Genomic DNA, 246832 nt, shown 5'->3' on the forward strand with positions numbered 1-246832 from the left:
AAGGAAGACATTGGATGTTCCTGGGACCCTTAAATTATGCAGGAGACCTCCTCTCTTTCCCCATAAACCCCACCTTGGAGAATATACAGCCGCTTTCAGCCTTGCCACAAAAATAATGTGAAATTATTTCCTTCAGAATAGAAGGGAGAATTGCTTCAGGAAAGTAGTCTGTTGGCTTCCTGGAAGCTCCTAGTACCTAGCCCAGAGGGTGATGCAGAGTGGCATTCAATTTATATAATATATATCTGTTGGATTTAATTGAAAAGAACACTGATTACAGACTTCAAGGACTTTAGGAGCAGAACTACATCATGGATAAGGAGGGTATCTTCTCATATAGAAGTGGAGTTGTCAAATATTTAAAGCGAAGAGGGGCATCAGGACAATTACGACACAAAAGGAACGGCAACAGGAGGAGTTGAGAGAGAATATCAGCAGAGCATTCGGTAATCAAAAAGCATTGACTGCTCACCTACTGTGAGTTTGAGTGGATTATGAAAATGTTTAATTGACAAAAAAGAGGCATAAGAACAATGATATGAAGACAGCAATAATACAGGAAAGGAAAGAGCAGAGGTTAGAAGATAATATTGTTGGTGGTTTTGGGTTTACAAACACGAAGTGAGCATCTGCCATGAGTTTGGCATCATATTAGGTACTGGGGTCTCTGGAAAGTGACAAAAGAGGGGAGGGGCGGTGGTAAAGAGGGCAGATAATCCAGGTGAAAAACTATGAGACCCAGATCAGATCTTAAGAGCAGATTTGTAAATTTATTTTCTATTTGGATGAAACTACATTTTAGAGGGAATTATAAACATTGCCTTTGTAGAAGGCGGTGGCAGAGAAAGGAGGCAGAGGAGAGCATCTTACATATCTGAACCTTAGGAAAAATGAAAGTGATGCCAGAAACTCTAAAGAATGGAGGAGAATGAATGGTTCTTCAAAGAAAATGTATAAATAACATGAACACAAGAAATAAGTTCTCATAGACATGTTTTTCCAGTTTGTATGATATCAAATAGTCATACATCAAGGGATGATTTAAGAAAAGCTAATTTATGAAAACATCTAAAGGAATGATGATGGAAGCAGTTCCCTGAGGAAAATTTAGACTTATAAACAGTCTAATAATAAGCAGAGCAGTGACCCCAAGTGTTTCTGATTTGTGGTTAAGCACTCAATAAGGGATTGGCAAAGGAATATATCAATTACTCAGTTAATCGATCAAGCCTGAGTTAGAAGTTGGGTGGCAAAGGAGAACAACTTGGCAATATAACAAAAGTATTTACCTAAGTCAGTAAGAAAAATGCTAATAAAATATGCATCTAGATACATGAAACATATAAAAAGCTGAGTCAGCAAGCTAAACCATCAACCATCTTTTCTTTCTGTACTTTGTGGGAAAGGGCAGAGAAGAGGTGTTTTATAGAGAACAATAAGAACAACCATAATGTAAATGGTGTTGACATATAAACCATTGAGGTAGCATGCAGCCTTTTACCTGACAACTTTACCTGATTACTAATTTTTCCGTCTCTCACTAGTAAAAAACTAAGGCCTGACTTCCATTTCTAATCACACATGTGTATATAGAAAGAAAACCAGTGTTTTCAACCCCAGTAAAGAGAACAAAGGAGAGGGTATGAGCAAAAGAAAACGTAAAACAGGCGGATATGATGTTATCAGCCTCATTGGTAATATTTAGGAGAAATCATGATCAGAGTTTCCAAAATATGTCTATCTGAAGAGATCTTGCTTCAGGATGGCTGCCCTGCCCACAAACTCCTAAATGGATTACAAGACAGCCCTTGCTGAGAAAAGCAGCTCTAGGTGGTTCTTTAACCATAATCCATCATGTGGCACCATATGACACAACACATTCCCCTGGCCCCCCAGCCACGCACCCCCCATGTGCAGCTGATTGGTTAGGGCCGTTGGGTACCTGGCCTCAGATCAGCCAGATCTATGGGCCGGCCAAATGTTATGAGGTGGTCTGGGACAAAGGCTTTCCCCAGACAGAAGGTGATTAGTTGTGATAATGACATTCTTATTTCTCAAGAATTCAAATGAAAACGACATGGCAACATTCCATTGTCAGTGGATGCAGAAGTAGAAAGATAAGCAAAGTGAAGCTGAAACCTAAAAAGCAGCTAATTCCCATTCATGGCAAAGCAGAAGAATGAAGTTCAATTAATTCCTGCTACTGGGAAACTATCAATGTCACCTGTTCCTCTGCAGCTGCCTATTACAATCCAGACAGTCTTCCGGTTCCCGAACTGTGCTCCAGATCCTTGAGGTTTGGCTGTAAGAATAGTCCAGAAACTCCTTTCTCTCTGATTCCAACATTTACCATGACCTTTACCACCACTTAAGGTAACCTGCATTGTTCTTTCTTCCAAACAAAGGAGCCCTAACACACAGAGCACCGAGGTCTCTGAGCTGTGAGCTTCTAAAACAGGCACACTGGCTCCAACTGAACATTAAGTACAATTGGGCCAGATTCAAGTCTTTCCATTTCCACTGACCTTTCTAGTGTGGAAATGTACATAGTTTCCATTACCCACTGGTACCCTCCAGTTCCCCTCATGAAACTGAATTTCTGCATTTAGTTTTCACTCCGTGTATTTCAATTGTATCCATCATATGTTTGGGGTCTTTTAAGTTATCATTATTTGTTTTGGTTTCTAGGATAAAGTGACCAACCCTTTGCTGAATGAGCAACTGATTTTGATTTCCGTAAGTCTTAGCCTTGGGAGTGGGAAGGAGGTGGAAGGGCAGTGACAGTGGGCAGAAAGACCCAAGTACTGCCTTTGTTCAGGGTGCTATAACAAAAATACCACATGCTGATGGCTTACAAACAACAGAAATGTATTTCTCACAGTTCTGGAGGCTGGAAGTCTGAGTTCAGGGTGCCAGCCTGGTCAGGTTCTGGTGAGAGAACTCTTCTGGGTTGCACACAGCTGACTTCTCCTTGAATCTCACCAGGAAGCAAACTCTCTCGTGACTCTTAAATGGGCACTAGTCCCATTCATGAGGACTCCACCATCATGACCTCATCTAATCCTAATTACCTCCCAAAGGCCCCACCTCCCAGTAGCATTGCATTGGGGGGAGACAGTTTTGATATATGAATTTGGGTGAGAAGCACTATTCAGCACACGACAAGTACTAACAAGCATCTCTAAATGGTTTGTGGACCGGGCTTCTCCAGTTTCACTTGCATCCTCTCTGGCTGTTTTGAGGGCTTGTGGAGTCATGACATTACGGCCCACTATGTATTTAGCCAGGCTTAGCTCACTCAAAACCATCCTGGGGAATAGAATTACTTCCTTTAATCCTATAAAAATTTTGTAGATCTGAGTATACTGCAGCAAATGAGCGTATTTCCAATGAGATGAGATTTTAAAAAATAAAAACAAACAAGAAGCATTACTGAAATCCAGTGGGGGCTGGGGAAAATTTACTAAAAAACAATTTAAAGGTAAAGTTCAGTCAACAAACATTCATGAATATCTGTGTGTCAAGCTTTGCAACATACTGTGTTGTGAAAGAGACAGCCCCAGCCCTTCAGAAAAATATGGTCTATCAGAAGAGAAAGCCAAGTAAACAAGTAAGTGATTGAAATAAACAGTGACACATTGCATAATAGAGATATGCACAATGCCCTATGTGCACAGAAGAAATACACAGTTCTGTAGATGGAGAGAGCAGCCTTCACTGAAAATTGGAACTGGAACATAATATAAGAGTTCGCTATGCTGACAATTTTTTCAGATAAACAGCATAAACAAAGGCATGGAGACACAGAGATCCAAATGGTGTTCAGGGAATGAGAGGAGGCCTGTGGTGGCTAGTGTGGGGTATGCAGGAGAATGGTAGGCGTGGACGTTGGCCAGGCAGGCATGTCCGTGAAGGGCCTGAAATGCCTCACTAAGGACATTGGATCTTATCACGCAGGCAACAGAAAATTGCCTGAAAATTCTAATCAAAGGAGTTGACCAGACCTGCAGTTTTGAAAGCACCCTTGAGTGAAAGAGCATGGAAGAATGAAAGACAGGTAGACAGGTGTTAGAGTAAGTGAGAGAGCAATAAAGGGGAATCTACTAAATAAGAAAAGGAAAGTGAGGGGAAGGAGAGGGTAGAGAGATTTCAGATCACAGAGATAAAGCTGGAGGACAGACAAATCAGTTGATTTAACTGGAATATGACCTTTTTAAATTGAAAGAGAACAAAATTTCAGACTGCCAAAAGGAACATGTAGTACTTTCAGCAGCGGATCATAAACTCACAATTTGAGGATATAGTAGATTCAAACAAGAGTCACCTTCTTTGACAAATAGTCCAATCTTTTCCCTACGTTGGAGACTTGTTTAATCACAGTCACCTGGGCAGAAAATCTCTTCTAGGAAATAACAGTAGGATCTGAGGTGTTAATTACACACCTCATTTGTCTCCACTGTTAGCAATACTCTTTCATTGAGCCCTTCTAAACACATTGGTTACTTAACAACTTGGTTAAGCAAACAACCCTTATTCCAGGGTTATTCCAGATATTCATTCATCATTCAACAACAAACGTTTACTGAGCACCTGCTATCTGCCGTGAATTATGCCAGGTCCTGAATATTCAGTGGTGAACTAGACAATACAGATTCCTTCCCTAACGGAAACTTCAGTCTAATGGAAGAGAGAGATAAATTAAGTAACATTTCCAATACAGTGTGTTAAAATGCAGTAAAGGGTGCTATTTCTCATACTTCTGATTTGGTAGGTCTGGAGCGAGACCTGAGATTGTACATTTCTCACAAATTCCCAGGTGATGCTGATGTTGGTTGTCTAGGGACCACACTCTGCATGACATAGGATGTTGTAACTCAGTCTAGGCCATTGTCACCCAAACCCATTTGAAGAGAAATTGACAGGAAATGCCCTTCATAATTTGAGCAACAGCAATTAACAACAGAAAAAGAAATAACAAGCACAATACAAGCATACTTGCGGAACTCTGATGGGACTGAAGCAGAAAATCTGAGCTCATCTCTGAGGAAGTTGGGACAGAATGACAGTGGGGATGAGAATCCACTCTTGAGACCCAAGCAGACATGTGGAACCAGAGCCATGAAAGTTGAGCGATCGGGGCGAGGATAGAGCACTCACTTGTTCTCTCGGGCTTCCATTTTCTTCCCACAGCACAGTGTAGAAAGATTAATATTTAATACCTACCCCCAGATTAAGTTGTACCAGGACTTTTAAAACAATTTTCTATGTGCATTTATGCTTAAGTTAACTATTCTATCAATAAATGCTCTTTATCGCACTTCTCAACTAATCCTTTTGTTGTCCTAACAAAATCTCTAGATCTTAAAGATCCTCTTCAGGAAACATTAAAAAGAATAACTGAGCTAAGAGAGTTTAAGTTACCTAGGTCCTGAAACCATGTAAACACTTGGGCACTTTGTCTTTTCAAAGGAAATGAAAATGCCAAGAGAAACAAAGAAAATGGGAAAAGGAAGAAAGATGCACTTGTTTATTTAGTTAGCCTCCTTCACACCTGCCTACATAACACATTGCAAACCTGGGGTCCTAACAGATGCAACAGCAGCACACAGGAACATAAAGCAAGCAATCTGAAGACATCATAAAAGACCCTGCCCTAAGGAAATGTCCTGTACTTTGCATTTTAATACAGTATAAAAAAAAACTAGAATGTGTGCTTAAGTTCCCAGGTTTAAACCTTTACCATTGACAGAAGATATTTAAATGTGCGTCTGAGTCAGCATCCTGAAAAATGGCTCACCTAGCTTCCAGAGCTCTAGCAGACCATACTCTGTGATCTCATTACCTGCCAGGAAGCTGTAATTCTTAGCCTTGAGAGTCTTGGTAAAAGCCTCAATACAGAGACAAGCCCTGGTAAGGAGGCACGTCATACCTCCTCATTTAAAGGATTGGCCCTACATTGTCAAGAAAAAAAATCATAGCTTGGCACTCCTTGGCTTTGTTACATTGGTAACCTATAAGTGCCTTACACAATGTTTCTGAAGAGTGACCCTTAACACCCTTAGACTCTTTGGGCCTTTTCTACACTTGCTCTTGGTTACATTCATTGGCTGGACCCCAGCAAAGGAGTTAGATAAATGAAGTTTGCTCTCTGTGTTCTTCAGTCCTTTGATAACCATCACATAGTACCAGAGTCCACCTGCTGTTCCTAGCTGCCTACCAACTTTCCCAGAGGTGGCCAACATCCAATGTTCAGTAGATTTCTCTCTTTCTCTGAAAACAGCTCCCTCAGTTGCTTGGAGAATTTCCCCTGCCCCCATTTCACATGGCTCAAGAGAGGCTTTCAACCACAGTGACCACCTTAACATGACCCCCCGAGAGAAATAGGCATCTGAGCATGGCCTGGCCAATAAAAGTCCTTCCCTGGGATTTATGCATAGTTTCTGGGAATTGTAAAAATAGGAACCCAGTGGCCAAATTCTCTGCTATTTGAAGGCACCTGAGTTAATGAGACCAATACAAGAGACAAGATGAAATGAGAGTTGGAAATATGGAGAAAGCCATAGTGTTTTTGTTAATGGGGAATTAGAACAGCTAATTCTTTCCACCTCTAAAATCTTATGATTCTTGAAAATATATCCACGAGTAATTATAGTTTAATAAGTTACTTTTCTCATGTAATATGTATGGAATTAAGGTGGGACTTACTCTGGTAGAATAAAAAGAATACTGGACATGGAGTAGGACAAACTAGACTTAAATGTCCATTCCAAAATTATTGAATGACATAAGGAAAAGTTGTGTAACTTCCTGGAGCCTCAGTTTCTCCCTCCATAGAAATAAGGGTACAAATATTTACTCCCCAGGTTGTTGTGAGAGTTAAATGATGTAATACTCCAAAAGGTGTTTTGGTGAACTGCAAAACTAAAGGGGTGAATTGGAGGGGATGGGTAATGCAATCAGAAAATCTCTAAAACCGTATTAGATAATGCAATGCAATAATGGTTCTGTTTCAATAAATAATGCTAAGAAATCAGACACACAATGTCCAGAAATGTTATGGCACTTGTAATTCAAGTTCTAATTTGATCAAGGGAGCCCCCAAGTGGCTATGGATAAGATGCATCTAAATTCTCCTGTTTGCAGAGGGGCTCCCAGATGAACAAAGACTCATTGTCACATTATGATATATCTAAAAAAAGACTGTGGAGAGCATTCCCTCAAGCACCCACATAACAGATGAAGAAACAAAGGCACTAAGAGTCTGCATATATGTATTTCAAAAGTTAGCAATCATACCATTTATTTTGAAATTGAACACCTTACATTTTTCCTGAGAATGTCAAAATTCAACAATTTCCATTCCAACATCAGAGCTACTCTTATTCTCAAAATGTATAACTAAGGAATGTATATAATTACTAAGACCTGAAATTATCACTCATCAATGTAACCATGATGGGTTTTTGTTGTTGTTGTTTGTTTTTGTTTTTGTTTTATGAACAACAGAAATGTATTTTTCACAGCTCTGGATGCTGGAAGTTTGAGATCAGGGTGCTAGCACGGTCAAGGGAGGGCCCTCTTCTGCCCTGCAGATTTCTGGATGCGTCTTCACATGGTGGAAAGGGCTAGGGAGCTCTGTGGATTCTCAAGAGCACTAATCCCATTCACGAGAGCTCCAGCTTCATCATTTAAGCACCTCCCAATACTTTCTAAAACTTCTTAATAACTTCATATTGGGCACTACCATGATGCTTTAAACACCTTTACATCATAGAATTATTTTATTTTAATACAAATGTTTTGGCTGAAATTGTCCTTCAGTTAAAATACCAATATTTTTGTCTTATCAAAACTTGTATTTGTGAGTATTCCTTAATGCCCTCTACAGGCCATAATGATATTGTCCAATATACAATATAAGTTATTTCTGCACGGCCTACTAATCTACTTCATAACATGCATGAACACTAGAAAGATTGACTTTGGAGATAAAATAAGTAAATAATATAGGAATTTATAAAAATACAATAATGCATCAAAAATATTTAGGCAATGAAATAAACCCAAAACAAATTATTACTGGGATAAATTATGATATCAACTAATTTCACCAAATATTTGATCTATAAAATACAATAACTAGGCTGTGCATTTTGTTTTTATTTTAAAATTTTCCAACTGCCCCAAATTCTATAAGGATGGTCTAGTGAATTATATATTCCTGAATTTGACACAGAAAAACAGAATTATTAGGATTTGATTATCAAATGTTGAGAGATGCCATGTTTAGAAGTACAGGCAACAGAAAAGCATGAGTGAATGTACTAACCACTTCGACAGCCTTAGACTAAAACAGACCAAACTAAAATATATTCCTGGTTCCCACACAGTTTTATACATACAAACATGCCGACATGCACTCGTGTGCACATACATGCACACCATGCACAGCGTAAAATCATACTTTTTGACCCAAAGAAACATCAAAACCCATAAAATAAACCAAATTATGGTCGGTTAAATCCATAACAAATCAAACCACTGATGATCCCCCAAGATCCATTTCTATCACCACATCATTTCTGGGGTCTCTGCCTTTCCTAGCCCTTCATAGGTAAGTCCAGCAAAAAAATTCCCCACATGGAGACCCAGTGGGGTCTGCCTCCTAAACAACCTTTTCCGAGGCCCACTGTCTAGTCCTGTTCCATAACTTAAGGGGGGGCCTATGTCACTCCCTGCCAGTCATACCTAAGGCCTTATGCTCCCTGTAGCACATGGCTCTTCTTGTTCCTGTGGGCCCCAATTCTTAGTCCCAGACTCATCTTTGGGTGCCCACCTGCCTCCCTTACTCTACCTGTCTCCCACATCCCAGACCAATGTCTATATTTGTTTCCAGAGCTTCCATAACAAAATACCACAGACTGAGTGGCTTAAACAACAAAAATTAATTTTCTCACAGTTCTGGAGGCTGGAAGTCCAAGATCAAGGTGTCAGTAGGCTTGGTTTCTGCAGAGGCCTCTCTCCTTGGCTTGCAGATAGCTACCTTCTTGCTGTGTCCTCATATGGCCTTTCTCTGGTGTCTCCCTGTGTGACCAAATTTCCTGTTCTTATAAGGACACTGGTCAAATTGTATCATGCCCTACTCTAATTGCCTCATTTTAACTTAATCACCTCTTTAAAGTCGCTGTCACCAAATACAGTCACAGTCTGAGGTGCTGGGGGTTAGGGCTTCAACATATAAATCTTGGGGGACGGGGACACAATTTAACCTGTAATATCGATGGGTATCTAATAGGCCCAGGGAGCAAGACCTTATGCCCATGTATGATTGAGCAGCCCCTGCCTTGATGTTCTACCAATAGGTTGAGTCCCTCAGATCTGCCCATGGAAGTTGAGGCTCTCATTGTTGCTTGCCTCTACTCAAAATTTCTTCTTCCCTAAACACGGAATCTTATCACCCTTGGTAACAGCTCCATAGTTCATGTGGACCATTATATTGGTTCCTCTGGTCGACTGGCTGGGTCTCAGGTTGAATCTTCTGTTCATGTAGCTCCTCGTCTATATCATACAGTTGTCAAAATATTATTACTACTAGTTATAATAATAATAACAGTTTCTCATTTCGAGCCACATTTTAGGCACAATAACAAGTGCTTCTCATGCATAATTCTCACTATAATGCTGTAAATTTGGTGCAAAATAGATGCTCAATAATTGCACAAAGAAATTAATGAATGGACACTATAATTGTCCTCATTTTACAGATAAGAAAATGTCAACTCATAAAAATTACGTAACTTGCTCATGGTCACGTAGCCTGTAAGTGACAAAGCTGGGCTCAGGGCTCTCTAACACCAAAGCCCACGCTCTTCACCAGGCCTCATGAGTGCCGTGCCTTGTGCACATCCCTTGAGTTATGACAGCCAAGCCCAGCTGCCTTGTCTCTCTTATGACTCATCCACAGTTCAAGGAGATGGGACAAGTAACACTTCTTTGGTGACATTCAAAATTAAAATTGAAATGTCAGACAGACACACTTACATAGACTAGGGTGAGAAATATAGTTAAAATTGAAAAGACTTTGTTGCTGGTGGCAATTTTAAAACATACCCCCCAAACTATATGATACTACCCCTATCTCGAGGTATAGTCTATGTCCTCTTTCTTTCAATCTATATGGGTTTGTGATTGCCTAGACCAATAGAGTAGGACAAAATTGGACTCTGACTTCCTAGGATAGGTCAGAAAAGACCATTAATTTTCTATCTGGCCCTCTTGGTATGCTCACCTTGGAGGAAATCAGCTGCTATGTAAGAAATCCCCCTACCCTGAGATTACCAGCCTGGAGAGTTCAATCTGGTGCTCCAATTGACAGCCCCAGGTGAGCTCCCAGCATCCACTACCACGAGACTGAGCCACTGTATGTCCAACCAACTTAAGTCTTCAGAAGACGGCAGCCCTACCTGATATCTGATAGCAAATGTGTGAGATACCCCAAGCCAAAACTGCATACCCAAACCCACAAATTGTGAGCAAGTAAAGTGATTGTTTAGAGCCAGTATATGTTGGGGTAATTTCTAATGAAGCAATATTAACCAGACCATTTCTTCACTCAATTTTAATATCTCTTGTTACCTCAAGTTCCTAACCTTGTCCCGGTCTGCTAAACATGGGAAAGCTCCAGCAATCACGTTCATCTGTGATTTAGACGTTTGTAAGATACGTTTCCAACAAAGGCACATAGAAAACAGGAAACTCATGAAACTGAAACAAAAATATACAGACACACTTCCTAAAATTTAGGCTGTCTTGTTTTCACTTTTTAAGAAGAAATAAATATTGCACAGAGAAACATAAATGAACTCAGGGCTTTGTATTCCAGAAAAATATGGAACAGAGCCCTTATTCTCAGGCCACTATCCTTTCCCCAACTGTATGGATCATTGAAGGGTCTTATTCCACAGTCAATATATTTCCCTGGTACCACTCTGCTGTGGGGACTTCTGAGGTTACCTAAGGTCTCCACACTTAGTAGAGTATCCACCAAGGTACCCGTCCAAGATTCTGCCATCTGTTAGGTGCTGCACACAGTAGGACACAGCATGCCAACACTCTTGGGACTATACCATGGGAACATTCACCTCTGTCATCTCCCAGTCTCTGGAAATTCAACTCTTGAAGGTCGGGACATTTCCTACTTCTCCTGGAAACAAGTCTCCCCCATTCAGCAAGTCTATCCTAATTGCCTTGAAGGTCCTCAACCTTTAATACTTAAAACCTCTCTCAGGTTGTGATCTCCAGGCACCAATGTTGCTGGAAATTTCTTTATTGATCACTAACCCACACAGACAGATGTACATGTGCAACCATGACAAACGTTTTTACTTCTTTCCTGATATCACGGAAACGTCAACATTTAAATATACAGTGAGTGCTCAGTAGCAAGGAGCACACCCAGTGTTCAGACCTTGGTTTCTAATAATCTCCAAAAAAAGGGAACTGGGACTCCTTCTGGGAGCCCATATGGCTGATGCATCAGGGAACATACAAGATGAGCTTAAAGCATCTTGTAGTTCTAGAAAGCAAAAATGTGCTCACAAAACACAATGATAAAATTATGCCAAAGGGACACAAGAGCCAACTGATAGCTCCCAATGGCCAAACCTGGAACAATTTCAGCAACAAAATAAATAACATGGTATTGCATTATAGCCTAAAGTATAAAATAAATATCGATGAGCCCAAATGATACAAATAATTGAATAAGTAAATTAGGTAGAATAGAAAAACTGTAGTACAGAATTCCAAATCGTCTATATGGATCGTGCCCCGTCCAGGAGATAGAACACAACTCCCCATCACTTGCGTGTGGGCTAGGCATCGTGACTTCCTTCCAAAGAGTGCAGTGTGGAAAAGGGGGCAAAAGATTAACTGTACCAGTGACAAACACTATCTCAGCCATGTGATCAAGGTGAACAGCAACAGTAACAAGCCATGGTGATAGCATGGACCTTTCATATGATGTCATGAGAATAGCATTTTACCTTTGTGGTCTTCCTCCCAAAACCCATATCCCCAGTCTAATCAGGAGAAATCCAAATTGAGTAACATTCTACAAAATATCTGAGCAATATTCCTCAAACCTGTCAAAGTCATCAAAAACAAAGAAAGTCTGAGAAATGGTCATAGTCCAGAGGAACCTACGAAAACATGTGAATGATTCAATGTAATGTGATATTTGAATGGGATCCCAGGACAGAAAAAAATTAATTAAAAAACTAAGGAAATCTGAATAAAGCATTGACTTTAGTTAATAATAATAATGTATCATGAGAATTATATACATCATATATACATTAGTTCATTAGTTGTGACAAATGTATCATACTTACATAAAACAGTAACAATAGGAGAAACAGGATACAGAGTACATGAAAACTACCTATAGTATCTTTGCAACTCTTTTGTGAATCTAAAACCATTCTAAAATAAAACATTATTTAAAAAGAATTTAAATCTGCTACTAGTCTGTCAAATTTTCACTGTTATTTACAAAATGTGGGTGCATTTCATTCATTCGTTTATGTTTTAATTGTAAGTCCAATTAACAATCTCATTATCTTAGATGTGACGCTTAATAAACTCCAAATCAAAAGCTGCACTACTGATGTGAAAGTTTTGCCAAGTTACACTTCCTGTAGTTTGGCACTTCATGTACATATCCTACAAAATCTCTAGAATAGGTGCCCAAAATAACATATGGTGTATTTATTATCCATGCTTAACTGTCTCCAGTATCATGTTTTACAATGCTCACAATTGTAAAACATTTTTCTGTTATGCTTTGCTATCTTGATTATGAGTTGTTGATGACTTATACTTAGATTTCATTTTAGTTCATCTTTCCCTCCCCTGCCCAATTCCAATCATTCTTCTTATAATAGAGTGTTAAATAAATGGGACATTTCCAAATATCAGCTGAAATTAATAGGTGTCTCATATCCCTGCATTCTAAAGAAAGGTGCCAAATATACATACTAGACTGGCTAAGAAGCATCTAATAATAATAATAATAATAAATAATAATAACAAAAACAACAACAACAATAATAAAAACTACAGTCCTTAGCACATCACCAATCTCCAGGATATTGGAAAGAAAGCTAAGCAATTACTTAAGGTTATAGGTGAGGCTGTTGAACAAAAGGGTCATATGCATTCCTACTCCAACCCCATTAGAAGGGTGCCTCCCCCTGCCACTGGCCAGAGGACAAAGCTTTCAGAGAACTACTCAGACAGAATGGTGGTGTTTGCTGGGAGGACCAAGGGTGGACAACGAGGAGGGGCACCCGAGGGGGATGTTTACTGAGAAGAGGCATGTGTTAGTCTGCCTGGTGCAGCCATGGGAGAGAGTTTGACCTCTGCCCTCTGGGGTTGGAGAGTGCAGATATCTGGACCTGCTCTTATCTGGAAAAGGTAAGGGAAGAAGCTGGATGAAGTGGCTTTTGACTACACGGGCAGGAGAGAAGGCTGGGGTGTCAGAAAGCTGCACTTGCACCCTTAGTCAGCCAAGGGGGTGTGTTTCCAGGTGGTTGAAGTGGGCATAGCAGAAGATAGTCAGGCTTGAGTGACCTCTAGGGGACGCTGCCCCCAGAGGCCTGTTGGAGAGATGAGGTGAGCCTCACAGAAAGAGACTGCATGGCATAGACAAGGGCAAGCATTGGAAGCGATCAGCCAGAAAACACCAGCCAACATCAGGGAAAAGTTGAAGGCTTTGGCCAAGGATGGGAAGGGATGTCTGAAAAATCCATGAGAAAAAGAACCAGCATTTGGGTATGAATCACACAGAGAACAGCAATTCCAGGTTACAATCAGACCAAGTGAGGCTGAATTGCTTCTCTTCTAAATGACCAGAACTGATAACTGATCTGGAAACTACAGTAACTATCCTACTAAAATATAATTTTTTAAAAACCTGAAAATAAGACATCTTAATAGGTTCTACTTGAATTAATAGATTTTCCCCCATGGCAAAGAGATTGAAAACAGGCATCAATTTAGAAGGGAGGCAATATTATTATTATTATGATGATGATGATGATGATGATGATGATGCATCCTGTAGCACAAAACAGTTTCCGGCAGACCAGCTTTAACCTTAGAGTCTCACAAATGGATTTTGAAGGGAATGGAAAACCTGAAAGAGTTCTAGGACACATAGGTGAAAATCACCTTTCAAAATCACGTTGATTCTGCCTGGAAACCATTATACAAATACAAGTTGCAATGCAGATTTGTTCAGGAGAAAGAGCTTATTGGCACAGTGCCGTATAGCCACCCATCAACCAAATGGCAATCTGCTCACTAGGCAAATAGAGGTGTCAGTCCCGGCTCCTGTCAAAAGATCACTCACCAACTTCAATTAGAGCCCATGAATCAATACTTCTTTTTAAAAAGCACAACTACTCTCATCCACACAAAAGGGTGAATTTCCTCAGGGACATTTTCTCATTAACTTCTCACCCATGACCGAAATTCACAATTGTCCTTGCCAAGGTTTTGTGAAGAAATTATCCCCCGACACTTGAGAGCTGTATGTATATAATGATGACAGTCAGGATCTGGGACCTCACACTTCTTAAAGTAATTCTAATAGAAACCTGCAACCCTACATGCTCCTCATGCCTACAACTCAGTAGGGACAGCAAGACAAATTAAGCAGCTGGAAGCCACAGCCCACATGCCCCAATGTGCTTCATTGTGAGGGTCGCTACCTGTATTAATTTGCTAAGGCTGCCATAACAAAGCACAGTAGTGTGAGGGCGATATGTCTCAAGACCCCCAGTGGATGTCTGAAACCAGGGATAGTATGGAGCCCTATATATACAATATACCATGCTTTTTCTTATACATATATATCTGTGATACAGTTTAAACTACTCTTGTATTTTGGGGCCATTATTAAGTAAAGTGAGCATTACTTGAATACAAGCATTGCGATACCGTGTCAATCCATCTGATAACTCAGATGGCTACTAAGTGACTAATGGACAGGGGGCATATACAGCATGAATGTGGACAAAGGGATGATTCATACCCCAGACAGAATGGAGCAGGACAGCACAAGATTTCATCACACTACGCATAATGGTGCACAATTTTAAACTTATGAATTGTTTATTTCTGGAATTTTTCATTTTATATTTTCAAAACGCAGTTGACCACAAGTAACTGAAACTTGGGAACATGAAACTGCAGATAAGGGGAGGCTACTGTGTCGCAGACTAGGTGATTTAAATAACAGAAATTTATTATTGTTCCGGAGGCTAGAAGTCAGGAAATTCAGTTTCTGGTAAGGTCTCTCTCCCTTGGCTTGTAGATGGCCACCTTCTCACTGTAGGTGGCCACCTCCTCAATGGTCTTTTCTCTGTATTCACATGGAGAGAGCTCTCTGGTATATCTTTCTCTTCTTATAAAGACATCAATCCTATCAGATTTGCACCCCACCCTTATGACCTCAGCTAACCTTAATTACCTCCGTAAACGCCCTGTCTCCAAACAGTCATATTGAAAGTTAAGGTTGCAACATGCATTTAAGGTGGGGAGACACAATTCAGTCTGTAATGTTACCTTTACTGCAATAATAGCACCCTGATTAATGTTAAGACTGCCAGAGATGGAAATGTAGAATTAAATTATGTTCTCTAGCTCTTCAGAGTTCTCAGATAACTATTCAATATAAATAATGCTTTATTGATTCGGATACCACTAATTTGTAATTGGTATTGTTTGACTGAAGAATCTGAACCTTCCACTTGTACCACATATGTAAAAGAAATGACTGAGGCAATTGCAAGTATTCGCAAGATTGCAGAAGAATTGGGGGACCAATAGAGAAAAAATTTTAACTGCTGCCCTTGGTATATGAGTAATGAATTGGCTTCTAATTATGCTTATCTAATCATAACATCCCTTCAGGCATTCACTACCCATCTTCAGTCAAACAACTATATATTCAGTGTTTTAACCTTAAAAAATATTTCTTTTCAAACATTCCTGAGTTCCTAATGTACACAAATAATGCCCAAGATCCTCATTTGGATAGTCAAGGCCCTCCTTAATCCAGCTCTATTTATTATCCCACCCCTGCTTCTGTTCTTCCCCAGTACAACCCCCTAATTCCATCAAGCCACTCTGCTTGTGGCCCCTGGGCATCCATCCCATGGCAACTTGATCCCTCATTTGCCCCTTCTGTCCTTAGTGCCTCCTGACCCACACTTTGGGATCAGAATCTAGAAATTTGAGATGTTTTCCATACTTAGGACTCCAACAGCTATAGGGTCTCAATTCCTTAATCATTTTCATTTTAACAATTCCCACTTCCTATAAGTTTCACCGCAAGTCCCACCTCCTTGAAGAAAGACATATTCTTACTCATTTTTATGGAGTTGCTCTTCTCTGAATTTCAAGATCCATTCCACCCACTCTCACTACACAATCCAGCTTTTCTTTCTAGTTACTTTTCATAAGCAGCTCTTGAAATTGAGTGTAAACTCCTTCGAGTCAGACACCATTGACTTTTACTGTTTTTTAAACATCCAAGGAGCAACGCAGTGTGGAAACACAATTCAATAAATATTTTTCTCTTCAAATTGGCTTGAGTTCAAACCTTTTACTACTTCAAATCAAGCTTCCCAAATAATGCTAATTACTGAGTCTGTGCTGCATCTGGCATTTTATTCATGCATGACATCACAAACCAATTCTAGAGTGACAACTATGTGATAGCAAGAAGGAAATGTGAAAAGGGGTTGAAAATTGACAAAGTCCTTAAAAGAGGTGGAAAGAATCACTGAGCAGTAGTCAAAGAATGAGTCATTTAGGGAAGTTTTAACATAGAAAAGAAAGTTTTTACATGAAATACTAAGTGGGAAAACAGTTTAACTTTAGTTTATATACATTGGTGCTAATAATTTAGATGATAAGAAGGAAATGGATTTATTTTCTTAAAACCAAATAAATTTAAACCTCTTGAATTTCCTGAAGTACTAAAGCAAAGTTTTGGGTAGAGTGGGCTGGGGTAGGATGGGGTGGGATGGTGACTGAATTTTTTTTTCAGTTGAATCCTATCTAAGAGCAATTTCTGTCCCTTTCCAAAAATGAGCCACAGGTGTCACACTTTGGCCTCACCCTAAATTAGACAGTGATGAAAAATTGCCTCTTTTAGCTCTGTGAATCAACAATTCTCAACCCTTTAGAATTGCAATACTTTATTCAAACTTGCCCTTACAACTACCACTCCACCAAAAATCATCTATGGTATAATTATATACACACTGAAAGCATATAAGCTAAAACTACGTACTTTTACTAAAACTCTAGACACAAAAGGATTGAATAGATTGCACTGAATTGCCAAAGATAGCCATGCTAGAACCTAAACAAAGATTCTCAGCAGTTTCTAGTGGAGACTACATCACTCTAAGCAGAGCGAGATCATTTAACTCCCTCTGACTGAATTCCACGCAGCCTAATAATCCAGACAGCATTCCCAAAAGTTATTGTACAAAGTATTCATTTTAGCTGAACATATTTATATTTGACATTAAATCTACCTTTGACCCATCTCCAAAATCTTTTATTAAATTATAGCTTTTGGGTTGTGCCAAAATCACACATCCAAGATTCCCCCACTTAATTCAATGGTTGGTCTTAGTTTGTAAGCCAAATGCAGTAAGTTGGAGAAATGGCCACACATGATTCCTTTCACTGTATCCATACTCCCCTTGTCATGTAAGTTTGAATGCCCTCAAACTTGACTCTTGGCCATGGGACATGTTTTGGATAATGCAATGCCAGCAAACAAGATGCAAGCAAAAGCTTGAAAATCACTTGTGAATTGGGGCTCCCCCTTTTACCACCACCACCGCCATCATGTGAAGAAGCCCAAACAAGCCTATTGCATGATGAAAGACTTGTGGTCCAGTCAGCCCTGCTGCCCAAGCCAAGAGCCACTCCATCCCCGGAAGCAGAACAGACAGCTGACTACAGATATACGAGAGCCAGCCTAAACTAGAAGAATCACCCAGCGTGTTTCAAACTGCCATTGCAAAGAAGTGTGAGCTAAATAAATGGCTGTTGTTTTAAATCACTAACTTGTGGGGTGGTTCATTATTCAATAAAAGCTAACTGACATGCCGTGAGATTTCAAATAATAAGTCTACTATTCCCCTCACCCCTTGACTTTAACCCCTATGATCTCTTGTCTAAATTGGTCATTGCTAGATCTCTTATTTTTCCTAAACACAAGGGGATTATGGGATTGCTTTCAGAAACCAATTCAGTGATCCAAGAGAATATCTCATAAATGGGAGTATGGGAATGTAATACCTCTCACCAGCTGGGTTTTACTAATATAAAGCTGTCATGTATTCCAAATGGCTGAAATATACTGATGGCTGAAATACAAGCACCAAAGTCCCATATCTTTTACTTGTAAAATTATTTGAAATCTAGTGAAACAATGAAAGCTTTTTCTTTGTTTTGTTATAATAAATACACCAAGCAGATGGCATACTATAGCCAAAAAAAAAGAACGTTCAAATTTCAATACACCTCAACAGAAATTTGACAGTTATCGAAGCCCCCCAAACATCTCTGATTTTTGTATTCAAGATTCCAAAAGTGAAATAAGGGGGAATCATAAAACTAAGTTGCAGCATATCCAAAATAAATTATTAATTTATGTCACTGATAAAAATCTTTCTGTTTTAATGCTATTATAGCTATAATTATTACAGCATCGTTTTTTTCTGATTTCTATCACATAGTATGATATTCTTAAATTTTGCATACTTGATGACCCTTTTTGCTTAATGTTAGGACATTTGGATAGATTTCCCCATAAATTTTTCCAGGCTCAAATACACCTTCATATCAAGACTTACACTGAATTATTTTTCTCATCAGCCAATGTGGAGGCAAAAACTGACAACTTAAGTGGAAATTCACTACAAACAAATATGCTGGGGAGAATCCTTGTAACATTTCAGAGTTAAGTCTTCAGACAATATTATTATTTCTCAAGTTTTCTTTTCTGTGATTTTTTATGCTTGTTTCATTTGGGGGAATAAAAAGACAAAAGAGTTTTAATATTCTCAGTGGAATCTTGAGTGACATACTGGACCTTTCCTTCTCTGAAAAATATTTTTCAGAAATCCTGCTCATGTGATGCCAAAATGAACTGAAGTAAGAAACACTCCCTTAAAATGCAGCTGTCTGGCAAACACGTTCCTTAGATATGGGAAGTTTCTGACTGCAAGCTAACCATTTTGTTTTTTTCAAAAACTAGAGGCTTGATGGAATAAAAATAGTGTTGACATTATCAAGCTGAACAGACCCAAATCTTTATATTAAGACAGCAATAATTTTATTTGTGCACTGGATGGGAAAGGTCACTGAGGAAAGAATAGAGGGAATGTTTAAGGGCATCTACTTAATAAAAATGAAAAATGGATTCCTCTCTCCCCATCATCTAATGATTAAATATTATTTAATAGCTCATTACACCTTGGAAGGGAACAGACTAAGATTAATTTCGTGGTTATTAAAAATTGATACTGACACTTGCAAAAGGAAGTTGTTGAACCTTACACCCTAGCTTTTCTACAGTTAAAATACTCTAACTTCCTGTCACTTAGATAGTAAACTAGGCCCTACATGATCACAGGCTTGAGTTCACATTATAAAAATAACTAATCCAAAGGAACTTCTTCATGAGAGAAGATCATTCAGAACTAGAGGATGAAGAGAAGGCCTGGTCTGTTCAACCTGGGATTTCTGTGGTTTCCCATTACATAAATGTAAACTCAGTCCCTCAGGACACTTAGCAAGTAATGAGTAATCACAATCCCTTTGTTCAGAATCCAGTAATTAGGTTGTCAGAAAAGCAACTCTGTGGGACTTTCCTTTTGGTAGGTGTGAAATTATTTTGGCAGATGTAACCTCTCTTCATGCCTTGTCTCACTTAAGTTTCACAAACAAGCCTGGGAGAGAGATGAGAAATTGAGGTGAAGTTGTAAGATAATTTGTTCATGATCACACAGCTTATAAATAATTAACATAGGATTTGAACCAAAGAAGGATTTTGCCAATGACTGTGTTCTTAACCAGTACCTTCCTCTTAACAAAAGAAATAGCAATAAGGAAACTAGAAGATCCTTGGTTTTGTGGCTGTAACTCACATTTAACTAGTTTACTTGGTCCATAAAGAGAGACAAAAATGATTTGACTTGCACTACAAGTAAACCTGTGCAATATATTAGACCTGATTCCTAGCACTATTTTCCTTATACGCTCTTAGTCACTAAGCTTCCACACGCCTAATCAATAGAACCATATGTCAGCTGGGTTTAGTGCATATGAAAAGTACTCAGGAACAAACAGAAGAAATATGTTTCCAGGAGCAAGTGAGAGATGATTGATCATGATACCTGAGAGTTCACTCAGATGCTCTGTTGAGTTGAGTGGGTGAGAAAAAAGAAAAACAGGTTGGTGAAATAAAGCTCCTGTAAAGAGGTGGATACTCTCCACTATTTGGACAAACTTGATTTATGAGTATAAATTTGTGTCACAGAGCTTGCCACTCAGCAACCACACAAAACCATCTACATTTATCTAGTAACTGCTCAAAATAATTTAATTATCCTGTTCCCAAAGCTAATAATATGAGGCACAAAAGGAAAACATAGGGAATTGAAAGAAATTGCAGGCAGGTGGAAACTTTGCCAATGCTGGATTTAGCACTCCGGCAGAGCTTGCCATAATTAGACAAGATCCGATCTATAAGATAGGTAACATGAGTGAGAAGAGCAAGATGCCAAAGGGTGTATAATATAATCCAATTTTTATAAAAACAATTACAAACTCCTGTGTGTATATATGATTAATAGGTTTCTCAAATGCTTATATGAGAGAGAAGACTAGATTTTTAACATGGACTGCCCAAGGCAAAAAGGAGAGAGATGAGATCATAGAGATTATAGGGATCGGGTCATATAGGGCCTTGCTGCCTATTATAAGGACATCAGCTTTCATTCTCAGAGAAATGGGATAACCACTGGACAGTGCTTAAAAGGAGCACCATGATCTGACTTAATGCTTTAATAGGATGGTCAGTCTGATTGCTGTGTTAAGAGTAAAGTGTAGGGGACAAGATGAGTTAGAAGGCTATTGCAATAATCTAAGCAAGAAATAATAGCCTTAAGGACCAGGGGACTAGTGGTGACAAGTGTTAAAAAAAATATGTATTTTTTTAAGATAATAGAGCCAATGGGATTTGCCGAGGGACTAGATGTAAAGTGTATGAGAAAGAAAGGGGTCAAAGATAATTCTGAGGGTTTTTTCCTAAGCAACTGAAAAATGGAATTCTATTCACTGAGGCCAAAAATAAATAAATAAATAAATAAATAAATAAATAAATAAATAAACAAACAAACAAACAAACAGAACAGGAACCAGGTGGAGTGGGGCGTGGAGGTAGTAAATCAGGAGTTTGATTATAGACACACCCATTAGACTTCCAAGTAGCTAAGATAGTAGTTGGATACACCAGATTGGTGTTCAGGAGAGAGGTCCAGAGTGCAGATATAAATTTAGGAGTTATTATTATATGGTTAGTATTTGAAAGTATGTAACTGGATAATATCATCAATTAGGTAAGAGGAGATAATGAAGAAAAGATGTGTAAAGATTTTACCGTGGGGAACTCCAAAATTAAAAGATGGGTAAAGTAGAAGGAGCCAGCAAAAGAAAACTGAGAAAAAGTGGCTAGTGAGGTAGGAGGAACACCAGGATAATATGGCATCTTGGAAGCCAAATGAAGAAAGTGTTTCTAGAATGAGCGAATGATCAGTTCTGCCAAATGCTGCTGATAAGACAAAAACTTAGAATTGCCCAGTGGAATTAGCAACATGGGTGCCACTGGTGACCTCAAGGAGAGAAGCTTTGGTCATGTGGATGGTGTAAGAGAAGGTTTAAAAATACAAATAGCACAGACTTGTGGATAGCATTTGAAATAGGAATTGATAAATTTACTAAAATTGGAGTTATAGTTACACTTGGATTGTTAACTATGGTTTTATTTCTTTACATAAGTTTTTTTCATTGACAATTAGCAAGAGATAAAAAAGGCATCTTCCTCTCATATTCAACACTCAATAGATATTGATTGAATTAGTAGGTATGATTTCACATTCTAACACTACCTTGCAAGGGCTATGCTTATTGAATCAACATACTAACAATATGGCATGAGTCAAGAACACAAATGGTGTCCTTAAACTAATTATCTTTTACAATGGTACCTATAAGATCTCAATTGATGACTGTGTTAATGTTGAAGTAAGATAATATTAATTCTAGTCCAGAATCCTAACTCCCATTTAAATAATATTTGCAAGTTCCTAGTTAGGCAGTGGGGAAAAAAATGTCATTTATGACAGATGGCACTATTATATGACATTTTAATCAAAGAACCAACTGTCCTTTAAAACTCAGTTTTGAAAATTGATTGATTTTTTAAAAAAACAGTAGCAGGAAGAAAAATAGCCCAAGGAAATAATGCAGTCCAAATATACCAGGTTGGGGGAGAAAGTGTCTTCATGTGAGAATTGCATACTAGATGGAGATCAAACATGAAGGAAAAGCAGAAGAAAATGTTGTAAGAGATAATGTTCATAACTCCATTCCAGTGGATTCTGTGAATAAAGAAACAATTGTGAATCCTGTTGGAGTTTTTCTGTCTCAAGCCATTATGACGGGTGTACAATATTTTTTTTTTCAAAAAATAGAATTAAATTAGATTTATCAAAGCTTCACCAATCCTGCCTCACATACAGATTTTTGATTACATATTTAAACACTTCTAAAATTTAGAGTAAACATTTTCATTCATTTAGACAAAGCGCATCAGAATGAAATTTCACATGCAATACATTCACTAGAAAGTAGTGTGTAAGGAGAGAAATCTCCAATAACTAAGGGGAGAAATACAATCAAGGTGATATACCTTTATCCTCAAGAAAATAAAAAACTGTGATAAAAGACATTTATAAAGCTGCAAATCATTTGCTTTGATTTATTATCAACCAAATAATTAAAAATAAAGGTAAAAGAGATCCAAGATGGCAGAGTAGATAAACACTGTGCCTGCATCCTTCCATGAACACATTAAAATTACAACTAAATTATAGAACAATCAACCTGGAGAATCATCTGAAGTCTAGCCAAACAGAAATTTTGTAACTAAGGATATAAAAAAGAAACCATGTCAAGACTGGTAGGAGGGGCAGAGACATGAAACTGGATGGCCCCAAACCTCCATGTGGTGGTTGAGAATTAGGAGGGATATCTCAGCCACAGAGATTCCCACCAGAGAAGTAAAGGACCAGGATCCCCAGCCCAGAGTGCCAGGAAGAGGAGCCCCCACAACTGGCTGTGAAAAACAGTGGGGATTCCAACCATCCAGGTGGGATGGAAGGCTGGGGAAAACCCAGACATCCTCTTAAATAGTCCGCATACAGACTCACTCACTCACAGGCACTTACCCTGGACTCTGGTGGAGGGATGGTGACTCAGGGGGTGGGTATAAGAGGCATATGGGGTGGCAGACTGAGGTGTTTGGCTTCAGGACAAGGGCTGGAGGACAGTCGCCATTTTCCCTGAGGGGGGCATCCTCCCATGCAGCCAGCAAGCAGGTGCCATCTTTTCTGTGTTGATTCCTCCCCCACATGGTCAAATCTGAATCTGATTGGTCTAGTGAGCACTGCTCTACCCTGCTGACTCATTGGAAACCTGCCCTACCTAATTCCCCCAACACAGGAGGCACTCTTTCCACGAGCAACCAGCCCCACCTGAATTGCATTGTTTCTTCAGAATTAGAGAATATACCGTGTGTTATGTCTGTGGAAAGTAGGATGAAGGAGGGAGAGACTTGAGTCAGAAAAGACCACCTAGCAACCTGGTTGTAAGGGACTATAGGGGCTTTCTCTATCAATGAGAAAATATCAACTTTCAGAATCAAATACAGTTGATTCTGTATTTGAACAATGATTCTGTATCTTGAACAATGTTGGAATTGGGGCACCAACCTTCTTGCAGTCAAAAATTCAAAAACCCATGTATAACTTTGATTCCTCCCAAATTTAACTACAATCACCCTTTGGTATCCCAGTGGGATTGGTTCCAGGACTCTCGCAGATAACAAAATCCACAGATACTCAAGTCTTTTATATAGAATGGCATAGAACAATGCATAGAGTTGTCCCTCTGCATCCACAGATTCCCAAATGCAGGTCAAAATTACTGCCTTGGATCCATGGTTGGTTGAACGGAGAGATGTAAAACCTGGGGATAGGAGGGCCAACTATATATTTATTGAAAAAAATCTGCATATAAGTGGACCCGCAGAGTTCAAACTTTATGTTGTTCAAGAGTCAACTGGAAATGGAGCTAAGGACCACCATCCCTGCATTCTTTCTTTAATGGTGGCACCAAGTGCCTGTGATGTGATGATTTTGTCTTACTGTCTTGACTAGTGGCTGAGCCAGGGGAGTTGTAAATGCTTCTGATGCTTCCCCTTGCCCTTCCCTACATGATAACTCTTAACACATGGGCCAGGACCTAATTGGGGGCCAGACAGGGGAGGTGGTCCCCACCTGGGTTGGATAAGAATAGTCTCTGACAGCAGTGTAATTCTGAGAAATCTCAACCAGGCTGATGGTAAGGCCATGCACAAAATTTCTTCCTCAGAGCAATCCCATGTTGAACAGCTCTAGTACCTACACTGCACTCAGTCATTGGCTGGGGCCAACTCAGGAAGGGAGTGTGGGGGTGTGGCCTGGTGTGAACCCACCTTGGATTTAGAGGTGCCGGAGCAGGTACTGTCAATCAGCCACATTAATCAGGGAAGAGATACTTATAAGAATATTCATATTGCAGTGTTTATAATAACCCCAAACTGGAGACAACAAGGTTTCCAGTAGAAGACAACAGTAGAATGAATAAATAAATACACAGTGGCACCGAAGTACAGTGGAATGCTTTTCAAGAATAAATGAACTACATACAGTGGCTGTGCATTGACATGGATGAAACTCACAAACCATGCTGAACCAAAACAAGGAAGTCACAGAAGAATAACAGAATACAGTATTTCCATGTATCAATTTCAAGTATTGGCCAAATCAAATGATATATTTTCAATGATATGTACAAGGATGGCGAAACCATACTAAAAAACAAACCATTAACAAGTGTAAGGATAATAATTAAGGGAGTGTAAGGGAGGGGAATCTCCGTGAGCTTCTATGGGACTGATAACACTTTATGTCTTTACCTGACAAATGGATTCAGCCCAGGGTGTTCATTTTAATATTGTTCTTTGAGCTGTACATATATGTTTTATAAATTTTCCCCTATATATGATATATTTTACAGTAAAAATGTTTAACATGACTATTTCATGAGACACAAAAAAGACATTTGCTTTTATAAAAAAATCCTTTCAGCAAGCCAGATATAGACAGATAATGAAAGCTATCAAACAAAAACCTGCATTAAGCATCACAAGTAAGAGTAGAACATTAAAATCCTCCCCACTAGGGTCAGGAGAGGTGCAAGCATACACTGTCATTGCATATTTTTGTCTGTATTAGAGGCATATTTTTTTAAATAAATTTGAAAACATTTAACTCACTAATGAGTAGTTGGTACTTACTCCATTGATCATGTTGTCAAAAGGTAGACGACATTCTCTTCACAGTGTGGCTTGGTCATCTTCCCGGGAACAATTGTGAATACGCAATGCCATCTTCCTTTCATAATGAATTAACTGTGCCAACAATACTAATTGTTTTGAACTGAACTTTTGCAGTCTTGTGATTCTATTTATCTGCTTCTTTTGATCATGGGTCACCTTTTAGAGATCCATGCCTTCAGAAGATGAAAGAAGGAGGCAATTTGGAATAGGGAAAAGTGTATAATCTTGACTTCAGTCAGGTATAAGTTCAAATCCAGCTCCATCCCTTCCAAGTCAGGCATATTGCTTAATCTCTCCATTCTTCTGTTTGACACCTTTAAAAAGGAGGATAATAATACCTACCTTCAAAATGACACCTGTGGAGGGCCTAGATAAAGGCCTAGAAGTAAAAGATGATCCAAACAATGTAGTTATGATTATTTTCTGAATTTTACGACAGCTAGCTAAACTCCTGAAACCAACCCACAAAATGTTGAATAAGGCTCCTGGACAGAACCTGGTGTATTGCCACAGCACTTGTTGGCTCTGTCCTATTCAATGTGTTTATCTACAGCTTGAGACATGGATAAAATTTCTAGATGACGTAAAACTACACGAGGTGACTAAAACACTTCAGTGGGCCCCAACAACAACGGACCTAAAACCAACAAGTTGAAATTTGATGTGAATTCAAGAAGGCCCCGTGCTTGATTTTTCTGACATTTGCACTTGACACTGGACTAGTAGAGAGTCTTGACTAAAAGACCCACGTGGGTCTTTTGATATGAATGAACAGTTTGTGAGAGCCCTATAACAGACACGAATTTAGCTTACTTGACAAGATAGGCAGTGTCATGAAAAAAGCAACAGAGAAGAATGACCTGGCAAGTCCCAGCTGCAATAGACAGAAAAGGCAGCCCCCCCTCACTAAAGTCCCATTCCCCTTCTCAGAGACCCTCGTGAAGTGGTGGTAGGAACAGGAAAACTTGGATCATATTGATAGCAATCCAATTTTTAAACTAATAAAATGTCTACTTCAGTAATAGCCCCAGGGAATAAGAACTACAAACCACCACAAAGACTTGGTATTCCATGGCAACAATAATATCATTAAATAGCACACAACAACCAAAAGAACAAAAGCAAGAAGAAAGAAAAGGTCAGAATTACAGTCATGGTAATTGAGAGACCCTATTTGCAATGACTTGGCCATATTCCTGCTTTTGAAGCTTATCCAATTCATTTGAAAGAAAACTAATCAATTGCCTTTAATTCATTTGAAAGAAAACTAATCAATTGCCTCTGGTATTTTCCTCTATCCCCAAATTCTTTATATATTTTTTAAGTTTTTGGCTACATATTGCCACTAGGTGGCGCTCAAAGTCCACAGAAGCATCTTGGAACTACAGAAAGCAAGTAAATAAAAAGCAGGCAGCCACTGACTGGTTTTCAGACGCAAGCACTAAACATTGAAAATATTTCCTCTCTTGTAGTGATGTATAAAGAAGCACAAATATCAAAAAGGAGGAAGTGGCCATCTTTAAAAAGAAAGAAAAAAAGCATCTCTGCAACTGAAAAAAAATTAAACAGCCAGCTAGGGAAGAGGTTGCTGCAGCAGTTTCAGAGATCAATAATGTGCAATCTCCTTTAGCTGAGGATGTAATTGGCGGCTTACGATAATGACAGAATTGAGGTCGTTGCCCAGAGGTTCGTTTGTTTTTTACAACCAGCATTTTTTTTCAGTTGCACAGAGGCGCCTGCCTCTCCTGCAGCTATATTTTGCATGTGTATGTTGTGTGGATGTGTGAATCTTACATGTTAAACACGTTTCTGCAAAGAAGGCCAAAAGCTGCCCTTGAGGTCCAGATGGTCTGTCTGGCTCCAGAACTATCCCCTTGGGAAAATCAAATACAAAATGCCTCTCAGGCAACCAATTATTGCACTGTTTTAGATAAGGCAACTTGCTCTTTCCAACCCTTTGTCAAACTCCTGAAAGGAAGGGCTGCAAACCAGAAGAGAAAAGAATAATAAGCTTTTCATTATCTATAGAGCATGTGCTGAAAGGTCCTTTGACAAGGAGAAGATGGAAATCGGGTGTGTCTTGACTGGCTCTAGCATTTTCTTTCGTAACTATGCTACCATTTTTTTCCGTTTCTGATATCCTTTTCTTGTGCTGGTTTACCTAATACATGTTTAATAAAATATAGTTAGGTAATAACAAAATAGCTGGTGGTGCTAGGTAATAAAAAAAATAGCTGACACTTAATGAGCTTTTATTACATGTCAAGTGCTGAACAATTTATCTCCTCACTCCTTTTTATACTCACAACAACCCTATGAGGAAAGAATTATTATCGTCTCCACTTTGCAAGTACGGAAACGAAGCCTCAGCAGGGGTAATTAACTTATGTAAAGACACACAGGCAGAAAACGGCAGTGCCTGGCTCAGCATCTCTGCACCAAATCACATGCTCTTCCTTTTCTATAAGCATGTTTCACTGAGCTTTCAGGATGTGCTAGTTCAAGAACTCAGCCTGAGGGAGCGCCCCATCAGCCCCGAGGTCCCACAGAGCAGCACTGTGATCTGAGGATGAAGGAAGGCCACGTCCTGACTTCCCCAAGGGAAGTTTGGCATCCCCTCTGCACCCAGTGGAGAGGCTCATCGGACACTCTTGATTCAGCCAACCTCCATTTCCATCCCAGGACAGTCACTGGAGAGTACCCAAAACCTAGTAAGACCTTGGGCAGGTTACTTAACCTCATTTGTGATTTTAAACCTTTGAAACAACAATAATACCTACCTCGTAGGTTGCTCTGAGAATTAAATGTGTTAATGTATGTGGTGCTTCTAACAGTGCTTGGTACACAGCAGGAACTAATAAATGTTGACCATTATCATTATCAGTGAGACAGCATCTCCAGATTCGCACCCTCTTTTCTAATCACAGCCTCTTTACCTCTCTCCACCCACGACTACTACTCTACCATGAAAACATCTTTACTTCCAGGTCCCAACCTCTCCAAAAATCCTTGCAGCTGGCTGAAAGACTGGTGTCACTAAAATACTACCAGGTATAAGACCAAAAAAAAAAAGGCTCTCCATTATCTAGAAACTAAAGTTCTATATCCTTAGTCCAAAATCTACTGCTTTTCCACAGTCTGCTCCTAACCTATCTTTCCAAGCATTTCTCCCCTATTCTTCCTTTATTCCAGTCATGTCTCAGGATCATACCATGACTTTGTACACGCCATTCCACATGCCTTTATGTACACCCCCAGCTGTCAAAAGTTGACTTATCACCTAAGACATAGGTTAAATTTTAAATTCTACCTTTCCCTGGCCTGAAGTAATTTTTTTAGTAGGAATTCAGGGTTTTTGTTTTGTTTTTATCATTGTAGTTGCTTTTGCCACTCATATATTTCTCTGCACTTATTCACTTGTTTTATTGGTATTCTGCTTGTGTTTTAAGGGCTTTTTCCTCAGGCAGATTATAAGCTGATTGAGCACAGGGACTGTTGAAGTTGTACATATTAGTTTCTGAAGTGAAAGGTCCAGAGCTGGTGTACAAAAGGCTCTGAAAGAATTTTTCACCAAAACAAAGCTGGAAAGAACTCCTCTTCCAGGCTAACAGGAGTCTGTCTGTATGGTCCTGAGAGCCTGAAAACTTAAGTGGAAGCTTCTAGAAAGGTATGTGTAAGGTGCTTTCCTGAGGTAGTAAAGTAAGATTGGACTTGCCAAAGGGTAAAAATAGCAGCCTTACAGACACCAAGCACCAAGCAGATCAATTTTTCCTGCAGGCTCTAGCCAACAAAACACTCTGGCACCCTCTAAGGATGTAATGGACACTGCTAGTACCAAAAAGTATTAGGCATAATCAAGAAAGAACATACAATATATTTTTAAATGGTTTTAATATTTTTGAATAAGGAGCTAGTCTCTAAGTATCAAAGTCCTCTGGCCAAAATGTTTATAAAAATAAAATGTGTGCCTGCTTTAATTTACATGTTCCCTCTCCCCCCACCCCTAGGTTTGATTTTTTTTTTTTTTTCCTAGGTTTGATTTTGACCTTCCAAACAATGGCCACTCTGAAGCAAATATAGCAAGAGAGCCCATGTCCTGGTGTAGTTTTTTGATACCTCCCTCCTAAATCTGAATTAATCAAATCTGTGTAGGCGAGACTACAGTGACCAATCCCCAAATCTCAGAGGTTCAACAGAACAAAGATTACTTTTTCACTCATGCTACACGTGCACTGTACATGGGGAGCCCTACTGCTCATAGTCACTCAGGAACCCAGGCTCATAGAGGTTCCGTCATCTGGAGCATCACCCTGGAACAGAGAATTCACACCAGCCCAGAAGGGACAAGTCATTTCCACTGACAGCTCCTTGCCCAGAAGTGGTCATGTGGCTCTACATACATGTAAGGGAGCAATGTATTACTACATGGACCTTTTGATGAGCATTCCTGTGTTTATCCAAAATGTCTTAGACACATTGCCCTGCATTTCTCCTCTAATGGATATCAGTGTCTGTTGCTTCTGGAAAAGGTATAGGACACTCAATAATGTCCATAAGTAAGTCACACCGGGGAGAATAGAGGGCCCTAGCAGACCACTTCTGTATGTTTAGTACCTAGATCAGGAAATTAAATTCCTTCTGAGCCCCACTAACATCTATCTCTTTGAGTTAAAATAATCACCTAGGCCTTCTTTGATGTTTTGATTAATGGAAGGATTACAGAATGTCACAACGTAGAATGTTTTCTTTTTACCTTCTGAGTAGAGAATGTTCAGACAATAAATATTTGAGTTTGTTTGGTCAACAGCAAAGTTAAAGACTTAACATTTTCATTTGTACTGTGACATCATAGAGTTGTTATTTGTGGTGGTGGTGATTTTTTTATTACCTATGTTCTAAGAAAAAGAACATGCATTAATTAGAAACCCATAACCAGCTTTCTTTACATTAAAATGTAACATGACAAATGAATCCATCAGGAAATTCCTCTAATTTGAGTGAAGCCAAAACTCCAGGGACTAAAGGCAATAATTATTGTTGCTTTCTCTTGCTGATGCTTAGCTCAAGATGCTTATTCAAGAGAGTTAAGAGAGAAAAAATGTAAAATATAGGATTTTCAAGCAGTGCTTTAAAATTAAGAATGTTTTAAATTTTCAGTCTGGTAGTCCTCAGTCCAGTAGTCATAATATCAGCTTTCTTGTTATCTCTGCTAACAGTTGTTTGGGATACAATGCTGCTTTAGGCCCAGTCCAAAGATTATTTCGCCCTGCTTTTGTGTATGTTTTGTTTCATTATAGACAGCAACCAGTCTTCTTTTTTTCTTTTTTAATCTAACATCTAGCTCACTGTTTCCCAATCTTTCATGTCATGGCATACAGAAAAAAAAAAATGGGGTGGACTGGAGGGTTTTTGGGAATGTCCATATGGGACTCATATTTATAAGAAAAATATAAATTATCAAATTTGTGTAAAACTTTCAAATAAAATATTTTCAGATATTTTAATAAGAAATTTGAGCACTTTGTCAGGTTTTATGATTGAAATGGCAACATGAAATTCATCATCAAGACTTTAATGACAGTCTCTTCGAATTCTACCAGAAAAAAAAAATTTGTGCATGTAGGCAATAATTCTTAAAACAATTATTTCACAACCATTCATACTCTATAATAGTTTAAATTATATGTAAAGGACCTAATGGCTTTCCTTTTATTTCACCAACAAATATCATGTTGAAATTTGTATAATAATGTGAATGGATTTCGAGCTTCCACTTTAGCTTATCAAATATTTCTAAATAATGTTGAAGTTATAATTTGCCGGATGCCCATGCATTAGGGCTGTCACTCTGAAGGTAGTTGGATGCCCCTAAAAACACATATCAGAGACTAATGAACAAAAGGATCCCATCAATATGAAGACAAATGTGCTCAGTCAGGTACACCCATCCTGCCAAGCATCCCTGGAAAACACACACTCACTCCCTAGCCTCATCCCCTAACTCTTCCAAAAGCTCCGTACACCACTTGTCCACTAGGGGCAGCAGTGTCTCCGCAGCTGATGAATGAGGAGTTGGCAGTGGGGGACAGCCTCTTCTGGCCGTGCTCCTTGCACGATGCTGTGATGAGCACTTGTGTCTTCAGCCTCAGAAACCGCGGGGCACACCCCAGAGCCCACTCTGCCCAGGCAAATGGTGACTACATCGCTGATGTTATGACTCTCTTCCACGTCACAGAGTGGTACCAGAGACACACAGTCACTAGAATAACCATAATGTGATTTACATGGTTAATAAATTCTCTCCCTAATACCCAAGGTTAAGGCTTTAGTTCCTCCCACCATAACTTCCACCGAAGCAGCTGCCAACAAACCTTTATACACATATGCATCCTATTTCCTGCATCTTCTCAAAGCCGCAGTGCATTTCTAGGTCAAGCCCAGGTTTCCTTTTTTCCTTTTCCTTTATTCCTCCAAAACTGTCCTGGGCAAACCATGACTTCTGCTTAGCTTCCCAGTTCCTCTGCATTTCCCAGGCTTACCCCTAATGCTGGCGTTTTCTAATTCTCCCCAACATGAATGGCAATTGAAAAAAAGGTGTATAGAAGGAAAATCGCACATGCTGAAATTTTACTTATTGTCAACTTAGTTGAGAATCAATTACTGTTCACAATTTACGACAGAATAAGTGACTATAATTCAAACACGCTTTGTAATCAAGAACATTTGGAGAAAATTGATACAGTTTTTGTGTTTTCCATGTTCCTATCCTACTTTCTGCAAATATTCCATTAGTGACTTTCAAACAACAGAATGTCTTCGTGGGAAACATTCTACAAATTTTTAATTATGTGCCAAGCTTTTGGCTACTTCTTAAGAGACTCTGCCCTGACACCCCCACCCCCATTTCCTTCACTCTCTTGCCAAAGCCTCAGCTTTCAAATCCTTCAGACTAGTGAGCCCTGGAAGTCAGCTTCAATAGGAAAGTATTTTTCAGAGCATGTGCTTTTCCAGGGCTCGGAAGGGGAATTCACTAAGAAACATCCAACAGTTACTTTTTTTTATGTCTCCCATTTTAACGTTTGGTGCAATAACTAACTTCTCTCTTAGCTGCAAGGAAACTCAGACCCACCTTCAGTTCTTTGTGAAAACAGTATTTAATATTTACAATTCCACATGCTATATAGTTTTGAATAGGAGAATATGGAAATCTTACTTGGTTTTCAGAACAGAGAAACCTCTTTGTGTTTCTTCTAATTAAGTTCAAAAAGAAAGTGTCTGAAGGAGGTGCTGAGTGAACCAGGAGCAGCTGTAAAGGTGAAGCTGAACTCCAAGCTGCCAGACAAAACATCCGTGGACAATTCACAGTCCAGACTTCATTTATTTTAGGACGATGGTTTCTCACCCTGGGGTAATCTCCAAGAGCGCTCTTCTACTCCGTATCGCGAGAGATAGGTTCTTTGTAGGTAAATCGAAAACTTCATACCTTGAGAAGAAATTGGAATTTGAAAGAAGCAGCACCAAACTGCAGAGAGGGGAGGCCCAGGGCTTCAGGCATTCTCAGTCCCTGTACAACCAAAGCTTTGTGTGCCCCATTTACCCAATTGTCAAATGGAGGTGGTGCCACCCGCCCTGACTTGCAGTCCACAAGAGCTGAGCAAGATTCATGACCACGGCACATTAGGCACAGCAAGTTCTGAGAAAGTAAAAATGCTCTACTCATATCAGGTGCTTTGACATCAGTCGGTGTGTGTTTTTTCAAGTAAGCAGACTTATCCGGACTTTTTAAGATCTGTGGTCCTAACTAACTTCCTCATGTAAGCTTCGTGGTCATTTATGCCTGGATTCTTGGTTTTACCTTCCTGTTGGACCAGATTGTGGGCAGCTCTTCTAGTTTCCTCATCGATGGCAGAAGCAACCCAAAACTACTTGGCATAATATTTTCTCCAGCGGCCTCCCAACAGTGTAAGGATAACGAAAACATCAACACTTGGAATCTTAGATGTCAACTAAGATTCTCGCCTACTTAAGACATTATCTCTCCAAATTGCATCAATGGTCATATTAGGATGATGAGATTATGGACAGGTCTCCCCTGTAAAACTGCACAGTGTGTGTACTGCACGAAGGTGCCAACCAAGGGGAAAGGAGTGACTGATACCCACTTTTCTGTACCATTTAATTATTAAGCCATTTACTCCAGGTGCTCTGCCGGCCCAGAGGGGGCATCTTTTTCCATTTGTACAAAGGCTCCATATAGGGTAGAGGTCTGACTACAGGTGATTACTCAGATTCTGACAGTGGGGGGCCAAAGGGGAGTGAGGAGAGTCATGACCTTTTCTTTCTGCTTTAATCCAGTTCAGCCACCTCTGAGGTTACAGATGCCTCCAGCAGCCAGCCCTTCTCACCTCTCCACTTTCCCTCTCACATATTTTTCCTCCCCCCTACTCTTTATACCCTCCTCACTCTCCTTTCTCTTCCTTTCCCTCTGTCTCTCCCTCTCATTTTTTTACTGCCCTTTCCTCTCACTCCTCAGGGACAGGCTGATTCATAGGAGCCATTCCCAGTCCTTAGAACCTCAACTTAGCAGATACCAAACTGAATATGTCATCTCCCCTTTACTGCCACGCAAACCTTTTCTGCTTCCCAGTTACTGGCATTCATCCACCAGCCACCCAAACCAGGAGTCACATCCATAGTCATCACTTTATTTCCCCCTAATTGCTCACAAATCTGTCCCTTCCTCTTCCCCTCACCCTCACTGTCAGTGCTCCATCACCACGTCTTGCTGAGACAATTGTAAAGGCCCCAATTCCTGATCCTGTCTCACACCTTCTCTAATCACCCTCTCTCTACTTGATGCCACAATGATTTTTGTAAAGTGCAAAGCTGAGCATACTGTTCTTTTAATAGGACTTCTCAAACTCCTCTATTCAAGTCCCCCTAATCTAAGAGGAGTGCTCAAGCTCGCAGGAGGTTTGGGAGGGGGCAGAAGGGCAGGATCCAGAAGGCCCCACTTACAACAAGGAGTTTCTTAAGTCAAAATTTTTAATCTCATTTTTGCAATTTTTGTGTTCTATTTTATAATACATCAGGTTTCGTTTTGAAATTAAAATAACATTTCCCCAAATCCTCAAGCAAAATTGATCCTGCAGGAAGGTACATGTTTATCTTGTGGCTTCAGAAACCCTCAGCCCTTCTAGTTTCAGAAGCTAGAGTCTTAGCTAAAATGCACTTTTTTTTTTTTTTTTTTTTTTTTTTTTTTTTTTTTGCATGTTATACAAGAACCTTCTTGACAGGTGTTTATTTGTCTCTGCAGCCTCAGCCTCCCAACCAGCTACCTGCAGTCCAGTCATACTGGACTTCTTGCCATTCTGTGACTATCATACTGTTTCTCATGTCAGGACATTTACCTATGCTGTTTCCTCATACTACACTGAACCCCTCTCCCATCTATCTACTTATCTTCTAGACCCAACTCAAGTAACACGTGCCCTATAAAGCTCTCTGTGAGGAAACCCTCCAGACCGAGTTAACCATCCCTCCGTTTACGCCACCGAAGTCCACATGTCTCCCATAGCAGATATCTCACTAGACTGTAATGTTTTTGTTTATACCGCTGTGCATTACTGCAGGGCAGGGTCTGTGTCTTATTCATCTTGCCTTCCCAGCACCATGCCTCACACATGGTCAGGCGGGAGGCAAATATGACCAAGACACTTCACCTTGGTCACCAACCAGGGTTCATTTGGCTGATCTTAATGACCATGGGGATGTCCCTTTCTTCTCTCACCACTCCTTCCATCCCCTCTGTCAAGTGGGATGATCCCAGAGGGACGAGGGTGCTATTAGCAGCTGTCCTCTCCTGCTGAATCCTCCAAACAAGCTCTCAAGACCTGACACATAGTAGATTCTCAATGAATAGCATTTAAATATTTAAATGAACCAATACAGCACCATTATTCTTTCTAATTAAACTGCATTTTCTCAATCTTATCTTCCAGAGAATCCTGCTGTCTGAATCCCTACGATCTAACAATGTGCCAGCACTTACTAGACATTAAATAAATGAACAAGTGAAGTATTGTGCTCATGTGTACTTCAGTGTTTCTTAAAAAGTGTATGCACTCATTGTTTTTATCCTGACACCTAGTGGGTTTACCAATCTTTAAGGAATTGGATTTTCACTCAGAAATGGAATCTTGACAAATTGGTGATGACTGAAATTTTTTCGAAATCCTCATCTGTGACCAGTGTGATTTTTTTCTTCTTCAAATTTCAAGCTCCTTTAGAAGTAGAACTCATGGGTGGCTTTGATCTCTACCACAGCTAATATAATTTAATGGTTAAAATCCATGATCCTCAAAGTAAGGGAAATCTCTGTTTTTAAATACAACCGCTCAACAAATGTAACTTTGAAGCATGGCAGCTTTTAAGCATTAGGATAGAACTAAGTGAAAGTGCTTGGTACCTCACCTAGGCTACAGTGAGAGCTCAGTGAGTACTTTGCTCATCGGTTTTCATGCCCATTTAGACCTGAACATAGAATGTAATAGCTGATGCCTCTGGAATTTTGGAGCAATGCCCACTTTTAGTTGAGAACAGCGATATCCTCTTCTGAACCACCATTCAGTTACAATCTGGCTGCCAGGGACTAATTAGATGCACTTTTTTTTCCTTTCCTTTTTTTTTTTTTTTGGTAGGCATAAGCCAAGTAGGTAGAAACTTCAGGCTGGAAAGGATTTTCTCTTTCCCAAACCCTAGAGCAGTGTTCTCCAATTTCTTTTTTTTCCTAATTGAAAACTTCTACCAGTAAAAAGTTGGTACATCCCCAATATATGCATAATTCTTTATAAAGTATATACATGCATTATCATACTAATGTATCCGTACTATTATAAAACTCATCAAAATGGGCATTTAAAGGGATTTAAGGGGATGATATAAAAATGGATTAAAACAGAAGTTACATTTTCTTCCCTCACCCCAGTGGATTGTTTTATAACTAGCCCACTGGCTGAAGGATTCACAGCTTGCTCTAGAAGGCTCAGTGGGAATAAGTTTCTCCAGGGTCAGGTCACTGAGTGCCTGTGGCCCCAGCTCACCACCAGCTCACTCCCCTCAATTAATTATATCAAAAGCAACTAGCTTTAAACTTTTAAGAAAAAAAATTAGAATTCAACAATAGAATGGTGATTTAAAAGACTTTATTTCCAGCAGACCCAGCTTTTTATAGTCATGCTAAATGCTGTATTTCATTCCAAATGAAAAGAACTAACTGCTGATTATGCTATAGGATAAAGAGAAAGGCAATAAAGCTGCAGTATAACCTTGAAGCATGTCACAAATGGTATGGTAAGGAAAAGGGGGGTTTCATCTCACAAGGCCATAAACACTGAACAAATTAATTTTCCATTCCAGGAAATCAGCACTCATCATGCCAGCACTCTGCAAAATATTTAAGATTTGTGATAATAACAAGTACTGCAGTGGCATTCCGTGTGGTTTTCCACTTTGGCATTTCCCATTACTGTAGCCTACAAGGTAAGAAAACAATGATAAATAATTGATGATAGATAGATGATAGATAGATAGATAAATAGGTAGGCAAATTTGAAAATTGATAAATAAAATTGTCTGTAGCCAGCTGAACTAAATAGATGCTTGCTATATTTGCATATTCTCCCTTTCTGATATTTTACCCTGAAAAGTGGCATTTGTATTACGATAGAAGCATGCCATTCTCTCTCCCAGTCTGCCCCCCATTACCTCACCCCTGTTCTCTTCATTCTAAATAAATCCAGCCTGTATCCACAAGGTTGCTGGATGTTTAGATTAAAAGGGGAAATGCAGCCCCTTCCCTGTACAAATGCCCAACAAAGGATGGGTAACTTAATGCCTCTGGTATTAAACCCCATGGGTGTGCTCTGGGGACATTTCTCTGATTGGACTCTTAGAAAGCTTCTGGGTTCCTTTAAGTTCTCACCTTGGTTAATGCTTTGGCCACACAGCATGTAGCTTCTGAGGTGATATTCTTTGGGACCAACATTGTCTTCTTGGACCTAGCTGGAGTGGGATAAGCTCTGGAGAAGCAGCAGCCCATGCATTGATAAATTGGGGCACCCAGCTTGGACAAGTATTTGTTTTCCTTTAGCTTACATTCTGGGCAACCTATCACCAGAAAAGGCAAAGAATAAATAACCCAATATGATTCAAAAAGAAACTATACATTTTTCCTTAGTATGGGATGGTAAATATCCTTTTTTCAATTGGACATAAAATAAATAAATACTTTTGACTATGTGTTAATATTAATACATAATCTCTATTTGTACTGATTAGAGTTATTTTCATGGGAAAATAATTTTTGCAGATATGCATGGGAATCTCAATAGTAGTAGTTTCTCTCTCTCCAAGCATGACTTCTGTATCCCAGTACTAACAGTATGCCTATCGAGAAAACAAAACTTGACAGATGAAAACACCATGAGCATCTGAAAGAAGAATTTTGCCCAAAGGCAAAGTATTTTCCCTTTTAAAATCTGCTATTGTTGTTTTCCCACAGAAACTCCAAATATTGACAGAGAATAGTATGTCAGAATTCTGAAAGCTTGGTGAGAGTAGAGAGCCTGATATTAGGGGGGCATCTGCATTTGGGATCTGGGATTAAAATATTACCACTGTTCTAGAGAAAAACCATAACCAATAGTAGCTCATAATTTCATAGCACATGGAATTATATCAGCTACTCTATGAGATTTTCCAAACAATACAGCAAAACAAATCTACTGCATAAGATGATTTTTGTTTTTCTCACTTGTTAACTGATGTGAAAATTCATCTACAAAGGCAATGCTAAAATCCTCTCAAATCTTCTGGGAGAGATGTAAAAAAAAAAAAAAAAAAAAAACTGAGCTAAACTGAACAAGGAGCGTTTTCTGCTTATAAAACTCAGATAAAGAGTAATCAGGAATCTATTTCAGATGAAAATGTACAGGCTGCTATTTAAATAGACATGTAAGATATTTTCACTGTACATTTTTGGAACCTAATTTAATTTTATGTTTACAGGCTCCAAGTGCCTAGATATGTATCCTAGGATTTACCACATTTGAAAAAGAAGTGGATATATAATTAATGGAGTGATTGATGTACATCTAGAAATGTGTGTTTTTCTTATTACTACAAACCCAAGTTTGGTCACACACCCTGCATCATAAATTCTCCATCAGGAAAGGAATGGAGAATATGTAGAAACACAGACAATGTGGCCAGAATGACAGCTGCATGTTTTCTGTAGTAATCCATGGCCCTTCTGCAAAACAGACATGGAAAAACAAGTTACTCTAACGTTGGCTTACCAGGCTTCACAACAACCAGTAATTTTAACATTACTACTAATAGTCCCCAGTGTCTTGCTCCCTCTGCTCCCAGCTCCCAACACACACTAAAGCCATGTATTAAAATTAAAAAAATAAATTAAAAAAAAAAAATTTGTCTTTAGAAAGGAGGTAGGAAATTGAATCTTCCCATTTCTCACATCAATCAGTAGAATCGAGCTTGATAACAATCAATTCTCTTTTTTAAATATACCATACTGTTAAGAAGCCTCGGTGTTCTTATTGGTAGTTAGTATGGGAGAGGGAGTTGAAGGGGATAGCTCGAGGGATCCTGGTGAAAATGAAACAGTTCTGTATCTGGATTGTGATAGTTGTCACACTAATCTACACATGGGATAAAATTACATAGAACTACCCTCACGCACACAATGAAATCTAAATAAGCTCTGTGAGCTGCACCAATGTCCGTTTCCTGGTTTTCACATTGTACTATAGTTATGTAAGAGTGACAATATACTTTTCAAGATTTAACAATCCAGTTCATATTTCTTTTTTAATTCTTTCGTTTCCTTCCCCTCCTACCTGATACAATAACTCTGTTTTCTCGAGACTACATGCATACTTTGTTAATCTGATTAATCGCCAGAACACTGACTTGAAAGAAATGTTTCAGCCTTTAGACCTCTGGATGCCGATAACCAGACTTCAACCCCCTTGCAATTTTCCACCAGATGACATACAATTCTCCCCTACGACCGGTGCAAGATATTATCTTGAAGGAAATCAGAACCCCAGGATGCATTTTTTTTTCAGATATCAGCACACAGGAATCGCTTAATTCCCCTTTTCCTTTGTTCTGCCTCTTCTTATGTACCTATAAAATCTTCTGACCATGCTAGGAATGGGGAAGGTGGCCTTTGAGACAGGAGTCCACCATCTTTCTGGAATGCCGGTATTTTAAATAAACCTCCTTTTTTTTCCACCAACCCTGTCTCTCGATCATTGGCTCATGAGCCACAAGCAGGTGAACCTGAGTTCAGTAACAGTTATGCAAGGTATTATCATTGGGGGAACTGGATAATGGGTACCCAGGACTTCCCTCTACATTTTTTTTTGTCACTTCCTCTAAATCTATAATTATTCAAAACAAAAAGTTAAAAAAAAGAAGACATTTTAGAATGAGATTTAAATTTGCATGTGAGTCAAAACTTATGGATATTTTTCATGTAGACTGACATAATAAGTCCATGTTTTTGTCAGATGTTTATATCATCCATGCATCTCATAAAAATGATGTGTCAAACAGTAGAACTAACAGTTTATAATACAGAAAAATAGGCCCTCTAAGTATAGGTAAGTCTAAAACATATGTATATCATTATTTCTACCTGATGTATGTACTTATACACAATTATTGGTTTTATCTTCATCCACAATTAACACTGAATAAATATTATTCTAAGTCAGTGGTTCTGAAAGTGTGAGTTGGAGACCCTAAACGTTTTCAGTGGGCCTGAGAAGTCAAAATGATTTTCATGATAATACTAAGATGCTAGTTGCCTTTTTCACTCTCATCCTTTCATGAGTGTTCAGAGAAATTTTCTGGAGGCTACATAACATATGTTGCAACAGACTGAAAAAACAAATACATGAGAATGTAGCTACGTTCTGTCAGCCTAGTCTTTTAAAAAATTTTCAAAATAGTAAAACAATGCCACTCTTCTCACCGATTTTTTTGTTTTGTTTTGGAAATTTTCATTTTTATGTTATTTGTATTAACATGTGATGGATTTTGTTGTTTTCAAATGAATAAATATCTTTAAAGTTTTTCTAACATAATTTCTAAATCAGTAAGCATTGATAAGTATAATTTCATTTAAAAATTATTTGAGCTCTTACATGATTTTTATGGGTGTAAACAGGTTCTGAGACCAAAAATTTGAGAACCACTGCTTAAGTGATATGCAAAGCCAGAAGGAAATTTTCAGAATTGAAAAGTGGTTTTCTTTTTAAATTAGCATCATTTTTGTGCTTTGATGTTGCAGCTCATATATTATGAAAATTCAGCATTATACAGTCAACAATTATATCAGAATTAATTCAGAAACATTTATAATAAGATTGCAGAATGTGAGAACATGAAGTCAATGCACATTTTAGAATTTGCTTTATGATAAAGTGAAGAGAAGATTGAAAAAGCAGAACCCAAGTCCCCATTGCTGTAGTTTTCAATGACAGAAACAGCTTCATTTTTATTTATTTTTTTAATGAGACTACACTGAGTAGAAAGGAATTAACTCTCAAATTCTAGGTGTTTTTGAAAACATTTTAATAAATGTTTTTATCATCCTAATCACCTTTAGGTCTTTTTTTTGTTTTGGAATTTGGAAGATAAACATTATGAACCAGAGTAGGAAAAATAATTATGTTCAGCTGGGATTTATGCTATTTTGCAAAATATGCTCAATCTAAATCAGATTTGCTTATCTCAGCCTCTTGGTATTCCAAGTGAGTATCCTGCAGACATCAGAGACTCTATACATCCAACCACACAGTGCACCTCCAACATCCACTCAACATGCCATTAGCTTCTGTCACCTGCCACATCAGAATCACAAGTCCAAACAAACATGTTTTCACAACTTGGCCTGTAGTTGGGAATCACAACTCCCCCTTCTCAGCTCATCTACCTCAGCATCCTTTAAGGAGCTACCCAGCTGCCAGATTCACTGTAAAGTTTTCACCCAACCCCAAAGCCAAAATAAATAATTCTCTCCACTGTCTTCACCTACCTTAGAGGAAGTTCCACAGTCTGTCCTGAACTCTAGCCAGTTATGGGCATGCTCGTCTCTCCATCCGTGTGAAAGCTTCGTAAAGGTAGAAACTATGCCCCTCTAATGCACCACCACCCTAGCACAAAGCCTTGCACAGAGTAGACACAATTATGTTGCATTGGGACTTTAGAACAATAATAATAATACCAATTAAAAGTTGCTAATGTAGAGCTGTCGTTCATTCTAAGGAACAAGATAACTCTTAAATGGTAACTTAAAATAAATGTTTAACGAAATGAAATATTTTTAGGAAAATTCATTAGAGACAGTATATTCTCACTTAGCTACATAATTTATAGCTGGCTAATATGTGAATCTATAAGTGTTAAAAATACCACAGGTAGGAGCCATTTTATGCTAAGATATAAAAGTCATAAGAATTCAAAAGAAGGCGGTAATAAAAAAATATACGAAAGCTTCAGGGTTTAAATTGGGTGTCTCTTAGTTTATATCAAATTATATATGTCCACAAATTTATATGCTTAATATAAAATGACTCTGTGAGGAAAAGATAGCATTCTTAAAAGTATAAAAGAATATGATTGCCATAATTTACTATTATTATTATTTAACATGGTTGCATATTTTTATTGTGATTATATATAATTTATGTATTAAATGATTTATAAAATCGGGAAACTCTACCAGTGTACCATACTATCCGTGTGTGTGTGCCTGTGTGTGTGTGTGTGTGTGTATGTGTGTATGTGTGAGATAGCATCTCAGGAATGCTATCTTTTCCTGACAGAGTCATATTATATTAAGAATATAAATTTCTAGATATATATATTTTGATACAAACTAAGAGACACTCAATTTAAACCCTGAAGCTTATATATACACACACACATCTATATATAATTCTAGTTGACATTCAATATTATTCTACATCAGCTTCAGGTGTACAGCAGTGATCAGGCATCTACACAATCTATGGAGTGATCCCTCCAGCTAAGTCCAGTGCCCCTCTGGCACGCTACGTAATCATGCAACATTATTGATTATATTGTCCATACTGTATTTCACATCCCCGTGATTATTTTGTGACTACCAATTTGTACTTTCTAATCCCTTCACCTTCTCCCCTATTCCCCAACCCCCTCCCATCTAGCAACCATCAGTTTTTTTCTCTGTATCTCTGTGTCTATTTGTTTTGTTTACTTGTTTATTCTGTTCTTCAGATTCCACTTATAAGTGAGATCATACAGTATTTGTCTTTCTCAGTCTGACTTATTTCACTTAGCATAATATTCTCTAGGTCCACCCATGTTGTTGCAAATGGTAAGATTGCATTCTTTTTATGGCAGAGTAAAAATAATACTCCATTGTATAAATGTACCATGATTTCTTTATCCATAGATATACTACTTTTTGATGTTGGAGTGGCAAAGTCATACCGTAGAAGGAATGTAGGCTGAGATATATTTGTGTGGCCATCTTTGAGAAATACAATCTGCCATAGCAGTGAAAACTTAGGGGCAACAAACAAGGGGGCTTCCCTTTGTATCTCCTTTGCTCTGTTTTTATCACAGAAAAAAATCCTTGTAAAGTAATGTTCAAGGATTGAGAAATCTATAATCCCTGTGTGTTTACCCTATTATTGAAAGATTTCAAGGAAAATTAAATGTTTTCTATATATATCATATATATGGGTAAATGTGGATATGTATATGTGGTATACATATGTTTATATATGTATGTGTGCGTACACATATATGTATAGGTACATATATGTAAAAATTGCTCCAAGAATATGACAAGTATTCGTTACAATGTGACATCTTGCTCTTCAGTTACAATGATGCTGCCATTCCTCCCCCACTGACCGAGAGTGAGGTTTTCGGTTTTCCTAATGGTGTGATAGACGGTGTGACTCATCCATATTCTTCACACCACGAAGCCCAACTGACTCATAGCACATTTTTGAGATGACTAACTAGGATTAGAGGCATAATTCTTTGTTAACAAAACAGATTAAATCTAACTGACTTATAGAGGGTTAACCTAAAACTTCACCTCATTAGCCCATCTAATCCAGCAAACCGCTAAGGAGAGGAAAAGTAAGCTGCCTTCAGAGAATAATTAATGAAAAGAAACCTTGGAAAGTAAAGCCTTTAATCTCCAGCACACTGTCTGGCATGAGATAGATACTCAGTAATTGTTTGTTAAACAGAAAATAGGCCTGTAAATTTTAGCATCTTGCCTGGTTCAGAGAAGATAGCAATAGTCAGCCTTGATGAAAGATTTAAAGATGAAAAGTCACAAGGAAAGTAGAATGTCCGGAATCCTTCATCCCACCACCTCACACAGAGTGGGCTCACCTCTACCTCCCACCAAGTGAACACCTCTATCTCCAGGTGGACAAATTTGAAGAGTCTGGGGTCACTGGTCAGCTTGGAGTGGCCGTGGCTACTAGTTGCAGTAAGTGGGATTTTCCAGCAGGGAGTGTCTTCATCATGCTCCAGCCCTCGACCTCAGTAAGCTTCCGGGTTCCCAGCTCTTCCAAGTAGACCTTCCAATATTGCTCTGAGGTACTAGAGTGCCCTTGAGCTCTATTAGCACATTCACTGATAGCTTTCTCCAAAGATAGTGAGTGACAAGGGGTGGCTGAGAGATTGCAGGGAGGGACAAGAACATCCTGGCTAACACGCCCACAATCTGTCTCCAGTCCCCTCATCCATTCTTTGATCTAGAGAATTAATGTTTTTTCTAGCTCATAAAAAGATGAGTTTTGGATAATTTGATAGGAGTTCAAAGTTGCTAAGTGCAAATTTTAACATCCAAATCAAACACTTGGAAGATTGAAAGACTTTGAGTAAGTACCTGCTATATGTCAGGCGAGGTGCCAAGTACAGGCAACACAAATATGAATAAGTGACCTGCTATCTGACCCAGATACAAAGGCAAATGCCTATGAGTTAGAGTGAGGAATGCTGTAAGAGAAGCATTTGTAGAGATTGAGATCTTTGGTAGACTGGGCATATGAGAACGGAGAGATGAAAAACTAATGAGAATAAAGAACACATGCTTGATGGAAAAAGAAACATGACAATAGTAAACATATATTTTAAGGTTTTTATATTTGTGCAGGAGTTTCATGTATTCAATACTCCTCATAATTTCCCCATCAAGTAGAGGTGGCAAATAGTTTGTCCCCAGAGTGTCCCAGTATCTAGAGGAAAAGAAAGCCAAGTACAGTCACAGTTCAGCAGCAGTATTTGGGATGGGATTTATGTTTATCCATCACTTAACAGTGGTTTGTGCCTTCACAAAATTTTAAAAGGGAGCCAACTTGTTTTCCAGATGAAATGGAGAGAAAAGAAAAAGGGGTTCCAGAGACAAGAGAAATATACAGCATCGCTTATACAGCTATGCTTTTAAAAACAGGGGTTTACATAAAGAAGAATAGAACAAAAGATGATCTTAAAATATTTACTTTAAAAATAAATAAAAAGAGCAGGCAGTATCTAGAAGAAAATTGAAGGACTCACAGAATTATAAAAATGATTTTAATTCCTATATGACCATTCTTATAATAAACATATTTTGAGAAATTTCTTAATTGACTAAATTTAAGGGGCTTTTAATAAGGTGTACATGTTCTACCTTACTCGTTATTTAAAGGCACTTCACAATGTTAACATAATTATGTTTTCAAATCTTGGTTTTTCCATTACCTTTCTGGTTTTTCTAGCACATCAGCACTTTTTAAGTTGTCAGCACACTAAATCAGTGTGTGCTGATAGGACAAATTCTACACACACCATGAAATTCTGTTTTAAATTCAAAATTCAAATGTTTGTTTTTAAAAAATACCCAATTTTAAAGTTACCATTATTGCAGTAAGAAATGTTATAAGGAATAAAACATTGGATAGTGTCAATTTATCAGTCAGAAAAGTAAAACATCCAAAGGCCAGAAAAGTTTTATATGGAGCATTATTATAGTAATATAAGAATCTTTCTTGCAACTTTTAAAATTTGTGCATTATATTTTGTTGTGTTTGTTTGAGTTATTTTCATGCAATATTAGACATACCAAGTCTCATTCCCATTTAAAAACACTAAAGCATAAAAACATATTCAATTTTCCTTGAAGTCTTTCAATAATAGCATAGACAGGTGGCGATTATACATTTCTCAATCCTGGAACGTTACTTTATAAGGGATTTTTTTCTGTGATAAAAACAGAGCATAGGAACTACAAAGGGAAACCCCTTTATTGTTTATTGCCCCTAAGTTTTCACTGCTATGGCAGATTGTATTTCTCAAAGATGGCCACACAAATATTGCTCAGCCTACATTCCTTCTACAGTATGACTTTGCCACTCCAACGTCAAAAATTGGTGCATCTATCTTTGTACCCCATTTGATGTAGGTGGGCCCTCTGACTACTTAGACCAATCGAATATGGCAGGACAAACACTGGACCAGTTGTGGATGTATCTCTGCACTGACTTGGCAGTCCCTGCTTCCTGCCCTTTAGAAACCAGTTGCCATGCAAGAAGTGCTACTACAATGAAATCACCATAGGATAATAAGATCAAACCACGTGGAGAGGCCCTGGAGAATGAGATGCCACGGAGAGAGAGAAAGGGGCCACGATGTAATAAGTGAGAAAACCATCTTGGATGACCAGTCCAGCTAAGCTTCAGACCACTCCAGCCCCAGCCCCTATATGATCACAAATGCATGAGAAATCCATGTTAAGAAATGCCCAGCTGAGCCCATTCCACTTACAGGACCTTCAGAGATAATAATAACTTGTTTTACCCAATAAGTTTTTGAGTTTGTTGCACAGCAATACGTTGGAACAGCTGTTCTCTCTTGTACCAAAAATTTCTCCTCTGAAATCTGATATATGGGACCCCAATCTTGTCTCTCTGCCTTCTCCTGGTATTTTTCCTCTGTAGGGTATTAGTTATATAACACATATTCAGTTCATCTATTAGGGAAAATGCAATAAAGTGTGAAAAAATTTTGGTGTTAGCATTGTACACAGTATCTGCAATACTGGATTTGATAATAATAATAACATACTTTAAAAATTGGTGGAAGAAATATTAATAATTTAAGATATGCAGATGACATCATCATACTGGCAGAAAGTAACAATAATTTGAAATGACTTCTGATGAAAGAGAAAGAAGTGCCAAAGCAGGACTGCATATGAACATCTAGAAGACAAAAATCATGACTACAGAAGAAATACACAACTTTAATAAGGCAGTGAAGACGTTGGAATTGATAAAAATTTAGCTTACCTTGGTTCAATCATCAATTCCAATGGAGACTGCAGCCAAGAAATCAAGAGAAGGCTGAGACTCAGAAGGGCAGCAATGAAAGAATTAGGAAAGATCATCAAGATTAAAGATGTGTCATTAGAGACCAAGGATAAGATCATCCATGCCCTCAGATTCTCAATTACTATTTACAGATGTGAATGCTGGACAGTAAAGAAGGCTGATAGGAAAAAAAATTATTTATTTGAAATATGTTGTTGGAGGAGAGCTCTATGGATGACCTGGGTCTCCAGAAAGATGAGTAAGTGGGTGCCAGAGCAAATCAAGCCTGGAACATTCCTGAAGGCAAAAGTGGCAAAAGTAGGAAATTATCGTACTTTAAGCACATCATGAGAAGGCAGGGTTCTTTGGAAAAGACAATAATGCTGGGGAAATTAGAAGGCAGCAGGAAAAGAGGAAGACCTAACATGAGATGGACTGACTCCATAAAAGAAGCCATACACATGAGTCCACAGGAGCAGAGCAGGGCTGTTGAATACAGGACACTGTGGACGTCTCTCATTCATAGTCACCTGGAGTCAGAGCTGACTCAATGGCATGTAAGACACACATAACATACTTTAACATAACTTCTACCATTAATTGAGCATTTGTGTGTGCTGGATACTCTTTGGGGCACCTTGAACACATAAATATATTCAAAACTCATGACTACTCTGTGAGGTATTGTTCTCATTTTGGCAGATAAAGAAATTAAAGAGGTGAAGTAACATATATAAAGTCATGAATTTTGTCACTGGCAGAGCAAAGATTTTAGAACGTGTCTTTACAATTCCAAACTCCAAGCTTTGAACCACACTCCGCTATGCTGCCTTCTAATCTTTATTTTTTTTACAATGAAGTTCTTAATTGATTTTTTTCAGATGGCATATCCCTACATAAGATACTGGCATCTTTTTTAAGAGCTACATTATGTGTCAGTTTAAATATAACTTGCCCATGTAATTTTTTATTTTACATATTTGTCTGATTTCATTTTCCTCAAAACAACCCTAAGAAAGCCATTTCATTTGGATAAAGAGGCATTTTATAAATGATTAAATTATGAGAACTAGTATCTGGTAGAGTGGGAAAAAGGGGAGAATTCTTTCACATACAGTCCTTGTTTGATTCTCTTTACACTTCTAAGAGAAAAGGCATTATTATGGCACCTATTTTATAGACTAGAAAAACTACATTTGAGACTAACCAACCAAAGGCACCTGGAATGGAATCTGACCCTAAGCTAGTGCCTTCCACCTATTCCACCCCTATAGCCTAGAAGAACACAGTTCATCCATTTCCTTCTTTAGGACATTGATTCACACACGAATCATGCTGTACTATTGTCTTTTCTAATTCAATTCTTAGTATTGCCCTTCATTCCACTCCCAGTTCAACCTAAGCCTCTCTCTCTCCCTCTCTCCCTCCCCCCCACACTTTCCCCACCCAGTGTATTAAGGATGCTAGAGCCTTTCTATAATGTTATCTGAGACTGATAAACCAAAGATTACTGATTACTTTGTGCAACATTACAGTGAGTAATACTGAAATGTTACACACCAAAACCAGAATTTGCAAGGGTCGTAAGTCGATAGCAAACTACTCCAGGATTCATAATCTATAAAAATGAGACTTTGGTGCTATGGGTCACGCTGTTCTCAATGGAACTATTAATCAATTCCTGTACATTTTCTCTTCATGAGAACAGATTATCTTGGTCTACTTTCGAATAAGATGCCCATTACCTTCTAGTTATACTATTTCTATTTCCCAGCTTTCACTTTGAGTTTTCATGTAAATGTGAGTCCCACATTACAAAGAAATGTACGATGAAACTGAGAATCTGTTCTGGAACATAATCAATTGCTTTTCTAACATTGTTCACTTGTTACCTTTTTCATCAGGAAATGCTAAGAAACATTTCCTCAAAATTTCAACAACTCTATTACTCAAAATTTCAACAACTCTATTACTGCAAAAAATTTAAATCAAAACCAAAGTTAAAGTGAAATGAAAATGCATAAACTTTTCATAAATGGTGATTGTTCTTATTTTTTTAAAATAATTCAAGACAATAGCAAAGTATTATAATGCCATTTGGGTGACATATTTTGAGTAACTGAATTGGTGTTAAGTCAAATAAATATTGAACAGACATCTTAAGAAGCTTAAAAATAGTCCTCTGTTCTAATGTAAAACATCTTACTTTTGAGTGGGGGAAGGATTGTGGAGCTTAGGAAACAAAAGTTCCTATGAAGAGGAAATGGAGCTTCTGTATTCCAAGGGACTATCATAGTGTCAGCCCATAATTCTTCCACGTGCTTAAGTCCTGTTCCTCAACACTAATCAGCAGAGACAAAAGAGCCAACCAGCTATTTTCCAACCAGCTGCCATTTCAACACCCATTGATGCAACTATAATTAAAGTTAGCAAAAGTTTCCTGAAAATCTCATTGGAACAAACTAATTAGACTTGGGCATGTGATTTAGAATTGTAAGGTCATCAGTAACAGTTGGAGAAATACTACTGACTCTTATTTTTGTAGTGTTTTATGAAAGATGAAAATGGAAATAATGTTGTTCAAGAGATTTCGTGTTACTACTCAAGTCTACACAAGAACATCCATTCTAAAGCTATCAGGAACTATGGTCACTCAGCTGAAGAGGTGAGCTGGTTTATCGGTGGGCAGCTGGAAGATACAGTTATGCATCATTTGAAAACTGATGATAAAACAATATCAGCAACTTACATAAGGTCTACTCACCCTCTACCTGACCCCTAGAAGCCACTCATAAGAATGTCTTTCAAATGACATCCAATATTTCTTGAGGAAAATCAAGATACTGGCACGCACTCATGCATCTCAGCAGGAGACGATTGGTTTCTGGCTTCTATTAGATAACATCTTACTTAGCCTGTGATCACAGACCACAATTTTACAGACTGCCTCCCAATTCAGTCATGAGTGTGCTGAAAAGAGAATATGTAAATGCCTGTCCCTCTTCTTGCTAAGGTTTATGCACAGCTCCCCCATATTCTCAAATATTTTACTGTTCCCTCAATTAAAATCCCCCAAATTGTTTCATTTTATATTACCTTCCTCTGGACTTTTTGCAGGATGTGTTCAGAGCAGTTGATTGTGGATCTGAAGAGGGATTTTAGCTTTGTCTTGTGATTTCTCAGTGACTGCAGTTAGTAAAGTGCTCACCTGCTTTTATACCAGCAGAGTAATAAAAACTGCACGTTCCCACCTGCACCTAAGCCCAGGGATCAACAGTAAATTCCATCCAATGATTGAATGGTACTTCGTGTAATTACCATGACATCAATTTGATCTTATCTTGTTTCAACCCTTAGATCATTTTTTGTTTTGAGCCATTTTCAGGCGGTGATGACCGCAAGGTCAGCCTATGAAACTAGAGTATGCTGTCATTTTCTACGTAATTCTATCAAGACTTAACACACAACATCCTGAAAGTTGACACTTTCCTATAAACAAGACCCTGTGAGTATCACATTTAATTAGCTAAATACCTGATGTTTACCTAAAACAGGAGAAGAGCTGTAAATTTCAGGTAATAGATACAGAGTATTGCCAGGCTTACAACATTATTCCAGTAGGAAACAGAAAAATAAGCACACGCCTATTTAGACTTTTCTAAAATTAAATGTATTTAATAAGGATGCAGGGAGAAAATATGAGGCAATTCTGAGAAGGACTGATTGGATCTCAATATTTGTGCCTTTTTATTCTCTCATTTCACTTTCATAAAGCGCAGTTTCTTTCTAAACAAAAAATACACACGTCACGGCTTGCCAGCGGTGGGACACTTAACTCCAAGATTCCCAATACAGTGTCTCTCTAAAACCTAGCCAGCGCCTCAGGCTATGGCTGCGGCTGCTTTTACCCACACAAAGCTTATGATCCCCAAAAGGTTCCTGGCTTCATCTGCTCTGCTCAGTGTCAGTTCTATAGGGACAAGCTTAGATACAAACTACCAACAATTTCTCCAAGGGAAAGTTTAGAAGATTCTTGTGATACAAAATCAACTCTTGTTTAATACAAAGAAACTGACCCAAAAAAGCAAAGTTTTCTGTGACTTATTATCTGTGATAAATTCATTTGTTTCAGTTCTTACACCTTTTCAGATTTCCATTACCTCCTTCCGATGGCTTCTCCTAGTATCTACTCTATCCATTCACCATTTCCTGGTGACAATTGATGTCACCATTATTCATGAATTTCTACCATTTAAATCTCAAAGGACTGGCAGTACACAGAGGGTGCCAAAAATGTATACACATTTTAAGAAAAGAAAACTGTATTAAAATTGTAATAATATATACGGATAACAAAAGGTGAATACAAGTCACATTTGACATCTGCAATTACAAGAGGTGCTCAACATGGTTATCATTAGCATGCAGACACTTCTGATTACAGTGAACTACCATAATGCTTGAGCAACATTGACCAAAGTGTCCACTTGTATACATTTTTTTGTCACCCCCGGTATTTTCAAAGTAGCAGATTTGTGTTGGAAATATGGAGCCTTCATAGTTTCAAGGGAAGGACACCTTTCAAGTCTTATAGAAAAATTCCTTTTCTTTCCCTCCCTTGCATTAAGGCATTTCACTCTCCTTTATTCTATTACTCATATCTTCCCTCCATTTGTCTTTCTTTCAATCCTTTTTTCTTTTCTATCTGGATGATTAAGTAGAAATGATGTTTCTTGTGTGCTGTTATTAAATTATTTTCACTTGGTTTATGATTTAGTAATTGGCTTTATTTTTATTTCATATGTTTCTATATAAGAATTAGGAATACTGGGGATTCATATGAACCCTTCTATAGCACTTTTAAAGTTACAATGTTTTTGTATTCTTTTTAATAAACATGATGTGGCAAAATAAATTACACAAAAGTTGTCAAAACAGTTTCTTCCACACATGACCTCTCCCCCTCAGTAAACCCCCAATTTCCCTATTTTGGGGGTGATGTTTCTATTTCTTATATGTTTCCTCATATATCCTATGTATGCAAATATGTAAGTAAATTATACATGACTCCCCACCCCCATTCAAATTCGCCTTAAAATGATGAACAGAATACAAAAATTGGAGGAAACTGCATTTGTGCTCATAGTTCAGAGAAATTTCTCTCTGTTAATATAGTATAAATTATACTTCTCTATACTTTCTAAAATGGCATATATTACTTTTAATTATAATTGGGGAACTTAATTTTTAGTTAATTGGGGACATAAAATTTTTAATTTTAATTGAGTAAAGTACTATTACCAAAAATGTTTTTAAGTCTCAGTATGTTATGTTGCTGCTTTCATGTATTTTTGACAGTTTAATCTCACAACTAATAGCTCTATTTTCCCCCATCTTGAATAACTGGTAGAGCTGGTGTGTGAGAGATCCAAAACACACCTCGTTCATTTACAGTTACCTCCTAGATGCTATAATTTGGAGTACCCATTGCCAAGAAGGTAGACTGGCTGAAGACACTGGGATGACAGGGCAAATAATCACACAGAGGGTGTGTCAGGGACATATTTGCATAGCAGTATGACACACTGAAGTACAGGCTATACTAACTGCACGAATTTTTCCTAATAAAGTTTTGCCATTTACGCACTGAATTTTTTTCAAAAAAAACACCTTTGTAAATGTTTTATATGTTTACTTGATTTGTTTTCTCAAACATAATTTGATTTTTCTAATCATAAAGTATGATTCTCACAAACATTATGCTGTAATCAGAACAGCTGAAGTATGTAAAATCTGTGCTTTTTTAAAGTAGCTTTTTCTTCAGTAATTTCAATGATATATTACATGATTTTAAAATTTTAAGCAATACAAGAGCATATACAACGAAAAATAAGTCTTCCTACTACCCCAAAATCTTTGCTCCAATTCCCAAAGGTAATAATTTTTAACAATTTCTTAATGTTTCCAGAAATTTTCTATAAATATATATACACACATTTTCTGGGGGTTTTGTTGTACACAAAGAGAAACATAATACACGCAGTAATACCCTGCCCTCTTGTTTCTTTTTAAACCTAATAATGTATCTGACTGGTTTTTCTTCCATATTCAAATATGCAGATCCAACCAGACTTTTTAAATAGTATAAAGTATTGTGGATCATTAATTATTTAACCAGCCCTCTATTAATGATCATTTGCATCATTTCCAGTTTTTTTGCTATTACAAACAATGCTATAACGATCATCCTTTTCCTGGTTACATGTATAATTATAGTTCTAGGGTACATTTTCAGAAGTGGAATTGCCGGATCAAAGCATGTATTTTACACTTGTATAAAGACTGCTCAAGTGCTCTTCTCCACCCCTCCTCAAAACTGATGTCATGAAATATATTGTGTGAAATAGATGAAAAATAGTATCTTATTTTCATTTGCATTTACATAATTTTGTGCAGGGTTAAACATCATTTCATAAATGGTCATTTGTACATTATTTTTCTGTGAAATGCCTGTTCAAAAATCTTTCTCACATTTTTAATTTTATCTTTAATTTTAAGCCTGATTTTTTATTCTTTTGTATTTTTACCATACAATAGTTTTTATATAGTCAAATATGTCTCTTTAGGTTTTAGACTTGTTAGTTTTATGCAATGCCAAGATACTAAAACGAAGTATGCATATTTTATTCTAGAATATATACAGCTTTATTTATTTTCAGTTTAGATCTTTAATTCATGTGTAATTTATTTGGGGGTGAGGAGTGAAGTAGAAATCCAGCTTCTTTTTAAATCTAAATGGCAAGTCAGTTATTATAACACCATGTAGAGAATAATCAATTATTTTTTCTTCACTAATTTGAAATGCTCCTAAATTCACAAATATTTTGAGGTCTAGTTTTAGGTTCTCTATTATGATTCATATTAATAAATATGTTCACTAAATGGTAATCAATGTTTTATATTTGTTAAGATCATTAAGTATTAGATTTATCTAGTGACTATCTACCAAGTATAGTAACCAAAGTGCATTATCAAAGAGAAATTAGACATATAATCACATCTTTAAGTTGCTAACAATATGGTCGCTATAAATTAGAAGTATTAGGATTTTCCCTCAACATTATCTTTGACTTTTCACGAAGCTAAGACAAAACCCTGATTTCCTAACCTCCACTCAACTCTTTAATGCTGTGTAGCTATGTTTCTTGTAGTATGTCCCATGTTTCATCTAAGTCAGGATTACCAGGCTGTTTGTTTAAAATACAGATGTCTAGGTCCCATCTGGGACCTAGTGGGCCTGTTACCGTAGGCAGAAAGGACAGGGCTGTGGGGAGAGGGGAAAGAAGAGAAGGAGGAAGTAAGGGAAAACAAAGAAGGGAGGCGATGAGATCATTCTTAAGAAAAGATGCAGCTACCAGACCAGCCAGAACTACTTCGGTGGCCAAGAGCAGATCCAGCACACCATCTTGCCCCTGAAGTTCGTGAACTTTAACTAATTGTAATGGATTATAATATTATTAGCATTACAGGGAAGGAAAATCTCTACCCCCTGTATCGCCATGACAATTCCGACAAGGGCCAAATAAGGACCAAAAAAATCCCTCCTCCCAATGGGAAGTAGTGGTCAGCAAAGACCCGCCTGGGAATGCCAATCATGCCACTCCTGAGTCTTGAATATTTCACACCCTCATTTCGAAAATAATAAATTCCCAAGCCCCAACCCTCTTCAGCGCAGTGGCTATTCTCCTAGACTGCCCCCTCCCACCACTCTGGGAGTGCACTGTCCTATCCTTTCAGTAAATTCACTGCTTGCTCAAGTTATTCAGGGCGCCTTTAAATTCTTTCCTGCAGCGTAACCAAGATCCTGTCCTTCAGCAACAGATCAAAATCTCTGTCAGTTGAGCAGAGAAATTTGCATTTTATATACCAAAACTTGAGAAGCATGACTGTACAGCATTGTTCAGTAAACCAGAAATGTAGTTAAGGAGGAATATGGTGTGTTTTCATCTTCAGCTGCCTCTGTAGCACAACTAAATTGAAAATGGTAAAGTCATTTGTTCAGCTATGTGAGCCTCCACTCTGCACAAACAACTAAAACTCCCAGCAATGGGAATCTATGATAAAGATAGCCCGAAGCACCAAACAACTATGCGTGGTCACAGACACAAAAACAGACACAAACAGTTTCTTGGTTGAGATAAGGTTTGTAATCAGCAGCCGCAGGTAGGGTGACTGACAGTCTGAAAGAACATCCTGAGACGTGATGTCTAACACACAGGGCGGCAACAAAATCTCTCTAGAATTGATGGACAAGAAGCAGGCCAACTTGACACATGCAAATCAGCCAAGAATATTCACTACTAACTATTTCAGCCAAAACAATGTGGCCTAATCAATAATGCAAACATCCTTTTTTTTCAGGTTAACAACCTCTGTCACTTGAACCCTGAGAGAGAGAAAGAAACTGCTGGTACAATTATTCGTAATCTTCCTCTAGTATGAAATGTCAATAGACAGGCAAATAATGCTGTGAAGAAAGGGAGGAAAGTTTCACAGGTGAAAAGTAATTTGTTTAACATTTTCCCATTACTTTTTGCTTTGCACATATCTTCTCCCACTTCCATTTCAGAAAGCTTTCAGTAATGGGCTAGAGGCTTCACAGGAGAAATGGGTTTTGTGCAAGAATCAAAAAAGAAACAATTGTATTGCTAGAGTGGTTCAGTTATATTTAGAGTGCAGTATGCAGGGGGTGGGAGGGTAAAACCCAAAAGAACTTCCTACACTAATTTTGCAAGACAAGTCTTAGGAGACGTCAGATGTCATATGGGTTTGCCTAAAGCATGTCTATCCTATAAGGCATGACTATTATTGCAATGAAAGGTAAGGGTGCTACATTCAGAAAACTCTGTGTGTTTTCCCTCTTGTCTGTATAAACGGCCATGTGCAGCTTTAGAGACAGTGAAGAACTTGGTGGGAGGAAATCAGAGCCACTTTTATTAAGTAAAGGAGAGTTCCTTCACATGATGCTTTCGTTGTAGGTGACAGAAACCCCACAGTTCCTACAAGAAGGAGCAAAGAGTGCCAGTTGTCCTGGCCTAAAATCTGGGCTGCTAGTCAATGAAAAATATGAGGAGGTCTGATCAAAACATATGGTCAATGTTCAAATTTAAAAAAAAAATTCTTTACAGTAAAAAACACATTGCCATTAATCCCCCTCAAAATACCCCTCCTCACTTGGAACACACTTATCCCATCGTTCTTGCCACTTTCTGAAGCAGTTCTGCAAGTCCTCTTTCGTGAGTGTCTTTAGTTGCACTGTTGTGGCTGCCTCAATGTCCTGAATCATTTTAAAAGGTTTACCGTTCATCGTCATTTTGACTTTGGGGAAGAGCCAAAAGTCGCACAGTGCCACATCTGGTGAATAAGGTGAATGAGGACACACCATAATGTTTTTATTTGACAGAAAATGCCATATTCCAGAAGCGATGTGTGACAAGGAGCGTTGTCACAGGATGATTCATGGCACATTTTAAAACACCCCTTCTCTCATCCGTAGCTCACACTAACGGACTACACTGAACAAGTTGAAATGTCACACACTGTTACTAAGGTTCAATGCTCCACTTCCCCTATTGAAGATCTCTGCCTTTCCGTTGGATGACACTCAATGGCAGCATTCACTGTATTTTTTTTTTTTTTAATCACAACGGAAAAGCTCTCTGTCAAACATCACTTCTGGTATAAGGCAATTTCTGTCAAATAAAAACATTACAGTGTGTCTTCATTCACCTTACTAGCCGAATCTGACTGTGGGCGACTTCTGGCTCTTCCCCAAAGTCAAAATGACCATGGAAGGTAAACCTTTTGAAATGATTCAGGACATTGAAGCAGCCATGACAGCACAACTGAACACACTCATGACAGAGAACTTCCAGAACTGCTTCCGAAAGTGGCAAGAACAATGGAATAAGTGTGTTTGAAGCAAGGAGGGGTATTTTGAGGGGGATTAATGGCAATGTGTCTTTTACTGTAAAGATTTTTTTTTTTTTTTGTATTTAAACATTCACCATATTGTTTGATCACACCTTGGTATGTTTGAAGGGAAAAAAGGAGATGTTGTCAGAAACATTATCCTGACACCCTCTCCCCACATACCTAACTACTCCTACCTTCAAGCTCTAGCTGAATTAGAAGGTGGAAGGATTCTGTCTCATCTCAGCCTCTAAATGCTGCTGCCTCAGCCTCATTTGGTTTAATCAAATTCCAGTCATTGTTCAGACAGTGGGAGACTTTGCTGCTCACAGATGTGCCTCCATCTTTCTCGAACGATTTCAAGGCCGTGTGAATCAGCCCTTACCTACCAGGTCTTCTCCACACCCATACATTTCCCACACCCACGTCTCCAGGACAAATGTACTCTGGGATTTGGGGGCCTAATGGGAGTAATGGTTTCCCTGCTTCATTTATCTCTATGCCCGATCAGATTCCATGGAAATTGTTTTAACTTGGGTCACTCTGTGAAACCTTTAAGCTGAGTTCCAGTGGGGGGGAAAGGGGAAGAAGGAGGAGGAAGAGAAGGAGAAAGAAAGGAAGGAAGGAAGGAAGGAAGGAAGGAAGGAAGGAAGGAAGGAAGGAAGGAAGGAAGGAAGGAAAGAAAGGAAGAGAAAGAGTGGGATATGAAGAATTTGTATATACCTGAAAATTGCCAAAAGAATAGAATACTGTAAAATATAGCATGAGAGCTATTGATAAAGAGACAGAGAGAAACCAGTGTGGAAGTTGACTCCTAGACTTCAGAGAATAAGACTATACAATCATTATTTGAGTATGTGGCCCCTTCCCCCTATACCCAAAATACTGTGTTCTTTAAAATTAATTTTGTTTTGAAAATTATTTATATCCTTTGAGATAGAGACATTCTGCATTGGGTCCTAAAAATAGGGTTGGAAGCTCTGGCCTTGAGCACAAAGTGTGCAAAACTCATCCTGTCTCACAGCTTCACGTGAAATCTGTTTTGGACCTGGCATTTCCTTTGAGCTTCATGCCAGTGTCTTAGTTCAATATACTATCTGTCACTCTGTAACCAATTATCCCAAACTTAGCAGCTTAAAACAACAAACATTATCTCACATAGCTTCTGAGGGTCAGAAATCTGAGAATATCTTAGCTGGGTGGTTCTGAATCAAGATCTCTTATGAGATTGCAGCCAAGTTATCAGGTGGGGCTGCAGTCACTTTCAGGCTCAATTAGGGTGGAGAATCCACTTCTGAATTCACTCACATGGTTGCTGGCAAGCCTCAGTTCCTCACTGGCTGTTGTACGGAGACAGGCTGGTTACCACATTGGCCTCTCCACAGACTGCTACCAACAGAAAGAGAGAAAGAGAGAGAGAGAGAGAGAGAGAGAGAACCCAAACCCAAAACAGCCACTGCTGGTGAGGATACAGAACTAAGTGGAACTCTCACACATTATTGGTGGGAACACAAATGGTATTGTCACTTGAGAAAACAGTTAGGCAGTTTCTTACATCATTAAATGATCCAGAATTTCTGACCTAGGTATTTATCGAAGAGACATTAAAACATATATCTATGCAAAGACCTGTGTATGAAAGTTTATACTAGCTTTAAGCATAATAGCTAAAAATAATTCAGTTGTTCTTCGACAGGTGAATGTATGTATTGTTAAGGAGAAAACCACAGACCCAAAATGGTGTCACTTGATAGCAAAGCCCAGGATACCAAACCTAGATTTAATACCTGACCTAATTGCTGTTTCAACCTCTCCCAGAAACATAATCAACTAGTCTGGAATTTTCTGGTCAACACCAATCAGGTAATCTGTCATGTGGCCCCTTTCCATCTCCCCATCCCCAAAAGAGGGAAGAGGCAATCTGTGTGAAGAAAAACCTTGCTGTTCCCTTCCCCCCAAAAGAAGATGTCCTGGTCTAGAACTAACCCTTTCATTTCTTTTCTTAATAGCCCCCTTACCCCACCCTTCTTCCTTTAAAAACCTTCCACTTTGTACAACCCCTGGGATCACCATTCTAGCTGTTGGATGGGACGCTGCACAATTCATGAATCATTCAATAAAGCCAATTAAGTTTTAAAATTTACTTAGTTGAACTTTGTTCTTTAACAATACAAAGCCTGGCACATCTATACAAAGGAATGCTATTTAGCAATAAAAAGAAATGAACTACCAATATATCCAACAGGTGAATGAATTTCAAAATCATTATGCTAAATAAGGAAGACAGACATAAAATGTTATACACAGTATGACTCCATTTATATCACATTAAGGGAAAGGAAAAACTATAGGGACAGAGGTCAGGTCAGTGTTTTAGGGATGGGATGAGGGGATTGACTCCAAAAATACACAAAAGAAATTTCTGTATCTTGAATATAGTGGTGGCGGTCACATAGTTGTACATTGTTATAAAGTCAATACTTAAACAATACATCTAGAAAGGATGAATTTTAATGTATGTTGATATATATCACAAAACTTGACTTTAAAAATAATAAAAATAAAGGTGGGAAGGGCATTCCAATCAGAGATAGCAGCAAGAGAAAAGATTTAGAAGTATGACAGTAGGGTGCACGTAAGAAAGAGACTATAGCAGTTCAATATTACAAGGGCATAACATTCAAAGCAAGGCGTGGCAAGCAACGGAATCCTGAGCTTTTCACTTGCATCTCTAACATTCACCTCAAACTCAACATAGTCAACACTAAAGCCTGCATCCTTTTCTCCTGGAAACATAGCATCTTGCCTGTTGATGTCATCTTCCTAGTCACTGAAACTCTAAAGCTAGATTCATTCTTGACTGCTCCCCTTATCTGTCCTACCACATCCATGCAACTCTCCTGTAATACCATGGTTTTGTGGTTTTGGTGATGGCATCAGTGGTACAATGATGACAGAAATGGTTTTCCGTTTCTCTCACATATCATTCTTCCTTATCCCACTACACTCATATAGTTCAGGCTGTTATTTCTTCTCACCAGGATTGGCATGTCAGCCCTCTAACTGGTCTTAGTGCATTTGGTCCCTCTCCCTTCTTGCCAGATGAGTCTTCTGAAAATACCAACCTCATCCCACCACTTCCAAATCAAAAATTGATTCAAGGTCTTTGTCAATGAAAAGACTGCCCTTTTCACTTGATCCCAATTCTATGTTTTAAGTGTATTCCTTAATACCTCCAGGATGACAACATGCTTCAGAGCCAGCATCCTGAGTCATTCATTCATTCCCACCTGTGTGCATTTTCTTCAGGACAGATCTTACAGTACTCTCTGAGGTGCCCTCCCCTTTCCTCTCCACATATTTAAATCCTTCTCTTCCACCATGACCCAGCATAAGTCCTATCTCCTCACTCTCACCTCTCACTCTCAATAAGACTTCAAGTCATACTTTGTTCCTTCTCTGAACTCTGCAGTGCTTACTGTTCCACCCCTTCGGGGTTTTAGCAGTCACATAAATAATGATAGGTTGCCTTTCTACAGCCCTTTAAAGACTTCAAAGCACCTTGTTATTCGTCATCTGGCTTGAAGTCTTCTCAATGAATCAGTGAGACTACTCCTATTTCAAAGATAAAAACATCTGAGGTTCTATAATGCACGGTGATTTGCCTCAGGTCATACAGCTAAGTAGAAGATTTTTAATACTGTACATTTTTTAAGTGGACAAATGAAGACAGAGCCAGAATATTGATTTAGCAATCAAGAGTAAGAAGCAAGACCATTTTTAATGAAGAAAAAACTATTTAAAGTCAGAAAAAGACTATATAAAGTCAGAATTGGACCATGATGACATTCATGCAGGCTACACTTTCCCCGTGGCTTTCGTGAGTCTGGTAAGAGTCAGTAAAAAGCAGAATTCAAGCAGAAGCAAAAGTGGTTTCTAAAAGCTTAAAACTGGGAAACTATACCTTCAGCAAGCACTGATTTCTGCTTTTGTGACTGTTGGAGCTGACTGTGTGGGGGAGTACACTGCTGCCTAAAATGTGGAATTAAAATTAAAAAGCTCTGATGTATATTTTTAGAGAACAGAGACAATTAAAATTAAATGTAACTCAAAATCCAGTTAGTACAGTTGGCATTTAAATTGGCTGTTTAATTAGCAAAATTCTATATGATTAAAGTAGTCGCTTGAACATGACTTTCAAAGTAAAGCCAGTTCTTTAATATGTGCCAGTTCTTAGAGGCTCTGCATCACTTGATCTTTGTGTTCCCCTCTGGAATTCACTCGTTCTGCAGTTTGAGTTCAGGAGCTCCTGGACTAATGCTTAAGAAAGGAGTTTATCAGACTGAAAGCAGAAAGTGAATCTCATTCGACAATAAAATGTATCAGGCCTTGAAAGAGTGTTAGCTATCCTCAGTGTAGGAAGACAAATAGGGAGAAATCTTTTCCTTCATATAGAAGTGTTAGACCCCATCTCACATTCCATCTGAGTCATTGGGTGGGTGACTTCCTCTGAGGAAGCTGATGAATCAGAATTCTTGAGGTGGTGCTCCTGACCTAGAGCATTTTTTAAACAAAGGTCACGTTTTTTAAAACCCCTCTTACAATCATAGGAATGTCTTTGAGAAAGGATATCTAGGTCATTCCACCTTTTTCATTTAGAATTAGACCAAAACCATGACCAGCAGTAAGAAACTAGACAGTTTTTAAGACTCCCCATGACAGAGTTTAGCTAGATATGCACCACATACCTTCCCTCTTCTTGTGCCCCCAGGTATTTCCCAACTCCCTTGCACTTGGAAATGGAACCATTTGATCACTTCTTGTGAGTGATGTGTGAAGGGATGTGCTACTCCCCCATCGAGGCAATTAAGAAGGCTATGCCTTCCCCAGGTGCTTTCTCTTTTTCCTTGAGTGCTACCTTAATGATGCCAGGGTACCTTTGAGGTGACATATTGAAGATGGCAGAACCACAACATGGAAGAAGCCTGATCTTTACAGAACTCTGTACAGAAGACCCGCCCACACATGTGATGCACAGCCTCACACCTCCTCATCTCTGACTACTGACTGCATTGATCTTCAAGGTGAGCAAAAAATAAATTGTTATTACAATAAGGCACTGGGTTTGGGAGTTGTTTATTAGATCATTGAGTGTTGGCCTACCTGCTAGCTGTACACTCCACCCAAAATAATTTTTTGTGACTATAATCCACAATACAATATCTAAACAATGTTGCTTCATGTCCTTTTGTTCTTGTTACTTATGCTAGAAGCCAATGAATGCTAAATTTTGTGGAGCCAAGGACTTTTTCGAATCTGATAAAAATTCATAACCCCTACCTCTAAGAAAGTAAACAAATGCACATATGCTCAAACTTTTGCCTAAAATTTCAAGACGTTTTCAGAACCCCAACAAGCTTATCCACAGACCCCAGGCAAGATCCCTGCAATTGGTAATTTGTGTATTAGCAATGTAGAGAAGCCCTGAAGTATTAAGTGTATATTATTTCCAAGCTTTCCAATTTTACTCATCATTCCCTTCATATGCTGTTGCCCACTCATGTTCATGTCTTTGATCTTTGGATTTAAAAAGTGCAGACAATCTAGGTCTTCAACATTGATTTTTCTCTCCCAAAGCAAATATGTCAGTGTAACAGTCGCAGTGCCAAACATCAATTCTGTGACCATGTCTTTTGATTTCTGCATCGATTGTGAGCAGTCTCTGTGTCAGAACCATCAGCGATGTGATGGTCAATATTCCATGCCAGACACTGTGCAATTGCTTTTGGAAATAGCATCTTAACTCCCCAGCATGACCCTTGAGACCTTTTCAATTTTGCCCTTGTCAAGCTCCCTAACCTCATTTCTCATCATTCCCCTTCACAAACTTTTTATTCTTATAATATCACACTGCTCATGGTACACCAAATCTGCCAAGTTCTTTCAGGCCTCTGTGACTTCGCCTGGAATATCCTTTCCCTTAACTGTCCCAAAACTCTTATTCAGCCCAAGCATCACCTTTCTGGTAATCATCCTGGCCTGCACACTCTCGAGGAAAGCATCCCAAGAGTGCTCTCACAATGTTGTCCATACCCCTGCCACAGTACTCGTCATGCACAGTGAGGATTTACTGCTCCTTTGGTGTAAAGACTGTCTTTTATTGTGCATTCTTTACATAGCATAGCACCTGACACACATTAAAGCATGCCACCTTCTCAAGGAACGCACCTCCAAGGCAGGTAGTTAGGAATATATGAAGAAAAACAACCAAATGTAATACAGCATGTTTTAAAGACACCAGTAGAAGAATGCTCAGAATATGATAGGAACACATAGGATGGAGCAATTAGTTCTAGAAAAGTAGAAGATGATAGAGAAGAAGAAATGGAGTGAAGGAGCCATCCAGGAAAGGTTTCTCTGGAGAAGGGACTTGTGAGTTGGGTTTTAAGAATTGAGTTAGAGCTAGCCAGAGAGGAATGATGAAGGATTTGTCCAGCAACCCCTTAGGGAAAAAAGCTCTACCTATTTATTGTATAATTTGACTAACAGAAGTCTCAGATCTTTTCTAGGCTTTTGTGGCTGAGAGACTGGCTCTCAGTCACCTCACTTTTGTCAGCTCCACTCTCCCCAGGGCTTGATCTTGAGTATCTTCCTGGTTTATCTGAATCACTGACCACCGTGGCCCAGGAGGTGTGTCTTGTCTGTGAACTTATCAGACATATGCAGGCTTTATTTCCATGACCTTGGCTTGGAGTAAATGGAGGAAGTTGTCCCACCTGAAGTAAGTAGCAAGACCTTGACTGAATACTAAGTGTACTAGTTAGGTCTTCTTTAGTTGTCAAATTAGCTCAGGTAAAAGGTGGACATTTTTGGAGACTGTGATGTTTCATGAGGTAAAAGTACACCTGGGTTTCAGCCTCTCTAGTTTCCATTTTAGTCTCTTTCTTCCAGGGAATTCCATTTTTTCTTTTTTTCATTTATACTAGCTTCTTCCATACCTCAAGAAATGTGCCTGATGCCAGATCCTCATCTCGTATGTCAGAGCTTCCATCACTATGGGGGATTTTTCTCAAGTTTCAGGGTAAAAAAATCCAGAAAGACTCTGGCTTAATTTAGATCTGATTCTTACCCCTGGATCAATTGTGAGGGGGTTGCCTCCTCTCCAAAGATGTCTACATCCTAATCCCAGAACCTGTGAATATGCTACTATACATGGTAAAAGGGACTTTGCAGATGTGATTAAATTAAGGATCTTAGAAAAGAACGATTATCCTGGGTTATGTGGGTGGGGCCCAATATAATCACAAGGGTTCTTGTGACAGGGAGGCAAGAGGATGGAGAGAATTGTAAGTTTAGAAGCAGAGGTCAGAGTGGAGAGAAGATGCTACGCTGCTCACTTTGAAGATAAAGGGGCCATAAACCAAGAAATGTAAGCAGGCTCTAGAAGCTAGAAAAGACAAAAAAATGCATTTTCCCCAAGAGTCTCCAGAATGAATGTAGGCCTGCCTTCACCAATTTTATCCCAAGGAGATTGATTTTGGACTTTAGACTTCCAGAACTATAAGATAATAAATTTGTGGTGTTGTAAGCCGGTGAGTTTGTGGTGATTGAGAAACTGACCTAAGATGGTTCCCTGCCACATGGAACTGACCTAAAATGGTGGCCCCAGCGGAGAGAGGGAAGTCCCCAGCCTAAGCCCCAGCCCATTTCTGCATAGCCACCTCCAAGCCACACCCCGAGCCAATCACCAGACGACACCTACCCCTTCCCAGACTCAAGGAAGTCCCCAACTCATAAAAACCTGCTCAAAACCTTGCTAGGGGCTCAGTATTTTGGGAAAGATCCTGCCGAGCCTGCTGGAGTAATAAAGCTGACTCTCCTAACTCTCTGAGTGCCGCTTGGGTTCTTTCTGGTCCTGGTATCCGTAACAGTGGCACTATGTTTATAGAAAACTAATATACCAATCAAATGTGACCAAGGAACTGTCAAAGATTTATCCAGCTTGAATCGGATTCTGCCTCAGATTGATTTCCTATGATCAATACCACCCTGGTGTCCAGGCTGCATTAGAGCATCAACAGTTGTGGAGTTGTTATTTTGTTTAAGCTGTTAAACTCCACTGAGTATCCTCAAAATCTAAGATTTCTTTACTGTAATATGACCACTAGGTAAATTAAAGGTAAGGATTCTACTATGTTGACTTTCTGGGTAATTTTAATATATAAATTCTAAAAAGAACTAAAGTTTATAACATATTATATAACAATATAACATTATAAGATGTAACTCACTAGTCAATAATTTTCATTGAATATCTCCTATGTACCAGACACTGTTCACCCGGACATTGGTTATAAATAAAATTTATGTGTGAACAAAATATATATGAGCTCTGCCTTCACAGTGCTCATGGTTGAGTAGGGGCAATAAATACTAAACAAACACAAATAAATACATAATTATAAATTGTAATAATTTTCTGAAGAAAAAGAAGAGACAAAATATGCAACAAAATTTAGACAGAACAAAACTTAGCTGGGAAACACGTTAGAGAACTTAGAGTTTTTAATGTCTTCATATTTCAAGGGGGAAAAAATCCATCAGAAATAAAGATGAATTAGCCACACTTACTTCTTTTATCCTTAGATTTAACACTTACATTTTCCTAATAAAGGCCCAATCTGAATTGTGGAGATATAGCTTCTCTTTTATGCTCTTCTATTATTATTTTAAATAGCTCCATGAAGGATTGGTGGGGACTTCCTGTAGAGCCTTATCTTAAACTTTCCTGTGAGCCAGTCTTTAAGATAGGGACATCTTTATCTAAAAGGAAAAATTCTTTCTACATGTATTTAAGCATGGAATCTGGGTGTGCTGAAAGATAGCAAGTAAGGTAACTCTAGAAAAAAGCTTTGGCTGGATTTTCACCTTGGATATAGTTACAAATAATGTGTTTATTTCCTCCCTGTTTTCTTGCAAATTGAATATTTGGGCTAGGATAAGGTGATCTTCCCCATTTTTTCATTCCTTTACATAGTTTACCCAGAAGCCATTTATGCTTGGGACTGGATGGTAAAAGTTAAGGACTTGGAAAGGGAAAAAGCATCAAGAATCTTTCTAATGCTGTGGGAGGCTCCTTGCTCTACAATGACTTCTAAAACTCAGAGCTGCTGCTTTAAAGGCCAGGCTGGCTGCTCCTCTCACCTCCTATTAACGGACTGCTGATCACATACACACTGCTCTCTCAGCAAACTGACTCTCCCGGCAAGCAGTTTGATAAACACTGCAGGAGCCAAAACCGCCACAATTAATAAGACATCTGAAATAAATTAGGAGGTGCTATTGACTTCTTATTCCCTATACATGGTTTAATCTCCTTAATTCTCTTTTTAAAAATCTCTCTCTCTCTCTCTCTCTCTCTCACATACACACATACACACACACACACACACACACACACACACACACACCCACCCATCTTGGATTACAACAGGATCAGAGTTTAACTACCGTGTTTCCCCGAAAATAAGACCTAACCGGAAACCGGAAAATAAGCCCTAGCATGATTTTGCAGAATGACATCCCCGGTACATAAGCCCTAATGTGTCTTTTGGTGCAAAAATTAATGTAAGACCCGGTCTCATTTTCGGGGAAACACGGTATCAGATCCCATCTTATAATGAGGTCAAGTTCTGGAGCCAAGTGATTCAAGGTATGAATTTGTGGGTTAAACTGTGGAATCTCAGATCTTGATTGATGAAAAAACATCATCATTATCATTACAGTTATAAGTGATTTCTAAGGTCCAGAGCCCAGACTAAACAGTTGGTATACTACATTAGATTAACAAATTATTTCCCATAACAACCCTGAAAGACAGGAACTTTTATCTCCATTTTACAAATGAGTGAAAAGACACTTAGAAAAATAGAAAGCAGTAGGGCCAACATTTAAGCCCAAACCCTAACTTTCCACATCCCAGCACACTCTCTGACTGCTTGTCAGTATTGTTTTCATCTGTGTATATTGACCTTAAAATTTCAACCTAAATAAATAAAAGAATAGTACAAGATATTCTGACTCTAAAATTGTTAGACCTTAAGTACTGTTTTGAATGCATGCTAATTTATTTATCTTCATTAACTCTACACATATAAACCTGTCAGTTTAGATCCCAGCAATACTTTAATCCCATTTTTCAAAAGACAGTTCTTTGATGTACAAACTTACTGTATCTTCCATCCAATGGATATACCAGTTCCATGTTTTTTAAATTAATGCTGGCTTTCTCAAACCAATGTGCATCATAAAGAGCAGGCATTCTTTAGAGAAAGCCATTTCTCTATTAACACGATTCAACTCCCCTATTAGCATGTTGAGATATACTAGGTTATACTTTATAACCTGAAATATACTATTAGGTTGGTGCAAAAGTAATTGCAGTTTAAAAGGTTAAAAAACAATTGCAAAAACCTCAATTACTTTTGCACCAACCTAATAGGCTATGTTATGGTAAAATTAATCCTTAATTTTCAGTTGCTAATGTAATGAAGATTTATTTCTTCCTCATACCACATGTCCACCACAAGTCAGCAAAACTCTGCTCCACTTGGGGACCCAGGCTGACCAAGGCCCCACCCACTTGTAGATACTCCATATGGAACACATAGCTCCCTAGATCAGGAAAAAAGAGAAACTGGAGAGTTATACATAGGCTTTTTACTGCCTTAGTCTGAAGATCACTTTTGCTCCCATTTCATTGGCCAAAACTAATCACATGGGCTCACAAACTACAAAGAGGCTGAGAAATGAAGGAGATCAAAAGGAGCATTTAGTGAGCATTACTGTCTCTGCCACAAATAATACTTTTCTTGTTTTTATTCATCTTTCTTGTCCTTTGAAAGCAAAATGAATTATTTGTCAAGCTGCATGAACTCAAATGGAAACCCTTTTTAAATTTTGTTTTGTTATGTTCATTTAAAATCTGTATATATTTGAACTAGCTTGAGAATTAGGCTGAAAAAACAGGAGTGGTTTCTTAAGGTGTCAGCTAACAATGGCCATTGAGGCAAAAGAGATATCTGCAATGCCCCTTTCCCCTTTTATATTTTCACCCTTGTGACTTGATTCCACTTTTCCATGATCTGAACGTATGACCCCACTATAGAGAGAAGAAAGATAAGCACTCCCTTATGTACAGATGACAGGTCTTTATTCAAACACGCCAAGATTGTCTTTAACAGAGACTCATCTTCCTATCACATTACTCCCCGCCCCCCAAATGGCTAGAGACAAGTATTCTAGAATTAAAGTCATTATTTTCATTCAATATCACCCAACATTAAATGAGTTTATAATTTAAAACTCCATAAATCCATTTATTAATATTTTACAATCAGTTAACTTAATATGTTCACCAGGAAATTATATTTCTTTAAGGTATACATCCTCTGGGTCCTTTACTGAAATAGTTTTATGGCCAAAGGAAATGTTCTGTTAAAGCTGCTCTAAAGTTTTTCCAGGATGAAACAATTGTGTACATGATCAGAGAGAAGAACTTTGACCTTCTGAGAGCTCATTTGCCTGTGTTTCAGATCTCACCAAATATTGCTTCTTGGGAAGACTTGTGCCCTGCCTAAACATGCTGCCATAGCCATTTCTGTGCAGAGGTGAGGCAGCTGCTTTGTCAGATCCCTAAATAGTGATGCCAGCCAGTTTACTGTTAAAAGCTAAGGCTTGTGGCTCTACACATCAAATAATTGCTGCTTTCCAGACAATGTGAAGGTATATGACCTCAGACCTACCACAAATCCATCCCCATCAAAACTCCTAGAGAGAAAAGAAATATATATGAATGCTTATCCAGAAAATGTACAGGCCATCCCTTTCTCTCACCACTCAGCATGTGAGCTGTAGACCAGAAGCATCTGCATCCTGAGAGCTTTTTAGACTTGCAGAAACTGAGGCCCTAACTCAGACATAGTAAATCAGTCTTCATTTTAACAAGATTCACATGCAGTAAAGTTTAAGAAGCACTACTCTAAACCACATTCCTAACCTTGGGTCCATGGGCCCCCTGTATGGCTTCAAGAAGACTGAATCCCTTGAAATTGTATCTAAGTGTTGTGCATATATGTTTGTGCATTTTCTGAGGATTGCATGACCATTATCAGATTTTCAAAAGGATTTGCTTCAAACATACTCACATAAAGTTAAGACCCTTAGCTGTAGATATTCTAAAATATTTCTTTGGTCTTAAACAAAGAATCAGAGAAATTTACAATCTGTATTAGTTACCTATTGCTGTATAGCAAATTACTCCCAAATTTAGTCATTTGAAATAATAAGCATCTATTATCTCACAGTGTCTGTGAGTCAGGAAACTGGAATGGCTCAACTGGGTGCTTTTGGCTCAGAATCTCTCATGAGGACGCAGTCAAGCTGTCAGCCAGGGCTCCTGTCAGCCAGGGCTGCAGTCATCTGAAGGCTCAAGTGGGGCTGAAGAATCTACTTCCAAGCTCCCTGACATAGGTGTTGGCAGGAGGCTTCAGTTCCTTCCTGCCTGTTTGCTGGAGACCTGTCCCTCACTTAAGTGGGTCTATCCATAACCTGCCTGACTGTCCTTCAACATGGCAGCTGAAGGGCTTCCCTCAGAGAGTGACAGAGAAAGTCACGCTGCCTTTTATGGCCTATCTCTGAGTCACACATTATCACCTAGCCTTATTCTATTCTATCTCACATAATTCATAGTCAAATATTTCGCACAGGGTTAAGTACTTAGTAAGTGTAACTATTGCACGGAAGGCTATTATAAGGAGCAATCCTACAAAAATTGCTATTATATAAACTGTAAGGATATGGAGGACATTGTCCACTATGTTCCCCAGAAGTCTCATCACGGAAAGCTATGGGAGGATTTCTATTTAATTTCAGTGAAAGGAATAGATGATCCATCTCATGTTCATTGTGAGTTAGATGATTGTGTCCTTCTTGTGTTGACTGCTAGAAAGCACATTATCAGATTCATGATCTGACCTTCACAAGGGAATGGAGACTCTCTCAACAAGTATTCTGTGCTCTAATCCTGCTCTTAGCTTTACATTACTTTCCCTTATGTTCCCTTTCCTCTGATGTTCCATCAACTCTGGTAACAATATTTAATTTTGTCTTATTAGATGTGGTTTTGTAAGTTGTTAAAGACTTTTTGGCACTATACAAGATATAAAATAATCTTTTAAAGTTCACTAATAAGAAAGTATACATTAGTTATAAGATATTTGACCTAACACATTCTCTTCATAATATGGCATCTGAACACTTATTCCAATGGTCACTTACTGAATTATGGAAATTCTCCCACCCCACCCCAACATGCATAAACACATAAAAAATTTAGTAAATTTTAGGGGACTTATGCACCTCTTTAGGGTGTTATGAGACCCAATTTCCAACATGGGAGCTGGGCTACCAACAAATAATTCAGACACCAGCAGGGTGTCCAAGAATTCAATTCAATTCTGACACTATCTACCCAGAGATAGCATCAGATTCCACAGGATTCAGATTAAGGGTTTAGTCCTACAAGACTGCCCCCCCACGCACAAACACTTCAGACACTAGTCACAAGCCCAAGCTGGTATCTATGTTTCTGACCAATCAGCTACAGATTAAAGGTTCCCATGACACCCACCTCAGAATTAATTAATTTGCTAGAGCAGATCACAGAATTCAGAGAAATAAAATGTTTTACTTACTAGGTCAGCAGTTTACAGTTGACCCTTGAACAAAACAAGTTTGAACTGCACAGGTCTACTTACACACAAACTTTTTTCAACAAATACACTTAGCCCTTCATGTTCACAGGTTTCCAATCTGAGGAGCCAACCAACCACAGATCAAAAACAGTATTTTTGCATTCACAGCCACTGTGTCCTAACTGCAGATCAAAAATAGGGTTTTCGATTCATGTTGGTTGAACCCATGGATGTGAAAATCCTACTGTGGAGTCAAAAGTTAACCTATTTTTGTCCATCATAGGACAGCAAGAGTCTCTCCTCCACTTGGGGACCCAGGCTGACCAAGGCACCACTAACTCGTAGATGCTCCATGTGGGACACATAGCTTCCATATGAGGTCTGACAACTAAGTTCGCAAACTCATCCTAGAAAAAGTGCTGCATACCTCATTGCTGACTATCGTTACGGTCACCTTCCAAGTATTCTGCTTGGAAAGCTATGTACTGATGCGAGCAGCTAGTCCACCCTTCAGAGCAATTTTGGAACTCTTTCTGGAATGGCCATCAGAGCTTTTGTCGTATTATTCTTGATGTCCTGAATGTCATCCAAAATGTCTTCCTTTCAATATTTCCTTTATCTTTGGGTAAAGAAAGAAGTCATTGGAGGCCAGATAAGGTGAGTAGGGAGGATGTTCCGATACAGTTATTTGTTTACTGGCTAAAAACTCCCTCATAGACAGTGCCTTGTGAGCTGGTGCATTGACGTGATGCAAGAGCCATGAATTGTTGGAGGAAAGTTCAAGTTGTCTAACTTTTTCACTCTGCCTTTTCAGCACTTCCAAATAGTAAACTTGGTTACCTGTTTGTCCAGCTGGTACAAATTCGTAATGAATAATCCCTCTGATATCAAAAAAGGTTAGCTTCCATGCCCTCTCCAGTCACACACTCCCCCAGTACCTTTCTATGTTCACCAACCTGGAAGTTACCCAAACCCTGTCCTTTGGGGGTTTTATGGAGGCTTCATTACCTAGGCATGATTGATTAAATCATTGACCACTGGTGATTGAACTCCATCTCTAGTCCCTCTGCCTCCTTGGTGGCAGGTGTGAGGTGGGGTGGGACTGACAGTCTCAACACTCTAACCACCTGGTTGGCTCCCCTGGCAACCAACCCCTATCCTTACTTGCTTTCTAAAAGTCACCTCATTAACATAACACAAGACACCTCCAACACTCCATACATAAAAAATTCCAAGGGTTTGGGGGACTATGAGCCAGGATTGTAAAGTTAGACCAAATACCAGGGGTGCCAAAAAAATGTATACAAGTGGACACTTTGGTCAACGTTGCTCAAGCAGTAGTTCGCCTTAATCAGAAGTATCTGGATGCTGATGGTAACCAATTTGAACACCTCTTATAATTGCAGAAGTCAAATGTGACTTGTACTCATCTCTCATTATTGATATATATTGAGTATTACAAACTTAATGTTTTTTTCCTTTCTTAAAATGCGTAAATTTTTGGCACTCTCTGTATATTTCTTATAAATCATAATAATACAGCACCACACTAGAGCCCATACACAAGTCCCAGGTTGAGAACCATTCTCTGTGGGGTCTCCCTGAAATTTAATTCAGAGAATTCATCTTCTCTAAACTTGCTACAACCAAAGCACAGTCTCCAAATTGGGCCTACATGCCCCTGGGGATTTTATAGGTCTTTTCAAGAAATAAGATGGCATTTAGAACCATTAATTTCCAAATCCTCAATTTCCATACACATTCTTTTCTAAACTTGATCTGCTTGAGAACATGCCACAATCAAGATATCATGCCTGTTCTCCTTTCCTACCTCCTCTCTCCTTTCATAATTGCATTTTCTCACCTTACAAAATAAAGACATGCCTCTTATGCATCCCCAAATTTACCATATTATATTTCCATGAGAGTAAAAACTACAGAGTGAAAATACAGGGAGAATTCAAAATATGTGTTGATGAAGCCATCTTTATTCAAGATACCAGAAACCCCTCAAAAGATCTTAACACCCTTTTCTGTCTTAAATCTTTGTCTGTTAAGAGTAAAGCAATGTGTTAGATATCTCTGCTAGAATGTTTTAATTTCAGGTTTATAGTAAAGTAGGGCAGCAGAAGTCATGGTAATTTTTCCTCAACAATTTCATCCCTTCCATTTTTTACGTATTATAACAAAATTCATTGCCCCTGAAAATAGATTCTTCTGAGAACAAAAACAAAAGAGCCTCATTAAGACAGAATAGCAATCTCTTATTTCACTTGGTAACAAACTCCCGACAAAGTTGCATGACTTCTCTAAATATTTACCTTAACATTATAATTAGGAAGGAAAATGATAATTGGTGGGATGCATGTTAACTCATATATTTGACTTAAAAATAAAATCGTATTTCTTCTGATGAACTGTTAGTGTGATTTGGCTCATTGGTTTGACCAAAAAACTTGTTTGGCCAACTCTCTTACACATTGAATATTTTCAATAGATTTGCAAAGGTGAATTGATAGTAAGTTTTCAACGTTCCCAACACTTTTTTTAAATTTATTTTTTAAATTTATTGGGTATATAAACCAACAACAACAAAAGAACAAGACAAACAAATGAGAAACAGAAACTCAGACACAGACAATAGTTTAGTGGTTACTTTTTGAGTATATCAACATACGTCTAAGTCAGGGGTGTCAAAACTGCTGTCCACAGGCCAACTGCAGTCCGTAATCCATTGTTAATTGGCTCGCAGCAAATTCCAAAAATATACTTAGTTTACTTAAATAAACCAGGTGAAGCAATACATACTTCACCTCAAGTGAGTGGCCCGGCTGTTTGTGTATTTTACCACATAGGCCCTTGGTAAAAAACATTGAAAAAAGTCTAGAGACCCCTGCTCTAAGTGAATGAGTAAGATTAACTAATACTCATTTGATAACTCTTAGAAAGTCTCTTTGGGAGATTTGCCAGAAATAAAGGACTCTAATGACTGAGTAACAAATGCTGTGTACCTTAGGTGGTTTCTAATTCTGTACTTTCAACAAAATTGAAGAAGAACCTAATAGAGTTATCAGCTACAATATTTTTAGCACATAACTTGAAAGACGTTTTAAAAATTGAGAATATTGCCACAATAAAGCTTCTTCCATTCCCATTAGTTATGAGAATAAAGATTTCTCAGAGCTTACATCATTAAAATTTTAAAAAAGAAAAGAATAATTGATGATGAAAATTTCATCTTCTTCTAGTCATAAGTAATGGTAAGTAATAGTTATCCATAGATACACGTAAAATGTGAGAATTGCTACATCAGAGGATGGCCTCGAAAAGTAAACTAACACAAAAAGGACTTAGGCTGTGCGTGGCACAAAATGAATGGCAATACACACAAACTATTATATGATGTGAAAATGTATGACGGAGACCTTATCCTAGGCAGGAATCGGGAGTGCCTATAGGAGGAGCTCTCTAATGGTACAATTGGCTTTTCCAAAGATAACATCCTAAAAATTATCTTTTTTGTGGCCTGCTTCTTCACCCAAGTGTTAAAGCCTTTCTGCTTTTTGCCTTAGTCTCTTCACCTATAAAGTGTGGCCTTTTACAGGGTCCCACTGTGGGCCTGAAGGAGGTCCCTGGTTTGCCAACCTCTTTAGAGGTATCTCTGTCATTTTCATCTTTGTTTCTGTAGCTCAAGTTTTCTAAAATCCTGTTCTCCTAATCTGCCACCAATATTTTCGTCATTGTGCTCTTTTCTGTTTCCAGTTCTCTCTCTTTCCTTAAGTGCCCCCAAATAATCATTCACCTCTTATGGAAATAAAATTTTTATGTTTACCAAAATACACACAGAAATAAAATTAAGTATACTAGAATTTCATATAAAGGGAACTTGCCCTTAGGGAAGGATTGTTGGCCTTACAAGTCTTTAAATATAATTTCTAGCCCTATTTTCATGCAGACAGTGCCAGATTCCGTATATGCAACACAGTAAATAATTTATGGGATAATGTGATTTTCCCCCTAAAGATGAGACTGATAATTCATGTTCCTGGCTTATGAATGGCTTAAATAACTCACGCAGTTTCTCTCTTATACATGCCCTCTTTCCTAATTCAAGCCTTTAACCAATCTGGAATTAATTTATTCATTTAGTCTGATCATCCTGAAGGTTCTGGACACCACGCTTTCCAAGAAGGTATTGCTACAGAGTCTAGCATTAGCTGTGGTAGATGGTTCAAATCATAAGCAGTCGATTTCTTTCTTAGGTTTATACTTGTTCAACCAGACATACACATTGAGCAAAAAATATTGAGTCTGTGTATGTGACAATAATTAGGGGTATAGGATTGTTTTTCCACAAGACTCTCAGAGAAAGTCTGTGATCTGTACAAATTGTGAAAATATGGTCCTGACAAAGGAAGATGTGACTTCCTAATCCCTGAGGTAATAATGTTAAGGGCTTCTCTGTCATTTGGGCATTTGTGCACAGTTCTATGGTCTAAGCGATACTCTCTTAAGTAACAATTGTGTCTCTTTGCCACTGGCATTTTATGATTAGACCCAGCTCCAGTACCGACATGATGATTTATAAGTGGTAAGAAGCAGTAGTTTGTGTTCATCATAATGCATTCCTGTAGACTAAAAGTCAATAACCACTTGACATTCAGAAAACATCCTTATGCTGGCAAGTGCAATGCTTCTCAGTTTGCTCAGGCAGCCATAATAAAATATCATAAACTCTGGGGCTTAAACAACAGAAATTTTTTTTCTCACAGTTCTGGAGGCTGAAAGTTGGAGATCAAGGTGCTGCGTGGTCAGGTTCTGGTGAAGATCCTCTTCCTGCCTTGCAGCTGGCTGCCCTCTGGCTGCGTCCTCACATGACATAGAGAAAGAGAAGGCAAACTCAGGCATCTCTTCGTAAAGGGGCACGAAACCCATGGTGAGGGCCCCACCCTGATGACCTCCTCTAAATCTGATTACCTCCCAAGGGCCCCATCTCTAAATACCATAACATGGGGGCTATTAATTTGGGGGGACAAAATTCAGTCCATAATTCATAACACCTTTTCTGAGTAAGCAGTGAAGTAGCAGAGATTAAGCTTTGTGGGAAAAACACCTGGAGGGAGTGACAAAACAATAGAGGTATAGGTGCAAGAGTTTTATCATGAACTATACACACACACACACACACACACACACACACACAATGTCACAACATGACATCTGAGAAATTACCCCAAACTGCAGTGCTTGGTCTTTAGCATAAGCAATGTACTTTACAGTTTTGTTGATTAGATTAGGGAAATTTACATTTCAGAATAAGTTTTGGTATATTTTTGACAATTTCACCTGGAGACCAGCCAGAGAAACAAAAATATGGAGCAGTAATCCTCCTCTGGCCCTTTTGCCTGCTGAAGTGAAGTCACCTCGTGTATCTATATCCACAACTGAGGCTTCACAAAGAGCACTGGTTTGCCCATGATTGGACTGAACTAGTTAAGGTGAAAAGGAATTGTCATTTGTTGTCACTTATTAATTTTTTTCAGTTTCCATAAATCCATGCTTCAGTGATTGGGTTTAACCTAGAGGGGATTCCAGGAATAACCAGTATGTCACCACCTCCCATCCAAGACCTAGCTCCTCCATGAATTTTATTTTTCCTTTCTGGCTCTTAAAACATGCATTGTATGGGCTGCATAATAACTTTCTCAAGAGTTCTCTAAGGTGGCCACATATAACATTCAATTAATATTTGATTGATTCATTGATATTCTTTATAAATAGCTCTAGTCCATTAATTATGTATCTGTTATGCACAGTTTTTAAAAAGAGAGCGAAGAAACAGAAAAAAGCAAGTTGTGTGCAACTGGACTTCTTCCTGAAAGCCTCTCATTGTTTATGACACCCAAAGCATCTCAGCAGATCCACAGGACCACGTGGCAGGAAGCAGGACACCAGACACACCCACACCGGGATGCCCAAAATTATCTGGAGAGACTGTCACCATCATCTCTCTCCCAAACCAGAGTTTTGCTTGGAGAGGTGCAGATGTCCTTTTAAGGGGACCACTCACCAATATCTAACTCTTAGTTTCTTTCCATTGTTCTCTTCCTTTTCCAGTAAAGGATGAGGGGTTTTGTTTTGTTTTTTAATTTGCTCTCAGGTAGGAACAAAGGGAGGTTGGGGCAGAGTAGAACTCACTTATCAAGTATTCTTTCCAATTGTTCTGCCTTATAATTGGTCCTGAAGATTTACACTTAAAAAGCAAGCAAACAAAGAAACAAAAACAGGACGTTGCTGCCTGGGTTCTCTGGTTCTATTGTCCTTGGGGTAATAGTGACTGTCGTGCGGGAGACCCTGCTCGCTGCGCCATTTGTCATGCAGGGCGGCCTGCGTGGTCTCTGCTCCCGCTCCCCATACAAGAACGCAGGATATGGTGAGGCCAAAAAGGAACACCCACGGAGCCATAGGTAGGGGAGTCATACCACTATATTCTTTCTGGCAGCACTATACTCTCACTGGAGGCTGGATCCACACTGTCCGCAAACCACCATCCACGCTTGCCAGCCCAGCCGCCATCTTCTTGCTAGCCCCCATCTTTCTCTCTCCTCTCTCTCTTCTCTCTCTTTTCTGCTAGCACAGCCACAGCAGTTATATTAGTGGCCAATGGCTCATTGGTTACAGCTGACGGCCAACTAGCCACAGCTGATGGCCATCCAATCACATTGATGGCCATTTACTACCTGAGCCAGGCACCTGTCTATGTGAGGCCGAGAGCCTGGAAACTTCTTTCTGGGGCTCTGCCCCCACAGTGACCTAACATCCAATAGCACTAGGGAAAGGATAGGGGAACAAAAGAAAATGGAGGGGGAACATACCCATTCATATTTTGAAACATCATCTAGTTGCAGATTACGGTAATCAGGTTCCATATCTAAGGTAGTCTAATAATTACTGAAGGGCTTATTAAAGTAATACTTTTGAGAAACAGGATTTAGTAATAAATTTAAATAATTATTTTTAAATGAATCACAAAATTAAATTTGCCTTAGATTCCTTCAGGCTTTCCCAATTCTTAGTTCAGGCAACAATTTACCCTATCAACAACCTTTTTCTATGAAAATTCATTACAAATTTTTATCTGTAAAGTAAAATTTTGTTCATTTGATTGCTGTGAAAAGCAGTGGTTTGCTGTCAGTGAAGGTGACATTTTGCCCCTAATCAAGTAAGAGAATAGCTATGTAAGGAGCTGTTATCTTGTTGTTAAAAAATGGCGACTGTGAATCCCTAGTAAAGAACGTATTTGCAAGTCTTTGATCTCAGGGGAGTTATAGAGGAGGAAGTTAATACTTTCTTGCTAAATTTTCAATCACCATAACATTATGAATTAATTGTAAATAATGAAAATGTATGAGTGAAAATTATTTATATACGAACAGCTGTAGGAAGATATATATAGCTGCTAAAGATATATTGAGATATATTTTCTACATTCTTATTACTTCTAGCCAACTATGTTACAGAAGAAATTTATTATATTCATTGTATTTCCAGTAATCTTTTATAAAATAAATATTATATTGCTTTTTATTTTATCATTTCACAGCTATTGTTTTTCCACTAAGCAATGATTTTTACCATAAGGCTGAAATCAATAGACACTCAACAAGTAATATATATAGGTTTATCATCAATCAAAAACTCCAAGGAGCTAACACAGCACTTACTAAAATTGAGTTTGAATTCATCCTTGTTATTGTATTTTATGTAACCTCCTTTAGAGCCTCTGGTCTGTTTTACTGAGAAAATAATGCAATTCTCAATACTAATTGACCAGACATTTAAAGAAATATAATTCAGAAAAAAATATGTATTACAAAAAAATTTTACTAGCTGGAACATGAAAATGTGGAACCCTTTTCTTCTACACTTGCTTCACCTCTGGTACTATAAGACAACGGGATATTTTCAGATTACTTTGATTTTGTGTGATTTTTTACATGGAAAACCCTCACTTAGAAAAAGGGTTGGAGATAGAATGTTCCCTTTTCAAGAAGGCAAAACCAAACTAATATCTTTAGGAAACGCTGCATGAAACATAAAGTGTCCTTTGGTTACCCGATTATACTACCTGGTCCCAAGTAAGAAACTAAAATGAGACAAGCTAAAAATTTAAAGGTCAAATTATTAAAGTGATTGTAGCACCTAAATTAGACTATGACACTAATTAAATTTAGAAGGGAAAATTTATAGATAAAAATAAGGAAAGTTGAAAATATTTCTATAGATGGGCCCACAGACCAAAAGAATCTAGCTAGCTATTAGAGGTCCTGCAAATGAAAACCAGACAACTCCAGGTATAAAAGATAGAGGTGATAGAAATGCTATGTCAGGACCTCACGCTTTTCATACATCAGTTTCTTTGTCTAATCCTTCTTAATATGGGTACCTATTCCTTTATCACAGCCTGTCATTGTCCAACCTGCACTACTTCCTAGTGTTCTGCAAGTCACCTATAACTCTCCCACCTGCCAGGAGAAATTTTATGGTTTAAGTGTTTACCAAAGACTAATTCTTGCTTATAGTAACATGGCATGGCATCAATAGTGCTAGAAGCTCTCTCCCTAGACTTAAAGAAACTAGCAGCCATTGTTTTCACATTACCCTCACTAAATTGAACTCAGTATTATTTAAAATGGCAATGTTGCATGTATATACATGGATATGGTTATAAAGGAAACTCCTCAGGGAATGTTTTGATAATAAAGGAAAAGAAAGGAAAGGATTTTGTACAGGATACTTTGTACAGGACAAAATTTAACAATTAGAAATAAATCTCTGCAAGAAATTGGGAATTTTATAAAACTGAGCATAAAATCTCTGGGTTTATAAACTCTTCTGTAGTCATTCTGACCTCTCCATAAAAGCTCTCAGAGGGCTACCCTTACTCCTTTTGCCTTTTTGTTTATAAATTAGAGTCAGAGGTATTTTGTTGAAAAGAACCAACAGACCAAAAGGGGACAAGGCCCCTTAAAATTTGCCGTTTATAAAAATTCAAGGCCTCTAGTACAGGCCAGACACTTCATGACTTCTCAATGGCTAATATTATTTTTCAGAATATGATACAACTTGAATATACAGTAATCTGTGAAACATTAGAAGCAAAAGGAGGATAACAAGCATCACACCAAGCTTTAGTTAGTATTCCTTTAGAATAAGATGATTTTTCAGGACCTTAAATGCTTGCAACTGAAAATAGCTTTTATGAATAAGAATAAGGTAGATTCTTACCAGATCAATATTGTTTTCAAGGAGCCAGGTTCTCATTCTATGTAACTATGGAAATCAGATTACACAGGAAGGCAATCTTCCCCAGAGGGAGCTGCTTACAGGTGAACCTTCTGATGCTGCTAATGAAATTGAAATTCTAAATCCAGCGATGTTGATTGAATTCAACATACTCTAATGGACACACACATCATTTTTGTAAGTTTTATTTTAGTAAAGGGAGACAAAACACAAATAATATGATTGAAAGACTTACTTGGCTTCTAAGTATATGCTACTGAAAAAATGTGGAAACATTCTCTGCATCAAGAATCTTTTATCTATTTAATGTAGCATCCTTTAACTACCTCCAGCAGTAACACGTTAGCAACTGATTTTGATTAATTATCACCTGAGCCAAATTACTGGGTTTTTGTCTAGTAACATCCAGAAAAATCATCTAACCTAAATATGTCTATTTTAAAGTTTCAAGTTGTTGTTCATAATTATGCTAAAATTAACCAGTTTATAGCCAAACTTCCTTTTTTTATATAACATTAGCACTTCTATTGGGTTCTTATGATTGCTGTGATAAATTATCACAAACTCAGTGGCTTAATACAATACAAAATTTTTTTTTAATTTATTGGGGCGACAATTGTTAGTAAAATTACATAGATTTCATGTGTACAATTCTGTATTACATCATCTATAAATCCCATTGTGTGTTCACCACTGTGGGGACAGAGCTCCAGAGTGCAGTTTCCAGGCTCTTGGCCTCACGTGGAACGGTGCTGGCTCAGGTAGTAAATGGCCATCAACTGTGATTGGATGGCAATCAGCTGTGGCTAGTTGGCCATCAGCTGTAACAAGTGAGCCATTGGCCACTAATATAACTGCTATGGCTACGCTAGCAGAAAAGTGGGGGCTAGCAAGAAGATGGTGGCTGCCAAACGCGGATTGCAGTTAGGACGGCGGACAGTGTGGCTCCTGCTTCCTGTGTCTCCAATCCAGCCACCAGTGAGAATATAGTGGTGTGACTCCCCTATTTGTGGCTCCATGAGTGTTCCTTTTTGGCCTCACCATATCCTGCGTTCTTATGTGGGGAGCGGGACTAGAGACCCTGCATGACAACCACCCAGAGTCAGTTCTCTTTCCATCACCATATATTTGATCCCCAATACAATACAAATTTTTTATCCTACAGTTCTGAAGGTCAGAAGTTCTAAGTCGGTCTTGCTGTGCTAAAATCAAGGTTTTGGGCAGGGCTGCATTCCTTCTGGATGCTCTGGGAGAGAATCTGTTTTCTTGCCTTTTCCAGTTTCTAGAGTCTGTTGCCTTCCTTGGCTGATACCTCCCTTCAAACTTCAAAGGCAGCAATGGTTGATCAAGCCTTTCTCACAACAAATCATTCTGACCTCTTCTGCCTCAATCTTCCACATTGAGACTTGTGCTTACATTGAGCCCACTCTGAGAATAATCACCTTATATTAAAGTCAGATTAGCAACTGTAATTCTATCTGCAACTCTAATTCTCCCTTGCCAAGTAACCTAACATATTCATAGGTTCTGGGGATTAGGACACAGGTATCTATTGGGGAACCGAGGGTATTATTCTGACTACCACAGCACTCCAGTATTTATTGTATTAAAATATGTTTGAACTTTAAAAGATCTTTGTAGGCCATACTCTGTCATGGGTTGTCCCCCAAAAAGATATGTCCAAGTCCTAAGCCCTGGTACCTGTGAATGTGACCTTATTTGGAAATAGGGTCTTTGCGTATATAATTGAGTTAAGATGAAGTCATTAGGGCCCTAATGCAGTATGACTGGTGTCCTTAAAAGAAGAGGAAAGTGCCATGTGACACATAGATACATAGACAAAACACCACATAGACACATAGAGAGAATGTCACGTGATGACAGAGGTAGCTATGGGAGCGATGCATCTGCAAACCAACGAATGTCAAGGACTGACAGCTCCCACCACCAGAAGCTGCAAAGAGGCAAGGAAGGATTCTCCTCTATAGGTTTTAGAGTGAGCATGGCCCTGCCACCACAGTTCTGGTTTTGGACCTCTAGCCTCCAGAACTGTAAGAGGATGCGTTTCTGTTGTTTTAAGTCATACAGTTTGTGCTACTTTGTTATAGCAGCCCTAAGAAACTAATAGGTACTCTCTATTCCTCTTATCACCTTCATTGATCTGTGTCGTGCGGGGCGGCCTGCGGGGTCTCTGCTCCCGCTCCCCATACAAGAACGCAGGATATGGTGAGGCCAAAAAGGAACACCCACGGAGCCATAGGTAGGGGAGGCATACCACTATATTCTCTCTGGCGGCACTATACTCTCACTGGAGGCTGGATTCACACTGTCCGCAAACCGCCATCCACACTTGCCAGCCCAGCCACCATCTTCTTGCTAGCCCCCATTCTTTCTCTCTCCTTCTCTTGCGTAGCCACAGCAGTTATATTAGTGGCCAATGGCTCACTGGTTACAGCTGACGGCCAACTAGCCACAGCTATGGCCATGCAATCACAGTTGGCCATTTACTACCTGAGCCAGCACCTGTCTATGTGAGGCCGAGCGCCTGGAAACTGCTTTCTGGGGCTCTGCCCCCACACTCTGTATGGATAGTTTCTAGTCTATCAGTGTCTTTCCCCTAATGGGCTCCTGTCATGCAGGGACTCTAGTCCTGCTCCCCACACAAGAACGTAGGACATGGTGAGGCCAAAAAGGAACACCAACAGAGCCATAGACAGGGGAGTCATACCACTACCGTCTCGCTGGTGGCTGGGTTGGAGACACAGGAAGCAGGAGTTGCATGATCCACAATCTGCTGTCCGCTTCTCTGCCAACCAACCAACCAACCCCCAGCATAGCCATGGCAGTTAAATCAGTGGCTAATGGCTAACTGGTTACAACTGATGGCCATCTACTACCCTAGCTAGCACCTTTCCACATGAAGCTGAGAGCCTGGAAACTGCTCTCTGGAACTCTGTCCCCACAGCTCCAAAGTACATAAAATGGAGTTCTACCAAAGATGAGCTGAGAAGACATCCTGCATTTCTTCAAAGTTCCCTTGTTTAGACATGTTCAAATATTTCATTCACTTTTTGGCAAAAATTTCCATCGCATTGTGAGGTCTTGTAGCTTCTAATCAAGCCTATTTCATTCTCTGCAAAGTAAATTATAAATGTAACTGCACTTTTGATATCCGTATTGTTTTTAGCAACCTCACAATAGAAAATTTCAGATCTTTCTATAAATATTTACTGAAGGGCACAGATGCAAGATTGATGAGAAAATATAAAGACAATAAAACACTACTCATACTCTAATGATCTTATTTTCTGATACATTAGGTATCTTTGGAGCATCTTCCCCCAAATGGACTTTCTCTGAGAACTTCCCAACACACATAGGGTGGGCCTTGGCAGCTAGGTTTGTCTGAGATGACCTGCCCTTCTCAGAAATTTGAAATTGGGATGCAGGGTCATTTGATCTGTGTGTGAAACTGAGTGGATGGACATACAGTGTAAATCTGAGAGGTATGTTGCTACTGGGAAGAAGGAGAAACAGAGAAAGCCAACGTGCAGGGGCACAAAATGAAACTGATTTACAGAAAGAAGTGGAGTTCATGTGGCCCCCAAATGAGAGTGACTGGGGGAGCGCCTTCCACAGTTCCTGACAGCTTTCTAGTCCTTGGCTAGCCCTCCTTTTTACTTAACTTACTGTGAAAAGAATATAGGTCAGTTATGACTAACAAATTGTTGACTAAAACAGGAAATTAAATAAGTCAAACTTGAAAGTAAGTAGCATCTTAGAAAAGCAAAATGTGTATAGAGAACAGTTCAATATGCATGACTGAAAAAAGAGTTCATGAAAGTCAGTAAGTGGAACTCAGTGCTAGAAAGGTAGGTTAGAGCTGCACCATTCGGTGGGTATTGTGGCACCACTGACAGTTCTGAGCAACAAAGCGACACAACAGTAACATGTATTGAGTGCTAATTAAGTGCCAGGGATAAGCATTTTATGTGCATATTTTCATTCAATTGCAATAATTATGGTGTAAGAAATTATTATTATCCACAATACAGATAAGCAAATACAGAATGAAAGATAAAGTGGTGTAACCAATCCCCCACATTTAGCTCACTCCAGATTTGGGGGTTCAACTCTTCTAGACTGAGTGGCGTTAAAGTCAGAATTGTCCTTTAGAATGACCACTTTAGCTGGAAATCCTTAGTACAAAATAGAAGAAGAGGCAGAAGGTAAAGAGACAATTTAAGAAAACTTTCCCTAGGAGAGATTTAGAGAGCCATTGGGGGATGTCACTGGGAATGGAGAAGAGAAGTGACACAAAGGCTTCTTTGGCAAGTCTGAAAAGCTGTTGGTACATAAAGGAAAGGGAAAGCAGAGTCAAAGCTGAACTCAAAGTTTGGAACCTAAAACTTAGAAGGACAGTAAGGCCCTGAACAGAAACAGGAAAGCAAAAGAAAGCCTAGGTGAGAGGAAGGGTAAGGGGAGACCTTGATTAATTTATCCAGGATGGAGATGCCAGCAAAACATCTAGATGGAGTTGTCCGGCAGGCAGGCGGCTGTGGGAAGCTGAAGCTCAGGGGAACATTCACTTTGGAGATATTGACTGGGGAGTCACGTTCATAAAAATAAAAATCAAAGCCACAAAAATGGATGAGATTGCCAAAGTGGAGGATATAATGAGAAGGTTGATGGTAGAAACTTAGAAAAACATTTAGCAGCCTACTGGAGTTTCTAGTGAGATCTAAGATCCAATATAATAGAACCACATTATACACTGGATGCAAAAAGAAAACAAAAAAAATGATTAATCACTCAATATCTTGAGCAACTAAGATACAAGTTCAGGTCTTAAGGATTTTAGAAGCTATGCCCCCCAAAACAGAAACTTAACCATAGTACAGGTATCACAAAGAAGTTCTTTTCCAAAACACAGAACAGCTTTATGAAATCAGAGGTGAAAGTGAGGATCTTGGGCTTCAATTCATAAAGTCTCCATTGCAGATTTTCTGGGCATCCTGCACTGCACACGGCAAGGCACAGGTATTCACCTGAACTCATCTTTATCAGAATGAGGTGCTTTACTTTTACTATGCTTTGAGCGGAGAGTATCTGGAGTAACTGAAAATTCTCAGTACAAAAAACCTTTACATGTCTTTTTAAAGAAAGTGTATCAAAGCAGATAAATATAAGGAAAGTTTTGACGTCTCTTTCTCTAATCCCTGCCTGCACACCCCTTCTGACAGGGCTATTAAGAAATAATCAGGCTTTTCTCAACAAGTAGCCTTGCTAGAGAAGGCATGAATAAGGGGTTGAAAAGTGCACATTTATTGAGAACACACCTACTATGTGCCAAGCATTGTACTAGGGGCTTAGGATCCAAATGATTCACAAAACAAAGGCTTTGGATAATTACGGTGATTAGAACAAATTATGAAGAGGTGGCTATCATGGTGATCAGTTACCCTTTTAAAAAGCAGTCTTTTTGCTTCCCATACAAATAACACAAGTATATATAAGATGCAAAATACTACCAAAGATTGAGTTTGTCATAAAACTAGTGTTCATTGTTATAGCCTTATAACCTCAAATAAATAAATGCATACAGAGCAGTTTCTAATAATTTTTTGAGGAGCAACACATACTGATCATTTGGAAGTTAAAAAATAATGTTTTGACTTTCATCTCGAAAGTTTATTTGAAGTATATTTGGTTCATTTTTAAATCTTGGTCTTATGCACTTGACAGGAAACCCAAGCAGAAAGAGAACATAAATTTCTCATGGTTTCTTCTTTCAGCTTTACTTCCCTGCTGAGTTGTGCCAGTCAGTGCTTGGTGAGAAATGAGTATTGCTTTCTAAATGATACACCAAACCTGCAGACAGTTGAGTGCTTGTAAGTGTTCTGTTACTTTCTACACTTGAAATAGAGCACAGCACCAAAGAAGGAAATCCTACAGTGGAATGGTAATGACAGCAAGACTCGAGCATCCTGAAGCAAAGGTAAAGGAAGTGCCTCCTTGTTTCACTATTTGATGCCTAAGAACGTAACTCTTTTAGGAATCAAGCCATTTACCTTTTGTCACTAATTCAAAAGGGGAATACTATACCAGAAAGCTATTCTATTGGCAGAAATATGAAATAAGAAATAAACATTAGTTCCGTCTTTATATTCTTCTATTGACTTAAGAGAATAAGTTATCCTCTTAAGTGTATATTTTAACATCTAAGTTAATAAATGATTTCAAGCACAGTATATTCATGAAATTTCATATTAATGTTAGAGTTAACAATTGCTTAAAATTGTGTCTGATTTTAATTGATTATGTCCTTCAGAAATTAACAGCAATCAATCAGTCAAAAGATGCTCAATTTGACCACAAATTTAAAAAATGCTTATCAAAATGAAATATTATTTTTAAACTATAAGATTGCTCTAAAAGTTTGACACAGTTCTACTAAGAATTTCTGGAAAACAGGCTCCTTTCCACACTGTTGATTGGATTATAAATTGGTCCACAATTTTGGAAGGGCAATTTGGCTATACCTAACTGAATTTAAATCACACATTGCTTTGATCCAACAATTCCTCATTGGGGAATTTATCCCTTGGATACTCACTTACTTACTCAGACAACCCTAAATATGCACTAAGAATGTCATTGCAACGTTTTTAGAGTTAAAAAAAAAAAGGACCTAACTGCTTGTCAATGAAATAATTAAATTACCTGGATTTATACTGTGAAATACCATATGACTATTAAAAATAATGCTGATATACTAAATTTCTAAATGAATTATTAAGGGGGAAAAAACAAAGTGGAAAACTGCCGCCCAAATGAACGGAATGAGTCAATTTGTTTAAGAAAGTGGAGTGGTGATATACACACAAGTGCTTATATATACAAAAAAAATTGTTTTAAGGAATAAATAAACTGTTACTGAGTCTAGTGACAGAGCGGGTCTAGAGGTTAGGAATGGAAGAGGATTTTTATTTTCTTTCTTTCTTTACTGCTTGAGTATCTCCTCTAAACATGAATTATGTTTATAATTTTAAAATTAATGGTGCCCAATTAGCAATTATAGGAATGGTTGGAACCATGCATATTTGGAATTCACAAATCAAATTTTAAATTAAGTCTTTCTTTTCTCTCCACTTACCCTTACATGTATTTTTTTTAAAAATGTATCAAAGCAGGTAAATACAGGGAAAGTTTTGACATCTCTTTCTCTAATCCCTGTCTGCACACCCCTTCTGACAGGGCTGTTAAGAAGTAATCAGGCTTTTCTCAACAAGTAGCCTTGCTAGAGAAGGCATGAGTAAGGGGTTGAAAAGTGCACATTTATTAAGAACACACCTACTATGTGCAAAGCATTGAACTAGGGGCTTAGGATCCAAATGATTCACAAAACAAAGACTTTGGGTAATTAGGGTGATCAGGATAAATTATGAAGAGGTGGCTATAATTTTTTTTAAGTGGTTTGTGCTCACTGGTGGGTGGAGCAAAAAAGAGGGTGGTCAGGTATTTTTTTTTACAAAATTGGTGCAAAGGCTGAGAGTTGTAAGGAAGGAAGTGAAAGCAGAATTAGACAACTGCAGGTCTAGAACAGTATGATCCAAAGGACCTTGAAGTGATGGCTAGAAATGTAAGTTTCCAGGGCCCAACCCCAGTCTGCTGAGTCAGACTTTCTAGAGATACAGCCTGAGCATCTGCATTTAAGTCAAATTGTTTAAGTGTCCTTCACACACACTAAAGTCTGAGAGGTTCTGCTCTAAAATAATTCAGATCCTGAAGAATGAGTCACCTGGAGTCAGAGATAATCTTCTTACATTTATTTTGTCCTTAGATTTCTAGGAAGGTAGTAGGGACGGTCCGTTAAGCAGTGCACTAGATGTTAGTGGGTAAACTCATGGTGAAGAAATTGAGAAAAGATTCAGTCATGTTAAGAAAACAATTGGTTTGGAGATTATTCAGAATCTCTTGAGAAAATGATTTTAAAAAATCAATATTGTGACGAAATGTAAGAGCAAAGACAAAATTAATTTAGACCTAAAGCACAGATTAAGTTTGTGAAAGAGACAGCTAGAGCCCACATTTTTGCAGCTCATCTGTTACAGGGCGACAACTGAGCATGTCTTTTGTCTCCTTTTGATTGTACTTATTATAACTTTTGATTATAGACAGTTTTATTGATAAAACATTTTTTATTCCACAAAATCTTTGAAAGACAGTTTTAAATAAGCTCCTAAAGTTTGGAAAGCATCTGCTCTCCTCGTGTAGTCTAGGCTACTTAGATAATAATGAGGATAGGTATAAATGCATTATTTATGACTGCCAAACATAAACTGAATTAAATTTAGCAGCCATTTACTGACTGCTTTATTACCTTGCAATGTGCCACAGGGTATTAGAGAAGGGAGGCTGGATATAAGACACAGTTTCTACTCTCAAAGGTCTAACAGGCTCTGAGCAAGGCTCATCTATAGACTAGCTATAATAAAAGGCAGAATGACAAATTCCAAATCAAAATACAGCAAGTAGTAAATCAAAGCTACTGGAGTTTTAAAGAGTGGTTATTTCTGTATGGGAAGGGGAGCTAAGGGAAAGCAGAACAAATCAATCAGTTCTACTCTGGTGACAGATGTCCACCCAAGCAAAGGAAGGCTTCACAGAGGAGCTCTGGTTAGACAGGAACTCAAGAGGATGAAGATGTGGGAAGAGGAAGAGTGAGTAAGAACATTTTTGTAAAGGTTTGATAGAGGGTAAGTGCTTGGTGGACTTATCCTGGTCCAGTATATTAATATAATGCTAAATACTCGAGTAGATATTAATTAGTATCATTATGATGTTGTAATGAAGAATATGCCTATAAGAATCAAGGAAATCAGTAATATTCCTAAGTTGATGTCCTAAAATGGGAAGAGAGACCTGAGCATTTTCAAGTTCATCACACTTTGGAGTCCTTTTTTGAAAAATCCAGATGCCACAAAAGTGATATTCTCTGATGGGTTTCCAATGAGGTAGATGAGATACAGTGATTAAAACTTAGAAATGTAAGTAAAGAAAGGCACTTTCTATATTTCTTTCTTTGCTTCTTTGGAAAGATACTGTGACCAACTCAAGGATTTTCTATAGAGACAGTATTATACCACAACTACACTTCCAAGATTTTATTTTGCTTTATTTATCGATTATTTTCCTCTTTTTTGTAAGTTTGAATAATCGAGGCTCTATTAAAAACATTTTCCTTGAAATGTTATTTCTCTTTCTTGTTTGCACTGGCTTTTCCTCATATGGAAAGAAAAAATATATCCAAATAGGCAATACAAATGTCCGTCCTCATTTAAATATATATGCTATCTTATTTCTGGGAAGAACCTTAGGACCAGAATCAATTCTTTTAAATGTTGGTCCTACGTTTCTAGTGCCTTTGGAATCATTTCAATATATGACACAGCACCTGCCTCATGTTTTCAACATTTTGACTCCCTTCACTGTTACTCTCAAGGAAAACGTATTCCTTGGGCAAGTGTGGTATTTTTAACTGACTCCAACAGAGCTTCAACCCTTGCTCCCTCTTTGTGTCTGTGAGCACAGCACTCTGGGGGGACTTTCTACTGGACCGAACCCCAGACAGACTCCAGCCCTCACCTCTGAGATCCAGTAGGCGGCCTATCTGGGGCCGGCAAACCGGCCCTTTAGAAGAGAGCAGATTGTCTGCAAGACCATGCAGCAGTGCCCGCGTCCCGGCCTCCGCAGGACAGAATCGAGCATCCCCGCCCGGTTGGTTTTCAGAGGCCCGGCGCCCTGCTGCGCCCTGGAGAGGCTCCAGCATCTCTCGCCCTGGAGGCCCCAGGCGGCCGCTGCTCCCGGGCCAGGAGCCACAACCGTTTTGAGGGTTTGATCGGCAGCTCTGGGTGGAAAAGCCGCGGCTGCAAATGCCGGGACTGCGGCTTCTGGGCGCCGGCGGCCGGGGACCAAGGACGCGAGCACCCACGCGGCTGCCCCGCGAGCCAGCACTGGGCCGCAGCTCGGGGAGCCCAATCTGGCCTCGGCCAAATGGGGATCCGCAGACAGGGTTAGCGGAGCAGAGCGGAACCAACCCGGCTCCAGCCCAGCGGAACTTCTCAGTCGCCAGGGCCCAGGGAGAGAGCCGGGGAAGGAGAATCAACAGCTCGAGAGCGGCGCGCACTCTCCGCCACCCCCTGGCTTCCCACTGTCTCTGGGCTTTGCAGGGGCCAGGGCCGGGGTGCGGGGTTTCTCTGGGCCAGGGTCGGAAGGACCCGCGGGGCCTTAGTCCTGAGCGACCCGTCATCTGCAAACGCCGCTCTCGCTGCATCCTTGACGCGGCGCCCTGGCTCTATTAGCAGGCACAAACCAGCTCCCTTCCTGCCCCTAGGCCCTGCTATTTCAAGAATTCTAGTGAAAAATGTGCACCGGCGTGGTACGGGTTGGAGCAGCCAGGGGTACTCGTAAAGCAAGAAGGCACGCGCGGCCCGCATGCAGACATACTTGTTCCCTCCCCTAGGGTTTCCCCAGCTTTATTTATGGCAGGGGTGGGGTAGAGGTTTGTTTGTGTCTCCCAGGTTTACTCTGAAATCAAGTCTCATGAGAGTGAAGGTCCATGTGGTTATATCACTTCCGTAAGAGTCGTACTGTGTCCAGAATGGGCACCCGCACTGGCCAAGCGGACACTGAGTTCCCCAAGACACGGAGTCTCTTAGCCCTGGGGTTTATTCTTACTTTCTGGATGGAACAGGTCTCCGAATTCCCCCAAGAACATCTCAGTAAGTACATGTGTGTTGATTCCCATTAATTGGCAGCTTGTTATTTAAAGAACAAGTGGACTTAGGTACAATAGATCATGTGTACTTGTTGAGACACCTTTTCTACGGATAAGAATGATTATTTTTGAGATCTCCCAGACAAGGTGGACCAGTAAAGGGGTAGTATTTACAATTCTACTCATTTAATTAAAAACTTGCACTTCTGTAGAGATTCAGTGGACAGATTGTAGTTAGCACTTTAGACTACTTTGATGTTCTGCGTTGAATCTACATGCATTTTCATAATAAAACACTTAGCATATTGTATGTATTGCCATGGCAGGTCACTCTTCCACAAAATTGTAAGCTTCCTTAGGCAGGGACAGTTTTTATTCACCTTTGATTTTCTCACCAAGTAACACCTGCACATAAGTACTCAATAAGTGATTATTAAATAATTACACCACTCACTAAGTCTTTATATTTGTAGATTCTAAAACAAAGGAATGGAGGAATGAGGAGTCAGGGCTTAAAGATACCAAATAAAAGTGGAGGACTTAGTCATCCACACTGAGGGACATTTATTTGCAAGACAGTAAGAGTGCTTAGAATCAATTTGCCAATCCAATCCACTAGGTTTTAGGACTATCATGGGCAAGAAGTGGGAATGACCTACATTCCAAGGCTATTTTTAAAAAATCAATATTTGGATATATTTCCCTTTGGATATATTTTCCTTTCTTTTCTCCTTTTTTTCTTTCTATAGAGTACGTATGGTATAAGCCATTATACTTGAAGTGAAAATGTGCTTTGCCAACCTTTGATACCTTATCTGTCCTTGGATTTACGGTACATTTGGCTAATCTCATGTTTCTCACTTTTTATATTTTCACTGGCATCTGAAGATAACATAAATTGGAGAAACCTGGTTTCTATATCTAAATACTTCACTTTGGAAAGTGAGCTGCAAATATTAAAGTCCATTAGCTCCCTTAATTGTTGCTTTTTCAGCTCTCAGTGATACTTTTATATCCTCACACCTTACTTAGCCTTTGAAAGTACTCCCCAGCCTCTTCTATGAGTAAATATTTGAAGAACCTGTCTTGTTAATATGTAATGTCAGCACTCATATGTTGTACTAATATTGTAGCTGATACGGTTCTTCATAAAGGGTTTAGTTGTGCCTACTCACCTTATATAATAGCACTTAAAAAACATCACCGGCACTGATGCATTATAAAACATTCATTTTGGACAACATACTATCTAGGACACTTTCTGTTAATACTAGAAATCTCTTAAAACAGGATTCTGCACATAGGAATTCTTTTTATTTTAAATGCTTGTACTAGAAAAATATACTTCACTTGGAATATGATAGTAAAAAAACTAGGTGTCTCATCAATATCATTGTTTCTGAATTTTTGTAGACCATTCGGTTCTAAGAAAGATAAGCTTCGAGTCTTATTTTCTACTACTAACAAACTGTTTTTTTTCCTGAACTTTAGGGTTAACCACTTGAATTTCTGTAGTACCTCTTCTACTGTTTGTTCAAGTGCCAAGTATTCTTTCATTCTTTCCAGGTTGTAAATAAAATACGGTTCAGAATGCCATCACTATTTGCAGGACCAGGAAAAAATGCTGTTGAATTTATAATTCTCGATAACCTTATACTTTTATTTTAGCATCAATTTCTTCTCCTCCGTTGTGATTTTTAATGGAGTCCTTATTGCTTTTTTTCCTTGACCTACTTTCTTATCAAGTACTTTCATATATAGCGTGTTTTAAGTGATGGTGATTTCTGTAGTGTGTAGGGGAAAGAATCTTAAATCACGGTGAAACAGATTAGTCGGCTATCACTTATTCTAGAAATACTGCAGAGGTTTAAAACTCATCTGGTTACAACGTCCACAAATTCCGTCTGAAATCTTTTAAGCTATGCTTTTCACGAGTTTGCTCCGTTCTCCCGATGAGATTTGAACTTCATTCTGTTCTGATCCAATTGTTACTTTTCTTTGCTGCCTCCACCTCCTAGAGATTGTGTTTTCAGGGAAGAGGCGTTCTTGGGGCTGAAGAGGAGAGTGGAGCGAGATCTGGTACCTCAGGCAGCAGATCCCTCCTCCCCCGTTCGGTGAGAAGTCAATTTTGACAGCTCATAGTCCCGCTTTGGCTCTCACGCTTGAGGTCCATGGGTGGGTTTTACCTTCTTCCTCTTCCCCTGCCTCTAGCCTGCCTCCAGGCCAACCGTAAATGCAGCCATTGCCCCTGCCCACCCAGAGCTCTTCCACACACGTCTTCTTGGGGAACTGCGGCATTTGTCCGTAGAAGACTCCGGGGACTGGGAAAAGCCACGCCGGGATCCGGACGCCGTAGAGGACAGCCCCTCCCCAGGCTTTTAACCCCTGTCGCGACGCCCACGTGACCGAGAACAGGCCTCCATCGGCCCGCCCCTTTCGGCCGCGGCTGCCCACTTCCCGCTCAGGGTAAGTAAACCGCGGTTTTCCGCACCGCCCCAACCCCGCCCTCCTCCTTTCCCCTTCCCTTCACCTCCCCACGGCTCCCTCGCGCCGTTCTCCCCGCCTCCCCCATCCTCCCCACCGGGCCCTTTGTACGTGCTCGGTGGCGTGCGAACGCGCCCGGCACGTGACTCCTCCGAACGTGGCATTGTGTTATCACGTGACCCAGGTGCGTACGCGACGGAGCGGGGTGTGAAGATGGCGGACGAAGAGGCCGAGCAGGAGAGGTTGAGTCGCGGCGGAGGCGGCTGCATAGCGGAGCTGCAGCGCCTGGGCGAGCGGCTCCAGGAGCTGGAGCGACAGCTGCGGGAGAGCCGGCTGCCGGCCGTGGAAGCGGCCACGGACTACTGTCAGCAGCTGTGCCAGGTGAGGGCGCCTGGGGGTCCCCTCCCCCTTTCCCCCATCTAGAAGGGGGAAGAGAGCGAGAGAGCGCCTGGTGGCGGAGCGGTGGTCGTCGCTGCCTCGGCGCTGTCGGAGCTGCCGCCCGGGCGGGAGCGGGGAGTCCGAGGAAGGCGCCTTTGTGTGGCTGCCGTTGTCGCAGCTCCCGCCTGGGGGAAGGGAGTTGTGGTCGGGGCGGAAAATCCCCCTCCCCTTTCCTTTCCCGAACTCGGACTGCGCGGTCCCGGCGGCGGAGATGCGGACGGCGAGCACTGGAGCCCGCTCCGCCGCAGGGAGAGGGTGAGGGGGGAATGAAAGCCAGGTCCCCGTCCTCGTCCGCCTGTTATTGTGCGCTGGGGATTACCGCGCCCCCCGCCCCTGCGCTGGTTTCCCACTCGGACGGGCCTCCGCCCCCTCTGGTTTGATTCCTTTGCCTCCCCCCGCTTTCATCCGTCCCGCCCCCGGCCCCGTCCTCGCTGTCTGCCGGCCTTTGTTGTTCGAGTTTCGCCGTAGGACTGAAGGGGCCTTTGTTGATGTTTCGAGGAGCAGTCCCCGCCGACCCCTTCTCGCTGGGCGTCTGAGACGTTCGGGTGGGGGGCCCGGAGGGTGTCCCTTTCTGCCTTTGCTCGCCTGATACACCACTTCACTGCTAGACGTTGCTGTCTTCGGTATAGAGGAGCTGTCTCTGTACGTGTATCCTAGGCTCGAATGTCCCTGTGGGCGGCTTTTCCAGAGTCCGCGCGCGTCTCTTTTGCTTTCACCTTTCAAGGAGTACGGTTTCCTCTGTCCTTCCTCCCCCACCTCCCCACGCCCCTGTTCCTTGGAACCGAGAGGACTGAGGTTCCTGTGGACCTGTGCTCAGGTCAGTTTCAGATCTTTCCTTCCTTTTCTTGCACAAGGACACTGCTTTCCAGTAATTGGGTTCTAACCAGGATTTAGAATGATGATAACACTGTTTGATAGAAATCTGGTATGTTGGGTCTACATTTGGACTTGATTACAAACCCTCCAGTTATATCTGAAATTTCAAGGTGCTGATGCTGGCTGTGGTGAAGATGTTGGTTAGACTGTCGTCTTGAGGAGGCAAAAGACACGATTTATATAGGTCACCTTTAGAGTTAGCTTGTGAATGTATCATTATAGAGAAGTTGTTTTGAGAAGATATTGAACGTAGAATGGAACAACAGTGGATGGAACATTTTTGCATTTCAGAGTAGATTACTTAATTGTTAGCCTCCAACTTCTGAAGTCTTTCCTTTATAAGATCAGGCATACTTAATACCATACAAAAAATTCTCCATTGCTGTATGCATATTATTGTCACTAATTATTTGGTGGTGGTTCATTGTCTTAAAAAAATAAAACTATGTGAGATGGAGTGGTAACTTGTCTAGGAGGACATATATGCAATGTGAAAGTTCCCCTAAGGTAATAGAGGTCTGGTGAATGAATACCTGTCGCAAAGTTAGAGATTCTGCCATTGCTTTTCATCCTAATTTTAAAGAATTGTTGGAATTTGCCAATTTCACGACCCTGGGAGTACCCACTCATTCTTAATTGGTCCTGTAGTTATGAACACTTATTTTAGATATAAAAACAAACTTCAGTAAGATACCCATAAAAGGAAGTCTTTCATTTATGTGGGAACTCAGATTTTTAATCACCGAAAAGTACTAAAGCCTAGCTTTTTGGAATGACATTTTTTTCAGATAACAGTGTCCACCTATGGGTTTAAGGCTAATTACTGTAAATACTCTTTGCCAGCAATATTTATAAGCAGGATTAATAATTCTGGGGAAATGGAATCTCATGCAAGTTGGACTTTTTTGAGGATATGCAACATCATAAAGTTATCATTAAAAATATTTTAAGTGAATGAAACAGCATTCTTTTTTTATCAGCATGAAAGTAATTTCCTGTATTAGTTTTAGTTTTGTGATTATTAGTCTTACAACACATATTGTTTTTATTGCTATGTGAAACAGTAATAATACAAATGCTGGGATTGTGGATTTCAAAAAAGATGAAATATTTCATGCACTAAAATCCCGCAATAACTTTAATGCATATGAAAGTGATCTTCATTAGTGGAATAAGTGCAGAGTGATCTGATGTTTCATCCCCTCTAGAACATTTTCTGTACATTTTTTTTAAGTAACCTATTTGTGTTAGGGATCTTGTCAAGTGGGAAGTAACTTGAAACAATTGTTTCTTTAAAATTGTATCCTAGTCAGTTGAGCAAAGCAGTGGTTAACAGTGCCAGAATTTATTGGGGCAAACTGAAAGCAGTGCTAGAAATACTAGGAACTATAATTTGTCTTGGTTTCTAACCTTAAGATTATCATTTAACATTTTCTATCTAAGCTTTTCCTGTAAAACTGGGATATTCACATGCTTCACGAAGGCAAAGGTGAATGAACATTTGTCAGAGTTAGTGGGCTTCAGAGTTCATATTCTGTGTTAATGCTTAGTGTTTGTGTAATCCTCATTGTTGCATTTATTTTAAAAAATGAATTAGTATATATTCTGAATTTTTACCTCAGCAGAAAGTGAATTTCTGGAGAATATAGTGAAACCTACAAAAGTAGACTTGCTTATACTTTCTAGTTTATTGATTTTCTATTTTTGAATGAGGTAGGATAGTAACACATTTCTTGAATTTTCAAAATAAAATGGAAATGAAAGACATTATGTTTTTCTTACTGTTAACAGTATTAGTTTGCTCTTTATATTGGGTTGCTTCCTGGAAGCCTGTCCCACTTATTTACATAAACATTTGCTTAAAGCTTAGTTGGGAGGAGGAAAAGGTGGTAGAGGATGGGCATACTGGAAATGACTGTCAAAAACCTTAAATTTCATTATATTTTTACAAATTAGCTTTAATCTGAGTAATGTAATCAATTTACTAATTTTCTGAAACTCTACTTAGAATAAATACAGGATAACCAGAAATAAATTTTTGCATTTATTTCGGGATCATTAGTACATATAAAAATGATTATAGTTGGAACTTTTGGACTATTAATTGTATTATACTGGGCTAGGATTCACTCATTCATTCAACATTGTTATTGAGTACTTCCACTGTGGGCCAGGCAGCCTTGGTCCTGGCTTCAGGAAGCCTGCAATCTCTGGAGAAAGGTAGACAAATAATGCTAGTGCACTGTGGCTTATAGCTTTTATTTCGTAGTGCAGTACAATGGAAGGTTATTTATTTGGGAGTTTAAGCAGAAGCATTCCAACAGAAGGGTTGTTCTAGAAGGATTTTAAAGTAATTTTTTATTTAAAAAGTTCAGTCACTGTAATAGTTGAAGAAGGATTTGGGCGGGGGGTCATGATGTTTGTTGGCAGTATTACACACTGGGCTGGATTACTGGTTGATTAATACATGAGTTATGACTTTAGTGGTCATTTATCTTCTGGTGGCTGATAATTGCTTTAAAAGGTTGAATTGCAGTTGTGCAAATATGTGCATGTAACACACACACACACATGCACTTACTTCATACCTTAGTTCATTCATATAAGCATCGTTTCTCAACTGGACATAGTCCTTTCTGCCCCCCTGCAGTTCTCTTCTCAGGCGCATTTAGAAATATGTGGGGTTAGTTGTTTTATCATTGCATTGACTGGGGATGTGATACTGGTGTGTGGTGCCCAAGGCTTTGGATGCTGTATTTTCTGAAATGAACAGGACAGTCCCACCTCATTGAAATGTATCCCTCGCCCTAAATACCCATAGTGCCCTTGTGAGAAACACTGAACAGAATGAAAAAGAATATATTAAGATTTTTTTTTTTAGTGATTATGCTCTTTTCATGTTAAGATAATATAGTTGTATTAAGAAATGTAGTTAATCTGGAACAGGCCCAGGTAAGTGCTCTTCAACCATATTTAAATTTACACTGAGCTTGAGAGGTCAAGAAAATTTTTCTTCCTTCGCAGAAATTACAAGCAATTACTTAAACAATTACTAAAAGAATTCACTTTTACTAGGTTAAAGAGGATAGCAAATTCAGCGTACTTAATTGTTCTGATTGAAGCACAGATTTGACCTTTTGATATAATTGAATTCTGTACTTTTAAGAAAACATTTAATGCAAGGACTAGGTTTAGATGTCAGCAGGGGATATACGATACAGGAGAATCTAGTGGGCTAAACTAATAAGATAAGATTTAAATATCCCTTCAAGATGTCAGTTGGAGAGATGTCAGAAGGTAGTGTATCATTAACACTACCAAATTTGCTTTATTTTTATTCTTTTTGAAATTGAAACTGTAATACACTGAAATGGTTTTTAAAAATTCAAACAATGAGAAAGGGGGTATAACAAAAACTACATCTCCTTCCTATCCTAGATCTCCAGGTACCTCCCACAATAACAGCCCCCTCCCTAATAGTTTTCATGCATATTTCCAGAAATACCTTTTGCTCTTTTTTAAAAAAATTAAAGATAAGGATATCCTATATACTGCAACATGGTTTTTTTCCCAGAGAGAGAAAGACAGACAGACAGATTGACTCTGAGATCATCCCATAGTTGCCTATGTAAATCTGTGGCTTTCTGTTTTAAATTGTATGATAATTCCAGTCTGTCCTGTGTCTAATTAGTTAATTATTGGTGACTATTTAGAGGAATAAGTTAATTTTATGTAGAGTAATAGAGTAATTTCAATAAAGGGTTCAAGGTAAGCACTTCAGGCTGGGGTATCAGAGAAGGCTTTACTGAAGAAGTAAGATTTGAGCTAGACCTTAGTACCTTTATTAACTTAACTATTATTAGTGCCTTTTTGGTATAAGAAACAAAAAAACAAATTAAAACTGTTAGGAGAGCTACAGAGTGTTTACATTATGTAGTTAAAATGTTTCTTTGTATATTTTTGTTTCATCTGCTTGATACATGTTGAGTCCTTTGTTTATCTAGCTGCATGTTTTCCTTCGCTTTAAATATAGTGGCCAAAATTTTGAAAATATGTATTTTTCTTAAAAAACTAGACATTTTTCTTTTGATTATTTGAGGATATCTTAAGTTAATTTGTAGGGCAGTTCGAATCAGAAGAAAAGATGGCTTGCTTGTTAATTAGTGATAATTACTTTAGGTATTGAGGGAGTAATAAGTCATTTAAACTTTAAAAGTTTAGGTAATGCTCAGGGGAAATAATTTTTAAAGTGTTCATAATTAGTATGACTGCATGCTGGAGGTAGTAAGTTTCACTTTTTCAGAATATGCTTATACCAGTTTTAGCAAAGGATAATTTACCAAATTTTGCTTGTTTCCTTCTTGACATTTGTTGGTCCTAAATTAAAATGGGGGAAGAGAAGATACATTCTTCAATTGCCCTTCATAATAGTTTATATGACTAACCTTTAAAGCCAAGCATTTTTGAAAATATATGTTCTTAACTACTGTATGAAACTGCTGCTGTACTTATTTTCCTTGAGATTCTGTCAAGGTTAAGCTTACTTTTCCCAAGTCCCACATATAAATCTAGTTCTTAAAATTAACAGATCAATATGTGAGTGGCCTCACTTATAAAATGGAAAGTTTGCTTTTCATTAATGTGTTTGTCACATACCCCATGTAAGTTTTAATTATGTATTGTTATCTAGGAGAGTCTCTTGATTCATTGTTTCACTTTTGGCATTGAGGGTTGCAAAGTGCATCTCAGGAAAAAAGTTAGCTTTTTTCTCCTTAACTTTACATTACAAAATGTTAATGGTCTTTAAATACATATATTTAGCCAAGAAGATTTGTTAAAATTCCATTACATATCTATATTTTAATCAGATATTTAATTCCTTTTATGTGGGAGCACTAAGGGAGCTATGGAGAATTATGGAGTGTATCTCTGCCTTCAAAGAGTTTACAAAATCTGGTGCACATATTAATAGTTAAGCAACAGTATTCATAAAGCATCTAGTGATAAGTATAAGTGGAGTGTGAATTAAGAGAATTAGAGCATTTTGAAATTGCTCAATTTAGCTAAAAATTGACCAGGAAAGGAAAACACTGTTTACGTTGGGTTTTGAATGAATTTGGATAACTAAGGAGAAGGGGGGAAGGATGGGAATAAACACTCAGAAAAATGGAACTGTTCATGCTGGCATGGTGGAGAAAAATATCAGGGGTCAGGATGAAAAATTGTATAGCAAAACCAGAGAAAGGGTTCAGGACCCAAACCCAGGAATTTAAATTAATCTTGTAACTGTAGATAATATATGGTTACATTGCCTAAAGACTCAGCCTTACAAGTTTGGGGCATTGAAATAAAATTAAGTTCAGAATGTTACAAGCTTTGTTTTTTTCTTGAACTATTTTGTATCGGTTATTGCCATGTAACAAACTACCCCAAAACATAATGGCTTTAGCATTTTTATTACTGTTCTGAATCAAGTCTGGGGGTCTCTTGGGTGGCTCTACAGTCAGCTGGTAGGTTGTCTGGGGCTGAATGGTCCCAGATGGTGTCACTCATATGTCTTGTGCTTTTCAAGTGGGTTGATCCAGGGGCCTCAGTTAGGTTGGCTCATCTTTGCTCCACTCTTATCCTCCAGTAAGGTAGCCTGATTTCTTTACCTGCCAGCAAGAGAGCAAGTTACAGGGCACAACAGCTTTTCAGGGCTCTGCTTGTCATTTGCCAGTGTCCCAGTCACTGGCTACAGCAAATGGGCAAGCCCAGCTTCTTTGTGAGGACAGAGAGATGTGATTCTTTAGGGACCATCGCTAGTGTAGCCTACCACATATCCATACTTTCCCCCCGCCCCCCAATTCTAGGCACTTACACAGGCCAAATTAAAATTTTTCCTCTCTATAGACTCTGCTTTCTTTCTTGTCCCCCATATTCTGTTAAAGCACATCTAACTTTCCCTTTTTTCTTAGGTTGACAAAGGCATTTCCATTCCTGTTTTCTAATCTCAATCTCTAGGAGAAAGGCATCCCACTCTGTAGTGTAACTTTGGAAATTTTGTGGAATGACATCTTTGTTTACTTGGTTCTTTACCTTAATATTAAATCTGCTCTGAATTTGGTGTTTTGTATTGTCTCTACCTCGTGTAGTCTAATAATAGCATCCTAGTTCTTGTTCTGGTCTTTGGCTTTTTTCCTTAACTGATGAACTTGCTTTTAACCTTCGTTTCCATTTGTGAAACTCCCCAGCATCCTGCTTTTATCCTCTGCCTCAGTGGGGTCCAATAGTTGTAACAGTGTTGTTCAAATTTGGGTTTGCTGAAACCCAACAGAGTGAGTCTGTAGATCTTAGAGATACAAGTTTTTGATCTCAGCATATAAGATGTAACTTTTTTAACTTCACTACTTAGTTGTCACACTAAACCAAAATTATTACCAAACGTTATTTCTCTTTACTATGTGTGATACATTATTATTATTTTTTTTTATGCTGCTTTTTTTGGTCCATTAATAGGTCATTACCAACAGTCTGAAAAACACTGCTTTTAGGGCATTACTGGGCTCAGTTTAGTAGTCAGCACAGAAGCAGGCAGTCCTAAGTTACAAGGTGGCCTTCTAGACTAGTTGGTTCAGAACATTCTTACGTTTTCTTTAAGAGCATCAAAATTAAAATACAGTTTTAAATTCTTACAGTGAATGCTAGAAAACCCAGCTTTAAATTCCTTACAGTGAATGCTAGAAAACCCAGCATATGTCTGTGGAACCCAGTTTAGAAATACTGGTACACAGGATAAAACACAAAGGTAAGCTTGAGCCCAGTGCACTCCCTACTCTATTGTTTCACTTTTTTTCATCTCTTCACTGTTCAGCAGGAACTTTCCCTTGTATCTAAATTGGTCTGTTTATTCCTCATGAGTATACATGTTCATTTTGCTGCCATTATGACTTTGCTTAGAGGAGCAGTGTTATGTAGTGGAAAGCCAAATGACTTTGAGTTCAAATATGAGTTCCCCTATCATCCGGACGAGATATTTAGCTCATGCTTTCTTGGTCTGAAAAAAATAAGGGTGGGTGAGGGTGAAGCTTGCAGTTAGAGGTTAGACCAGCAGATTGAAGGGGAAGAGAATTAATGTTGGAAACAGGCACTGTTAGATGCTTTGCTAACAATGAATTGTTTAATCTGAAGACCTATGAGATCATAGGATTAAAAACTGTTTAGTCTGTTTAAATGTCTCAATTTATCCAAATTGCCTCCTAGGATCTCATCATTGCTATATAATACTTATTCAGTATGACACTGAATCATCAGAAAACAAATTTTATTAGGTATTTGTTTAGGAAGACTGAAATATATGGTTAACTGTCTAAAATGAAGCAGTTCTTTAAAAAAATGAATTTCAGGTACTATCTGGATAATGTATCCATGTGGAACATTTGACGTCCTTATTGATGTCTGATATAGCGGATGTTATGAATTAACTTCCTAACTCATGGATACAGGTTTTATATTTAGAAAGGTAATTAAATTTAAAAGTAGTAATTAATAATTGACTTGCTCCCCATCCCAATCAGTTTTATAAGGATATTAGAAAGCTATCATATCAAATATTTAAATTAAGTCCTGTAGTAACTTTGACTTACCAGAGTTAATTGAAGCAGGTATTTGTGATTTGGAGAGAAAATTATTTCCAATAAATAGGAATGATTTTGCTAGTTTTTAAAAATGAGCCATTATCAAAATCAGGACTTAGAATTTTTACTCAAAATAAATAGCTTACATTTTGTATTTTCTATGTAAACATGTGTATCTATTCTTGAGCTTTCCCTAATTTTTGCAAATATAAATCTTAGCATAAATAATTTGAAACATTATTGTACATTTAACTCAAAAGCATTAACATTTTTTGTCATCTTTCTGAACAAAATTTTCATGAGATTATATTATTTCAAAAGAATAAAATAAAGCTTAAAAAATATCAATTAAAAATTGATACTAAAGTAGTTTGAGTCTGGTGGCTTACCATGACTTACCCAGTCCATATTTGTATAACTTTATTTAAAACCTGTCTTAGGGAAAATTAAAAAAAAAAAAATCACCTGTCTAAAATGGGATATTACCCCTAATACACATTGTGAATAAAATTTATATCCTCAAATGAATTGGTCAAGATGTTTATCATCAGCATGAAGACATTTTATAGAACACGTTTCTGAATGCTTATGTCATAACTACTGTTTCTTTAGTAATGAAGCATTAACTCTAGTATATAAAACTGAGTAAAGGAATGAGTCAGACTTAGTCTATTCAATATTGTGACCTATTTATAAAGTATTCCTGAAAAGATCACCTGATATTGCAAATTCTGCCTAAATAATTTTTTTTTTTTTTAAACACCAAAAAAGATCTTCCAGGATGTACCTATTTTGAATGAAAACATTTGCGGTGTTTGATACCCGCCTCCCCCACCCAAGAATCTCTTGTATAGATCTTATTTACTTGATGAAAAAACCTACACTCTAGATTCTTTCATATGTACTTTACTTGACAGCCTATCAGATACTGTGAATTAAAGGCTTGGGATTCTAAGGACACTGGTTTTAATTTTCACCAAATTGTTTATTGTGACCCATGTCATGTTACTTATAACTTTTCTTTGTTTCTTTATCCTTGAAAAGATTATACAGACCTTTGTTGTTATAAGAATTGATCAAAGGCATAGTTATTTTAAATGATTGTTGTAATACAAAGCAACGTTTTCATTTACACTTAGTGACTACTTTGGAAACATGTTTGATGTTTTATGTGATAATGACCTAACATAATTTTAAAGCATTAATCATTCTATAATATTCAAGTTATCTATTGTTAACCACTTTAAAAAATAACATTAAATTACTGATTTGCCAACTTGTTTGACGCCTACATTTTAGAGAAGGCATGATTAGATTGTACAATAATTTATAAAAGATTTTTGTTTGGGGAGTAGGGGGCAGATTACTTGGTGTGTGTGAATGTACTAGAAGATTATTGGCTTTACAATTGAAATTGAAACCTTTCCTTTTTCCAAAGTTTTAAACCTGGGATTTGAGAGGCTGGTGATGGGAGAAGCTAGTATTACATAGTAACTAAAGGTATAGGTTTTGAACTATGATTTTAATTCCAACTCATGTGTTACTTCCTGTGGGACTTCAGGCTTGGTTTTGTGTCTGTGTCCTCATCTGTGGACTGAGGTATTAATATTATCTGCCTTAAAGGTGTGATTAAGGCAGAATGTTTGCATTTTGCATATTATGATACTGGAGATATTTAAAAGCACTAGATCTGAATTTTTCCCTTATAAAAGAATATCAATTTTAGTGTTAGTAAAATACTCTTTAATTTCTTGTCATCTAGGTAGTAGTCTTCAAACTTAAAAATATTAGGGGAACTCCCCCCCAATCTTACTTGATATCTTGGTGTATATAACAGAAAAGTTAGCTCTGTGGGACAGTTTGACACATCCTGATCTAGAAGGTAACAGCATCATTGCCAGAGGAAGTACAGGGTGTTGAAGCGTGTTTCTCTTCTGACATCTTCTCAAATGGGTTTTTCTTACTTTTCCTCATACTACTGCGTCTTTCTTTGTGCTTTCCTGAAGATAATGAATGTTCTTGTCTTAGACACATAATAAAGCCATCACTAAAGACTTGCATATGTTTTATTTAATTTTGAAAGGCTTTTAATTGTGCTTCTTATTCTAGTCTCACAACTAAGGCACATTTTGTTGTACCCAAGATTTAAAATAAACTTATTTCTCTGGAAGCATGGCACTTGACATGTATATAATATGAACAGAGAAATTGTACCTTATGAGAGGAGCAATAAATATCAAATACTAGTGAAACTTATGCACAAACAGTTTCACAAATATGATCAGTGCTGATGTTTAATTCTTGCGGAAAATTTATTGAGAAGACCTAGCATATACATCCCCCAAATCTTCATCTCATATTTTCTCTGGATCTTTTGTTTCCTTTCTTCGGTTTCCAAACAAGTGGTGGTTCCCTGGAAAGTGGATCTTTCCATCTGTGCACTTGATCTGTGCAAGCTTTCCATGTTTCTCTGCCTTCATCAGATTTCTTTTCATCACTCTTGTCCTTTAGCCTATAAATATGTGTGTTTTTCTCATCTTTTTGCTTTGTTTGGTCATCTGTCTTCAGACTTCTTCCTTTTCTCTAACCACGTCTCTCCACATCTGAGATTTTTATCCTAAAAATGATTTTCTTTAACTCTTGTTTTCTAATCTTTATTGCCCAACATTTTGAAAGGTACCATATGGATTGCCTTTATTTCTTACTTTCCATTGCAGTTTGGATTCTATCTCTCACCACACTTAAGGAAATGTTTTTTTAAAGGTCACTTGCTTGGCATATCTGTAATAGTTTATTAACTGTAGCCCTGAATAATAATCCAGCAGCTCCGGCTACTTCATGTGCCTGCATATTGTTTTTAAGAAAATTTAACTGTCAGCATTTTAAAAATCATATGCTTTCATGTTAAAATGATGATGTTTGGATTCTCTTGGAAAATCAGAAGGTCTAGCAATATTGGACAGGCTGAAGTGGCTGCCAGCTCAGAACATGAGACTTTTCCTCATTTTCTTTCCTTCCTTTTACCCTTCATTAGTGAACCTCAGCCATTTTTCCCACTTCATCATCATGTCTGAGACAGGACTCCTTCAAGTGGCTCATATATCCTGGTGGATAATCCATACTTTACATACTAATCTTCAGCAGTCATCCACTCTGACAGCCACTGTCACTCACTCTGGATAGGATTTCCAGGTGCCCATCCTTTCAGACTGCACCACTCTTCTTAGCTCTTGGCTCCTATTTCCAACCACTTGTGAAACTTTCTCATGGATGTGCGGTAGGTACTTCTAATTAAACATCTGCAATTGAACTCATCCTCTCTTTTCCATTCCCCCACCCCCCACCAAGAAGAAAGCCTGTTGGTTTTAGTGACATTCCCCCATCCCCCTCAAATTCAGGTTTAGAAATCTTGAGTCATTTTTAGCTCCCCCTTCTTTTATCTGCATAGTCCAGTCATAAGCTCTGTCACTATAATCCGTGCGCTGTTTGTCCTTCTCGTAGATCTGGTATGTTGTTAATGTTAACACTTAGTTTCTTGCAACAAGAAAATTCAATGAGACTTTTTTTATGAAGGTACTTTTCTGTCCTCCATTCTCTTCTCCAGTCTATTTTCTTCTATATGTCACTAAGATTATCAGTTTTCTTTTCAAAGAACAATATCATATTCTGTCTTTAAAGGCTTTAGAAGACAGCACAGTGTTGAAGAGTTCAGATTCTGGGTTCAACACCATGAGTTGAAGTCCCATTGCTGCCATTTACTAGCTTATGGGCTCAGTTTCTTAACCTATTAAGTGGTAACAATACCTCCATAGGGTTGTGTGAGTTAAATGAGACATCAGCATGGCGCCCATCACATTAGTAAGCACCAATAAAATGCTATTCCATGAAAAAGAAAATTTAAACCCACTAGTAACCTTACTACATTCAAGGACTTACATGGCCTGCCTCCCAGCGTGCCAGCAGGACTGATTGGCGGCCATGTCTCTTATTTCTTTGTAGTCTTTGGGCTTTATAGTCTGTTATTACGTGGACAGTTTACATATCCTCCCTCACCTCTGTGCTTTGGCTTTAGCTTTCTCCTTCAGTGTTTCTTTCATCAAACCCATTTCTGCACATTTCTTTCCTTCAATCTGTGATAAGATTATTAGGTATTATTACATTTTTCATGAAGCTTTCCTATAGTCCTAAATAGATTTAATGACATATTCCTCATCCCTTTTATTGGACTGGGTATGTTTTTCTGGCTCTTATCATAGTTTCTGTGTATGATTATGTTTGTCTCCTTACATCCCCTCCCAGTTGAAGTTCCTTAAAAGCAGGGGTCACGCTGTATTTTACTGAATCACAAGTAATTAAATTTTCTTGAATGATTGTCTCTTCTTTTTTCCTTGCATAGGTGGTTTTAATTGTTGGAGGGAGGAGTGAATTTTGTGCTCATAAGAGGTCATTACTTAGTACTAATATTGGGTTCCTTCTGACCATTTGTTTCATTTCAATTTTGACATTGGGTATCTATGTTCACGGTGGGTAAGGATTCAGTTTGATCAAATATGTCTAGTTCTTATAAAGCAAACAGTGTATGAGAGTGAGGGTGAATGAAGAGGGGGAGGAGAGCTAGAGATCCAGAGAGATGTACTCATTTAATCTTCAGCAGCCCTTTGCACTAGGTAATTACTGTTCCTGTTTGTACAGAGACCGCTGAAGCACAGAGAAATAAAATAACTTGCCCAAGTCAAGCAACTAGGATTTAATTTTTAAAAAACAAACAAGAAAAGCAAAACCAAACTAAGTAAAACATTTTTTTTCTTTTGGAAGGAATTCATAGGTTGTTGATGCTTGAAATTTGTTTTATAGGGCATAAGGGAATTTACAACAGTAAATTTTAATCATTTAAAACTAAACTTAAGAAAGCAAAACAATGAATGTAAGTATTGTAGTGAAGTTTGAGTGATCGCTTTACTTCAGAATATGTTAATCAGGGTTCTTTGTTTAGCAGTAATGGGAATTGGTTTTGAATTTTTTGAGTAATACATGGGTCTTTTAAGGGTAATCAATACATATTTATGAACTATAATGAGAACAACTTGTTGAAAAAATCAGTTTCTAATCTCCAAATATAACCAAGTACAATTCTTTATTTTATTGGATTAAGAAAAAAGAAAATCTGCATTTGTGAAATGTTTAGCCTCTGTGTGGGACAAAGAAGTACCTAAAAATCCACGGGGAAAAGTAGGGTCACTGTCTACATCAGTGGTCTTTAAACTGCTTTTAATTGGGTGACCTACTAGTAAACATTTGAAAATGAAACCTCAATATGGGAATGTCTAATTATAAATCATATAGTCATATGTAGTATTTCAGCTTATATAGCTATTTGAGTCTGTTTATTAAATAATATAGTTTGTTTTAGGTAAATTTATAGAAAAAGACATTTTCCCCCCCTTTGTACTCCATTGTATACTCTCTGTTTGGTAACCATGGTTTATAGTGCTGTGACTAGCAGAGGTTTCTGAGATATATTATTAAATAACTACCTGATTTATTTCCCCCATTTTCGGAGTGTACTGGAGAAGTGACAGCAGTGAACCAATCAGATTTTTTAATACTGTTTTTAGTCAAATTTAATGTAACATATATTTACAGTTTATAGTTCCTGTCTTGCTTTATCCTTTATGAAGATCCCTGAGTATTGAGTGTGGCCATTATCAGATTCCCTCCCAGCTCTGGATTATCTCTACTCGCTCTGTGATTTTGGAGCTTGACCTTTTAGGCATTTCTCCGTTGCATGAAGTTAAATTAAGCTTTGTCAGTAGAGGATGCTATCAGAACTTGATGCAAGGAAGGGGCTTCTGGTTTTGTTTCTTGCTCCTACTGCATGGCTGCTAGTGGCATGGATAGGAGGATATCGAGGGTCCTCAGCCCCTGGTGAGTGTCCAGAGTGGACAGACTCGGGAAGCTCACAGTCCCAGCTTAGTGATCCCCTCACCGTGGTTCTTCTGACGTGGACAGTGTCTACTCCATGGAGAGCCCACAGTCAGCGTCCTAACTCTTCATTCTCATCTGCTTACACCACAGATGGTTGTTTTCCATGGCCCCTTCTATGCAGCTGCTGCTGGCAATCAGGTTCTCAGTGTCCCCGCTCCCTTTGTATGGCCCGAGGCAACACAGCCTGGAGAACAACTTCACTGTCCCGCAGGCTGTGTGCAGCCACAGCTTCCCTGACAAAGTCCAAACCCTGGCTTTGGGGAAGGGCCCTATTCCAAGTGTGTTTTTTCCTTGGGTAGTCTCACTTAGGCCTCGGGTATTCTTTAGAGTTCTCTTTACACATTTATATATGTTATTCCCTTGTTGTAATTCTTTTTGCATGTGAAACTTTCCTTGTTCAGATGACTGTGCTGCCATTTCTTGGTTGGACCTTTTTGGTGCCATGGGGTTAAATTTAGATAAGTTACATACTATACGTGTGCATAAAAACTGTACATTTGTACCAGTACTTTCCCCCACATACACGTGGCATATTTGGGTCATTGCTAGTCCATGGAAACTAGCTCTGTAAAAAAGTAAAACACAATGGTTGTGTTACTAGAGAGTGGGCCCTCCTCCGCGCGGTCTCCAGGTTCTCGGCGTCTTGAGCAAAGAATTGAACAAGACATAGAAATAAAGTGGTGAAAGAGATAGTACACTCCAAAGAAAGAGGAGCGGACCCGAACAGTAGAGAATGGCTCAAGGGCCATTATTAGAAGAGAAAGTACACTCCAAAGAGTTTGGAGCGGGCCGAGCAAAAGGATGGGCTCAAAAGGCTCAAAGGCTCAAAGGCGCTGACTGGTGAGGACTTGGGAGTTTTTATCCCCTTTTTCTCTAGAATGGGCTGTTCCTTTCCAGGCCTGGGATCACTTGATTGACACCTGTGATTGACAAGTGGCTATTACCTCATCTTTTTAGACTGTGCATGTTCCTTCCCAGAATTCAGTCTGTTATAATGATATTAATGAACTTCTGAAAATATGTATGATATTATAATGATGGTATAATGAGGCCTGGGTGAAATGAGGTCATTGTGGCCTTTACCGCGCAGGTGTGAGTGACTGGTTTAATCTAGTTGGGTACTTTGTACCCATTTGTTTCCTCATAGTGGTAGATAATTACAGTGAGAAGGGGAAGTTTTGGGCAGAGAGGGGAGGTCATATCCTGTGGGTTGTGTGGGGGACATGCAGGAATTCAGAGACCCAATGCCTGTCTCTAACTGCCTGCCTTATTTCCCCCTTGAGAGACATGATCCCCATAAAATTTCTATGAGAATTTGAGAGACAGGAGGTCTTTTCTTCTGTATCTGCTTCCTGCTGGGCAGGGTCATAGAGCTGTCCCTACCTATTGGGGATTCACAGAATTCTTGCCCGATCTGATCTTAGATGACAGGAAGGGGTCTCGAGATCTGCCCAAAGACCGAGTGGGCTTCTTTGGTCGGGACTGGTAATCTTGTTGGGGTATCATCTGTATCCCCAAGTCCCCAGATGAGGAAAAATAGATTTTAATTAATAAATTTAAGTGTTGGTTTAAAGAGCAGAGCTCAAAGCTATTGATGCGAGGTGGCTAGGTGATGGAAAATTTGTCCGCTCTGTGGAGCCTGTGGCCACTTAACTGGTTATTCAGGTGGTGTTAATCGTCCAGCAGCTAGGTCCAGAACGGGCTAGAGAAAAACATTAGGCTTCTGTGAGTATAATCAACAAGGATGAATCACAAGTTTCAGGACAATTATCTAAAGCAGGGGGTAGGAGATTTCTGTGGTTCAGGTTAAAAACAATCTATTGCCTGTGATTAAGAAACTGATTTGAAAAATGATTATAACCAGTGGTTATAGAGTCAGAACACTAGAGAAAAGAAAACTTAGAGTTTCTGTAGTGAGAAGCCCTTTTGTTTGGCCCATATCAGTTTGTAAATTCAGTTATTCATTCTAGTGCAGGAGTGGTCCTTAAAAGTCATGGGTCCCAAAAATTGTTGAGATGAGGGAATGGAATAATTGTGTAAGTGTTTTCATAGTTAAATATCTGTTTATACATTAATTTAAACAATCAGAAAACAGCAAGTGAGAACTTTTCAATCCTGTTATATTATTAGCATATTAGATAGCTCAAAAAATTTCCACTTGGTCACTTCTTTTTGAGTAAATTAGCAAATGGTAGTCATGTGAATTATCTTTTAAAAAGTCCCCCAGGTAGGAGGTTGAGTTAGAAGAAAAGTACACCCACACTCCCAGAGAATGTGGGGCTGGTGAGGAAGGAGACGCGAAGTGCTGTTGTGACTAATGTATCAGTAGTGCGAACTTGTTAAATGGTTTATTTGTAGACATCTAAATGTGATTCTGTTTATCATTTTTCATAGTTTGAGTTTTCTTGTGGATATTTAAAATCACTAGCTTTGCTAATTTTAAGATTCCCCTTGTATGTTTCATAACATTAACCACATATCTGCAGTTATTTCTATACAGTTGTTTTAATACTACCTCAGTCCCAGGAATTTTTCTCAATTCAGTGATTAAAGGCTTTCTGACTTCTATTTTGGCTTTTGTGCACCCTTGTTCTAGCCTTTTCTTTGAAGCTGCGATATATATAAAAGGTGCCAAAAGTATACACATGTTAAGAAAGGAAAAAACTGAATTAAAATTGTAATACTCAATATATATCAATAACAAAAGATGAATACAAGTCATGTGTATACATTTTTTTTGGCACCCCCAGTATTTAAAATGGATGATGATAATGCTCCAGAAATTGAGGGAGGAAAGAATAAAAGTAAATTTTTATTTTTGGTTATTAATTCTATAGCAAAATTTGTTAAAGTTGCTATATCCATTAACGTTTACACTAGCTGTGACTTTACACTTAGACTCATTTATGATAATGAATGGATGTGTCTTAAGTAGATAAGATTTCAAGTTAATAATAAAAATAGGAAAATATGGGTAATTTGAAAAGGATAATTTGGAATAGAGGGGTCTCCAAAGAGACAAACCACTGTGTTGCTGCTATCTGAGCCCCGTCTTTGTAAAGAGTTGTTCCTGTACTCCTGAACTTAGAGTTTCTCTGAAAACTTGAACTCAGAACTTTGTCCTAGCTACTCCCATTACATTAGCAGCAAGGGTTCATAGGGTGGATGAATAGGGTAAGACTGGAGCCTTTGCTGTGTATAGTTTTGTAAATTCAGCATACCAAGAATACCAGTTGTGCCTGTGCCACTCTGGTCTTTTCAGTTATTACCGTGTTTCCCCCAAAATAAGACTGGTTCTTATATTAATATTTGCTCCAAAAGATGCATTAGGGCTTATGTTGAGGGGAGGTCATCCTGAAAAATCATGCTGGGGCTTATTTTCCGGTTAGGTCTTATTTTCGTGGAAACACATAGGTAAGTGAATAAATTACTTTTTTTTTTTTTTACTTAAGTGACATTGTGTTGAATTTCTATATCTAATACAAATAATCCAAATTATTAGGGGGGGATTATGTAAGTAAATATAACAAGTGGTCAGCTCACGCTCCCCCCCATTTAAATATATAAAAAATACTGTTAATTATGGGTCCAGATCAATCATGATAATATCTGTGAACCTTTTTTATTTTTTTTATTTTACCCAGTATCTCCTTTAACTAAATCTCTGGATTCCAAGGCCTGGCCACTTAGTTCTTGAAAATAGACCTTCACAGCCAGATCTTTATCTGAAGAGCTGTTGGGTAAACATGTTCTGTGGATAACTCTTTGATATTTACTGATAACTTTGTGTAGTTTGGTGCTCCTGGATTAAAAACTGCTTTACTACTTACCTTTGCCTCTGCCAGTAGTGACAGCATGAAATGCCTATAAACCCCAGGCATGTAAAGTAACAAAATGACTTGGGTAGGAAAAGAGCAGTGAGGAACTCAGAAGGCTCCCTCTGACTACCCAGCTGCTACCTGCCTGCTTATTACTGCTGTGTGGGATTTATCCAGCCCTGTGTTGCTAGAGCTTCTGATTTTTCAAGAAAAACTAGAAATCTATATTCTTGCCTGTAATGTCCCAATTTTGAAATATTGGCAAGTAATTAAAAATGTCTGGGGAGAAAAACGCAAAACACTGTGTGAGCCAAATGAAACATGTCTAGGGAATTTATTCCCAGATATTTTGAGCAGTCTGTAGTTTGCCAGAAACAGTACATAAAAAACAACTGCCCCCTCCCCCAAGTGAGTTTTGATTCTTTGTGATTCTCTCATGGTCTGTGTGCTTCCCTCCTTCATTTGCATCTCTGGAAATTGTAGTCTGCTGAGTGCATCTGAAAAGTGGTGTACAAATGGCCAATATGATAAGGGAAAGGAAACAACTCAGGTTACTCTGGTACCTTCTTTAGAATAGAGAGGTTTTTAAGGTAAAACATGTCTCTGTGCGTCACATGGTAGAAGAGGCCAGGGAGCTTACCTGGGCCTCTGGTACAAGGACAGTAATCTCCTTCATGAGGGCTCCATCCTTGTGACCTAATCACGACATAGGAACTTTGAGGGGACATACATATTTAGTCCATATCAGTAAGGAGGTTGTGTATGTGGTATTGGCCATGATAGACAGACATAGCCAGTAGACTAGTGTGGTAGCCTTTCTGCCTGAGACCCGGCAAGTTGAGATGGAAACTCATGCTGCTGTTGTTTATGGCAGTTTGACTCTGCTTTTTTGAATGTGATTGTGTACAGTACTGATTGGGCTTGTAAGTCCCTGGAGACAATTAGGGTTACATCTCTAGGATTTTGGACCTGCCATTTGGTGTTTAGCTATATGTTGGAATGAAATCACTCTAGACTTGAGTCATATATTTACCTATACTATGACTGCTTGACTCTTGGAGTTGTGATATAAAGGTACAGGTCAAGCAGACTTATGCTGTCATGGTTTTTATAATACAAGTACAAAGTTAGAACTAGAAGTCACAATTGCCATTTTTAGAGTGTCCTATATGGGGAAAGAGTTATATAGCATTATGAAAATTAGTTCAATGGATGGAATCTAAAAACATTTCCTCTTTAGGTTATGTACTAGACATTATTATTTTTTATCTCTACTTCCATTCCATCATGTTTCTTAGGAAATTAGAGTCACTTATGCGCATTGTGAACAGGTTAGTATCAAGCATGTTCATTAGTCCAAGATTGAGACCCCCTACACCAAGAAACCAATTTGGTTGCTTCTGTAAACCTTGCTCATAGCAAAAGGTATGGTAGATAAGAACTAGAGAAATTAATGAGCCACACACACCACGTCAGGGGAGGGGATTGGAAGTTTTGGTGTTTTCATGTTAATGCCACCAAAATTCTGCAAACAACGTAGGCATTGAGTCTGAGAAATTCTGGGGAGTGGGTGTTTATGCATTTATATTGAAGATTATTTAGGATTAAGGCTGTCAGAAGTTGAGCTTCTTAGTGATTGCCTCTCACCCTAGAATGAGTGTATGGATGTGTGAATTTTATAAAATTCATGATTGATTTTCCTTGAAAATGTTAAAGTGTTACTGAAATAACAACAGTGGGCCATTTGCCAAGGATAGTAGACTCAGGTGTGGGCAAATAAGTATGTGGACGAGGACAATATGGAAGTAAGAGTTTGAAATAATCTTGAATTTCATTTCAAGTAAGAGACTCTCCTGAATTTCACTTTTTAGGAGAAAGATGATAGAAAAGCACCCCCAGAAGAAACTATAGTGATGGACATGCTCAAACCTGAGGTGCTGAGGCCAGTTTGGGAGTTGGATGTGATGATGGTGATGGTCATCAGTTCTTTGAAGTCAGACTTCAAAGTCAAGCTGGAATTTTTACCGATTACAGAATTTTATCTGTACTGCTGTTGGGGAGGAAAAAATTTTCATTTACCCTTCTAGGTTCTTTTGACTGGTCTAATAACTAAATTGACATGAGATTAACAGGAGAAAAACAAATTCAATTACATTCGAGCTCCATAAAAATGTGAGACCCAAGGCCAGTAGGGCAGTTGAGGCTTTTATGCCGTCCTGAGCTAAGGAATGAATAGGGCCCTGGGGCTTCCAAGGGGAAGAGGGTAATTCACAGGACAATAAGAAGAGCAAATGTATGTTAATTACATGTTTGTTCTGCCTTACAGATAGGTCATTCAGATAAAAGTTATCTGTGGTAATAGCGCTTGCTCTAGTGCTCTCTGTCTCTTTCTCTGCCTCTCTCTGAGCCAGGCTCCCTAAATTCATTTAGGTAGTTACAGGAGAGGTTTAAGTTTTTCTCGAGTGTGCTGGGTCTTGATTACCTTCAGCTCAAAATAATCCACATGCTGAAGTGGCATATTTCAGGATCACATATTCTGCTCTTTTTCACTGGATTAGCCATTCAGCTAATTATTTCTATCCTTGGCCCAGTTCTGTTGGATTGTTTGTGGGGTATTTTTTTCTTTCCTGATTTGTAATAGTTATTTTCACATTATGAATATGTTATTAATAATATGTATTCTTTGAGAGTATGGGTTGCAAATATTTCTTCCCAGTTTATAGCTTTTAATTTGATTTTGTGTGGGGTTTTGGTGAACAGAGTTTTAAATTCTAATGTAGCTACATTTGTCATCGTCTTTTATGGGTGTGTGTTTTGTGTCTTGTTTAAGAAATCCTTCATTGTCTCTTCAGAGAGTCTCAAGATCTTGAGATACTCTTCCTATGTTTTCTACTTAAAGTTTTAAATTATTGCCTTTCATATTTAAGTACTTAATGGGATATAATTTTATTGAATGCTGGAATATTTACAATTTTTTTCCTTATGTAGCTGGTGGTTTCAGCATTATTTATAGAATAGTCTATACTTTCCTCACTGGTTTCTAATGGCACCTCCGTTATATACCATGCTCACATACATACCTGGCTCCATTTAAACCTCTAATTCTCTTCTGTCACCTGTGTCTATACCAATATCACACACTCTTAATTTCTATTTCGTTAGGATAAGTCTTGTTATCTGATTAGGAAACATATTCCCACCTGACTTCCAAATTGGTTTGGTGTTTTGTGTGAATTTTAGAATTTTTAACCTAAAAACAAAAGGCCAAAATGAGAGGCAACAAGCATTTATTTGAGATTCAAAAAAAGAATAGCTGTTCAGGAAGCACTGATTCAGGCAGAAACCCAAATAGTGTTCTGATTAGGAGACAAATGCAAGGGATATTTATGAGAAAGAGTAAGGGAACAGTTACATCATTAGAAGGAAGATATTTCTACTGGTGCAAATAAGCTAACATAGTAATGCTAATTTTAAAGTGTTTTTAATTTTCAGTTCAGTGGTCATCAGGCATAATATCTGCTTTCTTGTTATCCTTGCAAACAGTTCTTTGGGGCACAATGTTGCTTTAGGCCCAGTCCAAAGGTTATTTTGTCCTGTTTTAACACTCCAAAGGTTTGAGGCATAGGACGTGCAAGGCATTTTCCTCTAGGGTGGCAGCTCCAGCTCCATTTTAAAGTGGCTCCATATTTTTATATATATGCCAAAAAATGTATACACATTTTAAGAAAGGAAAAAGCTATTAAAATTGTAATACTCAATATATATCGGTTACAGAAGATGAATACAAGTCACGTTTGATTTCTGCAATTATAAGAGGTGCTCAAAGTGGTTACCATCAGCGTCCAGACACTTCTGATTACAGCGAACTACTCCTTGAGCAACGTTGACCAAAGTGTTAACATCTCTTAAAATGTGTATACTTATACATAATGTGTATACATATGTGCATATACATATATGTATATATGAAGAGAGAGAGAGAATCAACTTATTAAGTTGTTTTGTGGGTTTTTTTTTTAACTTTTGTTTTAAGTGTTTTTCCAGGACCCATCAGCTCTAAGTCAAGTAGTTGTTTCAATCTAGTTGTGGAATGCACAGCTCACAGTGGCCCATGTGGGGATCGAACTGGCAACCTTGTTGTTAAGAGCACTGCGCTCTAACTAACTGAGCTAACTGGCCGCCCAGCTTGTCAAGTTAGAAAAATCCTATGGGGAATTTCATTGGCATTGCTTTGACTTTATAGATTACATTTGAGTCAGATTGTCCAAATTTTGTCTTCCAACATCCATGAATGCAGGCCTTCTTTTAATGAAATTTCATAATTTTTTCTGAAAAGAGGTTATAAATATTTTGTTAGATTTATTCTTAGGCAGCTCATGGCTTTATTAATAGCTACTATGAATGGTACCTTTTTAACAATTACATTTTCTACTCATTTGCTTATGAATAGAACTGATTTTTTTGTTGGAATTGGTTTGATACCCTGCAACTATACTGAATTATCTTGGACTTCTGTATGCATTTATAACAATGACATTTTAGTTTTTCCCTTTCAGTCTTTATTACTTTCATTTCTTTTTCTAAGTGTGCTGATTAGCTCTCCAGTGTTGAATAGAAGCAGTGATAGCAGGCATTCTTGTTTTTTTTCTCACTTTAAAGGGAAATGCTTTTAACATTTTACCCTTAAGTATGAGGTTTGCTATGGGTTTTACTGAATACCCTCCGTCAAGTTAAGGAATTTTCATTCTATTTACTGTTACAAAAAGATTTTGTTTTTTTTCTTTACCATTAATGTGTTGCATTTTTATTTTGTCCTTTTTTGGGTAATTATTGAGATAATATAGTTTCCCTTTTAAATCTGTTACTATGATCAATTCATAAATATATTTTTCTAATTTTAAACTATTTTCATTGCTAGAATAAATCCTACCGGGTCCAAAATACAATTTAAAACTACACTGCAGCCCTTCTTGTTTCCTTCCTGAGTGATTCAGTTCTTAATCCATAATGTAGGGTGGAGCACATGTACGCATCTGGGGGTGGGGGGCAGGGAAGCTGCGTTGGCTCAGAGTGTCAAAGACCAGACTGGGCAGAGGTATTCCCATGCATAGCAGCCTGTGGGACAGGAGTCAGGGCCCAGTTAGGGTAAGCAGGGGGAGGTGACTGTGGTAGAGCCCAGCTGAGATGAGGAGGGCATCCATGGAGGGGGCAGGGAACAGCCTGGTGTGGGGCTTCTGAGCCAGAGCAAGAGGAGGGACCCTTTCAGCAGAGGGGCAGCCTGGCACAGGATATCAGAGCCTAAGCAGAGGGAAAAGGGGGAGCTGCTTAGAGACAGCCAATTCCAGCATGCTGAGTCAGAGCCCATGCAGAGTGAGGAGGGCACACCTTACTTTAATCAAACAATCAAAGTGAACAGCATCCATAAAATGGGACAAATTGAAACTGCGTGCCACTTGATAGGATACAATGAGAAGAAATCACCATCATGTCTGTGGTAGTCCTGCCAAAATGCATAGCATGAATATAGTCACGAGAAAATACCAAACCAAGCTGAGACATTCTACAAAATAACTGGCCTGGAATCTTTGGTAATGTCAGAGTCCTAAATGAGTCATTAATTTAGGACTTAAAGAGGCTTAAGGGACATGACAGCCAAATACAACACATGGTTCTGAATTGTATCCTTTTCTGTAAAAGGCATTATTGGAATAATTGGCATACTTGAATGGTATCTGAGGATTAAATGGTAGTAACGTATCAATATTTATTTCCTGATTCTTGGGGTCATAATCTGGTTATGTAGGAGGTGCTTGTTTGTAGGAAATACACACGAAAATATTTGGAGGCAATGGGGCATCAGGTTGACAACAAACTCCCAAGTGGTTCGGGAAAATTTTTTCTCTATAGTACTGTATTTTCAACTTTTCTGTAACTTTGTGATTATTTCAACATATTTTTTAAATTTTTAGAAGTTTATTGCAGAATTTGTTTTGGTAACATTTGGGATTTTTAAATCTGTTTATAAGTGAGATTTGCCTGTGCTTTTTCTTTCTGACACCACATATGTCCAGTTTTCAAATTGATAGGAGCCTCAAACAGTGAATGGGGGAACTTTTCCTCCCTCCCTTTTTCCCCTTCTTCCAAAAGTTTCTGCAATAAAGAGATGATCTGTTTCCTAAAGGATTGTTTGCTGGCTATTCCAGTAAAAACCATCTGGTGATTTTTTAAAAAAAATGAATTTGGTTTCTTTAGTGGGTAAAGGATTTTTTTCCCCTTGATATAGTTTTAGTAACTTCTTTTAAAACACTAACCATTACATTCAGATTTTTAAAGCTATTTTATTAAAAAACAAGTCAATAATAAAAGACTTATGCTATTTCAAATAAGGGATAAGGTTATTCAGTGTATTATGATTTTTTAAAGTTTGTATAGCTTTTATAGTTGTAGTCCCTTTCTCGTTTATAGTTCTATTTGTGCTTTCTCTTTAATTTTTAAAAAATTTTTATTAAATTTATTAGGATGACATTTCCTCTTTTATTCTTGATCAATTTTGCCAAAGAATTTTTTTAGTCTTTCAAATGAGCAATGTATGGTTTTGTTGATTTTCTCTGTTGTATCTTTATTTTCTATTTTCTTTATTATTTTTACTGTTTTTAAATTTTTGTACTTTGAGTTCATTCTGTTCTTTGTCTAACTTAAGTTGGCTACTTCACTCAGTTGTTTTCCAAAATTCTGCATAGTAACCACAAACACCTTACTGACATCTAACAGTAAGTATGTATTGCTCACTCATCAGAGTTCAGGAGGCAATTGGCTGGGCGTCTTGCCCATCTTGTCTGAAGTCATGCACAAGTTTGAGGCTGACTGGATGTGAACTGATACAGGTTGGCCTCAGCTAGAGCAGCAGAAATGACATCTACTTCTCATCCTCCTGGGAGAGCAGACTAATCTGGATATAGCCTCTCATTTTGATAAGAGGGACCAAGATCCTTAAACTCAGAGCTGGCCTACCACCACCTCTGCTCCATTCTTTTGGTCAAAACAAATACACGGGGTAGGAAAATATTCTCTACCATTTTAAGTACTCCACAGTCATGTGAAAACGGGCCTGGATCCAAGAGGGAGTGAAGAATTTAATCTACCACACTTACCATCACCAATATTTTGCTTTCCCAAACTTTTTGTTACAGAAAAGTTACAAGAATAATACAGTGAACACCCATACACCTGTCACAGTAGTCACCAGTTGTGAACATTGTCTCATGCTTTAATTCTCGATTTTTCTCTGAATGCTTTGAGAGTTAGCAAGCTCATGGCATTGCCCCCTTGGCATGTATTCCATAAGGCCGAAGGTACAGTCATCACACTCACGAAATTTAACATTGGGGCAGCCGGATGGCTCAGTTGGTTAGAGCGTGAGCTCTCAACAACAGGGTTGCCAGTTCGATTCCCACATGGGCCAGTGAGCTGTGCCCACCACAGCTAGATTGAAGACAACGAGCTGCCACTGAGCTTCTGGATGGGCGGCCAGATGGCTCAGTTGGTTAGAGCGCGAGCTCTTAACAACAAGGTTGCCAGTTCCCTCATGGGATGGTGGGCTGCTCCCCCTGCAACTAAAGATTGAAAACAGAGACTGGACTTGGAGCTGAGCTGCGCCCTCCACAACTAGATTGAAGGACAACTACTTGGAGCTGAGGGGCCCTGGAGAAGCACACTGTTCCCCAATATTCCCCAATTAAAAAAATTAAATGTCTAACCACTATGCTGTACACATGCAACTAATATAAAATATTTTTTTTAAAAAAATTTAACATTGACACAATAATACTATTTAGTTAGAATACGTATACAAATTTTTCTATTAGTCCCAATAATACCCTCTATGACTCTTTTTCATTTTCTCTTTTCTAATGCAGCCAGTTTTGCATTATTGCAGCGTATGTGTGCCTAGCAGTCACCCTGCTTATGGGAACGATGGAGTTAGAGGCACAACACTCAAAAGCTTTATAAGTCACACACACAAACACAGAGAACCTTATAAAAACAGTGGTGCAGTTTTACACGTATTTAGTTGTTAAGATATACTTGAATACTAAAATAAACATGGTACTTTACCTTGAAAAGGTTTAGAAGTTTGTGGAAGTGGGTATCAGAAGGGATGCAGCTTATGAGTTATTGTCAGATGATGGAAGGAGAGTTCTCTGAAATTGGACAGGAAGTTGTAACACTATGTGTGAATGGGTGTGGCTCATAACACACTTGGTGAACCGAGGTAGCTGGTACATATGTGAGTTGTGTATTTTGCATATTCCTACACAGCTCAGTTTTCTGTTTTTACCTAGTGTTTGTTTCTCACTGAAAAAAAATCTTACATAAGCAAATGGGAAATTCATGTTTTGCTTGTACTGTGTTGGAACACATTTGTGTGTGTGTGTGTTTTTAAAGCCTATGAGAACTTACAGTATAAATATTTGCACCTCTCTCTTGGGTTAGATTCCCTTTTTTCTAGATACCACTTGCATTCCTTTCCTGGTTTATTTTCTCATTTTGGTGAAGTTCCCCCTTCAGTAGCATCTTGAAAAAAATGTGCCTAGAAGGTGAAATTTTTGACAAGTTGCCTATCTGAAAATGACTCTGGTCCTAATACTTAGGATAATTGGATGGAAATCATTTCCCCTCAGTTCTAACACAGTGCTTCATTTTCCTCTGACTCCAGTGTTGTGTTGAGACATACGCTGTTCTTTGCTTCCCTCAAGCTTATGTTGAGCCTTTCTTTGTCCTGGAGCACTGACATTTTATGAAGAACTACCTTGGTACAGGTGTACTTTCAGTAATTGTGCTGGACACACACTGGGTATTTCCAGTCTTAAAATTCATGTCCTTAAGTTCTAAGGAATTCACTTGAATTAGTTCTTTGATTTCTTCCCCTCCATTCCTCTGTTCTGACTTACTGGCATTACTCTTAGTTATGCGACCTCCAGCACTGGTCTCCACATTTCTAGTTTTCTTTCCTATCCCTTTTACTTCACTTCCTGGGGAAATTTCCTCGGTTTATCCTCCAACTTTTAATTGAGGTTTTCATGTCTGCTATTATATTTTTAATTTAAGTATTTTTTTCTATAAATATTCCTTTATGATGTGGTGTTTTTGTTCGTAGATCTAATACATTCTGTCACCTCTTAGGTTGTTAATGATAGTTTCTTGGAATTTTGTCTTCTTCCTGCATAGTATCTGCTCACTCCAAGTTTCCTTTTGTTTCTTTTCCTTTTCTTCCTTCCTTTTCTTTTCTTTTTCCTGTTTGTTTTGGTCTCTCATCTATTAGATCCTTTCCTCAAATGTCTCGTGGTCCTTAGGCATCCACATTTCATGGGATATTTACTGAAAAACACCAAGCCCATGAATGCGGGTTATTATGGTCTCCACAGTAAGGGGACTTAGTTGGTTTCTTTCCTGGGGAAGGCTCATGTCAGAGTCTTTGAGTCTTTTCTCTTGATTTCCCAGAGAAGGACTCAGCTAAGTAAGGACTCCAGACGTTCTGGCAGTGATTTGGTAAAAAGGACTTGATAAGGGAGCTGTCTCTGTAGTCAGTATGTAAAGTTGACTTAAAATCCTGTTAAAAGTAAGATACCTCCCCTCAATTGTGTACAGCCACCCCTCCCCTCCCTTTTAAAAAACATCTTTTCTACAGAATAAACTTCTGGGGATAGAGAGGAGTAGTGGCTAGCTTGGGTCACCACGCTGTGGAGAGGGATGAGGACATCGGGGGCTTAACTGCTTAAATAGACTTTGAACCAATCCTCTCGTTCTTTTTTTTAATTACAGTTTATTGGGGTGACAATTGTTAGTAAAGTTACATAGATTTCAGGTGTACAATTTGTAGATGATGTATTACAGAAATACAAAAATACAAACAGAAATACATTTTTTTGTATTTCTGTAATACATTTCTGTAATACATCCTCTACATATATCATATTGTGTGTTCACCACCCAGAGTCAGTTCTCTTTCCATCACCATATATTAGATCCCCTTTACCCTCATCTACCACCCCCCTCACCCTCTGGTAACCACTAAACTATTGTCTGTGTCTATGAGTTTTTTGTTTCATTTGTTTTTCTTGTTCTTTTGTTGTTTTCAGTTTTATGTACCATATATCAGTGAAACCATACGGTCCTCAACTTTTTCTACCTGACTTATTTCGCTTAGCATTATAATCTCAAGATCCATCCATGTTGTACTAGTTCATCTTTTCTTATGGCGGAATAGTATTCCAATGTTCATTGCAGCTGTATTTACGGTGGCCAAGACATGGAAACAACCAAAGTGTCCTTCGATAGATGAATGGATAAAGAAGTCGTGTTATCTATACACAACCCTCTCATTCTTATCCCCACATTTACCCCATTTCCAGAGGCACCTAGTGTTTCCAGTTTTTGAGCCCTTGGTGATTTCTGCAGTTAACGTCTTTATGTAAAGCCTACTTAGAGTGCCAATCTTCCACGTGCTTTTCATTGTTAAAATTTTGTTTCTTTTTCCACCATTCCTATTTTCTTAGTCCTTATGGGTTTGTGCCACTTAAAAAAAAAAAAAAAGAAGTTACTGTTTTATTAAGTGAGATCTGGAGAGAGCAAGGTGCAAAATGTATGTCTAATTTGTCACAAAAACTTTAAAATAAATTTTAATAACTTGAAATTTTAAAGACTATTACACATTTACAAAAGTTTCAGGGGGTCCAAACGGACAAAACTATAAGATATTTGCCTTCTTCCACTCCTGTACAGTGGAGTGTTTCAGAGGTTACACGATGTGCGATATAGCAGTAGATGAAGTGCACAAATAATCATGAGAATCCTGCTCTTTTAAGACAAATACTGAAGAGATTGAAAACTCTTTGGGATTCACAGTAATTTTTAAGAGAATAAAGGGTCATGAGACCAAACTTTTGAGCTCTCCCACTCTAGAGAGTCGTAGCGATAAATTGGAGTGGAACGTGAGTGTAACCGTATAAACATACCCAACACTCTCCTAGTTTTATTTTTACTTAGGACAGTAACGTAACTTAATCCTCATGGTCATTACATTTAACACCCTCTGGTTTTATTCCTCTTTTGTTTTCTCTCCTAATAATCCATAGAGAAACTAAAGGAAGCTGCTGGAAGTTAATTTATGCTCTCTTTTGCCCTAGAGTGTATATGTTGTAGTCTCTGCTGATTTAGATAATGAGGAATCAGCTTAAGAGCCAAAATGTTAAAACATGCATTTTTCATTCCCAAGGGGGTGAAAATTGGCCCTTAGGGAGAGAAAAAAATGAGGTATGATGGTAGGCCCATAAACAGATATACAGTACATCTGTGGTATTAAAAGTTCATTGGAGGTGGGGTACAGTTTGGGGAAAACGTCAGAAGGCTTCTTAGAAAAGGATGATAATGAAGACGTTAGAGATCCCTCCCGTTAGAGTGTGATCCTTTAACTTTTGTTTGTATTTCTCTCTCCTATCTCGGGCTTCCTCTGTAATCCACACTGTAGAACAGAGGCTGTGACGACAAATACCTTGTAGAGGTCCAATACCGTGTTGCCCCGAAAATAAGACCTAACCGGGAAATAAGCCCTAGCATGATTTTTCAGGAGGACAGCCCCTGAACATAAGCACTAATGCGTCTTTTGGAGCAAAAATTAATATAAGACCCAGTCTTAATTATTTTCAGGGAAACACGGTAGGTACCTTACAGAAGGAGGTAGCTAGGTAGGTGAGGCTTTTAGCAACCAGAGAGCCTGCACCTGGTCTCTGGAAGGGAACTGGGCTCATCCATACTCAGCTCTAGCCATGTGGGGCCATGCTGGAATAGGGGTTGCCTAATTTTACAAAATTATTTAAAAAAAGAAAAGTCAGAAATCTAAGTTTTATGTAAAATTTATTATTTGTAAACATTAGAAACTAATTAAATAATTTTAAACAATATGCATATCCATCAAAACCTATATGAGCGTCCCCCTCCCCCACACACTCACATTACACACTAGTGTAGTTTCTTCTGGTCTGATGAAATGTGTCTCCAAAATATGACTCCTCTACAGCATCCTGAACTCTGAGTTACCTTGCTTCTGTGAATAACTTCAGTGCTAAGTCCTCCTGTCCCAAGAGGCTAACTTGTTCTATTTTTGGTTGACTCTAATTGTTTGATGTATCTACCTCATGGGAAGCAGAAATGTATCTCCTTCAAACTTTAACCTACTTTCTCCTGTGAGGCCACGCAGAATAAGACTAACTCTTACGTGACGAGTTTTCAGATTTGTGAATTTGCTGTGAAATCAAATTTCCATTTCTCCATAGTAGTTAAGAACTTAAACTGTGAAGTCTGGGTTTGAATCTTCTCTCTGCCTCTTAAGTAGCTCTGTGATCTTGGGGTTTGTTACTTTAACCTCTTAATGCCTCAATTTGTCCATTTTAAAAAGAAGTATATTATTATAACTTACCTAATTACTAAGAGGTGATACACATAAAGCTTGCAGAACAGTGCCTAGGATATAGTACATAGTCTGTAAATGTTACTTGTTATCCAGATTAAGCATCCTTAGTTCCATCAATTATTCTTCACATACATAATGTTCAATTTTCTTACCATGCTTAGTTTATAGTTTACTCATTAATGAAAGTGATCTGATTCCTTGTTGGAAGACTTAGGTTTCTTTCCCTATTTCTTGTTCTCTATACCATTCCCCAAACCAGATCATAATTTTATCTTTATATGTGTATGTGTATATAAATATAAATGTACATACACATATACACACATTCACACACACATACATACATACATTCTCTTATTTATTCTTGAAGGCATGTGGGAATAAAAACCACTGATGAGACAACTAGTGTGAGACTTTGGCCCCTCCCCCACTTCCTTAATAGAACCCTGATTTTGTTCACACATTTTTCTTTCCATACCTGGCTTTGTGCTTCAGAGAAGTAGGCCCTATCTCCGGACTTGGAGAGTGGAATCTGATTTGTTTAAAAGTCAGCAGTGGGGTTCCATTATGGCTATGTGATTTTTGACGTAGGTATGTGATGCAGTTCTGGCCATTGAGACCTGAGCAGAATTGAGTTGGGGGTTTCTGGGAAAGGTTTCCTTGTTCTTAAAAGAGATGCACACGAAGAGATGGTCTCATCTCTTCTTCTGATTGTTACTGAGCCTGGCTAAGAGGATGCTTCACTGTGAGACCTGGGGGTTGGTTCGGGATGGCAGAGTGAAGACATAGGTGGCTGGGGCCTTGAAGACATTGTTGAGCTACTGAACTAACCAATTACAGCCCTTCCTGTAATATCCTGATGTGAGAAACCTTTCTTATTGTTCATGCTGCTTTGAGTTGGATTTTCTTACTTTCAGCTAAAATGATCTTAACAGATAAAGAAGTCAAGTTATTTAATTCTATTGTGTCTGGGAAATTGGATAAATAGTATTTAAACCTCATGAAGTTACGGGGAAAAATCGAAATAATATAGGTAAAAGGCATTTTGTAATGATAAAGTAATTCCACAGATTTATAGTTCTGTTACATTACCACAAATAGTGTTTGTAATGGACAGAATGTTTCGCAGAGAGTCGGGCTGCCTGGCTTTGCTAATTGCCAGTTGTATTAATATTGTACAGGTCACTGGACCCTTTAATTACTCCTCTATAAAACAGAATTAAATGATCTTCATAATTCTGGGAAAAGAATATGAGTCTGATCATTGTGAGATTCCCACATGAAAGCCCTTGTGTAGATTAAGGCAGTAGATACAAATAAGTAACTCTTTTAATTGAAGAAAGCATAGTTAACCAGTGACACTGGGGATGCTTCCAGTTTCCCAGGGGCTCTGCTGCTCTTAGGGTCTCGAGAAACTAGGAAAGTTCTACTATCAATGTACTTACTGGCTATGAATATGGACTCTCATAGCCTTATAGAGATAGATACTTGCTTTTAAACCCAACTTTTAAACTTATTCTCCTATATGTGATCAGTATGAACATGACATCCGTTTTCTTTTTGGTACTATCTCTTGTAATCTGCTGTCATCCTCTTCTACCCTCTCCCTAGGTATATTATTCCCAGACTATTAAATAGCCATGTAAATGGTCTCCTTTTCCCCAGAATCTGCTTTGTCTCCCTCTTTACTCAGCTGTAAAATGAAGTGAAGAGAGGTAATTTTTAAGGTACTTTCTGGTTCTAACGTTCTGTGGTTTGTCATTCATTTTTCTCATCAAGTCAGACTCTGATACCAAAAGGGCTCATCTTTGATTACATATTAGAATTAAATTTAAAAATGTTTTTCATCTGAGGGAGCATTTGCCTGGTATGAAATTCCCGGGTATATAAACTTGTTTTTCCAGAAAAAAGGAAAATATTTTAATAACTTTGTGTAGAAAGATGGATGCTATGTAGCTAAAGTAAGAATTATATGCATAGTTGGTGTTAATTCTGAAATTCTCGTAGATGTGAGTGAGGTTATCTTCTGTCACATCATCATAAAATACCCATGGAAAACATTAAAACCAACCATCAACATTTGCATACATAACATTCTTTAGACACAGAATATCATACTCAGTTTTATTCCTAGACATAGAGGGAAAATCACAAAAGAATCCCAGAATGCAGATTTTCCTATATAAATGGTAGGTTTTGTTTAGATTTTTGTAAGTCCTGTTGAGAGATTTTTTTTTTAATGCTGACACAAAATACATGGTGTCTTCTCCAATACCACTTCTTTAACTCTCCACACCAAATAAGTGTCCTACAATTCAGTTCAATTCTGACACTACCTAGAGTTACTGTCTGACTCCACAGGATAAAGGGTTCAGTGCCACACGATGGCCCTCACTTCAGATGCCAATTGCAAGTACAGGGTCTCCATGTCACCTGCACTTCTGTCCGACCTGGAGAGGGTCAGGGCCTATGAATATATGACTATTCAGAAAGTGAGTCGTCGTTATGTTACTCCTTTCTGATGCTCTGTGGTCACTTACTACTTCTGTTAGTTAGAGGTTAGTAGAGAGGACAAGGCCGCACGTGTTTTCTTTTGAGTGTTTGGTAGTAGAATAGAATGAATGCCTTTCCTTTTCCTTCTTTCCTACCTTCCTTTCTACCTTCCTACCTGTTTACATTTTTTTTTTTTTTTTAAGCTGCTTCTGTATGCCAGAGGATAAAAGCTGTCATGGAGTTTTTCTTTAAGACACCTTTTTTTCTAGGAAATGACACCTGAATTTCCACATGTGATGAGATGAGAAGAAGACCAATTGTGGCAGTCTTCTGTGTTATAAAAAACATTTGAGTCCTATTTCATTTAGCATAATTGCAGAAACTTTTAGATAGTCTTTAGTGACGCACAATTTTAATAGTTGTAGAGTCTTAACGTATGGGTGTTTAACTAATGTAGCCAGTTTCTTTCATCTCTATAGGATAAACAGCATTTTTTTTTTCTTTTCAGTCATTCTGATAAGGTGAATTTGAAATCTTTGCTTCACTGAGGGATGAGTTTTTTTAATTTAATGAATAACCACTTTATTACAAAAATCATTTGGCCTTATAATCATTCTCTAGTATCTTTAATATTGATTTATGTATGGTGAACGTCTTTAGATGATATTTTAAATGCTAAAGCTTGTCATAAAAGACAGTAATGTTATGCATTACAATTTTTTTTAATAACTGAAAAGTTACATGTCTTTTCTGACCATATGTGATCCATTTATTGTTATGTGTTGATTTTTATACTCCTTAAACAAAAAATAGAAAACATGAATATTCTTTGAAATGCTTCATTGCATGTCTGGTCAAGTATTACTTGCTCGGGTATCTTTTTTTTAAAAAAATAATTTACATCTTAGAAATGTTTGTGTGAAAGGTGGTATTTGACTAGGGAAGAGAGGACATTATTTGAAATGATGCTATTATTGGATGAGTTAACACTAATTTTTTCTCCTGTAGAGAACTGCTGCAAATAAGACTATGGCTTTATTTCTTGGAATATTGTAATCAGTATAAACTAATTTTTGTTTTTATAAATAAAAAATGCTATTTTTCAAATTTCTCAGGGAGGAAAGAAAACCACTTGATTAGTCAGTGTGTATTTTGATTTACGTTGAGTACTTTTTGTTATTCCTTCCAAAACAGACACTCCTTGAATATGCAGAGAAATGGAAAACTTCAGAAGATCCCTTACCTTTATTGGAGGTATACACAGTGGCTATCCAAAGTTATGTTAAAGCCCGACCTTATCTTACCTCTGAATGTGAAAATGTAGCATTGGTTCTGGAACGCTTGGCATTGTGAGTAGACCTTTGAGTAAATAAAAGATTGGATTTAGCTTTTTTGTTTTAACTTTTTATCTCAGATCCTATGATAGTTTGATTTTAAGTGGATTGTTTACGGGGAGTCTACTGATATTAGAATTATTCGTTATATTTTACTTCAAATTTTAATAATTATCTGTATCCTTACCAACTTTTTGTTTTTTAGAAGCTGTGTTGAACTTTTACTGTGTCTGCCTGTTGAGTTATCAGATAAACAATGGGAACAATTTCAGACACTGGTGCAGGTGAGAATATTTACGTATTAGTTTTAATATAGGGATATTTTAAGTCCGTTTGCTTTATTATTAATAAATTATTTGGTTAAACTTTAAAACATCTAAATAATGACAAATATTAATTGCTGCTGTTATTAACACTAGTGTCTTGCATATAGTAGATGCTCAATAAATGTTTCCTAAAAGAATATAGAAGTATACATTTAGCTAGATTGGTTGAATATTGCACTGTTCTTTAAAATGAAATAATTAGGACTGTCAGAGCAGTAAGGGAAGACAAAAGAAAATACCCTCATTTGTATTTAGAAACAGTTTTAACTAATTGCTGAAAATCTGCAATATGCTTTATAATAATTTTAACATATCTAACTCTAGTGAAAACTTTGTGGGAGTAGGTATATTTTTCCCATTTTAAAGGTGAGGAAACTGAGGCTCATACTCTAAAATATTCATCTGCCCATACTTACACAGCTAATAATCACAGAGTAGTTACTTGAACTGAACCCAGGTTCTTTATTCCAAAGCACATGCTTTTCCTTCTAGAGCTGAAACACACGCTTTGTCTCTTTTCTTTAGTGCTTTTATTCAACTTATATGAACACACCACAATTTTGCACTTAGTTGGTTTGGAGCATTTTCAAGAACATTAAATTTTGTTTCAAGCACTAAATTGTGCTGGATATATTGTAGCTTCAAGTTAAATTTTGATTAATTGGTTAAAAAGAATGTTCCTGCTAGCTAGTTTCAAAAGGTATAGTTGTCTTTTTCTCTAGCCCCAGTTCTTAAAATATCTTTTGGCCTTATGTTTTTCTATAGGAGATACATTAAAGAGGATTAGCCTCAAATTTTAGGAGCGTGTGAAATAAACTGTAGTTAGGCAGAGAAATCAACTTTCCTATTTAATATTAAACATTAAAATGTACATCAAGTGCAAAATTCTTGAGGGTAGGATTCATCTTAATACCATAGGATTTTATTATGTCTTACATATAATAGATACTTAATAACTGTTGAAATGAAAGTGTCTTGTCCTATGTGTCACATTGCAACTAATATTTTTATCATGTAATTTCTGCTTCAGTGTATCAGTCACGTGTGTCTTAGGATATTTTTCTCAGCAAGTGTTCAGTTTTAAGTAAATAATTTAGAACTTATTGTTTGGCATTCAGATACACTCTACCATGGAATTAAATAAGTTGTTTATGTACAAATACACTGAATTCCTCATGCTACTTCTTTATTTATTTATTTAGGTCAACATAAGATAAACTTTCCTTTTTGAAACAGTATCACTAGTTGACACTTTTTTATAAGAATTAATGAGAAGGAAATAACTCTTTAAATCCTTCTGTGGTAGCTTCAAAGAAATTTTCTTAAAGCACTTGAACTTGTTGCAACGAGAAAGTTTTTATGGCTTTGAGGAAGAGGCTTTTTGTATAAACATAGCATGCAGTTTTAAGAGTTTCCATGACACTTTGCTCTTATTTCAGAGCTTCCTTGGGGTTATTTTATACCTGCTTAGCAGCATTTGTTTCATTTTGCCTGTGTGTTAACTGTTTAAACATTCCTTTACCCCACAGAGGATGATAAGCCCCATAAACGCAGGAGTTAGTTGCTCTCTTCCCTACTACTTTGCCCATAGAAATTCTCAGTTAACATTTTCTGACTTGAATGAAAACTATTGGTCTTTTGTGGCCTGAAGAATATGCCAATTGCATGAACAGTTGGAAAAAACTAATAAGTAAGGTATAGTGTCATCCTTAATAGTATTTTGCCAAGGCTTTACAATGAATAAATGAAAAATCATGCGTTTAGTTGTTTCCTTTTCATTAGTCTTATTGGAATATGTGTAAATTGTCACTTAGGCCTTGATGCAAATCTGTCATTTATTAATTGTAAAAGTTTTGGGGAAAATTTTTTTTACTAACACAGAGGATGTGAAATGTATAAGGTCTTGTGTGCTGTGGATATTCTGATAGCTTCCTTGAGAAGTACATTTTCTTTTGGTTTAGATTTTGGGGAAAAAATAATATGGACTTATTTATAGAAATACTTTGTATTTATTTAAAATTTATAATTGATATGATTCTTATCCTTGAGATTTGATTTTAAAAATCAGAAAGAAAGGAATGCAGCACTTTGTTATGTGATGTGTAAATTTTAAGATAAATCTAATTTTTCAAACATTTAGTATTATTACATTTAAAGCCTGATAAGCTTGCTTTTAAAAATCTGTTGTAATTCTTTGGATGTTTATTTAATATTTATAGGTAGCTCATGAAAAGCTGATGGAGAATGGCAGCTGTGAATTGCATTTTTTAGCTACTCTAGCTCAAGAGACTGGGGTGTGGAAAAACCCGGTACTGTGCACTATTCTTTCCCAGGAACCATTGGATAAGAATAAAGGTAAATTTTCTAGAGAGAGAGAGAGGAAAAAACAAGAATTTATTAGACTAGAAAAAATAAGTATTTAAAATTGTTTTGATATAATTCATCTCAAGATATCCCCAAAAAAGACTATTTAATTACATTTTATCTGAGGTGCTTGAGGCCCTTCACCTTTATTTTATTTGGGGGAAGATGTATTGATAGGGTTTTACAGTCTTAGTATTACAGAGAAACTAAAATTTTTTCCCAACATCTTTTTAACAGAGGAATTCCGTCTGCAACATCCCGACAGGTGGCAATCTGGCTTATATTTGATAACTAACTTATTTGACAGATGGAGAAGCAGAAATAGGGTAGTTAAATAATTTTCCTCAATATAGAGTAAGAAATTAATGCTCAAACTGGGAAGCCTTCTGTCTCTAAGATTAGTACTCTTTCTCAAACAGCTAATTGCTCAGTCTTATTTTATCCTGCTTTGTTGTTATTGTATGAACTCGGGCAATAAAGAAAGATCCCAGTTAAACTTAAACTGGCTGATTGGAAGTAGATGGCTAAATCATTACTACATATAACACTTAATGTTCAGAGTTCAAAAATTGTGTATACCACAAAGAAGAACACAGTTTTGTCTTTGGAATTTTTCTTGAGATTATTTTGGAAAGTGTCCAACTTTCACCTTAATCTTTCCCAAGGTGTTTAACTAGAGAAGTAAACAAGCTGTTTCCATTGTTTATTGCTGTTTTTCATGTTGATTGGGGTCAAACTAGGTATTTTGCTCTGTGATAGCAAATTTAGAAGGCTCTGAGAAGGGAGTGTTGAGCCCTTTGTTTGAGAACTCTTCTGGTACTTTGGTATTTACCAACAGGCTTCCCAGCTGATCTCCGAACTCCTCTTTAAGTTGCTTGTTCCTACCGGGCCTCCCCTCTTACTATTTCTGCATGCTTTCCTGATAGTTCTTAGCGTGTGATCTGTTTTCTTAGTTTTCACAAGAAGTTTCTTTTCAGTATACCCTTCCTTTGTGGATATCCAGACTAGCTACAGTGTTCTCAAGGCCTTAGAGAAATGTAGAGTAGACCCTCATTATTTAAAGTAATAAGAACATTTAAAAGTTGAAAATCTTAGATTTTTTTTTTTGCCTTTGGCATATTAATTTTATTCCTATTATATTAATACCACTATGTTTTTATTCCTATAATCAAATTATACTTTTTAATGTTCTCAGCTTTTAGAGATATTAGATGTACTATATTAATAATGATAATATCAAATTGCATTGTATGGTTCCTAACAGTTTGAAATGTGCATTTTTTTTTTTTATATGCATGGTTTCATTTAACCTTCACAATGGTCCTATGAGAAAGGTAGGCCCTTTACTGTCCCTGTTATACAGATCAGAAAATGGAGGCTCAGAAAAACTAGTTGTCTTTTCCACATCGCATTGCCAGTGATGTGAGCAGAGCCAGGAATTGAAGTCATATCCTCAACCTCTGTCCTTTTTGTAATGCACCCTGTTGCACCTAGCCTAATAAAATAAAATTGCACCTAGCTTAAATAAAGAATTAACTCCTTTTTTCTTTTGTCAATTTCTGAAGAGTGTTTTTGCCAAACTCACACATTATGTTAAAGTAGTAAAATGAAATTTACCTGAGCAGAGATTTAAAATTTATTTTAAAAGAAAGCGTTCTCAGTTTCCTTACTTGTTTAAATGTGCTTAGCATTGTTTCTGTTAACAAGCATCTCTGGCCCATCTCTGTACTGCTTTATTTCTTGGTTTTCACTTGACGTAGCCACTGGAATAATTTGGACTATTGCAGCCAAGAGGAGTTTCTACAGTAGAAAATGACCTTAATACAACTCATGAAGCAACCAGAGAGATGTTATATGATTAAGGGATTTGCAGCCATAATCTTTACTTGGTTTTCTGTTATTTAGAATGCTTCTTTGAGGGGAGTTACTTTATGTTAATCACACAAACTGCAAGTGTATATTCATTTCCTCCTTTGAAAAAGTTGAAGGAAATAACATTTCCACATACATAACTAATTTATTTACATTTTCAAATTTCATGATGGTTCAAAAGGATGGGAAACTTAGCTTTTTAGGTTATATATCTAGCCCCTTGGTTTAACTTAATCTAGCCTATACCAAGTTTGAAGAGGAGAGCTAGAATTTAGAGAATAATGAGTACAGATTCAGTAGGCTGTGCTCATTAGTTTGTTTATAGTGAAGCCTTTAGGTTTGATGTAGTATTTCAACAGTAGATAATCCACTTAATCCTGAGTTTTCTTTTTTTTTTTAATTGACTGATTTTGGACCTACTAAAACCCAGCTAATCCAAGAAATGCTCTTTGATTTGGGGGAATTCAGGTGGACAGGACTCAAAATTAAAAATGCTGGTTTCACTTTAAGGTGTTAACATCCTAGAATAAGGTAACTCTACTAACCAAACCAGCATATTTCAAGTAGATGGCTTTTGACTATCACAGGAACTTTAGGCTTACATATTACTTGTGCCTTTCTTTACTCATAATCTTGGGATTGGAAAGGCACTGAATGTTCATTTATTTTTTTCACCCAGTTTTAGCTCCGTTTTAAAACACCACTGATAAGTAAATCAGCCTTTGCTTAAACACTTCTAGAGAATGGTAACTGTGTTGTAGTTCAGTCCATTCTTAGCCTTCTATTAGAAAATCTTCCCTGTGAAAATTGTGAAAACTACATTCTTAGCGTTTCCTGCTTTTGGATCTAGTGCTATCCCTGAAGCCATCCCAAAGTATAAATCCCTCTTTCATGCCAAAGCACTTTCTTAAAGATTGCCATCATTTCGACACCTCGTCATCTTCTATAGACTAGAAGCCTTCCTGGTGTGGCTTTTAAATCTACAATCATTTTTAAATGATTAAATTTAAAATATAAAATAAAAATAAAAAATTAAATCTACAATGATTTTAAATCTACAATCATGATTCCTGATTTTTGAGTGCATTTTGTTTGTTGTACTCCTTAATGTGTAATTCTCAAAACTTAATATGTACCCTAAATATGATCTGGCCAGCTTTGAGGTCATTTGGTACTCTCTCCCCTTCGTCCTAACAATTGATACTTAAGTTAGTGTGACTTTAGATGACATTACCTTTTTGGGTAGCCATATCTTTCTCATAGCTCAGTGAGGTTACTAAAACCACAGGAAAATATTTTAAAAATAAATGCTACTATTGAATTATTTACATTTTAGTGCTTTGTTTTTTGGCACATAAGGTATCACTTTTTTTCTCTCTTTAATTTCACGCTTTAATAAGATCCATTCTGTCTGTATAACTTGTCAAAATCCTTTTAAACCGTGATTTTGTTGTTCAAGGTTTTTGTCCTTCCCAGTTTCCTCTAATTAGCATATACTCTGTTGGCATCCAGGTCCTTGATAATAATCATAAAAAGGTCATGTCCAGAACCCTAGCCCCTGGGATACTTATAGAAATCTTCCTGCTTGCCTTCAGTCCTTTAATCAGTACCCTTTGATTATGATTGTTTCATCAGACACACGTATTTTTCTTTATGTCTGGTTCGTGGTTCTCCCTTTTGTCAGTTGGATTTGATGAAAGACTGTAACAGGTATTTGGCTAGAATTCTATTAAATTAGTTAGTTGTTTAATATTGAGGTTAGTCTAACCTAATTTATTATTTTTTAAGTGAACTTTTTATATCAGAATGGTTTTGGATTTATAGAACAATTTTGAAGAGTCCCCACAACCAATTTCCCTGCTATTAATATTTTACATTAGTATGGTGCATTGTCACAATTAATAAATCAGTACTGATACTTTGTTATTAAATAAGTCCATGCTTCATTCAGATTTCCTCAGTTTTTACCTAATGTCCCTTTTCTGTTCCAGAATCCTATCCAGGATTCCACGTGACATTTAGTCATCATGTCTCGCTAAGCTCTCCTTGGCTGTGACAGTTTTTCAGACTTTCTTTGTTTCTGATGACCTTGACAGTTTTGAGGCATACTGGTTAGGTATTTTGTAAAATGTCCCTCAATTGGGATCTGTCTGATGTTGCTCTCATAATTAGAACTGGGCTTGTGGGTTTGGGGAAAGAAGATCACAGAGGTAAAGTGCCATTGTCACTATATTACATCAAGGATACATACTGTCCACGTTACTTTTGACTGTTGATGTTAACCTTGATCACCTGGACGAGGTAGTGGGTTTGTCAGGTTCTCTGCTGTAAAGTAACTCTTTTACCCCCTTTCATGCTGTATTCTTTGAGTTAAGTTACTGTATGCAACCCATGCTTAAAAGGTGGAGAATTAAGCTCCACCTCCTTGAGGGGGCAGTATCTACATAGATTATTTGGAATTCTACACAGGAGATTTGTCTTTTTTCCCCCTCTGTTTATTTAGTCATTTATATCAGTGTGGACTCAGTGGATACTTACTTTATACTTTGGTCATAGTCCAATACGACTTCATTTATTTTGTTGCTCAACTGGTTCCAGCTTTTGCCACTGGGAACTCTTGAGTTAACTTCTGTGCCCCTTTGACGTAGTCCCATCACTGTGGGTAATGTGGGTTTTTGTTTGCATACTTCCTTGTTTCCTGGCACTACAGATGCTCTAGGCTTACCTCGTATATTTCCTACCCAGTCCTAAAATCAGCTATTTCTCCAAGGACCCCTGGTTCCTTTTATTGAGAAGTATTAGAAATCAAGACCTGGTAACTGGGTGTACTCATTGATACTGGGGTGTCATTGCTTCCAGAATCTCTCAATGCACAAGGCAAGAAAATATATGGAATCTGTGTATATGTACATATACCTATAAATATTTCTAAATGTAACCAGCTGTATCTAAAGTAAACTAAATATGAGAGTTCATACTGATGTCTCTAACTCTAATCCATACCACATGGATCTTTCTAGCATCGTCCTCCTGCTTATCTATAACCTTCAACAGAATGTCGTATAATTGGAATCATACAGTGTGTAGTCTTTTCAGATTGGTTTCTCCTACCATTGGCCTCCCATGTGCTTAATTAATCAGTCCTAGAATACATGTGTAATTGTTTCAGAATTCATAACCTGTACCCCTGTGGAAAACAACTTTATCAATTAGAGTACGATGCTCCTGCAGTTCCTCTTGACATTATTCTCACAAACAGCACTTATTCAAAGTTAGTCAGGTGAGCACCTTTTCTCACCTCTTTTAGTGACATTCTTTCATAGTATTTGTAATACAGTTAGATTCTTTTGCCATATTTTGCAAACCATTCTGGGCTCCTCCAACCCCCTAAATACATTTTTTAAATTTTCATACCTTAAGATTCCCTCTTTGTGCTGTAAAGTTCTGTGGGTTTTGACAAACAAATAGTTTCATGTATCCACCATTACAGTATCATACAGAGTAATTTCACTGCCCTAAAAAAGTCATCTGTGCTTAACCTACTCAAACCTCTCCTGAATGCCTGACAGCTCCTGACCTTTGACTTTTCGAGACTGTCGTAATTATAGCCTTTTCAGTCTGGAGTCTTGCACTTAGCAATATGCGTTTAACATTCATCTGTGTCTTTGGCTTAATAGTTCATTCCTTTTTATTGCTGAATAATATTCCATTGTATGAATGTACCATAGTTTGTTTATATTCATTCACCTAGTAACAGACATCTTGTTTGCTACCAGTTTTTTGGTGTTTATGAATAAAATTGGGCATGCAAGTTTTTGTGTGGACAAAAGTTTTCACATCAGTCGGGTGAATACTTGGGAGTATGATTGCTAGGTCATATGGAAAGACTGTGTTTTGTAAGAAACTGCCAAACTGTTTTGTAAAGTGGCTATATATCATTGTGCATTCTCATCAGCAATGAATTCTCACTAGCAATTGGTATTGTCTATTTTTGGAATTTTAGCCATTCTAATAGGTGTGTAGTGATATCACATGTGTGCAGTGCTATAATGACATTATATTGAACGTCTTTTCATGTGCATATTTGCCATCTGTATATCTTTGGTGAGGCCTCTGTTTAGATTTTTTTGTCTATTTTTTAATTGGGTTGTTTGTTTTCTTGTTGAGTGTTAACAGTTCTTTCTATATTTTGGATACAAGTACTTTATCAGATAAGAGTTTTGTAAAAATGTCCTTTCATTCTGTGTGGCTTGTCCTTTTTCTTAACAATGTCTTTAACAGAGCAGAAGTTTTAAATTTTAATGACGTTCAACTTATCAGTTTTTTTCTTTCAGGATCATGGCTTTGGCATTTTATCTAAAAACTCATTAACAAACAAAGTCATATAGATTTTTTTTCCTATTTTCTGCTAAAAGTTTTATATTAGGTTGGTGCAAAAGTAATTGCAGTTTAAATGATTAAAAATAATTGCAAAAGCCACAATTACTTTTGCACCAATGTAATAGTTTTGCATTTTACATTTGGGTCTGTGATATACTTTGTGATAACGTGTGAAAAGTATAACCTAATTTATATTTAGTGAATCTGTCTTGGCTCTTAACAGTCACACTTCTTTTTCTGAACAATCACAAGCCATGTTTTTAATATAGTTAATTTTGAGACTCTTACTCAGGATTATATCTATTCCTCTAGTTCACAGTTTTGCAAAATGTATCTTTAGCATCATTTTAAAAATTACATTTTCCCATCTATTGCCATTTGCTCCATTGTTGTTCTGCCCTTTTAATCTAAAGCTTATTATCAGAACCACCCTAAGAATAGAGGAATTCTTCTTTACCGTGTCATCGTAAATGATACATAATCAAACCCAAGCAGTAGGCCTTTTTCAAGAAGTTAGTAACCTCTGCCAGTGTGGTTGTTCTCAACAATTTTGATGAGCTAGGGGTCATCTTGGTTCTTAGCTTTAATAACATTTTGCACAGGTTAGTATCAGGTTTCCTCTGATACTCATGGCGTATCCTTGGTCCTGAGCCTGCTTTCCCTTCCTTCGTATATATCATCATTGGAAAATCTAAACTGAGAGAGCCCTCTATTACAGTCCCACTCAATTCCTTTGGCCCTTTCCCTTCTACTTCTTATACTGGGATAATTTGCAATTGCACAAATTGTGTTTTTATCAGCTTGTCAGTCTTTTCTTGAATCTTAAAGCCCTGCAGGTTTTTTCTTTTTGTTGTTGTTGTTGTTTTTTAGAACCCCTTGGTTTTCAAAGGAAGTTTCTAAAATTAAAGCTTTCCATAGTGCTTATAAATCCTTCATAGTTTTATGAAAAAATAAGTCTTTAGTTCAGTAATAAACTTTGCATTTTAAAGTGAACATGGAAAAATTGCGACCTGGTTTACCAGATATTAGCATACATAAGATGTAATATCTTAAAGAGAAAGGAGATGGGAGAAGAGAGCAAGTGATAACTAATACTTTCCAGGTAAATGGGGCAAGGCCCAGTCTGAGTGTTGTATGCACAGCTGCATTTCCTTTCGGATAGTAAATCTCCAGTTCTTTCACTGTTGGGTACTTTTTGGTATATTTTGTGTGTGTGTGTATCTTGGCTATATAGAGAATGTCCAACAGGGTGACTTTGAGACCTAGACTTAAGTCAATTGACAGTTGTTTTAGTTAGGACATTTCTTACCCGAAGTCACTAAAAGAGCACCTTGTAGACTACATATTAAATGCTCTTAGAAATAGTTTTCCTAACTTCTCTTTGTCTCTTTTGTTTGTTTTGCTTCCCGTGTGTGTGTGTGTGTGTGTGTGTGTGTGTGTGTGTGTGTGTGTGTATGTCTCTCTCTCTCTCTCTCTCTCTCTCTCTCTCAGGTGACTTTGTTTTGTTATGGAAAATAAGTAAATGGAGCATTTTAGATTTTTTTTTTAAATCACTACTAAATTAGATTGTCTTTTATTTGTGTATAACCCTTATCCTTAAGGATCAGTGACCTTATATAAAATTAAGCTGATAGAACTTAACTGCAGTAAGCTTATAAAAGTGTTCACTGTTCCATTTCAGGCTGATGACATATTTTTGTATTTAATGTTTTGTTAAAATTAATTATACTCTATTATATAATTAAATATAAATATAGTGATCCCAAAATTTTTATTTTTATTAAAAATGATTTTAAGTACACACTCATTGGCTTCTTGAAACAACCTAAAAAAATACATTATTTCTGTCTTAATGAATGTGTTTTATAATAATGTTTTATGGGTAAAATATCAGAATTTAATTACTAATAAATCTTATTTCACACAAAAATTTTAGTGTCTCATACTAACTAGGTTGAACTATGATATGGAATTTTTTTTAATTTAAAAAATATCTGTTTTGTATCAATCATGTCAAAAAATCATTTATGATCATAAAGTTTACCATAATCAGTTATAACCATAAAGTTTAAGGCTTAATAAAAAAGCAAGCAGCATGATTTAAGAAATTCTGAAATCTTTAAGTAAAATTCTATTTCTTGTAAACGTAATATGTTTCCTCAGGAAAAGGTGAGAGATGGAGTGAAGATTAAGATTATCTCTACTTGCTAATTTCGACCCTGAAAATATACTTACCTAGAACATTTATCTCAATCCTGGCTGTGCTTAAATCCTTGGAAAATTTTTACATAAATTAGAGTTGGAGTTCTACCTCAGACCAATTACATTAGTCTCTAGGATGTGAACCTCTGGCATTAGTACTTTTTAGAAGTCTGAGATAATTATACAGCTGGGGTTAAGAACCAATAATCTAGAGCGTGAAGTGTGTTTTTATTAAATTTCTGAATTTGGATTTTTTTTTGATGAACAATGCTGAATTGATTTTTTAAATGCTTTCTTTTACCGTGGTAAAAAACACATTTATGTACCATTTAATCATTTTTAACTGTACAGTTCAGTAGTGGAACGTATGTTCAGACTGGTGCAAAGTAGATCTGCAGAACTTTTTTCTCTTGTAAAAGTAAAACTCTAACAAAACAACAACTCCATTTTTCCCCTCTCCACTTCCAGTCCCTGGTTAACCAACACTCTACTTTTTGTTTTTATGTCTTTGACTACTTTAGAGACCTCATATAAGTGGTTTGCCTTTGTGTGACTGGCCTATTTCACTTATCAATAATGGCCTCAAGGATCCATCCATGTAGCATGTGACGAGATTTCATTCCTTTTTAAGGGTGAATCATATTTCATTGTATGTATAGACCACATTTTGTTTCTTCACCCATCTGTTGATGGACATTTGGATTGCTTCCACCTCTTGGCTATTGTGAGTAGTGCTGCTATGAACATGGGTGTACAAATGTCTCTCCAATCAATTCTTTCAATTCCAACCCCTCTTTCAGTTCTTTGCGCACATACCTAGAAGTGGGATAGCTGGATGATTTGGTAGTTCTATTTTTAATTTTTTGAGGACTTCCAGACTTCCATGGAGGTTGTACCATTTCATAGTCCCATCAAACAAAAGGTTCCAGTTTCTCCACATCTTCACAAACACTTATTTTGTTTTCTTGATAGTAGCCATTCTAACGGGTATAAGGTGATATGGTTTTGATTTGCATTTCTCTGATGATTACTGATGTTGAATATCTTTTTATATATATATTGGTCATTTGTATATCATTGTTGGAGAAATGTCTGTTCAAGTCCTTTGCTCACTTTTTAATAAGATTATTTGATTTCTTTTGTTGTAGGAGTTCCTTATATATAAGGGATATTAACCCTTTATAAGATACATGATTTGCAAATATTTTCTCCCATTCTGTACATTGCCTTTTCACTCTGTTGATTGTGTCCTTTGATGCACAAAAGTTAAGTTTGATGTTGTCTCATTTGTCTATTTTTGTTTTTGTTTCCTGTACCTTGGTGTCATACCCAATAAATTATTGCCAAGTCCAGTGTCTTGAAGCTTTTCCCCTTTGTTTTCTTCTAGGAGTTTAATACTTTTTAGGTCTTATATTTAGGTCTTTAACCCATTTTCAATTAATTTTTTATATGGTGTAAGATAAGAGTATAACTTTTTTCTTTTGCATGTGGATATCCAGTTTCCCCAGCACCATTTGTTGAAAAGACTGTCCTTTGCCCATTGAGTGGTCTTGGCATCCTTGTTGAAGATTATTTGACCATATATGTGAGGGTGTGTTTCTGGGTTCTCTATCTTATTGCATTGCCTATATGTCTGTCTTTATGCCAGTATTACATTATTTTAAGTACTGTAGCTTTAAGTTTGAGACCTCCAACTGTTCTTTTTCAAAATTGTTTTGGCTATTTGAGGTCCTTTGGGATACCATATAAATTTTAGGATAAATTTTTCTGTCTCTGCAAAAAAATTCCATTGTGATTTTGTAGAGATTATATTGAATCTGTAGATTGCTTTGAATAGTTGTACATCTTAGCAATATTAAGTCTCCTAATCCATGAACATGGGGATCTTTCCATGTACTGTTGTGTCTTCTTTAATTTCTTTTAGCAATGTATTGTAGGTTCCAATGTACAAATCTTTCAGCTTCTTGCTTAGGTTTATTCCTAAGTATTTTGTTGTTGTTGTTGCTATAGTAAATGAAAATTTTCCCTTAATTTTCTTTTCATACTGTTCATTGTTAGTATATTTAAAAAAGCAACTTATATTTGTGTTTTGCTTTTTGTACTCTGCAACTTTGTTAAATTTGTTTAATAGATTTTGGGTGAAATCTTTAGGGTTTTCTACATATAAAATCTTTCCTGCAATCAGATGATTTTAGTTCTTCCTTTCCAATTTGGGTGTCTTTTATTTCTTCTTCTTGCCCAAATTCTGTAAATTTTTAAGAGAAAATACAAATTGTATTTTTAAAACAGGAATTGGTGATGCAGGTTCATGTAGACTGAGGAGAATTTAGGAATTTGCCCTTCGGAGGTAAAGGGAAACCATGGAGGGTTTTAAACTAGGAGAAGACAATCAAGTCTTTCCTTTAAAAACAAAACACCCTGGGTCTTAGTGGAGATATGATGGGGAGAGTAAGAAGATGCAGAATACTGGTGGAGTGCTACACAGTGGTCTGATAGATTAGTGATTCGGGCTGAGAGGAGGGGGCCAATGGTAGGAATAGAGATGGAGAAAAGTGAATGGAATTGGGTATTTAGAAATTTGAAGTGAAAGAATTTGATGATGGATTGGATGGATTGGTGAAAAGGAAGCAGGAGAGAGCATTTAAGGCCAACTCTTACGTTTCTGACTTGAGCACAATTACATGGATTGAGATAATACCCAGTGTGGTACAGAGATTTTTGTATGCAGAGTTTGAGATGCTTGTGAAACAGCTAGTCAGAGATGCCTGCAAAGGAAATTGTGTGTGAATCTGGGCATGGAAATATACACCCAGTAAATAAATTGACTCCATTTTAGGTTTAATCCAGGGCTTAATCTAAGTTTTGGTGCATAGTACATATTCAGTTAATATTTATGAATGATTTATAATAAAAATTCAACTCGTATATTGTAATACATTTAATTGTCTTTACTGTAGGAACTAATATTTTCTTTTTTAATATTATGTAAGTGGCAATTTATGGGAAGAAGGCCATTATTACTTTTTTAATTGAACTGGCTGAATACATTTGCTTATATTGCCATTTTATGTCATCCTGTTCGTTCTCTTCATAGGCTCGAATGTAGTAAAACCTGCTTTTCTGTTCAAGTCCATAAATATAGAGAAAATAGATTAAAAGGCTACACACAAGTAAAATTCAAGATATTTCTATTTTTATGGGGTGGGAGTGCGAAGAGCAGGGTAGAGGGTAACATTTTATACAAAAAGTTGCTGAAGGATAAAGATCATAGAACTTTTTTCGTAAGTCTAGCAAGCTCTAAAGAGGTAGTCTTTGATGTGATGTTAAAACTGTAAGGAAAAACATGTTCTGGATTGGAGAGAAGTAGAGAAGGATACAGAAGATTGGGAAAAAGGAAAATAGTGTAAGAGAAGTGGACAAGGGATGGGGAGAGAGGGAGGGAAGTGAGCTTTCAAGAGGTTCTGAATTGAGTTTTAGAATGTAATCTACCTTTGATCCATTTGAATCATGAGCTTCAGAATACATAGTTTTCTTCCTTTAAAAACTAATACTATTTCACAGCTCTTTACTGCTGTAAAGTGTCATTCTAATTAGTAGACACAGTGGTTAAATGAGATTTTTTTTTTTTCCTCATCTCACTACTGTGTAAAGCTGGAAATCAGAAGATTCCATTATTGTGGTCCTGGTTCTGTCATTAACTGGCTTTATGAACCTGGGAAGTTACTTGCCTTCTGTGAGCCTCAGTTTACTCATCTGCCAAGTGATGGAGCTGAACAAAATGATCTATAAACTCTTCTGCTTTAATATTCTGTATTTCTTTGAAATCAGTCTTGCCCTAAGTATGGCAATAGTTTCCCATGTTTAAAAACACACACACACAACTATGCTTTTGAAATTTATAATATTAATATATTCTCCTATATATTGAGTTAGCACAGAAATTATTTTGCACTATTTGTCATTCTAACTTACATGCTGCTATTTGAGATTCTCCTATTAAGATTGTCATCAGTTTTGTTAAATACTTGCCACCTTTAAATAATTTATTTGTATGCTCTTCAGAGTTTGTTGCTAATGAATTTTTGAAGGAGTATTTGAAATCCCAGACTTTGTATCAGTAGAATTTCCTTTTGAGTGAATTATTGTATTAGGAAACTAAAGCTGTTTTTTCAATTCTATGACTTATTTATAGCCAGAATAACTTTTTTGTAACTTTATTTTTCTTAAAGTTTTTATTTAAAATTTTTACACATTGTGCTTTGACAGTGAACTGTGAAAAAATAGTTGCAATATAATTGATCTAATAGGATCATGTGATATTAAAGAGAGAAAAGTAATACCCTGTATATGTAAGACAGTCCGAGGCACCAGATAGCTAAGTATTTATAAGGCTTATTTGTGTGCAGTCTTTATATTTTTTTGGTTTAGTCTAATGTAAAGAATAGAGAGTAGCAGGTACCAAGGTGTAGGTTTCAAGAAAAAGATGAAATTTGGGGTGGGGATCCTATGTTATGTTGCTTACATGCTCATGGTTTTAATACTGAGGAGCCATGATCATACCATCTTACAGATGCTAGAGGGCAGCAAAGGATGTTTAAAGAAGGGAAGAACATCTCTCCTTCATCTTTTTTGTTGTTGTTGTTGTTCTTTTTTTTTGTTTTGTTTTGTTAAATTTATTGGGGTGACATCTCCTTCATCTTGTGGTGTGCAAATTACATACTAGACATACCTTGCAGTCCGTTCACAAGTAGTGAAATTGTGTGTTTTATTTATAGGACATTTCAAATTTTTTTACTAAAAGCCTTTCAAAGGTTCCAAGCTAGCCATCACCAAGTAAATTTTTCGACATGATTTTCATCCTGGTAAAGAAAACTTAGGGAAAGCTGTAACAAAATTAAATTCTTTTTTGTAGTTCATCACACAAGCACTAGGAAATTAAAAGACTTGAACAGAATAAAAAATTTATTATGCATAAATGGGACTTAAGCAAATGTTGAGATTTATTCATTGATGGTTTTAAAATAACAACACAGACCCACAGAAGTTTCAGCAGATTTCTCCCCCACTTTATTTATTTTTCTGCATATTTTAATTTGTTCTAAAACACCTCTTAAAGCAAGATAGGCTTCACCTTTGTAAAATGAAAAATACATCATCGGTATTGGAACACAATATTAGTTGAACCTCTTCTTTTAGAGTATCCAAATATTCTTTTGTGATTGTCTGTATAAGATGTAATGCCCTAACTGCACATTTCTAGGGATGCTAATCCCTGGTATTCAAGAATAAATGTTGTGGGGGGCGGGGAGGAATTAGCATAATGTTAGTAACATTGACTGTTAGAATTTAATGTGGAATTATTTTTACCATCAAGAAGTAAATTCATTCTAAATGGTACTCTCAGGGGCAAAAATATTTAATGCGACTTTAAAAAGTTAGCTATATAATCTCCTTTTGCTTATAAGGTCAAGTATTTTATGATAGCCTAACACTAATAGATAATTGCAAAAAAAAAAAAAGAAAAGGTTTTAGTTCCTGTGCTTTTAAAAAAATACTCCTTATAAGTATTTTATTGCAAATGAGTCATTACCAAAATGTTAATAATCTATTATGTCTTGTTTTTTAAAGTGAATGAATTTTTAGCTTTTGAGGGTCCCATCTTGTTGGATATGAGAATTAAACATCTAATCAAAACAAATCAGTTAAGTCAAGCAACTGCTCTAGCAAAGCTGTGTTCTGACCATCCAGAGATTGGTACAAAAGGTAGTTTTAAGCAAACTTACCTTGTCTGTCTTTGTACATCATCACCAAATGAAAAGTTAATCGAAGAGGTGAGTATGTTTTCTTTTGTTAGTAATTATTTTTAAAAGCAAAGAAACTTTTTAATTAGATTAGAATGTCTGACTTCCCTTTCTCTTAGGTAATGAGGGACCATTGCCAGCAATCTTAAATTTTTGGTATACTCTTGGGTAGTGATTCTAAATAGCTTTCAGAATTATATGTAAAGTGATTTCATCTAGCTTCTATTTTTGGATCTTTTAACTGTTTTGGCTAAATTATGGGAAAGATGGTGGTGACTTAACAATTTAGTAGGGTGTTTGTGTTTATCAGCATATAGGTCTTAACTTCAGTTTTACCTACTTCAGGATACTTGCAAATCTTTTTAACTGGCTAATTGAAGTAACTTTTTAGAATGTATATGACTTTCTCTAGGAGAGAGAGGTGGTGGGAAGTATTCCTAAGGAGAAGTCATAAATAGATAGGGCTATCTAGCTCTAGATATCTACATATATATATACATATATATATATATATATATATATATATATATATATATATATATATATATATGTATGTATAAAGATAAATTGTATGTTTGCATATTTAATGTAAAACTTTATTTTTTTTGTGAGACGTGATTTGTCCTTTTACTTTGTTTGATGTGAAGCATAGTATTTATGTATTTGTAGCTTTTATACTACAGACTTCTGAGAGTGGAATCATGTTCCAAATGGGAATTTTGCATTTTGGAGGACTCATAATTCTAAAATGAAGTTGCAGACAGTTGTAGGAAAATTAAATGTTGTTGATGCTAGACAGTATCGTGTGAGGATATGTGTTCAAGTGTCTTGTATCTCTAATATAAGTATCCTTCAACTCCAGAACAAGAGAGAGAAGAGAAAAAAGGGCTTGTGGGACAGACTTCAGGATATGTAGATGGAAAAGCTGAGGTGCAAGACAGAGAAGACAACTAACAGAGCTTGCATGCTCATCTGAGTAGACAGAGATTGTTGCAGTCAGTCCATAAGGAGCAGAGCCTCAGACAGAAAGCTGAATGTCCCTATGAGGCTAGAGATTGTAATTATAATGATGATTGTGTCATTGTTCTTGAATAGCAAGTGAAGAGGAAAATGGCAAACTTGGACCAAGATTAGACATAAGCCTGTTGTGTATAGAGAGGAGAATGAGGATCTGGGAAGAGTGATGTCAGACCATTTCTAGGCTGAATGGAGTAGAGCCAAGGGTTCTAGCCTAGGAAATTTCATCATTAATTTGGACATTGGCTAATCTATAGTTTGGGATTTTTTTACCTTTCTTTTTTATCTCAGGTAATTGGCTTTTTAATCATTGTGTATCAGAGTAAATTAGAAGATTGAAGTTTTCTTTTTAGTTTAGAATAACTATGTAGACAAGTTAATTGGCAGATGTATAACGTTTCTTGATATAATCTTTGATATGTGTGTTAACATTTTTTAAAAAATCCTTAAATTAGTTATTGTGCTGCTACATCATAGATATTTTTCAGTTCCACTAAAGCCCTGCCCTTATCACTTCAGTCCCTGCCCTTAAGTCAGTCTGTCCATCCGTCCTTCCTTCCCTTAGCAATTTTTGTTTAGTTAATTGTGTGCTGTTTAAGCACTGGGACGGGAGAAGGGTGGGGGGTTTAAAGATAAGGCATAGGCCGTTCCCTGAAGAAACATCCCTTTTAGATAGTCCCCTTTTTGGGTTAGCTTTGAAGGCCTGTTTAAAGTTGGAGACTGAATTTGTAATCTCAAGGGGAAAAAAGATCTGTATTTTTAGCTATCTTAAATAATCAAAAGATCTTGGAATATTGAACCTTCAAGTTAAATTCCCTTTTGGTTTAATTATCCAGAGTGGAGTAGCAGCAGCTCAGCCTGCTTTGGGAGATCCTCAGGAAAATTCTCTGTTAGGACCCTGAATAGCTCTGATGTCATACGAAATGATTTTTTTCCTTCTCATGTTAAGCAGGTAGAATTAAGACATTCCATGTTCTTCAGCAGAATGCATTAAAGTCTCCGTGCCCTACACTAGAAATAACACTAGATCACATAGTGCAGAACAGGCCAGAGTGTGTAATCCACACATGCCTTGTTCAAGTTCCTTTTTGCTTAGTGATTGTTTGATTATTCTCTTATGTTTCTATCACAAGCATAGAAACTTTTTATTGTTCCATGCGAAGTAAGTTTTTTTATTATTTCTACCCCAAAGGAAGGTAGTCATTTTGGAAAAATTTCCTAAAGACATTGCCCCATTCAGAAGAGGCGCGCTCTCTCTCACGTGACCCACTTCATTTATTTACTGTATTTTGTCGTGTATAATACTTTCCCATGTATACTGTGCACCCACGTTTTTGGCCGAAACATTCAGGGGGAAAAAAAATCTCTTGTTTAAATTTTTTAATTCAAATTTTTATTTGTTTATATTTAGGTACTTGTTTTTGTACTATAAAGGAATTTTAGCATTTATTCATTTATTATTGCACTTTTAACTCATAAGCATAAATTAAAAAACTAAAAACATTTATATAGATACAGAATTAGTACTATCCATGTATAATGTACATCCTTATTTTTCCCTCACAAATTTGGGCAAAAAAGTGTGCATTATACACGACAAAATACAGTGCTTTGCCTGTCTGGTTCTTGTAAGCATTTGAGTTTCTTTCCATAGTCAACCATAGCCTGAATCTATGGCCCTTTTGAGGAAATCCTTATCCACGTGAGCCAGTAGGCAAGGGATTGACTATTGCCCGGGACCTTTTCCTTGTGATAGAAATAGCAGCTAGCCCTGGCAGAGTAATTGCTTCTCAGAGTAATAAGTGTTTTTCTGGCGTCTCTGGAAGGAATGAGCTTTGGCCTGGATTCTTGGTATAGGTATAAAAACAAAGTTAGCAGTATTTATTTTAGATCCAGTATTTCTATTGGTTTTGTTAAAATAAACAGAGAAGTTTGAAAAGTAAAATCCTCTATCTTGTCTTTTTCTAGTTATTTCCCCACTTAATAATTCTTTCAAAGTCATTATTAAGTTTGAAATTTGGTATATGACTTTCCTGACATATTTCTGTGCATATATACAGAGGGTGCCAAAAAAATGTATACACTTTTTAAGAAAGAAAAAAACTGTATTAAATTGTAATACAGTGACTGATGCTACCATTCTTTTGATTAACACCATCTTTTGAGCGAACGCCATACAACATATTGCTACTGTAATTCAATTCAACTTTGAAAAGTAATACATAGATAGCATCTCTTAAAATGTGTACATTTGTTTTGGCACCCCCAGTATATATGCCCATACCCTGAATGCTAGTCACTTTTCCCTCTTATTATGGACATCTTACCATATCATTCATATAGATCAATCTCATTTTTTCTCATGGCTGCATAATTTCATGTTATGTATTTGTAATATCGTTAAGCCACTGGGGGACATTTAAATTGTTGGTTTGTACATATATCCTTTCATTCTTATTGGGGGTGCACTAGTAGGGTAAAGTTCTAGAAGTGGAATTGCTGGATCAAAGAATCTATACATTTTAAATTAATAGAGCCATACTGTCATTCAAAAAAGATCAGGCCAATTTGCGCTTCCATAAATAGTATGTGAAATTTCTTCTTTCCTAACACTAGAGATTATTCATCATTTAAATGTTTGCTAGCCTGAGAGTTAAAAAATATTAGCTCATTTGATTTTACGTTTTCTTAATATGACAGATTTACCATTTAAGTTCTTTTCAGGATGGTAAGCAATTTTATTTGGATAAGCAAAAGACTTGAAATGTGATTAGAACCAATACATTTTAAGAGTATATTTGATAAGTGTATATAAAATATTGATGAAATGTTCTGTAATTTTTTAATACTTGGCATAAAGAGCTGTATTAAAACATAAAAATCATTCACATTTTTGAAAGGGGTCTACCATAGTATATCTTTACCAAACAGATCATTATAATTGGCTTTAAATATTTTATTCAGAGTTTTAAATTTTCTGGTATTTAAATTTGCTCACTTTTCAAAGCCATGGAGTATAGATATCTAACATATACACGAGGTGTGATCAAAAGATACATTGAATGCTTACATAAAAATTATTACAATAAAAGACATATTGCCATTAATCCCCCTCAAAATACTCCCCCCTCGCTTTGAACACATTTACCGCATCATTCTTGCCATTTTCTGAAGCAGTTCTGCAAGTCCTCTTTTGTGAGTGTCTTTACTTCATCCTCCATCATGACAACGGTCCTTGTCACACATTTCTGCTATGGCAATTTCTGTCAAATAAAAACATTACAATGTGTCCTCATCCACCTTATTCACCGGATCTGGCACCATGTGACTTCTGGCTCTTCCCCAAAGTCAAAATTACCATGAAAGGAAAACATTTTGCATCGATTTAAGACATCAAGGCAGCCACGACAGCGCAACTAAAGACACTCACGAAAGAGGACTTCCAGAACTGCTTCAGAAAGTGGCAAGAACTATGGGGTAAGTGTCTTCGAAGCAAAGAGGAGTATTTTGAGGGGGATTAATGGCAATGTCTCTTTCATTGTAATAAGTTTTTAAAATTTAAGCATTCACCGTATTTTTTTATTACACCATATACATGTGTGTGTGGTGAGAACACACACACACACACACCGGGGGTGCCAAAAAATGTTTACAAGTGGACACTTTGGTCAACGTTGCTCAAACAGTCGTTAGCCATAATCAGAAGTATCTGGACACTGATGGTAACCACTTTGAGCACCTCTTGTAATTGCAGAAGTCAAACGTGATTTGTATTTATCTTTTGTTATTGGTATATATTGAATATTACAATTCTAATAGAGCATTCCTTTCTTAAAATGTGTATACATTTTTTTGGCACCCTTTGTATATAGTCTATGTAGGTAATATATTGGTATTCCCTACCTTATGCTGCCTTGGGTTTTAAAAATAATTCTTGTTCATTGATGGCTATACTTGACCTTTATTTCACTTTTACAATTTCAGGTCACCCATTCATTAGTTTAAATATGGTTTCCTTTTCCTTGCCATTCTCTTTAGAGTCATATTTTTTTCAAGAGGGCCATCTAGTGGCAAATTAGGGAAATAAAGGCAATCCCACTACACAGTAAAAATTGTATTTTTTTAGTATATCTATAAAAAGTGAGGTTTTTCTGTATTATTGAACATAGCAAATGTTTCAGTTGGTGTATTGTATATATGTGAATAAATATATAGAGGCTGTCTTACACACAGGAAATATATTTTAAGTTATTAAGTGTAAGCTAGTGTAGTTAATACCATTGGGAAAATAAATTTCTTTCCTTATACATACATAATGTACACATTTTGCATCATTTGAGCATTCAACAAGAATGGCTTAGTTTTTAGAAGAACAAAAAGAAATAATCAGTATCAAAATAAGTCAGACTTTCAAGACAGAATAATTTTTTTTTAACTTGAACATGAAAAATCTGTATTTAGCAATGAAGGGCCTCAATATGCTTGTGGCTGTGGAATTCTGGCAAGTGCACAGACTCTGAAGCTAGACTGAAATCTTGACTCTGCCACTAATTAAGATTGTGATTTGAGCAAGTAACTTGACCTCTCTGAGCCTTATCTCTAAAAAGAAGCAGTAGTATCTATCAGGCAAGCTGTTGTGCTGATTAGCAGTGCTATGTCTGAAGAAGCTGGCACTTAAAAATAAATAGTAGCTGCTATTTTTATTAATAACATCTTATGAAAAGTAAATAAAATAACTTATGGGTTGACTTCCTAACATTTATCTGTATGGGTGTTACAGAGTAATTGTTTAAAGTTAATACAACTTTTATTAAGAGATATTGTGATAAAATGGAAAGAGAGTAGGTCTTTGATGTCAGTCAGACATAATTTGATTTGTGGTTCTACCACTTAACTGTTGTAACTTGAGCAAATTACATAATTTCTTTGAACCCAATATTTATTATACATAAAATGTTAATAATAGTATCTACCTAGTAGAAAAGTTCTGATTAAGTAATAATATATATAATGCCTGACAATACATTTAATAGTGTAGATATTTGAAAATATACACACACAAACACACGCATTTCAGCCTTTTTGTTTGTTTGTTCATTTGTTTAAATGTGTCAGTTATAAAGATTTGTAAGACAGAAGCAGACAAAGCAGTAGTAGAAAGAACATCCCACCAAGGAGTTTCAAGACTTAGGGTTTCAGTCTTAACTGCCACTAACTTTATACTTCCTAATTTAAGAAATAATTGTTGTTAAACACACAGACTCAGTTGGGTCTTTTCTTGTCTTAGTGTTTTCTAGTCCTATTTAATGTATAAAATGGAACCTCTGACTCTATCCCCATGCAATCTTTATCCCCATTATTAAAGATCAACTTCAAGATTACCCTTATCCCCATTTAGATATTTGTTCACTCCTAAACACATATTTTACACACACACACACACACACACGCACTTTTCTTGTACTCAAAAATTGGTTGGGAGAAGTAGGAAATTGACAAGGAGGGGAATGGTTACTTACATCTGTGGTATATGGGTGCTAATGGTCTGTATTGGTCTCCAAATTTGTATTTATTTTTTTTGCCATTTGTCAATTGCACCATGTTGGAATTAGTTTTTCTGTTCTGTGGGACACCAGAGATTTGTGATTGTATGCTTGCTGCTTGTTACAGCCTTGTCTTAGATCAAATGTTTGTGGAGATCATAGGTATATTTTATTTGTTTCATGTAGTAAATTATTGTAATGAGGTAGTAAATTTTAATTTTTTAAGAAATAAGCAATAGGTATAATAAAGATATAAGTGCATAATTAAATGAAGCAAATTACCATCATCTAGGTTATACTTAAGCATGACTGTTGACAAGCTTTGAGATGGAAAAATTTTATACGAAATGAAAAATAATGGAGATTTATAGCAAACCGAGGTGAGCTTAATTTAAAAATGGTGTATAGCTGCATAAAATGTTTCATATTATACTTTTTTTCCCCTCTGGTGAATAGATACTTTGTTTATTATGTTCAGTAGATCTTTCTGTGTCTTTCAGTTGATTCTAATGCTTCTTAAATTACTGGATATAGGGGAAAATACAAGTACTGCAACTTTTCTTTTTCAGTATCATAGACATGATTTAACCAGTAGAGGGTACTTACAATTAGCATAGTTATTTACATATAAATGCATGCTTGTAAAGGTCTTGAAAATAGTTGGTTCTCTGGCTTGAAGAAAGGATATATCTTTAGACAATTATGAATTGATAGTGTTTGAGTTAATGAAATTTTACTGGTGAATATGAAAATAGCTAATAAAAAATTTAAAGTATTAATATATTACTATATATCCTAACATAAAACCATTTTATGGCATATTTCTGTATCCTTTTTTCCTGCAGATTTCAGAAGTTGATTGCAAAGATGCATTAGAAATGATTTGTAACTTAGAATCTGAAGGTGATGAAAAAAGTGCTCTTGTCTTATGTACTGCATTTTTGTCACGTCAGCTCCAACAAGGAGAAATGTACTGTGCTTGGTGAGTTGATTTTCTTTTGTAAAGAAAAGTAAAGTAAGAATACAAGACAGGTTATGAGAATTCAGATAGCTTAAGAACATATTTTTTAAAATCTTAAGTCGTATCAAGACAAAAAGCTTATTTCTCAGATATCACATGCTGTGCAACTGATTATCAAGTAGTTTGTATTATAACTTTAAAAACTTTGTATTAAGGACCACACAACTTCTTAATATACCAGTAATGATCACATAATGATCAACAATGATCAGGAAAATTTTAAATGTTGTAAGATGAAAGAAAGGTTTATTTTGTCTAATGCCGCAGTAAAAACTTTCAGTATATATGCATATATGCATTTTTCTCTGCATATTACACACTTTTAACTACACAACTAGCTGTTTGTCATTTATGTATGGAAATATAGTTCATGTTTTTTTCAATGAGAGCTCATTCTACTTCATTAACTTCTACTTCATTAACTTCTTCAGTGCACATTTCTTAATATGGTGCATTTCCAAGTGGGCAAAACCTGTTATATATACACCCCTTCGGGAAGATACAACTAACAGAGATATTGGCTTTAGTTAACTCAAAACACTTTAAGATCAGTTGTCTTAAATTAGTGTTAGCTGAAATTGATCATTTATCTGGTCTTCAGTGTTGTGTTGATAGTATGGAAACACAAAATAAAATTTAGTTTACAACATTCTGACATTAAATAATACTTACCAAGTGACATACAAATGAGTATAGAAGAGGCAAGCTAAATAAATGGTTGTATAATCAAAGAATATTAAAGTGTATAATTATTAAGATTTTCTGTGCAGTTGAGTTTTGTTACAAAGGAAAAATTGTATATGCAATATAGAGAGGGTTAATATAAAGGCAGATAGATTCTGAAGGGAGAATAAATAACGTTTATTGAGGACAAGTAGATTTACTATATAACAAGTGTCAGTGATAGCTAAGAAATTAATGTATTATATTGGTTTTTAAAAGGTGTCACACGGTTTGAATTACATATGAAAAGCGAAAACAGTCTTAATTATAGGCCCTTAAGGAGAAGGAGAGCAAAATAGAAGTTTATGTTTAAGAAGCACTGTTTAAGATAAGCTGTTGAGAATGGACTGGGAGCTGAACAGTGAGGGCAGAGTTGTGGGGAAGAAGTGGCATTATAGAAAGTTGAGTTGAGACGGGAAAATCAACTACCGGTAGAACACCAATAAACAATCCAGCTGGGAGGTTATGAAGGCTTCCTTATGGAGTAGGATGTGGTTAAAAAAATGTTTAAGATAATAGTCTTGAGGATAGTAAAAACCAGAAGCTGATAGGGTCGGTGATAATGATGCATTAAACTAGAAAGATGGTGAAATGGAAAGAATGTTAATCATGTTTTTCATATATTAAGTTTCAGGTTTCAGAAGAGATCAAAATGGAGAAGTCTTATAAAGAACTAGAGAGGTGAAAGTGGTAAAGACTGGAGAGACAGATTTTGAAGTCCTCAATGTATAGGTTAAAATCCAGAAATGAGCAAGTTATTCAAGTGGGTGGTGAAAAGAGCAGAGTTCCTAGGAATGGAAACTGAGGAAATACTAATAGAAAGGCCTGTATTGAGGAGAATACTTGGTGAAAAAGTTGAAGCAAGGAAGAAGATTTTTGTGGAAGTTAACCATGGAGGACAGAAGAGAAATAGGACGATAGGTAAAAGGGAGAAAAATTCATCACTTCAGTAGGATTATTTTCTATGAAAAATACTCTGTAATTGCATTTGAAATAAATTTCGAAGTTCATTTTTCAAAATTTCTATTATTTCTACTGTGACACAGGTTAGTTACTTTCTTCTGGGTTCTGTGTCATTGATTCTTAACATTTACCTAATAAAAATCAATTTTAAATTTAATTGACCATGTAAACTGGTCAAATTTTAAATTTAAGTTAGAAGGTAAAAATTGAATACTTTTTAAAAACCATTATGCCATTGGTGCACTTTCCTATTACCTAAATTTCAGATATGGCTCAAAGTCACTGTTTGTATAACTTGTTTTAATGTCAGGTGCTTTCCTAGTAAAAGGTAGTACTTTCCTGTCTGAGATTGAAAAATATTAATAAAATGATAAATTATACCCCGATTTTATTTAGTCTCTAGAAAATTGAGATCTATTTTTTGTTGTTGTTTTTTAAACTTAATTCTACATGTAGAATTGAAATCTAAAACCACTTTTAGTTTCAAATGTAATAACTGGACTGACAGTCCATGATTATTATGTTACTACTCCAATTTTTTTGATACTTTTTTTTTTTTTTTTTATAGGGAGCTCACTCTTTTTTGGAGTAAATTACAGCAGAGAGTAGAACCATCTGTTCAAGTGTACCTAGAAAGATGTCGTCAACTTTCTTTATTAACCAAGACGGTATATCACATTTTCTTCCTGATTAAAGTTATTAATTCAGAGGTAAGAATAATCATGATATCACTTCAGATCATCTTTATGGTTGACTTGGCCTTTGATTCCTCCGAGACTTCTTTCTTCAACCCTCTTCTCTCCAATGTGCAGCTTCACTGACCACATTCTTTTTTTTTTTTTCCATTTTTTAAAAATATTATAACAGAAGTGGCCTAATTATCTACTATCATTAGTGGTCCCTAAGGCATGTAACAGAGATGCAGATGTTTTGTGTAAAAGTTTTCTGGCTCAGGTCTATCTCAAAATTGATCATAAACTTGTAAACAAGTTTATGTGAAGGCTAGAGACAACCATATGGTTCCACCTCTTTCCAGGTGTCCTTTCTTGACTGTCACTTTTAAAAATAGGTCTCATGTCACTTCTTGTTCATTTTCTTCATGGTCTTTGTGCCCCTGCTTTTCCTGAAATCAAGGCCAGTTCAGTTTCCCATCCTCCTTACCTCACTCTTTTTTTTTGGCCCACAAATCTAAGCTTCTGTTTTAGTAAAATATTTTATTTCTTTCTTAATTTGTGAAAGTACAGGCCCTTTCAGCTTTTTTGACTTCTTTTCTTTATTGCCTTTTGATCTTATACCACACATATTCTTTCCCATGAAAGTGGCCACATCTTGTGGCTGGTTTATTTTTCTTACATTGATGTTCCTTTTTAGCCTTTTAAAACACATATTTATCTCTTTACAACATGTGTCTTTAAATGCCTCTTACATTCATCAATCCTATCTTACAATAACAGTTCAAGATGTTAATTCAAAAGGAAAAAAGTTTATTTTGTCTACTACTCCTAATTCTTAAGCTGGTCCAGCCATGAGGTAGGTGGTTTTGCGTTCAATTTTGTAATAGAACTAGAATCCTCACTACTAAGGATCAAACAACTTCATTCTGTTAAAAGTGAAGATCCTTTCATTACTAGGTTAGGAAATATAGGGATATTCTCAGTTTTGCAATTGGGTTAAGAGAGTTTTGTTTCAGAAGCATTGCAAATGCAAACTTTGGAAATGAGATTTGTGATAAAGCTTATGGCATTTATTGATCACTTATGTGCCAAACACTATACCAAACTATACCAAGTACTTTATATATGTAGTATCTATTAATGCTCACAGCAATTTTATGAAGTTTAAGTGCTGTTTTGATCTCTGTTTTGTTTTTTTTGTTTTTTTTATAAGTAGGATATGAAAGGTCAGAGGAATTAAAAAAGCTTCGAAGTTTGCCAAGTTTGCCTAGCTATTACATGATTTTATAACCAGGTCTTATCTTAGCTCGCAGTGCTTATGCTTTTTCTGTTATTCTATACAGTTTATCACACACACACACACACACACACACACAGAGAGAGAGAGAGAGAGAGAGACGGCTAAGCTGCAGGGCTTTAGAAGAAGCATCTTTTCATATATTGGCTACTTCAAAATTTGAGAAAAGCAAACTTCAGTTTTAAAATTACTAAATTCACAAATCTGTTGATTAGTATAGATTAAGTTAACATTATGTTTTCATTTGCTTTTTCACAGACCGAAGGGGCTGGACTTGCCACCTGTATAGAATTATGTGTAAAAGCTCTTCGCTTGGAATCTACAGAAAATACTGAAGTGAAAATATCTATTTGCAAGACCATTTCATGCTTGTTACCTGATGATCTGGAAGTTAAACGTGCTTGTCAACTGAGTGAATTTCTTATTGAGCCTACAGTAGATGCATATTATGCTGTGGAAATGTTGTATAACCAGCCAGACCAGAAATATGATGAAGAGAATCTTCCAATACCAAATTCTCTACGATGTGAGCTCTTACTTGTGTTGAAAACTCAATGGCCCTTTGATCCAGAATTCTGGGATTGGAAAACCTTAAAGCGACAATGTCTTGCATTAATGGGGGAAGAAGCATCGATTGTGTCGTCAATCGATGAACTAAACGACAGTGAAGTTTATGAGAAAGTAGTGGACTACCAGGAAGAGGTTAAAGAAACTTCTGTGAATGGAATTTCTGGTGGAGTTGGTGCTAATTCTGGCCTTCTTAAAGACATTTGTGATGAAAAGCAAAAGAAGAGAGAGATAAAACAATTAAGAGAGAGGGGGTTTATATCTGCTAGGTTTCGGAATTGGCAAGCCTACATGCAGTATTGTGTGCTATGTGACAAAGAATTCCTTGGTCATAGAATAGTACGACATGCTCAGAAACATTACAAAGATGGGGTTTACAGTTGCCCCATATGTGCAAAGAATTTTAATTCTAAAGAAACCTTTGTCCCTCATGTCACACTGCATGTTAAACAATCTAGTAAAGAGAGACTAGCAGCTATGAAACCATTAAGAAGATTGGGAAGGCCTCCTAAGATCACAACTACCAGTGAGAATCAGAAGACTAATGCTGTGGCCAAGCAGGAACAGCGGCCTATAAAAAAGAATAGTCTCTATTCAACAGACTTCATAGTATTTAATGATAATGATGGTTCCGATGATGAGAATGATGATAAAGATAAATCTTATGAGCCAGAAGTGATCCCAGTCCAGAAACCAGTACCTGTTAATGAATTTAATTGCCCCGTAAGTTTTTGTAAAAAGGGCTTTAAGTACTTTAAAAATCTAATTGCTCATGTAAAGGGGCATAAGGATAATGAAGATGCCAAGCGCTTTCTTGAAATGCAAAGCAAAAAAGTTATTTGCCAGTACTGTAGGCGACATTTTGTAAGTGTTACTCATCTCAATGATCACTTACAAATGCACTGTGGCAGCAAACCATATATCTGTATACAGATGAAATGTAAGGCCGGTTTTAATAGTTATGCAGAGCTCTTAACCCACCGAAAGGAACATCAAGTCTTCAGAGCAAAGTGTATGTTTCCTAAGTGTGGCAGAATTTTTTCAGAGGCTTATTTACTGTATGATCATGAAGCACAGCATTATAATACCTATACTTGTAAGTTCACTGGCTGTGGTAAAGTGTATCGTTCTCAGAGTGAGCTAGAAAAGCATCTGGATGATCACAGTACTCCTGAAAAGGCACCGCCTCCTGAAGACCAACTTAATTCATCTGGAGCTCCTGTTCAGCCTTCCAAAGTGAATCAGAACTCAGAAGGGAGCACCGAGAAAGAGAGAGCTTTGCTTCCTTCAGAAAATAACATTGACAACACCTTACCAGCAGATAGAGGAGATGCTTGGGATAAAAGCAAGGCAGAATCAGCTGTGACCAAACAAGACCAGATTTCTGCTTCCGAGCTCCGGCAAGCTGATAGACCATTGTCAAATGGTCTGGAAAATCCTGCTACTACTCCTCTGCTTCAAGCCAGTGAGGTAGCCGTGTCCATTAAGGTATCCCTCAACCAGGGGATCGAGGATAACTTTGGAAAGCAAGAAAACTCAGCTGTGGAAGGCACTGGTGAATCACTGGTCACAAACTTACATACGGCAGTTGAAGATACTTGTAATGATTTGTGTCATCAAGGTTTCCAGGAGAGAAAAGAACAGGATTGCTTTAATGAAGCCCAGATTACTCAGAATTCTCTAGTAAATTCAGAAACCCTCAAAATAGGTGACCTTACCCCACAAAACTTAGAAAGACAAGTGAACAACCTGATGACCTTTTCTGTGCAAAATCAGGCAGGATTTCAAAACAATTTACCAACTTCCAAGTTTGAATGTGGAGGTAGTGTTAAAACATCATCCAATCTTTATAATTTACCTCTTAAGACATTAGAAAGTATCACATTTGTCCCACCACAGCCCAGCCTAGGTAGTTCTTTAGGAACTCCATCAGTGCCTCCAAAAGCACCAGTTCAGAAATTTAGTTGCCAGGTTGAGGGATGTACTCGAACCTATAATTCTTCACAGAGTATTGGGAAACACATGAAGACAGCACACCCTGAGCAGTATGCTGCATTTAAAATGCAGCGTAAAAGTAAAAAAGGTCAAAAATCTAACAACTTAAATACACCAAATAATGGAAAGTTTGTTTATTTTTTGCCATCACAGGTGAGCAGCTCTAATAATACATTTTTTACACCACAGACCAAAGCCAATGGGAATCCTACTTGTTCAAATCAGTTGCAGCATGTCTCATCTTCCATTTTTCCAGCTCATTTAGCAAGTGTGTCTACTCCGCTATTACCCTCAGTGGAAAGTGTCATAAATCCAAATATACCTTCTCAGGACACAAATGAACAAGGTGGTGGTATGTTATGTTCCCAAATGGAAAATTTGTCAAACACTACCTTGCCAGCACAAATGGAAGATCTAACCAAAACGGTTTTGCCTTTGAACATTGACAGTGGCTCAGATCCTTTCCTTCCTTTACCTGCAGAAAGTAGTTCAATGTCTCTCTTCCCTTCTCCAGCAGATAGTGGGACTAATACTGTTTTTTCCCAACTGGAAAGTAATACAAATCATTTTTCCTCACAGATTGAAGGAGACACTAATTCCTCCTTTCTAAAAGGGGGTAATGGTGAAAATGCAGTTTTTCCTTCACAAGTGAATGTTGCAAATGACTTCAGTAGCACGAGTGCCCAACCATCCGCTCCTGAAAAAGTTAAAAAAGACCGTGGGCGAGGCCCAAATGGGAAGGAAAGAAAACCTAAGCACAACAAAAGGGCTAAATGGCCTGCAATTATCAGAGATGGGAAATTTATCTGTAGCAGGTGTTATAGGGCTTTTACCAATCCCAGATCTCTGGGTGGACACTTGTCTAAGCGATCTTATTGTAAACCACTGGACGGAGCAGAAATTGCTCAAGAGCTTCTGCAGAGTAATGGACAGCCTTCTCTTCTTGCCAGCATGATTCTTTCCACAAATGCAGTCAATTTACAGCAGCCACAACAGTCTACCTTCAATCCAGAAGCATGTTTTAAAGATCCGTCATTCCTGCAACTTCTTGCTGCTGAAAATCGCTCATCACCATTTTTACCAAATACATTTCCTCGGACTGGTGTGACTAACTTTAATACAAGTGTTAGTCAAGAAGGCAGTGAAATTATTAAACAGGCTTTGGAAACTGCTGGCATTCCCAGTACATTTGAGGGTGCCGAAATGCTTTCTCACGTTCCAACAGGTTGTGTCTCAGATGCAGCACAAGTAAACGCAACAGTGATACCAAATCCAACAGTGCCACCCCTGTTGCAGACTGTGTGTCACCCAAACCCCCTGCTGACAAACCAGAATCGAACACCAAATTCCAAAACTTCCTCCATTGAGGAATGCAGCAGTTTGACTGTTTTTCCAACAAATGACTTACTACTGAAGACTGTTGAAAATAGTCTGTGCTCTAGTTCGTTCACTAATTCTGGTGGGCCATCACAGAATTTTACTAGTAATAGTTCGCGTGTTTCAGTTATAAGTGGTCCTCAAAACACAAGGTCCAGTCACTTAAATAAAAAGGGAAACAGTGCTTCTAAGAGAAGAAAGAAAGTTGCTCCTCCACTAATTGCACCTAACGCTTCCCAAAACTTGGTAACAAGTGACTTAACAGCAATGGGACTTATAGCAAAGAGTATTGAGATGCCAACCACTAACCTTCATTCAAACGTAATTCCAAATTGTGAACCTCAGGCTTTGGTGGAAAATATAACACAGAAATTAAATAATGTTGACAATCAGTTATTTATGACTGATGTGAAAGAAAACTTCAAAACCAATCTTGAGTCCCATACAGTGTTAACTCCTTTAACATTAAAAACTGAAAATGGTGATTCCCAAATGATGGCTTTGAATTCATGCACAACTTCAATAAATTCTGATTTGCAGATTTCTGAAGACAATGTTATGCAAAACTTTGAGAAGACTCTTGAAATTATTAAAAGTGCTATGAATTCTCAAATACTCGAGGTAAAAAGTGGATCTCAGGGTGCTGGTGAAACATCACAGGATGCTCAAATGAGCTATAACATTCAGCTTCCTTCAGTAAACACTGTACAAAATAACAAATTACCGGATTCTTCTCAGTTTTCCTCCTTCATAGGTATCATGCCAACAAAAAGTAACATTCCTCAGTCTGAAGTATTACATAAGGAGGATCAAGTACAGGAAATTTTAGAAGGCTTACAGAAATTAAAATTAGAAAATGACCTATCCACTCCAGTATCCCAGTGTGTACTAATAAATACATCAGTGACACTAACTCCCACTCCTGTTAAATCAATTCCAAATGTTACAGTTGTTCAGCCAGTTTCTGAAATGATAAATAATATCCAGTTTAGTGACAAAGTTAATAAACCCTTTGTGTGTCAAAACCAAGGCTGTAACTACAGTGCTATGACAAAGGATGCACTATTTAAGCACTATGGTAAAATTCATCAGTACACTCCAGAGATGATTCTTGAAATTAAGAAGAATCAGTTAAAATTTGCTCCATTTAAATGTGTAGTACCTACATGTACAAAAACATTTACAAGAAATTCTAATCTCCGGGCACACTGTCAGTTGGTACATCATTTTACAACAGAAGAGATGGTCAAGTTAAAAATAAAAAGGCCTTATGGAAGAAAATCTCAGAGTGAAAATTTGTCAGCCCCACGAATTACGCAAGTAAAGAGACAGCTAGCTGTGACAGAGGAAAATAAAAGGGAATTCCAGTCTGCTTTAGAATTGGGAACAATAAAGGAAAATGTCCTCAGTAACATAGCAATGGTTCCAGAAAAACAACTTACAGAAAAAAAAAGTCCTGAAAAAACAGAAAGTTCTTCACAAGTGATTACAGTTACTTCAGAACAATGTAATACAAATTCTCTCACAAACATACAAACCAAAGGACGGAAAATTAGGAAACATAAAAAAGAAAAGGAGGAGAAAAAACGCAAGAAGCCAGTTTCTCAATCCCCTGACTTTCCAACAAGATATAGTCCCTACAGGCCTTATCGATGTGTTCATCAGGGTTGCTTTGCCGCCTTTACGATACAGCAAAACTTAATTCTGCATTACCAGGCTGTACACAAATCAGATCTACCTGCATTTTCTGCAGAGGTTGAAGAGGAAAGCGAAGCTGTTAAAGAAAGTGAAGAAACTGAAACTAAAACTGTGAAAGAATTTCGATGTCAGGTGAGTGACTGTTCTCGAATTTTCCAAGCAATTACTGGCCTAATACAACACTACATGAAACTTCATGAAATGACTCCTGAGGAAATTGAAAGCATGACTGCTTCTGTTGATGTTGGGAAATTTCCGTGTGACCAGTTAGAGTGTAAATCTTCATTTACCACATATTTGAACTATGTTGTTCATCTTGAGGCAGATCATGGAATTGGGATAAGGGGAAGTAAAACTGAAGAAGATGGCATATACAAGTGTGACTGTGAAGGCTGTGACCGTATGTATGCAACTCGGTCGAATCTCCTCCGACACATTTTTAATAAGCATAATGACAAACATAAAGCTCATTTGATTCGGCCAAGAAGATTAACACCTGGTCAGGAAAATATATCAAGCAAGGCAAACCAAGAAAAGACAAAGTCTAAACATCGGGGGTCAAAACACAGATCTGTAAAGGAAGGAACCAAAATGCCTAAGACCAAACGAAAGAAAAAAAATAATTTAGAAAACAAGAATGCAAAGATTGTACAGATTGAAGAAAATAAGCCTTATTCTCTGAAACGTGGAAAGCATGTATATTCTATAAAGGCTAGAAATGATGCCTTATCTGAGTGTACAAGCAGATTTGTAACCCAGTATCCATGTATGATAAAGGGGTGTACGTCAGTTGTTACAAGTGAAAGCAATATAATTAGACACTATAAATGCCATAAATTATCTAAGGCATTTACATCACAACACCGCGATCTTCTTATTGTCTTTAAACGATGTTGTAACTCACAATTAAAGGAAACTTCTCAGCAAGAAGTTAAGAGTGATGTGAAAGAATCTGACACATGTGTATCAGAGAGCAATGATAACTCAAGAACAGCTACAGTTCCACAAAAGGAAGTTGAAAAAAATGAAAAAGATGAAATGGATGAGCTAACAGAATTATTTATTACAAAATTAATAAATGAAGACAACACAAGTGTGGAGACGCAAGCTCATACCTCATCAAATGTAAATAATGATTTTCAGGAAAATAACCCTTGCCAGCCAGAAAAACAAAAAGCAAGTAATTTGAAGAGAGTTAATAAAGAAAAAAATGTCTCCCAAAATAAAAAGAGGAAAGTTGAAAAAGCTGAACCAGCATCAGCCGCTGAGTTAAGTAGTATGCATAAAGAAGAAGAAACTGCTGTTGCAATTCAAACCATTGAGGAGCATCCTGCATCTTTTGACTGGAGCTCATTTAAACCAATGGGATTTGAAGTATCATTTCTGAAGTTTCTTGAGGAGTCTGCAGTGAAGCAGAAGAAAAATACTGACAAAGACCATCCAAATAGTGGAAATAAAAAAGGATCCCATTCAAATTCAAGAAAAAATACCGACAAGACTGCTGTGACTAGTGGAAATCATATATGTTCTTGTAAAGAAAGTGAAACCTTTGTACAGTTTGCCAATCCATCACAACTTCAGTGCAGTGATAATGTAAAAATTGTTTTAGACAAGACTCTGAAAGATTGCACTGAGCTTGTCTTGAAGCAACTTCAGGAAATGAAACCTACCGTCAGTCTGAAAAAACTTGAAGTACCTTCAAATGATCCAGATGTGTCTGTTATGAAAGAAATCAGTATGGGTAAAGCCACAGGGAGAGGGCAGTACTGATAACTAATGTACTATAAATGCATCATTTACAATTTTGTTTTAAATAGGACGCCATCAAGCATGCTAGAATTGTGAAACTTTTTCATTATTTTTGTTGTTGACATGAATTAACTTGGCCAAAAAAAGGAAAAAAAAAATCCATGACATTTGTCATGTAAAACTTTTTTTTATCCCTATGGGACTTGAAGAACAGAATCAAAACTTCAATTATTGTAAATAGATGAGCTAAACCTTAAATTTCTATCAACTGATTGCCCTTTTCATGAACTAAAATGAATTATCTGTGTGATTGATATGTTTCACCAGGTCACTGCTCATGTATAACAGTACTCTTTGTTTGTAGATACCTTTTTGTATATATTTATTATTGTAAATCATTTGCTGCCACCAGCAGTAAGTCTAAACTATTAAATGACACATTTATATTTGGAATTTTAATTTTTAACTAAGTGATCAAGTTTTTAAAACTTTTATTGTTTTAAATTAAGAATTTTTTGAACTAAAACTAGAAACTGCCACAGTTCATTGATTTTTACATCCAGCATTTATTTACAAGATGATCTCAAAATTACTTTTCACAAAGTAGGCACATTATATTAACACCTTGCTCTGCTTTGTAAATTTACCATCCAGGATTTTTGGGTGGTATTCATGTGAAATTAAAGCAGATTCTTTAGCAGTTTCCTGTAGCTACAATTTTCCCCCCAGTACTTCTAATTGGATATAGTTAGTATGATTCCATGAAATATAATGGAAATGTGAATAAAGAATTTACTACATCAAAGATTTTAAACATTTGGTATTTAAAAAAAGATTCTTTGTGAATGTGATAGAAACTAGTAGTGTGGAGCAGTGTAAATATTTGAGGTGGTGATTTGTGAAGTAGCCCAGTATTGCCTTAAATAAAATCACATTTCATTTCTTGTTTTATACATGTGATCTTATAAAGGTTTGTTTTTTTTTTTTTCCATTTTCTGAGATTTATAGATTGGTGTATAGCTTTAAACTGTATAAACTTTTGTGGAAAAAATTTTTTTAAACATTTTTATAAATCTTAAAATTGGTATCATCAAAGTGAGCCCATCTTGTGTTTATAAAATGCAAGAGTCCTTAACATTTATAATTACATAGATGAAACACTTTCTATAAGGAAGTTGGATGTGTTGATTTTACTGTTTATAGATGTTAGATTGTACAGATTTGTCTGTATTTTCCCACCATATCTAATGATACTTTTTTCATTAGAGTGGTCTTCCAGAGCAGTATTAGTTGTTATAATTGATTATTTTGGTTATTCAGTATATAGTTAGCTCTTATAGTTTAGCTTTATTCACCATATTTATACTGTGGGTTCACAGCCAGAGATAGAGGTTATTTCAGGAGAATTTATGACCTTCATTTTAAGTCTAACTAAAATCAGTACTGGAAACAAAAGAGAACATCCTGTCACATTGACTTTTGTTTCTATTTGCCATAAATAGTAGCATTGATTTTTGACTTTGTGTTTGTTCTAAACCAGTTGCATTCACAATATTATTGGCCTGACATATTGATGATATTGAGATATGAAAATGTGTATATTCCCTGTGCAACATCAGATTTGCAGGAAAAATGAAGCACTTAACATTAACTGAAATTGCTGGTACTCTGAATAAATAAGCATGGTCAAGGAGTGAATTATTTTCTTTTGGAAAATATTTTTTTTTAGTTTTATTATTAAAGTATTACAGTTTTATTTTTAGGGTCTCAAGGGTTGTATTGAATAGTTGGTTTTACCTCCTTAAGGTTTATTGCCAATATACATAAACTTGACACATTAAAATCCCTACCCTTTGGTAAGTCCACTGTTATTTATTAAAATAAAAGTTTGTATGGGTGATTAATACATGTTTTTTTCCTAAATTAACAATAACTTTGAATAATTTTAATATTAAATTTTTGTTAACAACTTATGTTTCCATATAGTTTTCTTAGAAGTTGACTTAGCTCTTAAAGGTAGGTAGTTGGCAGAACTACCCTACATAGTACAGTAGCAAGTAGGTTTATATCTGATGAACTTAGTGATGAGCCACTATTAAGTGAAAGTGCCAGTGTTTTGGGCCTTTTCTTTTGTTCATAAACTTAAGAAAATTGACCACTAGACGTTTCTGTAATTGTTCTACATGTCAGAGGAAAGAGTTTGCCACCATCGAGTTAAATTTTTTATATTCCAGGTTCTGTATGCTAAAAGTTATCATGGAAGAGTTGGCTTTTTAGCATGGAACAGAAAAAAATTTATGGTATAAAATAAATATGAATTTATAGAATAGCATGTTGGTAAAGTTTGATATGCAATGCAATGGCCTAAGTATTAAAAAATAACCATAAAATATATATTTTCATGGTATACTTTTCCTCAGTCTGTTGTCTTGAGATATTTTCTTCCTACAGCCTAAATTTGCCTGAAGTTTCATCATTAAAAAATTGATATATTTTCTAAAGCCAAAGAATTTGAATCTCACAGATCAGAAACATCTTATTTATTCAAAATATATCATTGTTTTAAGGAAATATAACAGTTTGGGAAATTTTCAGCAATGTTAAATTCAGCATAATCAAATTATTTTAAAGCACTAGACAGATATCTTTAACAAGGCAAATTTTGATCATTAGGTAAAGTAGTTGCTTTAGATTGGTGCAAAAGTAATTGTGGTTTAAAAGGTTAAAAATAATTGCAAAAACCACAGTTACTTTTGCACCAATCTAATATTAAGATAAAAGTACATAAATCCTACAGCTAGAGACATCAAAGAAGGAATGTTCTTATTTTTCAGGGAAAAAGAGATTGGTAGTTACGAAAGTCTTTGTTAAGTGGTTACTGAATGCATTTAAGTTGAACAATTTGATCAGGTACCAGTTTTAGAAAGGTAATTGGCACTATAGAGAGAATAAGTTGAGTAAGTTGGAGAATAAAACCAGGGATACTTAAAATAGTCCAGACAAAAATTGATGGGAGCCATAAGAAAAAAATGGAGTTGAGAAAGAGGCTAAATGGATATGAGAGGTGTTAAAAAATAGAGGAGTAAGGTAGCCTTTTTCAAAATGTTTATTGTAGTGAGACACCAGAGGGTTGGAAGGTGAGGTCTGTGTCCAAGTTTTTTTAATGTTACTATTTAGGTATGTACCACTGAATTAGCGTCTTAAGGAACAAACTTTGGGAAACTGATGTAAAATGGCATTTATTCAGCCAGGACTGATAATCAGCGGGTGTGCACCAATGCAGCTGCATCAGCAGTTTACAAATGGTGGTTATCCTGATTGGTCAGTGTATCCATTCTAATTGATTGACTGTGTTAGCTAATGTTTTGAATATCATCTGGCATTCAAATATTTATTGAATGTCAACTAAGTGCACTTTGATTAAAATCTAGTCTCCTTACTCAAAGTCCCTGCCAATTTCTCCAAATACTCATACCTATTTCCTGTCTTCCTGTTTCCATCTCTTTGGATACATACTAAGCTTCTTCTCCCACCTCAAGGCCTTTACACATATTGTCTCCTCTGTCTGGAATGCTTATTACTGTATTTGTATGGCTGACTGCTTATACATCAGTTCTCAGCTTAAATGTCACTTCATCAGAGAGATACCCAGATCACTCTATAATATCACACTTTCATTCTCTGTAACTTTAATTTTTCTATTTCTTATCTCTGCCCCTTAACACTACCAGTCAGTGAACAAAATGGTAGTATCTTTTATTTCCCAATGACTTTGCTCATTTCAGTGATCTGCTTCCCATAAATGGGAGCTCTGTACTTGCTGTAATCAAAACATCTATTACTTCCAAGTCTTGGAGTCAAGATTCCCCTTCTCCAGCCACAAACTTCTTCCAGCTCACCTTGAGCTCTCTCTACTAAAAAGTACTACGTTATCACAACTAATCTGTTAATCCTACTCAATTCATCAGCTCACCCCTGTCCTCAGCTTGTTTGGCTTAGAGACACACCTTTGCAGATATCCTGAGACCATGCCATTCTGTGTCATGATCTAGAAAAATCTCCGAAACTTCTTAATACTCTTGAGCAGTTGAACGGGCCAAGATTTTTACACCAGGCAGGTTTATCTAAAAACTGCCTGGCAGTATTTCCATAGTTTTATTTGTAATTTGCTTCCACAAATATAAGTGATTTGTATACTTTTTTGCTCAGTTTTCCCATTCTCCTCATCTGATGATATTTTAGTCACATTTTGCTGAGGAAAATAGAAAAATTTGACAGGAACTTTCTCAACTTTTTCACCAAATTTACAAACCCATCTATATCTACACTGTCTTAAACTTAATAAAAACCTATCCCTCCTCAAGTAATCTAGATTCTGTCCCCCCTCACCTCAAAAACTTTACTTTTGTTTCATCAGCCTTTTTCTAGATCCTTTCCAACAGCTTATAGATATGCTCTAGTGGCTACTATTCTTGAAAGAAGTGGGGGGAGGACCCCCCCTTTTTTTTTTTTGGTCCCCATCATAGGTAATCTGAGTTGCCTACTCAAATACCCCATTTCTTCCCTTCTGGTTTACTACCACTTTGTATGTCCCTTCAACTCTCCTGAAATTGCTCTTTTCAGGATCACCAGTCTCTCCCATGCTGCCATATCTGTTGGTTGTTTTTTCTGCCCTCCTTCACTGCTTCGGGAGCGTTCAGTAGTGTTGATGACTTCCTCTTTGAAATGTTCTTAGTTTTCTTGACGTTTTCTCTTGGTTTTCTCCTTACCCTTCTGGCTGCTCCATCACTAACTCCAATCCTGTTTCCCTCCCTGTACCTGACATTTGGCTTATTGTGTACATCTTGGCAATCTCGCTGGATGATTTAGTCCGGTCTTTGGAGTTTAGTATTACCAATGTATCTGTCACCCAGATTTATATCTCAAAGACCAAACTTTCCATGGTTTAAGCTTGTTTGTATTCAGCTGCCTATCTCATAGTCAAGCATATCACATCTAAATCATTATTTCGTTCCCCACTCCACCTTCAATCTTTTCCTCTCTCAATACTCTTTATCCGGACAAGTGAAGTAACTACTTAACACGTTGTGTACGGCGGGTTTAAATCCCTCATACCCCTCTGTTCCGGCAGGTTTTTAAAAGAAATTACTTTAAAATGCACTCTTTAAGCGTAAATGCTTCTATGTCATTTATTATTTTTCTATGGAATTTTTTAGGATTTACTCACCTATGATGTTAGTAAATCTCCTGGTGTGATACTGCAGAAAGCAGCTTCCTTTGTGCAGTGGGACACGGCAAAAATTGCATATGTACCGAGTTTCACTTCTCACTTTTTTTGATGCGCACACTTTACACACCCGTGTGTGATATTTTTTCTTTCCTCTTCCCACTATGGGCTCCAGATGATGCGTGGCCAAATCTCCCGAGAGCCTGGCCGGATTGTCTTCCTTGGGGGCCTGCTGCGTAGGCACTTTCACAGCTGGTTCCCTGTCGCCACTCGTCTCACCTCCCTGTCTTGGCCTCTCACTGCTCTCTGCCCAATCTTTTGAAATTTCGAATCATGCAATGGAGAACAATGCGGCTTTGAAAAAAATCCATTCTAACGCGAATGGTAGCATTGTTGCATAGCAATGCATGATATGTTGAACATGGCAATGCATGGGAGCATTGTTGCGTAACTATGGCCAATAATATGAAAATAATTCCTTTCAACTTCCTATAACTTTGCATTGACGAGGTTACAATATGTATTTCATGAGGTATCACCGAAGAGTTAAATAAAATAATTCGGTGTTTTCCCAAAAATAACATAATTCAAAATTGCCTAAGGGATACTAAGGTTCCAAATGTTATAAACAAATCCCTACAGTTCTGGAAAACTCTGTTTATTCGTACATCCACTGTTGTGAATGTAACACGTGAAATGACTCATGGGTGAAAAAAATGTATCCGATTCAAAATCACTATTTTTTTTAGAAAAAAAAATAATATGAATTCTAAAAAGTGTACATATGATGCAGACTTTATTCATTAACGACATTTGCCCATTAGATATTAACGAAACAAATAATTCAGTAAAATATGCAAAGTAAAAAGAGTCAACAGTAAAAACGAGAATTCTCGTTATCCGTCCTTAATGCATGGCTCAGACAAAAACGAAGATTCTCATGATCCGTACGCAACGTGTTAAGTTTCTCAAGTTAGGTCCTTAATGTCATCATAGTAACCCATGCTGTTTCCCTATGTTTGGTCACGATTACAGTTATTTCTACCTCCTAACTAGAAAGGAGCCCTTTCACTTCATATCACCATTATGTCTTGCCTAGACCACTGTAAATTCTTAGGGCTTTATTACAGGATATTCTCCACCAGGCAACTAGGTTAATTTTTTTTTCAAGTAGTATTTTTGGGGCTGGGAGGTGGGGCAGGAGGACTCATGCGTTATTTTCACACTGCCCTTTGAAGAATTTTTTTTTATTATGATTCCTGCCTCTCGAAGCAAATTCTGTTACTCTCCTTTCTCCACCCATGTTCTAGCCACATTGGTTTCTTTTGATTTTCTCAGAATGGCCAAGCTGTTTCACATTTTGGTGCCCTTGCAGTAGCTGTTCTGCTTGGAACGCTATTTTCTACTGTGTTTGAACTTATTCTTCAGTTTTTAGACTGCTATCCCCACAACTGAGTACTCGGTTACAGCACTCGATTGACTCGATAGTGTTTATCAAAAGTTATAATTATTTTTTTTTTCTGCTTTGTCTTTACCCACCCCAATCACTGAACCAAAGGCTGCACAAGGGCAGAATGCTTTCTGGTTAGGTGACCTCCCACTCTATACCAAGTGCCTAGTCCAGCACCTGGAACATAGTATCAGCAGTAAAAATTCATTGAATTCTTAAATGGGAGTTGAAGTGAACATGATTCTGACGTGTGAGAATGAGAGCTCAGAGTCTGACAATTACTGTAAGTGTTTTATAATAATACATAATAGGGTAAGAATATGATACTGTAGTCTGTGGTGAGGGAAAGCACTTAAACACGTCCCTAAAGAAAGAGATGTCAGCGGAGGGAAGACAGAGAAACTCTGGACTAAGGTAAGCTCTGATAGGAATAGCTTTTGACGAAATGGTTAAAAACTGGTAAAGATGGAGTTTCAAGCAAACGAGGAAAGATAAGCAAGGGCTATATCACACCGTCTTAGACCTATTTGTATTGGACTTGATCCTAAGCAGTGGGTTCATTTGGGTTGTAAGCAAAATAATGAGTTTCTTAACATATGCAGTTTTAAAAGTTTACTGTGGTAAGGAGGCATTCTAGTGGGGAATTCAAGATCAGTTAAGAAGGCTGTTCAGGTCATCCGGGCAGGCGTGGGTACCATCTTGGTGTAGAGTGGTGATGGCTGACAGTAAAGTGGACAGACTTGTGAGATCTAGAGTGTTTGGCAAGACTTGATCATTGTGGATTATGGGAAAAGAGGAAAAGGGTAAAAGTTGAGAAAGTTTCCAGGGTTTTGGTTTAAATAACTGGTTGAAGAAATACCATTTACTCAGGTAGGTGAGGTTAGGAGAGGAGCAGTTTTGTGAGTGGATGGTTGCCTAGGGAAAGAGTATAGAAAAAGGCCCCGGGCTTAACTGAGTAACTTAACATCTAAAAGATTAGAAGAGAAATAGGAAAAGGTTATGAGACTAGTAGGACAAATATTTTAAGGAGGTGTGTTCAGTTCTGTCACATTCTGCTGAGGTAAGAAAGATTGTAAAGTAAAGTGATCAGTGACCCTTGCAATTGCTTAATTTGAGGAAGCCAGTTTTAGGAATGTAGAGAGCAAGTGTAAACACCTATTGGAACATTTGGTTGTGACAAAGAGAAGATAGGATGGTAGCTGGAGGGTTTCATAACCAGTTTTAAAAATTTACAAATAGAGCATATTCAAGTGCCAATGAGAAGAATTTGGTAGAGAGTGATGAAGATGAGAGAAACAGCATATGTACAGCATTCTAAAGTTTCTGGCTTGGGTAATTGTGATTGGCGATACTGTTTACCAAGATCATGCAGAAGGAATAGGGTTGAAGGAAAGATGAATGTTGAGTTTGAGGTTCTTGTAGGTCATTAAGGCAGAGAGGTATAGTGATCAGTCCTTGTTTGGGGTCTGAAACTGCAGTTCTGGAATGGAAACCCCTTGAAGACAAGCATTTTGTCTTCTGTCTCCTGAGTGTTTAGCCCAGAATCCGAGATACAGTAAGTATTTAATACATTTTGCTGGAATTGAAAGAAGAAGCAAGCACGTAGCAAAAGATTGCAGGGAGAGAACCCTGAGGAACACCAAAGTACTTAGTGGGCAGAAGAAAAGAAATTAGCAAAGAAGACTTGGGAAGGAAGGGTTAGGTGAGAAGCAGGAAAGGAGGTAAGTGTAGGGAGCGTTATGGAAGCCAGAAGAGAAAATGTTGAAGGATAGATGGTCATACCAAATAATTGGGAGATCAAGTTACAGTAAGAATAAAGCCAGCTACTAGAATTAACTGTTGGTGGCCATTGATCTTCAGAGAAGTTTTACTGAGTGCTAAATAATGAATGTTTATTGTCCAGTTATGTTCTGTTGAATGGTGAATGAGCTAACTAAGAAATCAAAGGCAATGGATTAAGTATCTTGCTCTAAAGAAAAGGAAATTGGTCAGTACCTGGCCTTATTTGAAGGCTTTTAAAATGAGTCTTGAATATTTGTGGATTCTGGGGAGGTACTGTTAAGGAGCTTGAAGTTGAAGTAGAGGAGTATATAGAACCTGGTCCCAAGAACATGAGTAGGTGGAAGTATTAGCACTGCAAAATAGGACATTTCTACCACTAACAAGTCTGTTAATTAGAAATGTTGAGCCCCTTGTGGTGAAAAAAGGAAACAACATTCCTGCCCAACAGGATATCAAAGTGTAAATGGTGAAGGCTTGAGATGAATGGGAGAAGGAGCTAAGTAGGACATACACAAGAATCATTCATCAGCATTCAAGGCTCAGCTGAGCTTAGAGAACAACCTTGTGGCACTGTGACTGCGTAACACCTATTTCCAGGAGTGTGCCTCGGCCTGAATGGAGGAGGAAGAGAAGAGGTTGCATGGTCCTGGTATGGGTAATGCATCAATGAATTGAATCTGGTTAGGGTTAGGAAACAAAGTCAAGAAGAAAAGGGAGTGGTCAAGGGACTGGAGGTCTTAATAGTGTCAAAGGGAGAGCATAGGGGAAATATGGCCAAGAAATTGGAATGAAGACTAGGGCATTGAATTGAAGATTTTAGGAGTAATGCAGTATCTGGAAATGGCCATTAAAGTAGACAACTAGGATGTAAATAAAGGTTGTAGTTGAGAAATTTAAAGAACTTTTGGTCTAATTTATTGGATGATACACAGAAGTTGCATGTAGTAGAAAGTGATTTAAAAAGACTTGAGTGCTGAACTTCTATTATAAATTAAGAGGTTTGGCAGGGAGATTTCCAGTCTATGCGATGTATGTAAAGACTATGAGAAAGTAGCTTGAGAGTATCTGCTTGCCCCCAAACTCTTGGGAGATACAGGTCCAGTTAAGATAAAGTTGCAGAATTTAAATTTGTGAAGCAGCAAAGAACAACAGTTCTAGAGGAAACCCTTTTTAAGTAGCACAATGAGCAGGATTGGGAGGTTTACGCAGAGAAAGTCGGAGAGGAATTAGAAGAGTAAGAATGCTAAGTATAGATAGTAGAAGGGCATCTTAGTGGCCAAGAGGAAAGGTAAGCTTTGAATAATCCTTCAAGACCAAGGCTACAGTCTAACAGGAATCTGCTGTATCCAGCTTTCCCTGACCTAGGTCCCAACTATCCAATGATAGCAGTATTTATTGGCAGCTGCTATGTGGCAGGCACTGTGGTAAGACCTTTTCTTGTATCCCCATTTATTCTTAAACCAACTCATAAGAGTTTGTTGCTCTTATCCTCATTTTAGGATAAGGTGTCTTATCCTAAAGGAAGGATGTCACCTTCTGGCAAGGTGTCTTGCCTAAGGATTACACAGCATGTGGCAGAGCTGAGAGTTAAAACTGGGCAAACAGACTCTAGAGCTTATACATTCCTGATTTGGAGAGCTTAGGCAGCCAAATGAGATCACGATGGCTCAATGTCTAACTAAAATGGTGCTGTACAAATTGTTTTGGTAGCTGAAGAAAATTCTCCCCAGGTGATTAGGAAACAATATTAGGAGATAATCTGTAAATGATTCTTTCAAGACCCATATTTATTTTATATATATTTTTTGTTTACAGTTTAATATTAATTACAAAGGAAAAAATGGAACTTCCGGAGCCATGAAGGAAATGACTGTTGATGAAGGTAGGGGAACACAGAACAAAGGGCTCACTACTAGAGGTCTTAACTGCAGCTGTGTACTCTTAGACCAAAGAAGCGAAGAGAAAAGGGAATGAGAAGCGATTGTGAAGAGGTTGGATGGATTCTGACTAGCTCTCGACTCACTCTAGTCAGTGCATTGGGAGCCCTGTGATTGAAACTTGTAGTCAGAGCTTTGTTTGCTGCCAGCTTAGCTACCAGGTTCTGTGTTCCCCAAACAGCTATAGGCGTGGCAAAAGCATGTTCAATATGAAGCTGCATTTCCACAGGCTTTAGCGCTACCACACCTGGATCCCAAAGTGCACCTGTCTCCCAGGGCAGGTTGGAGAAGAAGGGGGTATTGGTGATTATAGCCCTCCTGTGCGAAGTCGTCCTTTTGCTGTGAGGTGTTCAAGAAGTCACTGGGCTTTTGAGGACACAGGTGGGTTCAGACTATTCAGGAGCAGATCGCACCAGGAAATTCTTCATTGAAAACAGGTACCTAGGAGTCATCCTCACAAGGGGGGATGCCACCCCTTTTGCCAAGCCAAAGTAGCCCCTTTCATATGGAGGCTTAAAGATGTCAGCCAACACCTAAGGATGGGAAGGGGGATGGAATATACCAAGAATCAATCTCTTACATATTTCCAGTGTACTTCTGCAATCACTGCAATCCAAATGTTCAAACAACTAAGTCATTTTGGTAGTCCTATTTGCTACCTCGAACCCTAAAAAACCTACTTCGTTTGATAAACTCATCACATTTACTTATTTGAAAATTTCAAAACCATCCTTAATTTACTAAATCTGCTTACGGCTACTTAAAACTGTAGCATTACAAAGTTTTCTCTCCAGTATATATGACCTCAAGGGAAATTTTATGATCCCGTGATGGTAGTTGAGTGTTCTTCTAACCTTATTTATGCAGTTTAATTCTCAACCCCTACCCCATGAGAAGAAGAGGAAAATTAACCCCATTTTATAGATGAGTACTGACAGGTAAATGTAATGATTTGCAACAGCAAAACAAAACAGGTCTGACCCCTGGTTCAGAATGCTTTCTCTACTGTCCTGGTGGTTGAAGATACTGCCACTTGAAAGCAGAAGGATGAAGGTGGAGAGTGTCAGGATTATACAGGGAAACTGCAAATATGGGAAGCAGTGCGATATACTTATTTCAGTAAATAAGGTAAAGTACTGTTACATGTCATGGCATACATTGATGTCTTATACTTAAAAAAAAAAATTGTTTTAATCTATCTGTTACCAGTGTAAAATAAAAAAACTGAAGCAATTCTAGTTGCAACAGAATCGATCCCACACCAGCTCCCTAGCCAAAGTAGATGAGCCTGAAGTACAAAAGGCAACAGCTGCTCTGCCAGAAGTGAAACGTCCAGAATATTCCATGTGATACTGACATGGGCCTTTCCAACACAAAATCATGTTTGGTTGTGTGTAATCATTGGCCTTTCAGCTGTATTCCCCCCTTCCCCCCATATCTCTGACAATGAGAGAAGTCTGAGTTTTTATTTTAAAACTAGGTTGGAACCCAGCATTCCTATGGTCCCAGGGCCTGGCTATGTTTTTGGGTTTTTTTTTTTTCTTTCTCCTTTTCACCAACTAAGCTATAATGTGTATGCAGCTTTCCTCTGAAGTACAACACAAGTGAAGGGCAGAGGTGACCCAGCAGAACCTTCAAGTCTGATAGGTTGAATTGGGAACTCAGTGGAGCAGCAGTTACAAAGTGCTGAGCTCACAGGTCCCAGAAGGGAGGCTTGGGAAGCCCAAGACTGAAGTCTGGCTCTAGAAAGGACAATGTATTATTTCGTAAGTAATCACATGCCATACACTGCTCTGGGCTCCTCATATGTCAACTCATTCAATCAAAACCGTAGAAAGGAAATAGTTGACATTGGAGTTTATTGTCACAGAGGTTTATTCATGTGCTTGACTCATCTGTTCCAAGAAGTCCATGTGTTCTTACAGAGTCAGGTTTGAAGGAAATGTTATATAGTCGTCACAATACCATATGTGTGTATGTCTAGACCTTCAGCAGAGAAAGCAGACATTGTTCTAAATTTTATAATCTTGTCACAGAAGAAAGATCATGTCACCATTTAGATTTGATAAAAATCTTCATTTAAATCCTGTTATTACCTTGCTTTCCCATCTTTATTAGAGTCCGTGTTCATATTGGCTTCACCAAAAAAGTTGCATACACTCCTTTTCAGCAAACCTATACATGTTCTCTATTCAAAAAATATTCAGATTTTTTTGAACACGTGTCTCTCAGAACATATTTTTTTAATTAGGTAATTCACTTTGCTTGTAGCTGCCAGCATCTGTCTTTCTGACTTAGGGTTTGTCAGCCTTCGCTGGAAGTTGGTCTGGGAGTGAAATTGGAGGTGTGATTAACTTACATGCTGCATATAAAAGAAGTTTAAAAGTGGATATGTGTGTATAGAGTTCATCGATTTCATAGGCCTTATGTGTTCAGATATTGAGCTGCATAGGAGTAAGAGGCCACAAGATGGCAAACTAACACTGGGAATGTGTGTGTATAGCTAAGGTCTGGAAATTGAATGAAAAATTACCTTTCTATTTTTTATTTATAGTGGATGGGGGCTAAAATGTGGTGGTCACTTATATTTTTGTACACTTATGATGAGCTAGCTTGCCAGGTATTGAAGTACAGTTTTAAAAATTGGGAGACAACTATGCTATGATACATGGTAGGATGACTAGACCACTGTTTATCATGGGAACGGGCTAGAGCCATTTTGTATGGATTATACATATTTTTAACTTTCTCCAAAGCACCAGTCCAAAAATCTTGTTTTAACAAGAAAGTAGTCACACTGCTGCCTCTACATGCAAAGGAGACTTGGAAGTGTGCTTGTTTTAGCTGGACACATTGCCACCCCCAACAAAATCAGTTGTCTAATACTTAGTTGTCTAATACATTTAAAAAAAATAACTAGGTGTCACACAGTTGGTCATTACAGGAATACTAATATTCCAGAAATCTTTGAAACAATTTTGTACAGGAAATTTCTGGAAGACTAGATTTGGAGTTTTAAAAAAAACTCCAAATTCTTGCTCTGTCATATAACATTAGGCGAGTCACTTCATCATTTAGAATTGCAGTCTTCTCATTTGTAAGTATTTTTAAGATTTCTTCCAATTCCAGAATACTATGATTTTTTTAGTTTATTCAACATAGTTATGCTGTAAAGTTCATGAATACATTAATTGTTGCTGAGCAACTACTGTGGATTAAGCCCTGAAGGTATGACAATGAAGGAGGTGTCTCTTGTCTTCATTCAAGATGCTCATAATTTAGAGGGGGAGACAAACGTATAAGCAAACAATGTAGTGATAAGTGATATAACAAAGTGCATATTGTTATAATATCTAACATTTTTATAATAACCTCTGTGTGCCAGTGCTTTGCATGGGTCATCTCATTTAATCTCTTTAACAACCTTAGGAGATGGGTATTGTTTATCCCCATTTTACATAAAAAATTTGGTCTCTGGTAGAAATATTTGAGCCAAGCCTTGAAATGAAATTAGAATTTCTCAAGGTGGAGAAAAGAAGAATGGCATCTTTTTTTCAAAAATACAGCAAGATACAAAATAAGTATTTTACATATCACTTTAATATCGTGATTTTAAAGAAGATAAATCTTACAACCAGTTCTATGAAACTGCCTAAGTTGTTCTTGTAATGAGGTATTTTGCTATTGCACATGAAATTTGTTTTTTAAAGGTGGTTCTCTATTAATCCGATCTTTCTGTGGTATCAAGTTTATATAGTAATATAGCCAATACAAAGTCTCATTTTGCCATTACCCAATTTTTCCAAGTTAAGTTGTGCTTTCAATCTTAGTTGTAGAGAGTGCCGTTCAGTTTCAAGTTGTTGTCAGTCTTAGTGTGGAGGGCACAGCTCAGCTCCAGGTCCAGTTGCCGTTGCCAGTTGCAGGGGGCGCAGCCCACCATCCCTTGCGGGAGTTGAACAGGCAACCTTGTGGTTGAGAGGATGCGCTCCAACCAACTGAGCCATCCGGGAGCTCAGCAGCAGCTCAGCTCAAGGTGCCGTGTTCAATCTTAGTTGCAGGGACTTAGTTGCAAAGTCCTTACGGGACTCGAGAAATTGAACTGGCAACCTTGTGGTTGAGAGCCCACTGGCCCATGTGGGAATCGAACCAGCAGCCTTCTGAGTTAGGAGCATGGAGCTCTAACAGCCTCCTGAGCCACAGGCCAGCCCTCCAGGAATATTCTTGATTATCTCTTTCAGTGTTAGGGATCTCACTACTTTATCAGGTGATCATTTCACCAATGAGGCAGTTCTGATTAATAGAACATTTCTATATTAGGTAAAAATCTTTATCTCTTTGATTCTTTAGCCATTGGTCCTGCTTCTAAAACCTTGGAAAATGAAATGAGCTATTTGTCTTTCAAGTGTTGGGAAAATCATTCCCTATATTCTGCATGGAAACGTCCAGTAACACAGGATTAAATGAACTCTTTTTTAACAGTCTCATACTGTTCGTGTTAAGGTGATGGACAGCTGAAAGTCCATGGACTTTATGTCATGAACTAATAGCAATCCTGGTTTCATGTTAAGATTTTACATTTTGATGCAGAATGATTACTTGTTCCATTTCACCTGACTGAACAAAATTCTACTGAGTTTTTAAATCCAGTTTGGTTTCTGCCATTCAACATACTGGTCATTTCTTTTGTCTTTAGTATTATAGATATGCCTTCTGTCTTCCAAATCACTAATATGAATGTAGTCAGGACTTGGTTTTGGCTACAAGTGAAAGAGACTGACAAGGAGATGACTTCCATCAGGTAAGAGTTAAGTTGTCTGTCATGTAATGACAAACACAAAAGCACAGGGGATGGGTGGGTCAGGGCTGACAGAGCAATTTCATAATGGCATCAGTGCCCAGGATCTTTCTGCTTCTTCATCCATCAGGTCTTGCTTCCATTCTCAAAGTCACCTCCTGGTAGAAAGGTTTTCACTGCAGCTCGAGCTATGATGTGTCAGGCAGAAAGGAGTGAGGGAGCAAAAAGATGTGCGCGAGCTAGGTCAGCCCCCATTTTTAACTTCCCCGAAAACATCAATCAGTCTGGTGGTTTGGGATACAGAGGTAATTTTGCACGTTACCTCTACATGCCAAGGAGACTAGGAAGTGGCTTTTTTAGCTGGCCATATTGCCACCCTCCACAAAGTCAGAATTCTATTAGGTAGGAGTAAATATAGGTAGACAAAAGACAGAAGAAGCAAGCGGAACACAAGATTTTTTCCAAGAAAGATTGAGCTTCTAAATACGAGGGGCTATGCTGTGGGGGAACAAGGATGTGCAGCGACAAGACAAGATCTTTGACCTTGGCCACTGTCATAGTTTTTAATGTCATCATCAAATTAATGTCATTAGAAGCAATCTTCTCTAAGACTGGTTTCTCAGGTGTGCTAATCTTGCACAGAAAGTCAAATCTCAAGTTACTGCACTTTTTTCCTTTGAGATAAATGCTTTATAAATGAAAGCACTTGGTAACCTAGTGATTAATACTCCTTTAGTAATGGGATTAATGATAATGAATTTAATGACATTTTTATAGGAAAAGTGGAAATTATATTGTTTAATATTTGTCTCCTCTGACCCCACTATACTGCACAGAGTTTAACAATGACTTTCTTTTTTTTTTTTCTTTTAAGACTAGGAATCGGGAGTCCACTTCTTCAACTTCCCATTATTCAGTACAGACAAGTAGGTTCATCCCCAATTCTAAACTGTAGCCATTCTGTCTATCTCTATGCTGAGAGGAGGCATTAATGTCCGAAAAAAAATTTTAAGATAAAAAATTTAACAAGTTACATATTTTCTCTGAACAACATTTTCCTTTTTCTTTTTAATAGAAAATTAAATCTCCATAGCTGGGAAAGAATCTGATACTTCACCTTTAATTACATGAGAATGTTGACCGATTTGGGTAACATCCCAGAACTCATTTCACTTTGCTTTATAGAATGTATGGGTGCATTATAGTATTTTAAAATATAATTTTCATCTTAGATTAGGAACATTGTTTAGTAGACACTCTGACATAGTGAAAACATGATAGGTCTGTGGGAAAATCTCAGAACTTTGCACAATTGCCAATGTCTTTTAACAGCTGGAGGAAGATTTGCTTTGTGAGAAAAGACCTGATTTCCTATAAAAGAGCTTCTGGTAGGTCTCAATCAGAATACCTTCCTTGGGCTTTTGTCATAAAAATTCAATTGAAGGCTGACATTTGCTTCCATGTGCTCTACCACTGCTGCTTTCCTCAACATTTTTTTATGGAGCTGTGAAATGCTCTCTCTTTTGTGCTCTATACAGTACTAAATATACAAACAGAATGAAATGTAAACTAGGAATAAGTTGGCATCACTATTTAAGGAAAGTGTTACATGCATGTGATGGGATGTGAGGTAGAAAAGGGAGAGGAGACATTATGGGCTTTTTAATTGCTTTATTTTCTTTATTAAAATTATAAGAGCAAAAGTAACGTGAAACAGTGAACAGATTTATAAGGAAAAAGTTCACCTCTCCCTCTCATACTATAACCAGTGTTGAGATCCTTCCACATCTTTCCCACTATTTGCGCAAACATGTGCACACGTGTAAAAGTTAGGGTGCTTAATGCCTAAAAATGGAAAAGTTCAGTACTGCAAGACTTTTTTTCTATTATACAGGAAAGAAACTTATGGACATAGTTTCACTAGGACTCTCAGTTGGAAGACATAAAACCCCGATTTAAACCAGCTGAAGCAAGAAAGAGGAATTTATCTTTCATGTAACTGAACTGCAGAAAGGGTAGGGGGGGAGCCAGTATTGGACAGCAGGACTGAAAAATTCAAACATTCTTAGGTCTTTGCATTTTCCCCTTCCCCTCTCATCTTTGCAGTCTGTCTGTCTGAAGGAAACTGTCTTAATTTCTTTGGGAAGCTGGAACCATAGACAGTTGCAGCCCTGGGTGTTCTCTCGCACAAGCACTTGAAAAACATTGTTCTCCAGCTCCAATTAGAGGAAACCCTGTGGCCATGGGCCAAGACTAACGAGAAAGTTTTCTGGGACAAGTGCTAGGGAGCCAAAACAACTGCAAATCAGGAATGGCGTGAATGAAATTAGGAAGACATCTATTTAGTGATCAGGGAAGCCTAATGTGACAAAGTAATTTTAAAAAGACTTATGGTCGAGTAACTCCACTTTTGCTAGATGTACGTCTGTGAAAAAAGCTGACTGCCTTTTTGGGTCTGACTTTCTTCATGTCTAAGGTGACTGTCTGCTTTCTGAGCACCAGAAGGTTGTAGGGAGGTCAAGTGAGGTGACGATATAAATACAGGATACAGGAATCAGATACTCCACCTCATTTTCATTTCTGTGCTCCTTAATGAAAGTGGAAATTTTCTTGAGATACAGCTTACATATTATGCCTCTGAAGGTACATCCCAATGTCTGGCTTCCATTAATCATTGCTCAATAAATATTAATTTACTGATAAGAGAAACAGAATAAAGATGGCAAAATTTAACTATAGGTTTCTCTCAGTCAAATACTTTGGGTCTCCATTGACACAAAGACAGCCTGCAGAATGTCTCACAGGAAACACAGTTTGTAAATTAAGCTTAAAGGGGAAAATATTCCCCTTCTAGCTAAACAACTTCATGCACAGCCCTTGCTTCCATTACCTTTCAGTCTCCTCTCTCCACAAAGTGGAAAAGCAAGAAATGTCCATATCCAACCCTTCATTCTTGCTTGAGCAGAGCTTGTTGTCCTAACTGACATGAAGAGGCTGAGCTCCCCAGAAACATTTTGGCAGCAAACTCATCTTCAGACTGAAAAATTCCCTTGTTTCCATTCCAGTTCTGTGCCTTAAAGACCCTGTTTTCTAGATTTCATACCATGATCAGGGCTTCAGAAACCTTAAACCTCATTAACCTCCTATCATTGTCAAAAATAAATATTCCTTTAAGTCCTTTAACGGTTACCTGCATTCATGAAGTCTAGATGTTTTCATGTCAAATGGTACAGAGTACATGGATTTAAGCTCGTGAGTCCAGCAGTGATCTGTGGTATAAACTGAAGGAAGGGGAAAACCATGACGTCTACCTTCCTGTCTTGTCTAGGACACAGACTTTCAGACAGATTTGTGACCACTGTTGGTGACACGGTCTGTAGGCCACATAACGACACACATAACCTTCATTATGCATGAATTGTAATAAGACATTTTATGCTAAGGAGGGCAGGCCATGGAACACATGACATGATGGGTTTTAGTTAAATTTTTAATATACTGACTCTCTATTTAAAAATTACCAGTGGAGAAGAATGATTTCTGAGCTATCTTTACTAAGCAGGGTTGCAAATTCTCTTCTAAAATTGTCAGAACAAGTATATTTCACAGAATATCATACTCAGTGCAGCCGAGTAAAGATATCAATGACAGCCAAATACCACCACAAAACCATTTTTATTATGGAGAAATGCAAATATGTTAGAATATTAAATCTAAAGAAAATATAGTATACCTGTGATTTTTTTTTTTTTTTAAAAGGAAAGTAACAGCATAGTACACAATTACCTATTCTAGAGGGAGGGGAGATGTACTAGTAAATTGTAGGCAAACTGACATAAGATACATTGTGAATTCCTGATTATAAAAAGGTTCAATAATACGGAAATGTATAAAGTACTTCAAAGTTCTGTGGTTAAAGAGAAGTGTTAATTGTCAAGTGCACATATTCTTTCTCTAGGTCCTTTCCCGTCCCTGTCAATGTGCTGCTTTCTTTGGACCTGCCTTCCGTCATAACTCTGGAGGGATGCTTTCAGACGTGTGTTAGCTCAGGCTTACGTGCGCTATTCCCCAGTGATGTTTAGTTGGGCTGAGTGAGTGAGGTCTTGGCTGCTACTTTAGAAAGATTACCAGTGCCTGGATTGCAGCTTGGAGGCCATCACATTGGTCAGGAGTGTCACTTTTTATATTTCCCACTTAACAGGTCTAAGCACTTACAAAAATGGTGTTAGTTGGATTTCTTCAGACTAATTTGCAATGAACTATTCAAACACAATTCCTGCACCCACATGAACCCTGCAACAACACAGTGAGGCCTCTGACTCATGGGCACAACTGAGCATATCCCGGAAAACGGTTAAATTCTTCCCCAATTACATGAAGGCTAACACCCTTTGTTTTCCAACCTAGCCTCGGTCTTGCTTAGGATGGGTGCGGGGTTGCTTTGTTTAACCCTCGTGTGTGTCACAGAGCAGCTTTGTTTCACCTCGCTGGGGTTTGCTGGTGGCCGAGCCTGAAGTGATGCTGTAGCCGTGCAGGGCTGCGTGCGCACCACATTCAGCATGTCTGAGGTTGTGGCACTCACACACTGAGGACGTGGCTCTGCTAGAATATTTTTGGAGACAGCATTTAACAAAGCATTTGAGAACCAAAAAGCTCAGTTCGATGAAATTCAACACAATGCACAGGCATGAGGTGATCACCACGAAGAGTATGAAGATGGTCTTCTCAGTGGGTTTGGAGATGAAACAGTCTACAGTGTTGGGACAAGGCTTCAAATCACACTTCATAAGGTGGGGAACACTAAAGCCACCATACAGCTTATAAAATAAGACCAGGAAGCCAATTTCAAAACCAGTTTTAACAATGAGGCTGATAAGGTAAGTATACCACAGGCCTCCATCTATCGTACCTAGGTTGGCATAGAGTTTCTTTCTGTGCCTTTTCTCTCTGTCTTCACGATAGGCTACATGAAGGACCACCAGAAGTGAAGGTGTGGAGACCATGATCAGTTGTAAGGCCCAAAGTCTAACCTGGGAGATGGGAAAGAAGTAGTCAAAACACACATTTTCACAACCCGGTTGTCGAATGTTGCACTCAAACTCTTTCTGCTCATCTTTCCACACGTGCTCTGCTGCCACCATGTAGACCAGCAAACGGAAGATGAACACAACAGCTAGCCATATCCTCCCAATCCCAGTTGAGTACTTATTTACTCCACTCAGGAGGTCTCTGAGGAACATCCAGCTCATGGCTTAGGCTCAAAAGAAGGCAAGATTCTGCAAAAGAAAAAAAGTTCATCATAATTCATTTCTTTCCATTCCTTTGATCATTTATTTCTACTGTCTTGATTATGGGCTTATGGAAGATAAACTCAAATTTCTGCATTATTACAACTCTGGATGTTGAAGGGTCTCTGAGAATCCCGTAGACTACGGTTACTTTCATACAAGGACATGAGACAACTGGTCCACAGATGTTGATCCCATGCCCAATTTAGAAGTTGGTGGGTCATCCCCCATACATTTCCCCATTTTCAAACAAATCCTTCTAGGTTATTGCTTCTCTCTAAGGATGGATGGGTTCTGTTGCTGACCTGGAAAGAATTAGATATGAGTCCCAATGTGACCTTGGTACCTTGAGCTATCCCTCACATGCCAGCTTGAAGTTGTACTCTGTAATTTGTCAATGTCCCTCCCCAATATTCCCTGTGCCTTATGTTCTGTATCCCATAATAGCAGCTGAGCTTGTCTGCATTTTAATAGTAAAAAGTGAGGTTCTACAATACGAACTTCCACAAACTCATGCTCCTTCATCCCTCCAAACTCCATCCATGCCCAAGTTACCTTTTTTACCAAGTTTGGAGGGAGAGATTGGTCTCCTTTTGCCTCAAGATATTCATTCCAGCTCTACATCTCATTCTTGATCTGCCTATTTCCCCTACCCTTTGATTTCCTTATCTAGTTGAATGTCATCACCAACATCCAAGCACCCAAGTCAGAAATCTCATATTCATCCTAGACTCCTCTCTTACGCCCCTTTTTTAATTGCACACCAAGTTCTGATTCCTCCTAAATGTCTCTCAAATGTATCTTCACATCAGAACTGAAATCTCACCTGTATAACCCTCCCACCGCTTCCTATTTTCAGTTTCATCTCTTCCCTTACCCTCCTCAATGCTGCTTAATTCTCTTGTACCTCTCTCCATCTCTTTTGCTCTCTTTCTTATAAAAGCTGATAGGAAGCAACGTTAATCTTCTTTTCCATTTCAGTGACATTGTCTTTCTGGTGCTCTCTGCTGCCATCTTGTTTATTGTTGAACTCTGGTCTGGACCCTGGTTTTCGTTTGTTGGGCCTATAATATGCTCTGCACTCTGTTCAGTGCTTTTGAGTTGGTCTCTCACAACCACCCTAGAAAGTGGTGTTTTGTTTGTTTGTTTATAATGGCAGTTCTCTCTTTTTTTTTTTTTTTTTTCAGATGAGAAAGCAGAATCTGAAAGATGATGCCACTTTCCCAGAGACATAAAGTAACATGCAGAGCAGGCTTCAATTCCAATTTCCATTACTCTAAAACAGTTTCTCAGCAGTGGCAGCATTGACATTTGGGCTGGATAATTCTGTGTTGCAGCATCTGTCCTATGCATTGTAGGGTATTTAGCAGCATTCCTGGCCTTTACCAGCTAGATGCTTTGCACCACCTCCCACCCCCATTTGTGACAACCAAAAAGGTCTCCAGACATTTCCAAATGTACCATGGAGAAATAAGGCAAAACCTCTCCAGTTGAAAATCATTGCTCTTCACTCTCTACTATAATCAGAAGATGTGGGCTAGTGCTCCAGGTCTACCACTAAAATACTTCGTGATTCCTCAGGTGAAAACCTGGCCATTTCAGATCCTGTTTCTCATTACAAAAATTAATTACTTCTCACTTTCTTCATAGACTTAACAAAACCAGGAGGTTTAGAAAATTGGGATATTGTTATAACAGCACAGCTGTTGGAGTACCTCACATTATCTCTCACAGAGGGAACAATAAGCAGGAAGCCCACATGCTAGAGCCCTGCGGAGATGCATGAAGGTTAAAAGGTGTTTTCAGGGAAAACAAAGATACATGCACACACAGTATCTATTCAGCAGAGAATACATATTTCAATGGCCTTGGTTTCAGGACACAAACAAAAGTGTATTAAATAGAAAGGATTCTCAAATCCACCTGAAAGGTTAATGTCTCCATGAATTATTAAAACAAAGCCCCAAAGATTAAAAAGAAAAAAAAGGTATTATGTTTCCCCAGGACATGTGTCATTGGGTTTTTGTCCACGTTATTCAAGAGGATATTTGTGTAATGTTCCAAAACATTTGGAAGTACTCTCTCAGGCATATTAGAGAAGGGAGGAAGGTAAGAGTGGATACAGACAGTTTTGCTAACAGGAAAGAAGCAAGAAAGGGACTGGTGTTTGAAGAAAATCAGAAGAATATCCCTCCCTCCCAAAATATTTGATTAATGTCATCAAATGTGTCAGGATTATGAATTTCATTTGATAAATATCCATCCTATTTTGAAATTTCCTGCTGATAGTGGTTTTTCTGAGGAGGGAGGGGTGTTCTAATGTTGGTTCACTTTTAACAGAGGTGGCTTAGCCTAGTGGATAAGAACCTGGGCCCAGTGTTGGACTCCTTGGGTTCAATCAAGTCCAACTTCGTCTGTGATGATAATAGTCCTACCTCCTGGGGCTCAAAACAGAGTGACACACGGTGGCTGCTCAATAAGCATTATTTTCTCATTTTGTCATTAAAAACCATTTCTTGGTTTCAAAGTGAAGTCTTTCCAATTGCAAGTTAGGTATATATTTTTTTTCTAGCTCTGTTCCTGTGAAGGTAGAAAATAGGAATCTCCATATAATAGCCTTTTAAGCATTTGAAAATTGACATTATTAGCTCAAAAGTTTTATCTCAATAATCAGATTGTCTCTTATTTTTAATAAGGGTCTTTATCCATTTTCTTAAATCATCAAGGATTACTCCCAATTTTCAAAGAGTTTCCACTTACCAATTTGTCTATGGTTTTCTCCTTTCTCTTAAAAGTAGCAGTTAACTGCACAGGAATTCAATTTGGAAAATGCAGTTAAACATTTTCAGAAAGTAAATATTCAATATTCTTAATATCAGGAATAATTTTTGAAAGTTGCAAATATCCCTCCCTCCCAAAATATTTGATCTAAATTAAAAGTGGGGATGAGGAAAAGGTGCTGGGACAACCAGATTTTCACATGCAAAAGAATAAAGTTGGATCCCTACCTGACACCATTTTTAAAAATTAAAATGGATCAATGACCTAAATATAAGAGCTAAAACCATAAAACTCTTAGATGAACACATAGGGGTAAATCTTCATGACCTTGGATTTGGTCATGTGTTCTTAGATATAACACCAAAAGCATAAGCAATAAAATAAAAAAAATAGATAAGTTGGACTTCATCAAAATTAAAAACTTTTGTTCGTTAAAGAACATTATCAAGAAAGTAAAAAAGACAACCTACAAAATAAAAATAAAAAATTGTAAGTCATGTATCTGGTAAGGGCTTAATAGCCAGAATATACTTTTTAAAAATCCTAAAACTCAACAACAAAAGACAGTTTTTAAAAATGGCCAAAACAAACGTTTCTCCAAAGAAGATATACAAGTGGCCAATCCACACAAAAGGATCATAACATCATTAGTCATTAGGGAAATGCAACTCAAAACACAATGAAATATCACTTCACACTAGGATGAGTATAATTTTTTGTTTAAGTAAAATAAGTATGGGCAAGGATGTGGAGAAATTGGAACCCTTGCACAAAGCTGGTGGGAATGTAAAGTGGTGCAGCCACTGTAGAAAACAGTTTGGCAGTTCCTCAAAAAGCTAAACATAAAATTACCATATGACCCAGCAATTCCACTTCTCGATATATATACCCCCCAAAAGTTGAAAAGAGGGATTCGAAGAAATATTTGTATGCCAATGTTCATTACAGTGTTATTCTAAATCGCTAACAGGTGGAAAGAACTCAAGTTACATCCACAGATGAATGAGTAAGGAATGAAGTTCTGATGCATGGTACAGCGAGAATGAACCTTGAAGACATTATGGTAAGTGAAATAAGTCAGACACAAATGGATAAATATTGTGTGCTTCCATTTATATGAAGTATCTAGCAAATCCATAGAGAGAGAAAGTAGATTAGATATTACCAGAGACTGGAAGGAAGGAAAAATGGGGAGTTATTCCTTAATGGTTAGAGTTTCTGTTTGGGGTTGAAAAAGTTTTGGAACTAGATAGTGGTGATGGTGGCACAATATTGAAAATGTAATTAATGCCATTGAATTGTACACTTAAAAATGATTAAAATGGCAAGTTTCATATTATATATACATTTTACCACAATAAAATTTTTTCCCAAAAATGTGGGTGGAAGGAAGCCTATTTAGAATATAAGGGAACGATACTGACTCGAGTAACCTGAACATTTAAGGAGAACTGTTTATGTAGGGAATAAAAATAGGGACAAAAGGAAGAATAACAAGATATTAACAATGCTTATCAATGAAAACATTCTTAAGATTTTATTCGTTCATGATTTTCTGTGTTGCCCATATGTTTTACAATAAGAACTTACAAAATTAGATCTGAAAAAAGTAAACCTAATTAAAAAAGAAAGCACTAACAAATCAGACCTATCACTGTTTCATGTGTGTATGTTTTTGTAACAGTTGGACAAAGCTGTTTGTAGAATAAATGTTTACAAATCAAGCCTATCAATATATATGTGGAGGGTCACCATGTAGGAAAATCACGTGAATCCTTTTCAGTCTTTCTTGCCTCTACATACATGTCGGTGATTCCCCAAATTATATATTTCCAGTCCACATCTCTCATCTCTGAGCTCCAGCTGCCTCCTTGTTGTCTCTACTAAGATATCATCTCGTAAACTTAAAATGTCCAAAAGTGAACTCTTGCTATTGTTTATTCCACTCGCTGCCTCCCCTCCACCCCATAGAAAACACTGCTCTTCTCAGTAAATCACACCACTATTCCACCCAAGTGTTGAAGCCAGGAACATGGACGTTGTTTTTCTCCTTCTCTCTGCCCCAAACCCCACATCCAGTCTACAAGTCCAAAGTTTCTACCTTCGAACTGTACCCTAAAACTTTTCACTCTTTTCATCTACACTGCCACCACCCTAATCCAAGCCATCCTCATCTCCTGCCCGGTACACCATCATAGCTTCTTATCTGTCTTCCCTTTTCTCATTCTTGGCCTCCTCCAACCCATTCTCCATTCTGTAACCAGATTAACATTTAAAAATGGAGGTTATATTGTCTCATTTCTCTGCTTAAACCCTAACATGGCTTCCCATCGCATTTAGGGCCAAATACTTACCTGGACGACCAAGCCCTGCCTAGTGGTGCCTTTGCCTGTCTGTCCAACCTCATCTCACACACTAAGGCACAGTAAGTTCCAGGCGTACACATCGCCTTTCGTTTCCTCCATCAGACGCCACATTGACTTTGTTCCTCCCACCTGTGATGCCCTTGTCCCCTTCACCTGAGTCAGAAGGCTTTCCCTGACTCCACCGAACTAAATTCAGTATTCCTTGGAATTCTTGTTTCTCCTGGCGTCTTTTCCTTCATGCCACTTATAACTTATAATCACATATTATTTATATGGTCAATATCTGTATAAACTGTGTGCCCTATGAGAGAAGGGACTAGGGTTGCCAGATTGAGCAAATAAAAATGTAGGATATCCAGTTAAATTTGAATTTCAGATAAACAGTGGATCATTTTCTAGTATAAGTGTGCCGTCCAATATTGGGGATTACTTATACTAAAAAATGTATTTATTGTTTGTCTGAAATTAAAACTAAACTGGATAATTGTATATATTTTGTCTGGCAACCTAAGCAGGTACCTTGATTTTCCTCTATTACACACCCAGTGCCTAAATAACAGTGCAAAATTCTGTGATGATTGGGAACACAGCCCTCTCTAATCTCAGAAACTTCTCCAGAAACACTTGGGAACCTCAATCATTCTTCTCCTTGGACCCAGCCTCTCTTTCTCTCCCTGAATTAAGTGTCACTCCATTCTCCATTAAGTTCAGTATTCCTATTTTGAAGTCCCTGCTTCCTCTAACTCCTGGCTGGACCTGCAATACAGACCATCCTGCTTCATCTCTGCAAGAAATGCACCTAGTAGATGTCCCCAACATCTTGTCTACCAACATTCACCAACACCCACTGTGGTCAGATGGTTCATCCTCCCCCGCCTCCCTATGTCTCCCGCCTCAGGCAGCCCACATCGTTACCATCCCTGTGCACTTGCTTGCGCGGCTCCTCCCTACTCTCTGCCCTGCCTCCTCCTCATAGCCTTCCACACGGTGATTTTTCTCTCTTCAGATTCTGTAGCCCTAAGCCTTAGCACATATTAGTGCATAAGATGATACAACATCTTAATTAGTCATATAGATTGTTTCTCCCCAGTGAACCTTATATGTGGCTTGGAGTCAAAGACCATGTTTTCTATTTGTTTTGTATCTGCCAAAGGGCTTAGTATAAAGTAGCTATGTAGTAAATATTAGCTACATTGAGCTAAAAAAAATAGCAAAGCTGAATCTAAGGTGCAATATTCGGTCTCAAACTTTTTTGCTCTTTGCTATAGAATAAATCACTCATACAGTCTTCAAGGGCGTTAACTCTTCTCACTGACCACACTAAGAAAATTCAGCTAAAAGATAATAAATTAATTTTCATATCTCTTTGCAGTCATATCTCATGTAAATATTGATAGGAAACACCCATTCGTTTCTATTTACTCAAATAATTCAAATATTGAACGTATTGCAACAGTACTTTTCATTATTGGCGTCAATGTTGATTCAACTATTTAATAATTTTATTAAAAATCCCAAATGGATTTGGCAAACTACACAGCCTTCAGGCCAAATTCAGTCCACTACATGTTTTGTAAATAAAGTGTTTTTTGGGGAAAACAGCCATGCATCTTTGTTTCTCATTGTCTACTCCTGCTTTCATGTTAAAAAAGCAGAGTTAAGCAGTTGCAACAGAACTGGTACAGCCCGCAAAGCCAAAATATTTACTATCTGGCCTTTTGCAGAAAACGTTTGCTGATCTCTGATATTTACATCATATTTAAAATCGTATTGGAACCAAGTTGCAGAACTTTACTTGGTTTAATGAGAAACAACACATGACAGGTTTGTGCTCAAAACAAAGGCAAAGGAAGCTATGTTGAGAGTGCAGCACGAATGAAGCCTGCGGGTAGTTGGAGTGGAGAGAGGTGCTGGCAGAACAAGCCACCCACTGACCCACGGTGGGAAAGGCAGGACCAGGGTCCAGAACCTGGGCTTCTGCAGTCTGTGTCTTATTCTCTTAATGAGTAGTGGTTTAATTTCAGCAAAACAACATATTTGTCTGCTAAATTTTAATTACTGTTACTGGTTTTGTGACATTTGATTTGTCTTTTGTAAATATAATTGCGTAAGAACCATAAGTCTAAGGATTAGCCTGTAGGTGTAAAATAATTTTAGGTCTAATTTTAGGTTTTATGTGTGTAAATAACAGTATGCTAAAAAAGTAATTTGTCAACACTGAGGGTCCACACAGGCTGTCACATATACATATACATCACTCTCCTGGTATTTTAATTTCTTGTATGAATAAAGTAATTGCCATTTTTAGAAGATCCCCTCTTAGGGGCAGTGTGAAGGTTGTCCTTAGGCCACACATAAAGGGCCACGGAAGGTCCTGGGCTGTTCTTCTGTGTCCCCAGTGTCCCACTCATTCACATCAGCCCACTCTCTGTGCTCAGGCCAGACTTTCTGACTTGGCCACAGCCTCCGAAAGCCCTCTCAATAGCATATTCCAAATGGGCAACATTACTTAGAGGCAGCTTATCCATAAAGGGCATCTGTGATGCGATACAAAACTGAAGAGCTCTATGTGTAGGCTTATAATAATTAGGATTACTTCTCTCACCGAAACATTTTGGAAAGAAGTAATGACTACCCAATTACAAGAAGTGCTATTTTCCCATTAAATAAACAGGTCCTATCATAAGAGAAATAAGCTTAACTTACCTCTTGACATAGATGTTGAGATTAAGAAGAGATCCAGGTGGTTGCTCGTTCCATTAGAAAAATCATGAGTTGATTATATTGTTTCCCTGAGAGGGAACTAATTCTTTACACTCAGGGAAATGGAGTCTAGTGGTTTCCAAGGTAGTATAAGCCAAACAGGTGTAACCTGATCATTTGTTTTGGCTCATAACTTAGATGAAAATTCTTGTGTCTCTGCTGTTTACAATATACGTTATAAGAGAACTGAAACTGGGAAAACAAATTCAAAGCCACTCACGTACACACAGTTCATTGAACATCCCTTTTTATAAAACCTGGTCATCTACACAAAGAAGCTAGAACAATGAGAGTGTTTCATCTCTTTAAATGACTTTCCAAGGTTATTAATCAAAGCCTAGCTATAAAAAAACAACAGCCCAAAGAACAATTTACGTCAGTTTTGATTAGCTTACTTTAACTTCACTATGTCCTATGCTTAGAAACCCAGAATGTAAAAAGGCATAGTAAAAATCACTTTCCCAAACCCAAGAAACATTGATAAGAGACATTTTCTCTGTAAATAACAGAGGGAGAGAGGGAAAGTATGTTTTTTATGGAGCCATGTCTAGGTGTGAGTTTGGCTAAAATTAAAGAAGCGTAGAAATGAAAAATGAAATCCTGTCTCTCTTGGAATATGAATAGCTTAGAAACAGATTTTTACATTTGGAAATCATATTAGATGTCATGAAATTTAATGCCTTCATTTTAAAGATGAGGAAACAGAACCACAGAGAGCGGCCTGCCTCAGGTCTCAGAGCCAGTACAGAAAGTGTAGAAAAGAACTGGGGCTAAACCCAAGTCTCACAGCTCTTTTCTTGGCACTGTGATAGCCACCTCCGAAGACCACGTGAACTTCAGTGCAGGTTCTGTCATACTTCTCTTAATATTCGTGACCTTTAAAATTCTTCCATGTATTCATATATTCAGCCCAAAACTCAAAGAAGAATGCAGTTTATTTTGAAAAATGTCAATTTACATTATTAGTTATATTGCTGAATGAACCTTCTCCATATCCAGTAAAGCAAACCTTGTTTGGTTTGGTTTTTAGAGAGATCCCAGGATCCCAGAATGATGACCCAGTTTCCAAAAGGTTACTCTTCTGATAAAATCCCAAAGCCTCATCTCTGGAGTTGATCAGCCCTTCGACTTTCCACTCCTCTGTTTATAATTAGCTCTTAGCAAACTTTATGCGTGGTCTTAAAACATTACCTGTTTGTGCTGACACCATCTGCAGGGACAGTGGGACTGAGCTAGCTTGTTGTTAAGGCGACCCTCAGGGTGGCCTTCCTGAATCCCCGAGGGTCCCAGCTTTCCTCTAATGTTGGCAAGAACCCAAACAAAGGTAGCATTCAATGACCCAGTGTGGCAGAGGCATGCTTTTCTAGACAAAGGTCCGAGTCCCCTGGGATCTTGCAGCACCTTGCACAGACACTAGGGGAGAGAGAAATTGCCAGGGGCAGGGCGGTCAGGAGAGGCTCTGTAGAAAAGGTGGGATATGGTTTGGATGTTTGAGGAACGAGAGGCAGCAACATGGGTGTGTTCTGGACAAAGTGCTTCTGCTCAACCCTACATTTTCTCAATTACATGTATGACTCTTTCTGTGCTTTTGACAAAGACATAATTATTCCACTTCCATTTTGTTGTTTGGAATAAACAAAGACTGCAAAAAGACTACTACTATATTATAGAAATAACATCTTTAAGTCAGAAAGCTAGGGGTGGCAACAGAGCACACCGAGTCAGTATAAGCCAGAGCCTCCAAACGTCCAGTGTGTCCCCCTGGATAAACTGCACAAGGCTGGGGGGTGCAGGGAGACCTGTCATGGTGATCACTCTGTTAAGAGAGACCACAGAGTTGTGTTGAATGCAGATGCCATACGAGAACATGACTAAGGTTGTACAGGTTGACATCGTAGCTGGCTGCGGTGATGGAAGTATTAGCACTGCTATGTACCAGGAGCCATCACCCCCACACCACTGTGCTCTGAAATTCGCCTTTATAGTTTCACAGCATGATGTCTCCTCCAAAAGAGGTCAGGAGTCTTTTCTGCTCAGCTGAGACACAGCTGGAGCACTGGGTTTTGTTCTGGCCTCAGTAGGACCTTTGACAAACAAACATAGGTCTAGAAGACAGTGATCACAGTGGAAAGGGTGTCTCTGAACATATATAAAGAAGAATTGGAGCAACTGGCAGTGTTTGGCCTGGTGAGGCAAGGTCCAAGGAGGGAGTTATCAGAATTTGGTGTCAATTCTATTTCAAGATTTTTTTTTTCAAACAATAGAGATCCAATAGACTCTGAACTCAGACAGGCCAGGGTTAGAATCCTGGACCTATTCCTTACTTAACTTTGTGGACTTGCTCAAGATGCTCAAGTCCCCTATAGGCTCCATTTTCTTGTTTGTGAAATGGAAAAGGCACTCCTTACTTCAGTGTTTTTATAATGTTCTTAAATGAAATAATAACTTCTCAATAAATTGTGGCTGTCACTGTCTTTGTCTATTAAAAGCAATACTGACCATGAGTGGTGAGATTTGCAGTAAAAAAAAACACAAAAAACAAAACAAAACAAAACAAAAAACACACACACAAAAAAAAACACCTGAAATGAGAGATATATGCATAGGCTTGAAAAACAAACAAAAATTATCTTTTGTGCTGGGCAGCAAAGCACATACGAAAATCACTTGCCTCCATATCTCAGAAGAATTGCTTTTCAGTATAATTTGTGAACATAAGGTGCCTGCATGAAGAAGGAAGTACCTGTCTCCTAACAGCAATTCTCAGTTACACCAGGAACTTGTAGGAGATTTCTACCATCTAGAATAATTCCAAAAACACAATCAATATTACTTAATAATGACTGACGTTTGTAATATCGAGTACTTCTGAGGTTTCACGTTTTGGTAAGAAAAGGTTGAAGGGCTCTGTGCCGCAACGTGCTGCTGCTTATTCTGGTGCCATGGGTGATGCATCCGTCTTCTGACTAATACAGGGAAGGATTGAGGGAAAACGCTCCCTGGATACAAAATATCCGAAGGGTGCAGGAAAGGTTACATTTTAACACATTTCTATATCTACCATGAGTTTTCAACATTTTTCAAATGAAAATATAAGCATTGTCTCCTTGATTTTAATCACTTTTTAAAATTAAATTTATTGAGGTAACATTGGTCAATGACATATAAATTTCGGGTGTACAACATTATAATTCTATTTAGGTACCACTGCATGCTCACCACCCAAAGTCTAACTTTTGTTACCATGTGTTTGACTCCCTTTACCCAATTGCCCTTAACCACTGTTTGAATCAGCCCTTTCTGGACCCAGTGGTGTGACAGAGCCCTACAGACGCAGCCCTACAGTCTTAGCTCCTGGCCCCATCCAGATGCCACATCTCTTCCCAGGTCATTGAAATAAATGTAAAACAAATTACTATAACTTTTAGAAGAGAACGTAGGAGAAACTCTTCACAAACTAGGGATAGGCAAAGATTCTTAGAAATGATACCAAAAGCACAAGCCAAAAAAAAACCCCAAAAACGGGTAATTTGGACTTCATCAAAATTCGACACTTTCGCTTTGCAAAAGGCCCTGTCTTTTTGATAATGGCTTTTCTATCTAGGTGTGGGAGGTGATATCTCATGCACTTCGATATGCATTTCCCAGATGATTAGTGACGTTGAACACCTCATGTCACAAACAGCTTTTTCATTAAAGTCTAACTTATTCGGTCAGAAGATTGCCTACTAATACCAGATATCTATCGACAACTTTAAAAAATGAAAACTCAAATATAAAGTTAATTTGGCTTGAGAGAACAACTTTTACATTCAAAATCCATTTGCCAAAGCTTTACATAAATCTATGCCAAGATCTGGGCACCAGCTACTGTAACTATTTTGTTTGTTCTAATATAACGTGTATCCCAGCAAACCAACATCAGGGCGACCCCCTCCCCCGCTACGCCCACCCCGAGCCACCCCCGGGCGGGCACCGGGGCCTGAGAGGTACTGGATGGAACCGCGTCCCATCCACCCCCGCATCCCTGCGTCTCAGCCTCCGGGCTGTAGAGGCCGCTGCGGCGCGGAGACAGACGGTGAGCCCGGCCGCTCTCGCCCGCAAGCGGAGACGAGGCGGAGCGTCGCCGGCGCGGAGAGTAGGTGACCCCGCGGCAGGTGAGCGGCGGAGGGCGCAGGGAAGCGGGGACAGGTTGGTCGTCCCACCGCGCGCTCGTCCCTGGTCTTAGCGGGCCTGGCCGCCCCGCGGGCCTCACCCCCAGGGGCGTCGGACTTGGCGACATTCTTTCGAGCACCCCGAGTCCTCGCCACGTCGCGGGCGACCTGAGCCACCTCCCGGAGGTCTGACCCCACAGCGCTCATTGTCCGCCCCTCGAGGACATTCCAGGAACCCACCCACTCTGATCGGGGCCCCCATTCAAGGACACCTCCACCCTAAGAGCCCTTCTGGTCCTGACAGTGTGTCAGTGTCACTAAACTCGCCTATGGAGGGAAATTGTTTTCACCTGCGGCGCCGCTTTTTTCTTTCTTTTTTGTGACTTAACAGTCAAGTGTTGCCCCTGCAACTCAATGGCTGGAACTCAATAGAATGCAGCTTCTTTTTCTGGAGGCTTCGAACGCGTGTCTGAGTACTAACCAGCGGTAGTTGTCGGTACCACATATGGGGCGGGGAGTGGACCCAGATTACACTTGACAGCCCTCCGGTTGTCCGCCACAGCCATCGTGATAACCTTTCTCCTTTTTTCAGGTACAGTCAATTCAAGTGATGGAAAGATACCTTTTTAGAAGTATGTTTCACATTAAAAACAATACAGAATCCATGTTTTAAAATTTAAGTGATTACAATTTTGTTTATTAAATCTTGTGATAACTTGTCAATGCAGAGTCATCGATTTAGGAGTAAGGTGGGAGTGAAGTGGTATAGGAGTGGGCTAGGTATTCAGAAACCTGGGTTATCTCACTCTCCCATTGGCAAAGACACAGTCTCTTTGGGTCTAGGTTTCTCTTTGTTTAGAAAGGAGATTGGACTAGATGGTGAGGATGACAGTAGCTACCATTTATTGAGCATCTATTATATCCTTTTACAAATGTTATCTCATTTAATCCACATAGTAATTCTATGCAATAGATATTGCCCCTTTTATAATATTGCAAACAGGCCCAGAGAGGTCATTTACTCAGACATACAGTTTATAATTACCAAAGTTGGAATTTGAGGATATGCTAGATTCCCTCAAGACATAAAGGCCCCTGATTCTATCCCAAACTTGTTTTTAAATTATTTTTAAGGTGTTCTGCCCCAGACTTAAAGTTATTTTCTTAAATATTAAGATAGTGTGGTATGTGAAACTAAAAAAGTGTATTTATATCTTACCAAAATATTTTGTCCATGTTTTAATTCCCTAAAGTCTTTTAAAAGAAAGGTTTTGATCATTGCTAAGGTTCCTTTTCACTAACTTTCTATGATTCTGATAATTTTGATTTATCGTCTATTGAGATGCTTATTTCAAAAGTAAATATCTGAAGATTAAATTTTTCCCCAAAGTAACTCATATTCTTTATATCTTGTTCTGATTTTCATGTACAGTGTAAGATGGATAGTCATGCCAATTTTATGCCAGTGAATTGTTTAATGTTAGTTGCCAAATATATCTGGGTCATCCCGCTAAGCAAAAATTTTACTAAAGGAGGGAAAACCATTCACAAATGACCGGTCCTGGTATTATCTCTGACCATCTTGGACAACCTTTCAACCTGTGCATTAACAATTCCACGGAGGCACCATTCTCACCCATACTTTGAGGTATATGACTCTCAGAGTTGTGCAGAGGTAGTCCTTTCTCTGTGCTACCTCCTTTTCCCATCGCATAGTTCCTTCACAAAAGGATGGGCAGAAGAAAAAAGTAAACCACTTTCTACTAGTGAGGGACATATGAAGTACCGCATTTCCCCGAAAATAAGACCTAACTGGAAAATAAGCCCTAGCATGATTTTTCAGGATGACATCCCCTGAACATAAGCCCTAATTTGTCTTTTGGAGCACAACTTAATATAAGACCCGGTCTTATTTGGGGGGAAACACAGTAAATGCAGCTTAGTTTAGATCTTTTTTTATAGGTAGGCATGAAAAATTCTATTAAAAAAAGATTACAAACAGCAGTTTATTTTCATAAGTTGACAAGGGAACAGAAATGGGAGATGGAAATATTACTTGGCCTCAGTAATCTGTATTTTTTATTTAAAGTATAGAAGGTTGTTAAAATTTATTAGTTTGATAGATGGTATAAATAAGTTCATGCAATTTTGGGAGTAGTGTTGTTCAACTCTTCAGTGACTGGCTTACAAAAGGAGCAGCAGCAATAAAACAGCTGTCTTAGACCACATCTAATAACAGAATGATATATAATGGGAAATGTTACTTTATACTTTAACAAAATATCACAAGCAATGAAAATTGTGGTATATTAAATCTTTTAAAATATAGTGTAATAGGTAATCCCTTAATTTGTAAAATGTCCTTTCAGTAAACATTTGCAGTGGTTTCCAGCCCAGGTATTCTTTAATTGTCATTTGTGGTAAAGAGTTGAACCTATACAGTGCATTATTAAGGTGAATGTGGGTGTCTGGGGGTTGCAATATAATACTACCTTGATTGCTTATTTCCTTGATTCATTACAAAGGAAATGTAGATTTCACTAAGGGAAAGAGGAGACCAAAGACTTCTATAATTAAAATTAAGTCATTACAATTCATGTTAAACACTCTTGGTTTTTACATGGTTTTTAATACATGGTTTTTACAGAAATTTCATTAAAATTGAGTTTCATAACATTCAGTATGACTGCATCCGTTTAGAATTTTAAAATAGTGAAATTTCTGTTGGCTGAAATTTCTGTCTCGTTATATATATATGTATATAGTTTGTATATACACACATACATAATCATATATCTGAATATATATATATATATATATATATATATATATATATATATATATATAATTTTGGACTTCAAGTGAGGCTTGAGTCAGTCAGTTAATCCTCAGTTCTTGACACATTGTCATCAATACATAATGTACGTGGTAACTGTGGTCAGAGGACCCTTCTGTGCTCTATAATATGTATTGTCTACACCCACCTTCCCCATTACTTTGCTTTTCTTCCCAGTAAACAATTTTAAATTATATTCTACCAGGTAGCTTTATTTTAATTACATGCAGCTGTTTCTCAATACTTAAAGGAAAATGCTGTTATCAGTTTCTGGTGTGCATGAATTTTACCTTTGCATATTTGCTTTTTTGGCCTTCCTTGTATTTTATCTAATGGCCCAGTTTCGATTAGTGGTGTACTCTGAGGCTGTGATTCAGCCCTAACAACATGCCTATTGTGTTAACTATTTCCTGCTTCACATTTTTGTTTTTATAGGCCTGGCCTATTTGCAGAGTGTAATACTACCACTTTAATGATTGCTTTTTTCTGAATTTTGTCTTTCCCCAAATTATAGTCAAATACGTTATTAGCATAAGGAGAAAAAAATCACTGGCACCTAGCCTAAGCCATCTGGTGTCCAACATTTGTTACTTAAATTCTAAATACATTCACACATGCCATTTATCCTACTCTCATGGCTAAGAGGGAAAGATGAAATGCCAGCAGTTTTCATAGAAGAAAATGAAGACAATAGAAGCAGTTGATTGTTGCCACAAAAAAAGGAGAAATAAATTTAGGTAGCATTTGTCTCCCTACATTGTTGACATTTTTGAAAGATTGAGCCAAAATTGAATTGGAAGTTAAAGGGACTCTGGGACTAAAGCAGAAGTGAATGCAAAATCTGTTTTATAGCTCTTTTTGCATGGTATTAAGAAGTTTGTGCTAGAAATGGGCACGGAGTAAGTGGAAAGCATTGGATTTTTTGCCAACCTTGGGCCTGATGAGTTTAAAGCAGGTGTGTTCTGGCTGAACAAATTTCAGACATGTCATGGAATTTTTCATAAGTTGTATATAATGAAAAAAACCACACCCTGTTCCAGTAGAGAAAATTAGTAACTTGCATGCAGAAGAGATTAAAAAAAAAATGCTAGTTACAGTTTGCATGACAGTTTTAAATTCTGATGAAGTGTTTTACGAGTTGTTGCCTCATGTACTTCGTGCCCTAGGTGGATTTCGCAAAGGAGATAAACAGAGATTGATGATTGCTCTATTTTGATGTAATGTATCCTGGATGGAAAAATGAGACCGCTTGGCATTGGCAAGTCAGGGCTTCAGAAATGATCATTTACTCCCCTGTGATTACCACACCCATACACATGCCCAAAGGATGAGAGATGTATTTAATAGATGGCTGAGAAAGGTTGGCAAGAGAATGAAGGGAGCAAAATGCAATATCCTCTTGCTGATAGACGTTTGCTCTGCCCACAACACTCTCCTGTACTTGGGTTATGCACGTATTGAGTTTTTCCCGTAGAATTACACAGCCACTCTGCAGCCATCCAGGTAGGGTGTAATCTGCACAGTAAAGCTCACTGCGGAAACAACTCTCTAAATTTAGATAATGAAGGAAAAACGGAGAAAATAAAGGGAAGCAAGCCATTGGCATGATTGCTGAGATCTGGGGGTCTTAGAGCCGTCGGTAGTAGTGAAATGTTGGCAGAAAACAGCGTGATTCCTGTGGAATACATTGAGGTCCATGGGTGTTGGAACTAGTCTGCTACCTAATTGCTCCTGTCACTGGTCTCCAAACCAGTTTGCCTTTGATAACTTTTGGCTACAGAGAGCAATTTATTTAACCAGTTCCCGAGATTAGGAAATCCTAAAATGGCTGCCGGAGTGCTAACTTCCGTCAGTGGGACCCGAAAGTGATGACGATGACGACGACAGTGACAGCCATAGCATCCGAGGGGAACAAGTGCTGAGACAGCCAACAGTGAACAATTCAGAAGTCGTCACAAGTACACAAAGTGTTGAGAATCCTTCCCCTTCAAGCAGATGTTCCTGGTGAGGTGTTTACCCAATTAAGTGGTATAAATTAATATTTAGTGACCACTGCAACAAAGACTTTTGAAAACACTGAACTCATTTTCTCCATAACTGATGAAGTTACAAAAATATCGCTTATAAAAAAGTCTATAAAATGGAAGACAGTGCTTGTATAAACAAAGACTCAATGAGTGTTTAAATGTGAATGTTTGACTCTTAAAACATTTACAGCATGGTATGGTTGCAGAATTATGCCCCCCCCTTTTTTTTTATTGTAACTAATTTCAGCCTTTCTTTGGAAGGTTTCTTTCCCTACCACCTCCCTTCCAACATCTCCCCCCACCCATCCACCCCCAGTATTAGGTGGCAGGAATGATAACAATAAGCTTTTGCCTGATAGTACTTAGAATAGAAAAATATTCACAAAATGTAATTATTCGGGCTGGGAGAAATGGAAGCCAAAAGACACACTTAGATTTAATAGGATAGATTTAGAGTAAGAGGAAAAAGGATGTTCAGATTAAGAAGATAGCAGACTAGTTCCGAGAGTCGCCCATAGGCAAAGGGGGAGTGAAGACCACTGGTACCCTTGCTGCTTGGTTACCAGTGTTTGGGCCCGTGGAGGCTGGGAGGAGCATGAAGGGAAAGTGGGACAGGGTGAAGCTGTAGGAGAAACAGCAAAGGAATGCTAGTACTTCTCTCAGATTGGTGTCCTGAAAGGGCTGTGGGAAGGTGAGAAAGAGAAAATGGAAGGAAATAGAGAAGGGTGTGGATAACCCACTGGCCACTCCTAGCCTAGTACCCCCTGCACGTAAGATACAGTGTGACTCTGACAACAAACAATTCTCCAGGCGTCTGTAAAAGTAGGAAAACAACTTATGCCCACCACACTGATTTGTTCTAAGAAACGAAAAACAAAATAACCATTTTGCCAAACAAAAAGCACCATTTACAAAGTATGTCTTACACAAAATAATAAAATAATTGACTATCACTTTTGGTATATATCTGGACTGGAATTCAGGAAAAAAATTGAGTATAGAATGTTTTTTAAAAGACCACTATCCAAAAAAAAAAAAAGAAAAAAGAAAAACAATTGCAAAAGACAAAAATATTTCTTATTTTATTTTAGGTAATAAATCATCATTAGTCAAGATGTCTTCAGCCCCTGAGCCTCCAGCCTTTAAAAAGGAACCACCCAAAGAGAAAGATTTTGGAAACCCAGGGCTCAGGGGAGTCCGCACGACAACCTTGTTTCGAGCTGTGAATCCAGAGCTCTTCATTAAACCTGTAAGAAATACACCCAGGATAAGAGTTTATGTGTAATTTAACTAGGTTGTCAGAAATAGAAAGTTTTATTTTCCTGTGACATTTGATTTTATCATGGAAATTTTATGTTGACTATTAAAGATTTCTGAATAAATGCAGATGGAAGGAAAATCTTAAATGCTGTTTCACTAAATATACATATAAAACGAATTATTTTTTAGGGCATTTTGAGAATCTTAATGGAAAATGGTTACGCTTTCATGGATCAACTTCCCAAGTTCCTATTTAAAATTTTAATAGTCGTATTAATTTGAAGGAAATTTTTATTGTTTGATCAGGTACTATTAAGTAAGTTAGACCTTCCATTCAAACAAACATGAAAATATGGTCATTGTTATAAATTACAGTCCCAGCCATTATTAATTCTAGCAGGTATGGTGACGGAAGCAGAGAATGCAAATTGAAACTTGTATTGCAACTCTGCACTCACACTGACCTAAGAAAAGCCCACTTAATGAGTGTGAACATGCAGAAAGGAGGGCCTGAGTTACGGTAATAAACATTTCTGTAGAGTTCGGAACATCTTTCCTATATTTAAAAACTTTTAAAATTCTGAGATGGCCATAGACAGAAGTAAGACTGGAGAGGAAAAGCAAGAGTCTTCTATGACCTCTAAATTATCGGGAGTTGAGTTAATTGAATATAGAACTGGGTAGATTATTATAATTGAAAATATTACCGTAAGAATACTAGTGTAGTAATAAAGACTTGGTTTGTCAAGAGAAAAGTGCAAAAGATATTTGGGTCTTCTCAAATTATTAGTCTTAATGAAGATTTGTGATTTTTTTTTTTTCTTTGACAGAACAAACCTGTAATGGCTTTCGGATTGATAACCCTTTCGCTTTGCGTGGCTTATATTGGTTATCTACATGCAACACAAGAGAATAAAAAGGACCTCTATGAAGCTATTGATAGTGAGGGACACAGTTACATGAGGAGGAAGACATCTAAATGGGATTAATAGTGCTGGTTACTATGGATGGAGCTATATTAAGACTCTGAAATCACCAAATAATAGACTATAAATGTACACCATGTTTCTTGTTTTAGAATATGGTAATGAGAAAAGAAGATAGCAGTTGCAACCATACCAGTATAGTAAATTTTGTCCTTTCAGAGCTGCAACCATTATCTCATTATTTTTCTACAAAAAGCTTCTTAATATATTTCTTTTATTAAACCCTCTTACAAAAGTACCTTGAAAATGGAAATCATTTTTGTTAATTATTAAGTTCCATATAATGAAAGTACCAAATGCTGTTAAATTTGCACAGTATTTTTAATACTTTAAGGTGAATTATTCATTTGCAACTGTTGTGAGGGTTAGTTTTGTTTGCTATTTGCAAAAGCAGTACTTATTTTCTACCTGGTATAAAACCTATATTTGTGAAGACAAAGAAATAATTGTAAATTATTGTAAAGCCGGCAGTCAACATTAAAGACAAATAGTGCTAAGAGTGACAGATAGTTCATATATTTTTGTTTTCCATTTTGTCTATTTTTGGGCCAGAATTTTATTTTAATTGAAAAGATACTCCCATTCAGCTACTAAAACACATATTAAATGAGAGAATAACCCAAAGTAACTGGAGTTTTTCTTTAAAAAGAAAAATGTTATACTAAGGTATGATGTTTTCATTTGACCAACTGTTAACTATTTCATTTTTTGTAAATAAAGGTTACAATGATATGATAAACATAAGACCAAATGTTCTTATAGTTATTTAAAAACTAGAACTACTCAATCAATATATAAGAAGGTCTCCTTACTCTTCTGGGTTTACCTTATATAATTTAACTTTTTCTGACAGTGGTTCTGGATTTGTTTCATATCTGGATATTTAACCCATTTGAATCATTGTAATTGGGGCTCATTAAATCTTATCTCTCTAATTTTGTTACACTTATTATTACCAAGTAATAATAACTGCATAGGCAGTTTATCATAATAATGTTAAGTTTTTAATTTCCAGTACTTTATTGTTGTTTTTGCAAGATACATGCAAATGCATTTATGTCTGATTTGTAGATATTAAAGAACTTAGCTAATTGAGTTACCTACATGCAACTAAGTTAAATCATTACTACTGAGCCCTAAATATTTTTTTGCTATGCCTCTTTACATAGTATACTTCATTTAGATTAAAATATACTTAGGTGGTATAAAATACCTCTTAATTTAAAGTATTATCTTTTACTTTAGGTTTCCCGGTAGATTTTGATTGTTAAAGAACTAGAATTCTTCTATTTTCAGCTTACACATTAAGTGTCACATTGTCATCATTTAGAATTCTAGTATTCAACAAAGTAAGTTGATACTTGGAGAGGGAGATATTAGTTAGGTGACCGATGGAGAGCTTATCGCCCCCAGGAGGGCAGCAGGAAGTGTGCAGCGCATCCTTAGGCTGAGTGACTACTCCCTGAATGATCAGGGTAGCAGCAGATTGAGTGAGGTGCAGGCTGTGAAAAACAGCGTGAGGGAAGACTCACACTGAATGTTAGGAACAAGTACCAAACTATGCTGCTTCTTACAGGATGGTTACATGTTATAGAAAGCACAGCGCTTGTGTGTGGAGAATGTCCAAGACTGCCTGGCTGTGTGTTGCTGTTTTCATTCATTCTCTAAGGGAAAATGCCACTTTATAAAGTCAGGGCATGGTCAGGGCAAGACATTGCAGTGTGGATTCAAGTCGTTAAAGGAAGGTCTTTTAATGCAGGAACCTGGCCCATGACGGGCAAAACTCAGTAACCATAGGTGAGGTCTCGAAGCAAGTCTTGATTAACTAGGCTGTTGATAGGTGGCAAGTGAGCTTTTCCCCCGGGGAATTCATCTGTTCTGATAGAAGAGCTATTTACCCAGAGGAGCAAGCTGTTCAATTGATAATTGGTTTGCAGGAAGCAAGCAGTGAAATTATTTATTGGTTTATAGTTTTATCATTCATAGGGTGACCAGTCTGTCCCAGTTTGTCAGGCACCAGGGGCGTTCTTGGGATGCAGGAGTTTCCATCTTAAATCAAGGACAACAAATTAACTATATGATTTTAAAAACCAGGCTTAGTAATGTTGAGTGCTGACTTAGAGTAGTTTTTCCTTTAAAATATTGTGACATTTCCCAGTTTAATAGCCAAACCACATTTATAGTTAACGTGGAAAAAAACTCCCTCCTTTGCTGGTCTAAAAGAAATCAATTCTGTAAAGAAACCGTTTAAAAGAAAGTGTGGTGGGCTGAATAATGTTCCCCATTCCTGACCCCACCTCCGAAGATGTTCTGATCCTAGTCCTTGGAGCCTGTGACTATGTTACCTTACGTGGCAAAAAGAACTTCACAGATGTGATTAAGCTGAGGGTTTTCAGATGGGGAAATTAGCCTTTATTATCTGGATGGGCCTGATATAATCACAAAGGTCTTTATAAGAGACGTAGAAGAGCAGAGAAAGAAGCCATGTCACCAGGCAAGTATGTGGAGTAAAGGCTATATGATGCAAGGTCGTGAGCAAGGGATATGGGTGGCCTAATAGAAATTGGAAAAGGCAAGGAAACAGATTCTCCCCTCAAGCCTCCAGAAGGAACCAGCCCTGCTGACACCTTAATTTTAGCCCCTTAAGACTCATTTTGGACTTCTGACCTCCAGAACTGCAAGAGAATAAATTTGTGTTGTTTTTTACCCACTAACTGTGTGATAAGTTGTTACAGCAGCAGTAGGAAACTAATACAGAAAGTATATGGGAAATGAACTGGCTGGGCCATACTCCCTTTCATTTCTAGTTGCTTTTATGAGCAAATCTTCTCTTACCTAGCAACAGTTGCTAAGTAAGTTAACAATTTAATGCTAGTGTCTAGGAGGGAGCAACTGCTTAAATCTTCCCAAATCCAGCGCTCATGCCTTACATGGCAGAGGCTTTCAGTAACATTCTTTCATCTTAGGCACACAATCATGCTGAAGCATTTAATCCTTACCAGCCTCTAGCATTGTCCTCTCTTCCAGCTTTCTTAAATTTCTAGCTTTTTAAAAAACTGCTTTTAATGATCCTAAAGGTATTTTAACTGTACGTAGTAAAAGATCTTAAATTTAATTATGATCAAAAATCCGAATTACACAAGCTTTGTTTGCTGTGCTGTTTGTAATAAAATAATTCCACCAGCCCCTTTAGGGGAAACCTTCAAACGGATCCATGAATACAAGCCATTTAAGACACGCTTTTACACTCACAAAGATATACTGGGTAAGTGACTTGGCTGTTTTCCTTTTTTCAAATGTTTCATAGTGTGTCATTCTTCCTGTTATCTAGGCTTTTTTCAGCTTTCCTGATCAAAAAGTTGCTTGTCCTACAGGGATGTGTTGGTCTTGAGAAGAACATAGGTTGAAATCCAGCTTCTCCACTTACCAGTTAAGCCTCTCAGTCTGTTACTTAATATGTAAATAAGGATGTTAATACCTATTTTGCAGGTTTGTTATGAGGCTTTAAAGAAATACTTGAGCTTGTTATAAAGCCTGGCACATAATAGTAAATGGGAGTTCTTTTTGTCCTTGCTCACACTCGGCCACCTTCCATACACATAGGAGAGAAAGTATCTCGAATTAACATCCTAACACCTTAATAAATGGGGGAAAAGAAACTATAACCCTTGTTGGTAGACATAAAAATAGATATATATAGATAAACATCAGAATATTTTCTATCTAGACTTATAATCAAATTGTAGTTATCCTCATCAGAGTTTTCAGTCTGACTCTGAGCCTTAAAAGAGTTTTCCTAAGGACTCTCAAAATACTTCTATGATCTGCCCTTCCTTTAACGTGGTAAACTAGTGGTGATTTAATTTCACTCCTGATCTTTGAAAATATAAAAGCTAGAGAATGGATGGTACTTTGAAAAAAGTAAAATTTAGGGGGAGATCAAATTGGAATCATCCTCTAAAAATATCAGTATCAAAACTGATTTTAACTTAGAAAATGTTTAATATGATTTATCAATTATAGTCTCTAAAGCAATTTGACTTTTTGCACCCAGGATAGTGGCTATCTATCCTTAGGTAAACTTTTATTGATTGACTCCTTACACCTTCTAGTATACCTGAATCCAAACATTAAGCAGATAAAATTAAATCTAACTAGTTAGAAATTAATCTTTTATATTAATTTCAGTGGCCTATATTTGTCATTGATTATTTTAAGTCAAAAGAGTCAGAATTCTCTGTTCTTTAGAAGTAAATTTAAAGGCATGTTGAAATGTCTGTATAAATGCTTATGACTATTACAAAAGGCAATTCAGTAGTTCTCAACCCTCGCAGTGTGCTACAGAACTTTAAAATAATTTGTGTTTACTACTAATATCCAAACAGAGACTCATTGAATTTAATAGTAATCCAACACAGACCCAATAAATTAAAACCTTCAGAATCAGGCCTTTGCATGTGTTTTTATTTTTTTTGTATTTTTACATATTGTAATAGCTTTTTATTTGGAAATAGTTTGACTCACAAGTTTTAAAACTAGAACAGAGAATCCCCATGTGCCGCCCCCCAATCCAGCTTCTCTTATTGATACCTTACATAACAATAGGACATTGTCAAAATCAGCAAATTGGTATTGAACCAATGCTATTAACTCAGGTACAGACCTTATATGCCTTTTTTTTGTTGGTCTATAGTTTCGTGAAATTCATGTAACCGTCACCACAATCAGGACATAGAACCGTTCCATCACCCCAGAGAAACTGCTTTGTGTTACCGCTTAACATCCCCTAATCCAAACACCTGGCAACCGCTCATCTGTTCTCCCTATAATTTCATCCCATTGAGAATGTTCTACAAATGGAATCATACACTATGTAGTTCTTTGAAATTGGCTTCCCCCACCCCCACTCAGCATAATGCCCTTGAGATCCATCCAAATTCTTTGTATTAATAGTTCGTTTCTTTTTTATCGTGCGTTTTTTAAAAGCTGTGCAGGGATCCTGTTGTATAATCAGGGTTGAGAACAACTAATATAAAGTATGGGATTTAAGCATAAAAAAGAGTATTAGCAGCCCACACGTGCATCACGTTTTTGTGAAATTCAGCGCATTGATGGTCCATGCTTAGTCACGTTTCTTCCTAGACCTTTCATAATGTTATCTGCAGAACCCTGAGCCTGTGCAGTATATGTCCGTCTCTACTGTAGTATTCACTGCCCTTTGTTTTTACACTCACTAATAATCTAGTAGCAAAGACTCTTAAATCAATGCCACCAAACATGTGTTTTCAGTTGCAGGTGCCAGAAACACAACTCAGACTAGAGAAACCCAGGGGGGATGTGGCACCCGGGCTTTCAGTCCGTCCATTCTTGCTCTCTTAGTGAGTTGGCCTAATTGTTTACTACTGCAGCCAGGCCTTACTCCAGCAGCTGGGAAAAGAGTACATGTGCTCCCAAATATCTCGAAACCTCTGTTAACTTCGGCTTAGAAACCCAGAGAAAAAAAAAGCTGTGTTCTCCTTACCTCCTTATATAAATAAGATCCTAGAGAAGACCCTGTTTGGCCAGGCTTGAGCACGTGCCTAAACCTGGGCCAATTATCGTGGCCTGTAGGATCGGGGATAATGCGTAATTGCCAAGCAGATAGGTAGGCTGCTGCGATTGGCCGCCCTACCCGAACAATCTGAAGTAAAAGGAAACTTTTTGAGAGAAATGGGTCCTGTTACCAGAAGGAGAGAAGAGATGTTGGGCAGACAAACATGTCCACAATATCTCATCTGTGCTTACTGCCAAGCTAGGCACTACGAGAAATACACTGCAGTATAAGACGTGCTTTGTAATTTTAGGAAGCTGATCGTCAAGACCTAATCACATGAGGAGCTAATAATGCAACAAATATTAGATGTGAGAAATGAATGGAATAAAGAATAAGTACTATAAGAGTTTGGATTGGAGAGAAAGTTCACTGTGTGTGATTTCAGCCCTCAAACGGCTCCTCATCCCCATGTGGGTCATGGGCCACCTCTGACAATGCACTCTGGTGGGAGAAGATGGAGAAAACCCTGTGCCCAGCTCAGTGAGCTCTGGGCTTGGCTCACGTCTAACCCTGTTCCTAGCTATCTGGTATTATGGGGTCCCTTACCCTCTTTAGGCTTTTATTTTCTTGTTGGACTAAGGAGGGTATTATTATGGGAATATCATTATTTGGAAATTAAATTAGATCACTGACGGAGAAGTACTAAACTACTGTCCCATAACACATTCCACAATGAAGCAGCTAAACCCATGAAGACCTACACACTAAAGAGAGGCACGTAACGTATTAGAGAAGGCATTCTGCTACCACTTTGTGGGTGGAGATAATACTAGCACCCAGATAGGTGCTGTGAGAGCGGAGCTGAATAATGTGCTAGTATCTAGAGTATTCCCTCACCGCTCTACTTCAGAAGGACAAAATGTGCTCCTTTCTGCCACTTCCCTTCCCCAGGGGCCCACCATGTGGACTGGCTGTGACGAAGGGAACTGACTCCATCCAGGCCTAACAGCGCTGTGTGTTCCCTCCTAATCAGTTAGGAAGAAACTTACCCCTCTCATTGGTATCTTTAAAGAGAAGATTGACGTCTCCTAACTAACTCATAGTGAACAGGCAAGCCAAGAAACAGTCTGTGGATACTTGTTATTGTTTCTCTTCAAATATACAGATATTGGGGCAGATCTTCTGAATAAGGAAGAGCAATTTCAAGAGGCTGTACTCAAGGAACGTATTGCAAAAGCAGAAGCTAACGTGTGGGCTCAGGTAAAAGAATTTGAAAATCGGTCTAAATGCGTCTTTACAGTTCTTTCACTTTTTGGATGTATTCGAAACAATATAGTCAGGCAGAACTGCCTTTGAATCCTGGCTACCTGTGGACCTTGGGCAAGTTCTTCAGCTCTGTGGTCTTGGCTTCTTCTAATGTAAAAGAGGAACAGTAATACCCACTCTGTAAGATGATCAAGGGAGTTCAATGAAATAGTGTGTCTGGCACACAGTAGGTACTTAGTCAGAGGCAGACATCATCAGGAACTTCTTTCCTTCTAAATTGCCCCTGTGTGTGGATGACTCCTGTTCTCTTTATTCTCATTGGAACTTAAAAAAAAAAAAAAAAAAAAAGACATCTTTGTTGATAATTGTTTATTATTGCTTAACATCTAATATGTAGATATTGGATATCTACATATATCTATGTATAACACCCCTTAGTGCCTGTTTTTTCCAAATATTTCATTACGGCTGCTCTCCTTTGTACCCGTCTCCGTGCTCCCCTTCTCTCTAAAGTCCTTGATACCTGTCCTAATGACTGAGGGTCACAGGGGCCATTAGAATGTGTTGGGCTCACAGTCAGATCCCAGACACTTAACTGAAGCAAAATCTCAATCCTCCAGCCCCCACTTCTTCCAGTCATCGGTAGAATGACATAAATGACTTCCTAAAGAGAATTACTTCTCCTTGAGATCAAGACAAGCCACAGTGCTTAGAATGTTATTTCTCCGTTTCTTTATAAAAATAGACGTCATAACAAAGAATGTTGGAATTGTCCAGTATTAGTGCCAGCAAAAGCTTGGTGTGAAAGTACTTTGAAAGTCCAAAATGCTCCAGTGCCACTGGTTATATATATATATATATATATATATATATATATATATATATGCACACACATACATACATACATATATATATATAAATCTTAGTAGTCATCTATCTTTATCAATAATAATCAGATCAATTGTGAATCATTAATTGTACACCCTAATACAAGGGAATACTTTAGAGAGTAACCTACAATTTGAATACAAATAATCTAATATTCTGGGCATTCTCGTCAAAATAATAAACTGTTTCTGAAGACCTGATGGGGGGGTAGGAATGGGGGACCTGGGGTGATCCTCAGCCTCCCTTCTCAGTAATTTCTAGCTTTGTGCATCTTTCCACTTCTCTGTATTTCCACACTTTCTGTTATGGGCACACATTACTTTGATAGTCAATCAAGCAAGAAATAAAGTGACAAAGAAAAAGACAGCCTGACATCCTGCAGTAAAGCTCTCTTGAGCAATTCCTGAAACAGTGGTGTTAGCCACGGGTTGGGGTGTGTTAGGGCCTCTGGCTGAGACCACCGACTTGCTCAGGGAGGTTTGAGATGGGGATGGAGCAGGTAGTGAGAAGCCCTGTAGTGTTTGCTGACTTTCAGTAAACATGAAAACCTGATACATTAATAAATAAATGGACTAAATGGACTCTTTCTTTCAAAGGCTGATGAACGCCAAAAACAAGCTGTGGAGAAAGCACTTGAAGAAGCAAATGCCGTGCACAAAATTAAAATTCAGATCCTGGAAGAGGAACATCAGAAACATTTACAGGTTTTTATAGGCTTCTTTATTGCTTTTTTAAAAAGTTCTTAAGTTAGTGAAAAGCTCCAGGGAATAAGAAGAAAAACAGCAACAAATGTAAAATCTAGATGGGTGTGTCTGGAGTTCGGTTGGGAGGCTCAGGGTTGTCGCAGAGGAGTGGCTGAACACTATGGCAGCAGCGATGGCAGCATGATGAATGGGCGCAGGAGAATCCCATGGCCTCTGACACAATGAACCCACGCCTTCATTAGGCGTCAAGGCCCAAAGCAGCCACCCCTGCCTGCCTGACCCACCACATCTCTTGCCACTTGCTCTCTTTCCTCCTCTGACTGCCCTTTGGCTTCTTGAACCTGAATGTACCATGTACCTTCCCACCTCGGTGTCTGCCAGAATGTTCTTCCTGCACTTCATCAGCGTTAGCTCATCCATTATTGCTGTAGAGAAGCAGAAGTGTTACCTGACCAGCTCTGCTCTGCCACCCATACACTGTCCTTGACACCCTGTCCTCTCTTACAGCGGTCACCACCCATCACTGTTGGAATTAAATGGATGGTGTGATCGCTTGTTGGGTATCTGATCCCCACGTGACGGCGGCCTCCGTAAGGGCGTGCCTGTCTCGTTACCACTCTAGCCCCACTGCCCAGCACACAGCCCTGACTTAGTAAGTGCTCCAGCAGGGCTTAAACGAGGGAAGTGGGCTGTTCTCTTTCTTCTCCTGGGCCCTCCGACTGCATCCTTTTCCCTAAATTTGCATTTACTGCAGTGCCAAGAGGGTCCCCTGAGCCATTCTCCAGTATTTCCTGTAAGACCAGGGGTTATACAATGAGGGAGGATCTCTTTTTAACCTGTAACTTGTTTAAGCACAGGACTCTAGGTAATTAGCAAATGTTCCAAGCAGAGGCCCAGGGACTCATGATTTAGTTCCATACCTCAGCTACAAAGTCCATTCAAGGGAAAATGATGCAGAGCTATTTGTCCATGTGGGCACTGGAGGAACAGGACAGGACACAGTATAGATGTGATGATTCATGGGAAGAGGCTGGAGGGAAGTGGCAGAGATTGGCCCCAGGTTTAATAAGAACATAACTAACAAACAATATGTACATGGGCCCGTTTATTTGTTGTTTCGACCATATGTCAGCTCCGTACTGGATGAGATTAAATGGACTACCTTGTGCTCAGAACACTTGCTGGCAGGAGAGTTCTGCTCCATAGTTCCTAAAGGATACTGGGACCCTCCCCACTAGGTTCCAGGAACCAGGGTCCCATCCCCCATTTCAGTTCAAAGCATAACGAGCATTTATAGCATGTGTAGTCAGGCCTGCTGTTCAGCTGGCATGTGCCAGTATGGCCATAGTAGTTCTTAAAGTATTGAGATACTCCTCTATCAGTTGATTACCACTCCCCAAGCTTCCTAATACCTTGGTCACCCTGGCTCTTCCCCATTAGGCCCCTGGACCTCCCCAGTCCAGCAATTTAAAGGGGCAACACTTTAAATTGTTAGAGGGTTCTAGGACTCTGCCCCAGTGTTGCAGCCAAATACACGTTTTGAAGGTCACTCCTGGCATTAGGTTGTGAAGATGCCAAGCTAACTCAGATGTGATGCCTGTTTCGAGGAGCTCATCTAGTTTTTCTTTAGTTTGATTGTATCCCACAGAGCCTTCAGGTAGGGCTGATGCACTGAACACTAAAACAGAAGTCCTAAGAAAATGTAAAAGGAAAAGTTAGAGAGAGGTTGACCTTTCTAAAATATTTGTCTAAGATTGGGGAATTTACATTTATGCTGCTGTCTCAGGGACATTTTAAATATAATGAAGGAGTGATTTATCTAAGATGGATGCGAGGGGTTACTTCACCCACCGTAGACATCAGTGCTGTTCTCAGGGGGATCCAGGGCCCACCCTGCCTTAGAATCTACTCACCTGGGAGCCTAACACGCAGATTCAGCTATTTTCTCTTTCTGCGTATTCCCTTCCAAAATTATGTAAGTATTTATGCTATGTTGTGTGCATGTCTCTTGTTTCACTTAGCATCATAGAAATGGAAGTTTTCTACATACCCACAATTTTTTTAAAACAATCAGTGTTCTAAGTACACATTCAGTGATGAGTTTGGTGAAGTATGATTTGCATAACCGCTTAGTGTGCCTTTTTAAATAAAGTTGTATCATCTAAACCTAGTTTTACTGTTGCTTAAGGAAATGGCAGCTAAAACCAAGCTTGAGGTTCATCAAAACATGGAAGATGAACTGAAGAGAGAAAACTTGGCTGCAGAACAACGCATGGCCCATAGAATCCAAAGGCTCATGATAGAGTGCCGCAAGGAGAAGATCCAGGCCGTGGAAAAAGCCAGGGCTGAAGAGAGACGCATAGCCCGGGAAGCAATCCAGGCACAGAGAAGGTATTCCAGACAACACATTTTCAAATCAGTATCTTCCTCTGTCAAAATCAACTTGGAGAAAGGGATAAGGTTGAGGCACATAGATGGATATTTCCCAGTTTTTGTGATTTTACATTTCTGTTATAGAATATATCAAACATAGAGAACAATATATAATATATTGTAGTGTGTGTGTATGGTTTAGAGAAAAATAATAACATGAATACTCAAGAACCTACCATCCACCTAAAGGGATTGAAGCTCCCATGTATTCTTCCTCAATCACATTTCCTTCCTCTCCTCCCTCTCAAGAGAGAATTACTATCCTAGGTATTGTTTTTCATTCTGTATCTCCCGTTTTAAGAGGCTAAAGAGAGGAATCAAGAAATATTTTTCCACAACACATAAAAGTCAATATTCACATTCTTTAGCCTATATCATATACCACTGTGGATGTGTTACTTTTTGGTCTTTTTCTTATCACACAAGTAAGACATGCTGTAAATGGAACTGACATTATGAAAATATATAGAGCAAAAGTTGTTAAGTCCTAACCCACTGCTTTCCTACCCCCTCCCTGTCTCTCAGAGACAATCAATTTAAATAACGGGGTCTGTATCCTGTGACCTTTTGATATATTTGTAGCCTTATATATGTGCACAATCACAAATAATTGTTACATAAACCATATATATATGTGTATATATACATATATATACATATATACATATATATATATATATATATGTATATATATATATGTATATATATATAAATGAATACCAAAGTACCCATTTTTGTGCATGTAATGAACACTTGATGGAATTGGTTAATTTTAACAAGACAGCAGTCAGGGGCCCTCGTGATTATCAGGACCCAGAGAAAACCCCAGTTTCCGCATGTTAAGTGAGCTGCCCAAGAGCATGTAACTGTAGCAGCAGAACAAGACTAAAACCTCTATATTTGATCTCTTAGTCTAGGACTTATCTCTTTTGCTTAGCTCCTTGACTTAACAAACAAATCTATTTGTATATAATTATCAGGTAAAATCTTTCTTATTAGAACTGTTTAGAATAGGGCCAAAGGTAAAATCCTTTGGCCCTAAAGAGTTGTCAGATTCTTATTTTGCAGATAAATAAGAATGAGGGCTGTAGCTGTGGTGATTGCAGTGGTACCTCCCTTCTTGCACAGGTGATAAATCATGTTGAGCTAGAAGAGGAAGGTGAAAGAGGATTTCCGTGTAAGTTAGAGAAGGTGGTAACTCTGAAATGAGTGTGACCCAATGCAGTGGCATGTGGCGTCCTCTTCTCCCTGCCCGTCTCCACCCTCCTGCAGGAGTTCCGCCTGCCCTGTAGGAGTCTCTGGGTCTCACCGCTCACACACCGGCAGCTTCTGCTCCTTTCCTCACTCCACTGCTTTTGCTCCTCTTCCAGCCCTTTCTCTGTGAGGTTTGAATGAATGATTTTCAATGGCCACCTTTTATTGAATCAGTTGACTGGAATTAGGGAACTGCCATGGCTGTTGTTTAACTATATCCAACTAGAATGTCCATTTTGTTCACTGATGTGTTCCAAGTGCCTGGAAGACAGCCTGGCAGCTGATAGGCATTCTTTAAATATTTATTAAGCAACGGTTCAAGGTTGTTCCAATCAGCTGCGCCCACTCTGCTGCACACCAGATCTTGCCTCTGAACATTGCTAGATCCCAATGTTCTTTAGCGCATTTGCAGAAAATAATATATAGAGGAGGACCACTGTTTAGAATTCCACTGTAGACCTTTTATTTGGCTGTAAACTTTCTCTCAAGATTTAAGGATTCAGAACTCTTACCTATTATGACAAATTTGTTAAATGCGCAGAAAACTTTTTTGTGGATTGACATGATTAGATTCCAAACAGATTATCTAGGAGACACTGTACTCTTTCAGAAGTGAAGAAAGAAGAAGAAGAAAAATCTTTGCTTGGAAAGGTTCTAAGTGTTTTCTGGCCCAAAGCAAAGGCATGATTGAAGTGTCTGCTCAGGAATCTTTGTGGTCCTGATTAATTCCTAATGACAGCTACCTTTATTCAACACCAGCACATGCAAGCCCTTTTGTATGTGTCTCACTGATTCCTCATATCCCTTCCGGGGGCGTTCTATCATCCTCCACATCCTCAGGTGAAGACCCTGAGTCTTAGAGGCCAAGCAACCTACCAAAGGTCATATGGAGCGGAGGTAACAGGGCCCCGTTTGAATTCTGGTCCCTATGAGGCCAAAGCTTGTGACCATCCATTACACTATCCCGCTCACTTCGCCAGAGCTTGTAAAGTGCCTTCTGTGGATGTGGTCCTGAGCCCTGGCACAAAGAAATAAGGGTGTTTCCTCAACATTAAGCACGGCTGCCCCATATGAGCAGGGCTAGATGGACTGGTATGAAGAACACATAGGTGCTGGAAGTGTTCAAGGTCCTGGAAAGATCAAGCAAAGAGAGTGTGGGCTGTGGGGCGCGGTAGGTTTCTTAGAGGGAGTCAGTCTTGGGTTGGGCCTTAGAGAGAAAGGAGGAGGTCCCATTTGTGAAAGGCTGAAAAGAGTGAGAACAGAATGAGCAAACACACAGAGGGGGAAGGTGGGTGGTATAATTAGGCAGAGCCAAGGGACGGTTGTGAATATTAATAACCCTGAGATACAAATGTGCTGCCGACATTTGGCCTCTGGAGGTGCCCCCCACCAACCTGTATAATGCCTGCAGCCCCAGCTTGGAGGTGTCACTGATTCTCCTGCCAGACCAGGAGGCAATAGGTTACCCGTGTCTCAGGTAGAAAATCAGAAGGTGTTTTCCTTATAAACACATGGTTGTAACTGTCCATTACGCTATCCCGCGTAATGTTAGTATTAAAATAGTACTAACAGTCCTTTAGTTCAAATGAAAATGGATTAATAGCTGACTGTGGGGTCAACAGCCAAACGGTCTATTTTCAGCATTGCTCTAAACACTTAATGTACAAATGAATTTTGGAAACAAATCCCTTCATAATTTAGGAACCGCCTATGGATAAATGAAGTGTAGGTTCTTACTGTCTTAAGACCCAGGATTGTAACTGATGGGCATAGAAAGGAGGTTGAAAGGGCGCTTAGCCTACGTGAGAAAAATGAAAAGTTCATTTAGTAGGTAGAAGGGAAGGAACAGCCATTGATGTTTTTCTTTAAACCTGTGAGCAGTATATCTTACACATTTCAACAGCCTCCCTAAAATAGTGAGAAAGAGAACTAAGAGAGGCCCTAATGGGAGCAAAGCACAAAGCAATTCTAGTATAGTTTTTCCATGCTTTGTTCCCCCACCCCCCAGAGCTTAGTGAGGTTGGATTATTATATATTAGATATTTTTGTTTAGCAATCTATTTTTATTCTCTGACAATCCATTTTATAAAATATCAGACTGAACCCCATAGATGTATATACAGACTAAAATTATTTTGAAAATAGTTCAATTTATGTCCAGCCCTGCTCTTAAATATGGTATGTATTTCAAAATTCCAAGATTATAGCCTCACAAAGTTAGAGATGGCAGACGGCCCTCACCACTTACGGAAAGAAACATAGACATTTATTTCATGCATTGCAGGCCATTGAGTTGAACCTGCCATCCCCTCTGCTGGATGCCTGCCAGGGGTGGGGGGCCTCCTGAGGGCTTCTGTGACAGGAATTTTATGGCTGGTTGAGGTAGTTGGTTCAAACACTGAGCACCTTTACCTGTCATGTGCTTCCTAATGTGGACCCAGAATATGCGGGGTCCCACCCCCGTGTCCACCCTTGGTTTCCTGCTCTGCCTCTCCTCTATGCACAATGATCCCTCAAATATCTGAGGAGAGAGATACTGTCCAAGCTTTAGTTTGGAGAAAGGAAGGAAAAACCAGAAAGCACTGGTGAACCGGTTGCTTTAGTCCTTACTCATATGATGTGCTTTGTAGGCCCACTTTTGGGGAAAAGAAATGTGGGTAATTTGTATAATCGAGAAATACTTTAGATGTACCACAAGAGTTAAGTACTTTCTTATGGTGAATATTTTGCTTATGGTAAGAATCCATTTTAAGCATGGATTCTTTTAGGCTTTTATAAGGGACTAGTTTAGCTGTTTTAAGATTTGGTGCTATTTGGCACAAAAAGAAATGTATTGGGGAGAAGTACATCTATATCACTCATTTATTCATTCACACATCTGGTTGCCTATTTTATACACACTGGGCACCATGCCAGGCAGGGGAGACACTGAGATGAAGGGGCACTCCAGGCCATCTGCCACCACACTCTTCATGCTCTGCCCACCACCCTCCTGGCTTCAATTCCACAACTCTAAAGAAATCATCAGAATAAAGGTCAGACATGCCCCGACCTTAAACCAAAAGAAGTGACTCCCAAAGTGTCAAAAATTCAGGCTTTAAGGCAGGCTGGAAAGGACATTTCCAAAAAAATACCAGATCCTTTTAGCAAGAAGAGATTTTGGTAGTAAAGAGTTTAAAGGGGCTATATGATATAGGGTGGGAGCTGGAGTCATCTAAGATGCACTTTATTTGAGCAGTTTTACTGTGGTCACCTCTGCTGGAGTCTTCTAGTTGGCCCCATAGGTGAGCACCTCCTCTGTGTGGGCCCCGAGACAGCCAGGGCAACCTGGCAGCAAGCTCACGCCTGCTTGTGACAGAGCCATGGTTCTGGAGAAGGAACTCAACTTCCTCCTTGGGGATTTGGGGCTGGCTCAAGGAAGCCTCCTTCCAGTTCCTTCTATCTAAGCCCCAGGGGCCCTGGGCATCACATCCACAATCTTATCACCGCCCTGAAGATTTTATAAAACAACAGACTAAATCCTAAGGATGTGTGTAGATGCTCACGCCCAACTCTGTCCATAACATCACTTCTATTAATGCCTCCTCCATTCTCCTGTGACCCTAGCTGAGAATCAGGAAGTTGGTTTTGATTTCTCTTCTTTCTGCCTCCGCTATCTCCTAGCAGTCACAAGTTCTGGCGCTATGACTTTGTAATGTAATATATGTTGGATTTATCCCTTTCTCTCACTCTTCCTATTCTTTCTCTTTCATTCTTATTTCAGACCCTAATCATTGCACACCCAGGATATTACAAAATAGTATAAATTGGTCTCTCTGCTTTATCCCACTAAGATTCAGTTTACCCAATATCACCAGAATAACAATTCTAAAACATTATTTTTGTTGTATTACCCTCCTGATAAAAAATTTATAGTGGCCTCTTTGAGGATTGAAGCAGGTAATGGTTAAGGGTAAGAACTGTCCCACTCTCTCAATTGTGCGACACTGAACAATAACTAAATCTCTCTAAGCTTCAATCTCTTCACCTGTTACATGGGAATAATAAGAGGTAATAAATAAAAATTGTACTTGCTTCAATGGGCTATTGTTAACATTAAATGAGGTGTATGTAATGCATGTAAAATGCTTAGCACAGTCCCTGGGACACAATAAATGTTACTCCTTGTTGTTAATAATGGGTCTAGTCTCGTTGGTGGAAAAAGGAAGGAGAGAAACAGAGCAGCTAGAGAAGCTAAGGACAAATGGTGTTTACCTCAAGGATGGGAAGTCTGTCAGGTTTGAAAGTCAAGTTGAAAGAGTAGAGACAATGAGAGAGTCGCATCTTGGAGGAATTTAGAAGAAAGGCCAGGTGGTAAGTCTGGGAAAGACTGTTAGACTAGGAGGCAAGGATGCGGGGGAGGGGAGAGGTTATTAACAACCATAAATATTTGAATCTAGCATTTTTAAATTCTCAGATCTTTAAAGGTTCTGTCTATCTAGGTTAATCAGAGACATCCATCAGAAGTGTGTCACACTAACTAAGAGCTGTTGCCCAGACTCAGACTGCCAGGGTCGGAGTACTCATTTGGCCACTGTCACTAATGAAGTGAAATTGGGCAAGTTACTTGACCTCTCGGAGCCTGTTTCCTGATCAGTAAAGTAAACATAATAATAGACCCACCTCATAGGGTTGATTTGAAGAATCATTGAGTTAATATATGCGCAGATACTCGTCAACCTACCTGGCATATGGTGAGAATTCAATACTCTTGGCTGCTATAAATTATATATAATTACATACATTATAACCAGAGATGTGTGAACTCATTCAGCAGTGGCTCTCAAAATGTGGTCCCACGACCCCTGAGAGTCCCTGAGACCGTTTCAGGGGGTCATGAGTTCCAAGCTATTTTCTTAATACTACTAAGATGTTATTTGCCCTTTTTACTCTCATTATCGCAGGAGTATATAGTGGCGTTTTCTAGGGTTTTATGATGTGTGACATCACAACAGATTGAAACAATATGAAAATCCAGTTTTTTCCTATTAAGCCAGAGAGTAAAGAGTTGTGCAAAAGATATAAAATTATGCCACTTTTCTTACCAAAAATTGTTTCGATTTGGAAAATATATTTTTCATAAAAGTTGTTACATTAACATTTAATGGACTTATTGATACTTTACATGAATGTATAAACTATTTCTTCATCTTTCCCACACTGCGTTCATATTTTTCTGGCCAAGATGGACTCAGGTTCCTAAAGTCACTGTCAGACACTGGACTAGTGGCCTCTCCCTAGTCCACAGCAAGGACGTAGATGGGTGACCCTGATCTGAAAAATAGTTTTTGATTGTTAATGACTAATGCAATCGGAAAGCTCACGTCTACCAGCCTGCCTCAGCCTGGTGGCTCCTCTAAACAATACAATCAATTCTCGTACATCTGGGTGAAAGATAAAATCTTTTTGGATCTAGTGACTAATCCATTTAACTTATAAATCCATATTATCTTTTGTAGCAAGGCCGTGGAGGAACTTGTGACTGCTGGCGTGACATTTATTAAGGACCAGAAGAAGAGTGTGAACCAAATGGTAAAGAAAAAAGAACATGAAATGAACAGCTACTATTGCATGGCTGAGAGACAGAAGCAGGAAGCAGTTCAGGAAGTCCTTCAAGAAGCAGAGAAAACTCATCAGGTCACTCTGGGGAATGTGAGGGATAAACTAGTCAACACTCAGGGGGAGCTGCTGTCCGTAGAGAAACAACTGGGAAATATGACAAATTGGAAAGATTTCCTGGAGGAAGAATTACAAGAAACGAGAATGGCATTTCAAAAATACATCAACTATACATTTCCTAAGCTGTCACCAGGACATGCAGATTTTATTCTGCCAGAAAGAAAGAAAGCACCTTCCCATCTCATTATGCAGGAGAACCGAAAGGACTCTTGATCAGAAGAGTCTTCAGCTGAAATTTCACTACAAAAGACGCTGTTTGAAAGACTAAATAAAATCACTCAAAAACCATTTATTGGTTATGTGCTTGGTACTATTGGGCTGTGTGCTTTTTGATGGGAAATCAAAATAATCAAAAGCACATTCCAGGCTACAGTGAGTTCCAAGTCTTAACTCAGGAGATGGAGAGTGAGAAGGGTCAAAACTAATTAGGTGGGGGAAAAAAAACTGATTAGGAGGGAAAAACGTTTCTTGGAAGAAGTCTAAATGAACTTCTGTGTCTGGCTTTATTCGTGTTTCCATCGGACCTATAACTATGTTAGTATTTGTTGTAGTTGAAAACAAGTAAAGGGACATGTTTTTAGATTGTTCCCATTGTGGAGAGGTGTGCTGACTTCCAGTATAGAGATTATTATTTGATGAACTGCAATAGCACTGTAGGAAGAAAAGCAATTTCCTTCAAATTCAATTTAAATTCTGGGAACCCATATAAAATAATTCAGACAGGACTCACTTATATTTGCCAGTTGTGAAAGAAAAATGTGTCTTTAGAGGACAGGCTCCCTGCCTCAGGGACGGGGAGTCCTCTTGTGTTTGTCCCCAAGCACAAACGTGCTTTGAGCTCATCTCCTTTGCATCAAAATGCAGAAAACTGTTAAGTACCACGGTCGTCAGGACCAACATGTGTTATCATCCACTACATTAAAATGGAAGAAAACCCAAGTCAGAAAGACGTCGCCCAACATCTATCCACACTAATGTAACATCCTTAAATTATTCATCACCAGTCTATATTGGTGGCTTTAAAGTTAATAACTTGGAAAGCAGTTTCCAGTAAATTAAAAAGGGCTATTCTCAAGAAAGACTTAGGTGAATTCGTTTCCATTGACCAGTCTGGGATTTTTTAAGGGGAAAAGCAGCAATTTGTTTTCAGTTGCATAATGGACTACACAATCTTCCATGTTTAGCCATGTAGCGCAGGACGACTGCTGTCCATACAAACCGAGTGCCCAGGGGCTTGGACATAATAACATTCATACTACTTTTACACTACTTTTTCTTGTCCATTCTTCTCACAACAATCTATGAGATAGGCAGTGTGGTTGTTATCCCATGTTGATAGATGATAAAATAAAAACGACTCTGTACTAAGGTATTTACATGTGTAAAGCACTTGAAAAGCAGAATATTTAGTCCTCACAACTTTTGAAAGTAATTATTATTGCCCCCAATTTATAGGGAGAGAAACCAAGGCTCAGGGAGGTTTAATAACTTTTCCCCAGGGCAAACAGCTGGTGACAGAATACTACAAGGCCCAGGCAGACAGATGCATGAGAGACCTAAGGTTTGGGGGAAATGAATACACAATAGCAGCAGCCAACCGTGGGGAGGGCTAGCGTGTGCCAGGAAGGTGTACACATGTGGACTCATTCATTTTCACAGCCATTTGTGAAATTAAACAGGCACAGACAGGTTACTTTCTCAAAGTCATACAGTCCATAAGGGGCAGAGCCAGTTTCAAATCCAGAGAGTGAGTCTTCAGCCTATATACTTCTTCATTATTTTTTTCAGCCTGAACATGAAGGTCTTGGTGGCTGGTTTGTTGACTCTGCAAGTGATGAGGGCTGGAAGAATGTGCTCTGTCCTCCATGTCATGCACTGTTTTTGTCTCTTCTAGAAGTGAAAGGAAATTGTAACTAGGATCGTGGTGTCTGAGTTACTGGAGTCATCCACCAGACTAATCTGAGCACATACCACAGGGGAACAGAAGGAACTGTCTTCTGAAGGGGTCACTTCCTGGCCACGGTTAAGCGTGTTTCCTGTGGCATCAGTGACACGCTTAGTAACATGAAAAGAAAGCAGGCAACTTATTTTTGGTTTGGAAAAAGGGAGCTAGCTTCTCTGTTTTCAGCCAGATTGGAAGAAATTACATGATCCATGTTTTCAGTATTTTCCTTGTTCATACTTCAGCCCTGACTCCCACCTCCATCCCAACCAACAGTGACCGTTCTCAGGGTTTTAAAGGTAGTTTGGATGCTTCTGAGAAGGGCAGAGTTAGAGCTCTTATTACTGTCCTGATCCCAGCTTGACCCCCGGGAAGGCTTGCTGCCCACCAGAATACTCTCTCACCCACTCCCCCAAAGTGCTAATCACCCCTCATGTCAAAGGGGTGACCACAGTGGACCCTATGAAGACAGATTGACCTGATCCCAGACCCCCATTTGCCAGTCACTTTGTAGCCTGGAGTCAGCACTCGCCATGCAGGGTCTTCTTTTGGTTCTACTGTTCTCACTCAGATTTCTCTCTCCCAAGGCCAAATTGAAGAAACATCAGCTTTGTTCTTACCCAAATCCTTCACCTTGATCACTGCAACCCACATTTTTTCTAGCTTGAACGTCTCCCCAATAATATACCCTGAGAATTAAAGTGAATGCATAATTTGCCCTAAGGAGCAGAAAAGCTAATAGACTAAAAATGAGACCTCATTCGTCTTTCCAGTATCCCATACTATGGGGCCTCAGCAGTATCTTGTTTCTTTGGCCCTGATCAGGATGACCCTGATGGATAAAAATGAAACAGTGGAAAATACAGCAATGACCTTTTATTGAGCATCTGTGACATATCAGATACTGGACTGGGTTCCGTACTAAACCTTGTCATATTGAAATCTCACAACAACCCTGTTAGTGACCTACAATTACCCTGATTTTGAAAATGAGGAAACAGACGCAGAGAAATAAAATCACTTGCTGAAGATCACACATGTTTGAGAAGCCCTTGCGTTTTCCACAACTACAGCCCATGAGCCTAATTTAGTCCCTCTATAAACACTGAGTAGCTGTCAAGGATGCACTGCTTCCAAAATATATTGAAATTATAGCAGGGCAGTTCTGAGTTATTGTGAAGATTCATAACTGTTCCAGTGGACATGGGCTGGGAGCCAAGAGTGAGGGGAACGGAACCAGATAACCTTCTCTGAAGGTGCCTGAAGAGCTCTCCCATTGCCAAGCCCAGGGATGAATTGAAGGAGGGGCGTACCTTGTAGCTCTTTCCCACCATTCTAAAGAAAGACAGTGTCCCCCTCAGGGTTCTGGAGAACCTGAGTTGCCTGTAGCTCAAAGGCGAGAATTCCAAAGACAAGCGAAAATTCGAAAATGAGGTACGTTTTTGAAATCTCAATGGGATCCTCACTCCATGGTTTTCTCTGGAAACTTGATTGAGTCTAAATTAGGCTAATTTCAAAAAGATTCTGAGTGAACCAAATTTTAGCATAAAATTAGCATAGACTTGAAAATTTTAATTCTGGTCCCGTTTACTTTGAGTATAATATCGAGAAGGCCATTGTAGACCTTAGATACTAAACTCCATATATAAATTATTATAATTGTAAGCGTTTTGGAGATGTACTTTAAAGAGAGCTCAAAGAATGTGTTTTTCTTAGTTGTGTTAGATGCTACCTGTACCGTAGGAGTGCATGTAGTTCCCATGATTTCTGATAGATATTTAGAAAGCTATGTTAATTCCTGGAGGCCATCTGGGAAATCAATCTGAAGGCCCTAAGAGATTACTGCAGCTTAATTTTCTGGAAGTCATTCCACCAAGAAAGGAACCTTGTTTTTAAAGAAAATAAACCTGTGGGCTGGGAAATAGATGCATAATATCATTAAGAGAGATCAAGAAGGACCCCCACCCCGCACCCCACCATACTTCCCACCCACCATCCTAGTTATAAAGCACAGGGTTAGGCTACTCAGCAATCCTTGGATCTTTGTTATACAGAAGTTACTCTGATGTTTTCTTTCTCTAACTTTGATTCTATTTGACCTATTTAAAGCTGTGCATTTTAGCTTTGGGGGCCTTATTTATGAGGTTTGACAATTAAGTTCACAAACTCATCCTAGAAAAAGTGCTACACACCTCGCTGCTGAATATCACTATGGTCACCTTCAAAGTACTCCCCTTGGGAAGCTATGCACTGATGCCAGGGCCTTGTCCACCTTTCAAAGCAATTTTGGAACTCTTTTTCTGGAATGACCATCAGAGCTGTCATCGTATTACCCTTGATGTCCTGAATGTCATCAAAATGTCTTCCTTTCAGTATTTTCTTTATCTTCGGGTAAAGAAAGAAGTCATTGGGGGCCAGATCAGGTGAGTAGGATGGTGTTCCAATATAGTTATTTGTTCACTGGCTAAAAACTCCCTCACAGACAGTGCTGTGTGAGCTGGTGCATTGTCATGATGCAAGAGACATGAATTGTTGGTGAAAAGTTCAGGTCGTTTTCATCTAACTTTTCACGCAGCCTTTTCAGCACTTCCAAAAAGTAAACTTGGTTAACTGTGTGTCCAGTTGGTACAAATTCATAATGAATAATCCTTTTGATATCAAAAAAGGTTAGCAACATCATTGCAACAAAGTTCATGAATTTAATTGTCAGACCTTGTACATCAGGAAGCAAACTAGTGTATATCAGGTGCTGTGTTAGATGCTCAGGTTCTTGGTACATGAAATAGATGGTTGTCCTTACTCTTACAGAGGTCAGCTAAGTGGATAGAAAGTCCATGTGTTATAATACTGTCGAGGGGCTCACAGCTCCCATTTCCTAATTCACGTTACGCTGTATTGGCAAGCATTAATATTTACCATCAGTTGCCTCCTAGCCTCACTGACATTATTGCTTAGTGCAAAGCTTGTCCATGTTAGTGAAGGAATGGCTTGATTCATATTGTGTTTTCAGCAAAGTGGATTCTACAATCTCAAGGATAAATTGTCCTAGTCCTGGTTTTAGTCTTCTCAAGGTTGTCAGGTGGCCAAGAGTAGATAGTTGTTTTTCCTGTTGGTTCAGGCCAACAAACTCCTGCCTGACAAAATTCCACCTGTGGGTTCTTTGGAATACAAGGAGAATTCCAGCCTCTTTGGGAAAGGCCTCAGGAAGATATAAAGTACAATGCTACAACTGCAGTCGCCCATTCTAGGGAACTGAAGAGGGTCATGGTCATACTCTCTGGTTACACAGATACACTCAGTAGACTTTGGCCAGGGAGCCAAACAATAATGGAAGAATTGTAAGAATAAACCTCACTGTTTTATTGCTGAGGAATTTATGCGAGCTGCTCAGGGAGAATGCCACTCTCAAAAGGATTTGTTCAAGATATGTTAAATAAGACCTAAATTAATAGATATACTTTTTGGATCAGAAGACTCAATATTGTTAAGATGTTCATTCTCCCCTAATCAATCTATAGATTCAACATATCCCAATCAAATTTTTATTATTTGAACAAATAGACAAGCTAATTCTAATTTTTTTATGAAAATTCAAAGGAACTGGAAAGCTAAAACAATTGAAAAAGAACAAAGTTGGACAATACCTTATTTCAATACTTACTAATCAGTTAAAGTAATCGAGTGTATTGGGGAGAAGATAGACATATAGATCACAGAAGAGAATAGAGTCTCAACATTGACCCACATATGTAAGCAATTAAGTTTTCACAAAGGTGCCAAGGTAATTCATTAAAAAAATATAGTCTTTATAGGAAGTCATGTTGGAAAAATATCAATGCAGAAAATGAACCATGATCTTCACTTCATACTGTATATAAAAGAACTAAAACTATGAGCACTTTAGAAAAAAATATAGAAAAATATAGATTTCTTCAACAGGATAAAAAAGCATGAATAATAACAGAAATTTATATGTAAAAATTCTTTTACTCAGTTTCCTTTTTCTCCTGTACCCTGTGGATTCAATTTATATGAAATTTTAGAAGCGGTAAAAGTCTTAGGCCAGAAAGGAGATCCATGGCTGCGAAGAGCCCGGGAGCCCGGGGGTAAAAGGAGACATGGGAGGATGATGGAAATGTTCTATATTATAATTTTGATAATTATTACACACACTACTGAATACATTTTTTCAAGATGCATCTAATTGTGCACAAAATTAGTGAATTTAATTATGTATATTAGACTTCTATAAAGCTGATTTTTAAAAAATCATTCGTAATTACTCCATGTAGGAAGAAAACCTACAGATGCTCCCATTCTAGCTTCTCACTCGCCCATTGTAGCAGCGTAGTGGCCTGGGGTCTGGCTTCCTACTAGGTGTAAATCCTGGTCTACCTGCTGGTAACTGGCTGGCTTTAGACAAATTGCTCATTAAGCCTCAGGTTTTTTCATCTACAAATGGAGATAACAATTGTACCTGGAACATGGGGTCTTGGCGAAGATTCAATAGAATGCTTAGATTAAGCATTCTGAGCTTAATTTACTCTCGTACCTGAGACAAAGTACTCCAAATGTTAATTATTTTTCATGCCTACAAAGAGTGAGACCACAAGACAAACATGGTTCTGCATTTCTCATGCAGATCCTACAACCATTTATTCTAAAATTTAGAATGTACCAATTTCGTATTTTATTTATTCAGTGTTTTTATGTGTTTATATTTATTTATTTATATTTATATATGTGTGTGTGAATTATGGTTTATCTACTGCTTGTAGATTTTAAATATATTTAGTAAATCATGGGTAGACCTCGGTTTTTAACTTTAGCCTTAAAAATTTAATCTTATGAAATGCCTGTTGACATTATGTAAAAATTCTTTTACTCAGTTTCCTTTTTCTCCTGTACCCTGTGGATTCAATTTATATGAAATTTTAGAAGCGGTAAAAGTCTTAGGCCAGAAAGGAGATCCATGGCTGCGAAGAGCCCGGGAGCCCGGGGGTAAAAGGAGACATGGGAGGATGATGGAAATGTTCTATATTATAATTTTGATAATTATTACACACACTACTGAATACATTTTTTCAAGATGCATCTAATTGTGCACAAAATTAGTGAATTTAATTATGTATATTAGACTTCTATAAAGCTGATTTTTAAAAAATCATTCGTAATTACTCCATGTAGGAAGAAAACCTACAGATGCTCCCATTCTAGCTTCTCACTCGCCCATTGTAGCAGCGTAGTGGCCTGGGGTCTGGCTTCCTACTAGGTGTAAATCCTGGTCTACCTGCTGGTAACTGGCTGGCTTTAGACAAATTGCTCATTAAGCCTCAGGTTTTTTCATCTACAAATGGAGATAACAATTGTACCTGGAACATGGGGTCTTGGCGAAGATTCAATAGAATGCTTAGATTAAGCATTCTGAGCTTAATTTACTCTCGTACCTGAGACAAAGTACTCCAAATGTTAATTATTTTTCATGCCTACAAAGAGTGAGACCACAAGACAAACATGGTTCTGCATTTCTCATGCAGATCCTACAACCATTTATTCTAAAATTTAGAATGTACCAATTTCGTATTTTATTTATTCAGTGTTTTTATGTGTTTATATTTATTTATTTATATTTATATATGTGTGTGTGAATTATGGTTTATCTACTGCTTGTAGATTTTTAAATATATTTAGTAAATCATGGGTAGACCTCGGTTTTTAACTTTAGCCTTAAAAATTTAATCTTATGAAATGCCTGTTGACATTATGTAAAAATTCTTTTACTCAGTTTCCTTTTTCTCCTGTACCCTGTGGAGTATGTTTATTGACTACAGATGTTAAGCACTTCACTAAGCAATGGAAAGCTGCAAGATGGGCTATGTATTTCACCTGAGTGGTTGCGTAGAAACCAGTTGTGTGTGTGAATCTTTAACTCATGTGGAAAGTATGCTACAAATTGGAAGGGCAGAATCACAACATATAGTTTGAATTGGAATGATGGCAAGATTGTTTCAGGAGTGTAAGACTTCTGTCTAAAAGAAGTTGATAAAAGTCGTATTATGGTAAGTCTCTTATAATGATGATTTTGAACAAACCACTTTAAATTATGCTGTAGCATCAACTGATAAGAAACAAAATGCATAGAGTGACATCAGGATTGCTGAGGCTCAGAGCCCAGAACCGCAGCCCAGGCAATCATGGAGAAGAAGAAACTATGCTTGCCCATGCAACCAGAAGTCCAGAAAGAATTAGCTCAGACACAAAACAGGAAAAGGCTGTTTTTCAGTGATTTCAGTATGCTATAGGCAGTAGCTAAGATTCGAGCTGGAGACTATGAATGTAATAGGAACCCACAGAAATACCCCATGGTTACTGTGGTGGTGGTTGTTGGTCTTGGTCTTGGCATTATTAGCGAGGTAATGGGCAAGCTGATTCTAAATTCCAGGTGGAAAAATAAGCAGCAGGAATATTTAGGGAAATTCTGCCAATCAGTGCAGTAATGGGCACTAACTAGTCTTTTTTCACTATATGCCTTTAGAAACTGAAACAGGAGTTCTGGGGCATAAACAATAGCACAGAATAGAATTTCAGAATAAAATGTAAAGATACAGGGAAAGCTTAGGGATGCTTTCCCAAACTGTGGAATATTCCATTTTGAATCTCCTTAATGTCACTTATTAATTTAGCATATGGCAAAGATGGCATTTTGAAGTAGTGAAAAAGGGATGACTTATTCAATTAATAGTTCGGGGCAAGTGGGTAGTCATGGAGGACAGAAATCATTGAATCCTGTCTCACAGTACTTCAAAATATACTCCAGGTAGATTAAAGGTTTAAAAATAAAAATGAAACTGCAAAAGTATTAGAAGTCATTGGAGCATGTTTAAATAAATCAGATTGAGGAAGGCCTTCTATGTGTGACACAAAACCCAGAAGAAAAAGTATTAATAAAAATGATGAATTCAACTTAATAAATTTTTTTTTTTATTCTGCTAGGCCAGAAATCATAAGCAAGGCCAAAAGACAAACCACAAACCAGAGAAAAATATTTGCATTTCCTATCACAGACAAAGGGCTAATTTCTCTACTATAAAAAGAACTTCTAGGAATCGGTCCTACATAAAAATAGATAAAAAACATAACTAGGAAAAGAATCAAACATCATTTAAAGTTATGAAAAATGTTCCAATCACTCAAAATAAGAGACATGCAAATTAAAATTACATTGAGAATTCATTTTGTACCTATCAGACTAGCAAAGATAATAAAATTATAAAACATAAAATTATATTATAAAAACAAATGACTAGAAACAATCTAAATAGAACTGATTATATAAATTATGATACATCTTTCCAATGATGTAATTCCAATGAAATAATAAGCTTCTATAAAAAATGAGGGGGAAAATGTATGTGCTGATAAAATATTTCCACACTTTCCAAGATACATCTGTTGAATGAATTCATATACTGTTAAGTGAAAAGTCAAGGTGCAAATAATATGCATAATACAACCTATTGATTCATTCACATAGTCATAAAACGCCACTCCGTGCCTCCAAACCCTACAACGGTTCTCTGTTCCCTCAGAATCGAAGTCCGTCTTTACAAGGCCCTTCATTGATCCCGTTGTCTTCCTTCCTTCTTCCTGCTAGCCTTTCCTGCTCACTCTTTGCAGCCTCTGAGGTTCCCAGCACTCAGCAGACGTGTCCCTCGCCCGGAGCTCTCTTCTCTCAGATACTCTTGGCTTCAGTCTTTGTTGAAATCTCACCCTTAAAAGGACCAACCTGTGTCTAGAGTGATGATGGACACAGCAGATGCTAAAAGATATTTACTGACTATGTGACCGGTGACAGCAGAGAAGGTGGTGGGCAGTCATCAGGTTCTGGAAACATCTTCAAAGTACTCAACAGGCATTCCTGACAGACTGGACATGTAGTGTGGAAGAGAGGAGTCAAGGATGTGTGAGCAACCTGGAGAATGGGTTGCTGTGGACTGAGGGGGAGGCTGCTGGTGGAGCTTGTGGGAATGGGAAGGTCAGGAATTCTTTGAACATGTTGAATTTGAAACATGTATTAGACATCCAAAAGGCTGTCTAATCAATGTGGTCTGTAGCTGGTATTTAGAGCCATGAGTATAAATATGTTACTATTTATATAAACAAAGAGAATATATATATATATATATATATATATATATATATATGTAATATGTATAAAGTACCTTTTTCCAGACATATACTCAAAAACTAGTCATTTTTAGTTGCCTCTTTTGGAGAGAACTGAACAGCTGGGGATCAAGTGTTGAGCATTAGTTTTCATTGTATATCAGTTTAAATCTTTTAATTTTGAACCACATGAACATATTATATTTTTAAATTAATATGTTTAAAAAATAATAAAAAAAACCTGCAAGCCACATTGTAAAATTGCTACCTAACTGTGCCTGAAAGTTTTTTTAATTGCTACAATTTTTTTAAATGCTAAGAAAAAGATAAATTATTATAGTCTCACTGCTTCCAAAGACATTAGTTGAAACTCAACCTTATATAGGATACTGAACACTTTTAAAAATTAACAAGATGTGGTATCTTCTTCAACACAATAATGTATTAAATTTTAGTGTAAATCTAACTCTGTCTTCTGGAACCAATTAGTAGCAAAAGTTACATAATCCTTATTAGGATTAGCAAGCAGCTGATTTTATACAGCACAGCTGCTGGGAGTTTTGAGCACAACAGGGTCCGTAGGCATCATATGACTATGACCCTCAGAAAAGAGTCAAAGTTGTTTCAGGAATCAAAACTAAATTAAACAGCTAAAGATGAAAGTTATTTATGTGTACAAAGGAAAAACAGTACTTGATTTACCTCTTAATTATTGCTCAACACTTTCTGGGTTTTGTGTGTTGTTTAGTTTTGTTTTTTAATATAGAAAAGTACAGAGAATAATATAAGAAACACCTATATGCCCACTATCCAGAATTAACACATGTCAACATTCGGTCATTGTCTTAATCAGCTCAAGGTGCTGTAACAAATTACCACAGACTGGGTGTTTTAAACAACAATCATTGCTTTCTCACGGTTCTGGAGGCTGGGAAGTCCAAGATCAAGGCACCAGCTGATTCAATGTCTGGTGAGAGCCTGCTTCCTGGCTTGTAGATAGCTAGTAGCTGTCTTATTGTATCATCACGTGGTGGAGAGCAGAGAGAAGAAGCAAATCTCATGTTTCTTCTTATAAGAGCATGTGGGGACAGAGCCCCAGAAAGTACTTTACAGGCTCTCGGCCTCACGTGGAGGAATGCTGGCTCGGGTAGTAGATGGCCGTCAGCTGTGGCTGATTGGCCGTCAGCTGAAGCCAGTTAGCCAATTAGCCGCTAATATAACTGCTGCGGCTACGGAGGAGAGTGGAGGAGAGTGAAAGAGAGTCGTCGGTGGGTTGCAGACAAAACGGACAGCAGGTCGCATGTCCAGTGAACCCAGCCTCCAGTGAGACCGTAATGGTATGACTCCCCTACCTATGGCTCCATGGGTGTTCCTTTTTGGCCCCTCACCATATCCTGCATTATGTGGGGAGCGGGACCAGAGACCCTGCAGGCCTCCCCGCATGACAGAGCATTAATCCCATTCATGAGGCTCCATCCTTATGACCTAATTACATCCCAAAGACCCCCCCTCCTAAGACTATCACATTGGGGATTAGGATTTAAACATATGAATTTGGGGGGAAGATGCATTTAGTCCATAGTATTGTCAAGTTTGATTTATATATTTTAATAACATAAAACATTATAGATAAAATTGGGTCTTCTTGATTCTCCTTTCAGTCCCATTCCCTTTCGGCTTTAGAGATAACCACTCCCCTAAAGTGAGAGTACATCCTTTCAGCCCGTTACACTACACATTTGTGTTCATAAATAAGATACAAAGTTTAAATAGATGCTATTATTTTGTATACATTTTTCTGCAGCTTGCCTTTTTTTCATTGACCATTAAATTTGTGAGATCTATGTTGATAGATGTCACTGTTTTATTATCTAGAGAGAAGTGAAATCATAATAATTTTTATTTATTTATTTTTCCTAAGGAAACCATATAGAATGGGAATTGGATTATTTGCTACACACTCTAAAACATTCAGGCCATAGTCCCAAACTGTCTGTCAAGTTGCCCCAGTGCACTGTAGCAAACTCTCGGGTGCAGCAGGATAGCTTTAAATTTCCAGGGAAACACAGTGACATTTATCAGAGACCATACAAATTACTACTATCAAGTTGTTTAGACCTGTTAGGTACTTATTTTGGCTTAGGTACTTCTTTTGGCCTAAGAATGCCGTGGAAGTTATTGATACATTAAAGTCGCCAAGAACTGAGGAAATTTGAGAATCTCTGCATTAAGGATAAGAATCCTATTTACCTGTGTCCTCGTCAGACCCCACTACCTGGTGTGCAACTACAGCAATTACAGGCAGAGTGCCTCAGAGAAACTGACCAGCCTTGTCAACCTAAAGCGACATCACTGATAAAAACAGTAAGTGATGATATGGAGCACCTAGAAGGAATAGTTGAGGGCGTTAAATCTCTGGGAGTCTGCCTACAATGAGTTTCTAAATTGCCTCAAATATATAGTTTTCACCAAACATGCCCTTCAGACTATGATAAAACGTAAATGTGCCCTTAGCGTTTACTTGCGCCAGGGGCAGGGCAAGAGTTGAGAGGGGTCAGGGAGGGCTATGGGTACTGAAAGGCTACAAAAGAAGAGGGGAAGGAGGCCCTCAGGCATGGTTTTAATGAATAACAAATCAGCCAGCTTTTGCTCACAAGCTGTATTTCATCTAGGATTCATCTCTTCCTAGAGACCAGGAACTCAGCTTGAGGAATGTTATTGAATACTTACCTCTGTTTCATGTCAGAGGCTAGCATCATGGGTCCTGTGTTAGGGATGCTTACATTAGTGTGTAGATGTTGGTAGGGCTGCTATTAGGGACACCCGGGTTTTCAGCAGAGGGAAAGGATGCTTGAGGAGACAGCAAATGGTGACGATGCCATTCTCCTGCATCATGGACACGTCTGCACAGATTTCCCTCCATAATCCCAGGGCAGAGGCCACCAGCTCAACTTCGTTGGTCTCTATTTTATATCATCTCAACTTAGTATTTCTTGCATCATAATATTTATTTCCATTTGAACATAAGAGTCCTAGAGGCGCATAAAAGGATTGTCATTTTAGCAAAGGTCTTAAGGATAGGTTATACAAATCTATGAAAGGAAATATGAGAAAGTTTGGGTTTGGGGGGAAATTGCTGAATTTGAAAAGGAAAAAAACATAGTAGCTTTTAAAGGAAATGGCTTTTGAATTTAACAAAAGTAATTTCTTATGTTGCCAAGAAATCTGAGCCAAAATATACTGCTTTTTCTTTCTGAGTAAGTGATATCCGTCTCTTAAAGGACCATCTGTGTCCATTATGATGTTGCCTTGGCAGAAACTTGAAGACATGAGTGGATCAGATGTCTGGAATCTTAATAAAGCACCAATTACATTTTAAAATAAACGATTATATAACCGATTTCTACTTTCTTTGCAGAGAGGGGCACTTCCAAAAAGTATCATCAACCATATTCTTTTTCAATTATCAATGGATTCAAATGTAATGTATTCCAGGATGTTAATGTCACATTTTATGACCCATTGCACAGAAACAAATAATTTGGAATATTCTGAATTACTGGAATTTGAAAGTAAAGCCAGCCTTGAGGTCATGTAATAGTTTTGCAAAACCTAAAGGCATCTTAAAGGTCAGTGTCAGATTCAGTCTTGTTTGCCTCGTCCTCATGTGATTACTGTGCCTGTGGCAGATATTTCCCACTTTCCCAGAATTATGATTTTAGGCAGGGAAACACCTCACAGTGGCATATCAATCATCATGTCATAAATGCTAAATTAAACCTGGTACTAAATAAGGAAGATTTGACTTCTAAATGGAACAAAAATATAAATGAAAACATTTTAAAACTGTTTTTTTTTCTTCAGATCTTAAATAGGGAATTTAGGCTGGAGACAGTAGGCTTGGTCATGGAAAGCCTATGGTTTGCAGTCACTGTGCTAGGTTCGTGGGAACTAAAGAGATACATCAGACAGCAGTGGGGGATGACGGATTCCTAAACAATAATAGAAACCCAATGCTAAACCTGGGGATACCCTAACGGAAGCATTAACAAAGCGGTGTGGGAGTTCAGAGAAATGTAATGGCTGGTTTTGATCCAGGCCTTGAAGGACCAGTCCAATCCTATTGGCAGATTTGGTAACAAGAAGGTACTGTAATTTAAGCAGAGAGAACCTTATATGAGAAAAGCTACAGTCAGGAAAATTTAATTTAGTATCGTACATAAAGGGGGATTGTAAGAAATAAGGCTGTTAAGAGAAGTCAGAGTTAATCATGGAGGCTCTCCAACACCATGCTGGAGAATTAGGAGTTTATTTGCTAGGTAATAACCCGATCAGGAGCATTTTCAAAATGAATCAGAGGAATATGTGTCCAGGAAAATCAGAAACTAAAGAAGAAAGTCAACCTAGTAATGCTCCAAATTCAGGATGCAGGGAGCTCTTCTGTTCAGTCAGAAGACACTTGCCTATTCAGAAAAATGAAATAGGGTGACAGCTTTTGCTGTCATTATCCATTTTTGTAATTTGGAACATTGTTTTCCAGTGGGGTTTTGAGAGGATCTAAGGATTAACAAAATGACGCATGCGAAAGAGCTTTGTGAACAATAAAGTCCTATTTATTTAATTTTTTATTCTCAAGTAACATAGAACAACAACTTACATGAATGGAAGAATGATATCACATTAAGGACATGGACTAGAAGTGTTTTGTCCATATAAAAACTGATAATAAATAACATCAGTAAGGACAAAGCGAGACAGAAGACATGGGATGGAGTAGGGAAAGGGAGAAGGAAGAAGGAAACAAGGGACGATAAGAGGAGAAAGGATGATGGAGAAAGGAAGGTAGGTTGAGGAAGACAGAGGGGGTCAATAAGAGAGACCCACGGTGGGTAGAGCTTAGGTATACAGTTAGCAGAAAACTTCAGAAGATTGCCTCATTTGTTCACTTCCCTCTGCTGACAACTTTCTCTCTTCTTTCATTACTGGCACTGTCTGCAAAGTTTTGAGCTGGGTATTCCTTGCTGCTCTCCAAATCGAGGAATAAAGAGAACCTAAGGGTTATATTTAGGTCGTGGTTCACAAGACAAGACTCTCAATGGCCTATGAATAGATAACAATCTTAGGAATTTCCTACTTTTGCAAAAGGCTTATTTACAGATATGTAATCTACTGCAAAGACATTTCACTTTTCAAAGTGCCTTCATGTCTATTACCTCCTTTGGTTATCAATCTGCCTTCTCTTCTTCACCTTCCTTTCTCCTCTGGTCATTCCTGTTTCCTTCTTCCGTCTCCCTTTGATCACCCAGTTATGTAGCACAAGCATTCTTCTTCTCATTTTACAGATCAGATGAGGTAAAATGGTTGTAGGCTCTTCCTGAGTAAGTGATATCCATCTCCCAAAAGACCATCTATGGCCATTATGATGTCACCTTGGTAGAAACTTGAGGACATGAGTGGATCAGATGTCTGGGGGGGGTGAGTGGAAACTATCTTAAGTCATGATAAAGTACCAATAACATTTTAAAATCAATGATTATATAACCTATTCATGTTTTTTCTTTGGGAGGAGTACAGTTTATTGTGAAAAGAGTACTAGGCTGAATCAAAAGACCTGAGTTTTAATAGCAATAATGATATTAGCTAATAATATAGCTAATAGTTATAACAATTATAGCTAATAATTTGGCAAGTATACATGCCAGACCCTGCACTAAACCCCTTACACGTATCATTTCCTTTCACCACCACAGCTGGATGAAGTCAACACTATTTTCTGATCAGTGATGTAACTAAGGTTTAGAGAGAGTAAGTAATTTGGCCAAAGGTTTTAGTTTAGGCTCTGTATCATTCAAATTATTTACAACCCCTTTGGGTCTCATATTTCTTCATCTGTAAAATAAGGCCACTAAGATGATTTGAAAAAGAATGAAGATACAGTTTATGCATCCAAGTAAGAGGGTCTGTTACACTATGTCGGGGGTTTCTAAACTCTTTCTGGAAGGGACCAGATGCGATGTTTTCAGCTTGGTAGGCCATATCGTCTCTCAAAACTATTCTATCATTGTAAAGCAAAAGCAGTCTCAGACACTACGTACGTGAATGAGCATGGCCGTATTCCAGTCAAACTTTATGATAGACACTGACATGTGAATTTCATAGAATTATTTTCACATGTCATAAAAATATTTTTTGTCCTTTGTTTTTTTTTTAATGATTTAAAATATAAAAATCATTCTTAGCTTGCAAGCCGTACAAAAACAGGCAGGGGGATGGTTTTGGCCTACAGTGTGTAATTTGATGACCCTTGCTGTATGTGAAGATGTCGTAGGTACATATCTATGTCTACAGATTATCTCAGAAAACACTTGCATCTATAAAATAGACATGATTGATACATTATTTCTAGCTGATCAGGAAGGAAATACTTTTCAAGTAGATGAAGCTGTTTCCTCTATTTTCACCAATACCCACTGACCTTGCAGTGCCTTGTACTTTTAGTGTGTACCACGTTAGAACAACTTGCTGGTACACTTAAGAATCTGTCTATCTGGGGACTGGGTGGGGTGGATTCAGCAGAGACAAAGACCAACTTTATCCCGAAGGCAAATTTCAGGAAAGAAACTTCTAGGTAAAGCATTGTTGCCAGATTCAGAAATAGTTGGTTTTTAAATAGTTTCTTTTTAAAAGAAAGAGGATAACATCAGTCATTTAGTAATATTAATGATTAACTTTTTGAGTATCAACAATTACAGGTCCCGTTCTCCATGAGAGGCTCCTGGCAGCAGGGGACAAACAGGTTTGGAGGTGGCATCCAGTAGAAATGATCACAAGTGTCCTCGATGATAGCTCCACCTGCTGTCTTCTCGGTGATCTCCCCATCATTAGCACCTTACATCACAGTCTCTGGAAACAAAAATGCACATCCCTGCCACACAGGCTCTGCTGGTAGGTACACAGCATGTGGTATCGTCGGGATGTCCATTCATTGTGTTGGCCTTTCTAATCTCTCGGCTATGGTGATACAAGAATTCCTTTCATTTCTTGATACCCCAACCAAAAGAGCTGTCTGTGGCCACCTACTACTGTACATGTACTATACATGTACCTTATGTAGCCGTTAGACTTATTTTGTTGTCCTGTTGAGGCGTAAGAGCAGGTCTCATTCCTGGAGGGAGTGGCTGAAGGGGAGGCAACTCCAACGGCCATCACCCTCATCTGTGATCTGTGGTGGAGGCAGGCGCTCATTAGGAAACAGAATTCTGAATTGTGTCTCACCCCACAAGGACGTCCCACCCCCTCCTCCACCCAGCCCTCTACGGGCCTGACTTTGAAGGGGAAAGGGGCCAGGCGAGTGCTCTGGTGTGGGAAAAAGAATGGAGTCTCTGCCGGAAGGAGGGTCAAGAGTCTCCATTTTGTTCCAGCCTTGGAGAGCTGCCCACATCTTGTAGCCAGACTGTGGGGCTCTTTGCTACGCTCTTTATTTGTTTGATTACCCTGGACTTTGATAAATTCTGACTTAAACATTCCAGCCTTGCTTCAGGATCACTGTGTTTTCAAAGCAAGCCTGTAAAAGCCGAGGTGTTAACAGGGGAGCTCAGGGCTGGCAGCAGTAACCAGGGGGTCCCCCGAGGGACTATGCAATGCTGAGGACATTCTCCCCCTTGCATCCCTGCAAGATTAGGAGTTGGTGTTCTGTGGGGAAAGCCATCTTCCTCACTATATATTCCCCCACGATTTCTAAATCACTTTGAAGATAAGCATTCTTATACAGTAAGTGTGAGACGATAGCATGTAGGTGAGGCATAGGCTGGAATCTGTGGGACTTGAAGCAAGTTACTTCATCTTCCCGTACTTCGATCTCCTAATTGATAAAATATGTATAATAGCAACTCTCTGAAACGACTTTTTTTAAGGGATTAAATAAGTTACTATATTAAAATACTTAGCACAGTGCCAGGCTCATAGTTATATTCTCAGGACAGGTTCCCTGTTATGATTAGAGTATCTTGCCAGACTATCAGCCTAATTAATGAGATTAAACAGCTCTCTTCCCTGGGTCTTCTGACTTCATGGAATGTTAGTAAACTACATTCATAGGGAAACTACTAATATCAGCCCCTAAAATCCCAGTGCTAGGCTAGGCACTGTGAAAACTTCAAAAGAATTTACAACATAGTTCTTGTCTTCTGGGTACTTGCAAACAAGTAAGAAAGGCAGATGCAGGGATTTAATCGTGGCTCCACTGCTTATTAGCCTTGGTGACTTTGGCAAGTTTTATTTAACCTCTTTAGGCCTCGGTTTCCTCTTTTGCAAAATGGAGATTATAATAGTAATTACCTCACAGGGCAAACATGAGAACTAAAGAAGTTAATGAAAGTAAAGTCCTTACAAAAGTGCTGGCACATGGGTCAATGCTAGCTCTTCATACACATCACCATGAAGCAGTGCATGCATCATTAAATGCCAACAGGAGTGGTGGTCCAAGCTGGGAGGCCAGTATGAGCTGAAGTAGTGACAGAGTCTTCATGAAGGGATAAGACGAGCTGAGGTTGCAGGCTGGGTAGGTTTGGGATAGGCAAAGTAAGTCCAGGAAAGAATAGAATTACCCAAAACATTACGAAGGAAATTGGCAGGAACGTTTGTTATTACAGACTGCCTGCTAATCCCAGCGTGCCTGAACCCTCTTTGAGAATTGTAGTGTGCAATAAACAGCTATAAGTGCTTAATGAATATTTCCTGACTTGCAAAGGAGACAGGGTATTAGGAGTTACTGCTCCCTAAAAGTGGTTTTATGTCAGCTTCTTGAATTCTACAAAATTCTTGGTCTAGATTATTGGTGCTTAGTTTATGCAGTTATGTAGTTGGAAAAAAAAAAAAGCAAGAATTTGTAGCTGTAGGATTATATTTTGACAGCAGGTGGCTCCCTGACACATAAGAAAGAAAAGTGGCACTGTGGTCTACATAGGAATCGTTTAAGTCATTTGATTAGTTGTCACATATTGTATGTCATTGAGGGTGAATTTGGAAACAATTCTTTGCATTGATCTTTGTATGAAAGATTATGTTCATGCAGGAGGAGGGAATTTCTTCCTTCTTAGGAGCTATGCTTGCCTTTAGGACAACAATCAGATTATTGTTCTTTCTGGGAATGAAAGTCAGACACTTGGCCGTACATATTCCCACTAATTCTCTCACAGTGATTGCTATTCAGCTTCAACAGTACCTCACTCACATGTGCTGTAGACATCACAAATTCCAACTTCTAACCATTTCAATATTAGAGTACAATTTTAGTAACAGCACTTATGGTGCACCAGGAACCTTTGCTTTCACAATTTCTCGAGGTTTAGACTCCACAGACCTCAGCTTCATCTCACTCAGTATAAGAAATAATAAGACTAGTCTCTCTAGCTCTTGATGGAAAACCAAGTGGACTTCCTGAAATCCATGGTTGGTAAACTCAGCTTCATCCTGCTCAGCGTGGCCCGTTGTCCCATACCATTTCTTCACTTAACTTCAGCTGTGCTGGAGCCCTCCATTGTGGGTTACTGCTGGAGAAAGTTCACAAATGGAGCTAATTAAATTTAAATAGCCTCATGTGGCTGTAGACTACCACATTGGACATATAAGTCTAATGATATAAAGGCCAGATCAGGGAAGAACTTGCATTTCATTTGAGGGGGGACTGTATTTTCTCCTGTAGGTAGTGAGAAGCCTTCAAGGGACTGTACTTAGGGAATTATATGATTAGTTTTGCATCTGGGCATGGGCAGACTGGAAGCAGATAAAACATTTAACAGATTCTGATACCAGGCCTCAGTCAGAGCATAGTAATTAGGGAAGGGAGTGGCTATGAGACTTGCAAAGAAGGTAAACTGCGCAGGCTTAGTGACATCCTTAGTATGAAGGGTGAGGGACAGAGAGAGGCAGGATTGCCTGAAGCAGGATTGGGACTGCTTAAATCATTGGGCCCACTAGTAAATCAATGACAATTCATCCCAATAAAGAATGCAGAGGGTGGGAGAGGTTTGGAGGGAAGATTAGTGTTAGAGATAATGAGCTTGAAGTGGAGTGAGAAATTCAGGTCATATATTACTATCTTCCTACTTACAGTGCCTCCCTGTTAGAGGGACAACTGAATTGAAATCACCTGATGGAGTCTTTGGCCTTAATTCGATCATAAGAAAACCGTTGAAAATGCTAAAAGTGGAATGGAGCTCTTTTATGATTTCAGCAAAACTGGAAGAAGATCAGAAAAATTGCTCTTCAGAAAAATGAAAACTTATGGACTATAGCGCAAGGTGGGTCCCTTGATAATTGAGAAAGTATTCTTTCTTTAACAAGGGTTTAGGCTGTACCAAATGAAAGTTTGAGCTTGGGAGCCTTGCCATAATGTCCCCCATAGTGGGAAGAAGTCACGAAGATGGAATTCATTCTGGAGCCTGATCTCCAACCCCCATGCCCACCTCTGACACCTGCTCTCCTAAGAAGCCTTGTAAGCCTAGGGGTCTCTTAGCTCAGCACCTACCTTCTGAAGCCCAGGCACCATTGGAAACGGCCCAACTCTGGTTTGAGGCATGGAGGGAAGGAAAGAAGAGAGCAATCTCTCTTCCTGAGGATGCCTAAAGGGGTGCGTGGGGGTAGGTAGGAGAGCCAAAGGTATAATTAGAGAAAGATCTTCTGAAAACCTGTCATTTAAATGCCTCCTCCTTTCCCTCCAAAATTAGCATTCTAAAATCACCCTAACCTTTCAGGAAAAACATGAAAAACATCTAAAATTTCTCCTTTTTTCATTCACCCACGTCTATCCTCGCCTCCCTAAACCAAATAGTCTGGCATGACTATCATATCCCAGGCTCTGTTCGTAAGTGCTGGGGATTCCACAAATTACATTCCCTGCTTTCAAGAAGCTTATGGTCTATTGGGGGGATAGACAAGAAAAGAGACTTCCCTAGAGTAGTGAGAGCTCTGCCAGGGGTAAGTACGATGGGGAGCAGGGATGGGAGTGACTGCTGAATGAGTAAGGGGCTTCCTTTTGGGGTGGTGAAAAGGTTTTGGGATCAGAGAGAGGTGGAGGTTTAGGACCCTAAACCCAATATTAACATGTCAGAGAGAATTTCACAGGAGATAATGGCTTTTGAAAACATGGAGGAATTAACCAGGTAAAGAGGGAAAAGAAACATTCATATAGAGGGACTAACCTAGAATATGCAAAGGCTTGGAGTAATTCAACATATGGAAAGAGCGTGGCCTGGGAGGAGGCTAGACATAGTTGTGAGAGCTGACGTTGGATGGGTGAGCTGAGATTGGACCACAAAGGGCCTTATGCCATGCCCATGAGTGGGACTGTATTCCAAGGCCACTGAGAAGCCATCACGAGGTTTTAAACAGGGGAATGACACGATCAGATTTACATTTTTGAAGTATCAGTTTAGTATAGGCAAAGTCTTGGCAGGATACAAGACTGGAGGCAGGGCGCTCAATCAGCTGGCTGCGGCAGTAGTAATCCAGGCAAGAAAAGGTAGTTGCTTTAATTAATTCTGGAGAAGTGGGGATGGAGAGAATTGAATTAATTCAAGAGACATTAATGAAGACTTGGTTGTTAGTTAAGGATTGGGAGGATGGCTGTGGGAGTGGGTGGGTAAGAGACAGGGAGTCACCTTTTTAAAAAGCTACACCGTAACGTTTTCTTCATATACAAAATACATAAGTAGGCATTTCAGTGTTTATCATGGAGGACTCCCAAGATATTTCTGATATGCTGTCCCTCCCTCTCCAGAGGTAAGAATCACTGCCATAGATGCTATAATAGCAAATATTTTTATGCTTTAGATTATGTTTTTCTGATTAGGACTATGTGTTTGAAATTGTACCTGGTTTGAGGGAAAAATCATTTTTAGGAAGAACCACTTTGCCTCCACATTTTTTTTAGAGGTTTGGAAATGATTATAATAGAATTCACTGACTGATACAATTATTTTTCATTTCGTGTTCTTATAATTTTGAGTTCTTTTATAATATATGAAAGAGCAGGACTCCATGCTTAGGTATTTTCAGTAAATGTTTCAATTTCTTCCCTAATCTAGGTTGTGAAAATCTGATCCTAAGGTCTTTTGTTTCTCTATTGACTGATTCAAGTGATGGAGAAAGAGATGGAAAACAAAGAATTGATGCTTCTGCTCATCAGTCATCTTACCTTTAAAGATAGTTAACAATCCTAAAGAAAAGTAGATTTTTAAGGGTTAGACTAATGACCTTATGAAGCTATGCTATTTTTGTGTATGAAAACTCAACCATTTGCTTTAGCCTGTCTCTTCATATCTGTGTCCATGCAACTAATCTCTCAAATGGAATCTCTCTAAGGAAGATAATTAAGAAATGATCTTGTGATCTTCTTGACTGAAAGGATGTGGGAAATTATACTTAAAATAGTTCATGTTTATTCTCAGAGAAACTGGAATAAGGGCGACTTGCATTGTCTTGCTTGTCCACAGTTTCTTTCTCACTTCACCCTGAAAGTTCAGCATTCCTCTTCGTTATTAAGCATTTTTGTAGAGAAGGAAAGTTAAACTGGAAAAGATTGTCAACTAATTCTAAGACTCTATGACATCCATAGTGTGGAAATTGATATGCACTGCTCATATTACATAGACTAACACAATGACTGTATTAAAAGAAAAAAAAGCTACCTGTTGTGTAGCATATAGAAAACAAGAATGAGATAGGCTGAAAAGCACAAGATCTGTATTTTTTTTAACTTTTGAGGATTTTTTGAAAACCAGAATGCAGCTCTATTTAATGATCTGTAGCCAAAAAGCATAACTAAAAGTAGAGAAGTTCTGCATTATTGTGCCTTTTATTTACTTTTTGTTACGAAGTATAACATATACAGAAAAGGTAAATGTAACATATGTACCATTGAATAATTGTAAAGTGAACATTTGTATAAACACTGTACATGCACATTAGAGATTTTTAATCAAGAGTCCACTGATATTTGCATGAGCTTCAGGGAATCTGTGAATCTGAAATTGTATGCAAAATTAGGGACTTCATGCATTTTTCTGGGGGAGAAAACCTAGAACGTTCTCAGATGCTTAATAGAGTTTTCTTCAAATTTTAAATATCAATTAGAGCAATAAGACTTAGATGGCTCTGTGACTGAGCTGTGTAGTCTTAGGCTGGTGTCTGATGCTCTCTGCATCTTGAATCTGTAGAATAAAATGACAATAGTTCACTCTCTTGTGAGGCTGTTATAAGGAAGAGCCATTTGTTATTATTGGTGTAATAACTGTAAACTCTACTCTTCCAGATGTTAATTATATATCTCTATTTAATGGAAACTTTCTTAGTAAGGTTGTTATAATATCTAAAGAACTGCTAAATCGCTTTCCTGGATCAAAGCTGGTTTAAAAGCCCCAGTCTATCATAACAACTGGTCTGACAACACCCTATTTCCAGACTAAGCCAACCATCTACTCTTCTCACCTGCTCCTGAGCTATATTGAAGAATTTCTAACGAAAGTCACTTAGCTTGGCAGATTGTTTTTACTTTATATTCATGATTGTAACAGCCAGGTGAGCATTCCTACTTCTCAGTTATGAACTGAAAATTTCTATTAAGCATACTTTTCCGCTCTCCTAGAAGACTATTTCCTATTATTTTCTCTCCAAGATTACCCACAGTTCCACTCCTGAGCATGATGGAATAGCAAGGACTGGACTTAACTGCCTGCTACAAACAACCAGAAAACTGGACAAAATATAGTATAAAACAACTATTTCTAGAAATTGGGAAAATAGCACAGCACTGAGATAAAGGTCAATGACAGAAAAGGTTGATTGCTCCAATTTTCTGCCTGGAGGCAATTTCCAGGTCACAGGAAAGTAAACACAAATAGAGTTCAGAGACCTAGCCTAGTTGAGGAGACAGAGATCACCATTCCCAAAGGCTGAGGGAGCTGGAATTTGAAGGGCAGAGTTTTGGAAAGCAGAGAGCAATGCAGAAAAAGATTCCCATAAATCTGAGTCTTTGCTAAGTACTTGGCTGTGCATGCGTAGACTGAAATTACACACAAACCAGCAAAGAACCAGCAGGGAGTTGTAAGCTAAACAATTCCCAGAACTCACAGAGATGGGCAGACATTCGAGCTCTGACCAGCCAGAATGGCTTCCCCTGGTTTTCCAGTGAAAAGCTCTGAGCAATCATTACTTAGTGTAGAGCCAAATTATCCCTGGAGTGAAGACTACTCTAGACTCATCTTAGTAAAGTTTAAAAACAGCCCTCAATGGAATAATTTAAGTGCCTGAAAAAAAATAAAAAATTCAACACTCATGAAAGAGAGACAAAAAATTTATTCACTCAACAAGAATAACATTCATACTGTCCAACATTCAACAAAAAATTGTAAACATGTTAAAATGCTCAACTCATTTGTTCTTAAGACATCAGGGAAAAGAAATATATATACCCCCCCCCCTTTAGAAATGTGATAGTCCCTGACATCTATAAGCTGCTTAGTCATAGAAGTTAAGTCTACAACATTCTTGAAGATAATTCTTTAGCTTTTAGATGAAAACATTCAATAAAATGGTGCTTATGTCTTCTAGTATGACTTCTATCACAATTGGTCAGCTCTATTTATTTATTTTATGTTAAGTTAAACCCGCTACTGTATGTAGATTTGTAATCTGGTGTTCTGAAGCAATATAAAGTTTGCTTTCTAACAAAACTGAGAATAATTCTCTCATGCTGCCTTTTCTCAAGGTCAGCAAACCCAATTCCTTCCCCGCCTTTTTTTTCTGACAAGGTTGTTCTAATCATTCTTTGGAGATACTTTAGTTCCTACATGTTTCTTTTTAAATTTCTGCCATGTTACAACTAGGAAAATTAGTTCTACAAAGACTGGAAGTTCAATTAAGTCATGTGAATATGAAATATATTTTCATACTTGATTTTGTCAATAATAGTAATAAAGGCAATGATAATATATAAAATTTATCAATCCTTGTAACTATGCCAGACAGTATGCTAATTGCTTTATAAGTGTTACCTCATTTTATTCTTACAACTCTATTAGATGCTATTATCTCTTTTACAAATGAGAA

General features: G+C 38.0%; 5 protein-coding genes across 15 annotated transcripts; 3 read left to right on the forward strand and 2 right to left on the reverse strand.

Moving 5' to 3' along the window:
* Positions 1 to 37006: 37006 nt before the first annotated feature.
* CGA (glycoprotein hormones, alpha polypeptide) lies at positions 37007 to 90074 on the reverse strand. 3 transcript variants are annotated; one of them, XM_074333273.1, is made up of 5 exons: positions 89955 to 90074; positions 75771 to 75869; positions 39025 to 39131; positions 37803 to 37987; positions 37007 to 37353 (listed from the first exon to the last, which is right to left on the reverse strand). In XM_074333273.1, the coding sequence occupies exons 3-5, from the start codon at positions 39122 to 39124 to the stop codon at positions 37276 to 37278; spliced, it is 363 nt and encodes a 120-aa protein (XP_074189374.1). In that variant the 5' UTR covers positions 39125 to 39131; positions 75771 to 75869; positions 89955 to 90074; the 3' UTR covers positions 37007 to 37275. The 3 variants fall into 3 exon arrangements, with proteins under 3 accessions (XP_074189374.1, XP_019598795.2, XP_019598796.2); XM_019743236.2 differs by lacking the exons at positions 75771 to 75869; positions 89955 to 90074 and adding an exon at positions 50371 to 50488; XM_019743237.2 differs by lacking the exons at positions 75771 to 75869; positions 89955 to 90074 and adding an exon at positions 41949 to 42130.
* On the forward strand, positions 90069 to 166562 carry ZNF292 (zinc finger protein 292). 7 transcript variants are annotated; one of them, XM_074333268.1, is made up of 11 exons: positions 90069 to 91090; positions 93105 to 93200; positions 93298 to 93552; positions 93755 to 93951; positions 128460 to 128614; positions 128805 to 128883; positions 131145 to 131280; positions 145372 to 145574; positions 152950 to 153086; positions 155380 to 155521; positions 157041 to 166562. In XM_074333268.1, the coding sequence occupies exons 4-11, from the start codon at positions 93784 to 93786 to the stop codon at positions 164187 to 164189; spliced, it is 8169 nt and encodes a 2722-aa protein (XP_074189369.1). In that variant the 5' UTR covers positions 90069 to 91090; positions 93105 to 93200; positions 93298 to 93552; positions 93755 to 93783; the 3' UTR covers positions 164190 to 166562. The 7 variants fall into 7 exon arrangements, with proteins under 7 accessions (XP_074189369.1, XP_019598836.2, XP_074189370.1 ...); XM_019743277.2 differs by having other exon boundaries at positions 90069 to 93200; XM_074333269.1 differs by having other exon boundaries at positions 90069 to 93552.
* A 17242-nt stretch (positions 166563 to 183804) lies between these two features.
* GJB7 (gap junction protein beta 7) lies at positions 183805 to 192621 on the reverse strand. Its single transcript, XM_019743231.2, has 2 exons — positions 192501 to 192621; positions 183805 to 184635 (listed from the first exon to the last, which is right to left on the reverse strand). The coding sequence occupies exon 2, from the start codon at positions 184606 to 184608 to the stop codon at positions 183805 to 183807; it is 804 nt and encodes a 267-aa protein (XP_019598790.2). The 5' UTR covers positions 184609 to 184635; positions 192501 to 192621.
* A 3992-nt stretch (positions 192622 to 196613) lies between these two features.
* On the forward strand, positions 196614 to 204564 carry SMIM8 (small integral membrane protein 8). Of its 3 annotated transcripts, XM_019743311.2 has the most exons (4): positions 196700 to 196714; positions 197103 to 197303; positions 202666 to 202823; positions 203665 to 204564. In XM_019743311.2, the coding sequence occupies exons 3-4, from the start codon at positions 202689 to 202691 to the stop codon at positions 203821 to 203823; spliced, it is 294 nt and encodes a 97-aa protein (XP_019598870.1). In that variant the 5' UTR covers positions 196700 to 196714; positions 197103 to 197303; positions 202666 to 202688; the 3' UTR covers positions 203824 to 204564. The 3 variants fall into 3 exon arrangements, with proteins under 3 accessions (XP_019598869.1, XP_019598870.1, XP_074189375.1); XM_019743310.2 differs by lacking the exon at positions 197103 to 197303 and having other exon boundaries at positions 196614 to 196714; XM_074333274.1 differs by lacking the exon at positions 196700 to 196714 and having other exon boundaries at positions 196755 to 197303.
* A 108-nt stretch (positions 204565 to 204672) lies between these two features.
* On the forward strand, positions 204673 to 222122 carry LG05H6orf163 (linkage group 05 C6orf163 homolog). The gene is made up of 5 exons (XM_019743309.2): positions 204673 to 207085; positions 210519 to 210613; positions 212104 to 212211; positions 214400 to 214602; positions 221397 to 222122. Exons 1-5 carry the CDS (start codon positions 206938 to 206940, stop codon positions 221827 to 221829), a joined length of 987 nt encoding a protein of 328 aa, XP_019598868.1. The 5' UTR covers positions 204673 to 206937; the 3' UTR covers positions 221830 to 222122.
* Positions 222123 to 246832: the final 24710 nt, after the last annotated feature.

Source organism: Rhinolophus sinicus, linkage group LG05 (assembly GCF_036562045.2).
Source record: "Rhinolophus sinicus isolate RSC01 linkage group LG05, ASM3656204v1, whole genome shotgun sequence".
NCBI lineage: Eukaryota > Metazoa > Chordata > Mammalia > Chiroptera > Rhinolophidae > Rhinolophus > Rhinolophus sinicus.

Bases quoted from the DNA above. Each gene is read 5' to 3' on its own strand.
- CGA (XM_074333273.1), bottom strand. From the start codon at position 39,124: ATGGATTACTACAGAAAACATGCAGCTGTCATTCTGGCCACATTGTCT. The intron at 37,988-39,024 runs GTGTGTGACCAA...TTCTGGTGATAG, and splicing joins TGGAGAATTTATGATGCAGG to GTTGCCCAGAATGTAAGCTA. The intron at 37,354-37,802 runs GTGAGAACTTAA...CTTACCTTGTAG, and splicing joins TGGCCAAAGCATTAACCAAG to GCTACAGTAATGGGAAATGC.
- ZNF292 (XM_074333269.1), top strand. From the start codon at position 93,784: ATGGCGGACGAAGAGGCCGAGCAGGAGAGGTTGAGTCGCGGCGGAGGC. The intron at 93,952-128,459 runs GTGAGGGCGCCT...CTTCCAAAACAG, and splicing joins ACTGTCAGCAGCTGTGCCAG to ACACTCCTTGAATATGCAGA. The intron at 128,615-128,804 runs GTGAGTAGACCT...TTTGTTTTTTAG, and splicing joins GTTCTGGAACGCTTGGCATT to AAGCTGTGTTGAACTTTTAC.
- GJB7 (XM_019743231.2), bottom strand. From the start codon at position 184,608: ATGAGCTGGATGTTCCTCAGAGACCTCCTGAGTGGAGTAAATAAGTAC.
- SMIM8 (XM_019743310.2), top strand. From the start codon at position 202,689: ATGTCTTCAGCCCCTGAGCCTCCAGCCTTTAAAAAGGAACCACCCAAA. The intron at 202,824-203,664 runs GTAAGAAATACA...TTTCTTTGACAG, and splicing joins CAGAGCTCTTCATTAAACCT to AACAAACCTGTAATGGCTTT.
- LG05H6orf163 (XM_019743309.2), top strand. From the start codon at position 206,938: ATGATCAAAAATCCGAATTACACAAGCTTTGTTTGCTGTGCTGTTTGT. The intron at 207,086-210,518 runs GTAAGTGACTTG...TCAAATATACAG, and splicing joins CACTCACAAAGATATACTGG to ATATTGGGGCAGATCTTCTG. The intron at 210,614-212,103 runs GTAAAAGAATTT...TTTCTTTCAAAG, and splicing joins AAGCTAACGTGTGGGCTCAG to GCTGATGAACGCCAAAAACA.